The sequence below is a fragment of the Necator americanus genome, chromosome I (genome assembly GCF_031761385.1).
Source record: "Necator americanus strain Aroian chromosome I, whole genome shotgun sequence".
Classification (NCBI taxonomy): Eukaryota; Metazoa; Nematoda; class Chromadorea; order Rhabditida; family Ancylostomatidae; genus Necator; species Necator americanus.
The window spans coordinates 27,749,985-27,969,833 of NC_087371.1; the positions used below are offsets into that span (position 1 = coordinate 27,749,985).

The following is a 219,849-nucleotide window of genomic DNA, read 5'->3' on the forward strand; positions in this document are numbered from 1 at the left end:
CGAGGTTTCCTCCGCTGCTAGATATCAGTGTAGGGATGACTAGCACAATCAAATAGCAGCCCTAAATAAGGGCGAGTTCTCAGATGGCACAAATGCGTTCCTCTTTGCGATTCACCCTTTGGCTACCCCAAGATGTCTTAAGAAGTTTCAGCAGGAGTTGTATGCGGGATGGCTGTGCCCAATGACATCATAATGATATGAGCACAACAGTAAAGACATACTCATCCTGTTCATTTGACAAAAAACGAACCTTTTTCAAAATGCCACACCATTTAATCACCGTCTTAACCCGTTTTGTTTCCTTGAAATAACGCATTTTAATTCTAATCCTTTAGCCATGCAGTTTCGAAGAAGGGAGTCGAGCCTACGAGTGAGAACTATGATATTTCTTCCTTTGTTGCCTCAAAGGAGTAGTGGAAGAAAGTGATTCAAACGCAGGTGTCTCTAGGAAATTGAAGAAAGAAACTAGCCTCCTCAAATTCATGACAATTCGAACCCTGCGGTCGCGAGCAACATCAGGTAAGTAAACCGAAGATTGTCCTGTAAGTTTCAGTGTACTTGTACCACGTAACAACACAGGATGGGAACCTAAAAAAGTATTCGAAACATGTTTGTCATTCTATACGTTCAGTCTGGATCCCTTCACCCCTACATTGACAACTGCATGGAGAATGTATAACTGTCCCTTATTCATTCTGTTGGAATATTAATGGGAATACGTTTTTGAACCCCCTCTCGAACCAAAGCACACAGCCCATTCTCGCATGTCATTTGGAGGAATAGCAATCTAGCTACTTCCCATCGGATAGTAGTAGCACTAAGACACTGCTGTCAATTCGTCTGAATAGAATCTATGCACATCTTTGGCTTGCAATCCAAGGGAACTCTCTCCACTCGAAAGTCGTGTTAGATCGTAGGATACGTCATCTGCTTCAATTCTCCGCCTCTGTGTGTGATGGAGCTCTATAGAAAGTAAAGGCATTCAGGTTACCAGCAGATGTGAGCCTCCTGCAGTCTTTCACATGTAAAACACCAGTCTTCCTTCGTTGTAGCCTTCACTGGTGAATTTTCCTAGTGCTCGCTTTCTTTTTTTTTGGTGGCCACAACTCATTTCCATAATACAAAATCACCAGATATCTGCCTTGTGAACACGAATTGCCAGCAGTGGAGAAGCGCGTGTAGCTCGTTGTCTCGTGAGCCATCTTGTCTTCTTTACACGACGACCACAATTGTCTTATTTGAAGGGTGCCCATCTGCTTATGTCGTAGGTCCTTGAAAACCTCAATGTTTTTGTATGTATATTTTTGAATAGACTACATCATGATGCACGGAAGTTTTATTAGTAAGATAAACACGTACAAACAATTTGTAAGCAATCTGTTTTCTGTTACATCTGTAGACAATGATGAGCTACACAACTACGGATGTTCGTGTACAACACCACTCCCCTTTGCGAACATTGGGTTTAATGATAGGAAAATTTTCGAAGTTCTGTGCCGATTCAGTGGCTCACTCTGAAGGATACAAATCAAATTTTCGCAACCGAGCGAGCAGTTTGGAAGGAGAGAAAAGAAGCAAGACGAGTTACAACTGAACAAAGAGAAGGCAGTAATCAATTAATGCTACGTTAAACCAACAAACTTGGTTTGTTTCGTGTGAACACATGAACTAATTCTAATCTCAATACTCCTGTAGACAAAATAGAACATAAAACCAAAATAAACACATTCACAAACTGAGTTTAGGCAATGCTGATTGTCCGCAGAGCAGAGAACTAACAAAAATCACCACGACAAACAAACAATAATATATCACGAAATCATCAAACTGTTCTTCCTCCATTCACAATAGAAGTATGTGATGCCACACATATGGTTGTCGTGCGAAAGGATTATCAGTCAATAGAAACAGAAAATAAAAGGACGAATTACATGTTGCTGTGTTTGGGTGAGATGACCCTACGAGTTTTCTTGGATATGTTCTACGCCATGTCGAATGTGTCGCTAACTAATCACCTTCCATACTATTTTTTTTGCTTTTGTTGTCTGCGTCTCTCTTCTTTGGAACTGGGATCTCAGTAGCTACGTTGCGCGCAAGGAGACCACTAACGGCTGAAGGGATCAACACCCCGTAGAAAGTTTGAAGTTTCTAAGAACATTTCGTTTACACTTATGTGTAAATGATGTCGCACCAAAGTGGGACCTTCGAGTTGACAACTTGTCTGGTGCGGACTAGTTTCCCCATATGGCAAGAGGGCTTAACGAGGTGTACTCGGGTAGCATAATCCATCATGTAGTTTATTTCGATCCTAGTATTCGGTGACATCCACCAAACTTGTGGCGAGTGTAACATGGTGTAGGTGCATCCCCATGAGGATTGATCATCATCACTTTATCTTCTATGCTTTAATTCGATAAAAATGCATATCTTCGAGGTGGGCGGGTGTACACAGTGTAGCGGCTAGAGGTTCCGCTTCCTGCACGATTGGAGGTTCGAATCCGCCCTAGTGCTCACCAAGCCCCTCTTCTCCTCGGGATCGATAAATTGGTACCAGACTTGTCCGGGAGGATAAAAACACTGACTTGACACATCGGCTAGCCCCCGCAAGTCATTCATATTCCAGTTACACCCAAGTGATTGTATATGCCACTTGCACATTCGTGAACCTCGAACGATTTTGAATTGGAATGAACGCGGGGTGCATCTCAAGCGGATTGATTAACACCAAAAACTTTATCAACTTCTATCTTCGAGGTGTACTCGGGTGGACAAAGTATAAAGCGCATGGCGTTTATCAATTCGTTTGGGATGCGCTACCGCGTTCTCTTCAATTCAGGATCGTTTGGGGTTTAAGAACGCGTGTCTAGACAGTGAATTTCGGGGACTAGCCAATGCATTAAGTCAGTTTGTCGAAGGATGAAAAGTTTACTTGGCCCTTGGTACTTCGAATCGATCGATTGTAAGGTCACAGCGGGAAATCTTAACGACTGCGCTACACCCAACTTTTGCTTAAAGGCATCAACCCACGAATCTGAGGTGGTACGGAGTTCAGGTGGACCATTATATACGGAATAGTAGATTATGGAGAGGAGTGCGATTCCGTCCATTTCTTCCTAATTGCCGTAAAAAACGGCCCGGAAGATGAGGTGCGCGCACAAGGCTGGCACGCTCCAGTTGAACTCATTGTGGAAAATAGTGCACCGGAACGCTCGAAGCCGTATCTTCCGGGCCGTTTTCTACGGCAATTAGGCAGAAATGACCGGAATCACCCTTTTACCCAATAATCTACGGTCCCGTATACGAATACTCCACCGGAAATCCGTACCATTCCCTATTCGTGGGGTGATGCCATTAAATGATGTAGCTTATCAACAGTGAACACTATTAAAGAGAAATTAGTTCGGAAGGAGTCGAGTTTTTTTTCCCAGCGTAAGGCTTTTTTGCATAGGTGTTGAAACTACGTTAGGACTTTCATAGGCGGAGGATAGATCACTAACGATATCTGCTACCGTGACTTCCTTCGATCAACTATTTATAGTTCATTCATCTCTTTAAACATAAGTCGAACAAGTAGTCCATGCCAAGAACTATGTTGCGTTTGTGCTCTCTTCCAGTGTCTAATACAATGTTGCAGTGATAACACCAAGAAATAATGTTATAAGAGAGGAGAATTGTGCTTAAATTAGTGTATTAACTTTAAATTCACTATAAATAGGTACGAGATTGAGGACTTTTACCTGACAACTACGCCAGTTCGCTGCATTCTCAAAAGATAAACACAACACTTATTTCTTTTGTTCATGCAGTAAGCTGCTGTATGTTTTAAATTTTCGTTTTAATTCCTAATTATATAAATGAACAGACCATACACCTGGATGCAGAGGTCAACCATAGCAGACAGAATGAGTTTGAAATAGATGGTCATTGATGAGAACAGTAAAAAAAAGAGATAAATGGTTATCAAGATAATAACTTTGATATTTAATATTCTATATTATTCATCCAAGTTTTCGTCGTATCCAGTTTTCTATTTTGTATCAGTCACTCTAGTATGTGCAGTGTCTCAAGATATATTTTTTCTGGATATTTTAGCGATGTGGGGATTTCTTGCGGTTTCTGATGATGTTCTGATGATGACGTGTTCATGATAGGGAATCCTTATTAGTGATTCGTTCCTACGAAATCGGAGAGAATGAAACATTGTAGAAATGGAAGATTATCAGCCTCCAAGGTAACATCTTACCACTTGGTTATCACTGAAGGATAAGGTATCTGGCGTTAATCAATCCAAACGGATTGATGATGCGACGCGCCACCAAGTTCAACTGAGTATCATTTGAGATTTATGAACTCGCGCGCAGCCTTACGATGACTTGCGGGGGCTAGCCAATGTATCAAGTCAGTGTTTCATCCTCCTTGACAGATCTGGTGCCAATCTATCGATCTAAGAGGGTTGAAGGCCCTGGATGGCAGTTGGCGGTTTCGAACCATTGAACGATCTTGCGATTACAGTGCGAATCTCTTACGGACTGCGCTACGTCCTTGTCTTTGTAAATAAGTTCAAAAGACCCCTGATTTATCTCGGCGGCTGCTATGCGTGCGTCAATTGCGTGTAAAAAATGTATCAAGAACGCGGGGCGTTTGTAGCAATTAGTGCTACGTCGAGTAAGAATATGGACGGATTACTTAATTTCAGGGTTACGCTCTTGTGTAAATACTCTCGTAAAATCAGTCTCACAGGATTTACGAATTGATCAGTAGTAGTAAAGACTGTCGAACATGAGCAATACTAATAAAGAGCGATCGCTATGATCTCTTCAGCATTCACACCCAGAGATAATAAATTTCCTAAAGGAAAGGTCTAAATTTCACAGAATTTCTGTTGGTAGCGTCTTCTTTTCTTCCAAACCAAAGAGGAACCGAAAGGAGAGAGGTGATATTAAGAGGATGCTGTTTTCATGTGTGGAACATAATTAACGGAGAAAATTAGACTCTAACATCCATGATATAATAACAGAAATTTCCTGCTATTTCTTTCCATGCTAGATTTAGTCAAAACTCAATTAGAATTTCCATAAAGTGTCCATCAATTCAATATAATTTTGTTTCTCCACTACCCCACCATATCTATCTACGATTTTAGCCAGAATGAACTTCTCCGGATCGATATCCTTGTAAACAATGAGCGTTGCTTTGTCTCCCAGTAGCTCACTCCTTCGCTTGAAAATGTTTAAAAATGTCGCCGAACTACGTCAATCGTTTTTGAACCAACGAAATTGGAAACATCCTGCTGGTGCCCTCGGTACTTACAGTACATATCTCCATATCTGGATGCGAAATCACCGCTCACAGCAATTTTTGTTCACCTACAGAGCTGTTCAACAATTAGTTAACCTACCCGAAGTAGATGGGCGTGTGTGGGGATAAGAGGCTTCGCTGTAACTCTATGGTCGATGATTAGACACTGCCCTAATGCCAACCAAACCTGCTATTCCTCCGGAGTCGATAAATTGTCAGCAGACTTGTCTGGAAGGATAAAAAGACAGACTTGGTACATGCGCTGGTCCCCCCAAGTCATTGTATAGGCCAGTTACGCGTTCGTAAACCTCAAGCGATTCTGAATTGAAGTGAACGTGGTGGCACATCCTAAGCAGATTGATTATCGCCAGACATTTTATCTTTTATTCTCCACCCAAAATAGCAAAACATTAACTCGTTAATGAAATAGTGAATTTAATATTTAATTTAAGACAATTTAGAGACTTGGTTCCTTTTGATTTATCCAGCCCTTCCCATCTCCTTCCGATGTCAATAAATGTCATCTTTAGACCAGAGGAAGAGCATCACACTTGATTTTTTTTCTAGAATACTTAATTTCTCTGAAACTTCGTGCATTTTATGTTGTTCTGCAGGTTTCAGATTTTCAGCGTAAGGTCTAGGTACTATCAAAAGTTAACCATATCAATCGAAGGCATAGCAGGCAGCTGTGATCTCTATCACCTACAACTTATCGATCAGTCAGCGCCAAATGATCTATATAATACGAAGTGATCTCCGCTTCGTTAACTGTTCAACATTTCTAAAGAGTTGAATATTTATTCGAACATATTTTGAAACTTGACCTAAAATCAACAGAATCCAAGAAATCCTCGTTATACCAATCAGTAAATCAATAAATAAATAAGTAAACAAATAGACAAACACTAGATAACTTTTACAAAAGCATTGACATCGTTATGTCACACTAGGCGTATATGACACATATATCATGCATATGTATACATACATTATAAGCCAATAGACAGTAGAAGGGTTCAAACGGAGTTCTAGGATCATATCTGGATTTTGATCCCAACTGGAATTCAATAAGGAGCAACGGAGCAGATGCATTCAATCATTCTGAAATGTCCACATACAACACCAAATAAAACTAAGAGTATTTTTGGCATGGAAACGAAAATAGACATTTACAGGAACATATTACTGCCATACTCCACATCTTATCGGGAACGATAACGGACCTTAAAAAGGAGATGACGTGATGACGATAATGTGAGAGCGTTCGGAGCACATACATTCTGGGATGGGTAGAAAAGCGATGCGACTATGAATCTTAACTTTGTAAACTTTTAACACTATTTTATGACTTATTTTATTTTTTATTTCTATTTTATTTGAATATCTGATTATCATGTTTAGAATATAATAGGTTACTTTGTGAATATATGCACATTATTACTCTTTTAAGCAAAGCGATAGTTATAGCACAATAAAAAATTTCAGTTTTTCCAGTTTCATTCCATTTTTTTTCATTGGTGAATTTAGACATTTAAGCATTGATGAAATAATATAGAAATGAAAAGTTGACTTTGTAGTTTTTATCCTAAATCCGTCAATGCTACAAATCTAATTAGCTTAATTTACTCTAATTTTATTTCAATTTATTTTCGATAGTGCCACAATTTGGAAACTCGGAAAGAACGGAGTATAACTCCGCTTGCTATTGAGTGATTGGTTCACGAATGTTTTCAAATTGTGTTGATGAGAAGCTGAACGGATGGTTGATACACTATTTCTGGATTGAGGGACCAGTAACTACTTCAGATGAGATCAGTAAAGTTCAAACAAACACATTCCAAATGGGCCAATCCAATCCCCCAAAAATAGCTTCCATTGGAAAAGAAGAATTTCGTTTCGGCTCATTTCCATTCTGTCTTCGCATCTCTTTCCTCGTTAAGCCTTCCCCATAAAACGATAGGGCGATGTTCGTCATTAATATTTAACGCGGTTCGGGATCGATCTAGAAGTTACAGTCAGCTGTCCGCCGGCCGCGCCCCTCGGCTCCTATTGGTTGCGCCGGGTTGCGCCGCCCACAATATCCTTTCACATCATGTTCGCAATCAATGTCTCAGCCAATGAAATCTTACTTTTTCACGTTATATCCACATTCGTTCGAAGGCCCCACTGAGCACCAGAATATTCCGTCCATGTACTGCTCGCGCTTTCCTAACTGTTCTTGAGCTCATCAGAGCTCCGTCGTGCTCGGCCTTGCCCTCATCGAGGAATTCGGTTTTTGGATCAGCTCATCCTAAGAGTTCTCCCGTTGCGTGTCATTTCGTATTGTAGCGCACTCGCGTGCGTGGATAATGAAAAGAGAAAAGCACAAATTTCGTATAGGACGAGAATGTCGATCCCGTCAGTTACCGTTGAGTATTTGAGAATTTATGCGGAATTCTAGGATTAGACGGTTGTTTTCCACATTTAGTAGAACCGCTGGATGTAATTCATTTGATCTTTAGAAACTTCATTATTACTGGACACTGCAGAAATCTTGGCGATTGCCATGTTTCTAATACGTTTGAAATTAGTTGAAATTATAAGAATCCTTAGTGCTTTGTGGATGAATAAAAAAATACCTTATGATCATTCTTACCTTCTATTTCATATATTACACTGATTAATAAGAAACATCAGATGTTCTTCACTAAACATCCATAATTTCAGATGTACGCAAGTAAACGACGGCAACGGAATTTCAAGAGGTGAGCAGAGTCTACATACCATCTTTCTCGTTTGCACAGAAAAGTCACGGAGGAGAAGAAGCTTTGTACCAAATTATAAATTATAAATATTATACCTAATATATCGTTATAAAAATTCTACTGACTTTTAAAAAGGAGAAACAATCACAAAATCCATTTTGAGAATAGCTAATTATGAAGTTTTCTTCGATGGAATTTCCCTAATAATTTTTCTGCGCATCTTCTAGATTCTCTACGTTAAAAATTGTTTTGTGTTAAGAAAAAATACAATCCAAAAGTATTGATAGCATTGCAAATGCAATTTTTTCCTCAAATTCCCAATGGAAATGGCTGAAAATGGCAAGGAATCTTCTACGAAATAAATTTGACGATAAGAACGGTTTCAACATTTAGCTGATCATTCTATCTATGCGACTCGCGATGTTTCTGTTTTCAAGTTGTCACTAAGGCAGCTGGGCACTAGAAATGAGAAATTACCCCTTGAGACCCTCAATTCTTTAATAGCTGCTAGTCCTCAAAGTAGTCCTACTAGTGAGGCTGGTTATTCCATGGCTAATTACTGGCATACGGTAGGATGTGCGCAATCGAAGCGCTTCTTGAGTGGTGCCATTGTCCGTCTGGAAATCCCCCTTAGAAATAACACAACACGGCTTGTCATCAACACATTGCCAGTTGCTCGGAGAAATCACGTTGGAGTACTGTAGGTATTCATGTGGTGCTGGAATATTGTGAAGGGATTAAGTGTTGGGTGGTCAGCAAAATGAACTGCAAGGTTTTCCATAGAAAATAAGGTGACATATGGTCAAACGGTGACGAGAATAAATTCCGAAAAGAAACCAAAACGTTTTGTAGGAAAGGACAGTGCATGAGCCGAACATGAAATGAGTGAGGTTGAAGAGTGGTGCTGCTGTATGTGAGGATGGTTGGCGTGCCGAGGGTCAGCGTCACGGCACATCTCGTGTCCAGCCAACAATGCACGCGACTCGGCCACCTAGCCACATCTCTTCCATACATCCATACATCCCTCATCATCCTCTCCTATATGGAGCCCTCCGTCCAACCGGTCTTCTTTTCGAATCGCAAAAATCAACTTTTGCTTCTAGCGGAAATTCTCTCGAGCCTAGATCTCCGCTTCAGAAACTTCATTGTCATTGGATGCTGAGAAAATCCTGGCGATTTATGCGCTTACTCTGTCATTGCTAGAAATTTATTTCTTATAATTAATGACAGGTGCTCTTGTAGAAGTCGTCCGAGGAAGTCTCCATTAGAAACACGGCCATCTGAGTTATTTCTCCTCCTCTGGTGCGGGATTTTACTAGGAAACATAAAAGAAACATATTTTAGCCAGATTTACTCCACTTCTAGCGTCTAAAATATAGAGATCGCGTAGTGGTCATAAAATTTACACTCTGGCAGCTAATTGTGGGAGTTGTAGGCCTGTATTCAACCATTTTCACAATTCTTTACTATATTCTCAACTTCATGTGACTGTCCTCTGTTTCCACTCCACACCAATCAATATACTGATAACATTACTTGCGTCTCTTATTTGATCTATTCAAAATATTAAGACACACGCTCTGCTAACGGGGAGAGTGAAAGTAGGAGGGGGTTTGGGGCAAATTTTATGAGTTGTATCATTCTGATAATTTCCAAATCTCCCTCTAAGGCCATCCACCTTGACTGATCGTTATGAGAAAATGCTTTAATAAAAATAAGTCAGTAAATTGCAATAAAAATTCAATCCAGAAAATACTTGTCATCAAGAAAATATGTGCTTGATTTTTCCGATGAGTTCCAGGTTACTGTATCCTACGGTAATCCCGCTATCACTTAACTTCTATCCTTCTTAGCCATCCTTACATACACATCCAAATCCATCCATCCATCCATTCTGGTTTTCTCAGTACCATATTTTGCAGCAGGGTAGGAGGAAGGGTGGGAGGGAGAAAAACTCATGGATTCATCATGATCCTTACCCACTGCATAAAATCCCTAATAAATCGTAGCCAATGAAATGAAGAATAGAACGCGTTTTTAGTGTCACTTAGGCATTTTTAAATTGTTTCCTCCCGCCGACACAAAGAAAATAACGCTAATTGATAGCAGGCGCTTACTAACAGATATATTACTGTACGCGGATTCCTCAGATGCACAACAATTATCATGCACCACCTTTACAGCTCATTGCGTCAGCGGGTGCGATTCGCACATGCTCGCTCACCTGTTGACACCAGTCTGGCAGGCATCCATAATTTATTCGCTCATGAGCAACATTTTCTCGGGAAATAAGGCTTAGTTCGGATCGTTTAGCGGATAGCAATGAGGCAGGGCAGCATGTTTAGCTGACAGAACACTTCCCGTAAGAATTGTGAGAAGCTGATTTCATGGGTGGGTGTTAAAAGTACACGAACCACAGGAGACTGATTTAAAGAAGACGTAACTTCTCTGAAGACCTCATTTGACGGAAGAAAAGAACGGTTTTCGTGCTGGAGGAACCTTTTTCTTTCTCGCTTCAAAGTACAGTTCAATCAGAACGGTGTTAGTGCTCTCCCCAAATTGTATTTTATCCAGATATGTATACCAGATCTCTAATGAAAATCCCTAATTGAGTTTGACCTTTTTTTCGCAGTTTTATGGACGGTTTTTGTTCATATAAAACCTTATAACATCAAACTCACCCCATCCAAAAAATTATTCAATGTGTTGATAGCTGATTTCATTGATAGATTGATTCTATGTGCTTTTGGAAGGATGAGGGATACTGTGGGCGTACGCACGGAATATGCTAAATACACCTGAAAAAGCTGTAACAGTACAAATATACATGAATCTATCTGTTGTAAAAATGTCATGTTTTCTTTTCTACGAAAAGATATGTATTTGTATTTATTGATGTGCATATGTATTTATTTGTTACAGATATTTGAGATTATCGATATAGGTACAGCATATTCCATGCTTTCTCATCCTACAGTATCCCACACTGCTCTAAGAAAAGCATATAATATCTATCTCCAGGGAATTAGCTATTAACACATTAAACTGTAATAGCTGTTGACTACTATCAAATCAACTATGACTGCAGATGCTACAACGCTTTCCATTGCTCTTGAAATATTCACTACGCATCGTCGTCATAGATACCACCGTACCAGTGTGGTTTTGGGGTGGAGCTCGTGTTCGTGTACTCGGATCTGGTTGCATTCCTACCATCCTAAAAAGATTTTACTCCAGCATTTCTTTTCGAATAGAAGAGGAAACAGGATGTCAAGAGGAGATGATCCAAAAGCCTCGAAAATCAATACAATATTATAGCGGAATAAAATGTTTTTGTACCTAGGCCTTACACGAAGTTTGTTTTTCCTCAAAATAAAATTTTCCCTTCTTTTTTCTCCGTTTTGTAGAGAAAGATTTGCGCTCTAAAACAGTTAAATTTCTTTTTAAAGGATAAAATCTTCTTTTTCCTACTATTTCCCAATCTTTCTCGAAACTAATTAAAGGAATGTTCTTGAACTGTCGAAAAAATTGCAGAGAAACGTATGTATGAGGCGTTTTTTGTTGGTTGCCTATGCTCTTGTCCTACCAACATCATAATCATATAGACTACCACATTCGATTCAAGGATTCACCTGCGTCTTGGTTCCAAAAAAGCTATTCATTGCCGCCTGTATCCATCAAATTCAACGGGACAAAGGTCACGTTGCGAGAAGAAAAAACTATTGAATACATATGGTTCCCTTTAGAAATTTCACAAACATTTCAACAATCTCCAAGAGCTCTCTTCCTGAAACTCTCGGCATTGCAAACTAAACTTAAGTTTTTTTTTGTTATAAGCGTGAATTCTTCTGCTAAATTTCCCCAATAAATTTTCATCAAAACCTCGTTGGTGCAACAGGAAAAAATGGCTCCAAACACTTGTCTTTGATATCTCATCTGTTTCAAAATAGGATAGACATCATCTAAAAGTATTTGCGTTTTGATAGTCTTCCGCTAAATGTGAACCTTTCACCTCTGTCCAGTATGTATAAAATCGAAAGAGGCAGGAAGAACCGCTTAATAAGGCGATAAGATTAGCACAAATGTGTTGTACAATGATGGTAACGCTTCAAATGTAGTTACTTTCATTTATGAGCTACTAGTGTTGGGTACGAGGAGAATAACGTTACAGAAATGTAGGAAATCCACAAGAAAGAGAAGGGATCTATTGTTCAATGTTGTGCAATATTCCTTCAATATGTCCCTGCCGTTCCAGAAAAGCCTTGCACCCATTTAGTGGGTCTGGAAATATGAAAAGTCCTGCTTTTTATGAGTATTGAACTAACGTCGAACCCAAGCAGCCCATACGCAGCGGAATCGTTTAACACCGCGTTTCTCCACAAATATATATATATATATATGCACGATGAATAAATACAAATAAAAACAACACAAATGAGTATATATACGTCGTTATGTTTATTCTGGCAATTTGATGCTCTAATTGATAAGTGCACTATGATCTTGAGTTAATAATCAAATTTGATCTCATCATCTTCTTGCGGAGGTGAGGATCATTGACTTTCTGTCAGAAGTTGGAATGGCTTCATGTAAACGGGTTAAACTACGAAATTTTGTAAAGCAACTATTTTATATAAGTATATATAAAGATATAGAAAGCAAATAGTTACGAATATGTAGTATATTGGTATAAAATAATTGATTTGAATAGCACCGTGAAAATCAACGCCTTCTCGTGCTGAAAATGTGTATTTGTTTATTTGAAAACACCCACAGGTGTGCCACGAAGTAGAACTAGGAAGGAACAAGGACCACCACATAGAATTTCGCCTAAGTTTTATACAGCAAGGTTCGCCTTTCGTAGTACATTTTATTGTGAAGTCTCTTTTAGTTTATGATTATTGATGATATTATTTTTACTATTACTATCATTATTATTATTTATTATTTTTATTATTCGATATTTATTCCATCCTTTTTCTCCGATGAAATTTCCAAATCACTTCCGATTTGCTTTTAATCTTTTCAGTTCTTCGTTAACATGATACTTCAGTAGATTCGATTCCATTTGTATCACTTTTAATTCAGAGTTCGAGAACCACCGAAACCGTCGACGTCAACAAATCCGTCGAAACGTCATCGAGAACGGTTAAATGGTGAATTGGAGACGGTTGCCGCTTTGTTACCGTACGATGCGGCCACAATCAGCCGTTTGGATAAGCTGAGCGTGTTGCGGTTGGCCGTCAGTTTTCTACAAGTGAAGGCGCATTTCCATGGTACGAGTTCCTCAGGATCATTTAGTTAAATTTTTTACATACGCATAATATACATACACACATACGTCTATACATACTTCTTGAACTTCTTCTTCTGGAGAGTGAAAGAAATTCGTAGATCACAGCAGATTCATACGTGAATATCATGTAAAATTCTTTGTGATCCCATATTTAACTTCTTTCCTCTAGTCCACGTAATATCATATAAATTCAAAGTTTGCACTTTTCTAGAAGTTTCTGTTTAGAGATAGCAGAGTTTTACTGTAGTTTTACAGCAAAAAGCCAGGTATTTGAAGCATTTTATTTTAATTTAATTTTACAGCAATCAGTGTTGATTGACTATAACTATACAATAATATAATATATTAATTGAAATATAAAAAATTTAAATGCTATGAAAACATATGTAATGTTTTTTTAGTGATAATTTCAATCATTTAATAATATTTTCAACCTTAATAAATCTTACCTTCATTTTACTGGTATAATTATCGTTTATTCTTATTCTTATTATTTATTATTTTCTTTATTATTAATTATTTACATGTTTTTCTTATTATTATTTTATTTTAGTAGTTTTTATTGCTAATTTACTGTTTATTATCTTCGATCGAAATAGATCTTAATTTTAGTTATTGCTTCGGATTTCTCGTAGCCACGATAAGGAAATCCATTAAGAAAACAAAGAAAGTGGTGTGGAGTGAAGAGATCATTTCGAATCAAAAATCACGATCAACTGTTTACCATCTCTAAACGACACCTGTATTCAAGATACGAGAAAAAAGTTTACTCAGTAACACAACGCTACCGTAACCGATCGTTTGTGTGTGTATGTATGTGCGCGCATTTGTTTAGCGGTATCTTTGCGCATTGTGTTGCTCGACTCTATTGTGACATAATCTCATTGACTCACACCTTTATCTGGCAACAGATACACGTACGTTCGTCGATCCACGCAACTAACGTGGTCCTGATTATGCACCGCTTCGAGAGTCGGGGCCAACAATCGAGTAGGGACTTTGGGTCAGCTTTGGATTGTGGGCTTTAGAAAATCCCAATTGGAGCATGGGACTTCTACTTGTGGTTTCCAAGCGCACCTTCAAGAAGGATAAAGGATAAAGTTTCTGGCGTTAATCAATCCGCTTGGGATGCGTTCACTTCAAGGAATCCCCCAAGAATCCTACTACCGTGCCGTTCCAACCGTTCAAGGACACCTCAAATTTCATTGATTTCCGTGTTTCGGGGGCTTATTTTGAAATAATCTCTTAAACACTAGTAGAACAACCACAGCACCTAAGGTCACTCAGACTAAAATTACTTAAAAGTACTTAGAACCAAAATTCCTTCTTAAAACTACATTTACTACTTAGGGGAGATCTTTAGAATAATGTAGCTGAGTAAACCATTTATAGGACAGGGTCATAAGATTCCTGAAAAATATGTTTCCGTGTAGAAAAATGATTGCTAATTTTCAACTGCGAAATGGAGTTGAATGCTGCTGTTATGAACGTCGATGAGCCATTCGAGTGGAAATTTTCTAGTTTTTTCATATTTTCATAGTGAAAGTCAACATTAGACAAGAAAGAACCATGTATTATTCAACATAGAAGCTTATTTAATCTCTCTCTCTCTATAGTAATATTTCATTTATTTTTGAGCCGTTTATTTAATTATATGGAGCGATATCTTGAGTTGAAATTTTAACCTCAGTAGTCTAAACTGATTTTAAAACACATTTTAGAAGAAAAAAAAGCACAGAATTATGCACTTGTTTTAAGATTATCCATTGTTTTGCACTCCTGAATCTTATCACGCTCTTTGAAACCATTCCTTGACGTTTCTACATATTTCTGTGTTTCTTTTCAGTGTTCAAATATTTCAGGAAAGATCAAAAACACCAAACTACGAAGTTTTCATTGTTCGAATAATACCTACTCCATTAGCATTTTCGCCTAACAGCCTGTTCCTTCATTCTCCGTCACCACATTTGATACAAGGATTCAATGACGCCTCTAAGAGCCAATATTCTTGTTTTGTCTCTTTTTCGCTGCTGTAAAGTTCTGCTTACCTGGTTTAGAGTCCCAGAACCATTTAATTAGATCTCATGAAGTGTTCCTTATCGTGCGTGAACGAGCGACTCGCTCTTCTTATTTCTGAAGGAGGCTGCGACGTCAATCACACACAGCCACACGTTGGATACGGTAATGGTGGCTGATGGTTGTCATCGATATGCGGACATGGATCGACTTAATGGCTGCCCTCAACACCGCCACTTAACCGCTCGCAAGACAAACACTGCTCCTGTCACACCTTCTGACGTTCCATGGAATACTATGGAATAATGCTCATGGCCATATCAGAAAATAAGATATAAGGGGCCAAAAAAGTTGATGGTTGATTTAACCCAATGACGACAGCGTGCTTTTTTGCATATCTGGGGCCTAGGACAAACCAATCGACTTTTACGAGTTATATTTGTATTTTATTCCAAGTTAATAAACTCATTAAATACAAAAAAACTTCTACAAAGATCAAGAAATCATGAAAAATAACCGTTGAGAAGCGCGGCTCATACGTGAGCTGCATCTTCCCGTCTATAATGCTGATGTAAACTGAGAAACGTTGAAGTGAGGCCTTGGTCGAGTCGAATGTTTTTATAGACCATCAAATACGCGGCGCGAATAAAATATGTCGCGACAGCTCACTCAATATGGGTGAATCTTCGGAGGTCGCATGAGTTAATAATTAATTGGACAAGATGTTCTGGCAACAGATGGGTCGAAAGAGACTGGCCATGTAGGAGCGCAGTGAACGATGGAATTGAAGAGCGGACAGGCTACGAACCACTCAAAATGACTAATTATTCGGGAATTATGTCCAGGAGAAATTTATTACGTGAAATCCATAACCCATAGTGGAACGCTGTCGAAATTCTGGATATTAGGGAGCGCAGGAAGAGAGAAAATATCCGAGGTTCTATCCAGGGAAGCTAATCATTATTCGATTACAGCTTGCCTAAACTCTTCACCATTCATCTGTCAATTTCCTTTGGCCACACATACGTATCCGTACTGTCCGCAGCCGTCGCAGTATTTCGCAGTACCTACCGTATACCATACTCGGGCCTCTCAGGCACTTATCGATCCGAATGAAGCGGATTTTGAGACGATCGCCTTGAAGGTGATTACAGGATGTCCGTAGTTCTTGTAAGGCATTCGCGTATGTAGTAAATCTCTATTTCTAGTCTCTGGGTGGGTTCCTGTTGATAATCAACGACAATGGAGAGATCTACTACGCATCGGAGAACATAGAGCAATTCCTAGGATTTCATCAGGTAACCCATAACTCTGCCAATGTTTCTGCCTTTATCTTGTCTTGTTTCTTCACTACTTCATTTTTGGTAAAAAAAATCCTACCTAATCTACCAAGCTGAAGAACACATCTATTCCCAGTATCATCTAAAACATGCCCAATTCCAGTCGGATGTCCTTCATCAACCGCTTTACGATCTCATTCATTCGGAAGATCGTGATGACATCAGACAACAGCTGAATCTTTCCTACTCGCTACCTCCTGGAAGCACGAATCCACAAGATCTTTACGATCAAGGTGAGACATCCTGGAGCGATCCGTCTGATTCAGTGCGATAATAAAATTTATTACATATAATTAACTTTATTTTCTCACTAGTATTTTCTGAAACTTTTCCTTCAAACAAACCGAACTACTCTGACATATTTTTCCAACAATGTTGATCATTTATTTACTTGCAGATAATGCCCAGCACCTTGAGCGGAATGTGAACGCAAGATTTCGCTGTTTGCTCGACAACACCTGTGGATTTCTGGTAAGGGAGAATCACGTTTATTTCATGTAGTAGCTCTCATCTTTGCTTAGAATCCCTCACAAAACTCGACCTCAACGTTTTTTGAATCATATTTTGCACAATAAGAGCAGACGTATCGCAATCGGTGAAAAGCTGCCTGCACGATCGATCGTAGGCTAGAATCCGTCCAAGTGCTCAGCAAGTCATTTCTTCCCTCCGGTGTCGATGAATTGGTACAAGACTTGTCCGGGAGGATAAAAACACCAACTTGACACATCGCCACCGCAAGTCATTGTGTAGGGCAGTTACAAGTTCGTAACCTCAAACGATTCTGAATTGAAGTGAACGTGGGGGCGGATCTCAAACGTATTGATTAACACCAGAAACTTTATCCTTTATCCTTATATTGCACAATATGTCCTCTCACTCCAAAACTGCATGAATTGACCCTCTATACGATTTGATGAAGAATGTGTCTAAACAAGGAGATCACTGTTGAGTTGATGTCCCCTCTATCACCAGTCCCCATCATTTGTCTTCCCATTGATCTTTGATCTACCTGAACAGACGTCAATAACGCTCCCACATGTCTGTGCTGTGTGTGAGCTTATGTGGTTCAATGGATCCCACTCGCTTAGTTGACACGGAGAGCACCATATGTTTTTTCTTTGAAAGAACGGCCTGGTGCCCTCGTCTAGCGGTTGTCATCACGAGTCGCCAGTTCATTACGAGCGCAGCCTTGTAGCAAAAAGTGGTTGGTTCCCAGCTTCCAGGAAGGATCCGATTGTGCGACTAAGACGTTTATTGTATATCTGTCGAAAACACAGTGAAACGTTGGATGGAAATCAGTTTTTGACCGGATTGTTTCCATGTCGTGTTATCCATGACTGCTTTGCCATGAGTTGACTAACAGAATGGAACAGTCCCACTCTATGCTCGCTTTGGAATTTGCTGCGTAGACCACATTACTTTTTAAGGAAGAATCTTAAGTGAAACAGGTGATGATCCGTCTCCCTTCTAGGTTATACGTATAAGAACTATATACAATCCTGAAAATAACAAATCTTCATGAGATTTGGGTTTTTTGATTGAAGTGGTGATGATGATGTAGTGTCGTTCATTCTGTACTCTCTATCCTCGTGACTCCAAAGAGAGGAGAAATGGAGGTTTAGAAATGTTGTTTGATAGCCCGTAGTTTGTTTCTCCATGTCAGTAGCCTCGAACTACGTTCGAGTATTTGAAAATATGGCACAAAAATTTCCTCAGTTGCAAACTTACTTTATTTCTAATATTAAACACTTTGAGAAGAAATAGTTGAGAATTCGTGTTCTTCAAATCTCTTGAAGTCTTCTTTTCCGTATTAGACCACTATGGAAGTGCATATTCGAACACTAATCGTAAAAACGCTTTTTAATAGCCTTTTATAGCATCACTACGTTTGAACTTAATTAGTTAAAGGCAACGTATCATGAAATAGTTGTAGTGCGAAAACCCGTAAAGAAACGTAGAGGCCATGTTGTAGATCACGGAAAAGAGCGTGGTTCTGCTCATCAACTCCTAATTGCCGTAAAAAATGGCTGGCGTGGAAGAAGGCGTTCTTGCTGAGTGAACTGGAGCGAGTACAAGAATAGTGTGTTCTATGTACCTCGTAGGAACTAAGGCAGTTCCCAAGCCGTTTTCCGCGACGATTAAGTGAAATTTGAGCGGAACCACGCTCGCTTCCGTGATCTGCGATCCGTGACGATCCGAACTCTACGTCTTCAGTGAGGTTTCAATGGTGGGCGTCAAATTTGTGATTCACTGCCTTTAAATGTGACAAAATGTAAGTTTCAGAAGCCACTTGTTGCTTAGTTGATTTTCTTTTCAATTTTGATGTACTGGCTGATCACTTTCATTTTGAAGAAATTTGTACTCTTCCCCTAACATTTTAAATAAAACTTGCTTCGCTGTGCAAATGTATAATTCAACGAAATCCTAACTCTTTTTAGGTTTGATTAAACCTGGATTTTCGAAATTCCAATGATAAATTTTTTAGAAAATCAAATGATTTCTCTCCTCAAATTTTGCCACTTACCACTTGGTTTTCTAGAATTTTCCTTCCTTATCTCTAATTCACCTCTTCTGCTGTCGTATCCTTGACTGATCTCTAATGAAATCTTTTGTCTTCAGCGGATAGACATGCGTGGGAAACTCCTATCGCTGCACGGCCTCCCTTCCTCGTACGTCCTTGGAAGAAGTAATCCGGGTCCAGTTTTGGGGCTTATCACTGTGTGCACGTGAGCGTATTTCGAAAAAAAAATTACGTGACTAGAAATGATTTATTCTTTACAGACCTTTTGTACCTCCTTCCACTACGGACGTCCTAGCTGAGGATCAAATTCTAAAGACTAAACATCAACTGGACGGGACGTTGGTTTCCATGGATGACAAGTGAGCGCTGCAGTGTTGACAGACATACGCGTTTCATAACATTTGAGATTACGGTGATCTTCTAGAGTTCACGCCATGCTGGAATTGAGCGAAAACGAGTTGCCGATATCTTTTTACAGTTTGGTGAATGTTGAAGATGCAGTATGTTTAGCTGAGGCTCACAAAGAAGGTTAGCGTAAATTCTTAATTCTCATACTCCACATTCTATATCCACCGAACTAACCTTATTTTGCCTTAACCTCATAACCATAGGAAAACATTCCTTATCACCATCTGTAAAGTAAATAAATGAAATGGAATGAGAATAACTTATGAAAAAATAACTAAGAGAGTAATTCGACAACACCCAAGTAGGAGTATTAAAGTATCTTTAAAAATAGCATCGCAACGGCATCTCTTCCTACGACATACATTAGAACCTGTCCCATTGTAGATGTTCCACTTCCCTCAGCAGCTGATTCATTGCTTTTACGTGAATAGTCTGCCGAGGAAACCCCATTGATTTTTGATCGCTCGCTCGTGGATGCGGCGCGTGTGCAAGTGTGGCGTGTTTTGACGTCTGTCGTAGGAACAATCTCCGTTTCCCACGCTGTCTTTCAGAGAGGTTGGAGGGAATCGGGCGAAACCATGCTCATACTCAACATCTACACACTAAACTCCATATTTTTTCCCATTTTCTACTGAGTTTTCCCGCAGTTCCGCAACGGATGCATCTGGTTAGCGTCTTGATCCTTCCTGACAAGACAGGTACGAAATTATCAACTCCAGAATCCTGCGCTACACCCACTCTTAGAATAAAAACACTCGCTTGATACAGCGTCTGGTTCCTACAAGTCACTCTACGTGCCCATAAGCCTCAAACTATTCTAATTAAAGCAGAGCACGGTAGCACATCCCAAAATGGTTGAGTGACATTGACACTTTGTCTTTTATCCGTTATTGCATGATGTTTGTTGAGCAGTATCAATAATAGTGATGTTCTAAACATCAGTGTTAGAACATGATTCTGAATTCCCTCCCCGCATTCTCGTAATCCACCGATTGGTTGCTCTAAAAGGGAAAATCTTTTGTTTCCTGACTCTCACTCGCAAGATTGATTTAGTTATCAAGAACGGCTCTTCTGGATTGTTGATCTACCGCTTGGTTAGCACAAAAACCAATCGAACCTATTTTGTGCAAAGCAGTTGTCGGATGTTCTACAAAAATGGGAAACCGGAATCGATCGGGCTAACACATCGACTCCTTAAGTGAGTTTATATTGAACGATGTTGTGATATAATCCTGTTTTTTTCTTTCTTCTCGTGTTTTTTTTATTTCAAAGCACTTTAGACGAAGTTCAGCCTCCCAAATATCTAAACAATCAGGTCTTGCTAATGCTAGTGCTAATACCTCTAAATATATCTTAGAGATATCTCTATCTTATCTCTATCTATACATTATTAAATTTACATAGTTATTAATATTGCAGCGAAGTCGAAGGCACAATGTTGTTAGAGAAGAGATCATCGCTAAAAGCTAAATTGCTATCCTTCGACGACTCCTTTTTGCAATCTCCTCGAAATCTTCAATCAACGGCAGCACTTCCCCTTCCAAGCGCCAGAGACGATACAGATGGAGAGAGGTAGGACTCAGTTCAGACGGACGACTGTCTAATGTATAACCCGCAAAAAAAATACTTTCTAGTCCTTTCGCCACTCCTTTACCTGTTGGCGCTGGAAGATGTGGTAAAAAGAACGATTTTCCATTGTTTCCTCCCACTTTCGTCTCGAAAATGGACAATTGGCCACTTTTACAACCGGTTTGTTCCACGTATTTCTCGAAAATTCTGTCTTGGATTTCCGTTAATTACTTGGCGAATGGATCTGTCTAGTTTCCGTGCCGTAACACATAGGTTTTCTCTTAGCCATTGCAAGAATTTGGTCTGCCACTACCGCCTCCAATTCCTGGTGATTTACCTCATTGGGCACCCGATCCTTGGACCGGAGAACTTTATCCGCATTATCAAGCTCCACGTGAATACTACACTTTATTCTTTTATTTTAAAACTCAATTTCTCTCGGTTTTACAGCAGACAGTTTCTACATATCTAAAGATGATATTTCAGTCAGTTATCCACCATCTATTCAACCGATCCCTCGCCAATCCTACCACGACCTGGCTGCCACCGATTGTCAACATTGGAATCCAACTAGTGAGGCTCCCACTAGCTTACTAATCTTCTATTTGCCGTTCTTATGATTAACTGCACACGGAAGGAGGAAAATGAAATTCTACCGTTATAGTAGTAACATCTAAACTGATATTGAAATTGTGGAATAAGGGGAATTAAATAATTGGGATTTGGTCAACCCATTGCTGCTGACCTTCTCTCCCCAAGGTTCAACTCTACCCATGAAATATATTTCTTCTATAACGCTTCAATCTTTACGTGAGGCAATAATTCAATTTAAAAATGCTCAATTGCTTTAAATTTTGGCTTGCAGCCGATCACATTCTGACTACTAAAACTATGAGACCCAACAGGATAGCTAAGATTTTCTTTATCGGCGGATGGGGCGTTTGATCAGTTATGTTCGATTTCACCCTCTCAGGCGTTGAAAAAGGCGAACATACCGAAACTTTTAAAGGAATGAAATATTGTTGTAATCTCGCATCGCCCTTGAAATTATGAACAAAAACACTAAATTACATTCATTTCAAATAGTACCGTCAGCGGATTTTTGAGTTCTTGGTTTGCATGTACCACGAAAAAAATGCCGACTATTCTTGTAAATCCAGAAATCCTGGGCTAGGTGCATTAGGCTAGTCTGTTCACCCTCTTTGCACTTGCGCGTCTGAAAAGTGGAGACATGTAAGGTGATGGTGGGTGGAATTAGTCGATGACGGAACTCTAAACACCCGTTCGAGTGATGAGATTCACTGTAAGCGCTTTCATTTCACCACACACTCAGGTGTAAAGTGTTGCGTCGCCGGACAAACTGACCACTCTGATGCTCGCTGGCTTGATTTCTGAATTTCTATAGAGTGTTTTAATTTTCAGAAGCGTTAAAGTACGACCTTCCTTGAATTTTAGCACAATGACTGCAAGTATTTGATTGACAATGTCAAGTCATAGCCAAGATTGTTAACAGCTTCTATTACGGCCTACGGATTCATACGTTCCTGTATTAGATGTAACCCTTAGGGCTGTCCTAGGCATGCTTTCAACGATAGATTTCTTACTTTCTCATAGGTGAACGAAAAGACAATGAACTAAAATGTTTTTATGGGTAGGTTTTCGGAGAGTTTTATTTTTTCCAAGTCTGAGATGGTGAGGAAATCCGCGGAAAAGGCTACAGAGGGGGTTGCTGCGGCCAGCCCAGCATACTTCCGCTCACATCTTCCTATTCATAGTAGAAAACAGCGTTTTCCATGTCGCTTCTTACAACTATTAGGGAAAGATGAATGAAATCATACTGGGTACTGAAAACTACAATCCCATCTCAAAGCTTCCCTTTGTCACTCCAGATTCCCCGTATGCTACCTTTAAATTGGCGTGTTATCAATGTTTTCAATTTATAGACCACTCTGCCGTTGGTCACAACGTTCACTTGACGACAATGGAGGATACCACACAGTTGCTTGTTAAAGATCTTGCACATGGTTATCCTTTGGCTGTTGACTACAACAAGGTAGATTCTTGCTAGTTGGAAATCTGTTCAAACTAAAAAAAAACTCACCTATTTCAGATTCCAATAGACTATCCAATCCCTCCTCCATTACCTCCACAAGCCAACGGTTTCCATCTGATCTCGGAAGTCACCAACACTTTGTTAGGCCAATAATTCACGTAATGCTGGTCACACACACCTTACTTGTAACTTGAGAATTCATGATCACTTTTATGATTAGCTGCAAACATATCGAATTAGAGTGAATTGGGGTCAGCACCCAGCTCAGAAATATCAATATGCCGTGTGATATTTCGTTTGATTGTGATACTAGTTATTTGACTATTTATTTACTTCGCTACTTTGCTCGCTAACGTTGGTGATGACGATCAACATTGCCGAAACTTTATTTCCGATGAATGTTGGTGGTGAGCGAAAGAGAGGAAATAATCACTGAATCAGCACACCTACAATAAGTACCCAACAAAATTGAAATCAGCACCTTTACTGTTAGTCGTCGTCGACAACGTTCAGTTTTGGGCGGCAACTTACCAGTACTACCAAAACAGTGCACAAGAATATGGTCCAACTAAAGCGACCAGATCTATGGTGCAATGTGGCGCAAGCATCGCGTTCAAACTGGCGTTGTTTTCAACCGCTCGCATATGATGTGAGGAAGCGTCTCATTGCAGGACAGCCAGTGACTAATTTCCAAATAGCAAGCGAGTTGGTCCCGCCACGCTATTCGAACGCAGTCGCTCATGCCCCATTGCACAGAGATCGAATTCATCGATTTCGTGTTTCCGTATTAGGCGTTCAAAACCTGTTGTCTCTCTTTAATAAGAAAGTGTAAATGTGTATTTGGTGAACTCCGTGACAATTGTTTTTTGAAATCATTGTTTTATATATTGGAACAAGTGAAGAACACAGTGGTGTTTCGTGTGAATGCATCACTTATAACAATTTTTCCAACAGAGTTGTCCATCTGTATTAAATGAACCTTGGAGCGGTTCAAACTAAACAAGGAAAGAAACATCGCTCCTTGAAAATGCTCATTCGAAATATAAAAAAAAAACTAAAATAAAAGGCGAAGCAATAGAATAAGTTGCACCAGTTTTTAAAAAAAAAAAGATTCAGGGTATTTTACAGGTCTGCAAAGTTGTTAACTAAAGCGATGATGTTCGGTTCTGTCGCAGGATAGGATTTTCACCGTGTTATTCGTGTTGTTTTTGTGTTCATATTTTCTCTCCTCATTTACCTTCAATAATCTCTGCATACCATTTTGCAAGCCCAAACCAAGACACAGCAGCAAATTTTCCCTGAGCTGGTGAAGCGTATGGAAAGGATGGTCTCCGCTTTAAGCCCAGCCGTTCCAACAACACCCGTTGCCACGGCCGAATTCGTCACGAATTCTCTATCCACACGCTTACCTGAGTTCATGTACGATCCGGACAATGGTTGCGCATTCGAGGTCTGGTACATCCGCTACAAGGACGGTCTAAAAGGACGGTGTAACCTTGGACGATGCAGCGAAAGCTCGACTAATCATATCAAAACTTGACGCCGTCACACACGCCCGTTTCACGAACCACATTTTTCTCGAAAAAAGTATGCAATGTTCCCTTAACGGGCACCGTAGCTGCTCTGAAGGAATTGTTCGGGCATAATACGTCAGTGTTCGCAAGACGCTACGCTTTCCTCAAGACACAGTGAAATGAGGAAAGCCTCCGCTACTACACCGGATTGGTCAGTCAGCGTCATACTATGGCTGAGTTCAACGACGTCACATTTAAGCAGATGAAATGCCTCGTGTGGATATGTGGACATGTCGCCCCGCTGGATGCCGATGTTTCGGCTCGTGCCCTTCGCAAGATGGAGGACAAACATGAAACCGCACTAAGGAAGCTTGCCATTGAAGTTCAGCACTGTCCAGACATTCGTCAGAATGCCGCACTCCTCGAATGATCAAATCTACCGCACGTCAACGTCGTGGATTTGCAAAAGAGTCGAAATCGTGACCCGCCGTCACATTGCTTTTTATGCGGAGCCAATCATTGGTCTAAAGACTGCACATTCATGAACAAGAGATGCCGCGACTGTAGACGCTCTGCAAGGGTTCCCCAGAGAAAATTTTCTCCCCAGAGAAAAGGAAGCGGAATCCGAAGCACAAGGAGACATCTGCCAACAGTGTTACCATTGCTTCGACTCATGCTGACGTCGTCACCTCAGATCCACTATGAATCGGAGCCTGAATCTCCTACAGGTTCGGTCGTGTAAAGTAACGCTAATTCGCGCTTCGAGCCGAGCCAGCGTTAATTACTAGGGCCATACATTTTGCTCTCCAATGGATTGTGTATTAGTATCATCCTGCAGTAGATATGATATGATAAGACTCTTCCTAACTTGTTTGATTAGTTTGTTGACCCGAATTGTATAGTTGGAAGTGTCTGAACAAGTAGAAACATATGCAGTACCTAAGGCTAAAAAAGAAACTTAAATCTAAAAACAAGCTTAGTAAGTAGCCTCTGCTCACTCCAGTGTAACTTTTGCCCACATGTTGCGGATCTTCTAAGACCAATTCTTAGGTTTTAGAGCAAAGACCTTCATAGTTTTACTCCAAATCTTAGTAGTTTCACCATATCTTATTAACTTTTATCTGCATGTCACCGATCATATCAGCCTCAATTCTTGAGTGTTGAGCTCCCGATCTCAGTATTGTCCCAGCACACTGCTGGGACAATACTGAGATCGGGAGCTCTATTGAAATAGGTCTATTGAAATTACTTATATTCTCGCTGTTTTTGCATATTCTACAAACCTTCGGCTCTATACACACTGTTGGCTACTCAACCTTGTACGCTCCTCCTACCCACGACGCATTGTATGGTCTTGGTGCGACACAACAAAGCTCAATTCGTTCTCATTATTTATGTGATGGGGTAACAATTGTCAACGAGTAGCAAAAAGTTCAGGATTTCCGCCTCAAACGACAAATGCTTGCGGTGTTGTCGCCACGCGTTCTCCTCTTCGGAGAAGTTTGGAGATAGCGGTTTGTAACTGTTTTCGCGCAGCAAAAGAGACTCGTTAAATTGGCGCTCTAACTCTTTTGAAAGAAGTACGGCTTTGGAGTGTGAATTGTCGTTCCTTTCCTCTGCATCTCCAGAGGCTCTATTGGAATACTGGCCTTCTTTTTACGCCTCCATGAAAGAGGATTTTCTTACGATTACGACAATGAAACAGCAGTAATCATGTACAAATTCAAAAAGAAGGAAAACTGTTCTAAGAAACAAGAAGAGAAAACAACGAGGAGAAATGTGTGAAAAACGGATATTGAAGTCAAATGTTTCTGCCTCGGTTACTTTGTACAAATAATATCAGCAGGAGACATCCCAAAAATTTCTTGACAAGAATCCGATACTCTCTGAAACTGGTGAATATTTGTGTAGGGAATAGAAAGCATTACTTCTGACTAAATTCTAGTGAATCCTGAGAACATTATGAATCATTTATCTAACGTCAATTAACAGCAAAAATTCCAGTTATTGACAACTACGATATATCTTCGTACTTTGAAGGTCTTCGTGCGATGAGTGTTCAACAAGTGCAGCTTCGAACTTCACGAACGACCGGCTGTACTTTATATTCGTTCTCATTCCTTCGATTAGTAAGCCTTTGTCATCCTCAGAATGTCAAGACTTCTTTTTCATAGCTTTATTAAATTGATATATTCTTCTATTGAAGTTTTATTTTGCTTTTGTTTTGTTTCTGGGAATTTTATTGAAAAAATCCATATAAAAGGCTAGAGTCTGATGGTGTTCGATGTTAAGGACAACACCGACGTTCCTTTTTTTCTTCCAAACTCCTCCATTAGCTTCTTTCTAAATCTTTCTAAACGAAACCAATAGAGTAAAAAATGTGTAGTTTCGAATAGTGACGTACCGCCCTCTTTGGGTGTAAATGTCTGTAGAGATGAAAGCCACTAACCTTCCAAACTGCTCCTTAACTCAGGAACTTTTACACGGGTCATGTGCATTTGTGCGATCACTTAGATACTTGGACACAACAATCACATGTGTATTTCACGGGAGAGTAGCTCCTCAGCGCTCACTTCCTTATTAGCATCTGTAGTGACTTGCGAGACAGCTAGAATATGCGCGGATAAAAACGTACAGGCTTATCTGTCGATATCGTACGAACACGAGAACAGAGCAACCACCTTATCGCCGATGATGCCTAGTCACTCAGGCTCACTATTTGTCAGACAAACCCTTCGGATGAATGCAAGCGCTTATCACAAGGTATGTATCCATTCCGCAGACAAACAGACACTGGGCTATCTTTCTTACAAGAGTTTCTTCTCTTTGGAAATTGTGCTCGATAGAATTCAGCATTTGTGCACAAACCGCATGCGTTCTTCGTTAACCAAACCGCATTAGCTACCTGCACCAACTCATTGTGGTGACAAAATCGACAAATAAGATCTAGAGAAGGTAAAACAAAGGGAGGATAAAAGTGATTAGGGACTTAGGTACGAAAAAGCTTCGAAGTATGATACCACGAAAGCGAATGGCGACCTTTAGGAAACAGCGGTGATACTTGGATGAGGTCGTTATCAATTTCACCGGTGCAGGTCTACCTAACACTACATGTTTAGTTCCGTGTTCGACACATTTTTTCCTCTAAACATGAAAGTTCCCATCAAATAATAGCATAAAGGCTTTCAACCTTTTTGTCTGGTTACCATGCCTTACCACTCACGCTGCGCGCATATACGAGCTGATTTGGATAGCTTCGGGCGACTTTTTCCGTGACGAGTCGCATGAATTCCTGTCCCTCAGAAAGATTTCAGGAGTTTGAAAAACCTGAAAGGCGAAACATTCCAAAGCAATAGGAATTTCTTCTCGCGGGAAAAAAGCAATCGTAATCATCTCACTTCTCTGTTAAATGCCAGCTGCAAGATCAGGTAAAGCAGCAGAATGTTGTACCTAAAATTCTTTAAGATGACATCATGCGACCGGAGGGATTGAAACGACAGTCAAGTTAATTTTTGTTATTTCTTGTTTTGCTGCAAAGTGAAAAAGAAACCCCGTTTTCGCCAGATGAACACTGTTCTTAATTGATTAAACAAAAGTAACAACTCATATTGAATATGATGAGGTAGATTTCGTGGAAAGGCCTTGCATATGTTTTGGAAATGGGTAACACCTTTCTGGGTCAACCAGTATCTTGTTTACTTTTATAGCAATATCTTCATGATAAGTATTCTCACCTATGAGTCCAGCATCCTTCAGTTGGCCATGATTATTCATCGCAAACAATAGCGGGACCATTTATATTTTCAGGAAATGAACATCGTTTTGCTGTTATTGTTCACCAGTTGTACGTTCCTTACAACTGTTAGAGCTGAATTACCGGTAAGGATATACCATTACGGGCAAGTATATAGCTAATTAGAAATGCAAAAAGTTTGAGTTTTCCTGCTCTTCAAATCGTAATAGGTACGATGTAGGTTACATACAGTAAGATCGATAATGCTTCAACAGGAGGCATAAAAGACACGGATACGACTTCTTCTGGTGTGTTTTTTGAATAAGTTGGATCACCTGGCCATGAATGGATTAATGAAAACAAGACATATCGACTGAGATTGATGCTCCGATATATAGAATTTCTGAAACCTGCTGATAGAATAGAATGGAATAGAATTACAGATGAGAACGTTATGCTTGCAGAGCAGTATTCTTCACTTGTTTTCCTCTGTTTTTTCTTTTCCGTTAATAAGAATTATTTTTGAAAGATTTGTTTCATCACAAATTGGCGATTTGGGCTCTTTTGGTTTCGATTTTGGATGATATAGCATCTCAGGGAATGATGACTTGTGGTGGATGGGGCATTTGAGATTATATGTTATACATGATCTGACTTTCCGGGGTCTGACGAAGGCGACGACGCCGAAACTTTAGTGGTAGTAAGGTTTGTTAACAATCTTGGCTCTTGCTTCAATTGAACAAAAAAAAAGATGAAAAAATGACAATATATTCTCTAGTCCTCAACACTCCTATTAGAGTCGCTGAGAAAACCATATCAATTGAAGGGGATCACTGCAACACTTTCCCTAAACTGCATGCGCCATCAGGTCTTGACCACGAGGGCGTCTAACGACATATATTCGCGGTCAGCGAGGAACCACTGACAGGTTCCGGTTTGTATCCAAACGTCGAAGAAAGGATACCTCAGTAGAGACGAATAAATTAGCGCAAAAAAGCTGAAATCTATTCGTCCGTCTGCGATTCGTCAAATGGCGAGGATCATCCAGCCATTATGGATCGACGAAAAGACAGCTGATTTGTGGAGACACCATCATAGTTTCCCTCCACAAGAAATTACTCATCACGGATCCACTAAATTATCTAGAAATAGAAAAGAAATCTCATTGCTGCGTGTTATGTACAAAGTCATCCAGCGGATAATCTTGACAAATATCGCGAAGAAACAATGCGCAACGAATAGGCTGACTTTTGCCCTTACCTATCTACAGCTGAACAGAAGTTCATAATCAAGACAGTGATTGAAACGTGGCTGCGGTATTTGAAGCCAATGCAATAAGCCTTTTCAGAATTCGAAACCGCTTTCAATTTTTCTCATTGTGAGCAGTCTTGTCAGCGCACCACACCAATTGAGTACAGGAAAGTTTGTTCGCTTAGTTGATAAGATGAATCAAAAAACAGTTGCTGTAATTCGAACACCACTCAAATGTACAACATCTTTTGAAGTGGCTACTGGAGTAAGGCAAGGGGCAGTACCAGGACCTTTTGCGTACAATTTCGCCATCTACGACATTATGCAGGAACCCTGGATCAATCTCTTGCCGATGTCATCCTAGCACCATAAGGACGCGCACTGACCGAAACTCAAGTACACCGACGATATTGTGGTATTCTTGACAAGCAATGCGAGAAGACTTCAATATCTTGTCTATCTTGTATCGAAGCTAGCCTCATGGATTACGGGGCCGGGGCCTTGTACATGATGTAAACAGATGTGGGTATCATCGAGATCTTCAACAGCCATCAGGATAGGATAGATAGCATCCGATTGCACTCGTACAGGAGTTCTGCTGCCTGGACTGTGTGCTGAAGAACAATGGTAACTCTGAGAGTGATGTACAGCACAAATGCGCTAGGGTCTGTTCAACCAGTCAACCCCTGACGAAGTGTTTGTAGTCGACTCCTATCGAAGACAAGCTCGCGAAGACAAGTTGCGACTCTACCTTCTCACTGTTCGCCCTATCATGTTGTACGTATCGGCATATCGGAGACGTGGACACTACTGCCCATAGTGATGGAAGAGCTTGACATGCAGGAAAAGCTGTTTAGACGACTGTTAGGCTAATTTTCGCGGTGGTGTGCCATAACGAACGACTTTTTTCTTCTTCGATTTTTTCGGCCACGACTCCAGCTTGTTTCGTACGTGTCTTAGGGCATGAGCAGGAATCAACGTTTGTGCAAACACAATATACCAGAAGTCCAATTTAGTGGGGTTGAAAAGTGGCCGAACTGGCACCGCTAAGCAACTAACTTGAACCTCGCGACAACTGCTGTTTTGTATAGCCGCTACATACACACATAAGATTTGTCAACCCAGCATTTCTATCTTTGACCCCAAAGCATCTGGATATTCGCACTGGAGATTATAAAAACAATTAAATTTCTTGTACTTGTTGTTGCAAAGTGATGAAGTTGTCATCAAGGTGATGCTTTAAAGTAAGGGAGAACATTTTGTAGGGAATATTAATTGTAGTACACTTTCTGGCACTCAGTGTTCCTCTGTGTACTGGTAGGTTAATGTGCTATTTTCGTAATTATCTGATCATTTGTTTGAAGGTACTCGTAAGCGTCGCCGGTGCTGCTGTAAAGGATAGACAAGCAGGTTCGTTTTTCGTACTGAATCATCAATAAACACTTGAAAAAAAACCACATTCAAATCATAGCTTCATAAAAAGAAGAAAAGTCTTGGAAACTCTAGAAATGACTTTCTATATCTAATACTGTTGCCAGGCATATCGAAAATGACAAATGCTGTATATTGTGCATTTTACAACTGTTTCAAACTTAAAAACTAGTATTGCAAAAAATCTTTGGAGAGTACATTAAATACTTGGGAAGACCCTTAGAAAGCCCGGTGAATTCGATATTTTTGAACACTCTGGACGTAGTCGATGCACTGGAAGCATTGGCGCCAAGAGCAGAGATAGTACAGCTCTCCTTTGTTACGCTCACGATCCTGTTCTTCCAGATATCTTCAGGTTTTTATGCATCGTTCCTTTTTCCTAAACTATTTCGCTATAATAAATACACAGCAATGTAAGAATAAAAATGCACGAATTAAAGAAGAAGTAAAATATACACATACACTGACCGCACGAGGATTCCGTGTACTTACATATCTTATCTAACAAAAATAGATTAGGTTTAACTTAAAGTTGAACTTAATTAGAATTAATTTTGACCTATGTGGATCAATGACTAAGAGATAAGACCTGTGGTCCTATGACGTTGTTCTTAACAAGTTTTGCTAGACTCTTCATAGAATTATTCGCTACGACAACGAAAAAGAATGACGATTTGAAAAATGGCAGCGTAAGATTGAGCGAAAGCGAATATCTAATCTAAAGCGCCTTCAAGACACGAAGAATAGATACTACTAATCTTTTCATCTCACAGTGTAATTTGTAATCTCCATAATTTAGTCCGGACTGTGTGTTCAAATCCACCGAGAGAGGAAGACAAAGTACGTTTGGCGTTCCAAAGTGAACATAACAACTACAGGAGGAGTCTTGCGACTGGAACCGTAGACGATGATGGGGGCACTCTACCCGGATCCAGAAGCTTGTTTATGATGGTATGTTTAGAGTATATAGAACCGTTGCCCTCGTATAGTCGATACGTCTTTTTAAATACTAATTAAAGAAGCTGTATAAGGACGTACCAATGTGTCATATTTTGTGAAGTATCCTAAAATTTGACCACATTTCCAAACATCAAAGTAGGACGAATGTATAATGAATGAATGCTGGTAAGAGGTTACAGCTACGCCTTTGCATCCAGCAGTTCGACACCGTTTAACTAAACACTTCATATTCACGATGTTGATAAATCCTACCATCCTTCTCTGGAACGGTGAAAACAATCACTTGATACATTGATAGCATCCAGCAAAGTACTATATAAGCCACATACGTGCTCATAAACCTCTACTGCACTCAATTTGAAATTGTATGAGTGGCATCTTTAAAGGGATAAATAAGCGCCAAGTTCTCTAGAACTCGGAAGATCCCGGCGTGTGCACACAGCTGGCGCGCTCCAATCGAACTCGTTGTAGAAAATAGCGCGCCGGAACGCTCGAAGCCATATCTTCCTAACCATTTTTTACCGCAATTAGGAACAAATGGACTTAATCACCGCCCTCTTCTGAATCTACGATCCCGTATAGGAATACTCCACCTGCAATCCGTACCACCTCAGATTCGTAGGGTGATGCCTTTAATGCTGCTTGATATTCTAGTCATACAACTGCGAATTGGAACTACAGGCTTTTACGGTTACCAGCGCATGTAAATCTCAGAGCAACACACCAGGTGCCATACAGGGAATATCTATAAACTACGGGATGTGAGCTGTTTAATGTTTCTCCAATGTTAACTAAATCAAATAACATATTATATTGATATTTATATTTAGAATACGTGATAACATTGCTGCTCCCTCCGATGACAAAGCTGTACAAGACATACATACATTGATGACTAAGTGGACGGAAACAAGATATGAATATAATTTCAACAAAACCACAGTTATCTACGGAAACAAAGATACTGCGCCGTTTGCAAGAGTAGGTTTTATTCAATGTTGAAGAATTTATTATTATTTGGACAAAAGAATTCATTATTGGATTCATTGGATTCTACAACGGTATCTTAGATAGAACATCATCTCCTTCTTTCAAATTGTTTTTTCTCGGTGTAGGTGTTTTCTTCAGTAAAAATGCTAGTTGCGATTTTTTGACCACCATCTAATGTGACGCACTAAAATTGGTGCAAGTTCTGTGAATTATTTAAAATTTCTTGAGGATGTAAGGGAAATTATAAAGAAATGTCAAGAACACAAGCACCAACCATTCTCTTGCCTTTGATATTACTGCACTTTGTGTACCTTATAAGAGTTGTTGGATATTACATGATATCTATAAAAATCATCAAATCTCGTTACCTTATATAAAGGTTTAATTTTTCTCTTCTCAATGTTGCAAATTTGTTCTTTTGCAAAAATTGAGAATTTTTAATATGTTAAGTGGAGGGTTCGAATCCGCCCTAGTGCTCAGCAAGCCTTTCATCTCTCCGGGGTCGATAAATTGGTACCAGACTTGTCTGGGAGGATAAAAACACTGACTAAATCATCGGCTGGCCCCCGCAAGTCATTGTATAGGCCAGTTACACGTTCGTAAACCTCAAAAGATTCTGAATTGAAGTGAACGTGGTGGCCCAAGTGGATTGATACGCTAGTGACTTCATCCTTTGACTTTTATTTTAACACTATTTAGATTGTTTACAACAAATCGATTTCGCTGGGATGTACAATAACTCAATGTGCACCGAGAAAAACAGCATATGCTTGCGCATACAGTGACAGGTAAAAAAATAAAAATAATAACAATAAATAGTAATGAATAAAACGAGTGATAAACAATAGATAATAAATATTATTATTGCAATAAATAATAAATGATAAAATAAATAATAATAAATAACAATAAATGACAAAAAATCGAAAAAACAATTGGATAAATAAGAGACTGCAGTTCACCTAAAAATAATCGATTTTGAAACTTCTATTCTTTCCGTTCTTTGTTTCCTCTTGATTTTCGTCAGAAATAAAATTTTTGTTCTTATCCTGAAAATGATGAAAAACTTTGCATAAACATGTAAGTTCTGAATGTAATTTTATAACAATAAGTATTGTTCTTTTTTTATATTTTCTACTATTCAGTCCAGTCATTGGAGAGCCACTCTACTGGCCGTCAAAAAAACCTATGGGCTGCACGAGTAACTCTCAGTGTAGAAAGGCCATACCTGGTTCAACCACCACGTGCGGAACTAGTCTAAACCTCTGCTCTACGAATTTGTTGGCATTAAGTGGTGAGTTCATCAATGTCTTATTCATTATGGTTCTTTTTTCGGTCCAGATGAACGAATAACTTCTTCGTCGCTCAAATAAAACCCTACATATTAGGTTGGAAATAAGTTCTTATTTCCCAGCCTAATATTTCAAAATGTTGCTCAAATGAATGAGCTTTATATTATATTTTGTTTTATAGTGATTTCTTGCTCTTTAGCTAAGTGTTTATACTATTTCAAAAAAGCCCTCTTTGCTCTAGAAAATTGTGGGTTTTTTTGAATAGTTTAATTTCTTGTTACTATTGTTAACCTTATGGATAAAAAAATAGAAATTGAATAAAAAATCTACACTTTCAACACTGACTTTTCCTTGTGATTTCTAGCGAAGTCAGAAATCTGCTGCAGCCTCTCGGAACATTTGCGGGATACGGAGAAGGTGCCATAGGCGTGTCTAGTGCACAGAAATGGTTTGCGAAATTGAAAACTGGCGACTTTGACCACAACGACACGCCTCGCACCGGAAGCTTTGTAGAACAAGCAGAGCTCTTTCAAGTAATATAAACGCATTACCGAGAAGAAAGCGAATCATTCTACTATAGAATTTTATATAAAACTCTACGAACTTATTCTCCAACCTTGCACAATAATAACAAGATGGTCGATTACACCAGGTTGGATAGAAAAATTTGGATAGGTTTGCAGCTGGATCAACCACTGCTGGTAGCAGCAATGCCACCAGAACCAGCACAACCACCTCAACCACAACTGGGACCTCTACGACCACTGCGGTTGCTCCAGGTGAGTACGAAGTTTTTGGCGATTCGCTAAAATTGATGAAAGCATTGTTGGTAAACTGACGAGAGAAAAGAGAAAAATGGGGTAAATCGTAACCTCGTCGTTGACTATGAGTTGTTTTTTTTGGATAATCAAGTCAGAGACTCACCTAGAGTCAATAGTCTGGCGATAGGACACGACCCTCTCGAATACGACCCCCTTTAAGTAGTAGATGAAACAAAATTTGCTGAAATGTTGTTGAAATATTGGTATTGAAAATTCTTCATTTTTATTCCATTCTATTTCTTGTTCTAAAATCTATGGAACGTCTTTAAATCTTACCTAAGGAAATAATGGGGCAAAAAATAGAAGAGTTAGGTGCATAGATCGAGTTACAGAGGAACGAAGAAAAAATACGTAGTTTTTAGCTGCTTGATGGATTTAACAGAATTTAATGACCGAAAGAGCTCAGATTCTCGGCACGGCATTGTTAGGTCTGGAAGGTCGCGTGTCGCGTTCGTGGATGCTAGTCAGCCGTGCCCAGTTCCGACTCACTCATTGATAGAGTGCATCCGCACATGGTATGGTAGCCACTAGGCTTGCGTCTGGGCATCGATGGTTCACTCTCTGCCGCGCGGGTCACTACCTTGGGAAGCCCTAAGGCTACCGCCGTGCTTCTCTGTACTTCTGGCCCCATGCCGGCCTTACACTACGCTCTGGCACTAATGAGACGTCGCTGGCCGCCGACCTGCGGGCACTGCGGCTTGGGCTCCTTGAGCCCTTGGCAATACACGTACGTACACTTACTGTGCACGTACGGTTTGCCTACCCACTCCCTCGTGGCTCCTGTGTAGTCACTGCACTTCAGCACACTGAGTATTTACTCAGTCTTCATCCCACTTTACACATATATACACAACTACGATACTAAAGGGGGGCCTAACTAGCCACTCACTATGGGCCCGGCAAGTGCAAATCCCCGGACGTATGAACGAAGTTCTGGTCATGTGCTTCACTCCGCCGGACAACCTCAGGGACGCCGGTTACCTCTTCTTCGTGCCAGGTCCACCTCCTCCCTTTTGGCTGATGTTGTTGCTCGAAAGTGGCGCTGATGTTCGATATCGATGGCATCAGCTCCTCGAGTCCGTTCCGGTCGCAGCTTACCAGATGACATGTTGATGGAATGAATTTCAAAACACGGAACGGCTCCTTTTATAGCAGCGAAAGTGGGCGGGGCGAAAAGCGCGCGAAACAGAGGAGAGCTTTGTCGCGGCACGCCCCCTTTAGATATTTCCGATCTCGCAGAACTAACAATGTTCACATAATCTAAGCATCTTGGGCTTTTTTTACTTCTTCTTGATCCACGTTTAAACTGCTGAAAAACACTTATAATTGAATTCTTCATCTTTTAGTAGTAGTTCCAAGTTCCTAACTCCTTTGCAAAAATTTGGCTTAGCGGAATTTTGAACCTGCATAGTCCCATTGCCACGTTGTCAGCACTTGTACTTCTTCAAAACAAAATGTTAGCGCTTCCATGTTGCTGCGCAACGCTTGGAACTTAATCTAATATTTTGTGATGTATGTAATTATTTAATATAATTTGATGTAATATCTGGTAATGCATGTACATATTTGATACTACGTAATACAATAGTAAAGGGCGGCTGTGGTGTAGCGGTTAGAGGTTCCGCTTCCTGCACGATCGATCGGAGGTTTGAATCCGCCATAGTGCTCACCAAGCCTTTCATCCCTCCGGGGTCGATAAATTGGTACCAGAGTTATCTGGGAGGATAAAAACATCGACTAGACACATCTGTTAGTCACCGTAAGTCAGCGTTTAGGCCAGTTACACGTTCGTAAACCTCAAACGATTCTGAATTGAAGTGAACGTGGGAGTGCATTCTAAGCGGATTGATTAACATCAGACACTTTATCCTTAACGTAATTAATATTTTGCATTGGCTATCATGCTATTCTTAATTCATCCACCGCACCCGCCCGACACCCTTCTCTTGGGCTCCCCCATCCTCTTTACGACCCCCGATGGGGAAGTCCCATCACATGCTTGACCCATCGTGAACTCAAATCAAATCAAGTTTGATATGACATTTCAAAAAGAACATCATCAAGAAAAGTTCTGGAATCCTGTGCGAATCCCCGTTCTTTCCTCATTCAGCTACTATTTTGTGGATTTTGGCTACTGAATCTGGACCGTGAATATTGCTCAAAATCTTATTCCAGTCATATTTTCAAGGTGAGAACATGATGTGCCCAGGGAATAACGTGATAACCGACTCTATAAGGAATATATTCCTAGGACAATTCAATCAGATAAGGCATGTTTGATTGTTGCAGTTTTACCTTAGTAGATGTAAATTAACGATAAATCCAATAGATCACAAGTTGCTCGAGGCGTTTTCTTTACGACTTCAAGCGGATATGCTCGGCAGGCATCAAAAATGATAAAACTTGTGAGTATAAGAATGAGATTTCTGTGCATAGTGTTGAGCAGACATCACTCCTCATATTTTAGACATATAACTGCGCAGCAGAAACCAGTGCCAACAACTGGGCTGTACAGTGCCAGAACAGGGACTCGGGGACAACTATTTATGCTGAAACCAGATACATCTTTCAGGGCACTACTGCTGCAAAAGACACTATCGCAAGAACGGTAGACAACATTAGTCACAAAGACAGACGCTACCTCTCTTTTACATACTTGTTCAGGCTATTAACTCCTGGAGGGATGAAGTAAATACTGGCAGTCTGCCTCCGGCCGGCACGAAACCGCAGAATATTTACCAAACAAATCTTGGAATAAAAAACTTTGCGAAGGTAAATCAGCAGCATTTTCACACTGAACAAAAAGAAGTAGGATATCTGAAAACTGAGAGAGTTTATGCTGTAAATTGAGATGGTTTGGGACACTGAGACTGGAGTTGGCTGCTCGATAAATAGATGTTCCTCATTTACGAACGTGGTTTGCCACTTTACTCCAAGGTTCGTTAAATATCAGAAAAAGATTACATTTGACACAGGAAGAGTTTATCTTTCAGAGGAGATGTTGCTGGTACTCCAATCTACAAGGTAGGACCTTACTGCAACCGGTGCGCAAGAATCGGATTGCCGAACTGTTCTGAAGGACTCTGTAGCTCATGAGCGGACTAGAAGAAAAGATGCTCATCTACAATATAATTAACTGTTTGGAACTAGAAACTACTGTATTATGGTATTAGGGCATTGCAGAAGTCATCTAAAAATAAACTGCGTTTCTGAGAAGAGAAGCAAACATTGTATTGCAATGTGCACAGGATTTCAATTAAAGGTAAACTTTTTTAACGCAAGCCAGCTTTCCTTGCACACCGCTCATTCTTCTTCCTTCGTAAGAAATGTGAAACGGCTCACTTTAGAGTCTTCACTGCGGGCATTTACTCGTATTCCCATAACGGAACAGTAAGGCGGTCTAGTGCATTGCACCACTAGCTAATATATTACTAAAATGTTGACGTTGTACCACGACAGAGAACACCCCCACAAAAAATACACGACACAAAAATATGTTATATCAAAGTTGTTAGTGCTATTCTTATTTATTTTGAGTGACTGAAATTAAGGGGCGGGTGTAGTGTAGCGGTTAGAGGTTCCGCTTTCTGCATGATCTATCGGAGGTTCGAATGCGCCCCACTGCTCACCAAGTCTTTCATCCCTCCGGGGGTATAAATTGGTACCAGAGTTGTCCGGAAGAGAAAAAAAAACTCTGACTTGACAGCCCTTGCAAGTGATTGTGTAGGGCAGTTACACGTTCGTGAACCTCAAACGATTTTGAATTGAAGTGAACGTGGGGGCGCATCCCAAGCGGATTGATTAATGCCAGAAACTTTATCCTTTATCCTTTTTTGGTGTAGTGCGGGTGCAGCGCAGTCGGTGAGAGGTTCTGCCGTCCACATGATCGATCGGTGGCTCCAATCCGCCCCACTACCAACTAGGCCCTCCACCTCTTCGGGATCGATGGATTGATACCAGATCTGTCTGGGGGATAAAACACTGACTTGATAGCTCCGTAGCACTTTAACAACTTCGATTATATTATATTATGTATAGTTATATTTTAGTTTATGTAGTATAGACTTAACGTGCGTTCGAAAACCTCAAACAATTCTGAGTTGAAGTAAACGCGATGGCGTTTGCTGTAAGTTCGCTCTTTCACTAAGTATCGTTATGCTAGAAACGGGAGTAATCAACTGAACTAGCTGAGCGTGCGCTCCTTCTATCAGGAAACAGATTTAGATTTATTCAAATTTAAACTCAAACTGTAACTTGTAACTCAAACTTTAAACAGGAAGCATTGTTAGCAGTGATTCCCACGAAAAGCATGGAGAAATTCTCTGCGTTGAGATTTAAGTAAAATGAAAAAAATGAAGGAACGATTCATAATCAGTATTTCTGAAATGTCCATGAGATCACAGAAAAAAAGCAGAAGTAATCTTTTAGTTCTAGACGACACAAAAATATGTTATATCAAAGTTGTTAGTGCTAGGCTTACTTATTTTGAGTAACTGAAATTAAGGGGTAGGTGTAGTGTAGCAGCTAGAGGTTCCGCTTCCTGCGCGATCGGTCGGAGGTTCGAATCCGCCCTAGTTCTCACCAAGCCTTTCATGATATTGTCGCGGGAGGAAATGCATGTGGCCATTGTTGCGGCTCCCTTCGCGCAGACATAGCAACCTACTAGATCGGTGACCGAGAGCTGACAGATTGTTTCATTTACCAAGATGACGGGATCGATATTGTCTTGAAGGCTCATTATTATTTCTGAAGTCACCATGTGGAGCACGCGTGCCTGTACCTTTGAGGTAGGGTGCTGTCGGAGCGATAGTGAAGGAAATATTGCTAGCAATTGGTTTTTAACGTTATTGAACCATTGACCATTAGGGAAATCCTTATATTTACAATTAGCTTTAGTCTCGGCTGGCATGCATACACAGTCTTCTAAGACTTCGCAGCTCAATGTTTGCGTATTGTCACAATTAAAACATCTGAGCGCAGGTATTGTATTGGTTTTCCAGACAGCAGTGTGTTTGCCGTCTGATATGAATCTGGTATTGAGTAGTGGAATTGGTGGAACCGAAACTGAGCTGAGAGTGAAGGTGAAAGACTTCCACCTAACAGGTACATTCGGCATCAGTTCTGTTGTGAGAGACTTAGCTTTTCGCTGAATCCCGTCAATGTGGGTGATTTCGACTTTAGCAGCTTCGGCCCATCTACAGCAGTGAAAGATCTCAAAAGTTTTGTTATTGATGGGTTGAAGGTAGATTCTATAAAACAAACATCCAGAACTTGGAAAAAAGCAATCGCATCCTGGTCCTCCGCAGGATTCTACACAAGCTGTATTGCCTGGATATTGGTTTCTTTCTGCAAGTTCGGGTATGATGCTTGATGAGTTTATTGACGCGCATTTGTCACCTGTACATGAGCCACTATGGGGACAGCGCTTGCTATCCGCTACTTTGTGGACAGTGTCTCTAGCGAACATGTCTGTCTCTGGTTCGCAATTGAGGAGAAGCGATTTCCATTGAAGACCTCATGTATGGATATGTCATTCCGAGTAATTTTGAGGCAGGCTTCACCCTTGAAGGGGTTTTATTTAAACACCTCTGAGAGCTCAATCTGGCACGGTCCGAACCCATTATTTGTGCAGATGCCGGACCGATGCGTGAAGATGTGCTGGCACTGCTTTGCTGCCGGTATGATCGCTATCAAGGATATTGCTATGATTTCTGCTAGGAGTCTCTGTCGAATTCTGTCGGGAGCTTGACGTCGTCTGATCCTTCTGCAGTGGTCAAGAACCTGACTGTGGCATACAAAATTTGGGCGGCTATTCTAATCGGTTTACCGACCACTAGTGGAACGTATAGCAGTATGTAGCAGCCTGTGATTAGGAGATACAACAGGGTTGCTGTCTCTAGTATTACTTATCGGCACTTATCGGCCAACATTCCGGGTTGAAGATATTGGTTGAACAAAAGGTGCAGGTTATTGCTAGACAGAATGAAGATGGGGGACACAGAGTTTCGATAGTGTTCAGTTTTTCACCAAACTCCCACTGAACCAAGTGTTCATGGAGAATAATATCCGATATTCTCATCGACGCGAGGATTATCGAACTGAACACAGTAATTCTCCGCACAGACTTCATACGGGATTCTATCGGAGGAAATAAGATGGACACCTTCTGGGACGCACTGTATTGAATGTATCGTTCCTTTGGTTATTTTGCTTTTACTAGCAAGTATTATAACACTCAGTGATAGCATCAGAGAGACTTGAAGTAATGTGGAAGCTTTCATTATCTTATTGAGGTGGTGCGTGCGATGGGTTCTGTGCCCTCGTTTTCTTCGATCTTCCGTCGTGGACGAGGATCGTAGCGGCGGCTTGGGCTCTTGAGCTGTTCTTAATACTGACGTGTCACGGTCTGATTGGTCTCTTCGTTGAGACGGTTCTGTTGATGCCTGTTCTTCTGATTTGGGCTTCTCCAAAATTGTTTTCGTGCTACTGCCGTTATCATCAACTTCCAAAGGGACGAGTAGATTTACCGGACGCTTTATGAGGCGCTGCCATGGTAACCGTACTACTACCTCTCGAATTTTCCCTTCATTATTGGCTATTACTTGGTGTATCACTCCATGTTTCCATGAGTGACGTGGTTGTAGAGAATCACATATAAGTACCAGAGTTCCCACCTCGGGTGTCCGTGAACAACCCTTTTTGTGACTCACTTCGCGAGTATGCTTTCACGAAGAGCCGTTAGGTATTGTGTCTGCCAAGTATTCCAGAACTTGTCCGTAAGTTTGTACGAGGCTTCTAAAGCTACAATTGCTTGTCGTTTGGTGTTAATAACACCAAACGACAAGCAATTGTAGCTTTAGAATCCCCCTTATCTTCACCCTTTAGAATCCCCCTTATCTTTCACCAATAGATGCAGCATCGTTTGGTGTTATTAACACCAAACGATGCTGCATCTATTGGTGAAAGATAAGGGGGATCTTCTGATTCAGAGGTGAACCCCAACGGATACGATAACTGGATATCTCTTTGCTGAAAATCAGGATTCGATCGTTATTAAAATCGTTCGCGATGAAGGTAAGTGGGCGTGTATTGAGAAGTGCTTCAAATTCGAACACAATTGTGGAAAGTTCTTCCAGTGACACTATTGAGCTACCGAGAATTTTGTGGAGCGAGTGCTTGGCTGTCTTGATAAGCCTTCCGTAGAAACCTCCTTGCCAGGGAGCATACGGCGTTATGTGCCTCCAGTCAATTTCCCTACTTCCTACTTCTTTCATAATAGCGGAGTCATTTCGTGCCGTTTGAATATCCTCTTGTAAAATAGTATTGCCTAAATCGAATGTAGGAGCGTTGTCGCTTGTGATGGATCGAAGTACTCCTCCTCTAGCGAAAAATCGGCGCAGCATATTGAGAAAGGCGGTCGTGGTGAGATCCGATACCACGTCCAAATGTATCATTCGTGTTACCATGCAACTAAGAATTGCTCCATAACATTTCGCTTGGCTGTTTGAGGTTGTTCTTATTGTGAAGGGTCCAAAATAATCACGTTCCACATGTTGGAAAGGAGCAGACCTGATGACTCTTTCCTTAGGTAAATCTCCTCGAGTGGGATAGCCATATGGAAGGTTATTGAATCGTTGACATTGTATGCACTTCTGAATTATCCCTGTCACCTGAGAATGTATCTTTGGGATCCAAAAGTGTTGCCGAATGAGTGCGACAGTGTGATTCATACCCAGATGCCCTCTTTGGTGATAGTCCCGAATTATAATCTCCGCCAGAAAGGAATTCTGAAGAATGAAGACAGGATATTTGGCAATATCTTCTAGTTGTGCTTTACCCAGATGTCCATGTCAGCGTAAGACGCCTTCATAATCTGGTTGTGTATTGAGATGGTGGAGAGAACGCACTATTTGCTCCGTGACGTGGATATTTTGATGGTTCTTTACGAGAAGTTTTCCCGATAATTGAACCTCCGGTCCAGTCAAAGGTATTGAATCCAGTGGATACCACTACTGGAGGAGCATGATCTTATTGATTCGCGTGATATTGAGTTTCGCTGCAGCTACTAGGGGGAAGCGTAACGCGTATGCAAGCACACGTTTCGTCTTAGTCCAACTCCGTACTTGGTCATATTTGATCAAGTCCAGATCGTCTTCTGAAGAAGACTTCTTACTAACCGTCAATATCTCATTGGATTGCTCGTAAGCGAAACTGAGGAGTTCATCACCTATGTCCTCTGTCGTCATGATGAAGGATTTATTGCATGTCAGTCTGAGGGTGGTAATTATAAGAATTGAGGGCCTGTCCACCAAAAATGCGTGGTGAACTCATCTTTGGATAGGCCTCTTGTCCCACAATCGGCGGGATTAGCATGAGAGGTCACATAACCGAATCGGACCAAAAGGTGCTGTTCTGTTATGTGCTTGTATATTTTCCGTATCCCGGTTAGGCGGTTATGGATGAATTAACTGACCTCTTTTTCTGGTTTGAGTTGAAGCCAGTTCAAAACGATCTCGGAATCAGAGAACACGTGAATTCCATGAATATTGACAACTGATTGAAGTTGAGAAAGTACGGAATTGCGAGGCGCATTGCTAATGTCATTGCATTAGGCTCCAATTTGAGTATTGTATATTGTGCCTAAACCGATGGAAGTTTCGATTTGGCCATAATGAGATTTGCGCGATTACCTTGGTATAGGTATACGCAAGCGGCTATTGAGTTGGAACTGGCATCGGAAAATGTCACCAAGAGGTTTGTACTTCCTTTTTTTTTGCTAAAAACCGAGGTAAGTTTTACTCGAACCCGGAAATAAAGTTAGTAAATTGATGCCACTCCGGTTGTTTATCAGTGGGGTATTACCTCCATTAGACGGGTATTGTTCGAAGTGAATTCCCGTAGGTTCATGTGAATCTCTTGAAACAGTTGTTTTTGTCGATGTATAAGTTCTCCTTTATTTCTTGGCCCAAAGGTGCTTCTTTGGTATGGTTGTCGAGATGATAGTACGTTGTCCCTGCTAGCAGGAATGGAGACGACTTGATTCCGAATGTGACCCTGTTGAATCTGAACGTTTAGATATTGTCCAGTGTATGGTCCAGAGACGAGTTATGGTCTCTAAGCCAGAGACATCGAGTTACATCACGATCTACTTCTCGTAATCGTACTTGCAGAAAAGCCTTCTCTACATGCGATATTATTGCGATTTGTCCGATTCTGAAACGAAGAAGTACACCGTACAGAGACGGAAGTATTACCGGTCATCTATAGAGTACGTCGTTCAATGAGGGGCACCCTTTATAGTGTGCCGACGCATCGAAAACTACCCGTAGCTTGGTTGCCGCTTTGTTCGGAGTAAAGACGGGCTGATGAGGGATGTAGTGGACTTGATTTCCTTGAGTTGGTGCTGTTTCGTCCACTATTTCGATTATATTGTTAACCAGTTGTTCTTGGAACACGTTATTGTATTGATTCAGAATGTTCACATCCTTTCGTAATAAAGCCCATACGTTGACTAGACGTTTCTGGGCGAGTGCTTCATTGTCCGAAAGGTATTGATATCGCTCTTTCCAAGGAAGGGGGACGTAGTATCCGTCTTCTTTCTGTTGGATTGTGTGGTTGAAGAATTTCCAAACTTTTTCGTCTAGTGCAGCACGAACCTCTTTCTCGGTATTGCCGAGTCCTTCAGTCCCAGCTTTATCCATTGTCCAATATTGATCCCATTTCTCCCTTTCTTCCTCGGTTATGTCTGACACTGTAGCTCTTATCGTAGTGGCTTGAGTTTCACCAGCATCATCCATGGACCGGGTACTATCCCAGTGACTGATGTCATTTACATAAGGAGAAACTTGAATCAGTTGGCATGTCATTGACTGAGCCGTTTTGGATGTTATTGACTTCGCTTTTCCTGATATTATGGGTCCTAGCTTGGTTGGCAAAAGATAAAATCCTGATGGCAAAGGTATTGCTGATTTGTCGCACCTCATGAATGACCACAACTGATCACATTGTAGGAGTATGAGAGGTTTGACAATTTTTTTATCTTTTCGTATAGGTAGCGAAATGTCGAGGGAGTTCAGGAAACTCTGATCCTCTACCGACAGTTGCAGTGATGAAAAAGACCTAGTCAAAACCTCATAAGTCAACAGATCTAATGAATGCAAAGTTTCTTCGTCATCCCATCCTTCCAATCTGACTAGCGCATACTTTTCTTGCTTCGTTTCTTTCGATCCAAACGTGTGCAGTCTAATTGTCTTATGTTCGAGTACAGGAAGGTGTAACTTTGCTGCAAGTGAACTCTCGATAAATGATGTTTCCGCTCCGGTATCGAGGAGAACATCTACCTTGGATATGGCTTTTGTCTCATTGTCCATCACAGTGATCTCTCCTGTGAGTAAGTATGGACGGTCGGAGAGTTGGGTGTTGAACACTGTTTGTGGTTCACCCTTACCCCTTCACCCGTACTGTCTTGGCCCATATTACTGGGTTTGAGCATTGAATCGGATTAAATTGTAGCCACAACAGCTTTGCTTGGCTTTGCAGATCCCTTTGTTATTGGTTTGCACATTCCCTTGGTCTCAGACCTCTGTTGAGAAGGTCTTGGCTTCGGAGTGGGCTTAGCTTTAAAGCAACAGGATGTATGATGTGCTCCGTTGCAGTTGAAACACGGACGACTTCTACATTCAGTCGTGCTATGTTTCGGAGATGCACATATCAGACATAAGTGGTTTTGTCTCAAGTACAACGAACGTTCTTGAGGAGTTGCGAGCTTCGTACATGAGAAGGATGTATGGCTCCCTTTGCAGTACATACATACTGCAGTTATTGATTGATTATCCCGAGGCTTTCTGGGGATATTATTCGCTTTTTGCTGGGGATTTGGATGCTTACTGGGGAAAATTAGAAACATCTCTTCTGTCGCTAAAATTTCGTCCACGTATTTAAAGAGAGTTTCTATTGTGAATGGGACGCTCGGATTATGTCCGCGCCTTTTGGAAATTACTTTCCGTTTAACAGAGTCCGGAAATTTGGCTAACACCTTTTTGATGAGCCAGTGGCTATTGACTTGTTCCCCTTTTTCGGCCAGTTGGGCGATAATAAATTGATAATGTTCAAGGAGAGAACGCTGGTCCCTCACTGAAGGGTTGCGCAGTGTACACGCATCCAGTTGTTCGATCAAGTTATTGATTAGAATTTCTTTGTCATTGTATTTCGAAACAAGAAATTCTATTGCTTTCGCGTAATTGTCTTTCGTGACTTGAAATTTTTTAATGCTAATTCGCGAGCTTCGCCCTTTAGTGCATTGAGTAAGCAATTGTATTTCACCATCTCGGGTATATCTTGAGAATGAGTATTGTTGCTAAAAATCTTCCAAAAATTCTCCCACTCCCATATGTTCCCCCCAAATGTTGGAATGGGTAGTGGTGGTAGCTCTATCTTTTTTGTTTGGAGCTGAGGCGTCCGCGCGTGGTTATCAGCTGTGTCATCAATTGCACTTAGACGACGTGAAGAATTCACAGCTTGAAGGCGCGCTTGTAGTAATATGATGAGGTCGAACGCATATGAAAGTGCTGACTTAAACTTGCCTGAGCCATCGTAATCATGTTGCCCGGACCTTGATGACTCTTCGAGCCGATCGACCAATAAAGTGAAATCATTGAGTGATTTTTCAACGTTCAGAATGGGAGAATTGACTGCGCTAATGGCTTCTTCTAGCCTACTCACATATTGATGAGTCAATGTGCGAGGCGCATTAGGATCCAATGGAAGTTCTTCAAGCTTTTCATCTTTTATTTTAGAGACGATATGCTCTAATTTATTAGTGAAAGTCGTTAAGAGACGCTTCTGAGTTCTTAGTTGCGCAGACATATTGACTGTTGACCAAAATCTCAATGATAGTGGCTATTGAAGGAGATATTGGAAAGGAATTCGCTGAGGGTAAGATATTGTGAGCGAATTTGCACAGAAGATTCAAAATTCTTTAAGAAGTACAAGTGAGAGTCACGAAGACAAAATTGTTGTACTGAAATGTATTGCAAAGGCAACTTCTTCGAGAAGTGAGACTGCTAGCCACGAAGACAATGGTACTGTATTGAAAGATATTGCAAACCAAATTCGATTCGATTTTCTTCTGATGCACCAGAATGTGGTTAGCTGCAGAATTTGTTTGAGTAACGCTCGCCTTGAAATTCCCTTAGGAATCGCCACGCGGTACAGTTACAGAGAATTTGGTGCTGAAGCAGCTCTTCTTGACTGGCAAGTTTGTAGTATTGCAGGTACTGAACCGTTCCTTGACTCGGTTATTGTTTCCTGACGACCAGATGCCGAGTGTCCTGCGAATATTTGTTCGAAGATCAGCGAATAGAGTGGTACCGACGGGTATTGACGGTATCGACCGAAGGGAAATGGCGGTCGGTGGGAGCCAGCGGTAGAGGGCAGAAGAAGAAGCCGCGAGAGGCCGCCAGAGGAAAGGAGAGAGAGCGAGCCGAAAAGGCCTCGAGCTTTGTCGCTGCTGTATTATATATATATTACTGTCGAAGCCATATGATGTAAGCATTTTGAAATCTGAGAAGATACGCTGAAGATAATTGAAATGATGGGAAAGAAAACCTCCATGGCCATATGATATTTAGTAGCGCAGCTACAAAAGGCAACTTATTGTGGATGACAGAACGCGTGCAATTCGCAACGCGTCAGCGATTCCGCGAATGGTATGATTTCCAGCAGTTATTTGAGTTATCTGTCTGAACTTCCGGCTTTCAGAATTCTTGTGGTGCTCGCTTCCTTCGCCTTGAGTAGTCAATAAAAATCCAAAGTGGGGTTATTTTTATCAGAACAGAACTTGCTTCTGTTCCTAACAGCGGTTCTCCTCGCTATTTTTGAAGCGGAAACATTGTTGAACAAAACAACAACAACATAAGCATCCTTCATTATGTGATTACATTAGGTTTAGAGTTCGTAGAGTTCTATATAAACCAGCTGATTCGAGTTATGTGATGACCGTTACAGTAGGACAGATTGTAGTCATTACGCATGATACTTACTTAGGTGCTTAGATGGCCCGTCTTCAGTGGACGTGCGGGCCCCAGAATCTCTTCCACTCGTTTCTTTCCCTAACCATTGTCATTCAAGATGTTCTCAAGTTTTGTGAATGACGATGACGAGGTCCTTAAGCCGTATCCAGCTGAGCTCTCAGCTAGTCCATCCGTGTAGCGGACACGTCACCCCATCTCGTTGGCGGTCTTCCTCGAGGGCGCTTAGCATCTCTTGGGATCCACTCTAGCGTTCTTTTAGTCCATCTATCGTCGATTATTCTCATGATGTGATCGGCCCATCTATGTTTTGCTTTCGATACATATTCCGCTAGATAGCGAAGACGGGACATTCCTCTTAAGTCGGAGCTGCGAAAACCGGCTAGGTGTTGTGTGCGCCGGCTAAACTTCAGAAGGCATCTCTCAAGGGCTCTGTGGGTAGTAAGTAGCTTCCTAGACAGTGGTGTTTAAATCGTCTTCGCTGCGTAAGAGAGTGCTGGAAGAACTGTCGAGTCGAACAGATGGGCACGAAGATCTTGGGCCGTCAGTTTGTCCGTAGCTTCCTTGACGGCTGCGAATGCTGCCCATGCTGCTCTCATTCTTCTATTCAGTTCTTCCTTCTTCTTTCAAGTCGTTTTCCATGTTCATAGGTATACGTATGACGAAGTCATACGTATTGGGAGCCTTCAAGTTGTACTTCTCCGTCCTCGCAGTAAGCGTTCTTCATGAACTGTGTCTTTTTTCTGTTTACTCGCAGTCTTATTCTCTTCCCTGCTTCGTTCAATTCGTTGAGCATCGTTTCTGCTTCATTGGTACTGCTCGAAAAGAGAACGATGTCATCCGCGAAACGAAGGAGAAAAATCTTCCATCAACACGTATGACCCTTTCTTCCCAGGAAAGCGATTTCATTATCCTGTGCAATGCAGCCGTGAATAGCTTCGGCTTATAGCTTATAGTATCGCCTTGTGGTACCCCTCTTTCCAGTGGGTATTGTGAGAGGGCGGTGGAAAAGCTGTATCCTAGTCGTGCATCGATCGAGTTCGAGTAGAACCTCTCTGTAATGATTTCCACTGCGAGTCCCGTCTTCGCTCAACAAGGCTACTAGCGAAATATTATATTCGATGAGATCCCTGTGGCATTTATTTAGGCTCGCTCTTCTTTGTGCTGCTTCCAGAATCTTCTTCTGCCTGTGTTTCAAAAGATCCTCCTGCAACGCTTTTCTGCAGCTAGTGTTTGCTACTAACCACTCAATGTGCGATGTGATCGGATCAAGCCTCAAAGCCCTTCTTCTTTCCAACGATTCCTTGGTGGTCTTCGAAATTCGATCCAAGTTTGTCGTGCGCGGCTTCGAGGCACATTTAGCACAGGCTCGTAACCCTTTGAGCAGCATCTCGTAGTCCACGTTTGGATCCTCTTCGATGTGCCAGCCATCTTGGGACAAGGAGTCCTAGAGTACGAAATCGTCGTAGACGACTTCTTTTCTCCTTCGTTGCCAATGGCAGATGTTCTTTTAAATCGTGTGGCTAAATCGTATTTTCGCACGAAGGAGACGGTGATCAGAACCAGTGTAAAAAGATGGTACTACTGAGACGTCAAGTAGACACAACTCCGGTTGGTATGTAGTCGATCTCAGCACTAGTCGCACCGTTGGGCGATTCCCATATCCACCGACGATGATCTTTTTTCATGAAAAGAGAGTTCCCATGAAAGAGGCGAACGGCGGACAGCAGCCCGGCGAGACGATTGCCATTTTCATTCCGGTCCCCTAGTGTAAATCTTCCAATCCTGTATTCCTCTTCTGTGGCCTTTTCTAGTTTTGCGTTGAAGTCTCCGACAACGAATTTGTAGAAGGACTCCTCGTTGCGGACTACTTCCTCCAGCTCCTCGTAAAACGCGTCCAATTCGGATTCACCAGCTGCAAATGTTGGTGAGTAGCAGTTGATGATACTGATGGATTTTCGGCGCAGAGGGCGGAGGCGGAGAATGGCCAGACGAGGTGACAGGATCTAATGAGAATCGACAACAGGGACGACAGATGGGTGCACAACAAAACCAAAACCGCCTACATTTCGCGACTGAACCTGCTCTCCACGAATGACGAGTGTAGCGTCATTCATCTGTCGTACGTCGCTTCTTCTGCACTTTGCCTCCTGCAGAGCTTAAGCTTTTGCGATAAGGTGAAGGAGACCCAAGCACAGTAACATGCTAACACTCGTACCCTCACCAAATCTGCTTTTGGTACTCGTCAAATTTTAGGTGGAAACACTTACCATCACGGATCACCCCACGAATCTGAGGTGGTGCGGATTTCAGTAAAGAACTGTCCGGAAGATGCGGCGCGCGCACAAGGCTGGCACGCCCCCATCGAATTCGTTATAGAAAATAGTGCCCTGGATCGTTCGAAGCGTATCTTGCTGCCCGTTTTTTTTACGGCAATCAGGAAGGAATGGACGGAATCACTTCTCTCAATAATCTAGGATCCCATATACGAACACTCCACCTGAAACCCGTATCATCTCAGATTCGTGTGGTGATGCCTTTATGTTATTCAATCATTAACAACTCCAAACAACAATTCCTTCACATTAACACAAGTGGGTTGGAGTGGTTTTTTTTGCCGTCGTTTCTAGGAAGAAAGTAATTTACTCTTTTAGAAGAAATGCAGTACATAAGAACATGGTGGAAACGTATTTCCACCAACGGATTGAACGCCAGAATGCTGTACACTTTGCCTCTAAATACAAAGCCCAGCCGTTGTTCCGAATTCACACTGTTTGTTTCGTGGAGAGTTATTCTAGTTCAGTCTATTTTATCGCGCTGTAGAACTTATAATCTGAACTTGCAATGTTTCGGTAAAAAGAGTAAAAAAAGAAGAACAATCACCCAAATAAGAAGCTAGTGAATGACTTGACTGTTTGGTGAATAACACAAAATTCTTCGAAACGATAGATAAAAAAAAAACGTCCTGTCACAACAGTTCTCGATTTTGATTAAGCTATCTGAAACTTTTAAATATGCGCAGAAAAATCGAATGAATGGGATTACTATGCGCACCGTATCACAATTATAGCGTCAGTGGTTACCTGTGTACTTAACGAGCTCTTAACCTAGTTATCATGACAGCTGTCCCCTGTATTTGCAGAAATGGTAATGCCGTAGCAGAATTCCGGGAAGAAGATTGGCAGAATATTTTGTTGATATCGAAAGAAAAAAGGAAATAAAGAACGGAAAAAAGGATAAGAAGGTGACAGTCAAGAGATATCCTGGAAACACTGGAATCTGCAGTTTATAATCCTTGAACCAGCGAGCTTACAAGGATTTTTCCTTTCATCGAAAGGAGAACTCATTTCAAAAACAGTGTAAAAAAGGTGAATTGGTTGTGCAGTCACAGTGAAGCTCTTACCGACTGCGTTACACCCGCACCACACCAAAAACAAATCGAAAATTAGGTAAAGTGGCACAGGTGTTCCTTGTTGTGGTACAACAGAGAACATTTTAGCAATATATTAGCTAGTAGTGCTATGCACTAGATCACCTTACTGTTCCGTTGTGGGAATACGAGTAAATCCCCGCAGTGAAAACTTTAAAATGAGCGACTTCACATTTCTTATGAGGGAAGAAGAATGAGCGATGTGCAATGAAAGTTGGATTGCCTTGGAAAAGTTCACATTCAGCTGAAATCCTGTGCACATTGCACTTCACTGTTTGCTTTTCTTCTCAGAAACGTGGTTATTTATGTAGATGAGTTGTGGAACATCCTAATACTGCTATATACTAGTCTGATTGCAAATAGTTCATTTATACTGTGCACTGTAGACCAGTGAGAGGAATCTCAACACCGTTTCTTCTAGTCCGCTCACGCGGTGCAGAGTCCTTCAGAACAGATCGGCAATCCTATTCTTGCGCAACGGTTGCAGGTAGGCCCTACCTTGTAGACTGGGTAACAAATAACACCTCCTCTGAAAGGTATCTTCTAATTATATTAGTTAATTAAATAAATAAATCTAATCTTTGTCAGAAGTTTAACGAACCTTGGATTAAAGTGGCAAACCACGTTCATGAATGAATAGCAATTTGCTATCGAGCAGCCAACTTCCCTCTCAATATCTCAAACCATTTTAATTTACAGCATGAAGTTCTTCATTTTGAAGTTTCCAATTTCATTCTGTTCTGTATAAAACGCATACGCAAAAGTAATTCCCCTATAGATGTATCTGGTTTCAGCATAATCAGGTGTCCCCGACTCCCTGTTTTCGCACTCTTCAGCCCAGCTTATAGCACTGGTTTCTGCCTCACAATTATATGTCTAAAATATGAGGAAACGAGGAATGATGTCTGCTCAACACAATGCTCAGAAATCTCATTCTTATACTCACAAGTTTTATCATTTTCGATGCCTTTCGAGCTTTTATGTTTGAAGTTGTAACAAAACGGCCTTGGGCAACTTGTGATCTATTGGATTCATTGCTCAATTATAGCTAGCAAGATAAGAACGACAGCGACGAAACGTACCTTATCTGGTTGATTTCTTCTAGGAATAGCTTCCTTACAGAATCGGTCAATACCTGATTCTCCGGGCACATCGTGTTCTGATCTTGAAAATAAGATTGGAATAAGCAATATTCACGTCCAAGATTCAGTTGTTGAAATCCACAAAATGGTAGTTATGGAAACAACTGATATTGGCAGAGTCCTCGCCGATTTTCCCAGTTAAGGTTGTTTTTGAAATGTCGTATTCAACAATTTGACTTGAATTTACGATGGACAGTGGACTTGGTTACATTATGCATCAGGCTAGTCTGTTCACCCTCCTTGCACTTGTGCGTATAAAAACTTGGCGACATGTAAGCCGTAAGTAAGTGTGGCCGAACTTAGTCAATGACGGACTTCTGAACACCTGTTCGAGTGACGAGATCCACTGTATGCGCTTTCATTTCATCACACACTCGGGTGTAAAGGAATGCGTCGTCGGGCAAGGTGACCACTATGATGCTCGCTGGCATTCTGATTTCTGCATTTCTATGGGGTGTTTTACTTCTCAGAAGCATTTCTTCTCGACTTTCTCTGAATCTTGGCACACTGACGACAAGTATTCGATTGATAATGTCAAGCAATAGCCAATATTGTTAACAGCTTTTATTATGTCTACGTTTCGGCGTTGTAGCCTTCGTTAGAGCCTAAAAAGTAAGAGCGTTTGCAACATATTCTTTCAAATACCTCATCTAGAGCAAGTCATCATCTTCTAAGATATTACACCCGAGAACAGGAGCCGAAAGAACCCAAAACGTTGAGCCTGCCTCAGTAGTCGCGTTTCCTTCGCATGATGAAAACGCTCCTCTAATACCAACTGGGTTGCGACCCGCATATGATCCCGTAGATCAAAAACCGCAAACGTCTTGGTAAAGGACCAGCGCATTGGTCACGGCTATGCACTCTTCCTTTCTATTCATTTTTGGAAATTTTGTACTTATCCAAAATGCCCCTGAAGATCTGCGAGCCACAATTTTGGGTTCCTACGGTAGGATCGTGGCGGCATTGCAGAAAGGAACATTTTTATGTCATTGCCTACGCTAAGCTCTGAGAGAGGCTGGTGTTTTCGGCTGTTTTAACCCATTTAGATATTATTCGATGCGAACACAAAGTAGTCGTTCCGTTTCGCCAATTTATTGGTCCCCAAATGTTTTGCACGAAATTAGATAGACTACATCAGAGACTATGCAGTCGCCTTCCTTGCCGAATGGGCATATTACACAGTCTGGAGTAAAACAGAGGCGTTCGTACATTCAATTTCGAATTAATTGCTTCTTGAGATTCCTTGGAGGCATTTCCACAATTTTCACTCGGTTCTCGAGACCGCACTTTCTAGATTAGTCCGTATCGCTTCACTGAAGTCGTCGATTATGAAAAACAGATAAAAATTAGTCTTATTCGAGTCATGACCACTGACGCTGACCACAATGATTCTCTTCTGGATATTAGATGTAACCCTTATGGCTGTCCTAAGCATGCTTTCAACGATAGATTTCTTACTTTTTCAGAGGTGAGCGGAAAGACAATGAACAAAAATCTTTTTATGGCTAGATTTTTGGAGAGTTTTATTTTTTCCAAATCTGAGATGGTGAGGGAATCCGCGGAAAAGGCTACAGAGGGGGTTGTAGATTGCGGCCGGTCCAACATACATCCGCTCATATCTTCCTATTCATTGTAGGAAACGGCGTTTTCAATGTCGCTTCTTACGACTATTAGGGAAAGATGAATGAAATCATACTGGGTACTGAAATCTACAATTCCATCTCTAGCTTTTTTCGCAGATTCCCTTTGTCACTCCAGATTCCCAGTATGCTACCTTTAAATTGCCGTGCTATCAATGCTTTCAATTTATAGACCACACTGCTGTTGGTCACAACGTTCACTTGACGAGAATGGAGGATACCACACAGTTGCTGGTTAAAGATCTTGCACATGGTTATCCTTTGGCTGTTGACTACAACAAGGTAGATTCTTGCTAGTCAAGTTGATTGGAAATCTGTTCAAACTAAAAAAAAAACTCACCTATTTCAGATTCCAATAGACTATCCAATCCCTCCTCCATCACCTCCACAAACCAACGGTTTCCATCTGATCTCGGAAGTCACCAACACTTTGTTAGGCCAATAGTTCACGTAATGCTGGTCACACACACCTCGGTCACTCTAGAAGAACAGTAGAGTTCTACTACGTGTCCTTGTGTATTAAACGAACCTTGGTACGGTTCAAACTAAATCTTGAACGGAACATCCCATTCTGAAGATTCTCGTTCGAGACGTAAAAAAGGGAAAAGAAGAATTAAAATAAAATAAAATGCGAAGAAATAGCATAAGTTCTGCCACTCCTTTTCTTTCAAAGAGATTTTAGGGTATCTCTAGTGCAACGCAGCTGAAGCAGCGCCAAAAGACAGGTTTCACAAAATTGACAATGTTTTGGTCTGTGCGGGCAAGTATAGAGATCGGGGTGTAGATTACGAGTAGAAACGTGGCCCAGCTCAGTTCCTCCTAGCAGTTCTAGAATAGGGCGTTGGTAACGGCTTTTTCCCTTCGACCTACGTAAAACCAAATAACACTTGTGCACGCGTTGCATCGAGCGGTCGAAAATCGGTAGTTTTCTAGGCAGGCTATTCACATAAAACCAATGAATGAGCTGAAGAGGGAACCAGAGAATGTACAAGGATAGCGCATCTGCATGTACATGAATAATTAATGAAGAAAGGAGTTGGAAAAAAAATGTTGAGAGTAACGTACGAGAGAGCAGGTGCATGAAGGCCTACATAAAGTGATTCAACGCACATAATTGTTACGGACATGAAACAGTACACCACTAACGCACCGCGATATCCCCCTCAGTGCTTTCTTGGGCAGTAATTTGACGCGCTGGAACCCATCTCTTCCTATTTTGTCTCCTTCTGATACTAGTACACCTATCCGACGCCGTCTGACCCGTCCCACTGCTTTCCGTTGCAAAATACAATACAAAATCCGTTGCACACAAACACAATTGGTGTGCCGGAGCCGGCAAGGGATGAAATGGGTTTAGATCGGTCCCATTCCATCGAGTTGCTGCCCTTCTTCAAAAGGCGCTGAAGTTGACTCCTCGGTGCAGCATTGGTGCAACTGCGCAAGAAACTGGAATCAGCGACGTTATCACCGCAGCGTCAGTAATTCCATGCGAATTTGTCAACAAGTAAATGCAACGTTGTAAACCGTTTCATGCCCGCGAAAACTGCATGGTTAGCGCTTCCCAATGAACATTTTTGCGTGTATATCCCTTGTACGCTAATCTTATCATGTTTGCCAGATTCTATCTTCAGAAATAGGATGACCATATGCAAGCAGCTGCTCCAGTAGCAGAAAGTAGTTCATGTGATTTGATTAGTGTGAAGGTGATGGTCAGTGGTTGTCATTTAATAATAGCACATCACTTTATATTGACTGCTGATAAAAAATGAGAAAAACGAGTGTTTTGCTTAATATTGTGCCGTTGAGAGAATATATGTGCAAAAACAAGTGCGAATGTACTAAATATGCTGACATTTTTACCGAATTCTATCATTGATGTTTTTATTTTGAAAAAGGGAAAAAACGCAATTGACCTAATACCATATGTACGCATAATTTCTTTGCGTGTGTATCCAAGTGTACGCTGATGATATTGAGATTTACGGCAGCTGTAGTGATGAGAATTACAACGAGATACGTTCTGTAATCCAGAACTCACCAGCTAAAGTGTTTGACTTGGCTTTCAGATGGGACCTGCCCATAATTACGACATGACTCTGAGTATGCACGTAAGTAAAGGGGATGTGGCTAAGTATGTATAAGATATTTAGGAATTTTTGTCGATGATAATCTCAATTTCTCATAACATATTAGTCATATTGAACAAAAAGCATACTCTTCACTTTTTCAGCCATTCCGGCTTGCCCACACCACTAACCCCACTATTCTCACTCATTTATACAAATCGTTCCTGCTACTTCATCTTGAATATGGTTCCCATTTTTGGACCCCTTCAAAGAAGAGGCACATAAGGATGGTGCAGGACACTATTACCCGTTTATTGTTCAAAGGAATGTCAGCAAAAAATAGTAGTCATTAACTACAATGATCGTGTCAAAAATTAGGCATCAGTAACTTGAGGAAGAGACGTATACACGCCGGCTTGGTTTTGTGTTTTCGAGTCCTCAGAAACGGAACCAAGTTAATGCCCAGCAATTTTTGGACCCTCAGAACCATTAGTGGAACAACGGGTGGTCTCAACTTACATTATGCAAAAAATTGACGTAGAAACTTTGCCCTAATGTTTAATGACTTCTTCTATAAAGTTGCAAGACGGTTAAAGCTCTTGTCTCATGATGTTTTTGGAGCCGGAGAGAGTGAAAAATTCAAGAGGATTTTGAGGAAAATTTACTTAAGTGGGTGTTTGAATATTGAGGTCTAACCGCGTTCTCTGATTCTATTGCGCATCAGATGATTCCTTACTTTCTGGAGTAGGAGGACGACATGATTGGCGTGTTTTTTGTTACGAAAGTGACCGCGCCAGCCCCCACTAACAATAAGTTTGCCGATTTTTCATACGTGTTCTGACTCAGATATGTTGTGGTGTTCGTTTTTCTTTTGGTGTACCATTCATGCATGTGAATAAACAAACAAATGAATAAATAAAGAGTGTTTGAGCAGCATTAGAGAAAACGACTTTGATTCGGTGACAGAACTTTATAGAAAGTTCTTCGGCTTTGATTTTTTATTCATCACTAAGGCTAGCGAAGCGGGGAAAACAGGGTATCCGAAGTCCGAGATTAGACGGACGCTAAGAAGGATGCAATATAATATTATGGTGTCCCTACAGAAATTGCAGTCAGCGAGATTATTTGTGCACCAAGAGTTTGCAACAGTTCCGAGCAGTTTTGACAAAAGTAAAAGACGTTGAAAACCGTCTTATGGCTGTGACTATTACTAACATAGGGTTCTACGTTAATCTACGCCTCCTTATGACTACTACTCTGTTTCTTACCTTTATGTTTGTCAGACCTTTTCCTCAAAAATTGGATATAAGCACGCAGACAGCTGCATAAATAATAACTAACGGTTTACGTAACGTGGCGTAAGACTTTTACCTTTATCAGCATGATAATAATGCTCATGCCATTTGACGTTAGCACATCATTGTATTTATATTGTCTGTGAGGGAAAAAGAGGAGAAATAGCTTTCTCTAAAACTTTGAATGTCTTTAATTTGCAGCGATGTCGTAGGAATATGGATTTGAAATCAAATTTGAATATTCTCTGAACGTAGTACTGATACTTCCACCAAGAATACTGCGAAATCATTTAACAATATCTACATTTCAAAAAAGGTAGAAAACGAACCGTTGTTGGCAACAAAAACGGATTTATTTCCGTAGCAAAAATTTGAGAGTGCTACTACTTTTAAACGCATCACCCCGCGAATCTGAGGTGGTGCAGATTTCAGGTGGAGTATTCTTATAAGGGATAGTAGATTATGAAGAGGAGGGTGATTCCGTCCATTTCTTTCTAATTCCCATAAAAACGGCCCAGAAGATTCGGCGCCGCACAAGGCTGGCGCACTTCAGTCGAACTCCCTGTAGAAAATAGTGCGCCAGAACGCCTGAAGCCGTATCTTCCGGGCCGTTTTTTGCGGCAATTAGGAAGAAATGGACAGAATCACCCTCCTCTTTATACTATCCTTTATAAGAATACTCCACCTGAAATCCGTACCACCTCAGTTTCGTGGAGTGATGCCTTTAACTTTCATTAATGGACGAAGCGGACACTAAACGAAACCTCAAAGTCGGGCATCAGAAGGACTCTCACAGTAATGGTGTGATAAGAATTCATATTTTGTATATCTCATCTCATCTTTCAAATAAAATCGTGTAATTCTTGAATTTAACGATGTAGGGAGACAAGGAACTTGTATAGCAAGTATGGTTAAGTTAGCATGAGGGTAGACAAGTTACAAAATGACGAAAAGTTCTAATTTCTCGCACTTTGGCATGCTTTGCCGCAATAAAACTTGACCACAAGTCATGGTTAGTGGTTGAGTGTTGAAAGTTGTCTCCGATGGTCTGAGAACTGCATCTGCGCCGCATAACAGTATAAAAGTGGAGCCAGCTGCATGCCAAAATTCGGTTTGAAGTTTTCATCACGATGCTGCTGAATGGGCACAGTGTACGTAATATCGCACCAGCAATAAAGTTCTCCTAAATCTCACATCTTTCGAGTTCCTCGAGCAGGCGTCCTTCGTCTCAATCACGAGCAGGAGTTGCCCAGATTCTTCTTTTTTGCAAGGAAAGTTTCTTGCCTAACAGGCACCTTCGCCACTGGTTTAGCGGTGTTCTCTCAATGACACCGCGTGGAAACCAGTAGCGCTCTGCTACTCTGCTATAATGGTTATCACTAAAGAACGTGACGTGTCCGCCCTTCTAAATTTTACTTTCCTTAGCAAATATGACACTGTCTCCATCTTCGAGCGTTTTCGTAAGGTAGAACTTTAGATGTCTTTTTTCCAGCTTTCTGAAGCGGAATACCACACGCAGCATTATCCTTCTGACATATTGTTCAGCAACACTGACCGTATTTTCTCTTGTTTGCAAAAGGATCGAAAAGGTAGAGATAGATAGAATTGTAGTGTTAAAGAGGTGGGTGTTTTTGGCTCCTTTACTACATCTTAGAAGCTTCTATGCTGGCCTATAAGTAGGGCGTAATATAGATAAAAAGGAATTACAAAAAGGAATGGCATAATAATAGTGCACTAGAAAAATTAGACAATAGTATGTTGACCAAAGGTATGCGGAGCCTCCAACACTTCCATAATACTATGTTAAAAGTTTGCTTCTAAACTATGTCACGTTTAAAATCGAGGAATTTCCATCAAGACTGTTCATACCTATGTCGTATAGAAGTGGAAAGAAGATGTCTAAATTGAAGTGACCAGCGCGCACCTCAACAACGTCGCCGTCTTGTAGTGGAGTGCAGGTGATTCTGGGTCGGACTGCGATGCACAGTGGAGGTACGACCTCTGGTAGGGTATCCTAAGCTAAGAAAAAGTTCGACACTTTCGACATTTCGAGTTCACGGAATCGAAACCCTAGCAAAGAGAAAACCACTGTCATCGTCTTTGCAAAATGTGGCAAAGTGGCTCTCTGATCAGATCCGATAGGTTGCGTGACGACCTGTGGTGAAAGCTAAGCTCGTCATGGCAGGGCCGCTTAGTATGAGGAAAAGTCTGTCTGCCACTGCAGCATACTAACTGCCTGAGTACCCTGTACAGCCCTGCCGTCTCAGACGGTATGTGATCGGTGAGGGGGATCAAATCTCAGGTTGCTCAGCACGTCTTCGACTCTGGATCAAGGCGAAACGTGCATGGAGCGCTAAGGGTTCGCGCCTACAACGTTGGAACAGTGTCCACAGACCTGCATGGTCTTCTAGAAGCTGCAGAGCGCATCGAATTTCAAGTGATTGCTCTGCAACTCTCTGAGAGCAATAGCAGAAGGAGCGAGGTTCGACAGATGAATGATGGCACGCTCGTCATTCACGGAGAGGAAACGACGCAAAGTGTAGGCAGTGTTGGTGTTGTTGTGCACCCATCTGTCGCCCATCTTGTCGATTTCCACAAGATCCTGTCATCTCGTCTGGCCATTCGTCACCTCTTCCATATACGCCAAAAACTCAGCAGCATCATCAACTGCTACTCACTAACATTAGCAACTGATGAATCCGAATTGGACGCACCTAAGAGGAATACAGGATTGGAAAATTTGGACTAGAGGACCGAAATGAAAATGGCAATCGTATCGCTGGCTTGTAGTTAGCCGTTTCTCTCTGAAAATCCTCTCTTTTCGAAAAAAAAAGATCATCCGCCGATGAACCGCCCAATGGTACGACTCTGACCACCGTCTTCTTCTTGCGAAAATACGACTTAGCCACACCATGGAAGAGAACATCTGCTATCGACAACGAAGGAGGAAAGAAATCATCTATGAGGTAGGCATACTCGAGGATTCCTTGTGCCAAGGTGACGGGTAGGTGAGGACGTGGATTACGAGCTGCTGCTCAGAGAAGTGCAAGCCTGTGCTGAACGGGCGTCGAAACCGCGCACTACAAATCGTGATTGAATTTTGAAGACCACCAAGGAAATGTTTGAAGGAAAAAGGACTTTGAGGATTCATCAGAATGAGCGTATTCGCGTTATCCCCTGGGCTCAGTTCTTGTGTTTTCCTCCTCAATCAATAGCTTCCCGCTAAACATTAGTCACTTTATGAATTGCTTGGTTCTGCTTAAGAAGTAGTGCAGAATCAAACTTTATAAATTACCTAACTAACTTTCGCCTAAGGATCACCTACATATAGCCCAATGCTTATGCTATTGTAGCGTTTATGTATGTCATGGCAAAATATTGTTAGGTTCGTAGCGCAGGTCCGTTGAAGTTGTATTTTCGGTGTTGTTGCATCTCCTGCAAATAATCACCTCTAGATACAATGTTGGCTATTTCAACCTTTTACGCTCCCCGTCCACACACACATTGTATGGGATTAGTGCGACACAACAAAGCGTCAATCCGTTTTCATTATTCATGTGATGGGGCTAGCAGACGCCAACGAGTAGGAAAAAGTGCAGGATTTTCGCCTCAGACCACGCGAGAGTTGATTTCACTACATGTTCTTCCCTTCGTTTTTTGGTAATACCGGTTTTTGGTAATTTTTATTTGTTGTCGAGCAACAAAAGAAGTGCTTTAAGTTGGTTCTCTAACTCCTTCGAAAAAACTACGGCTTTGGAATGTAGTCACGTTTCTGTCACAGCCGCTGCTACAAATGATATCATTAGGAGACATCCCAATAATTTTCTAGCAGAAATCGGATACTTTCAAGAACTGGTAAATTTATGAAGAACAGAACTTTTGACTTAATTCAAGCAAATCTTTAGACCATGTTGATGTGCAGTTTTTATCTAGCGTCAGTTTACAGCAATAATTTCAGTTCTTGACAAGTACGGTATATCACCTTACTGTAAAGGTCTGCTTATGATGAGTGTTCAACAGCTGCTGCCTCGAGCATCATGAAGGACGGGCTGTACGTAATATTCCCTTTCATTAAATGATGAGTAATCCTTTGTCATTGTCAAGACATCTATTTTATATCTTTATTACACTGAAGTTTTCTTTCTATGAGTAATTCTCGTCATTCCTAAAATGTCAAGACTCCTATTTCATAGCTTTATTGCACTGATATTTTCTTCTATGCAAGTTTCATTTGACTTTTGTTTTGTTCCTGAGAATTTTAATGAAAGAAAATCCGAATAAAAGGCTGTCGATTTTCGAGACAAATCAGACCTTCCTTTTTTCTCTAGATTCCTCCTTCACCTCCTCTCTAAGTGAAACCACTAGAGTAAAAAATCTATAATCTGAAACAGTGAGATTTTTTCCTCTGAACTTTTGCGCAGATGTGATGTAGTGGTCCAAGCTATAGACCTTTCAATCCGTTCCCTAACTCAGCCTTGTGGCTGTCTCATGTGCATAATCTTGATACTTGCGCGATGACTTAGATATCTGAACGCAACATCAAATGTGAATTTTGTGGGAGATTAGCTTCACACCGCTTACTTCCTGCCTAGCATCTGTGGTGACTTGTGAGACAGCTAACATACGTGCGGATAAAAATGTGCACGCCACTAATTCGTCACTACCGTATGCACATGAGTGCAGAGCACTCATTTTATCGTCCAGGTAAGCACATTGTGTGTCTTCATTTCGCAAACAAATAGGATCCGAAGTAAGAAGAACAGAGGGAGGAAAAAAGTAACTAGGGACTTAGACACGATGCCACGAAAGCGACTGGGGACCCTTTGGATACATGGGTGAGAGTTGGGTGAAGTCGCTACCAACTCTGTCTGTACGGATCTGCTTAATCACATCGTTTTGTTTCGTGTTCGACACCTTTTTTTCCTCTGAACTCTAAGGAACAAATCATAGAATAGAGACTTTTAGTCTTATTTCTATCGTATCACGCTACGCGCGGATACGAGCTTCGACTTTTTCCGTACCGAGTCGCATTGCTGTCTGTCCCTCAGAAGGATTTGAGGAGTTTGGAGAGCCTGAAATGCTGAGTATTCGAAGGCCATACGAATTTCTTCTTGCTGCAAACAACCGATTGTTATAGTCTCACATTTTTGGCAGATGGCAGCTGGACCATTGAGTAGAGCAAAAGAAAGTTGTAGCTGAAACTCTTTTAGATGGAAATGCATCCATCCAACCGGAAGCATCAAAATGAGAATGAAATTCTATTTTTGTTGTTTCTCTGTTTTGCTGCTGGGTGCAAAAAGACTTCTGTTTATGGCCAAATGGAGCAAAAGTTAAGCAAAAGTCGCAACTGGTGCTGAATGTGAAGGGGTAGACTTTGTGCAAGGATCTTGCATACGTTTTGGAAGTGGATAGCATCTTTCTAAGCCAATCAATATTCTTTTTACTTTTATAACAATGTCTTCATGATTAGTATTCACGCGTATGGGTACAACATCATTAGTTGCCCATGGTTATCCATAGCAAACAATAGCAGGACTAGTTATATTTTCAGGAGATGAATATCGCCTTGCTGTTGTTTGTCTACAGCTGTACGCCGCTTGCAGCAGTAAGAGCTGCATCACCGGTAAGGATGCACCATTACAACAAGGTAGATCGCTAATTGATGAGATGAAAAGTCGCTTCTGGAGTTTGAATTTTTCCTGCTCTCCTAATTGCAATTGGTAAGAAGTAGGTGATCTAGAGTAAGATCGAAACGCGGATGGGCCTCCTTTCGTTCTTTTTTCATATGTTTGCTCAATTTTATCCTAATTGTAATATCTGGCTTTGAATAGATGTGTGAACACAAAATCTACCGACTGAGATTGATACGCAATCGAGACATGGAACTCACAAAAGACAGAAAAGATTACCTGCAAATAAGACAGAATAGAATTACAGATGAGAACGCTATGCTTGCAGCGCACGATTCTTCACTTACCTTCATCTGTTTTCCTTTTGCATTGATAAGAGGTGTTTTTGAAAGATTTTTTTCCAAAACTTCCTTTGTACTACCGCTAAATTTCTTCGGTAATCCATACACCTTTAATGGTCTTGGTTTCATTTCATCCTTTAATATAGCAGACAGCGGATTGTGATGATAGCAAACAAAATTAATGAAGCCGATAGTGTATCACATATCTTAAACTAGCTTCACAACATGCTGTACCGACGTCCATACTCAGTAAATGTCCCATCAAATACCAAAGGTCTCTTATTAATCACATGGTTTCATTGCTTCCCTTCGCCGAGCTACTCGCTCTTCGCCCTTCTCACCGTGCATGTTATCAACGGTACAGCGATGTAGCGAGTAACTGCGAGCCATCACTTCAAGCGGTAGAGACGCCAAAATATTCAACAGCACCGTCTCGATGCAGGGCAGTGAAGACGGGTTAGGTTGAAAAATAGTCGAACTGCCAGTCTTAAGCAATTAATTTCGAACAGCTCACGACAACCGTTGTTTCTACACCTACCTACCTATCGCATAGCCACGATAATCCCCACAAGATATGCCAGCGCAGCATTTCTATCTTTTCTTCTTTTATCTTTTATCATTTCTATCCGAAGCATCTGAATGTTCACATCAGACATCAGATCAGGGACGATAAACTAAGACAATTAAATTTCTTGCAGTTTTTACTGCAAAGAGGTGAAGTGGTTATCAAAGTGTTGCTTTGAGTTAAAGGAGCAGATTTTGTAGAGAATAATAATTGAAGTACACCTTCTGACACTCAATGTTCATCTTTTTGCTGGTAAGTTAACGTGCACCTTTGTAATATCTGATAAGTTCATTTGTTTGAAGGTACTCGTAAGCGTCACCGGTGGTGCTCCACAGGATAAACAAGTAGGTTCGTCTTTCACACTCAACCATCAATAAACACTTGAAAAAAAAACCAAATTCAAAACATAGCTTTATGAAAGGATAAAGATTATCACAACCAATGTTGGAAGGAGTTGTCAAAAAGGACAAACATTTCTGCATTTTACAACTATCCTAGGCTTAAAACGAATAGTACAAACAAATGTATGAGAGTACATTAAAACACTTAGAGAGACACTTAGAAAGTCCAACAAATCCATCCGATACTTTTGGACACCTCGGATGCACGAGAGGCATGAGAATCAACTGCGGTAGTTCTGAAGGGCAGTAAACCAAGAGCAGAGCTAGTATGACCCTGCTCTCCTTTGCGTTCATGCATTGTTCCATATATGCGTGGATGCTAGCTTCATTGGAAGGCTTCAGACGCTTTTCCTAAGCCGTTTTCCTGTGAAAGATGGTAACATTACGTGCGCATAAGGAAATAGGAAATATTTAAATACACGGCAATGTAGGAACAAGTGTAGAAGCACTCGAATTAAAGAAGTAAAATATGCACACTACACTGACACTCGCGGTTTCCGTGCACAAACATATCTCTTCTAACAAAAATGGGTTACGTTTAACCTAGGACTTTACTTAATTAGATTTACTTTTGACCTGTGTGTAAGTGCTAAGAGGTGAGCCCTTTGGCTCTACGACATCTCTCTTAAGAAGCTTCTCTTGGGCCCCTCATGGAGTTTTTGGCTGCTACGAAAGAGAATGATCTAAAAAATGGCTGCGTGAGATGAAGCGAGAGCGAGAATCCGAACTACAGTCGCCTTCAAGAGACGAAGAATAGATATTAGTGAAGATTTCTCGTTCCACTGTTTAGTTTGTTATCTCTGTAATTTAGTCCGGCAAGTTTGCGCAAATCCACCGCTCCCCGATGACAAAATACGTTCGGCGTTCCTGACTGAACATAACAACTACAGGAGTAGTCTTGCGACTGGAAATGTATATGATGAACAGGGCACTCTACCGGGATCGACAAGCTTGTTCATGATGGTATGTTTATAGTTTAGAGTTTATGTTTATGATGTTTAGGGTTCCCTCATATAGTAAATATATTTTTAAATAGGCTCTGAGGAAGCTGTACAAAGGCGTAGGAGATGTGCCACGGTTTGTCAAATATCCCAAAATTTGCTCTGAATTCCAAATTATCAGAAAGGACGAATGTAGGCGCAATGGTACGAGATCAGCGCTACGCCTGCGTGTTCAATAGTTCGGCACCGTTTGACTAAATTCTTGATATTCACGATGTTGATAAATTCCACCATCCTTCTCTGGAATAGTGAAAACAATCACTTGATACATTGATAGCATCCAGCAAAGCACTATATAGGCCGCATATGTGCTCATCAACCTCTACTACTCTCAATTTGAAATTGTATGAGTAGCGTCTCTAAGGGGATAAATAAGCGCCAAGTTCTCTAAAACTGCTAGAGTTAGTGATGCTTGATATTCTAGTCATACAACTGCGGATTGGAACAACAGGTTTTATCGGTTACCACCGCTTGCAATTCTCAGAGCACCACGCCAGGTGTCTTACAGGGCAAATCTATAAACTATGGGATGTGAGCTGTTTGATGTTTCTTCAATGTTAACTACAAGAAATAACTTATTATACTCATATTTATATTTAGAATACGTGATAATGTTGCCGCTCCCTCTGATAAGAAAGTTGTACAAGACATTCAAAAATTGATGACTCAGTGGACAGAAACCAGCTTCGAATATAATTTCAACAAAACCACGGTTGTCTACGGGAACGAACTTGCTGCACCGTTTGCAAGAGTAGGTTTTATTCTATACTTGGAAAGAATTTATAATTGGAGTTTAATTTAATATTGGATTCTAGAACGGTATCATAGATAGAACATAAGTATCTCTTTTTATTTTTTTTTTTCTCAGGAGGTCTTTTCTTAAGTAAAAATACAAAAAGCAGTTTTTAAGCTACTATCCACTCCAAGGTAATGTAAACTCCGTGAATTGTTTCAAAGTTCTTCAGCATGTACAGGATATTATGAAGCAAGATCAAAAATACAAACACAGACCAATTTCTTGTCTATATAGTACTGTACTTTGTGTACCTTATAGAAGTGTTGAATATTACAAAAAATCTTCAAAGGTGATTTTCCTACACATAAGTTTGATTTGCATGTCGTTGCATTGTCGTTGTTGCTGGTTTTTTTCTTACCAAAATCTACATTTGTTGGTATGAAGCCGTCATTTTAGATTGTTTACCACAAATCGATCTCGCTAGGATGTACAATAACTCAATGTGCACCGAGAAAAACTGCATATGCTTGCGCATACAGTGACAGGTAAAAAATGAATGGAAAATACGAGTGGATAAATAAAAAATATTAGTTTACGTGAAAATAATCGTTTTTAAAGCTTTTATTCTACCCGTTCCTTGTTTCCTCTTGATTTTCGTCAAAAATAAAATTTTTGTCTCGATACTCAAAATGATGGAAAGTTTTGTGCGAACACATGAATTTTGAATATAATTAATTTTAAAGAAATAGATATTGTTATTTCTCTTGTTATTTTCCACTATTCAGTCCAGTTATTGGAGAACCACTCTATTCGCCTTCGAAAAAATCAACCGGTTGCACGAGTAACTCTCAGTGTAGAAAGGCCATACCTGGTTCAAATACAACGTGCGATACTAGTCTAAACCTATGCTCTACGCCCTTGTTGACATTAAATGGTGAGTTAGTTAAAACCCTATATTTCTTCTATCAGCGCTTGAGCAACACATTAAATATGGCATCTTAAAGTATTAATTGAGAATAAGCACTTACTTCTTAACCCTATATTTTAAAATGTTGCTCAAATGAATGAGTTTTACATGAAATTTTAATTTATACTAATTTACTCTTTCTTTGGTAAAACGTCTGGATTATATGATTACATCTCTACTCTGAAGAACTGATATAATTTCTATGAATAGGGACTCTCGGGGCTTTTGCGACGTGTACCAGAGAGGTGTCTTAGGCGTCCCTAGTGCACAGAAATGGTTTGCGAAATTGAAAAATGGCGATTTTAACCTCGCCGACACGCCTCACACCGGAATACCTTCTGAATTCAACGAGAGTTTTTTCACTCCATAGAGTACTTCAGTAGACCTCTCCAATCCACCAAACTCGAATCAAAGTTTCCTTTGGGTAGAGAACCTGCTTGACTCACGGCTTCGTTGTTTCTTCAATCCTTTATAAGATATCGACGTATAGACCCTACTACTCATCTCTAGTGAAAATACTGTTGAAGAATCGTTGCTTCTTCCCATGCATTCATTGCTCGATGTCCGGCGCCATTGAACCAGAAGGCAATTTTCTTTGTTTCTTTCGGTAAGCTCGTGAGGTACCCAACTGCCCAATTTTTGGGTACCTCACGAGCTCCCATAGTCCAGGTCTAGCCCGATCCCAGAGAAAACGGTGGAGAAAAGTTAGGTGATCGCGGTTCATTTTTTTGCCACTACGTGTTTGGTAACTGTCCTTCTTCGAAGTGCTTGAGGCTCTCCTCGTCGAACTTAGAAGGTCTTTCGATGCAATGCGTGTGACAAACTCTTAATCGCCGATTTTCAATTTCGCAGACCATTTCTGTGCACTAGACACACTATGACACTTCTGTACGCGTCGCTGATGTCCCAAGCGGCTGCAGCAGCTTTCCGACTTGGCTAGAAATCGCGTGAAAATGTAGTTGTCGAAAGTGCTGATCTTTGCATCTGGATATTCCATATCTAAGGCTGAAAAATAAGTAGAAAATAAATCATTCAAATTTTTTTTCAGTTTTGTAGAGCAAACGGAGCTCTTTCAAGTAATATAAACGCTTTACCTAGAAGCAAGCAAATAAGATGACCGATAACACTTAGCTGGATAGATAAGTTTGCATAGGTTTGCAGGGGGATCAACCACTGTTGTGAGCACCACAACCACGACAGCTGCGACCGCTACGACCACTACCGCTGCTCCGAGTAGCGTTGCCACCACAACCACGACAGCTGCGACTTCTACGACCACTATGGTTGCTCCGAGTGAGTACGAATTTTTTGGCCCTTCGCTGAGATCAATGAAGACATAGTTGGTAAACTGAGGAAAGAAAAGGAAAAATGTAGTCAGTCGTAACCGCATTGACTATAAGTCGTTCTTTGGGAATTTTCTGTAGTTGCACAGTTACAGTGCCAGTTGTTCGAGGCATCTGTCCTTCCTCTCCCGAAATAAATTCGTCTACGGAAGAAAACCAAAAACACGGATAAATATAATGAACGGGGTTATTTAGGAGCTCTGTTTTAGAAGAAGTACTAAACATAATAGAGAAATGAATGATACTGCATTTTATTCCAACACTCGAGACTGCACAAGTAGTCTTTCTCCGCCATATGCGAAGCATCTACACAGACATTGTAACGCGTCTTCTTTGCCCCTCTTGTTATACTCTCTCATGATACAGTGGGATATATTAGGGTGTTCCGAAAGTATCTGCCGAAAATTTCGCAGTAGCGCAGATTTTTTTTGAGATGTTCTGGAAGTTCCCGTTTTAAATATATTACATAAGGACACTACCGCCTGTATACAAATAACATATCTGGCTAACTCTTGCCTATTTCATCCTATAACGGCCGAACATTCCACCCATATTCGATACGTACTCCTTTACGAGTTCGAATCTGCTCCCTCGCTGCCGAAGCCCATCAAAACTTAAAGGCATCACCCCACGAATCTGGAGTGGTAGAGATATGGGATGTAGTATAGGTAATCGAGGTGGGAGACCCCGAAAAAGTGGGTGGCTCCGCTCATCTCGCGCTAAATCACCCCAAAAACCGGCCTCCAAAATGCCTATTCGAACGACGCGAACAAGCAACGCGCCACTGTTGCGCTCCGCCCATCTGCCTGTGACTCATCGTGGCTCTTTATGACGCCCCCATGGACAATTTGCTTTCTCTTCTCGGTTTTTTCTTATCTCTTTTGTTATTTTTGTGTTTGTATTTGCCTTTTTTTGTATTTCTTTTCTTCCTGCGTCATCGTGCATATGTTTGTGGCTGTCCTTTTTCGTTTTTTCTCACTATTTCGCTTTCTTTCTTCCTTTACCTTATGTATTATTGTCTGTCGGTTCTTATACTTACTTTTTGCCTCTTTTTTCGTCCTTGCACTTCTGTTTTTCATTGTTTCTGCCTTTCCTCCATATGTTTCTTTCCAGATATTTATGTTATTTATGTGGACTGAAAACTGTATGTGTTCATATATGTATGAATGGGAGTATGCGGATCTTGTATTCGGCAAATGCATATAACTGTCTACATGTCAGGTGTTTGATTTCATGAACGTAGGCACATTTATTTGAGAAGCAACGTCATTACAATTCTGTAACAACATCACAAATAGGAAAGAAAGATGAAGAAGATGAGCGGGATCCAAAGGAGCGAAAGGCGTTTCCACACCGAGGACATAAGGAGTGGAAGACTGAAAAAATGATACTCACTTGTCATGAAAGATAACTCTGTACGAAAACCATGATATCACAAAGGAGAAGAGATAATCATAGAGTACTTACCCTCGAAGTAGAAGAGGTGCGCGTAGTAATAAGAAAGAGAGTAGCAAATAACAGTGGGCAGAGGCGGGAGGCGAAGTGCGACTGAAAAGTAACAGGTAAAAGAAAGCAGAAAGACGAAAAAAAGGAGAAAAGAGGCAAGAGGAAGGCATAAGAACAGACAGAGAACAATAAACACAGTGAAAATACTAGAAACAATCATAAAGTGGCACTACTTACCTTCAAAACAGAATCAATCAGAAAGAATAATTGGCAGAGAGAGAGCGGCGAGAGTATCTGGAAAGAAACATATGGAGGAAAGGCAGAAACAATGAAAAACAGAAGTGCAAGGACGAAAAAAGAGGCAAAAAGTAAGTATAAGAACCGACAGACAATAATACATAAGGTAAAGGAAGAAAGAAAGCGAAATAGTGAGAAAAAACGAAAAAGGACAGCCACAAACATATGCACGATGACGCAGGAAGAAAAGAAATACAAAAAAAGGCAAATACAAACACAAAAATAACAAAAGAGATAAGAAAAAACCGAGAAGAGAAAGCAAATTGTCCATGGGGGCGTCATAAAGAGCCACGATGAGTCACAGGCAGATGGGCGGAGCGCAACAGTGGCGCGTTGCTTGTTCGCGTCGTTCGAATAGGCATTTTGGAGGCCGGTTTTTGGGGTGATTTAGCGCGAGATGAGCGGAGCCACCCACTTTTTCGGGGTCTCCCACCTCGATTACCTATACTACATCCCATATCTCTACCACTCCAGATTCGTGGGGTGATGCCTTTAAGTCAAGTATTTAGCATTGAAGCCCTTTCTGAGCGGTCTGTGCGCGCCTGGTTGCAGCGCTTAAAAGCCGGAAACAGGAAACTCGAAGATCAGCCTCGCTCTGGTTGACCGACTGCAATATCGTTCGACGAACTGAAGAATCTGGTGGAGCAACATCCATATGAAGGTGTGCGGTATTTTGCTGCCAGTCTTGGCTGTTCGCTGTCTACCGCGAGCAATGGACTGCAATTTCTCCGAATGGTGAAAAAGCTCGGTCAGTGCTCCCTCATGCATTGAGCAACGGCAAGCGCCACAGACGCCTAGACGTCTGCACTCAGCTGCTCTCCAGAAGCTGCAGATTCGACTGGCTGGACACCATTGTCACTGGAGATGAAAAATGGGTCATCTACGTCAACCACACTCACAAACGTGCGTGGTGCGCTGGCGATGAAATGCCGGATCCTTTCGTGAAAGATGAAATCCATGAGAAGAAGGTCGTGCCGAGCGTGTGGTGGGGAGTTCATGGAATCTACCGTTTCGAACTGCTGCCGGACAACACGACAGTTACTGCCGAGGTCTACTGCGCTCAACTGCAAAGACTGGCCGACAAGATCCGCAGGGAGCACACGAAGCTCGAGAACGTTCGCCTGCTGCAGGATAACGCGTGCCCTCACATCGCGAAGAAGACCTCCTAGAAATTCCTGAGATGGGAAGCTCAGCTGCACCCATCGTACAGCCCAGATAGATATGTTCTGCGTATGGCACTGAAGACAGGACAGGATCATATGTTCTCGTTCCTAAAAAAAAGCGTGTATAAAAAACAACGTTGTGAACGCTTTGTGCCGAAAGCATTTGGAGGAGAACAGTGGGTGAGTCAAAGTCCATTTGTGATTGTATCCGCTCTAGTGCTAAATCTAGACTGCAGGAGAAGTTCAGGTGATTGCTGAACCATCGGCAACAGTAGAAGGTTAGCGATCCTCTTAGCACTACCACTGCGCGTTAAGATCACAGCGGCACCAATGCTATCAACAGAAGCGTACAAGATTCGTGTACCCCTGATTGGAGATGCACTCACCTCAGCTGATTCGCCTTCCGTTTTGCACCTCGGTCCCAATTTCGCGCCTATTCTAGCAATAAGTCCAGAGTTATCACGAAAGTTTGTAGGCAGCCTCCAGCTGGTTTATGACAGTTAGCGACTGAGAGCAAAAGAAGAAGAGGGAAGGCAGGAAAACGGAATCGTTGACCATGGATAATTACCCTCCACACCTTTTTTTACGCACAACGTATAAACTACTAGACTCTGACCACACTGTAGAAAACAGAGTCAGAGTTGTCACAACATTAGTACACTCCGTTTTGGCGCGGTTTTCGAAAAAAAAAACATGTTGATTTCGACCTCTCTGTTCCATAACGCCGAGACCTATGTGAGATCTGAGATCTCCGCAATCTTTGTACAGCCGGATTGATCAACGTCATCGTTGGTTGTTTTTCTAGTCGTTTCTCCGTGATTCGACCTATGCAACTGACTCTTCTCTTTTTTGTCGCATTAGGTGATTAGCCAGTATTTGAAGTTATTTCGTAGGTTTAAGAATAAAAATAGAGTAGAATAAAAACGGAAATATTTCAATACCAATATCTCAACAACAATAAGCAAATTTGGTTCTTCTTGTACTACTTGGTGTTTCTTCGCTTCTGTCAGCACCGAATCCTGGGGGTCGCGCCCCACACCATGCTTGCTCCGACTGTGGAGGCTAATGTTATATTTATTAGAATCGAAATGCCAGTAGCTATTACTTCCCTCTCTCTTAAAGGCATCACTCCACGAATCTGAGGTGGTACGGATTTTAGGTGGAGTATTCGTATACGGGATCGTAGATTAAGGAGATAGGGGTGATTTCGTCCATTTCTTCCTAATTGCGGTAAAAAAACGGCCCGGAAGATACGGCTTCAGTGGTTCTGGCGCACTATTTTCTACAAGGAGTTCGACTGGAGCGCGCCAGCCTTGTGCACGCGCCGCATCTTCCGGACCGTTTTTTTTACCGCAATTAATGTGAAATGCTTTTGTTAGCGCTGTTCCGAAAATTTCCAACTATGCATTGAAAAGCGCCATGTTATTTTCAAAAACTGTGGTCAAAAACGGATCTAATGAGAGCCGTCGATTTAGTCCTGTTCCGCCGAATTTTTGGACTCTTTTCTCGTACTAAAATTTTAAGCAGTAGTCCAGGGCTTCCTCCATAAAAACTCATTAAAGCATTTCTCTGAGTCCTGTTATCACGAAATCATTTGCGATCTCCCAAAACTAACAATGTGCACTGAATCTGTGCTTCTTTGGCCAACCTTCTTGTAGGGCGAACCTTCCCCTCTTAAAAACTACTTGAAACATTTCTCTTGATCCTCCTATCGCAGAGCTATTCACCATCTTCCAGATCTAAAAATGTGCACAGAATCTAATGCTTTTTGGTTATTAAATTCACTTTCAAACTGCTTAGAACTACTTACAATTGGATTCTTCATTCTTTAGGGTCGGTTTCACGTTCCTATCTCTTTCGCAAAAGGTTGGGTCAACGAAGTGTTGAACCTGCGGTCCCATTGTCACAATGTCAACACATTGTACATCTTCAAAACAAAATGCTGATGCTTCCATGTTACTGTCCTACGCCTAGAACGTAATATAATATTCTGTAATGCATGTAATTACTTATTATTATTTGATGCCACATTTTGTAGTGTATGTTATGTTATATAATGTTTGTAATGCACCATGGGATATCATACAATATTTTGTCCCGGTTATCACGCTTGTCTTCGATCATCCCTTCCCACGCGCACACGCCCCTTCCCTTGCTACCTCCCTTTTTACGACCCCGAGATCAAGTGAGAACGTCACTCAGTCATTAGACCTACCGTTAACTGAAATCAAATTGTTTGATTCGCCGAGATCCTTAACTGGGGACATTTTGTAATCCTCTACAAATCTCCGCTCTTTCTTCGCATAACTATAATTTCGTAGACTTTGACAGCTGACTCTGGACCGTGAATATTGCTCAAAATCTTATTCCAATCATATTTTCAAGGTGAGAACACGGTGTGCTCAGGAAATCAAGTGATAACCGATTCTGTAAGAAATACATTCCTAACACAATTCAATCAGATAAGGTATTTCTGGTTGTTGAAGTTTTTGCCTTAGTAGCTGTGCATTAACGATAAATCCAATAGATCACAAGTCGCTCGAGGTCTTTTCGTCACTAGTTCAGGAGTGTATGCTCGTCAGGCATCGAAAATGATAAGGCTTGTGAGTAAAACAGTGAGATTTCTAAACGCTTTGTAGAACAAACATTATTTCCCATATTCTAGACATATAGTTGTGAAGCAGAAACCAGTGCGAACAACTGGGCTATACAGTGCCAAGACAGGGACTCGGGGACAGCTACTTATGCTGAAACCAGATATATCTTTCAGGACACTACTGCTGCATATGACCCTGTCGCAAGAACGGTAGACAACATTAGTCACATAGACAAACGCTGCCTCTTTTTTATGTCCTGTTTTTTCAGGCTGTTAACAATTGGACGAATGAAGCAAATACTGGAAGGCTGCCTCCACAGGGCACGAACCCACAGTATATTTACCAGACTAGTCTTGGAATACCAAACTTTGCAAAAGTAAATTTGGAGCTCTCCTTTTTACTCAGAATAGAAGAAAAAATAATTTGGAACGAAGAAAGTCAATGCTGTGAATTAAGATGGTTTGGGACTCTGAGAGACAAGTTGGCTGCTCGATAGCAAGATGTCCTCCATTTGTGAACGTAGTTTGCCACTTTACTCCAAGGTGCGTTAAACTCTAGGCGGAAATTAAATTTGACACGTGAAGAGTATGTTTCAGAGGAGGTATTGCTGGCTCTCAAATGTACAAGCCAGGGCCTTCCTGCAACCGCTGCGTCAATATCAGATTGCCGACCTGTATGGAAGGACTTTGCAGCCCATGAGCGCGCTGAAAGAAACACTGTTGACATTCCTCTTACTCGTCTACAGTATAAATGAACTATTTGCAGTAAGGCTAGTGTATCACAGTATTAAGGCGTGGGCGGTTTCACAAATCATCTAAATAATAGCTAAGACTGAGAAGAATTCCATACAGCGGACCGCAATGTACACAATATTATAAATTACAATTGAAGCAAACTTTTTGCTTATAATCCCAATTTCTTTACACATTCTGCCCATTCTTCTTGCTTCTCAAGAAGTGTGAAAATCATGCGTTTTGTTTACTGCACGGTATTCTTTTATGTTCTCACAGGTGAGAAGCATTCTGATATAGCACATAGCACTACCAGCTAATATATTTGTAGAAATATTGGTATTGGTAGAAAATCAAAGAATGTTCTACAATAGGTAGTATACTATGCCGGTCTAACTGATTTCATACTGATTTTCGGAACAGGATCGGATCTAACGAAGTCCAAGGCCAAGATGTTCCGTTGTGTCTGCACGATAGTTTCAACGGTTTGTAATCCTCTTAGAGCCAATCAAGCTTTTCATTAATCTGGAATCGGCAAATTGGTCCGAAACATATCTCGAAGGGTGGAAACTTTAGGTTGATACATCGACTCGCCCCTGCAAGTCATTATCTAATATAGACATAATAATATAGACGTTTAAAAACCGCAAACGGTTCTGAATTGAAGTAAACCCAAGTGGATTGCTTAACGCCAGACACGTTGGCACGAGGGCGGTCTCATGTTAGTTCACTTCATGTTAGTTAATTGCTAAGGAAAGTCATGATTGGAAACAGGAATATTTGTTTATTTATTTATTCGTTCACATACACGAACGGTGCACCAAAAAGAGAAAAAAACGAAAACACATTTGCCTAAGTCAGAACATCTATGAAGAAATCGGCAAGCATATTGTCAGTGGCGCCTGGCGCAGTAAATTTCGTGGCGGATAATACGTTAAGCATGTCGCTCTCCTACTTCAAAAAGTAAATGATCCTCTCATGACATCTACTAATCCAGTCCACGACGCTCAGCATCGGTTTATTCATCTACATATCAGGATTTGACCATCAACTTCCCCCAATGGGGTAGGAGCTGATTTGACGATGAAAATTGAACAATAGAGATCACCAACTTTCGGGATTCTCAAACGAGTAACCACACCAATCAAGACAAGACCAAACCAGGTAGAAAATGCAGAAGTCAAAAAAGAGGTTGTTCAGAGATAGAGGAGTTTGAGAGAGGAGGTAACATGACGGAACAAATTTAAAAAAGTTTAATTGCAGGATATAAGTATCTTTATTAGTGAATGAGCTTCAGTGAGCGAGACAGGCTTCATGAGTCAGAAGGAGAGGAAGTGTGCCCACGTAGTTAGCCGAAAAAAAGAAAAAGTGGAATCTAGAGAGAGTTTTCACCTCCTGCCACTTACCCGATCAAGACACCATGTAGTCAGTGTCTTGATTCTCTCAAACAACTCCGTAAGTTTGGAAGATGGCAGACATAAAAAAGAGTGTTAACGCCTGCGCTACGCTTGCTCTAATGAAGCAATAGAATCCATAATTCATGACAATTTCGTTGTACGGTAAGGCAGGTGTAACGCAGTGGCAAGAGGTTTACTCGTGTCTGCATGTTTTGAAATTCCTTAGATCAGCCAAGATTTTTCCCTAAAGTGGCGAAAAATTGCTACTAGACTTGCCTAAGAAGATAAAGACGTTTATTAGATGCAGCGGTTGGTCCCTGCAATTCATTCTACGGCCCCATAAGCCCATAAGCCTCAAACGATTCTGATTGAAGAAGAACGGCGGTGAAACATCCCAAGATTGTTGTTTGATGCCGGTACTTCATTTTAATGTACGGTGTTCATTGAACAATATCAATAATAACTTCGTTCTAAACATCAGTGGTATGAGGTAATTCTGAATTTCCTTTGCATGTTCTCGTAACTCTTTCTTCCTTCTTGCTGTTCGGTGACAACTCTTCCACTAATTTAGGAGATCCTTCAGTATCTTTCGAAATTTCCATCAGCTTCGTTAAGGTCTGCTTTTAATCACTTCTTTTTTCTAAATCTCCAGCAGACTTCAGAAAAAAAAACCTCCTTCTTTTGCAGAGTATCTTTTTTCTTATTTGGCTGCTTCAAAAAACGAATTGCAAGTCTCTTTCCTGTTGTTTTTAGAAACGAAAGTGACTAAGCAATCCAAAATCTTTATCTTTAGATTGCTACCATATATATATATATATATATATATATATATATATATATATATCACCTTGACTTGATCACCTTGACTCCCGTTGATCTTCGAACTGGTCGAGCGGGCGCCAGTAATTCTTCCATTTGTCCCGATCGCGTGCCAGAGTAGCCCAGTGGTTCCTCCTTTCGCGTGGGACACGAAGAGCATCATATTTTTCTTTGAAGGACTTCGTGAAGAAATCTGACAATCGGGTCGGCGGTCTTCCTGTAGTGTGCTTAATATCGCGGGGAACGCGGCGACATTTGCCAAGGAAAGTAATATATATATATATATATATATATATATATATATATATTACTTTCCTTGGCAAATGAGATTGAGGTCTCGTTCACAAGTCTGATTGCTACCTGCTCATGGTGGCCCTGCTGTAACTAAATGTTATCAGGCGTTCGAGTCTACGCATTGGGAACGCACGAACTATATAAGCCACACTGTTATAAAAAGATCAAAAGGTCAAAAGATTTCCAACCATTGCATTAAAGGGTGCTGTCGCACAGCACATCGTCGAAGCCCACAACCTGAAAGGTCAACTGCCCGAAGGGAGCATGGAATTTTTGGGAGAAAGCATTCCTTTGGTCACGCTAAATTGCTTGTCGAGGGAGACACTGTCGAGTGTCTCCAACAAACCACCTTGTCTAGGCTTCTGCGATATCTCTGTGTGCTGTTTGCTGCACTGCAGGGAACAGGCATGAGAGATCAGCCTGTCATCAACACTGGAAATTGTAACATACACTGCGGCGATGCCGATGAGAAGAAAGTAGGTGGGTACGCGAGAGGAACCATCACAACAAGCTGGTAAAAGAATTTAACGTCGTCTAGATGTGCCTTTGTATGACTGTAGGATCGCAGAGTACAGAATCTGTGGATCGTAAGTGCTCGCGCACTTACAGAAACCGTTGAAGGCAGCAGGAAGAGCGTCTTCTACAATGAACTCAGTGCGTTGCTGTTTATAATGGCCAGTCACCAGGTGGTCATTGTCGGAATCAACACAAATGCGAAGATGGGACTCGAACAACAATTCGATTTGCTAGGAAAATGGTATTATTCACCAAGCGCATAACGACCCTCTGGCTGACTTATGTGTATATGTGCTCCATCATCGACGCCATCGGTTCACGTGGCAAGGGTCAACGCTTTCAACGCCTGAAGAGCAGCGCAAGCGGAAGATGAGGCTCTTAAACTTAAGCTTAACTGCGTTCTGAACAGGAATATTCCTCGTTTGAATATCCGGAAAACCATACCTGTTTGGGACGTTGCATTTGACTCTTCCACCAGCCAGTTCTTCTCAGCCTTAAGATTCACAAGACGAGACGGTTCCACAAGAGGAAGGGAGGAGTTCTTTCTCAAGTGAAAATCGAAATGAGAGGTCTGAAAGACGATGAATGCAGAACAAAATTTCCGCCAACGTGAGACTATTCATGTTGGAGTACGGACCAGGAAAAAACTTTGCGATGCGAATTCCTTCACAAAGTGGATCCAGGATGCTGCAAGGGAAACGCTCCCGGTTCTATTGTCGCGGAAGAAGTTTGCCTTTGCATCTGCGGAAACAAAATCTACATACAATTCTGTATGTGTCGCGCGCAGCGCTGGTGACTTCAACTAGGAAAAGCGTCTTAGAAGGAAACTGCGTCGTCAACTGCAACAAGACCGCGATAACGAGTGGAGGTCTAGAGCAATGGAGTTTGAGAAGGCGTGGGAGGACAGGAACCCGCGGAAAGCCTATGCTCTACTGAAGTATAGCAGCAAAATGAAGAGATGTTCCCCTGTCCTCAACACTGCCAATGGGGTAACTGTCAGTGAAGCAACCCTTCCAATTTGGAAGGAACACTTCAAGACCTTACTGAACCGGCTAGCACAGTCAGCTCCTGAACTCGAACACGTTCATAGATCGACATATGCGGTTAACGAGGAGCCACCGACCGAGTCGGAGGTCCTGGTCTGTATTCAAAAAATGAAGAATGGAAAATCTGGTGGAGACGGCGGGATTAGCGCAGAAATGCTAAAATATCTTCCTCCGTCTGGGATTCGTGAGATGACAAAGATCATCCGTTCAATATGAATAGACGAAAGGATACCTGATTCGTGGAGACACGCTATCATAATTCCCCTCCACAAGAAGTTTCACCGTCACGGACCCAAGGAATTATCGAGGAATCTCTTTGCTGCGTGTTATGTACAAGGTAGTGGAGCGCATTATCCTGGATCGACTTATCAAACATCGCGAAGAAAGAACGCGCGACGAGCAAGCTGGCTTTCGTCCTGACCGATTTACGATTGACCAGGTGTTCATCGTCAGGAGAGTGATCGAAATCTGGCAGCGGTATTCGAAGCCATTGCAACTAGCGTTTCTGGACTTTGAAGCCGCGTTCGACTCTCCTCGCCGAGACCGTCTTTTCAACGCGCTCCGCGCCGATGGAGTACCAGGAAAGTTCGTTCGCTTGCTTGATGATATGAATCAACGAACAACTGCTGCAGTTCGAACACCAGCCGGATGTACAACACCGTTTGAAGTGATAACTGGAGTAAGACAAGGGGCAGTGGCAGGACCTCTCCTGTTCAATTTCGCAATTGACGACATTATGCGAAGAACAGTCGACCAGTGTCCTGCCGACATTGTCTTAGCACCATCAGGGTGCCCCTTGACTGACCTCGAGTACGCCGACGATGTTGTTATATTCGCGGAAAGCAGTAGGAAACTTCAACATGTTGCCAACCTTGTATCGAAGCTGGCTGCAGCCTATGGACAACGCCTACGCGCTGAAAAATGCAAGCAGATGTGGATCTCTTCGAGACCGCGAACGGGAATCAGGGTGGACGGACAACCGATAGAACTCGTCGATGAGTTCTGTTACCTAGACTGCATGCTGAAGAACAATGGCAGCTACGAGAGAGATGTTCAGCAAAAATGCGCTAAGGCCACATCTGCATTTAACTCCTTAACGAAATGCCTGTGGTCGACCTCCATCACCAACGAAGTCAAGCTGCGAGTTTACCTATCCGCAATTCGCCCCATCATGATGTACGGATAGGAGAGTTGGACAGCACCGTCAACAGTTATGGAGAGGCTTGACTGCACGGAACGAAAGCTGCTTAGACGGCTACTTGGCTACTTTTGGCCTAGGGTATGTCACCATGAAGATTTTTACGCAAAAATTGATGTGGTATACTGGCGGATGACACGTGGAAGACATCAACATCTTGCACCGCCATCGAAAGTGGTTAAAGTAAATCGTCTTCGCTTCTTTGGTCATATATTAAAGGAGACCGGCAGATCGCCTTGTTCAACGAGTTCTGAGGAGTTCGTCGGGTTCGAGCTGGAAGAAGCCACCTGGCCGAAAATGGAAGTTCTGGACTGAGGTGGTGAAAGAGTACCTGAGGACACTCGGCGTGGATAGGCAGTTCAGGGGAGACGTAAGGATATGAATATGAAATAACGACGAATGGATTGATTCTGTGCGCAGAAGATCGAGAAGATTGGGCAGAGCTGTTTTCAAGGACGGCACACTTCGGCAAAGATGCGGGTAATCGCGTCAGGCGATGACATCAGCCCGCCGATTAAGTCAAGTAAGTCACAGCAAGTGAATCACCTTGATCACATTGACTCCCGTTGATCTTCGAACTGGTCCAGCGGACGCCAGTAATTCTTCCATTTGTCCCGATCGCGTGCCAGAGTAGCCCAGTGGTTCCTCCTTTCGCGTGGGACACGAGGAGCATCATATTTTTCTTTGAAGGACTTCGTGAAGAAATCTGACCATCGGGTCGGCGGTCTTCCTGTAGTGCGCTTAATATCGCGGGGAACCCAGTCGCTCACGGCTCCGGTCCAACGGTTGTCATCAAAGCGCATCACCTGTCCGGCCCACCTTATTTTACTTTCCTTGGCAAACGCGGCGGCGTCTCTAATCTTCGATCGCTGACGTAGGAGAGAGCTTCGAATCCCGTCCCTCACTTGCGTGAAACGAGGTCTCCTAGCATCACTCTCTCAGTTGCGCGTTCAATGACGCTCACCGAGTTTTCTTCCTGCTTGTGAAATGCCCAGGTTTCCGAAGCATATGTCAAAGCAGGAAGTACGGTGGTGTTGAAGAGGTGAGCACGGAGCCGGGTGTTCCTGGTCTTCTTCACTACATCCTCGATGCTTTTGTACGCTCCCCAAGCCGCTCGTCTCCTTCTGCCCAGCTCGGGGGTCAGGTCGTTCATCATGTTCAGTTCCCGACCCAGATAAACGTAGCTGGTGCATTCGGATATGTTCGTTCCGTTGAGCAGTGAATGGGGCATCCGAGACCCATCCGTTCCGCATGAACATCGTCTTTTGTAGATTCAGCTGAAGACCGATGCATCCACATGTTTCGTCGAATTCGGTCAGCATTCGTTCCGCGTGGCTGATGCTAGGTGTTACCAGTAAGATGTCATCAGCAAAGCGCAAATGGTGTAGCTGCCGACCATCAACCTTCACTCCCATGTCGTTCCATTCCAACTTTCGCATTGCGTTCTCGAGGGTGGCTTTGAGTATTTTGGGTGGAATTGTATCACCCTGTCGGACCCTCTTCTTCATTTTAATGATGATGTTCTTGTAGAATGGCGAAATTCCGGTCGTGAAGTTACTGTACAACTCTCCTTTATGAAGTACCTTTATGTACTGAGTAGGGACGCCTTGGTTGTCCAAGGCTTCCACGACCGCTTCCGTCTCAACTGAGTCGAAGGCCTTCTTTAAGTCGATGAAGGTGAGACAGAGCGGCATCTTGTACTCTCGTGATACCTCGATGAGTTTCGAAACAGTGTGAATGTGGTCAATCGTGCTGAATCCTTTTCGAAACCCTGCTTGCTCGCATGGCTGTCCTTCATCCAAGACTTTTTCAATCCTATTAAGGATTACTCTTGTTAAGAGCTTGTAGATGACGGACAGTAGGCAGATTGGGCGATAGTTGCCGATGTCATGTGGATCTCCCTTTTTATACAACAACACGGTCTTGCTGGTCTTCCACCGTTTAGGAACCTTGCATTCCGACAGATAACGTGTAAAGAGCCTCGTCAGGGTGTTGATGAGTACTGGCGGAAGGCTCTTCAGGTGTTCTGGTCTTATTCTGTCGGGACCGGGTGCCGTACGATTTCTTACCGACATGATAGCATGTCGTATTTTGGACGGGAGAACCTCTGGAATGACTTGTCCATCTTCCCTCAGATGGTGAGGAGGCAAGTGGACATGGCTGTCGAAGAGATCAGAGTAGGAGTCGTAGATGATTTTCTCCATCCCCCTTCTCGATGCAATGGTTGTTCCCTTTGGGTTCCGGAGAGCAGTCATCCTCGTCTTGCGACTGGCGAATTCTCGACGGGCATAGCGGATACTTCTCCCCGCCTCTGCAGCTTCAGCCAGCACTTCTGCTCTTCTCTCTTTAAGGTCTTCCCTTATCGCCTCTCGGCAAAGCCTTGCGAACTCGGACGTGAGTTCTTGGTTCCCTGCGGCTCGTGCTGCTCCACGCTGGCGTATCAGCTCAAGAGTTTGAAGAGACAGGCGCCTCTTGGTGGTTTTAAAACTCTCAGCCTTCTTCGCGCAGTCGTGAAGGTGTTCGACAAGCCGGTCATATTCCTCGTCGATGTTGTCCATTGCGGAATCTTCCAAAAGCCGGCTAGCGTAGCGAAGAGATCCCAGTTGATGGTAGTCCTGGGATTTCTCTCTCTGAACCTGGCGGCTTTCTCTGCTCCCCTTGTGAAGGAAAATCTTCCTCGGAGGAGGCGATGGTCCGATCCCGTATAGAACTTTGGTACAACACTGACGTCCGTCAGGCAGAACCTTTTATTGACGATGATGTGGTCTATTTCATTACGGTACCCTCCACCTGGTGACTCCCACGTCCAGCGTAGAGAGAAGGGCTTCTGGAATTGCGAGTTCCCATGGATGGTCTTAGTCGTCATGATGAACTCTGAGAGCCTCTCTCCCTGGTCATTCCATTGTAGGCCGTGGGTCCCGATGTGAAGTTCCTCCGGCGTTCTTCTTGGGCCAACCTTAGCGTTGAAATCGCCAATTATGACCTTGTAGAAGGCATGATCTTCTTGGTAGAACTTCTCCAGGTCCATATAGAAAACTTCGACTTCTTTTTCTTCGTAGCTTGATGTTGGAGCGTAAGCGACGAAGATAGCTGGTATTGGGCCACATCTTCTCATCCGCAGACATCCGATTCGGGTCGTAAGTTGTTCAAAAGAGTCGATGTTCTTTGCCATACTCGTGTTGACGAGGACGCCAACTCCACCAACACCTCTACTGTCGCATGTTCCTAAGAACAGTTCTTCTCCAGTTTCATATACGGCGTTGAGAGGGTGACGTCGTCTCGTCTCGGTCAGATCGCGATCCTAGTCCTTTTCCGTTTTGGTAGTCTACATGACTCCTGCAACCCCGTCCTACCTGGCGCTACCGTACCAGGCTTTCCTCCGGAATTAGGAGACTCTTTACTATTATTGTGTTTTGCTTAAAAATTTCAAAACCCATGGGCAGGTTGCAAGCCTCTAGTCCCTTGAGTTCCTGGGAGAACTTTCGTTCTCCCGGTGTGGACATGTGGAGCTTATTTGTTGGATTCGACTCCAAACCGCCTCCCTTGCACCTCCCAGTCACTTGATTGCAGGCTTTTGGCCGGACCGACGTGCGGGATACAAGGATGTCATGAGTCAGTCCTGGCTCAGCAGAAACAGGGAGTCCATCCCCTGAATCCACCTGCGTCTCTGGGCAAGCGCAAGGTCGCTTTTGGTCCGCGATTAGCCCGCTATCCGCCACCCGGGGACGCGCCACGTAGCCTCGCGACTAACCTTCTGTGATCCCTCTAGTGAGGGAGATCCGTGGGTGTTGTGGGTAATTTACCTATTTGAGGTGGAACAAGCAAAAGTTGATAGTCTTCGTCCAACGAAGTAGTATAACGGTGCTGGTGGTAGAGCACGTGCATCAACTGGAACGCTTCCAGAGTGAGTATTAATCGAGTAGTGTGTGCCGAAATCGCTGCTGAACTCATCAGCGCTTCTCGAAGACGTCCTCTGTAACGTGGAAGACTTCTTACGTGGCGCGCGTATAATCTTGATTGCCTACAGGACTTGAAAAACGAGGCAGCAGTAGTTCTTGAAGCAAATCGCACTAACTGTAATTGCAGTGATAAAGAGTTGCAATTCATGGATATAAGCCATGAGAAGATTTGATGTGCGGGCTTGCAGACGATTAAGGTACCTACTTTTTGAAACGCTAGAATGGCGGCATCGCAAATGGTTTTCAGCTGGTGATGGGTGGTGGGCTATTCGTCCAACCTGTTTTCGTTCCACTTCCGGAGTCGTTTCGACCTCCGAAGGGCTCTCTACCAAGGATGGAATCTGTGACCTGATGGAGTTGGTTCGCGCTATATACTCATACACTACACGTAATTGAGCATGCACATAAGGATTCGCCTTTAAGGGTGTATCTTTCCTGTGACGTTTGACATTTCGTGTGCTTGTTTCCGCTGTCGCTCTATTGTCGCGATAATCTCTCTCAATTCCAGTTCGTTAGAAGTTGGAATGAGGTTGCGACGTGCTTCTTCTTGCGCGAGCGACGTTATCCTCCGCTTGACATCTGACGTCATAGATGTTAACACGGTGGACTTTATACCTGATGGAGGACTCGCCGGTATTTGTATGGCCGCTTGCTTATGCGTAAATTTTACGGGTGACTTACATGCTGCTTGGGCCACGCACTACGCGCTGTCTAAAGCGATAGAGGTGGTAAATTGCGCTAAAGACGATGATGTAATGTTGAGTGTGTGCGAGAGAGGAAAATGAGTATAGGTAGAAGAGACAAGAACAGATGGAACAGATTGCGATGTGACGACGACGATAAGCTCTTCATGACGTTCACAACTCGAACGTCAGGATCATTCACTTGATCATGCATTTCTACTGTCTCCAAAATCTCTTTAATCTTCCGTGGGCTATTTTACTACCAAATAAGATAGCAGTGTCGCGAAATAATGTTATAATAATGCCTGAGATTTTGTATGCGGTAGAAATGGATAAGAAGCTTTGGATAAAGCTCAACATTACGTCTTACATTTTAGACTGCGAATCGCAGAATATGCAAAACAAAAGTCAAAAGGAATAAACTAGAGCTTCATGCATAGCTTCCTAGCAAGAACGGACAACGAAGTGGTCGAACAGTAAGACATATGACGGCCAAAGAAGATGTGCTCTTATAGCATACGGCGGAGTATCTTCATGATCACCCTTGGTAATATAGCTCAGTGGGTTATCGCCAAATACGAATGGATATTGAATAGGTAATATTACTGTAAGTGTATGATTAACTACTACTACGATTGTAAACTACGCTTAACTACAATAAACTACCGTGAACTACTATAACTAAGCGATAAAGAAGTTAGACGGTAAGCAAAGCAAAGCAAGAAGGAAAGAAAGAGAGAAAAAAGGAAAGCAAAAAGCAAAAGCAAAGCAGGGAAAAATAAAGGGAAACAAAGTAAGAAAACGCAATAAAGTATAAAACTAATGCAAAAACTTACAAATAAGCGAAATACAGCGGCGCAAATGACGCCCTACCTTTAGAAAGAAAGGATCCCACACCAGTGGAAGACTTCGCGAACAGTTCTCATAAGAAAGCTGACCCAGAGCGCCTTCAGAACTACCCCTGATATGCTTGCTGACCGTTTTATACAAAGTATTTACTAAGATCATCCTCATGCGCATATCTAGGACACTGGATGAACCCTAGTCTCAAGAACAAGCTGGATTCCTGCAGGGATTCAGCTACTTGGACCACATCAAGACCAAGTCAAGAGTCATAGGGGCTTGCCATTAATACCGCCTGCTCCTTGCTCTAAATTTCGTCGACTATGAGAAACCCTTCGACAGCGTAGAAACGAATGCAATACTGTCAGCGCTGGTTGATCAAGGTGTGGAAGCGTCGTATTTGAGGAGATCAACTAACTGTTACGATCGATACATCACTAATACATACAGCTTTTCTACCGCCCCCTCACCATACCCGCTGAAATGGGGTACGACAAAACGATACTGTGTCTCTGTGTGCATTGCAATGAATAATGAAATCTGTTTCTTGGCGAGAAAGGGGAATACGTGTTGAAAAAATAAAGTGATAAAGTGAAAATAAGCAGAAAGAAGACACAGCTCACGAAAAAGGCCTACTGCGAGGACGAAGGAGTGCAACTTGAAGGCTTCCAAATCGTGGAAACTTCCTCATACGTATACCTCAAACGTTCTATGAACATGGAGAACGACTTGAAGGAAGAACTGAATAGGAGGATGAGAACAGCATGGACAAACTGACGGACCAATATCTCCGTGCTCGTTTGTTGGACTCAACAAGTCTTCTAGCGCTCTGTTACACAGCGGAGACGTGGGGCAGACACCGCTGCCACGTCTACGAAGCGACTTACTACCCAGAGAGCCCTTGAGAGATGTTTTCTGAAGTTCAACCGGCGCATACAACACCTGGCCGGTATTCGCACCAGGTCTTCCGACTTAAGAGGAATGTCCCGTCTTTGCGACCCAGCGGAATATATCATGACATATAATAACGGGCTTATTCTGTCACGTGTGCGTGTGTGTGTCAGTCGCGAAATTCGAAAAGGGGGGTGCGACGGGTCCACCAGCGTCGGATAGGTGCGCCGCCGCCAGTTATCAACAGGAGGGGGTGCGACTGGTCCACCGGCGTCGGATAGGTGTGCCGGCGCCAGGTAGCTATGATATGGGGTGCGACGGGTCCACCGGCGTATATGAGTTTTCCTCCTGTTTCCTTCCAAGTTATCAAGTTGTCGATGAATGATGTTTAAGCACAAAATGACGTGAAAGACTTTAACCAACTGATAAAGATGACGTTCTACGTCAGATCATGTAAACTGTTCGCTAGTATTTAAGCAGACGTTTGCATGCATGTTTCCAATTTCTGAGCAAAGCCACGGCTATGGAACGGCTGCAACCATCTATCTTTTCGCCATGCACACGATGTTATTGCGCACCATTTCGATGTCGCGAGACCCGTCGCACCCCCTCTATAGGTATCTGGCGCCGGCGCACCAATCCGACGCCGGTGGACCCTTCGCAGGGCATATAATAGCTGTCTGGCGCCGGCGCACCAATGCAACGCCGGTGGATACGTCGCACCCTATTTTAGTGATATCTGACGCCGGCGTACCAATCGGACCTCGGTGGACCCGTCGCACCCCTTTTTCGAATTTCGTCACACACATACACACGTACACACACACGGACTAAGCTCGTTATTGTATATGTATATGTATACCACTTTAATCATGATCATGATCATGATTAAAGTAGAAAGCTATATCCTGGAAGGATATTGTGTTCTTTATTTTCCTCACAACTTCATGTATTCTTTTTCTTATACTGTTTGTGTTTTCGTCTCACCATTAAAAGAGACTTATTATGAATGACAGTATGCGTGCAATTCGCAACGCGTCAGCGATTTTGCGAGGGGAACGGTTTCCAGCACTTATTTGATTTATCTGTCTGAACTTCCGGCTAATGCTGGACTTTCAGAAGTCTTGTAGTGGTCGCTTCCCTCGCCTTGAGTGGTCAATAAAAATCCAAAGCGGGGTCACTTTTCGCAAAATTTTTGTCAGAGAACAGAACCTGCTTCTGATGCTAACATCGGTTCTCCTCGCTATTTTTGAAACGAAAACATTTTTGAACAAAACAACAACAACATAAACATCTTTCATATTGTGATTATATTAGGCTTAGAAATAAGCTCGTAAAGTTCTATATTATAATTTATTTTATGATGACTCTTTCGTAAAGTGTTTGGATGTTTTGAAAGTCTTCCCGTTACTCTACAAAAAAGTTACACCTGTATTAAATATTTAAATTTCTGATTATTTTATAGCCTTAGAGATGAATACCCATTAAAATATTCTTCGTTATTATTTACGACCCGTTTCCACTTATCAACCTATTAGTTGATGCCGTTTCGCCAGAAAGTGCGAAAAAAGTAGATGTCGGAAGTGCTGATTTTTTACTTCTGGATATTCTTTTTCTAAAGTAAAAAGTAATAAAAAAAAGTAAATAAATTATTCGAAAATGATTACACCAGTTTTGTAGAGCAAAGATAACTTTACCAAACACCAAGCAAATCATTATAAAATAAAATTTAATACAAAACTCTGGGAAGTTATCCTAATACCTAATACAACAATGCCTAGGAGTAGATCTATACCTGATTTCTCTGGATATTTAACCACTTTTAGATAGTGCTTCAACAGCACTGACTTCCTCTAATACTATTGCAACGAAACCAACTGATTCGAGTGATATGATGACCGATACAGTGCGATAGTGTCATTACGAATAATTCTTTAATAAATCTTCAATCAAATCTTTAATTCTCCCCAGTTGTACAAAAATCAAAAAAAAAAAAACGGCACTACAAAAGTGAAGCACAATTAAGTTAAATCGGGAATGCAATTGATTTCTGCGATTGGCGGATCTCAGTTGTCTGTCATGCAATATCGACCGGAAATACGGCATCCTGCTCACATAGTATGCATAAAGACCGTAAACAAAGAACAACGTTTAACGCAATTTTCAGAACGACTTCACTTTTTGAAATGATGTTAAGTAGTATTTCTATTTTAGGGAAACAAAAAAAAAGTTCTTAAAATTTAAACTCTAAACGTACGTGAATTTGATGTTTATAGAACGCCTACTCAAGGAAAATTCAAGAATGGAAAACGAAAAAAGCCGAATTGTGAGGCAGCCAAAAAAAATTTACCGACGGTGAGCGTTGACTGCTACCGTCACACAGAGGAATTAGAGCAGATAGCGGTGAATCAGTGATCAGAGAGGAAAGTTTGAACATCAGCAAACCATCTTACCCTCTCAAAAGCCTCTTAAAATAATTTGCTTGTTTCCGAGCATATTGTGTGCATGTCAGGAACGTCCATAGCACACAGAAATTTGTTTTCGCAGGCAAGAGGTGATTTTGTAAACCTCGAAGTAAGAATGGACGTTGAGAATGAAATATGTGGAAGAAATCTGGGCATAGAAAGTGTTGCTGTGCCTGTTCCAAGGCTATGCGTGCGTTTACATGTCTCCATATGTATGCCCATGGTGCCTCAGAGATATGTATGTGATGTCGACGCTCATGTGCACAACCGGTGAACAACCGAGTTTTCTCCTCGCGAGTACCGCAACCTCACATAGGGCAAAAATTATGAAAGAGAGAGCTGACTCGAGAGGTACAAGCCTTTCACATATGAGAAAATGAGTTTTGTCCTATGTGAAACGTTTAGCAACTGAACGTTAACTCTTGCGGTGGGATATTCTAATATTCTCAAATCGAAGTTAGAAAGGTACGATAAGATGAAGGAGACATAAGCACACTAAGACACTAACACTTGTACTCTCACAAAATCTGCTTTCGCAACACCCCAAATTTTAGGTGAAAACACATATTTTATTCAATCATCAACAATTCCAAACAACAATTCCTTCATATTGACACAAGTGGGTTGGAGTCGTTTTTTTTTGTGCTGTCATCCGTCGTAAGGAAGAAATTTACTCTTTTTGAAGAAATGCAGTGCATGCGAACATGGTGCAAACATATTTCCTCCAATTGATTGAACACCAAAATGCTGTACACTTTGCTTGTTTGTTTCGTGAAGAATTATTCTAGTTCAGTCTATTTTATCATGCTGTAGAATTTATAATTTGAGCTTGAAATAAAGAACGGAAAAAAGGATGAGAAGGTGACAGCTAAGAGATATCCTGGAAACATTGGAATCTGCAGTTTATAATCCTTGAACCAGCGAGCCTACAAAGGATTTTTCCTTTCATCGAAAGGCGAACTCATTTCAAAAACAGTGTAAAAGAGGCACAGGTACAAAGAGGTAAATTGGTTGTGCAGTCTCAGTGAACCTCTTACCGACTGCGTCACACCCGCACCACACCAAAAACAAATCGAAAATTAGGTAAAGTTGCACAGGGTGTTCTCTGTTGTGGTACAACAGAGAACATTTTAGCAATATATTAGCTAGTAGTGCTATGCACTAGATCACCTTACTGTTCCGTTGTGGGAATACGAGTAAATGCCCGCAGTGAAAACTTCAAAACGAGCGACTTCACATTTCTTATAAGGGAAGAAAAATGAGCGATGTGCAATGAAAGTTGGATTGTTGAAGTTGAAAGATTGGAAAAGTTCACATTCAGCTGAAATCTGTGTTCTCTGTTTGCTTTTCTTCTCAGGAACGTGGTTATTTATTTAGATGAGTTGTGGAACATCTTAATACTGCTATATACTAGTCTGATTGCAAATAGTTCATTTATACTGTGTACTGTAGATGAGTGAGAGGAATCTCAACACCGTTTCTTCTAGTCCGCTCACGCGCTGCAGAGTCCATCAGAACAGAACGGCAATCCGATATCAACGCAGCGGTTGCAGGTAGGCCCTACCTTGTACATTGGAGAACCAACAACACCTCCTCTGGAAGATACTCTTTTAATTATATCAATTAATTAAATAAATAAATCTAATCTTTGTCTGAAGTTTAACGAACCTTGGAGTAAAATGGCAAACCACGTTCATAAACGAATAGCAATTTGCTATCGAGCAACCAACTTCCCTCTCAGTATCCCAAACCATCTTAATTTACAGCATGAAGTTTTCATTTTTGAAGTATCCTATTTCATTCTGTTCTGTATAAAAATGCTGCTGATTCACCTTCGCAAAATTTGGTATTCCAAGAGTTGTTCGGTAAATATACTGTGGCTTCGTGCCCTCCGGAGGCAGTCTTCCAATGTTTGGTTCATTCTTCCAACCGTTAATAGCCTTAACAAGAATATGAAAGAAATCTGGAGTTTTCCTACGTGACTCAAGTTGTCCACCATTTTTGCGACATTGTCATACGCAGTATTAGTTCCCCTATAGATGTACCTGGTTTCAGCATAATCAGGTGTCCCCGAGTCCCTGTCTTCGCACTCTTCAGCCCAGTTGATAGCACTGGTTTCTGCCTCACAATTATATGTCTAAAATATGAGGAAACGAGGAATGATGTCTGCTTAACACAATGTTCAGAAATCTCATTCTTATACTCACAAGTTTTATCATTTTCGATGCCTTTCGAGCTTTTCTGTTTGAAGTTGTAAAAAAACGGCCTTGGGCAACTTGTGATCTATTGGATTCATTGCTCAATTATAGCTAGCAAGATAAGAACGACAGCGACGGAACGTACCTGATCTGGTTGATTTCTTCTAGGAATAGCTTCCTTACAGAATCGGTCAATACCTGATTCTCCGGGCACATCGTGTTCTGATCTTGAAAATAAGATTGGAATAAGCAATATTCACGGCCCAGATTCAGTTGTTGAAATCCACAAAATGGTAGTTATGGAAACAACTGATATTGGCAGAGTCTTCCTCGATTTTCCCAGTTAAGGTTGTTTTTGAATTGTCGTATTGAACAATTTGACTTGAATTTACGATGGGCAGTGGACTTGATTATACCATGAAATCTCGAGAAGATCTCATGAGTTCATTTAAGCGAAGGAGGAACATCGAAACAGCATGCACGCACGACTTCAGTCTTATGAAAGCGAATATAAAACCAAGACGACTGCGTCTTTTTTCATTTTCTAACTGTACCATATATACTTATATACTGTAACATCGGAGAGTTCAAAAGGAGAGGCAAAGAAGATGTGTAACAATGTCTGTAAACACATAGAACACGAAAACACGACGGAGCCGATTTTGAAATTAGGGTCCAAATATTAGCGCACGAATCTAAAACGTTGGCTCGAAAATCGCTGGAGGCATTTTGGATCCAAGCTAAAAATCCTAAAATGAACCGCAAGGGTGAATGTCTGTCGATAACGAGGGAACTAGCGCCATATCTCGAATGGTTCGCCCGATCCGAATGTGACATTCGAACCATTCGCCCTCGTGATCGATCAGTCACCGGTCCATGCTGAGCGTTTCCGATCTAAGGTGAGCATTCAGTGTAGTCGCTAAATTTATGATTGAATGTAGGCATGGAGTTTATCAGTTTAGTGGTGGAGAGGTTGGTCGCTTGAATTGTAGATTGAATATCGCCCTTTTCAGGCTCTGAAGAAGGCGATATAGCCGAAACGTTAGCCAATTAATTTATTTAACAATCTCGTGTACAGTTTATCAAACCCGATAATATAAATATCTGTAAATTAGTTGTATACATTCGAGTGTTAAAACAACGGGTGCAGTAACATCCACTTCCCTAATATGCTTTCCCCTACTTCTAAAAGAGAGCCCACATAGAAAATTGAGCACGTTCATTATATTTATCTGTATTTTTGGTGTTCTTCCGTGCAAAACATGTCTCCTACCGGAAGTGAGAGCACATCTCACGCTCAAAGACTGGCACTATACCAGAAGAAGTGTATCAAGAATGTCGAAAAATGACTTATAGTCAACGGACTACAACTGACCACATTTTTTCTCTTTTCTCTTCTCAATTTGCCTATCCAATGTATCCAACTTTGTGTTATCACCCATCTTGTGATTGCATTAGGTTTGGAAATAAGTTCGTAGAGTTCTGTGTTGTATTCTCTTCATAATGATTTGCTTGCTCTTTGGTAAAGTGTTAGTATTGTACTATTTGAAAAAGCTCACTCTGCTTCACCAACTGTAATAATTGTTCTTTTGAATAGTCTAATTTTTCTTATTTTTCAACCTTGGAGAAGGGATCCAACAGCAAAAATAAACACCTTCGACACCTACTTTTCTCTTCGATTTCTTACGAAACGGCATCGACGAAAATTACCGTTTTCATTCCATGGAATACAAAAAAGCTCTCGTCGAATTCAGGTTTTCCAGTGCGAGGCGCATCGTTGAGGTCAAAATCGCCTTTTTTTGAATTTCGCAAACTATTGCTGTGCTTCATACCGTACATCTCCGTACACGCCGCAAATATCTTGAGCGGCTGTGGCAACTTGTCGCCAGAAATCCCAAAGAAAAGTAGATGTCGAAAATGCTACTTTTTTTCGTGAAGTGCAGAGTAAACTCTTTCGAATAATATGAACGTTTTACTACAGAGCAAGCAAACCATTACAAAATCATCCTATATAAATAAATACGAGATTGCTCTGTCTTGTGTGTCACGTAATATTATGAATATATTATGAATGAATAGACACACGTTGGCGTAATTTCGTTCTACATTCTTTGTCTTTCAGACCGGCCATGTCAATTTTCGGTTGAAGAAGAACTCCTCGGTTTCTCTTATGGAGCCGTATCTTGAAGCTGAGAAGTACTCGACGGTGGTCATACTCGAAAGCGACGTCCCAACCGTTCTAGATTTTCAGATCTCTGATTAAGGAATGTTCCTCGTCAGAACGTAGTCGAAGTAAAGTTTGAGAGTTCTTATCTTCCGCTTACGCTGCTCTTGAGGCGTTAAAAGGGTTGCCACATTAGCTGATGGCGTCGATGATTCTTCTTAAACGTGGAAGCGATAATGAGGCCCGTCTGTTCGCACAATTCGACCAGACGGTCACCGTTGTTCGACGTGCGCTCCGCTGCATAACACAATTTTCTTAGCACCTCGGATTGCTGTTCGAGTCTCATCTTTGCATTTGCGTAGACTCCGACAATGACCACCTGCTGGCATGGTATTTTAGACATAAACGCATTGAGTTTATCATAAAAAGCGTCGTTACTGTTGTCCTCAGGTGCATGGGCACTTACGATCCAGAGCTTACCTCCTCTGCGATCCCGCAATCGTAGAAAGATACACCTTGACGACGTTGAGCCAAATTCCTGCACCAGGATGTTATAGTCGTTCATCAGAGCTATCGCGCACCCACATATTTTCGTTTCATCAGCATCACCGCAGTAGATAGTGTAATTTTCGATGCTGGTGACGGGCCGATCTCTCGTGTGTGTTTCCTGCAGTGTATCAACAACACACAGAGATATCGTAAACCCCTTGACAGGGCAGTTTGTTGGAGTTCGCTCGACATTGTCTGGCAGTTCAGACGAAACGAATGGTTTTTGGCGGAGATTTCGTGCTCCCTTCAGGCAACTGACCTTTCAGGTTGTGGGCTTTGGCGATGTGCTGGACGACAACACCTCCTTGCAAAGAATGGTAATCTTTCGCCATATAACAGTGCGTCTCATATAGCTCGTATGTTCCCAATGCGTATACTCGAACGACTGATTGTGTTTCGTTAAAGCGAGGCCACCACTTGCAGGTAGCAAACAGACTCGCATACGCGGCCCCAAGGCTGAAGATATCTAGGAGGACAACGTATTGGGTGTAACAGAGCAAAACGGAGCCGTACTGTCTCTGCTCTTGGCTTTCTCTCATCTGCAACTACGGAACCGTTTGATTTTGCAAAAACCAATTTAGGAAAGATCTTGGTGATTATCTTCATTGTATTTTAATGAGCTTTTCATATATTTCTTTGCACTATTCGTTTGGAAACATAACATAGTTGTAAGTTACAGAACGTACCGCGTTGTATAGAATACAGGAAGTATTTTAAACTTTTTCATAATAATCTTCTCCCTTGTGTGATACTTTTTAATGAGGTTCTTCTTAAGGTGTTTATTGAGGAATGAGTACGAAAAACGAACCTTGTCGTTTATCTCGTCGAGCAGCATCGCCGACGCTTTCGAGTACCTTCAACAAAAGACCTGAGAGAGTGTTATAATGGGGACGTTAACATAGCAGCACAAAGATGAACATAATGTTCAAAAGGCGCACTACGATGAATATTCTATGCGAAAGTTTCTCTTTCATTTGAAACATTTCACTTTGTTAATCACTTCACCACTTTCCAATAAAAAAAAGTAAAAGAAATTTAGTTGTCTTTGCCTATCGCGCATGATAATGAGAACAATGTTCCGAGGTCAAAGATAGAAATACTGTGCTAACAAGTCTTCAGTAGATCATTATGGCTCCGCAAAAACAGCGAGCTGTTGGAAGCTGCTTGCTACCAGCACCAGTTTGGTATGTTTCAACCAAACTAAAATGGAGAATGAACTTCTAAGATAATGTGTTTCTGTATTCTTTTATTCCTCCTCATGCTTTAAGATACATACGATATAAATTAGAAATAAGATAATGCGCAATTTTTCAAAACTACTTTGTTCTAAATCCTTTCGAATTTTCTTGATGAAACTAGCAACCGACTTCGAAAGATTCTTAAGCTGATGACACTACTTTTCTACCACATACAGAAATGCATTGATGAATGCACGTTCGCAAAATATTTATTTAAAATATTTAGATAAATGATGCTCATAAATTATCTTAGAAAGTCCGAAAAGTTTGTAAATTTCTTGCATATGTAGAAATTGTGATTAGCTTGTGTAAAACCCTCAGCTGCAATGTTTTCACTGTCTCTATAGAGAAAGAAAGTCGAATTCAATAGTATCGGCAATTGCTTGAGGGTTTTGTCTACAATGTGTTCATATCTGCAGTAAGAACTGCCAAATAACCCCACAGTCAAGAGTTTGTGCATTTCGAATGCCCTAATTGGTAAATTGGTAGCGAGCATGAAAGAAAAAGCTGACGAAGTTGTTGGTTGTCGTCTATGGATTCATGATCAACGTTGTCAACTATCCTAAGAACCAAATTTTAAGGCAGCATACCCGGAATCTGAGCTGGTGCGGATTGGAGTATCCGTGTACGGGGTCGTGGATTATGGAGACGGGGGTAGTTCCGCTCATCTCTCCCTGCATCACTGCAAACAGCCGCCTCCAGAATGCTGTTTTGTACGACGCCATCTGTTGCAACGCTCCACCCCTTGCACCGCCCTCGCCCTGCAATTCTTCGGAAATTAATTCGGACTGCCCCGATAGGCAGTAAGGGACGCTACGCGTGCAAGGGTGGAGCGCTGCAATTGAAGGCATTGTACAAAACAGCATTCAGAGGCCGGCTGCTTGCAGTGATTGAAGGAGAGATGAGCGGAACCACCCCAGTCTCCATAATCTACGACCCCGTATACGGATACTCCACTTGAAATCCGTACCACCCAAGATTCGTGGTATGCTGCCTTTAAGCCACCTTATAAAAAAAGACCGAAAGGAGGCGCACCCGCGTCTTTTCCCAAGGATTATCTATCTTACTGTATGTCACCTACTTGTTAACAATTGCGATGTGAAGAGGAGGTGAAACTCAAACTTCTGAAGTAACTGTTTATCTCCTTAATAACCGATCTACTTGGTAGTAATGGTATATCCTCGCCGGTAATGCAGCTCTTACTGCTGCAAGGAACGTACAACTGCAGAAGAATAACAGCGAAGCGATGTTCATTCCCTGAAAATATAAATATTCCTTTTATTATTCACTATCTATAACCAAGGCCAAGCAAGGGATGTCGTGCCCCAAGGCGAGAATACTGATCTTGAAGGTTAACTATAAAAGTATGCCGATTGGCCCAGGAAGATGTCATCCACTGCCAAGACATATGCAAGGTCTTCGGAAGAGATCTACTCCATTATCATCAACATTAATTGTGACTTCTGCTTAAGCAAATAATAGCACTGGCCATAAACGGATTTCCTTCTCAACCCAGCAGCAGCTAGGTAAATAACAAAAATTAACTTGATTCTCATTTTAATCCTTCCGGTCACAAAGTGCCATCTTAAACAGTTCCAGCTACAACATTCTGCTCCTCTACCTAATGTTACAGCTGTCATTTAACACAGAAGTGAGATGATTACGATCGCCTGTTTGCCACGAGAAGAAATTCGTATCGCCTCGGAATGTTCCGCATTTTAGGCCGTCCAAACTCCTGAAATCCTTCTAAGGAGGCTGGGATTAACGCGATTCGTCACGGAAGAAGTCTGCAGAGACTATCCAAATCAACTTGTATCTGCGCGCAGCGTGATAATATACGATAGCCAGAAAAATGCTAATAACCCTTCATCCTATGGTTTCACCGAAACTTTTAGGTTAAGAGGAAAGAAATGTGTCGAACACGGAATTAAACTAATGTAGTGTTAGGTAGATCTGCACCGGCAAAAATTGTTAGCAACTTCATCCACAAGATCCTTCATCACAAGTCACTACAGATACTGGACATGAGCTGAATGGACATGTACGCCAAGATTAAGAGGATGGGATGTTACTGTTCCAGACTACATATTTTTACTTTAGTGGTTTCATTTAGAAAGGAGCTTAAGGAACAATTTAGAAGAAAAAAGGAACACCGCTGTTGTATCGAACATCTGTAACCTTTTATATGGATATTTTTTCAATAAAATTCTCAGGAATAAGACAAAAGTCAAATAAAACTTCAATAGAAGAAAATATCAGAAAATATCAGAATTCAATAGAAGAAAATAAACGCTATAAAGTTGAAGTCTTGACATTTTGAGAATGACAAACGATTATTCATCGATGGAATAAGAACGGATATTACATACCGCCAATCTTTCAATCTTTCAATAATCTTTCAATTCAAACTGTTCGAAACAACATTTGTAGAACATTCACTGCAAGCAGATTTACTAGTTTAGTCAAGAGAAATATCTTCTGTTTTTCCACGTATTCATTCCCCGGTTTCTGAAGGTATCTGATTCTTGCTAAAAAAATTTTGGGATGTCTCCTAACGATAGTATTTGTAACATAAAATGCGGCAGAAACATGTGACCTTAGAATGCGTTTTTCATTTTCATTTATATTTTTCCATTCATTTCTCCTCCGTGTTTTCTCTTTTCATTTCTTAAAGCAGTTTTCCGTCCTTCTTCTTGCATTTGATTACAGCAGCTTCAAAGTTTTAATCGTAGGAAAATCCTTTTTCATGGAGACGTCAAAGGAAGGTAAGGATTCCAATAGAGCCGCTGGAGATGCAGTGGAAAGTGAACGACAGTTCACTTTCCACTGCATCTCCAAAGCCGTACTTCTTTCGAAAAAGTTAGAGAGCCAATTTAACGAGTGTCTTCTCCTGCACGATCATAATTACAAACCGCCATCACCAAACAAAGAGGAGAACGCTTGGCGACAACTCTGTAAGGATCTATCGCGTCTTTTGAGGCGGAAATCCTGCAGTTGTTGCTATTCGTTGGCGCTTGTTTGCTCCACCACGTAAATAATGGGAACAAATTGAGCTTTGTTGAGTCGCACCAAATCCATACCAACCGTTGTGGGTAGGAAGAGCGTACAAGTAGCCAACAATGTGTCTAGACGCGACTGTTTGCAGAAGATGCAAGAACAGCTAGAATACTCAGCAACTTCGATGGATCTGTGTAATCTGTGCATCTTAAAAAGCAGTTGTCAAAGCGCGTCAGATCATTGTAGAAGTTCCCAAAAGGCGTGGATTTGGAGGTCTTCGAAGAACAGGGACAGCTGGAGATTAACGGAAAATGCTAGCTGTAACAGCCGCAGACCTAGCGATACCACGTCATTACATACATACATGCTACAATAGTATAAGCATTGGGCTTAGATGATCCTTAGTTACTTTTAAGGCCAGGTTGTAATCGCTAAAATAACCTCTAAATAACACTCGTATGTAGCAAACTGTGCTCTAAACACGATCTCAAAAAACTGCCGGTGAAATGTTCTTCTCAGTGATTTTGCAAAAATCTAGATTCCGGCGGGGATCGAACTATTCATCGTCTGTAACTACTGTCAATGAGTGGAATTGTGTGTAGAATGTAGAAAATAATGAGAAAATGCTTTTAGAATATGATCTGCGTTGGTATCAGTTGTTTTTCCATTTTGCAAAAATGGAGAAGTTCCGGCATGGATCGAACTCTCATCTGTTCATTTCCACTGCCGATGAGTAAAATTGTTTGTAAATAATAGGAAATAGTGTGAAAATTGTTTTAAAATGTGCTCTCCTTCATTTCCAGCTGTATATTTTTGTTTTTGCAAAAGTAAAAGTAATGGGACCCGCGGGGATCGAACTTCTGATCATCTCTTTATCAACGTCAAACAGTACAATTGTGTTGCCGAATACACATTGAGAGCTCACTCATATTTTCAAATTATATGTCTACATATGTACTGACTCACTTCTAATTCTTGCAGTAGCATCTACCTCGTACTAATCCGAGCAAATATACCTGGAGAATATTTTTGGTGAGTAGCCAATGTGGTATGGGTCACGGCCTACCGGTAGCACCTTCGACAATCAAACTGCCTTGTAGTTAGTCTTTCTTTATTATCTTGACAAGTCTTTTAATCTTCTCGCCTAATGATAATCATTTATTGGATCTATTTATACACTAATTGCAGTATTTACAGATGTATCACGATATTTCCGCCCTTTCTCCTGAGGAGAGCGTTATACGTTTTAATGAGATACGTGTTATACGTTTTAATGAGATTAACTCCGAACCAAGGCCTTCAGCCGAGTGGCTGGCAAAGAAGAAAAAGTTGAGAGATGCATGGATCACTTCTTCACCTACGACGACAACGACGGAAGATGCACTCTCATTCTCGGATCAATCCTATACACTGCTTATCGCAGTACTCGGATCGTTATGATTTGTTTTGATTATGCTCCTCGCGCTACTGGTAAGGGTTTTTTCATTGCGAACACTTTTTCCAGTCTATTTATAAGCTTTTTGAAATTCAATGTTTTTTGCTATTAACATTATTTCTGTTCAGACTTGTGCTGTGAGACGAAGAGGGCAAAGAAATCGTGACCGTGAACTTCAGAACTTCAGCAACATGTGGAGCTAATCGAGCAGTCTCTCCGTTCGATGTCCTTACTGCTCAAAATCGAAGATTAGAAGCATTTGTTAGATTTATTAGATACGTTAAATCCAATAAACATCTTCCTCTTCTTCTCACTGCACTGTTCCACATCTCCATTCAAACTACCCCGAACACACATTATTACAGAAATTCTACATAAAATCAAACACAATATTCTAAAAGTGTCTAGATCAGTGCATCGGGAGGATGAATGTTCTTCTACCTCGATTATTATTCTTGATCTTCTTCCACTTAGCACACGTTACGCGGCATCTTGAACATATAATTAACATGACCATATCATTTTTAGTTATTACTTATTCTATTAATATCGCTGTATTACAATATATATTTTATTTTACTTGTAGCATTACTCTTTTAGAAAACATTTTATTATTTATTTATTACATCGTATTATTTTAATTCATCTATTAGGCGTTTTTTTTTTCAAACTCTTTTTATTATATCCAATTTTTGATTGCTATGGAGGCAGCTATACTAGTAGGAACGAGATGAGGGGGTCGGTTTTGGGAGGGTCTGTGAGGGGGTGGGGGGGTTCGTTTTTAGGAGGTATTTTCTCCAACTACACGCTTGACCCTGGTTCCAACTGCTGCCTCTACCGCGCTGTTTCGAGCGCGTACGCAAATGCACCGCAATTACACTCGTGATTCATGTCGTTTTGATTCGACTATATCGACTCTTCAAGTCTGCTCATGAAGCAGGCTCGTAGACACATTATTAGAGAACATAGACGGAAGTATGCCGAGGCTTCCAAACACGAGAACGTTTGAACTACTACGTGAAGTACCGCCGAACACATCCTCTCTCGTAAGCGTTATTGCTACGTCCAAAAGTGGTAGCCACTCGTTAATCTGTGATTTTCTCCAGTGATGCAAGACGAATGGATTGACACCTAAGCTCATTTCGAATAAGAAAAATTGGTACTATTTGCGATCTTCCTGAGAATTCACTAGACAAAACTTCTTCCAGACTTCCAGAAATCCCCTTTTTTCTAGGTGCCCTGTGTATCCCGAATAATGGTTCTCGTTCAGCAGCATTACACACTGTTACGTATACAGCTTTACTACCACTTTAACACTTTACGTTTGCTGCAGATGTTGTTGCGTTATGGGAACTAAAAAGTTGGAGAAACGGACTCTTAAGTTGGTTCATTATCATATACCCGACCCCAAATTCGTTCAACCAGTTGGGTACAACACGCCCTTGACTGGAAAAGTGCAAATAGAAAAGGGGATTCCTTCTAGACAGATGATAAGCGCACGTTGTATCTGCTGCTCGTTGTGATCGTTGTGGAAATAAACTAACACCGTTACTTTTATACCTCGACCTTGAATCAATTATACTGCCTGGCCTCCGTAGCCCACAGGAATTACGTGAGCGGATGCGCTCGTGGTGGGACCCTCGCTAACTCTAATCGGACTGCAGAGATGGGTGACACTTCTAGCGCAACTACTTACGCAATTGCACCAGGCTTCAGGTGGTTTTGCTGGCTACGATTTCCTGACTACCAATAGTTTACCGTCGATTAGTTCTAACAATTGACTTTTCTTTGTTAAACTGATGTGTGTAGCTCTTGCATGTCAGACCATTCCACGTGGTTCATATCATTGCTGTGCAACTTATTGTTTTGCGTATTGATCCAGTTTTCGTAGTCGTTCCGCTTGTTTGTAGATGGATCCTCTCGACATCGCTGCTGCAGAAAAGTCATCTGCTCGGAGAAATGATGCTGAGAAATCAGTTCCTGAGAAGATTTACAAAGTGGTGACGAAAGATATGGAAGTGTGCGAGGTTTCCGCTTCGGTGATCAGCATGTCCAAGCTAATCACTACGATGCTCGAGGTAAGCAGAAGAGCATCCTACCACGTGTTCTTAACAGAGGCGCGACCTAAGAAGTTTCTAAGAAGTTCATTAGGATTGGTTGGAATTCCTATCGTCTTCACTAAAAAAGCAGAATAAGTTTGAAATTCTCTGGAATTTGTAGGAAGGTGGAGTGAAAAGTGATAACAACAGCAGAATTCTAGGAACTGTGCTACTCAGAAGTGAGCGAACTTCTTTCCGTGTTTCTCAAAACACGACTCTTTTGCGAAATTTATAGTCCAAAATATCCATATGTGACAGATCTGCTCGAAAATTAGATTAAGAATACAAAAAGATTACCAACATTTCACGAATACGTATTGACCAAAAATTATAGTAGACTTTGAGACCTCTGTGTTTTATTTACTTTTGCTGCGCTTTTCTTTTCCGAATAATATTTCTTTAAGGATTTGAATCTTCAAGATGATGACGCTCCGATTCCTGTTCCGAACGTAACATCTGCAATTTTAAAGAAGGTTTGTGCAACAGTGTATTTTAATGAGTTGGTTCGAGTTCGAGATTCTTTGAATTAATAGTCACACAACGCTGCGAGCTGCCTGTCGGTGTGTCTGCCAAGAACTGTTATGCTCGAAATCATCTTAGGAATCAGTTACCTTTCAAAACTAATGGTTATGTCCACTTCTATCGCCTCAGTACAACATCGGTTTAGTGAGTTCATGCAAGCACAGTATAGAAGGCTGGTAAAGGGTTAACTAGGATAAATGCTGCCTGCTAACTGCGCAAGAGGGCAATGGATTATTGGGATCTAAACACTGCACGCAACAACTGTCTATGGAAGAAGTGGAGAGTGAATGATTGCTGGATACGCACTTTAGTCCATTTTACATTGACATTTGATTCATCACAAGTCCCTTACTATGAACTCAGACAAGGGCTGCAACGCGCACCAGTATCCAAACAGTATATACAGGATTAAGTGTGCGGCTTTGATGAATACCTATGGGAATGCACCTACGCGTTCGACAAGAACTCAGACGTTGTATGAGGTTTATGAATGCGCATGCAACCTCAAGATGACTTATGGGAGCTTACCGATGTGTCAAGGTTTTTATCCTCCCAGACGATGAATGAATGATGATGAAGAAAGTGATGAAGGGCTTGGTTGAGACTGTGGGCGTGGGTGGGTTATGCAGCCACAGCGGAACTCCTTACTGACTCCGCTACACCGGCACACACAGTATATATTACATTTGTATTACTACTACAAGCATATATTGCCTCAGTCAGTAGAATACTTCAAACTGAATTTCTTTTTCTACAGGTGGTGTATTGGTGTGAAAAACATAAGCCTGTTTCTGAGAAGACCGCATCAATGAAGAAGAACGACGAAGAACTGCAAGACCCCTCAGAGATCAAAAAGTGGCGTAGCGAATACTTCAAAGTAGATCATGCAGTGTTGTTCGAAATAATTATGGTGAGTGGGGAGGATTTAGTGCTGATAATTACAATCATTTATTTTGTTTCCTAGGCTGCCAACTACCTGGACATCCCTGGATTGCTCGAAGACAGTTGCGAAGTGGTCGCTAGCATGATGAGGGTAACAAAGTTGTTATCTCCAGTTAAGTAATCGTGAACGTTACAGTACTACTATAGGGCAAGACTGCAGAAGAGATCCGGCTGATTTTCAACATCGCTAATGACTTAACACCTGAGGAAGAGGAAAAAATCAGAAAGGAGGGCAATTTGCCTGAAGAGTAGACTCTTGCCTTACTCTGTGCGATTCCATGCATTTATTTCTTGTACGATTATATCTGTAAGTAGCAATGTTGTTAAGGTGTGGTAGAGTCAAAACGACATGAAGTACGATGCAGTTGCGTAAGCGGCTGCGCTCGAAGTGGTGGAGCGTAGCGATGAGGATCGAGGGAGGACCTTACCAGCACCATTATTCATTGCAGTTCGCAGTTCGTAATGGTCCCACCTCGATTCCAACCGCTTTCCCCACCGCGCCGCTTCGAGCGCAGCCGCTAACGCAACTGCACCGTGCTTCACGTCGTTTTGACCTTACTACTGTTGAAAAGAGCATCAACGTCATTGGAATGTAGTGAGCCGTTAGAAATGAACCATATTAGCGTCTCCGTTGGATTGTTTTGGAGTATTTTAGATTTGCACCTGAGGCACAACAGTAGTGTGTAGAAGAAAAGGTTAGTAACGAGAGATATATGTATGTTTGTTCGTCTGTTAGTGTTGAAAGGAAAGCACTGTAAATTTACATGTCGTGAAGCAAAATAGACCGAGTTTTGCTGATTATACAGCTTGGGGTGTGCTTAGGGGATTGATTTGATTCTACTGCCAAGTGTATTAATTTTAATGGTTGTAAAGTCTGTTTTTATCTGAGCGAGGTGAAACTTTAGCGTATCGAGCCTATTGAGATGTTCACATATCATTGAAAGTATGTTTTACATTAAAAACTTAGTTGTTTTGTAGGTTCTTCTCTAGAGTTGTCCAGTTTTTATAAAGTCCACTAGAACCCTGGTTATAGGGATTCTCCTTCATTACGAAAACGGTAACAACTCTAGAATATAGTGACACTTCTGAGCAGTGCTATAGTAAATAAGATGTTCATCAGAACGTGCTCTATCCAGTGAGATAGGTCCAATCGTTTTAGGAACAGCAATGAGTGGTGAATTGAAACGTAGCCAATAAAAAGAGTTCAGAACAAGGGAAAGATATTTACTGCTATTCACTTCTTTACAATCATGTCGAATAAATTACAATGAATTGCTGGCATGAAGTCGCGTGAGAATCATATGAGAATACTTCTCCAACACTTAATACATAGAGCAGATGAACTTGGAAATAGCCACGATGTTAAGGTCAAAGCAGTGACGGTTCCTGGAAACTGTTGGTACTGATACTGGAAAACAGTGATGATGGTCAAGGATTTCTTAAGATTTCGAGTAAAAATCCAAGCGAAAAAAGATGCTGATACGAAAGCCCACTAAAATTATGATGGGACGGGTGAGCATCAAATCTATAAGAGCAACTTACTCGACCCCTTTTACGCCAGTCGGAAAACTCGTTCTAGAACATGCATTACAAATACTGGTTGTATTTTACTTACCAGTTAAGGCAAAAAGGTGAAGTAGAGCCTTTCCGCCTTAACTGGTAAGTAAAATCCTTCGGTCCTTTCTGCTTTTTTGTAAATACGCTATTGTTGATCAACGCTGGTGTAACTTTACGTCTAGTATCGACTTAAAGATCATGTGTATAGACAGCGAGTTTGAGGTAGGTGATCTCACGTAGGTGCTCGTTGATCACTATTCAAGCTTAAATATGACCTTAAAGAGTGCGATCCAACTCGACTAACGTTAAGAAAACGAAGGAAATGCTGTGGTGCTTGAAAAATTAGACAAGTGCTAGAACGATTTAAAGAGACAAAGGTAGATCACAGTAATCATTCCCGTCGGATCTTCCGATCACCTCTACTTGAATCATAGTTAGAGCGGTCGTCCCATGACCTTCGCTGCCCACGTCGATCGTTGTTGCGCCAGTGATCCCCTCCGCGACCTCTTCCACCTCTCCAGCCTCCCCTTCCATGGTTTGAACCTCCGCGATACTGGTAACCTCTGGGAAGGTTAACATTTGTATCCGAAGAAAATAACCAAGTTAGGAATCAAAAAGACACTTCTGCTTAGTTATATATAACTTACCTCTCGTAGTTTCTTTTTTGTCGCGAATGGAAAGGATACATACAAATCACCGGGTCAAATCCTTCACAAATCCTAGCAAATGACTCATTGGCCTGAAATACAGCACTACGCTATGGTTCAGCAATCTCCTACATACAGAACTCGTTCGGGAACCCATCCTCACCATAGAATAACGATCAGAAAACATATCCTCCAAAGTTAATCCAGACGCTGCAGTAGTGCAATGGCTGTTAGAGGCATTGCCCTCAAGATCGCATTCTTCCTTATTCAATGGTTTGGTCACTTCGTCCTTGTTCATCATCAACGCCTAAAAACTTACTTACTCAAATTAAACTGTTAATGAATCACAGCAAGACGCAAAAGTGAGGACCATACGGAGAACAGAACAGAAGAAATATTTTAGGGAAAAGTACCGGTAAAATAACCACCTCAACTACTGCTAATGAACATAACTTCTAAATGTAATGATAACTCCTATAAAAGCCCTCAGAATGCAAAAACTATGGAATATGCTACACAGACGAATCTTTAGAAGTAGCATACGCAGTGCACACCCAGCACAATTTCGCTATACAGTAAACCTATCGACGTTTGCTCAAAAAAAATCATCGCTTTCTAGTGCAGTTCTTTTCTCTTACTGGAGTTATCCTTCTACTGATAAAGAGCTTCCTCGTTTCGCTAGGTGATCAACAGGGTTTCTTGGTCTATGTGGATTTTTCTCTCTTTCAAGCATTCTCTGGCTCTTAAACGCGTAGAAACTCGAGACAAATATTTAAGATTTTTTTGTGCCGTTTCACAGTCAGACTGGAGCACTGTAGTGGTTGCCAACACTACAGTGATTTGATGTCGACTTGGAACGATCGCAACTCAGATAGCACATGGTTTCACATTATTATGGCACCGGTGTGTGTTGCCGAAGGGACGCCGTTCTCTGGCGTTTCTAGGGAATTTAATGGTGACCGGCTTGATGATAAACTTGATGGTTATTCCCAGGATCCGCCAGAAACATCAGAGAGCCTTGTCGATCGCCACCGAATTCCTCGGAATGTCGGGAAATCCACATAGCTATTCACATAGCCGCACACTACTGCTAGCCTTGTCAGCTGATTCTACTATAGTTGCTTTTGCGCACCTTCGGTGGAAGGAGCGGGAGTGGAAAAGCCTAACGGTAGAACAGTGCAACTGGATCAGCGTAGAGGCGATCGCTGCTGCATGCGCACACATGGATACACCTACTAACTTCGTTTCCTCCTCAGCGTTCGTTCCTCCTTATTCCCTTCTGATTTCTCTGTCAAACATCAAAGTTTTTGATCGACTACATGTGTTTGCCGTAATAAATCACTGACGTATAATTCGCTGTAGTTCAATGGTATAGTTGCTCGAAATGACATGAAGTTCGTTGCAGTTACGGGTGCGCTCGAAGCAGTGCGGTGGACCGTAGCGATTAAGATCGAGGCGGGTGGAGGACCCTTGGTAGCACTAGCACCACTCATCGCTGCAGTTCACTATGGACTCACCTCGATCTCAATCGGTAGCCTCTCGGCGATGCTTCGAGCGCAGCCGCCTACGCAGCTGCATCCAGCTTCATGTCGTTTTGTGGTTGGACTGTATTAGTAAGACATAGCTTGCAATCTGTTCTTTCCGTGATTTCCCGAATAGCTTCTCAAAGCCGCATGGTCGATACCTACTAGTTCAACCGGGTGGGCGCAACGCAACTGATGCAACGCACTACTTTATGGTCTATAGAATCTCTCCTTTATTTTGCTTCACCCAGGGCTGCACCGCGCTTATCATGTTGATCGCATGCGTCACCGACTATACATTTGTTCGTCTGTAAACATCTCTGTATATGTTTGCGGTTATGTCCTTCTTATAGCTCTTTTCATCCCTCATGCAGATAGATTCATTTGGGGAAAGTGTCGTTGGGAGGGGGGAGGGGGGCATGTAAACTTAAGTTACTAGGAGAAAAAAGTAAGCTAGAGCTTCGGGAAGTAAGGGCGCCGCTGAGTGGCCCCCACAGCGACATTTCCCCCATACATTTTGGTGTTTACTAGTATTTATCATCGTAGGTCATAAATTGTCCTAGTTGAATGAAAACAAGGTCCATTAGAGGTTGAATAATGAAAAATATGGGAAAGTTTCGCACGGATTTGTTTGTGTGGGGAGGCAGTTAACAATATACTGGCTGATAATGTCATCGAACCACTATTTTGTCTAGAATATTTCGATCAAACTCTGATTCCAAGGTCACTTGAAATGTTGTTCACGCTTATGTTCTTTTTGTATCGTAGAACATTTGGCTGCCCTTATTTAGTGTACGTATCTTCCAACAGTTTTTCTAAGAATCTTTTCAGGATTTTGCCCAGTGAGGTTCATATTTTGAACACGAAACTCGTAAGGTTTCCCGCTGTCGCTTCACCCAGTTGCAAAAAAGAGGGGTATGTATTTACCGTCTGTTTATCTGTTTAGATTTAATATGTACTTAAATCAAACTTAAGCATACGCGCAGAAAGCTTGCGCTTGTTTTAGTATTAATTCTACAGTATATAATACTGTCTCAGGTCGCACGTTCGTTAGGAAAAGTATCTTTCCTTTAGTTACGCTTTTTGCTAGAGGTTTACAAGACTCAGACGTTAGTTTTCTTTAAACTTCTCTGGTTTTGGTGCAGAAAATTATGCTGTTAAAATTGTCATAGGAATGTGGGATAAATTCAAAATGAAAAGTTTCAGTAATGTTCTCCGTACTGTTTCAAAATATTTTTTCACAAGTGTGCAACAAATGGACTACGATACAAAAATGATAAAAAAAAATGCCCTTGCAGTTTTCACTCCTATGAAGCTTAGAGGCGGACTCGAGAGAGGGTCCCATCGTGCCGAGCTCATGCGCTTCCTCAGGTCGCCGTTTGGTAGTTCAAAAAACGAATCAGGTAATTCAAACCCCGACGGCGACCTATGGAAATAGAGTTTGAAGGATTTTCTTAGAAAGTTTAGGGTTTTGTTGGTGAAACGGCTTAGTTTTTTTTTGTTCGTGTTCGTGTCGTGTTAGTTCTATTGCAAGAAGTCATTTCATTTTCAGTCAAAACTTTCAATTATTCAATTTTCAATTGTTTTTATCCGTATGAAACTCAGGCTCGTGGTTTTATTGTGGATTTTACACAATGTTTTATTGGCAACCTTGTTATTGCAACGCGATAAACAGATGTATTTATAACATAGTCTTTCTATATTTTTGTACATAGAAAGTTAATTATTTGTAAAGTTCCTTTACTTTTCTATTCGTAGTCTTCGTTTTCAGAAATTCCTGACGATGGGACTTTTCTCGCACCTGGTGACCATGTGCGTTGGTGTGTACGGCGGTGCATTTCTTGCACAAAACTATGAAGTGAGCTAACATCGAATCTGACTCCAGTTTTTCATCTACTCTGGAGTCTTTGCAGATAGGAAAGGTCCCATCGTTATCAGAGTTGGCGAAACAATTTGAAGGATATCTTCAAAACTACGCAAAGGATTTAAAAAAGGACAAATAACACCTGCTTTAATCACATGTGAGAAGCGAGTATTGTGTAGATATATTCGGTTAGATATTTCTTTAATGAATGTTAGAGTGTTTAGAATAGAGGTGCATCAAATTATATTTGCTTCTTTCACTACTGTTCCATGTTTTTATTTTGAGTGAGCCTCTATTAACAAAGTAACTTTCCGAAGTTGGTATCTTGTTTTCTTCGTAAATAAAAAGGTTCTTTTTTAAATTATGCCCAATGTTCTTGAAAATCTGAGATGGAATGAATTGACTCCGTCTTTTCTGAGACCGTGGCAACTTAGGACTCAATGGGAAAATGTAATGTTGTCAGATCAAAACGGCCTGAAGCTCGGTGTAGTTGCTACATGCTCGGTGCGGAAGCGGCGCGATTGAGTTGGTGGTTACGAGCGACTTATACTGCTGAGATGAGTGAAGCTAACGACAGTCCTTTTTCGATCACCGGTAGCTTCATGGGGCCTCTTGGAGGCCGGCCACTTATGCAATTGTTGTGAGCTTCAGGTCGTTTTGACTCAACTATGTTGAAAAGTAGTACCAAGTTGAGGCTTTTGAAGTACTGTGTCCAGAGACCCTAATTCCTTAAAGGTTAATAGGAATAGCCAGGGGAAAAGCACCATGATCTGAAGGATTTCTACCAAACTAAGAGCAAATCCAGATGGGACTGGCGCGAATTCTTAGGTCTACTAAGGGGGTTCTAAACGACATCGTTATGATAATTAGCAGCATCACTACAGAGTGAGCATAATTCAAAAATTTATCATCATGTCATCATATTTGCATAGGTGGCCTAACTGTGTTCACAGGAATAGAAAAAAGATCATTCACATTTTACACATAATACCCATACTTAGTGCAGTCCAATCAGGTCGTCATCATAAAGCAAAACATTCACTCGGACTGCGGCAATGAGGTTCATACGAGGGTCCCCTCTCGATCCCAACCACTACGATCCATCGCGGCGGTACGAGCACAACGGCTCACGCAGCTGCACCGAGCTTTAAAGGCAGCATACAACGAATCTGAGGTGGTGCGGATTTCAGTTGGAGTATTCGTATATGGGATCGTAGATTATGGAGAGAGAGGGTGATTCCGTGCATTTCTTCCTAATAAAAAACGGCACCGAAGATGCGGCACGTGCACATGGCTGGCGCGCTCCAGCCGAACTCCTTGGAGAAAATAGCGCGCCGGAACGTCCGAAGCCATATATTCTGGGTAGTTTTTTTTTTACGGCAATTAGAAAGAAATGGACGGGATCACTCCTTCCTTCATAATCTACGACCCCGTATACAAATACTCCATCTGAAATCCGTACCACCCCAGATTCGTGGTATGCTGCCTTTAAAAGGATCACCCCACGAATCTGGAGTGGTGCGAGTTTCAGGTTAGTTATGCCTGTACGTGATCGTAGATTATGGGGAGGAGGGTGAGTGTGTAACTAACTCTTGAAAAATAGAAGTTCGGAGCCGTTTCCTTGGGTCATGCTCGTTGGCAGCTTTTTGACCTGATTATTACATCTAAGACGGTAAGCATATAGAGTTATTCCGTACATTTTCAATAAAATCTGCTTCTAAAGGACGTATGCTAAAATTTCATGTGTCTTATCAAACCACTCCAATACGCGAGACACGTTTATATCGAGTACAGACATAAATTAATACAACGTTTTCACATCACTTATTTCCCTCATCCCTCGGCTTCTCATCGTCCTTCTGAAACAGTCACTTTTTTAAGCGCAGTATACATAGGCAGGAGAAATTATTCGAAATTATACCTTTTCACCACCTGGTAAATCGTCTATGATTTGCTGCAGGAGTTCTGGATTATTGATCAACTCATCAAGGTTATCCTAAAAAAAGTACAATTCAGTCATTTTTGTGAAGAAAGACTACAAACACCTACCACTTGCGCTGTACTGACGTCCATTGTTTCTTCAGTCGGTTGTGGTTGAGCAGGCTGAGCAGCAGGAGCTTAAATATGACAGTTCTCGGTAAACTCTGAGGTGATTACTACAGCAGAATAGGTTTGATCTATTTTCGGAACTATGGACTTCTTCTCTATTCTACAAAGAAGGTATACAGTTATGAAAGAAAACTGTGATATAGGATTCTACGATAAAAACAAATTTGAAGTACTTTCTAAACAGGCTGGAGTTGATCATATAGTTTTGATATGTTCCTAAGCGTAATACAGAGAAAAGAACAAGAGAGCGCAAGTCTCGAAATGATAGATCTTTTTCTGGAATATATATATATATATATATATATATATATATATATATATATATAAGTTGAGCATGAGAAAAATGAAAGCGCGTAAAACTAGAGACAGCCTTTCACACTTGTAGCAATAGTTGGACATTGGTTAGGATATTTTATTAGTTAGGAATATTTTATTATTTTATCTTATTAGTTAAGGATATTTCATTCTTTGAAGATGCAATATTTCAGTAGTAGATAACTTTGGGATTTTCTTCGAATTGATCATGATGGTATGCAAACTGAATAAGTTAACCCAACTATCACCAGAACGAACGAGTTACCTCTTTCAACTCATTGAGCTAAACACTACAGTATGTGCCAATAATTGGTGCGCAAGTACTGCAACTTAATATCAGTAAGATAGTAGTAAACATAATACTGAAGCCAGGCACTTTCAGAGGGAACACAATAGTCAAGTAACTTCATGAATGTATGGTTATCGATGCTCATTTCCTCCATTTTTTCTCAAGCATAACTTTCTAGGAATCCGAATAGAGGTGACTAAATTAGCAGATTTTGGCAGCAGTTGCTAATTCAATGAAGAGGCCCAGTGGATTTAGGTGGGTGAAATTCACGAACTGACCGAGTGAATTCGTGTTCCGCGCAGTGCACATGAACAAAATAAGCATTGTTCAGTGCATGACTAATTTCCTTTGACGTGCCAACGTGAAAACTTAACACGGGCACCATCTGCATTTGAGAAATTATGGAAGTCGCCTCATGATGTAACTATTAGTTATTATAAAACACTGATAAGATAGAGGAGCAAGCGACAATCTGACAAACACTATACAAAAATACCAGGGACAGAATCCTGCATCGACATTCTAAGAGCCCATTCAAGCTGTTGTTCCTCAGTCATTTCGCCCATCTCCATGTCCATTACATCGACATTCTAAGACTGTACGGATTCGAAAAAATGAAATGGGTATCAACTTCCAATGTACCTGTGCCGTATCGGAGCCTCCAGATACCTCAGCTTGCCCGCCATTTGCGGCAGCGGCTGCAGCCGCTTCAGCTGCTTGCCGCGCACGCTCTTCCTCCATAGAAACGCGTAAAGCCTAAGTAATTAGTCATGTATTCAGCTGAACAACCAAAACTAATTTAGCGTTACAGGAAATGCAGAAAACAGGCACCAACAAGAGCAAGATCAGGATCATCTTCCGGATCAACTCCAAACTCGAAACCACCACCAGCTCCAACAACAGGAGCGTTGCCACCATCCTCTCCGCGACAAACTGCTGATGAGATTAAAGCTTCGGTTAAGATCGATCCTGCTGGCACCACAAGAAGATTTGAACCACTGCCTTCTCTTAAAAACTTCAGAATTCATGCGGTCACAGCACGCTATGCAACAAACATTTCGAAATTGCTGACAAATATATGCTTCAAGAAGGAACACAAATCCTAATTCATCCGTTGTACTTACTTGCCATTCAGAGTATCAACAAACTGTCCCATGATCTGGCTGTTTTCCGAATCAGCTTCTCCAAAGCAAATGACATCGCACTGCACCTTTTCCTTCTTAAGCTTCTTTGCGATCTTCGTCAGCTAAGGTAAAACAAAACAATACTAAGAATTCTAATCTTTCCATTTGAATCAACGAAAAAAGTTCTGACAGGCACCTCAGCGGAGTCAAGGTTGTCGATGGGGCTACCGATGAACATCACAATCCGCATTTTATGGTTCCTATTCTGGCGATGTTTTAGAGCCAGATGTGCGATCTTGATAGCAGACATGAAGTTGCATTGACCCTAAAATGGATAGCAAGCGTCTCCAGGACAAATTACCCGCATTACAAAAAGATAATACTTTCGCGGGGCATTTTTACAAATTAATAAGAAGATGTGGCACATCTTTGAAAAAAAACGACAAGAAATGTTACTGAAAATGTTGGTCCTCCTTGAGCTATTTCGAGTAGATACTCTTTAGAAAATTTGTTCCGTAATTTTCTAAAGAGTATCAGAGGCCGGAAATTGAGAAACTTAAAGGAATACCTGAGGCTCCAGTTGATGCAATTTCATGAATAAGCGACCACTTTCTTGCGTCATGGTTGACAGCACTTGCACTTGGCTAGAATGTAAAAATAAACTGAGTAGCAAGGAAATTCGGGCGGAGTTTTGAGAGACCCACTTTGCCATAGAAAGAAGTCCAACTGCATTTTCTGGATTTGCTCGTAATTTGCACTGCAAAATGAGATTGGCAGCATCTTGCTGACACTGAAGTCGAGTCGGCACAAAGTCACCATTGCGCATCCATTCAGAATTGTCCACACTGATAATTATATCGCTAAGTCTTATATTCAATTTCTTAAAATCCAATTGTTATTTAGTTTCTCTCTTAAAATAACTTACCAAATCATAGTACTTTCTTGCACCATATTTACAAGATTAAGCACCAGAAGGGTTAAAGAAAAACTCTACCAGTGGAGCTGAAACAGACATTAACTCCCAGCGAGCATTCTCTATCTTAATGAAGTAACAGAAATGATGAAACAATATCACGCATCAATCAGACAAGAAGCTAGTTTTTTTTTTCAAACAATCAACAACAATATATAGGGACAATATGTACAAGAGAAAAAATCTCAGAACTATCTAAAAAATTTACTAGCTCCTAAGTCAATAATATGATGCGGCTTTCATAACTACCGCAATTTTCGCCTCATAAAATCAACTACTGGGAAATGTTCGTCTATTTCAGGTGTGGTACTGTAATGAGGTTGTTCTTCCTTAATACCAAATCGGGCTAGTTGTGCTGCCGTTGGAGTGCGATTGCTCTCTGGGACCAGTATCTAAAATTGGCGAAATGCTAAGATATGCAATGGAAAGGCGATATGATTGCAATAATTACATTAACATTCTTTCTACTCCATTACCAAATACCAAAACAGCATGAACTGAAACGAAATCGAGTGGACAAACAAAAATTGCACACCTGTTTTGACTCGTCTGCTGAAATGTGTGTAATCCTCCCTAGCATTGGAACGATGTACTGTTTCGAGACCTGAAACAAGCATGAATGTCACTTACTCTTAAAAAAGAAAAAGTCGGCTGAAAAGGTGGGCGCTCTGAGGAACTTCTTCAGGAGAAAGTACTTCTAAAAGCACTACTCACGCAAAATTTTCCAACTTCCGCATCTTTTGTAATGATATCATCTAACAGAAGAGAGAAAACCGGAAAGAGAACAGAGTCAAAAGGCACCATATATCAAGTAATGCGCCTTCCACAATTGTACATTCACAATCATTGGCTGGACTTTCCATGGAAGTTATATGAGGTCACAAACATCGCGTAGAGCCAGTAATTTGCTAGAATCCAAATAACGGAGCGAATGTTTCCCTAACGATACTATTGCAAAGTATATATAATAGGGTCAAAATGACTTGAAGTACGGTGCAGCAACGCAAGCGGCTGCGCTCGAAGCGGTGCGGTGGAGCGCAACGGTTAGGATCGCAAAAGGACCAATGTTAGCATTATTCATCGCAGCATTTCGTGATGGTCCTACGTCGATTCCAACCACCATTTGTGCGCTCGAATCGGCGCAGTGTCCGCTAAAAACTGGCGCTGGAAAATGCAACAGGAAAAGGACGAAGAAAAATCAACAGATTTTCTTTCAAAGCAAAGATGACGTTTTCTAAATGAACTGCTTTCTATATCAACTAATGAATCCACCGCACCGTTTCCAGCGCGTACTCAAATGCTCTGCAACTATACTCGTGATTCATGTCGTTTTGACCCTACTATATCTTAGCAATGAAGCAACGTAAACCATGACACATCTTTCTTAGAAGTTATCTTCATTTTTTTCCATTGTCATGGAATTTGAATGCAGCCCAAAATTGATCTTTTGTATTTCTTTTCAGCATGCAAATCTCAACAATCGAGCAACACCACAACAGTAGAAGAAAGATAACAACCCTTGTAATAGCAATTTGAACCGCGTTACACTCAAATATTAGTTTGTGATAACTAATGAGTATTAAAGAGGGAAAAGGAAATAGAAACTTCAAAAAACACACCACTACGTAGAATCGAATCAACCGAGCTTCAATTTCGAAGTTGGGGCCGCTGATAGGTTCATCTCCAAGAAATATTGCATCATCCAGCATACCTACGCCCTAAAAAATGGTTTACCATTCAAAATATCAGTTTTACCTTTAGTTGTCAAATGAAACCTACCGTTTGCCTTAGTGAAGTTTTTATGATGTTTTTATCTATAGTCCATTTGTTTTCCATGCTAACCTTAATTGGGACTACCAATGCCTGTAGATCTCGACCGATACAAATATATTCATAAGGAATTCGCACTCGCTTTGATAGTTCATCTGCCATCTTCTGCAAATTCAGATACTGCTATTTCTACCAACCATTAGTATCAGAATAAAGAAATCGAAGAAACAGTGATGTTACCTCCTTGACTTTTGCATAGTACTCCAGATCGAAGGGAGATGCATACACTGCTTTTCTTGTGAGAAGTAGATCAGATCGGGCTAGCCTTCTATCCACATTAACTACATCGAATTGGTGCCCCACTCCTTTAAAAGTACCATTACTTCGTACGCTTATTATACTCTTTCTACTTTTACTTCTGCGGGTAACAACTGAAAAATCCACTTTGTTTTCAGAACTTCATTATTTGCTTAACTCATTCAGTGGATGAAAAAGAACGACAAACTTGTTTGCAAAGCAGGCGGGACAATACTCACAACCGGGGGTATAACGTGTTAAAAAGGCAGCAAACTCTACACTAATTGTTTTACATAAATGAAAGGAAAGATTGTTTGTAAAGCAGAAGTAGACGGTGAAAGATTGTTATGGTGAAAGAATATCTCAATCTCCGGCAGTATCGCACATGTCTGCGTCTTGGTAAGGGAAGGATATCACACGACAACACTTCCACTTAGCCATATACTTGGTGAAATTTGTCCGCCTCTACAATTACTTAAAAGCATCACCCTACGAATCTGAGGTGGTGCAGATTTCAGGTGGAGTATTCGTATACGGGATGGGAGACTATGGAGAGGGGGGTGATTCTGTTCATTACTTCCTGATTGCCTTAAAAAACGGCCCGGAAAGTGCGGCGCCGCACAAGACTGGCGCGCTCCAGTCTAACTCCCTGTAGAAAATAGTGCGCGAGAACGCCTGAAGCCGTATCTTCCGGGCCGTTTTTTTACGGCAATTAGGAAGAAATGGACGGAATCACCCCCCTCTCCATAGTCTCCCATCCCTTATACGAATACCCCACCTGAAATCCGTACCACTTCAGATTCGTGGAGTGATGCCTTTAATGGAGCGTGTTACACAGGCAACAGTCACTCGTTTTCTGTATTGCTCCCAAACATTAAAGTAGAAAAAGTTCGAATATAAAGGATAAAATGCAAAAAGTTTGCCGTTACTCAATCTGCTTGCGATGCGCCACAAAGTTCACTTGAATTCAGAATAGTTTGAAGTGTAACGTGTAAATGGCCTATACAATGAATCGCGAGGGCTAGCCGATGTGTCAAGTCAGTGTTTTTTTTTCTCGCAGACAACTCTGGCACCAATTTATCGACCCCGGAGGGATAAAAGGCTTCGTTGGTTCTACAGCGGACTAGAAGCTCCGATAGATGTGGACGGAGCGGAACCTTTTACTGCGCTACACCCGTCAAGTTCAGTTCATATTCGAACTTAGCCCTGTTTTTCAAGTTCGAATAAGAACTGAATGGTTGTGCAAAAAATTGCGATGCGATTGGTTACCAACCATGAAAACGCAAATATGCAACATAGTTTCTTTCGTTCAGCTTCTTTCCAATAGGAGGGTACAAGAACACAAGTCTATGACCACAAACCTTCTATATCTTGCAGTAAAATGACCTTCAGTGGTCCAGCGGGCTTCAGTGTTTCGTAGTCTACCGTCTCAAGTTTCATAAGGTTAGGTAACTCCTCCGGATTGCGTTGCACCTTCCCAGGAGGTGTAGGCTCCGGCGCGAACACCCTTCTCAGGATCCATGTGTTCTGAAAAAATAATAAAATCACAAACTCAAGAACATACATGGAGATTCTTCTTTTAGAATAATTTACTGGATCTCTACCCTGACTGCTTGAAGAGGTTTTGTGGCTGCAGATCCTATCCGTAGCGTCAGGACAGTTTGTCCCAACATGGGACCTGAATATGGATAATTTATCGAGCCATACTAGAAAACTATCGAACTAGACTTAAAGACAAAATACAACACCTAAAAATTTGAGAGAAATTGAAATGAAAGCGATTGAAGCAATAGGATGACAATTTCTAAAGGACTCTATGCAGCTTAGCGCTCGGATTCCCACTGGAAGTACCGTAACGCCGGCTCTCCCGCCCCGTTCTCGGGAGTGCTCGACCTTTTGACGGCAGTTTCTTTCCTTTGGAGGTAGAAGTCTATGATTTTGGAGATTTGCTTGTTGTTTACGGGAGTGAAGGCGGTGAAATGGAATGTCTGATTTAAGGAAGTCATTTCCTTAGCTCTGTCTCCTTTTTACAAAGGATTCTTAGTTTCTAAGGACTTTCGTCTTGCCGTTGTTCCTTATCGTTGGTTTCTGTCCCCAACAGATTTATCGCCGCCCGAATAGTAGCATATTTTTTTTATATTCCGAGCTTCGCGGTGACTATACCACCATGGCTCCAATACCCAGCAAAGCTAGGGTGTACGCGGATGTGAGTTTCACTTCATTTATCATATCTTCATCTTGTTGAGTCTCTTTTTTTAGGTCAATCCCTCGAAGCCACGTGAATACTGGGACTACGAATCACATGTCATCGAATGGGGTAACATAGACGATTATCAGTTAGTTCGAAAATTGGGTCGCGGGAAATATTCTGAGGTGTTTTTGCTCACTTCCTATGCTTTTCTACGTTGACCAAATTCTGTACTATAGGTGTTCGAAGGAGTGAAGATAACTACTGAAGAGAAAGTTGTTGTTAAAATACTGAAGGTAAGCACTTCAGTGGTGGACATCGCCCGGTAACAAGCGGCGACTCTTTAACTAGTTATTTCGTGGATATTGGACATGGATATGGATTGCATTGTTTTCGTATGTTTAGCCTGTTAAAAAGAAGAAAATCAAAAGAGAAATCAAGATATTGGAAAATCTTCGGGGTGGAACAAATGTCATCACCTTGCTTGATGTCGTCAAGGACCCGATTTCTCGCACTCCAGCGTTAATTTTTGAGTAAGTGGAAGCGTTCCTTAGCAACCTGGCAATTTTTTTTGAAAGAAACTCTGCCGAATAGTTTGATGTGTAATACTTAAGATATGTGAACAATTCGGATTTCAAACAGCTATACGGAACTCTTAGCGATTTCGACATTCGATTCTACTTGTATGAACTTCTAAAGGTTTGCGTCTCTTTTTATTTTACGGAATGTTTCTCCCTATCCTAATCATACGGGTTGTATTACATTCGTAAACAAAGAATTTCCAGTTGCACCGAAGTGCTAAATATGCAGTTTTCTTTCAGGCACTGGACTATTGTCACTCACAAGGAATCATGCATAGAGACGTGAAGCCCCACAATGTTATGATCGACCATGAAAAGAAACAGGTTGATTGTTTTTTTTTATGAATAGGAAAAAGGTTCGAAATGTCAGAGTTATAGCTGCGTTTGATTGACTGGGGTTTGGCCGAGTTCTACCATCCAAAACAAGACTACAATGTACGAGTCGCCTCACGGTATTTCAAGGTATGATGCAGTGCTTCTTGTTTTCCTCAAGATTTTATTGTGGAAGTAGAGATTGCTTTTTCAATGTGTTCGCTTCCACAAGAGCAAGCTCAAGTTGGCCTTTTTCATCTCTTGTTGGTAAGATACTACCAACATAATAAGCAAATCTTTGCGAATGTTTCAGTTCAGTTCTCTGCTACTCACTGTAACATCAAAAATGGAGCTAATGTTTATCATAGGAACAATTTCATGATTTTCTGTAACCATGCTTTCTCATTACTTCCATCCAAGTCTCCTGCTCGCACTGCCTACCGTTCAATTGGATCTTTGCAGATATAGAATAATTGGGAACAGGTTTCTGACGAAGTTAAATGCTGATACTTCGTTAATCATGACTGTTTATTGCGTTCGTGTGTTTCTTTAGAAAAATCATATCATCAAAAAGCTCAAACGCTTCAGTGTTCAAAGATCCGGTTCATCACAGGTGTTCATTGTGAAAGGGATTGCTTTTCTGCTTTTGTGAAAATTGGTCCTAGGTTACCAATCCACTTAGTACGTGAGATGTAATTTCATTTAAAACTCATCAGGGGCATCCTATATTTCTGTATCTTTTCTTGATGCGACTATTCAAACTCGAAATGCAGTGTCACATTGTCTACAGCTACGAGCAGAAAACGCAATACACATACGTTCTTGCTTTTGTTCGGATGCTATATTACGTATTAACTTATATTTTTATATGATGTTGTATTGTAATTAGGCTGTTGCGATATCGGCTTTGGATCATAACCCTTGTACGTCGATATTAGAGGGTCTTTTTCAATCTTTTCTGTAATATTTTGTAATATTTTTTAAAGTCACTTTGTTTCCCTCCCTTACGGCTATAATGAATTTATGTTATGTTCCTAACGACCGCGTTCGACTGCATAAACAGAGATGTGGGAGCGTGTGTTTACGCACATGAGTCCTGTTTGCGTACAAATATGAGTCCAGATCCCTAAATATACTCCATGATCTACTAGTGTTTGATTTTAGGGTCCGGAACTTTTGGTCGATTATCAGTGTTATGATTACTCGCTAGATATGTGGAGTCTCGGTTGCATGCTCGCCAGTATGATCTTTCGTAAGGAACCCTTCTTCCATGGACATGATAATTATGATCAGGTACGTAAAGATATGTTACAGTGAGCTGCTTTGATTAGATTGTTCCCTTTTATTACACTCGAAAATAAATCGAAACAAATCCAAATTTTTCAGCTTGTCCGCATTGCAAAAGTATTGGGAACTGAAGAGCTACACGAATATATTGACAAGTATCACATAGAACTGGATCCGAGATTCAACGATATTCTTGGTCGGCATTCACGGAAACGTTGGGAAAGGTCTGTTAAAGTTATATTTCTTCTATTTACTCCCACATTTCTTTATATATGATATGTCCTCAATCTTAAAACCTTGCAAACAAGACAAACAAGTGGAGGCTGTGGTAATACCACATTTGTTTTCGACAGTATTGGAGTTAAAGGCAGCGTATCAGGAAGTTGACAATGTTGGGTTCTGTTCAGGGGAATACAGAGTTCGGTGTAGATAGTGAGTGTGAGCTTAGCCACGCTTGACTCCCAATAATCATAATGAAAATAGCGGTGGACACGGGCATGTACGAGAGTGACGCGTTATAGGATGCAAGTTCTTCAGGACGGTTAGAGGGGAATTTTGACATGGCCACGATCAAACTCGTGAACTACAACTCGAACTCTATATTGTACCATAGAGGATCCAACATAGTCAATTTTGTGGTATGCTGCCTTTAATTGTCTATAATCCGCATTTCGGAATTCAGCACAATCCATCTATTTCTAATGCATGAAGTATTAACTCGACAGAAATAACATTTATTCCTACATCTTCAAGTCTTGTGTAGTCACTGTGAGTAAGAGTTTGCTTACAACAGAATTTATTTTAGCCCTGTGAGAAATAGTTATTTTGCATTTGCTACCTTTGCAATTGTTTATAAAGTTTAACATGCCATTGTTTTTTTTTTTGCTAAAGGAAAGATGTATAAAAAACTGTTTGTAGGAGTTTCTATTTACAACTTGAGGAACTGATGGTGGTAATACAGACCTCTCAAGGTGTTTGGCTACAGGGGCTTGTGTACTGCATCACCTCGGTCTAATGAAATAATGAAAATGAAGATGAAAGTGGAATTGCGGATAGAAAGCATAAATTTTAGCAGATATTTCGTACCAGTGAAAGTTTGGAGTACCTATAATTGAGTCAAAAGATCTTACTGTTCATTGCAAGGATTTTGGGCTGAGAATGGTTGAATTGCTGTCGCTTTCAATTCAAGACATTCAAAAACTACTAACTAGATGACAATGGGAACGTACTTTACAATCATAAAATTGTGGAAATTGAATTGAGATGTGCCGTCATCCGTATAGCAATATTCGGGGGTGATGTGGATCTAACATGGAACTAAGGTACAGTTGAGACTGTGGCTGGAACTGGGAAATCCGCCAAATGTATGGGCAAGGACACCCCCTCAGAAGGTTATGGTTGCTCTGCTTGGGCTAGCTAAAAAGTCGTTCCTGTTGCATTCTGAAGCTACAATGCTTTGTTTCCGGAAATGGTTTCCTCATTCAGTCTAGGAAATTCCCATTAATATCCACAGTTGAAAGAATGCAAATGTTCGAACTCTCATCAGTTTCTGCGGAAAATGCGTGCGTGGTGGCTATGTGATTTGTTTGCAATATTTTCTGCAAAAGTTCTTGTTGCCCTTTTAAATGTTTTTTTTCTTTCCTTGCTCGAGAACTGTCATTCCCTAATTGGAATATGATAAAAAGCCTCTTATACCGAAAATGAGTCATTTAAGTGTTTGAAAAGTTCTTTGGCGACAGTTCTCTTCTTCATACTTAAAAACGCGCGGAATGGGACTGCTTTTGATAGTGTTTTTTTTTTGTTGTTAATGTAGCTGATATGGTAAATGTATCTTTTGCTTGCGTAAGTTACCGTGTCGTCACGAAGTATTTTAAGGAATTGATGAGAGAAAGTACGGATATTCTAGAAATTTCAGTGTTTCATATTTCAGTGTTTACTTCAAGTGTCCTCCTAAGGCACTTTAGTGAAAATATCTTTTTTGTGCATTTCACTGTTTCGAATGTAAAGGTTCGCTGCTTTATGTAATTGCGGAGATCGCTATCAAAACAATATAGATGCTTCAATAAAAAATATGCGTCGTTTTTTTAAGTCGGGTCTCCTCCTCTTTTCGAAATCGTAAGTCTCTGCGAAGGCTTCGCTTTCTCATTGAAAATTATAATCTGGATTCTTACATTGTGCGCTCAAAGGCAGCGTTCCTGGAGATTTTCCTGTTCGAGGGATGACATTCAGAGCTCTAATTTTTTCAAGTTGAATTTCCATCCTCAGAGCTGATAATTCATCAGTAGCGACCCGTCAAGTTTTGCTTCTTTTTAAATTTCGCTTTATAGTTGTGGCTTTTGCACAGCAGAACACTTTTAAGGGCAAATTAATGTTTGTATGGTGGAAGAAATTTTTCATTTTCATTCTTCCTAGTTAACCTGTTGATCCATGCAAAGATTTGGAGCTTGATTTAGATTCATTCATGCTGAGAATCAACATCTCGTCACACCAGAAGCTATCGATTTCCTCGACAAGCTGCTCCGTTACGACCATCAGGTGGTGTATTTTTCTTCTGTTCTGAAGACGTTTTTAATGGCTTGGATATTTTCCTGTTTAGGAGCGCTTAACTGCTCGTGAAGCTATGGCTCATCCTTATTTCTACCCCGTTGTTGAGGCCGCTCGTCAGGGCGGTGACACGATTTCCGTGAAGAGTGAACACTCTGAAATCCTTCCACAAATCGCTGCTACATCCTAAATAGGTAGTTCTCATCGCTGGCTTAAGCGGTTCGCTCAACTGTTTATACTCTGGTTTAGGTTCAGACTGGTTCTCCTGCGGCGTAGTCTGTGTTACGCTAACGTTCCGATGTGCCTGCTGCCTGCTTCCGGTGGCGACTCTTACTCCAGTCTGTTTGTTGTTCTGCACTATTTCTCTCTTCTGCGGTATCCTTTTCGCAGTATTTCCTGCTCACTTGATCCATTAACAGTCGATAACAGTGGCTGAAAAACGCTACTGATTTCTTTTGTCTCTTCTTAAATTTTTATGTACAATCTATAGACAAATCGTGTGTATTTCCTACTCAAGCTCTCCTCCCGTTTCTGATCTTTATTTTTTTTTTTGCTTTGTGATGACGAGCTGATTGGACTGTACTAAGTATGGATGGTAGACATAAAATGTGCATAGTCTGTTTTCTATTCTTGTGCCCACGGTTGGCCACCTATTCATATATGATAATGACGGGATGATAAATTTTTGAATCATGCAAACTTTGGTGTTGTTAGTTATCATAACACCGCCATTCAAAGACATCTAAGTATGTAACTCACTTCAATTTCATGTGGATTTGCTTGTAGGGTGCTAAAAATTCTAGAGGGCATGGCGCCGTTTTCTTTCTAACTATCACCCATAAGTGAAAGAGTTGTAGACTTTTAGGCAGTGCTTTAACTGTCTTAGATGGCTCTACTTTTTAATGTTAGATACTCATGTAATATTATATTGTTTTGATGTTGTTTCGCCGGCTAACGTTAAAATTATTAACGCTAAAGTTAAATTATGATGGTTAATAACTTTAGCGTCAGCACTCCAGCAAAGCAAAACAAGAAGAAGAAAAATGCAAGTTCAACATAGAAATTGTACACTAGTAGTTTCAGTAGTGGGCTAAGTTTGTTGTAGGGCTTTAATACGTTGATTTTCCTCTTAAGCATTCCTTTCAACTACCTATTCAGTTTCCATTCTAAAGGATGGCACGGGCTTGCTGTCTTCTACACTCCTTAAGCGTCACTGTTTTAAGATGCTTTGCTTGATTCACTGATTTCATTGATTCCGTGTAATGTCAGGTTCTGTATTTCGGTGGAATGTAGACTAGAGCGCTTCACAGAGATGTGGTAGCACGGCTACTGATTTCTTGCGGCTTTTCACACCAAATTTTCGGGAGCATACGAGTGCAAATGGAGAGAATCGAAGATTAGGATCATTCCAACTTTCAAGCAGATGGGGGGGGGGGGGGGGGAGGGAACAGTACGGAAGAGTATAGCGGGTGATGGTGAAGAGGTCGTCAGGTCACGTTACCTACCTTTTACCTCTCGCATTTCAATATGTTGTACCCCATGCATGCATAATGAAGCTTTAGCATCAAATTTATCACGTTGGATGCTCTCCATCAATGTTAGATCAATCCGTCTAACTTCTTCTGTTGCTTGTTGGCTGCTTTGTTGCCCGCTGCATTCAGTGGAAGGCACAATTAGAGACATTTTCAAAAGTTATCGAGGAAAGTTCTAGTGATTTTGGTTTACTGTGATACAACACAAAGTACATTTAGCAGTAGTAAAGAAATATTAGATAATCGCATATTCTTTGTACGAAGTCTCGTTATCAGGCGAGTTCCCTAGGCGGGCGATTGTTATCTTAGAAAGAAGTGTTTGAGAAAGGAAATCTCTGTTTTTAATATTTGACGCATCTATGATGAATTTGAGATACTGTGGAATGGATCAGTTTGTAAGAGGTTCTGCTGCGACCGCATGGTCGTCGGTTCGGAACTTCCATGAACAACGACGAAAACACACGGCGAAAACACTGACTTGATATATCGATTAGTATTGGTTGGACAAACATAATTGTGTTGATAAACCTCGAACAATTTCGACTAAAGTCGAAGGCGTTACTGCGTCTCTACCGGATTGATTAACACCAGTCATTTTGTCCTTTTATCATTTACATATCTTTATATTTCCTTGAATTGCTTTTTCGCTTGTATGGTGTAGGTCACAGAAACATATGCTGATTTGGTTTCTCTTATCTACACCATCCAGTTCAGAATGTTAGCGGGACGGTGCGTAAGCTCATTGACACGCATGTGCGCTCGCCCACTTGCAACTCAAGCTGTTGATCCCGTCGCACCCTCTCCCATTTATCTTGATGTACAAGCAACTTCACCGATGGTTAGTTACTACATCTTGATATAGATGTAGATTCAACTGTAAATTCTAATTTTAACATCCTTATAAGTGAAATAATAAGGATCTTCGTGTGGTCGATGCCATGCTGCCATATATGGTGAACGACTACGGAAATCCGCATTCACGAACTCACGCATATGGTTGGAAAGCAGAAGAGGCAGTAGAGAAGGCGCGGACTCAAGTCGCAGCAATCATAAAGGTTACGTTTGCACCGCTTTAGTATTCTTTATTTTTTTCTTTCGCCCAATTTTCTAAAATTCAATGTTTCCAGGCAGATCCCAGAGAAGTCGTATTCACATCTGGTGCTACAGAGTCAAACAATATTGCCATCAAAGGAGTAGCGAAGTTTCAACGCCATACTGGGAAGAATCACGTTGTCACTTTGCAAACGGTAGTAATTTACGAATAACAATACGTCTGAAATCGTTATCATATCTTGTGTTTACAGGAGCATAAATGTGTGCTGGATTCGTGCCGTTCATTGGAGACTGAAGGTTTCAAGGTCACATATCTTCCTGTAGATCATGGCGGAAGAGTTGACTTGAAGGTAATCGATAAGTTTGTGTGGTTGAATGAACGCATACCAAAAATTTCTTTTTAGGCACTTGAGAAAGCAATAACCCCAGAAACTTGTTTGGTGTCGATTATGTCAGTGAACAATGAAATTGGAGTGATCCAACCTATAAAGGAAATTGGTACTTGCATTTCTTTTAAAGTCTCGACGATATTTGCTCTGGAGATCTTCTTGAACTTTGATTTTTTAGATCACTGTTTTAATCTTTGATCGTTTGAAGTTTCTGCATCCGAAAATCTAGTATTTCAGGGGAAATTTGCCGTGCTAGAAAGGTGACTTTTCATACTGACGCTGCTCAGGCTGTTGGGAAAATTCCACTCGATGTAAATGATCTGAAAGTCGATGTGATGTCTATTTCAGGCCATAAAATTTATGGTCCAAAAGGTAATGTCTTTATTACGTGTACTTTTGCGCTATGTACCTATAATTGAAGTTGATTGCGTTGGATCCCAGGTGTTGGGGCAATCTATGTTCGTCGCCGACCTCGTGTTCGGCTTGAGGCTCAGATGAGTGGAGGAGGACAAGAGCGTGGTATTCGATCTGGCACGTTGCCAACCCCGCTTTGCGTTGGTTTGGGAGAAGCATGCCGAATCGCAAACGAAGAAATGGGTGGGATTATGCGACGTTCTCTGGATTTTTTCTTCCAAATATACTATTACAGCACTACTCAATAGTTTTATCTCATTTTTATGTTGTTGATTTTAGAAATGGATGCAGCCCATGTGCAACGCCTTTCGGAGATGCTGATAAATGGCATACAGTCAAAATGCAGCGACATAATTCGAAATGGAGACCCTGCACATGCTTATCCAGGATGTGTAAATCTTTCCTTCGCTTATGTTGAGGGTAAATCTTCTCCACCAGTCTTTAGCTCTGTTTGAATTCGAAACTATTTCCAATTTTATACATGTGCATCTTTGTTTTTCTTCAGTGCAGAGAGCTTTTTTTTTGTTCTTCTCTGTCCGTTCTTCTCGAGTTTTGTATTCTAGGAGAATCTCTGCTAATGGCTCTAAAAAGTGTTGCCCTGTCTTCCGGAAGTGCATGCACTTCTGCATCCTTGGAACCTTCATATGTTTTGCGCGCAATCGGTACTGGGGAGGACTTGGCGCACTCATCTATCCGATTTGGCATTGGTCGGTTCACTACAGAAGAGGAGGTGAGGAAAAACCCAGCTAATGTCTGGTAGAATTTTTCAGAAGGTTGTTTGTGTTGCTGTTCTTGTACGCTCAAACTGATGGGCAAAAAGTGAGGGAATTCAGATTTCTTTTGAAGTTTGGTTGAGCGAAATAGAGTTCTGATTACTGGTGGAGTGAAATCAAACTGTTCGGAAATGTTTCTATTTCCCTTCGTATAAAATTACTCGGAACTAGATTACAACGCCTCAGTTCGTCTGCATTTTTCTTTTGCAGGAAGAGTTTTTTTTTTTGGAAATTTCCGGTCACTCTTTTTGTTATCATCTTGTTTTTATGCTGCGTGTAAAACATCCATAATAACAAAGTACAGTCGGGTCAAAACGACATGAAACACGAGTGTAGTTGCGGTGCATTTGCGTACACGCTCGAAACGACGCGCGGAGGCAGCAGTTGGGACCGAGTTGGAACCGTCGCGAACTGCAGCGATGAATGGTGCCAGCAAGGGTTTCACTGCGAACCTATTTGCTACGCTCCACCGCACCACCTCGAACGAAGCCGTATACGCAGTTGCGCACGTGCTTCATGTCGTTTTGACTCTATTATATGTGTTGTTACAATACAACACCAAAGATTCGTAGATTCCATGCAAAAAGAGAACACCAGATTAGTTTCTGAGAAATTGACTAGCCTATGTGGAAACAGTGAGATCTGCACTTAATGTGTCATAATTGATGCTACATTGATCATCTGTCGTTTACACCTAATTGAACAGCAATAAACACTAAGTTGACAATAAGATTTGATGTGGAACATCATTTCCTCTTCTATACTGGAAAATGCTTCTCGTTTATCTGTGGGTACGTTTTATTTCTTCGATACTAACGGGCTCAACTCCTTTCAGGGTGTGGTCGGAATTGCAGGTTTTTTTTTTCCTGAATACAAAAAGATGTTAGCCATGTCCTTTACAAATATTAATTTACATTTTTGAAGGTACAACATACGATCGATCTATGTGTGAAAGAGGTTAAACGATTACGCGATTTAAGCCCGTTATGGGAAATGGTACAGGAGGGTATTGATCTGAAAAGTATTCAATGGACTCAGCATTAAATTAAGAGTGCAATTCATTCTAAGATCGTGAATTCTATTCAACTCTTTAGAATCTATCAATACTGTTGAGTTCACTTTTTGTTAGTCGCACGCTGTTAGCGTTCTTTTATTCACGGTTACCAGGACACGGTCTTAAACTCTTCTAAACGGATGCGTAAAAGCGTTTTCATAGCTTTGCCAAGCCGTCTCCGATGATGAAGGATACGAATTCAGTTAAGCGAAACGAAATGGGCGAGTTATCACAACAAGGGACGCAAGCGGAGCCCCCTTACATTTTTTATTGCGCGATATATCGAATGTGTGACATTGGCTCGTTGCGTATCGCTTTTCGCGGTGGTCCGCATTTGAAGAACCTCAATCTGCGGTGCAGAATCTCTATCTTTTATCAAACGTAGCGCGGAGGCAAAACTATGAAAACGGGTCAACTCCGGTTATTGGTTAGTCACCTTTTCTTCTTAAAGAATGAAGTCATAGAGTTCTTCATGTATATTTGATGTTTGATACGATGCAAATTTTTTTGTATATACGAGATAATAAATTGCATTGTTCTGTGCTTGTGTGGATAGAATAATAAAGTGTGTAAAAGTGTCTGGCGTCAATCAATTCGCTTGGATGCGACACGGCATTCACTTCAATTCAGAATCGTTTGAGGCTTTCGAACGCATGTCTAGCTCGTACAATGTCTTGCGAGTGCGACTCGATCTATAAAGCCAGTGTTTTTATCATCCCCGACCAATTTGTCGGCACCGAAGAGATGAAAGACCGGGGCGTTTTCGAACTCTTGACCGTACTGTCACAGTAGAACTTCTTACCAATTGCGCCACATTCGCTAACGATAGAATAAATAGTGTAATGATAGAATGTTACGTGCTGTAAATGCGCAGTAAAGGGGTTGAATTTCCTAAATTTAAGTGGAGAATAATGCTACTAGAAGGGAAGGGATTAATCTGAATAGATGAGCTCAACCAGGAAAGGCAGTTTATTAGAAACAGGTCGTGATTGCACGAACTACATATATTCGACAGAAAATAACCGAATAGTGCCCAGATTTGTCAAAAATTCAGTTTTTCGAAGAATGGGGTTCTAGCCGATCGACAAATGGTAGGAGACTGCTATGCACATAAATTGCCACAGCATGTTCTATGGAAGTCTTTGCGAGGATCCTGGCTGCCATGCCTAGCACTCAGCACGATGATTGCTTCTAATTAGGCCATTAGACGAGATGAAGGTTGGATTTGGAGTCGTCAGTAATTCAGATGAAATATTGGCCATTGGGCATGTTCTTCTTCTTCCCTAATATCATTCATTGTTCGAGGAATACTCACATAGGTATGTAGAATCATTTGCATTCGTAAGAATAACCTTTTCGTACATTTCAAGAAAATCATGTTCCTTAGTGTCATACTTCAGGTATTCTTCTGGAAGAACATATCCACGATTATATTCGTGAAGCTATTAATTTCATTGAAAGTGCATTTAACGATCGTATTCTAACAGCATACCCGGATTGCGGATTCCATTCAATTTTTCGTTACGTTAACTACTCGGACCACGAACAAATAAGAGGAAAAGGTTTGCTTAAAGGCGGTGTTTGGGAAAACATCAAATATTAGGATTTTTCCGCCAGCAGATAGGGTTTGGAACGTAGTTCACGAGAATGGCACCACTATAGAAAACTACGAAAGAACACCCAAACACCCAAAGTTCAGGGATCAAGTGATTCAGAAGTGGCAGAGGCCTCAGTTTATGCAACGAGGCAGCTCTTTACACCCTTAGTATTGAAGAGATGTCTGAAGTGATTTTCGTTACTCGTGCGGATGTAAAAAAGTGTCTAATTGTTTGATTCCATCGCTAATCCGTTTTGAAGAGTTTCATATAATAATAATAATAATATATAATCAGTCCCATGGACGTAAAGAGTTGCTTCGTTGAGTAAACTGATGCCTCGAGTGTCTCTGCTTCCTGAGCTTGCTGGCGATGTTTTGTGTCTTTGTTGTAATACTTGTAAACTGAACTTTGTAAAAATGTCATGTCCTCAGATAGCATATTCAGTTTTTTTTTGTCTTTTTTGAATCCTTTAAATGGTGAGTGTTTGAAAAATAAAAGATACTAGCACATAGTTCTCATCTAATTGCTTTTAGAAATATGCTTCACATTGAAATCCCTTCTAAAAAGGGGTCGACATCGAAAAGAACTTGAAAATTATATTCTTCCAATAGAGGATTCCGGAACAAATCTATTTGAATAGCGTATATAAAATTACAGCAGATTAAGTCTCGTGGATGTCGCAAAAATTTTGTGCCCAAAAAGAGACTTAATTCTGAGTATCTATTATCATCCACGGATGCTCTGTGAATCAGTGAACTCAAAAACACCGTAGATCACAAGGTGTTTCTTTTGAACTTTTAGGTTGTTTGCGAATTTCCTGTCGATCATGTGTTACCTCAAAGATTCGCTTGATTTTTCTACATGTGGTGGATTGGTGTGGATCCTGGTCAGAGCTCAAACTCCGAAAACATCAACAAAAGAAAACATAAACAAAATAAGAGCAGAAAATGGAAAAGTACTTGGCGCTGTTGAGAATTAACAGTAAGAGAATGTGAATTTTAATATAATAGCATTTATTAAGTGACCTTTTATGTTATATAAATCCTCAGTTTTGTAGGTATTTATGACAAACGTAATAACTATGAAGTTCTACAAAACTTGTGTTTTGTATGACTCTTTTCACTCAAAATCCTCCCCAAAATAGTAAAATAAGGTTACGTTAAGTTATTTCACAAGAAATAATCTTTTCTTTACTATTTTGTAATTATCCATCGAAAAAATGTTGAACTACCACCCATTTCTTATTTTCCGCTTTGCCTTTGCTGTAGAGAAGTATAATAAAAATATAAATAGGGGTGATAAAAAAAAACCAGAAAATAAAAACCGTCATCTGGGTGACATTCATCTTTTGAAAAGAATTTTCTACATATTTTTTGAGAAAAGCTGTGAAAGAGATACCTGGTAATATTTTCCTGTTTTCAAATATTCATCGTTTGAGAAGTTAAAAACTGGCGACGGTGAACGACGAAGACATCTACGAAGACACCGCTGTTCTTAGAGAATTCTTGCGCATTATTGTACGTTCTGAACCTATATATTAATTCAAGGAACAATAATTCAATACAATTGTACATGGGAAAAGCAATATAAATTTTTTGTTGCATGAACTGCCAGTGTTGTCAGTGTAATCTCGTTCACTGGGTAATCCGACTAGTGTTTTTCTAGAAAATTCCACAACATTGGAAAATTTCATGGTCGCTGCCTTTGATGCGTGCTTTATTTTTGAAGTGTGAAAATTTTACTGCCGCCTATCTTGTCGTTCAGTGTGTGAACTTATCGAAGCTGGTGCAGTAATAATTCTCGGACCTCCAAGAAGAGAATTTGCTCAGTTCATCGAACCGATTTGTCGAGAGCTGGACGTAGTTTTCATCAAGTATCATTGGGATCCTTTCAAAGATTTCACTGCAGATGAGACGTGGGTGGCTGGATATTTTATTGATGTCATTTAAATTACGAAGTTAAATCCGATTCCAGATATGGATCCGCAACAATTAATCTTTTTCCCACATCACATTTTACTACGCTTCTGGATAAGCTGCTTCTACATTGGAAATGGGATTACTTCACTTTTGTATACACAAACAAAGATGGTACTGTTTTCCTTGATCTGATTTAACAAACACAGGTGATCCGTAGCTGTTGGATCACCTAAGAGGTTGATGGTTCTTATTTTTCCAATTTTCTAATTCCAGAAAAAAAAACAGCATTACATCACTAGGTGGATGCATAAGTAATAGAGTTTTTTTTGGAATTTAAACTTGTGCACAGAAAAAAAGAGTTTAGCGCTATGTAACATTTTATTTGAAAGAGTATTTCTTCCTCATCAAGGTAATGTTTTTGGTTGTTTACGCTGACTTGAATTTTTGCTAATTTTAGATCAAAATAGTATGCATCTTTGATTTAACGTAAGTCTATGAATTTATGATCCGGAGGAAACGTTCGAAGCTCTTTTGTTTCTAGTGGTGTTTCATTCAAGATGATTTGAAGACAGACAATGAACAGATGCAGCAAGAGCAGAAAAATGCACATTTTCTTGAAAGCAACTTTAAGCAAAGCTAGAAAAATGGGAACAAAACTGTTTGAGTCCGACTAGACTTGAATCAGTTTTGAATAGAAAATAATTATCAATTTATATGGTTTCTCAAAGAAATACCTATGGAGATTTTTTTTAAAATTTCAAGGACTCCGTAAAGAGCCAGCGCTGGTTTATGCTAACTCCGCGATGACATACGTTTCGCAATGAAAAAAAAATTGGAGAAAACTACTACAGTACAGAAATAAATCTCCTGGAATTCTTTCGCCACCACGTAGATCACGTTTGATATGCTTAGGCTTGAACTCATACTTCAGTACATACTTTCCTGAAACTTAATTAGTCTTCTTTCTTATTGTATTATATGTATATGTCTTCAAATCCTTCACTCATCATCTTCAATACCGTAATTAGAAGGTAATAAGCTGATAGACTTAGCGTTAATTCGCGTTCATTGTTTTAATGTCAAACATTTCAAATTTCGTTCATTCGCCCTATTATCCTTGAAAGCAATTAATCAGATAGTCCGCACCAGTGAACTCTTTTGTTATGCTCACAAGAAAGATCCATGTGCCTAGCGTATTTAGTCATAGTAGTCAACGATGTGTTTCTATTAGTGTGTCCAGGAGGTTTTTAGATGGGACCTTTATTTGCTGAGGTTTCGCTCTTTTAGCCGTCTTCTGATAGCTAAATGGATGTCGATTAGAAGAGGCTCACGTTTATTCCGTCAAGTTCCGCACTATCCTATGTAGGTTTCGACAATCGTTCAAGGAAAGTTCAGTGAAAACGGGACCCATATGCATTGAAATTAATCTTACAGTATTACGTAGTGTGCCACCGGATGTAGGGCGGCTAGTAGCACGCACTCGTCACTGGCTAAGTGTACCAGCGAGTGAGTATGTATTGCTGTATGTGGATCACCAACGACGATATAGATTATTTGATCTACACACACACAATATCAGGCAGTTATAGCTCACAGAGCGGTACAAATGGCAAGAACTCATTCGTTATCGACAGGCATTCATTCCTATTATTCATTGAAGGGTTTCTTTTAAGAATCCAAAACGCCTCCAACATCTTCGTTGCGGATGTTTCTGTTTCGTAAGCAGGTACAGCGCATTTCACATCGTGGTCGTTTCCGTTGTGGGCCTCATGTCTATGTCTCCGAATTGGTTTTATCAGTTATTCGACGGGAATAAGCGTGAGGCCGTTCCAATCAACCTCTATTTGGGCCTTCGAACGCGGCAAAAAGGCCAAAACGTCAGGCTAATGAAGGTTCCTTCCTGAAAACTTCGTAGTCGTTCTGGTAGAAAAACATAGATTTATGCCGAGATTCCAAGACGTGAGAACGTTTCAAGTACTACGCCAACGATAATACTTGTTTCAGTATAATTTTCTTGTCGGTAAGAGTATTTATCCAACTTAACGCTAACGATCATATTGCTATTATATATGACAAAATTTAATAAATGTGATTGGTATTGACAGTAAAAACAGTCTTATTATCAGCTCCAAGACAATTAACCCCGATTCTGTCGCGTATCTTCGTAACCCCTTCATTACTGATGGTTGATGATTCCACCGAACACGGATTGATGAAAGCTGCGCTGGCCCTAAGAGGGATTTGTGATTGGTCAGTTTGATATTTAGTAAAGAAAAATTCTAGGAATTTCTTGCTGTAACTGAAATTTTTAGGAGTTTCTGTTGGGTGAATAGAAATAAGGTGGTTATTGACATGAATCCCAACAGTACGCTACGATTTCTTGATGCTGCTCTCAAGCTAGGAATGATAAGTATCCATAATTGGTTCGTGGTCACCAGTCTGGTAAGTTCGATTAATTTCGATAGAGACTTTTATCATCGAATGGTACTCGGATAAAATGTAGGAAGAGGGGGAGTGGTGGGACACCCAACACTGCTCTAGTTGAACTGTGCCCGACCTTGGAGCTTGGAGCGCAAAAAATCGCCCCTGGGGCCCAGAAGTCATTCTCAGCTGTCAAACGCGAATTGCGGAGAAGCCAACTCTTAGACCGTTTTCGGTTTTGTTGGAAGTAATTCATAATATAACTCAGCAATCCACTCCCAGTGAGCGTGTGTGGACAGTTTGCTAAAGTTAAAACATAGGTAGTTTCAGCTATACCTTCCTTTCTTCTTTTAGTAGATTTGGCTTACATATTATGTATCCTCTAGGACTAATGCTTAGGTTTCATGGATCTGACTGACTCAGCCATTCACCTCTAGTGATCTGAAACTGTTGCCTTTTCAAGTTGATTTCAAAAGGGAAAACGATTTATCTTCTAAAGGCAGCACACCATGAAAAAACCGGATGGTTCCGTTCGACTCGCTGTAGTCGCTGTAAAAAACGACCAGGAAGCCGGCGTTTTTTTCACGATGGTTTGCATTGCAACGCGTCGTGAAAAAAACACAACACGCTTGCGCACGCGCCACATCAATGAGCGAACCTTCGAGGATCAATGACTTCTCCTCACCACCCTATCCAAGTTGAACTAATGAAAGGATTGCTGAGAGAGACGGAACGTGTACATAACGGCGCGCTCTAAACCAGTTCCCATGCTGTTTCTTACGACGATCATCGGGAGATGGGACCACGTGGTTTTCCATGATCTAGGACCCCGTATGGAAGCTTTCTTTGAGAATTCCATAACACGCCAGATCAGGGTCAAGCGTATAGTTGGGAAAAATCCCTCCTAAAAAAGACCCCCCCCCCCCCCCCTTCGCAGACCCTCCCAAAAACGACCCCCTCATCTCGTTCCTACCAGCATACAAGTATAGCTGCCCACACAGCAATCAAAATTTGGGTATAACAAAAAAATTTGAAAAACAAATAAACACCTAATAAATAAACTAAAATAATACGATGTAATAAACAAATAATAAATTATTTTAAAAAATAGTAATGCTACAAGTAAAACAAAATACATATTGTAATGGAGCGATGTTAATGGAATAAATGATAACTAGAAATTATACGTTCATGTTAATTATATGTTCAAGATGCCGCATGACGTGTGCCAGATGGAAGAAGATCAAGAAAAATAAAAGTTTTAAACAATAAACAAAAGTTCGATCCCCGCCGGAACCATTATTTTTGCAAAGCGAAAAAACAGCTGGAAAAGAAGGGGAACACCTTTTAGAACAATTTTCGCACTATTTCCAACTATTAGCAAACAATTTTACTCATCGACAATGGAAATGAAGGCATAAGAGTTCGATCCCCGCCGGAATCTAGATTTTTGCAAAACCGAAAAAAAATCACTAAGGAGAGCATTTCATAGGCAATTTTTTGAAATTGTATTTAAAGCACTGTTTGCCACATACAAGTGTTATGTAGAGGTTATTTTAACGATTAAAACCAGGTCTTAATTGGAAGTTACTGCTGGACAGATCGGATTTTGTTACTTTGAAATAAACATGAATAACTCACTAACGAAGAGAAGTGAGAAGATAAAGCTGGCTGCATTGTGCAGACAAAGTATTGCGCTACAAAATGGTTAAAAATTCTTTTGCAGGGACCCTCTGGTTTTTTTGAAACCTAGTTGAGAAAAAATTTGAAATTTGGCATTTTTCTCAACTTTTTCTCAACTAGCTTTTTTAGAGACGAAAACTACCTGTGAAAAAGTAAAAAGAAATTGTGATAGAAAAAATCTTCCTCTACAATATAATTCAAACCGAATTCGTTTTTATAAACTATGAGCAGAGTTATCGAAATTTTTTTGAAGTCACACAGATTTTGACGCGTTGCCGAAAATCTGAGATTTCGCTCTTTTTCCCGTTGGATACGGTAGCTTCGTTGAAACATTCGACTCCATATTTGGATAGAGCACCAAGGAAAACCCTTGACTGCAAATTTTGGCCTCTGTAGGTGTTCTGGTTCTCTCAAGAGCTAGTTGAGAAAAACTCGAAAATTTGAGGCAAAATTGGGAAAATTGGGATTTTTCTCAACTAGGTTTCAAAAAGACTAGGAAAGCTAGAGGCACCAAACTTTGTAGAAATATAAAAGAAATCTCTCTCTACAGATCGCAGCCAGCTTTATTGCATAAAATTCACTTTGAGCGTAGATATTCAGAAACACGTGGAGCCTACTTTGTACTAATGTTAACCCTAATTGCGCCTGTAGATATCTTTTTTTCGCTCAGTAGCAGCATCAGAATTGCTTTACTGAAAGTAAGATCCCTGACCATCACAATAAAAAGAGCGCGGCATCTCTTTAGCTATCCAATGTTGTTGGATCACCAGCATCAGCCCTATTTCAACAGAGCGTGTAATGGCCAATTAACAGATGTCCTTATCGAAGTCTTTGTAATCGCGCATAAATTAGTCTGCACTATACTTACCAACTTGAGCCAGCGTACTTGCTTTTCATTGCAGCTATGCTTCTACTTTTACTTAAACTTTACTCTTACACTTCTGTTAGCTTCTGAAGATCTCGTTTGTCATCCGTTCCTAAGCGAATTTTCGACGCTGCGTTCCCGTACAACTGCGGATCTTCAATATATTGAATTGGCTGTGACGGAAGAGTGCCGAAATAATGTGCAAGCTATGAAGGAAATGAAGATTGCTTCTTATTGTCTCTTAGTACTCAATACGAAGTCACCTCTGGTTAGTTTCATTTCTCTCATATAAAGTAGTAACACACAATTTTGAAGTAAACTATAATTTTGTAATTTTGTTTTGTAGAACTGTAATTTTGTAGTGCTTAGACTTGATGGGTTTGACAACAAGTCGATTTTTTGAAAGAACAAAAACCTTCAGGTAGTTAATTGCATTTAAAATAATTGGTTTCCTATTTTATCACATCACAACATTGTCACTTTATTTATTATGCATCACATTTATTCAAGATTTCAATTGTTTTGGTTTGTGCCACCGAAGCGACTCCGACGTCATCAAGCATCAGTTAGAGCAGCAAAAAATGCTAAGTCGTCCATCTTCAAGATTGACTCAAAAAGGGCAGTAGTTTCATTACCAGAACTATGAAGAATAAATTTTTTAAAAATCATTTTTTGGTTTGTGTACCCTCTTTTTATCCTAACTTTTTATGCTACAATAGTCTTCCTAAACTGCAACCGCGAGTCTTCTTCAATTGTTTATTCGAATACTAGAAAAAATTACTTATTCTATATCATTTATTTTTATATTAAACAATTTTTATATTAAAACACAAGTACTGAATATGCATCATTGACGTTTTTTCTTCTTTGAGACAACTCTTCTATTTTTTAGTCGCAGATATCGGGACCTGAAAAAAAGCGTTAGAATACGTTTCAGTTTTGAATATCTTCTGATGTGCGATAAAAACATGCTATTTACTGCTGATCATCCTTCAAGTTTCAGCACTACGTCTGAAAAGAAACAGTTTTCACTCCTGCTTTTCTGCTGAATGTCGCATACCTAAATTACACTTCATTTTGTACACCTTAATATGTGTTTGTTTGAAAACGCCAACCCCGTCTTCCTTTTCTCTTTGCTCCTTTGATTTTTTTCTGATTTTCCGACCCCTACTTAAATTTTTTCCTAGTTTTCCGACCCCCTCTTACGATCCCCCCCCCCTCCTGATCCGACACCCCTCTTACGACCCCCTGTTGAGAAATCCTCAACACACGCTTGACCCTGCGCCAGGTTCATGGTATACTGCCCTTAAAGGCATCACTCCACGAATCTGAGGTGGTACGGATTTCAGGTGGAGTATTCGCATACGGAATGGGAGACTATGGAGAGGGGGGTGATTCCATCCATTTCTTCCTAATTGCCGCAAAAAACCGGAAAAAGGCCCAGAAGATACGGCTTCAGGCGTTCTGGCGCACTATTTTCTATAGGGAGTTCGACTGGAACGCGTCAGCCGTGTGCGGCGCCGCATCTTCCGGGCCGTTTTTTACGGCAATTAGGAAGAAATGGACAGAATCACCCTCCTCTCCATAGTCTCCCATCCCGTTTACGAATATTCCACCTGAAATCTACACCACCTCAGACTCGTGGTGTGATGCCTTTAAGCACAGTTTTTGTGCTCTACGGATGTTTTTGCGCTCAAAAGTACACTTCAATTAGAGCAGTGTTGAGCAGTGCCACAACTACACTTTACCCTAGTTCTCTTATAGACTAGTGTTTATAGAAAGGATTTAGGATAACTTGGATACTTATCTTGAACAATACGTACATAATACTATGCGACTGTCGCTTATATCCATATGGAAGGGGGATATCGATCCGTTTCTTCACAATCGCGCAGAGATCAAAGAGCTCTATCAACGTTGGCTACGCAATCTACGGGAACCAAAGATAACGCCTTTTGTAGGCAGTTAACCGTAATCCCTGCTGGTTGTGCTTGTGATTGTTGATAAGGAATTGTTCCAGAAAGATTTCGCCTACATTTTTGATGCATTGCTTACTTCTTGCCATATTAGCCAACCTCAACGGAGGAAGCGTTCATGCAAGACAACTTTTATGATTAACAGTGACGAAATTATACGTGTACAGGTACTTGAAGCTTGAGAAAAAGTTCTGGAATATTGTATATTCGCTTATTTAAGCCCGTCCGTGGATTGACTGGTCTTCTATCGTTTGATCCCAAAGGAGAACGACAAGAAAATGAGCTTCAGATATGGGAACTGGGAATGAATGGAACTCCGTTAAATGTGGGTGTCCTATCCAATGAATAATTACATGCAACATATAGAAAAATTTCCCAGGTTTGGCTACTTGCACTCATACGAGGATTCCAGGCATAGTTTTCAAATGTCCCAGCTTGTCTTGTCTTGCAGGGCCCTTTTTCTGAAAAAAAAGAACTTTCGGTTCTTAATCGATACCCATATCTATTATATATCATTATGACCTGTGGTCTACCTCCGTATTAATTGTAGAACAGTTTATTTAGAGTTTCTCAGCAAAATGTGTACACAGTCGGGTACCCTTCCTTAAAGGCATCACCCCAATCTGAGGTGGTACGGATTTCAGGTGGACTATTCGTGCACGGGATAGTAGATTATGGAGAGGGGAGTGATCCCGTCCATTTCTTCCTAATTGCCGTAAAAAACGGTCCGGAAGATCCGGCGCGTGCACCAGGCTGGCGCGCTCCAATCGAACTCGTTGTAGAAAGTAGCGCAAACCCGTATCATCCGGGCCGTTTTTTACGGCAGTTAGGATGAAATGGACGGAATCACCCCTTCTCCATAGTTTACTATCCCGTAGACGAATACCACCTCACATTCGTGGAGTGATGCCTTTAAGGCTTCCGTGGCTAAGAAAACTTTCAACAAGTTCGGTGACATTAGTCGAGCGGTCGCCGACTTTTTCGACTCCAGCTCCTCCAATTCTGGGGAATGAGGATCGCCTACCCTACATGGAGCACTGTAGTGACTAACAATGGCGATTATATTTATTGTTGATTGATTTCCATTGTAAGTTTGATTAAAAAAGATATGAAGAAATAGATTACAATGCTATCGCGGCTTTCTTATCAATCTAGTAGATTAGCTGTGAAATTACTGTACAATTCTGTGGGCTCAGGGCGTAAGGAGCGGCGGAGTTGATAAATAAATTGATTTACACTTTACGCTCCCCATTCCTGATTTGTAGAGATTGATTTGAGTTCTCGCTGTGACACTTGCAAACTGAAATCTACCTCATGGTAGAGAGGATCCCACATCGAAAATTTCCCTGGTTTTGAAGAAATAGACGCTAATTTAGCACTTTAAGACCGGATCGTGGTCATCGGACAGCAGCGGCACGAAACAACTCTCAATGAGAGCGGCGACTATACCTGGAACACAAGAGTATGATGCCAATAGAAGGCATCAGGTTCGTTCATGGATTCAGAATGGAATAAGTGTCGATAGAGTAGAAAGGGCGTAGGATCGAAGGAGATTATTCTCTCTCCACCCATGTGATCTAGATGTTTGGGAGCGTAGAAAGAGGCTCCCGAAGAACTTCGTCACAGGACCTGAACGTGGGGTCTACGAGAGGTTCTTGAGTACAACGCGATCATGTTCGCCAAAAATGTTTTGTGCCCTCGGTCCTGGGAAGAACAGTTGTGGGTCCTGGATAGAGGGAGCCTCTTTCGTCGTCCCCTCAGAACTTCAGTCGTAGAAATTGGACCATTCTTTTAGGCTCGCGTCCTTCGAGTTTCTACTATTGCAGAACGACCATACGTGATGTTAAAGATCCTACCAAGCGGAAAAGTAAGCAGGCATGAATTATCAAATAAATAAATTATGACAAAAACTTTTTCGAAAATACTTATCTCCCAAATGACTACCGTCACCTACTTTCAAAACAGGTTTCTTGCAGGTCACTTATGAGGGCTTCTGCGTGGACCTACTGGACCGACTTGCTTCTTCGTTACATATATCCTATGAAATTTCGATAGTAAAAGATGGGAAATATGGTGAACCAACATCCAGCAATGGAAGCGAATGGGATGGAATGATTGGGGAAATTTTGAGAGGGGTGAATTTTGCGTTGCGGCCTGGTTTTATCTATGTATCGTGATATCATAACCAAGGAAGTGATTGAGGAGGCGGATATGGCTGTTGGACCGATAACCGTGACGGCAAGACGTCTGGAAGTGGTGGATTTCACTGATCCATTCCTTCAGATAGGAATTTCCATGTTGATGCGGCAGCCTAGCCAGAAACCATCTTCTGCTTTGACAAGCTTTCTTTGGCCATTGTCAGCAAGTTGAGTTTTATTTAAGTTGAAGCAGAAATGCAAATATCTTACTGTAGTCTTTAAAAGGAACATACTACGGTGATGGTGTCAGGATCTCTCCAGGAATGGATAAGTTTGGTTTGCGAATAAGAATGCAATCGTGTCCAACTGCCCCGAAATTCCCATGGAAAACGGTGTGAGAAAAGGCGTGTCGTAACGAATCCTCCAACGGTGCAGCTAACAACGTGGTGCATGGTCTGGCACCGCCTACGCCAACGAGAGCGAAAGGCAACGTCAGAATCCCGTTGGTTGTCCGCTCAGTCGCAGACGCGGCGCGTATCTCTGCTCTTGCATGCGTGACGCGTTAAATGCCTCGTAAGGAGGAATTTCCCCAAATTACCCAGGAAAACGACATGGTCATTTTCCACGGTAATTTGGGGAAATTTTTCGTGATCGCGACCATACTCATGACTTAGACCCCTAACCCTATTTATTCGCGAAATGATTCCAACAATAAATTTAGTGGAAATATCTTCAAATGTCACGCAGTTGCCAAATTTACTGTTTCGTTTCGACGCGCAGCACCAACAGACTTGTGGAACTCTTTTTTGCTTTGTTTTTTTAGAAATAAATCTTGCGCTTTTGCTATGAGTCTGCACGGTAATTAGAATTACCTCATGGCCATATTCGAAGAAAATTGCTTCTGATACCATAAGCACCATCGTCCTATCGATTGTGAGTCATGTCTCATTGACTGGCAGGTACACAGAAATACAGTCGGGTCAGAATGAAGCATGAAGCTCATTTCGTAAGCGCTTGCGTTCGAAACTGTTCGGCGAAGCTAATGGCTGGTATCGATGTGGGACCCTTACTATCACCAATGATCGCTGCAATTCGCGATGGTCCCGCCTCAGCCACAACCGCCAGCTCCATCGCGCCTCTTCGAGCGCATCTGCTTACGGTACTGCACCGAGCTTCACGTCGTTTTGGCTCGACTATGGCTTAGGATTTCAGGACCCAATTATGCCGAGAACTTGAAGTGTCATGAAAACACAATATATTCATTGAGGACCGAATATTTTCAATTTCAGCGTCTGGACATTTTCCGCGACGGCAACACTTGCGACAGCATTGCTCCTAACTTTGATCGCTGTCTCATCACCCAGTGAATATCCAGATGAATTCAATGTCATTAATTCGGTATGGTATCTCGTTTGTATTCTTCTAAGGGCTGGGTCCGGTTACAATTGTCAATCTGCTGCAGCGAGGTACGCGTATCTATTTACTTTTTTTTTTATCATGAACATTCTTTTTACCGATGCTCCTCGTCAGGTTTCTTTCCGCTGTTTGGTGGATGTTCACATTTGTTTTGTTCGCCCAATATACTGCAAATTTTGCCGCAGTGTTAACGGTGGATCGAAGGAATATGCCTTTCAACGTAATGTTTTTTTCCTATAGTTCGGGAATTTTTTCATGTTTACAATGTACAAAGGGGTATAAAACGAGAATGAAGTCTGCGTATAAGAAACACTTCAATATCGATGAAAAGCAAAAATTAATCAGTTTCCAGCGGTTTCGAACGGAAAAAAATAAAACAAATAAAAATAAATGAAAAATAAATGATAAATAGCTGCATTTTGTCGCGATTCTATTTATTCTACTATTGCAGTTGTTTGCATCAGATAAGAATAAACTGAAGTCCACTTTAATGAATTGAAACAGGCAGGACAGAATGTGGGATGAACTCCGCCCACCTTTTGACGGTATATCACCGGGGAGACAGACGTCAATCTAATGTCAATCGTCAATCAATTTGCAGAATCAAAAATTTGCAAACTGAGCAGAATTTTTAGACATATCGTCACTAATTCCGGAAAAACTACGGTTTTCTATATTTTAGTGAATAATAGTCAATCATATGCATAAATTCTTTGAACAAATCATTCCGAAATAAATGAATATAAATAAAACTAAAGAAATAAAGCCGACAAATCATCACACAAATTCACCCTTTAAAATCAGCCGAAATAAATGAATATAAATAAAACTAAGGAAATGAAGGCAAAATACGAAGCAAATATTGACCAGATGTAGATATGCATAGAAATAACACCACTTTTCAGCGCTTTTAATGTCAACATAATCACAAACACACTTTTTGTGATTCTTTCCATTTTTACAATCCTCATCTTCCAAATTCGCTCTTTTCGAACAAGTGTTTGCCTAACTTAATGTTACCAAAGATTAAATCTAAAAAACCCAAGAACATATACGTAGTTTAAAATCATATCTTCCTTCCGTCCTTCCAAATTTCATAGATTCTACGAAACACGAAAAGTAACTAAACTTCCAAGCCAATCAGAGGAGAATGGCTTGATTTTGTATGCTTTGATTTATGTGGACTGTGCTGTAGGTCAAGATCTTCGTCTGAGAAACTGAAGTCGTAGATTTAAATGTTTTCTGAAGATGATAAGACGTTTGAGAAAGTGTGATTCATCTCCACAAACACCTCACTACGTCAAGAAAGCGCTCAAATGACAGGTGTACTCAAAAAATAACAAGTACTTCAGTATGATCTGGAAAAATTTTGATTTGATAAAATTCAAAAAGGAAACTGAAAAAAGTTATGGACTAAAATTAGTAATAAATTTCACGTCCGAACATAACTATGAATAACAGAATTTCTTTGATAAGGAATCATAGCGATCCTCCTCAATCATGGCTCACCCCAACTGCAGCTATGAAATTCAAAGTCAACATTGTGACAGTATTCAAAGACACATACGAACACAACTGGATGTGTGTGTTTTTTTTTTCTTTAAATTTCCTGTCTAAGGAACTAATTATAGAGTTTCGAAGAACTTGGAAATCAATCCGAATACAAATTTGGTGCAGTTTTTGGCGGATCCACTATGCACTTCTTTAAGTACTCTCGAATAGAGACGTTTCGAAAATTATGGGAGACAATGCAAAATCAGACTCCAACTGCATTTGTTGCGGAAAACGACAGTGGAGTTCGTCGAGCGCTCCAGGAAAAGTAAGTCCTGTTTTTACTGCTTCTAAATATTCTTTAGGGTTTATTTTTACATTTTTTGTGTTCTCCATTGCGATAGGTAAAGCGATAAGCGATAACGGCTGGGAATTGCTTCATTACTAGTGTTTGTCGATATGCAGTAGTGATGGCTGTACTCAAGAGAGGAGAAAACCCCGTACCGAAGCGTGCAGGGTTCCGTTTTTTATTCCGCGCGGTGTCTCGGTTTTGCAACGTGTTAATATCGTAGGAGGTTAACAGTCGCTGAGCGCTGGTTTAATTACAGAAGTTCGGTGTTCCCGCTAGGTAGAGGTAGAGCTACTGCTTCATACCGTAAAATCAAACGACAAAAAGACAAAATCTCTGACTTTAGTCAATCCACTTGGGATGCGGCCACACGTTCAATTCAGAATCGTTTGGGGTATATAGTAGGGTCAAAACGACATGAAGCACGTACGCAATTGCGTACTTCTCTCGAGGGTTTTCAGTGCGGCGTTGCGGCTGGGAGCGTGGTGAAACGCCTGCTGGCACCACCCATCGCTGCAGTTTGCGATCGAGCAGTCGCAACTCGGTTCCAACTGCTGCCTCCACCGCGCCGTTTCAAGCGCGTATGCAAATGCACCGCAACTACACTCGTGATTCGTACCGTTTTGACCCGACTATACGAACGCTCACCTAGCACCTATAATGATTTACAGGTCCCGATACCGATGTATCAAGTCAGTGTTTTTATCCTCCCAAACAAATCTGGTACCAATTTATTGATGCCGGAGGAATGAAAGGCTTGGTTGGGACTAAAGCGGTATCGAACCATCGACCGATTGTACAAGCACGATCGTGTCGGACTTCTTAACGACCTGAGTGTGACTGTTAAAATCAGAGGAGAAAAGTACACAAGAATCTCGCACGCTTTTTTTTTCAAAAAAATTGTAAGTGGTCGTCTTTCTGTAACTTTGTATGCGGTTCCTCTCACAATTTGATTGGTCCTCGTGAACTGGGTTTTTGATTAATTCGAATAATTACGATAACAGCGCACTATTCTCAACTCGCACCAGCAAAACCCGCCTTAACGATACCGTATCGGTGTGGCTGTTAAATTTAAAATTCGTCCAAAGTTTCAAGTTTCAACTGTTGAAGTTGGTAATTAGCAGAGAACGATGCAAATGGATCCGAGTCATCAAAGATGAAGGTGAAGAAAGACCAAATAACGTAATGGGATTTTGTGAGGATCAATCTTTACCCAACCGTCGAAAAGTGAGGCCGGTCCTTTTGCTAAAAGTCCCAAAGGGAAGAGGGTCCCTTCGCCAACAGTTCAAAGCCAAAAGGGTCCCTTTGCCAACAGTCTCAAAGTGAAAGGAGTCCCTTCGCCAACAGTATGAAAGCGAAAGGGATCCCTTCGGCAACAGTATGAAAGCGAAAGGGATCCCTTCGGCAACAGTTCAAAAGTCGGCAAAAGGCAACAACGATCTTTTTCTTAGAGGGTGGCGAAAATAGTGAAGCCAAACAACGTGAAAATCGGTACGCGTTGTTACGCAAATTACGACTGCGGTCGAAACGGCGCGGTGAAGTAAGCGATTGGGTTCGAGGAGGGATCATCGACAACTGATGAGCAGTGCAGGCAAATGTCCTCCCTCGATCCTAACCGCTACGCTCCACAGCTTCGAGCGCAACCGTGTACACAACTGCGTCGAGCTTCCAGTTCAACTTTTAACCCGACTATACCATCGGTGGACATGAATTCTTGATTCTACCGCATGAGAATGTGTGTTTTATTAGAACTATGTCATTGAATTATTGCAGAATTCTTGTAGATATGTCTTTCTAATGGAATCAGCAACACTCGACTATCAAGTCACGCAAAATTGTAATCTCACACGTGTGGGGAACGTCGTTCTCGGCTCAAATGGTTACAGCATCGCTTTACCAAAAGGTAAAAAGACTATGCTATCAGATTTTTTTTCGTAGTTTTGTTTGTATTGGGGAAAGAGAATGTGTGGTTCCGAGAAAAGGATCCGACTCAGCTATAGCTTATTATCTGTTCCACACAGGTTCCAAATAATTTCAAGGTTCCTCATCCGATAATTTTCATTATTTTTCATATTTGTAACCTCACACTCTGCATAACAGGATCTAAATGGAGGGAGAAATTGACACGACAAATACTGGACCTTAACGAAAAAGGAGTGATAATGATGTTGAAGGACACGTGGTGGAAGAAACGACAGCAGTAAGTCATCTTTATTATCGTGTACTGCTACAATCACCGATGCTTTTGCTAAAATTTTCCTAGCTTCTTTAAAAGTCCCTTCCCTCAAAGCTTTTCTTTCTAAAGTTCAAATGGAAAATTGCTACATTGGAATTATTTCTCTTTGTTGAGAAATTTCGTTTCGAACGTTCCACTGGGACTCTGCGGGATCCGAATTCTATTTAATTTGTTGCCTCAAAGTCTTTAGGAATTTCCTGTGCGTTGGCACGTGAAGGACCTTTGCATTCGTTAAGAAGAGGATGTTGAGAAGTGAAACTGCCAGCATGAAGTCCAAAAGTCTCAAAGATACTACCTTAACCTTCCAGGCTGTTGATCACCACTGGAGTTCTTGAGCTCCGAAATAACCCTATGCACGAAGGGGGACATTTATCTCATGCCGTAAGACTGAGGAGATTGATTAAGGGTAAGGGGACGCTGAAGATTTTGAAGATGTACCACATCGAAGTGTTGTAGCTTGATGAGATAATTTTGTGATAAAACTGCAATCGCCAAAAAGTTCGAGAATCCAAATACCTTATACTGAACGATTCCTGGGGCGAGAAGTCAACGTTTAGACGAGAGTGACGACGGAAACGTCTCGGATATTGTTCAGAAGGACATCTCTCCAGCCACTTGACCTATTCTCAATAGTTTTCAAGCAGTTCAGATGTGAAACCGCTTAAAAATGCAGCATTTTCGATGCATTCAGTTTTTTTCCGCATTTAATCAAGGTGATAAGGTGCCACTGAAGCCAGTGCTTGCAGGATTTCGCCGTGTATGAAATCGAATGAGTCAAGAAAAATTTAGAAAGAACGAAAAAGATCTGGAGAAACATGAGAAAAATAAGTTAAAAAAACCTTGAAAACCCCAGCAATAATCATCAAAAAAGTATTGGGCGATGAGAGAAAGTTGTTGGAAACGTGGATAGGAACAATAATGGAGAGTATACCGTTGATTAATTTGAGGTAGTCTCAAAAAACCGCTCATGACTTCTTTTTCAACCCAACATATCCATAATCTAGTACAACCATGTAATTTCTATTCTCAATCAAGTACGAAGTAATGCTTGTCTAATTATTTTTAATTGGTTAATTAAGAAAATTCTTGGATCCACTTTCTACTCAGCTAATAGTCTAGCAAATATGACGAATAACGCTACATTGAGGATGTATCCATTCAGATTCAGAAATACGTACAAACAATACTTATTCTACTCACAAATTTAGTTTCTCTTTTTCTGTTGTTTCTGTTGACACTAGCTAGCTGGAATTCTGCCTTGATATGCTCCTTTTCAAATTCGTCCCTACAGTTGGCCCTTATTCTCTCCTGGTGGTGGGAATCCATTCAAGGATAGCAAAGCTGGTGGGCCCTTGCGCTTGAGGTCTCCCCAGCCGTTCGCCCAGGGTCTCTGACGGACTCCTCCGTTCAAGGTTAAGTTCGTCACCCAAACCCTGGTATCTGTTTATCTGCCGTAGCGTTCTGGGTCTCGGAAAAGGATCTCGCGTGAGGATTTCTCATCTTCTGTAGCAGGAGAATGACCTCCCAACCCACCACCCCTCACGCTTTGAAAGGCCAGTCTTGTTGTGTAAAATTCAGGGGGAATTCTGGTGAGCTCTGTTCCATCTTGTTTTTTGTTTTATGGCACACCTGCAGGTGTTTTCAATAAACAAATAAATAAATATTTTTCAGAGACTGTGATGCAGAATCCGTAGAAGATAGAAGAGCACTTGGAGTCGATCATGTCAAAGGTTTATTCGTTCTTCTCGCTTTTGGACTTGGAATCTCGCTAATCATTTCTTTATCTGAGAAGTTTATATTTGCTATGGTTATAAAAACCAATGCCTTCAAACGTGGATCATTTGTTTGTCCTGTTGTCATGCGTCATAAATAAACAATGAATAACTTCAAACAGTGGATTGCGAATAGTTTGTATGTATAATGAATTAGCTTCATAAAAATCTCAATGATTTCATAGGGTTGTCATCAATTGTTGGAAAAACAATAATGAAATCTGGTATAATAAGAGCGAGTAGCATTAGAAGTCATACAACGTCAAAAATGTTTTCACATAGGAATTTTTTTGAATTATATCCAAACCTGGTATGTGAAATGTGACTGGTGTTAACGTAGTTGGTAAGAAGTTCCGCTGTAACTGCACGATAGGTCGATGGTTGGAAAACGCTTTGGAGCCAACCAAGCTCTCCATCCCTCTGGGGTGCATAAACTGGTACCAAACTTGTCTCAGAGGGTAAAAACACTGACTCGATGCATCGGCTAGCCTTCGCAAGTCATTGTATAGGCCAGTTACTGGTTCGCAATCCTCAGACGATTCTGGACTGAAGTGAACGCGGTGAAACGTAAAATATGAGCGCTAATTTGGAGCGCTCAGCATACATTCTTCGGATGTAATGGGAAAAGTTGAGCACTGCACTGCAAGGCTGCCTTGAAGGACGAAAAAACTGTTTGTTCATTTAGCACGAATTCCACCTCAGAATCTCGCAAAGTTTAGATTTTGGAATTTGCTGCTTTAGATGATTTCAGTTTTACGGCTTGATCGCTGTGGAAGGTAAGCAAATATCGAATTGTGCAGGACGTCCCTGGCATTTACGAATTCCAGTAAAACGCGTTGGCGCATTCCAAGTGGATTGATACGCCAGTGACTTTATCCTTTTTTATGTCTTCAATGTTTTCTTTTTAAGTTGACAACACGACCACTCATGGAAATAGTATCAGTTTTTGGATTTACAACGCAAAAACAGTATTATTACGACCTTCTTTTCTTCGTAGCTCAAGCCATGTAAAGCTCCACGCTATTTATCATTTATTTACTTTGATTATATTTATTTATTCCTATGTTTATATTATATACTTATATCCACTTCCATATTTATATTTATTTATTTACTTATTTATTCATTCAATTATTTATTACAAGGTTATCGACGTGTGTATGAGCGGAGTACATAAGAGACAAATAACATAGATTATACGCCGTAAAAAATGAGAAGAACATACATACGTTACTGAATACAAACGAAGAATTGATATTTAAGTTTTATTTTATTGTTAGTGCGCTGCAAGAGTTCGAGGGGAAAATGAACAACGTGCCGTAGCTGAGTGAACTCCTCCTCTCGGAGAAAAGATTCTGTCACTTATTATTCTATATGTTGAAGACATTAGTGTTCTTGTATTGCAACACTCTATTGCCCATTTCTTCGAGTCTCCTCTATGAATGTAGATGTAAATTACTCCTTCCACAACTTCGTAAAATTCTTTCAATTGAGATTTATCAAGTGATGAAGTTGATGGGTAGGTGAATGATGAAGTTAGTGATTTTTTGGAGTAAACGGCTAATTCAGGGGAAAAGCGGAGGACAGGATTTCGTGGGATGGGCAACGGAATGGTGAAGAAGACAATTCTTTTAGTATTATTTTCCATCATAGAAAAATTTAGTTGTAAACGGTAACCGGAGAAGTTGCTCGTTTGCAATCATCTCTCCATTTTTTAAAAGCTTCTCTTCACTCCCAATTAAAGACAGCATATCACGAACTTGACGAAGTTGAGAAACCTTTGGAGAAGCATAGAGTTCAGGATGCAGATTACGACTATTAGCTCAATTCCTCCTAATCGTCATGAAAACAGCGTGGGGACGGCATGTGTTCCTACGAGGTACCTGAAAACACCCCAACGTTGTGCACACCCTGGTTTCCTTAGCAGCTCATTTAATGGTTTTAGTTGAACAGGCTGCTAAGGAGACCTCATTGATCTTCAACCGCACGCCTTTGAATGCGGCACGTAGGCAAAGGTGGGCGTTCTCAGCTAGCTCGTAGGAAAAAAACGTCGTTTCCCACGCCGTTTTTCAGTGCGATTAGTGGGAATTGAATGAAGCTACGATCGTAGTCGTAATGTACACCCTGAACACTATACTTCTTCACAGTTCTCTCAATTACGTTAGTTTCGTGACACGCTGACTTTAACGAGAGACGTCAAAATAGCACATATTATGAGATTTTTCGTGTCTTCGAGAATCGTCAACTCACATCTTTGTACAATTAAATGTTCCTCTTGCTTGAACCTAATAAAAAGAAAACGATTTCCGTTCATTGTTGCTTCCGGCTCATTGTTGTATCCAATTTTCCGAACCTACGGTAGAGACGTTGTTTGCTCTGTTTTTATCAAACAACCGGTTTCCTTGGTGATAATCAGTTAACAATTCGTATTCAGTGAATATCATTAGGCATTAGTGCCAAACAGACACACCTTCTAAGAATCAGAGTAGTTTTCTCATCGTTTGCATCCGTTTTTTTTTCTTTGTAGCCCTAGTTTCGTCTCAAAAAGAATTCTATTTTGTTTCTTGTGTAAATATCTGCATTTTGCAGACGCAAATATAAGGTATAACAATTTTTTGTAGTTGGAGGCTACCACCAATTGAAATGAGTAGAAATTACAATAATTATAGCAATAAATAACATTTCAATAATATCTAATAATATGTAAGTCAAGATAAAGGCAATGAGGAAAAAAATAACCTGATATTACCGGCTAAAAAAGTTTATGTTCCCGAAAAAATGCACGCTGTCTGCTTATTTTGAACGTTTTCACACATTCCCTGGATTGTAGGATAGAAATTCGGGAACAGCCCTCCCATGCGAAAATAAAATGAATTAAACCCTATGAACGGAAACCATACACACGTGTTGAGTTTTCTCGTTTTTGTGTCGGGTATCCATGGCGACCGCGAAGTGTCTGTCTAACAGCATTGATCCACCAAGCAAGAAACCTATGTGACGCTTAATGAACAACTTTGAAACATTTTTTTCTCATCTTTTGTGTTTCGTTAAAATTTCGCGCTCGCTTCAGTATTCCAGCCTGGTGCCTAGTTTTGAAAGTTACACTAAATTTCCTTATTGGGAGAAGGAACTTCTTCCAAGACCTCTCTTCTTGAAATCCCGCCATTCTGAAATGGATTTGTGTTTTCTTGTTATGCCAACGAGGTTTTTGGTGGGACTTTATTTATGACTCTGACTTTTCGAGAACCTCGTCTTTATCAAAGGCCTAAAAATGCCTCGAGGTTCTTGATGCTCTGGATTTCCCTAGCTAACTCCTCCTCTCTCCTTGCCAAGCCTCGATATCGTTTTAAGTGCACCACGCAACAACTGCAGACGGCAAAACAAACTGATCCCTTCTCACCAACCAAAAAAGTAACGTTTCCTTGAATTATCGATCCCATCGGAACTATGATCTATGATCTACACGTAATCATCCAGGTTCATCCATTATATGTTCACACGTTAAAGGAAGAAAGTACATACAGACTATACTACACTTTTCGAAAACTATTTAGGAATTCGAAAAATTGAAATAATGTCCATTGATAAGTGTCCAATTACGCCACAGTTATAAGGGACACAATTGGGATCAAAACCGCAGGTCAAACAGTTCCCTCATTATTCACTCCGCGGGTAAAAAGAGGAAATAAAATACTTTTAATGTAACTCCCAATTTCGACGTGCTTTTAATCTTTCCAAGGTAGAGTTGAATTCTGAACTATAGTCGGTTAAAACAACATGAAGCGCGGTGCAGTTGCGCTGGAAGCGGTGCGATAGAGCGCAGCGTTAAGGATCGAGTGGTCCCTGCTACCACTGCTCATTGCTGCAGATCGCGATGGTCCCACCTCGATTCCAACCGCTTTCTGCACCGCGCCGCTTCGACCGCAACCGCTTACGCAACTGCGCCGTCCTTCATTCAGTCATTTTGATTCTACTTTACTTTTTTTTGAGCGGAACTTTTATCAATCTAGCTGACGTTTCGGCTTCATCATCTTTTTCAGAGCCTGAAAAATCAAAGACATTTGTGATCTTCCACCTCAAACGCCTTGTCAGCCCACAAGATGTGTTCTAGCGAACAGATTACTCAAAGAAAACGTCAGAGAAGCCGACCAAAATAATTCTCACCTTGATAGCCCTGAAACCGCGATATTAGCGGACCACTGGTGGTTTGAGTTGCACCGCTAGCAGTAAGTGGTAACGATGCTCTCCGTATCTCACCCTGTAGGTCAAAATCTGCGGAGGTCTTTATACGGCGCACGCTCGTTAGTCACAGCGATGCATTCTTCTTTACGATTCATGATTCGACTTCTAATAGTGAATGTAGTTGGTCATTGTTTCTAGTAAAACGTCTTGTACCACAGAAAAAAGACCTATAACCTTTTTTTTAAGCGATTTTCTATTACTTTAGTATTAATTACTTACTATTTACTAATTTACTACTAATGGTAGTTATTATAACTATTATTTCGTATTATTAATAATCTGCAACTTTCACAATGCATTATGGCAAATCGTGTTTTAAGATCTCATATATGTAAGGCAGTGTAGGATTTGATCTTTGTACGGGATCTGAGGAGAAAAGCCATATTTCTTTCTGACAAAACGATGAACGGATTCAATGAAGAAAATGAAGATCAGGAATTGTGAGTTCGGTTTTCCTTTAATTTGCTAATATTTACTGTTAAGCAATAGATACAATAGATAAGTAGTTTTTTTTTTGCGATTTTCTCGAACAGTCCAATTTTTATTTTAGCGTGATGCATCTTTCAAATTATGAAATTTGCCTCATTCGCTAGAAAATACAAGAGAGTAGTGCTGATGTGCTATCTCTTGCAGGTTAACACTCTGGTTTCTTTCCAATTGTTGTTCAGTTGAGACATGACGGGAAAATTGACTCAACTCAGGGTTTTATGTCAAGTTTGAATTAAATTACGAGACAAGCAGATTGCAAATTCTCTGTCTTTGTAGTGAATTTCGTTTCTTTCAAAGAACTACTTTGAAAATACAAATACAACGGTAAATACTTACGATCAACGAAAGAAGACGAAAAGACGCGATACCGCGTCTTTTTCGTCTTCTGTCGAAGAATTAGCGATCCTACTGTAATCTACCTACAATAAATCCTTATCAAATGAAAAAAAGATGCTGGGAAAGACCGAATCCTTTATATCGATTGCAGCTTTACTGCTACAATTATTCAGGTCTACTTGAGATTCGTAATCGATATCCTAGATTTTTCATGTGGAACGAAAAACTGCGTTTAATTCAGCTCATCTCATTCATGTCTATTTGATATTTTTTCTTCATACCATATATATCCTAACCTGTATTTTTCCTTTTTTGTCTCTTATATTACACTTTTTTCTTAACAAGTACTTCCTAAGGCCTTTTCTACGATTGACCGAACTTCATTGGATACACGATGTTATCGTATTTAATAGAGTCTTCAACGAAGAAACTGCTGCTTCTGGAGGCGTAGTTATTAATTTTGCACTGGTGTCAATTTGTTATATTTATTGTAGAATATTATATATTATATTATGTATGTCATATTTTTATATGTTATATTTTTTACTATTTATTTGTTTATTACATTCTCATTACAACTAACTGCTTACGGTAACGCCCAAAACAGTCTTACAACTTTGAAAAAAACAACTTCTTTCAGTACAGGTATTGAATAGAATATTGAATATTTTCTAGTGGGACAAAAGGTCACGCAGTTTTTGAAAAGTAAAAAATAAGCATAAATAAATAAGTAAATAGTAGAAAATAATGAAAATCTTGACTATGGCTTAAATTTTACTATCGACAAATTGCAATCTCTATGCCAAGATTCAAGGAAGGTCGAACGTTCGCACTTCTAAAAAAACAAGCAGATGTGCATCTGGTTCACAGCTATAGTATCCAGGTATTACCTGCAAGAGTCGAGCTTGAACTGTCCCACCAGATACTGTCTACCACAGAATGATAACCCAAAGAGGATACAGTTCTGACTAGTTGGTTCTATAGCAGATTGTCAGAATTTCCACGATTTCTATATTTTTTTCCAAAGTACGGATCAAGTAGGGTAGTTTGAGCACTCTTTTTGTGTACTGCGGATCCAGCAGCTGTCACAGGTGCTCGCTGCTGTAGACAATTAGGAATAAGGTGGGCGGAAACGCGTAGGAGAGACAGAAGATGGTCAAAGCATTAAGCACAGCTGAAAAGCCGCCATCGGACACATTTGGACTAAAAGTGGGACGAAAATATCAATTTTTTTTTGGAAAAAAACCCAACATAGGAATATACTGGAATTGACTTAAGCATCAATAAAGTACATCTTCATAGCATCATAGATATCAAGATTAATAGTACAACTTCAAAAATATTGAAAGCGCAGCCTTTGAGGGTAATACAAATGAATCATAGAATATATTTTTATAATATATAAATAAGAAGCAGAAAACAAAATAAAAAGGATAGGTCAAATAAAAAATGAAGATAGACAAGTAAAAAACAATATAAAAAGAATAAATAAAAATAAGTAGAGATAAATGGAACGAATGTTATCACATAAGATATTAGTAGAGTTTTCTTTACTAATACCTCGAAATGTTCCTTACTTTTTCTTGTGAACGATCAATAAAAATACGAAAACTGCAATGTTCTTAAGTGCTTATAAGGTTATTAGGAATAAGATTCGAAATTTGAAAAGGTTTAACCTTTCTACATCGGAATCAATTTCACCAATCAATCCTGCAATTCTGGAAGTTCTTAGTTACTATGAATATTTTAGTGAAATCCCTGAGCTGCCTAGTGGAAAATTGCTTCGACTCGTTCTGCTTTCAAACTGGGGTGATGACACTTATGTTGGCCTAAACGCTGTTGAAATATTCAAAGATGATGGAAAACGTCCCGATGTGGCAAAGGTATTTTCCACTTACAGGTTCTTTCTATACGTAGTAGACTTGAAATGAATTATAAACTTTAGAAAGTGTTGTAGATCTCGTCAAATGCCACTCATAGCATCGGTGACGTTGAATCCATCTTTGTGGAGTCGTTCACGTGTACTGATCAGGGGAAGATGTGGAGAGCAGAATTGCAAACGGATCGACCACTTATTGTTGAGATCACATTCACCGACACCATACGAATAGCAATGTTACGATTTTGGGTAAGAGGACATAAACAATGGAAGAGAATGAAAGAGAAACTGCATAGATTAGAAAAGAATTGAATTTTTAGATGGACTTTTTTTGAAATTTTTAAAAATAATTTCTAATTTTTTCTTCTTCACAGAACTACAGCGAATCACGGGTTCATGCTCAAATGGGTGTGAGAAATCTGCGCGCCGAACTCGACGATGTCATTATATTCGAAGGGGAAGTTGACTGCGCCTTTGCTGATCATGAGTCGGAACCCATGGGAGAGGTAAGTGAGCAGACGCAACCGCCGCTCTTAAGCTGTTGATGGTGTGCATGAACTTTCCAAAAATGTGGAGGTTGTTAAGAAAAAGAGCAAAAAAAAATCAACAAAAAATCTTTGCAAAAAAATCTAAAAAGAAAACCAAATCTAAAAAAAAACCACAAATCGCATCCTCATTGACAAAAAGTGCTCATAATTCTTAACAACATCCTTCTTCTAAACAGGCGATTCACTGGCCATTTTCTAGGAACCGAAATGATTTCTTGAGCAGCCCTGGACGCTCAAAGGCACGCTACTTTCTACAACAAGTTCGATTGGAGCGCGCCAGTCTTGTGTACGCGCAGCATCTTCCGGGCTGTTTTTACGCTAAGTAGGAAGAAATGGACCTAATCACTCCTTTCTCCATAATCTTCTATCCCGTATACGAATACTCCACCTGAAATCCGTACCACTTCAGATTCGTGGGATGATGCCTTCAACGAGGCTCAGTTCTGACCACTTTTTTGAGGTGGAACATTGATTGCCTACCGTCTCTTCCCTTTCCTTTAACATGTGCTAAATCCGACCATACTAAACACCTTTTCAATAGTAATCTTAGGTATAATTTCTATTAAAAGGTAGGTGTAGCGCAATCGGCAAGAGGTTCCGCTGTGACTGCCTGATCGATTGATGGTTCGAGGCCGCCCTAGTGCCACCCAAGCCTAATTTGGTGCGAGACTTGTCTGGGAGGATAAAAACACCGATCTTCACAGATCCCCCCCCCTCTCCCCTCCCCACAAGTCATTGTATAGGCCAATTACGCGTTCGTAAACCTCAAAAGATTCTATATTGGCGCATCCCAAAGGGATTGATTAACGCAAGAGACTTTGTCATTTATTCTTTATTTTGTAGTGAAACTGTTGTTTTAGAGATAGAACCTCTCTAATATCTAACTATTTGTTCTACGACCAATATCTCTTTTGAATATGTTTCATACTAATTCACTAACAACGTTTTCCGCAATTACCGACTTGTGTGTGACTATTTTCTCTAGATCCTAACCGCATTGTTTCAGGAACACACCACAATTTTTCCAATTCATAAATACCTGCAGCAATTTTCAGACAGTTCTGTTCACCGTAGATGAGAGTATTCTTGAAGCAATCGCTGAGAACGATGTCTGCTTGATTCCTGACTTTGTCCAGAGTCCTGCACTCGATGCAACAGGTAATCTAATTGCCTTAATTTGTTGAGTCTTCATTATCTCCTAATTCAATGACGTCTCTACAGCAAAATAAATTGTGTACCCTCCAGGTACATACTTTTCTGAAACTTTAGCATGCATTTCAGGGAGTAACACTACTCCATTTAACAAGTTCCAAAAGTGTCCGAAAAACACTCAAAAATGTTTTAATATGGAAGAAAAGTAGAGTCCTCTGAGAAGTTGTCCAGCACAGAATTCCGTTTCAAGGAGACGCTGTTTCTTCGGTCACCATCGTAAATAATCTTACACGATAACATAGAGTAGGGTTATTTTTGTTTATACGCCACAGGTACTATAATTCGAGAAAATTGTGGTGGAAAACAAAGCAAATGTTACAAACCTGATGAGTACTCTAATCTTTCGATTTTAACAAAGGATTATGTCCGGGAAAATGGCAAATAGCGTTACAATTCCCCAAAAATTTGCAGAGGAAGAAAATGTTAACATTAAATTGAAAAAAAAACTTTCAAAAAAGTCAAAAATAAATCAACAATCACATACATATGAGATATGATAGGGTTATCACAAAGAAATTAAAATATCCCAGATGAGAACCATGCAGAGAAGGTGAATGCAGTAAGTTTCTTGAGAGTCTAGAGTGCTAAAAGTGATTTCGTAAATGCAGCAAGTAGTAGTAAGTGCTCTCAGTGTTGGTTCACTTGACAGATCTAATAAGTCGGCAAAAATCACCGCGCAATAGGGCAGTGTCACATAGGATCCAGAAAACCCACTTCAGTCCTTTTGCGGAAATCTGCATCAATGAGAATTTCAACAGAATCAAGTTTACTACTTGACTGAGTCAATAATCTCTCGAAACGATATTAAATGTTCGACTTCCTTTTTTTCTTTGGTCGCAACAGCGCAGTCTCACAAAAGTGCACGGAAAACAATTTCCGTTCTTTGGTGGAAGTAATCTGCGGAAACGTGGAGAAGAGGCTCTCAGTGATTCTCGAACTTCGTCATGGGTCCTGAGTCTGCGAGAAGTTCTCGAGCATCATGTTTCGCGAAGACGATACGTGCCGTAGGTGCTCGTACATAGTCTTATCAAGAATTCGCTATCGCCCTGTCACATTCATTTATGATTCCATGATTTACAACCCTCTTGGTTGACCTACAGCTTAACTGTTCTGGATTGAAAGTCAGTTACTAACTACTCTATTGTAATATTTACTTATTTATTTATTTATAACGCTCAATACAATGCCAAAAAGGATGGGGCAAGAACAAAATGCAAAACAAATGCCGTGAATACATAGCGAAAAGGCGGAAAAAGAATACAGCGAGCAGGGATCTTTCCCGTGCAGGATTCTAACTAAGTGTTCACACTCAGCTTTAAGCGGTTGCGTGCTGCCTGATGTCGCAGTGTTACATTATGAATTAGAACATCTGATCAGTCTGTATGTGTTGTATGCGCAAAGTGAACTTGTTCACTCTATGCAATGAAATGCAATGAAACTCTCACCCTTTCGGGACTTTTTAAAGTAAATAATTTGCATGCTTGAATAGTTTTCATGGTAACACTATTGCAGAGTTCGCGTTAGGTTTAACTCCTCAGCGACCGGTAACTAGAGAGACATCGACCTCCACACATGTGAATGAAAGGCCGATAAGCGCAACTCTTCCCGATATGGAAGATGACGACACCTCTGGAAAAGTTAAAAGTATGATCCAATGTTTGCTCTCGAACTCATTCGCAATTTCTTAGCATAACTTTGATTTATCTTTTCAGTACTGCACCTAGAATTGTGCGAGAATTGGGGTGCTCCTGGCTCGATTGGATTGTGCGGATTGGAGTTACTCGGGCAGAAACAAAATGTGATCGATTCTACGACGTTAATTATTACTACCAGTACTCAAAGCGATGCTCAAAGGTAAGAGTTCAAAAGTTAACCAGTAAGCGTCGCGCAGTTGAAGCAGCTCTCGACCCGCATAGAGCAAACCTTATTTCTAGTGTGTGTCGCTCTCATCGGAAGTACCCCCCTAGGTTCGGGCTGGCGTCGCGGTCCTTGGTATCGACGACGTCATTCCATGTATCCTTGCTCGAACGGTGTTCCGTGACAAGGGTCCTCTTCGTGTGCTCTAGGCGTGGGCTCTCATGAGGCCAACCGCGAAGAAGCTCCGTCTCCGGTATTTGAGAATTCCGCCCCTACACGGAATAATGCGGCATCAATTAACTTGCACGCAGAACATATCAATTACATCACTTACACCTCTCTCTATTACTTTAATTCTACGCCTGACTTCTATGTATTTACAGATGATACGCTCCCCAAAACGATAATATTTCCCTATTACATATTTACGCATTTACATAACTACAAATAACTCTGCTCCTAATACAATATCTACTCATTCTCAAAAACGATGATATGATGCAGGTCCGATGGAATAGAGGGAACTGGCCCAACTAATCACAAAACCCCAAAATGGAACGCAGCGGAGCTCAAATGTTCGAGAATGAGTTTATCCTGGCGGCATCGGGATATGGTTACTCCTTTTCCTCTTTTCTTTATCCTTTCACGGAGTGGACCGTGGATAGCTCCTCACCAAGCTAGTCGGCCCCTGCTTTAACCGGCGGTACTTCTCGCGGTAAAATGTGGTAACTATAAATTGATTTTTAAAAAATGTGATAAATTGACCGATCTCTCCGATTAACCCTCGACGCTGATGAACATTAAAAGCACGGAAGGGGGGTCGGAATCGTGAGAGTATCAAGAAGGAGCGGTCTGTTTTCCGGCTTTATGTCGCTAATAAGTGCGCCCGCATAAGCTACCCTATTAGAAAGCTGGTTAAGGACGGGGTGGGCCCTACACGTACAAACCAAAGGTGCTACTGGGACTGCGCAGGCTGGCCACATTTCCGACGTGATGCTCGGAGCCCCGTAAATAGGCGGGCTTGATTCACGGTGACGTTCCGCGTGCGGATCGAGCTGACGAATGTCGCCGATGTAGACCCGTTATACCTTAGATAGAAGGCTCGCAAACGCTGCTAGCACCGGCTCTGAAATCTGAGATGCTTCATCCTCTAAGAGGACCTTAAATCGTCTACTGCACCCGGCAAAGGCACCATGTTTCGTGCCCATGATGTTGAGGAGAAACACGGTTGTGACACATAATACATGTGCGGGCGAAACTTAAAGATGAGCAGGATCATCTGCCCCATTGTCCTAAAAGCGTGCAGCTCAAACACGGCATACTCTTCTTTGTCTTCCTCCGTCATATGGGGGCAAGCTTAGGGTCGTTAATATATTCATCCAGGACCCTACGCCCAACTCGATCGCAAACATTCCTCTCCGCTCGACCTGCGTCGATGTACTCTTCGAAGCGGAGAGGAATGTTTGCAATGCATTGTCTGGGCAAACTGGACCAGACGCGTGAGTGCTCGCTGTCGCCAATACGGGCATTTCCCCGTCTTCCTCGTGCCAAAAGCCATCTGAATAGCAGCAAAGAGGATGCTACCGACCCCCGCTGCTATGGGTTCGCCGAATGGGTAATGTGACGATAGTGTATCGTTACTACGGTGTTCTGTGCCATCGGCTGTATTTCTAACTGATTAGGGCAGCCAAGAGTGGCCGCTCCATAGACTCGATCCGTGATAGCGAAGGCTGCCGATCCTCGCGCGAAATTATCGATCAGACGCATTTTCAAAATATGTGCGTCGAACGGATTGGCTGCAGCTAGCGCTTTTGTCAAACGGACTGCGATGTCGACGAGGACGATGGGACGACTGTGTTCGCAAGACATTCTACCCATCGACTATGCAAACCGCTAATACCGACGACTACCCTCGGATTTTCCGCCTGAGACTCTAAATCCGCTCGTCGAACTGTAACTTAACGTTGAACCGTCGAACGACTCGCATGCGTGGGAGAGTTAGCACAAACTATCCGCATCACCATTTGCTCACAGCCCCTTCCGCTTCAGTGACCGTGTCCGAGAGAACGAAGTGAACGCGTAACGGGAATATCTGAAAACTGGGTATCGTCGCGATCACCCGTGCGCCTGTCGATCCTCATGCTTGGTGCGTATCGCTGACAAGGCCGGAGAAGCTACATCAAAAATCCGGGATCATTTTGCAAGATTATTTGCCACTTGGCTAGCTACGAGTAACGGCGATAGTTCTCGAAGGACACTCCCCTGTGCGCGAGCCATTAGTCTTCCTGGTTTGGACGTGACACTCGTAGAGGCATGATGGCTATCTAGTTCCATATTTGTCAGGTTCACCAGAATTTATCTGAAAAGCGTAACGCGAGCGATGTCCCGCATGCCAAAGGAACCATAAAGACGAACAAAACGCGAATCAAAAGGCAAAATGAACTGTTGCGTGGGAAGTGCGACATCATCGACAAGGAGTAAGAAGAACTACAACCAAAAAGAGAGAGAAGCAAAAGTATAGAAAAAAGAAAAATGCAACGAACACTAAGAATATCAGGACAATAGTGAGAAAAAAGTTGTAGCCAGCAAATGATAGCAGAGTGTTAACATAGAATACCAAGGCGACGAATCCTTAACCGTAATGAATCCTGCGGACTCCTTGTGTGGAATGATGAGGCGGTGGCGGGACCGCAGAGCTTGCCATGGGTTTCGCAACGTCCAGCTGCCAAGACACGCAGAAGTGTTTCGAAACCTCACATTCCAATTTAAACCGTAAAGGTTTCGCGACACCTTGGCCCACATCCAAGTCGATCCAGGCGAGACCTCGCGAGCGTTTCGAAATCCAGGAAAGCGCCCAAAACCTCAAAGAAAAGTGAGAACAAGGGAATCCAATATGAAACAAACGCCATAAGAGGCACAGCAGAAGAGAGGAAAGACCTGGTAAGTGGAAAACGGCACCACGCAGAGCGGAAAACCCGAACATAATTACCGTCCAACCTACTAGTTTACACTTCTCTCACGGCATGAGCACGCCTTTGCCCTTCGCGGTCATGACCTCGCCCCCAGCTGAAAAATCCCAGCTAAGACATTGGGCCATAGCCTTTACGGGCGCTTCACAACTGCTATCTTCATCTTCGTTTTTGCACAATCGTCAACTCTTGCACCACTTACCTAGTTGCTTCTCAACTCTTCTCTACAACAACCCATCAACGACTCCCTAAAACGCGCTAAACAGCTTAGCTGCTCTACCGCAACTATTGGGCCTCCTTAAACGCACAACGTCGGTACCGGACGCAACTCAATGCTTCGACGTCATCAGCTTCGACGTCATCACTAATTGCACCGGAACGCATCTGAATTCTACATCCCAATTCCACTTAACCAACCAAAAAAGCGAAGCTACACGAGTCAAGAGAAGGTATTGCGGGGAGTTCGCACTAGCCACCGCCCGACACCCGCGCCTACTTAGCAGCGATAGGTGAACCGCTCGCACAGAGCATATCACTTACATCACTTAAAATCCATAACGACACGAAGGTGATAAATAAGTAATAATAAGAGGAGAAAAACTTAAGAATTCGAAGAAATACGACAGATTTTTTCGTCATTCAGGCTTCTTAACGGTAAGAATTTAACACGATCACCCGATGATATGTGGTTGATTCCCTTCGATCCCAAGCAACATCCAACAATCACCATCAACTTTCAGAAGCCTACAACATTAAGTGGTAGGTGTTCTCATAATCAACATGTAAAGATGTTCTACTGGCAGTATGCCACTACAGGCATTTCATTCTGGAATTATAACGCTTCACCGGAGATGTCGTACGCTGGTGTTCGTTTGTTACATATTTTTATCAATGGACGATTGGCAACAAGCAACGTACTACTAAGGAAAGCACCAGGTACCAAATGTATTCACTGAGTTCAATTATGGGAATTAAACCAGAAATACTAAAATTCTAACCAGTCCTAATTGAAGGCAGCGTATCACGAAACTGACGGTGGGGTCTCTGTGGGAAAATAGGTATAGAAATCGGGAGTATGACTATAAGCATTGACCCGCTCAATTCCCCTTAATCGTTCTGGGAACGGCATTTGTTCCTACGAGAGAACGTCTAATCCTTGTTCACGCGCCTCGGAAACGAGCGAGCGGTCGAAATTTAATAAAGTCTCCTCACCAGCCTATCCAAGTAAGACCAGTGAATACGCTGGTGAGGAGACTGGAAGGTGTACGGTAAGTGTGCGTATTTCAACGTACCTCGTAGTGACCAGCTCTGCACGTCATTTTTCAGGACGATTAAGGAGAATTGGGCGTGGCCATGATCGTTTCCATAGTCTACATCCTGAGCTCTACGTTTTTCCTTGCGTTTCAGTACCACGTCAATTTTGTACGCTACTTTCAAGGAAGGTCCTGGAAGCTACACAAGCTTCAGGAAAAGAGGATGTAACGAATGAGAAAAGCAAATGAATAAAGGTGATTCTCTCAGATGAGCTGAATGTGTTCAGCCGGGTGGGAGCGACGTGTCCGCCGCAACGCTCACTCTTTCTCTTCTTGACACGCATATCTAACTTCCTCTGCCTCAGTCGAAGTCGCCACACTCTCACTCGATTGAACACATTCGATAACTAGCTGCACTTGACTCGGCTTCCAGAAAGTGCCAGTGCTTTGTCAGAGAGGAATCAATTTTTTTCAGAAGGAAGATGAAAGGATAAGATGAAAAAAATCGATGATTACAGTAATACTGATGCGCACTTAAATTCAAAAAAAAAACACGTACCTAAAGAATACAATGAAGAAGAAATAAAGACTACAAAATCAAATAGTAAAATGAAGAACAAATGAAGAAAGAATGATAGCTTATTGGAATATGAAAATGAGAAATCACCTACTGTCTTGTGCTCAGCAGGAGAAGTGGATCAAATACTAATGATAAATGATCACTAACGGTTTTTAACTATCTATGTTATGAACGAAGTAACGTAACTGAAACTTAGCTTTTTTGAAAACTGTCGATGAGTTGCAAAACTACAAGAAATAATTCAAGTTTTATTTAGACCAAATTAGTTCTTAGACCCAGTTCTTGTGGCTGTAAGTTCTTCCCGAATTCATCAGAAGTTCGTCCGACAGTTCGATACTGCTTTTATTTTTCACGTGTTTGAGGTTTTGTCTTTTTCGACTTCGTTCAAGATATCAGCATAGAGCGCCCTCCTAATATTCGTCCACTCATGCGGCCGAACACACGTTCAATTTACGGATGTGAGTTTCCTTCCGATGTCGTTTTTCTGTAAAAATTTATTCGGGATGATTTCAGTTATTTTTCAACTCCAACTGCTCAGTTCTTGGGGAGATGAATTCTATATTGGGTTGAATGGTGTCGAACTCTACGATACCCGTGGCGAAAAAATAAATGTTGGGCCTCAGAGTAAGGCAGCACGGTATAACCTCATTCATAGATGAAATTCCAAAATTTAAGATACATTGTTCAGATTTGGCTGCTTTTCCTGAGAGTGTCAACATCCTTCCATCGGTGGAAAACGATCCACGAACGAGTATGAATCTTATAAATGGCTGTAATGATACAGAAAAGTGGTTTTTTTTCTCTATTCGATTTGACTTCAAAACCACAACGAAACCTAGTTTCAGAGCGGAACTGATGTGGCTCACTCCTATGCTACCAAATCGCTGTGCTCGGGTATTCTTCGTATTTGATGTGCCAATCGCTGTATCTGCTGTCGTCATTTACAATTACCGTAAAACACCTGCACGAGGAGTGCGCCATATTTCTGTGAGTACAAACGGATCCAAACGACATGGAGTTCAATGCAGTCACGTAAGCGGCTGCGCTCGAAGCGGCGCCGTAAAGCCAGCGGTTGGCATCGAGCTGGGACCGAAATCGCGAGTTGCAACGACGTGTGGTTTCAGCAAGAGTCCCATCTCGACCCTAACCATTGCGCTCCTCTACGTAACTGCACCGAGCTTCACGTCGTTGTGACCCGACTATAATTATGTGTGTGTGGCGTTTGGTGCTAAGTTTAAACCAAGTTCAATTTTTTCCCAAAAGTTACTTCTGCCGTAAACCACATGTTAAAGGATGATTTGTTGACATGGATAACCACACACGACGGTGTTTAAACGTGAGGAGAAGGTGTACTCGTAATGAATATTTTGCAAAAAAAAATACAGTTACATTAAAGAATTATCATTGTAGCAAACATAGCTGGAATTCTAAGAACGAGTTTTACGTTTGGATCAGGCCATTGGTCATTCTTACTCCACACTTCATGTCCGTGGTACTCATCGTTACATATCTGAGACTACACATTTGTGACCTGCTTTTTGGTCTTCAAACCGGGTGTAGCGCAGTCGGTTAGAGGTCTGCTGTGGCCGCACGGTCGATCGTTCGAAAACGCTCTAATGCCAGCCAACCCTTTCACCCCTCCGAGGTGGATAAATTGGTACTAGGCTTGTCTGGGAGGGTAAAAACATTGATTCGATCATGGGTCCGCAAACACATGGATTCCAAAACCCCAACAATCACGAGTTACAGTGAAATGCGTTGGTGCATCCCAACTGGACTGATACGCCCGAGACTTTATCCTTTATCTATTTATTCTTCTGTTCGATTGAAAGTTATACGAATTCCCCTTTACATGTGTTGTATTGATTGAATTTCTTTTTGTGTTTTCACTTTCAGTTTTTTAGGTCTCTGCTGATGATCTGATCGTGTACTCTGGTGATGTTCCGGCGAGCAGTGCGGAGAAGACAGGAATCCTTGAAATCGATTTCAGAGAAATGTAAATTTAAAAGAAAGGGTAGTTAATTACAATTGTCTGATATAACAGTGCAGGGTAGTGTAAAGCCAACATGTTAAACAACTAACAACTAATAATTTACTAGATTCTATGAGAGTATAGCTTGCTCTAAGCAAATCACTGGTTTTTGCACTCGAATAAATTAAAGTTGCTGACTCCGCATACGCTTTGCAAGAGAACGTGAACAAAGTATTTGCACAAACAGGTCAAAAGAAAATCTGGATGTCTGGCAGGCAAAATTGATTAATTCCTCAGATTTTCGTTTTCAATCCATATCAGGTTATTTCACAGCAGACAACAGCAAAAAGCGAGTCCGATTATGCAAAGACACAATACAAATTAAACTACTATATAAATACAAAATACTAGAATACTAATACCAAACACTAATGGAATACCCGAGTGTAGCTTTGAATCACTTTTTCTCCTAATTCTTAGTATTTGTGTGATCTATTACTGCAACATACATCTTTTTTTTGCACTACTGACTGTTTGTCCCACATATGGTATGCATATCATATAGTCGGGTCAAAAAGACATGAAGTGTGGTGCATTTACGTATGCGCTCGAAACGGCGCGGTGGAGGCACTTGGAACCGAGGGGGGACCATCGCAATCTGCGGCGATGGGTTGTGTCAGTAAGGGTTCCAGTACGTTCCTAGCCGCTACGCTCCACCGCACCGCTTCAAGAGAAGCCGAGTTGCACCGTGCCTCATGTCGTCTTGATCCTACTATCTGTAATACGTATGTGAGGTAGTTGGTTTAGCTTCAGGATAAATAACTCCGTGTAGAGGTTATTTATTTCTCATTCGTCCAGGGTGACATCCTGTAAGAACTTAGTGAACACCAAACCCGCCAGTCGGCGAAGCTGATCAGTTTGTTTTCCTTTTGGAATTCTTCCGCGCTGTAATTGGAACGATGTGGAGGCTTGGGAAGGAGAGAGGAGGAGCTTGATGATATATGTATAGCATCAGAGACCTCGAACTATTTTCAGGCCTTTGATAATGAAGAAGTTGTCCAAATGTCAGGCCAGTAATAAAGTTTCACGAAAACCTCGCTAACACAACAAGAAAACATAAATCTACTTATTTAACTCACTTATTTATATTTGAAGAAGGATACACATGACATCGGGAACTATCGCCTTGTCTGCTTACTGTCCGTCATCTTTACAAGAGTGATCATTAACAATATTGAAAATGTCTAAGATGAACACTAGTTACGCGTGCATGGATGGCCACAAGAAGAGTTCAGCACGATTAAGCATACACAAAGTTCAGAACTTATTGAGTAAAAAAGAGAGTGAAAATACCGCTGCTCCCAATTTTAAGGGCGTAGGGAAGGCGTTAAACTCGGTTTGGACGGAAGAAGACAAGGAAGCCTTGGACAACCTACTATAAGGTTTGCCTACTCGATACACAAAGGTATTCTGGGATTTATGCAGCAGCATTATATATGAATGCACCCATTATGTATGTGTAGATCAGAAAATGAACTTAAAGCTGGGCAGGAGGAAGCGAACGACTTGGACGCATGTAAAGTGGATAAGAAGTAGAGTGCAGTAAAGACGTGCTGTAAAGAGTAAAGTAAAGACTAGACTAGTAAAGAGTAAAGACTACTAAAGACAGTAAAGACTCAGCTCCGTGCTCAACTATTTAACAGCACCGTACGTTTCGCGTACAACCATTAACTGGAATCGTTCTTCGAAACATTGGACAAAGTTCTCACCATCTTTCTTCCCCGCAATTAACATAGAATGATGCGCTAACCTGGAATAAAATGAACGTCAATATCATTGTGATAAAGATAAGGGTTCGGCGTCAGATCAAGTAAACTGGTAACTACTATTTAAGCGGGTGTCTGCATGCATGTATTCAATTTCGGAAAAAAAGGTTAACATTATGAGAGTAACGAACATGGGGCTACATACATAATAGGGCCAAGACGACATGAAGCACGGTGCAGTTGCGCAAGCAGCTACGCTCAAAGCGGTAAGGTTGAGTGTACCAGTTAGGATTAAATCATGCGCAAGTATAAATGGCTGGATGGAACGCACGATTTTGCCATTTATACTTGAAGTCTGTTTGTTAATTTGTAGCTCGGGAGAAAACACGCGTAAGTTCCATTCAAATCCATCCCGGTTAGAACTCAACCATATCACGAGCTAGGGATCGATCTCCTGATTCTTTTCGTTACAGTAATCGCGTGTTTAAGTTATGTACAGCGCTTTCAGTTAGTAGGGAACCCATAAAAATTGGATGCAACCGAATCTGCCACACTGTAGCGGTTTTCTGGAACCCAAGAGAAGAACCAGCAGACTGTAGACGGGCATGTTCCTTGGGTCCCACCCACCGTAGTGAGGTACTGAATTTTTACCATGTTGCTCTGTTGTAGTAAGTTGATGAAACTTACATATTTCTAGGAAAGTAAAGAAAGAACACAAGCTTCATAACATACCCAGTGTTTAGAAGTAAAGTGAAGGAAAATGAAAAAAAGGATAGATATTAAGATATTAAAAAGCAGGATATTGCTGTTACCAGTTAGTGCCAACAAAGATGTATATAAGCTGTAAATGAATTGTAGGGTTCAAACAATATGTCCTATTCCAAATATATGTTTTCTTCATAACAACCACACTTCGCTGGTACAATTTTCCTCCATGAAGTGTGGAAAAACACGGTACTTGTTTATATTTTTGTTAGCATTTCATGTTTGTGCACTATTCCCGACCAGTAAGAAAGACAGAATAGGTTTCATTTTCTAATAATCAACTTTTATGGCTACCTCACAACCATCTTCGGTCTCGACTTCTACAGAGCAATTACTTCCAGGGTCAGTATTGCACTACAATACATGGAATGTATTATTTTAGCTTTTCTTCATTTAAAAGAGCAACAGTGGCAGCCCTACTCGATTTCATTTTCGTTCCAATTTTTTCAAAGGTTTCAAGATAAAGCGGAAGCACCAGCACATAATAAAAACGAAAAAACACGAAAAAAACTTTGATGGTATGGGAGTTGGGGGTGAATACAATCGGGTCAAGAAGACCTGAAACTCGAGACAATTGCATCAAGCGGTTGCGGTCGAACCGGCGCGGTGAAGCTGGCAGTTGTCAGCGATCTATCTACATCAGATCAAAATTAGTACTAATCTACCCATCTTGATCTGATACAAGTAATCAGGTGTTCGAGTTGAAGCAACCTATGTTAGCGACCTAGCGAGGAGCTCAAACACAACCGCACACATTGATATAGTTGGGTCAAATCGACATGAAGCTCGGTGAAGTTATGTAAGCGGCTGCATTTGAAGCGGTGCGTTAGAGGTTAGGATCGTGAGGGGAGTTTTGTTAATGTCACTTATGCAACTCATGCTCATGCAACTATAGTTGGGTCAAAATGACATGAAGTATGGACATTTGCGCAAGCAGCTGCGCTCGAAGCGGAGTGGGACCGTGTAGAGATCCTCGCTACCGCCACCCACCTCAGCAGCTCGCCATGGTCTCACCTCGATTCCAACCGCTGCCTCCACCGCACCGCTTCCGAGCTCGGCCGCTTCCGCACCGGTCCGTGCTTCATGTCGTTTTGACCCAACTATACACCGTGCTCAATATTGATTTGACCCAACTGTAAACTAAACAAATAGGTAAGATCTATGATGGTTTAAAGGCAGTATACAAAATTGATTATGTTTGGAGCTCTCCAGGAAAAGATAGGGTTAAAGGTATAAATAACAAGTTTGGGTGCGACTACTCTCAATTCCCCTAAAAATCATAGGCATAGGAAGCCCTCTATTCTATCGATTTTTTACGAGACATCTGACGACTTGTCGCGTGCAGGTATACGCCGCGTCTTCGAATGAGGAGACAATAGATGGGCCGTTGACGCTGTTTTTCCCGTTCGTTGACAGACGCGTGTATCTACACTAGCATGAGTGTCGTGTCACGTTACCAGATGCCTCGTAGGAGAATTTGATGAACAAGGCCTTTTCCCACGGTGTTTTTCAAGACAGTTAGGGAGAATTGAGTGCGATCATGGATCATAATGTACAACCCTAACACCCGGTATTTTCGTAGAGATACGAACACTGCAGTCAGTTTCATGGTATGTTAACTTAAAGTAAAAAGTAGAACAGCAATTTGATAGGGAGGAACGGCAGAATTGAAAGAATGGCTTCTACTGTAACAGCCTGTAAGGTAGAATATTCTTATTCTACCTTACAGGCTGTTACAGTAGAAGCCAGTATTTCAGTAGAATACAGTACATGTCTGTGCTATCTGTTACAGTAGAATATTCTTATTCTTGACATAGAGTCTAGTCAAAAAGAGCTGATTTCTGTTGCGAATACGCGTAAGCGGTCAGTCCCAAAGTGAAAAGTGGCAAGTTCGCTCAGTTTTGTGATAGGAAATAGCGAATGTGCCACGTTGAGTGCAACCACATGCGAAATTCCACCAGAAGTCAGTTGGTTTGGATCCGAAAGTTACACTAAATACGAACTTTTAGCCTACGTGAAACTCTGTGTGCTCCATTCAATGAACCTCCGATCGCTGTCACAAGCCATTCCGTTGTCTATCGGACTTTTTCCCAGCTGTACGGCATGTGTTTTACGTCAACAAAATTCCTATTTAAAATTATTGCTTCCAGCTATCGAGGTATGGTTGCTGTAAAAATTATCAATAAGAGAGCATTGCCACCGGCGATTGCAGAGAAATTCCTACCAAGGGAACTAGACATCACCATCAAAGTGCAGTGTTTTGGATTTATTTCACAGCTTCTTGATGTTTACTGGATTACTGCTAGGTCAGACATCCGCATCTGTCAAGATGTCTCGCCGTTCTGATGCCGTCTACGACGAAAATAGTTCTCATTTCGGAATTTTATCATAGGGGAACCTTATTGGAGCTGATTCTCAAAGAACAGCGGATCAAAGGTTTGCTAAATTTACGTGGAAAAAGGCGATCGATAAAGTTGGAGCCATTTCCACATTTTTAGAGGCTCCACAAGGCGTGCGCATGTTTCGGCAACTTATAGAGGCCGTCCACTATCTTCATGAAAGAAACATTGTACATCGGTAACAATTTAATGTATGCAGACCTCCTTTTGGGTAAAAGGTATAATAGTTCCCTTTTCAGCGATATAAAACTGGAAAATATCTTGATTGACGGGAACGGAGACGCTAAGCTAGCTGACTTTGGTTTTGCACGATTCATTGCTCGCCGAGAGAGGTGGGACCCAAACTCATTCAATTAATTCATGAACAGCTTTTGTTTTGTTTTGTCCTGAAATACTCGGATATTTTTTTCAACAGTCATACATCCACTGCTTTCAGCTTCGCGAGTACTATCTGATTTTCTCATCTAAACAATTTGACTTATATTCAAATACATCACCTTGATCACCTTGACTCCCGTTGATCTTCGAGCTGGTCGAGCGGGCGCCAGTAATTCTTCCATTTGTCCCGATCGCGTGCCAGAGTAGCTCGGTGGTTCCTCCTTTCGCGTGGGACACGAAGAGCATCATACCTTTCTTTGAGGGACTTCGTGAAGAAATCTGATAGGGTCGGCGGTCTTCCTGTAGTGCGCTTAATATCGCGGGGAACCCAGTCGCTCACGGCTCTGGTCCAACGGTTGTCATTAAAGCGCATCACGTGTCCGGCCCACCTTATTTTGCTTTCCTTGGCAAACGCGGCGGCGTCTCTAATCTTCGATCGCTGACGTAGGAGAGAACTTTATTTATTCAAATACATAGCATAAAAAAGGAGTACAGTTGCGACGATGATATCCTGTAGGAGCAAATCTTTTAGAACTATGATGAGGTTTGCTTGAGTTCACCTTTGCAGCTGATTTTATGAAATATAACGAAACACTGCGAACAGCAACAAAAACCTTCAACTTTAGAATTCCAAAATTATTCATGGACCTACAGCATTCCTTTATGGCACTAGTGTTCCTTCATGATCCTGGATACTGAAATGGTTGCTCTCAACGCGTCCACCTGAACACGTCCCGGTGTCCTCACCACCCTATTCATTGGTTTTACTTGAACAGATCAGTAAGGAGATCTCATTGATTTTCGACCGCTCGCACGTGGATGTGGAGCATTTATGGGAGACGCCTTCTAACACACTTCATAGGAACAAACGCCGTTCCCACCCCGTTTTTTAGGACGATCAGGGAAAATTGAGTGGAAACCCGGACATAATCGTGATATACTCCTCGAACCCTAAATTTTCCGTGGTATTTCCACAAATGTCGATTTCGTGATGTGCTCCCTTTACAGTTTGCTCTTTATATGCGTAACATGAGGGATGAACTCGTTCCGGGAGTAGTACGTCTCATTCTCAGCATACTAGGAAGGAAGTATTTCAGTAGATTATACTATTCCAATCGGTTATGATAAAGATCAATTTCGCATGCATTCAAATGGTTAAATAAAATAAGTTTCTTTTTATTAGAACAAAAAAAACTATAGGAACATACGACTTCAAGCATAGAAATAAAGATAAAAGCATAAGAAGCATAAAATTTTGATAACAAAATCCATTGACATGTGAAGTCTATAAGCATGAAGTAGAATTTCATATATAGTAGGGTCAAAATAAGTAAAATAAAAATTAAATAGTAAATTAAATGCATTAAGCACGGCGCAATTGCGGACGCGGCTTTTCTCGAGGCGGCGCGGTAAAGCGTAGCGGTTAGGAGCGTACCGGAACCCCTGCTGACACCACCCATCGCTGCAGTTCGCGATGGTCCCTCCTCAGTGTCAACTACTGCCTCCACCGCGCCGTTTCGAGCGCGTACGCAGATGTACTGTGCTTCATGCCGTGTTGACCCGACTATAGATTATATGGTCGGGTCAAAACGGCTTGAAGCACGATGCAGTTGCGTAAGCTGAGCTCAAAGCGGTGCGATGGAGCGGCTACGATGGGGAGAGGATCCTTGCTAGGACCACTCATCGCTGCAGTTCGCGATCACCACCTCGATCGCGGTGGCTTGCTCTACCGCGCCGCTTCGCAGCCGCTTACGCAACTGCACCAAGCTTCAAGTCGTTTTGAGTCGACTATACCGCAATAGACTAGATTCATTTATAGGTCACGGTCGTTTTGTGGCACTAGGCCTTATTCGGCCCCACAAATAACTCTTTACAAGCCTTATGATTCGTACGCAGCTGACTGGTACGCGCTAGGAGTTGTCTTGTATACTATGCTGGTCGGGAAATGGCCAAAGGTAAGAGTTTTTGGAATTTGTAGTAGCTCTACATTTCTCTGTTGCAAGGGCTGTGAAACTATTAGTACACTTTACTTACGGTAGTACGGTACACTTGAACAAAATGGTTATGGTTAGCAATTTCGGTTTAGGACAATCCTCGAACAACAATCTCCTTTCCGGATTCCACTCCTTCGCCAGCCTGTCGACGACTTATCGCCTCTCTTTTAGAACCGGTACATTTTAAAATTTGTCAAGTATTCTAGTGTGCTCATCCATTATCTATTCATATCACATGTTATCACATATTATCTTCACACAATGTTTGTTGGTCGTAATTCGTACGCTGGTGCATACAGGATGAAGAAATCCGAGCAGGATATCATGACTGCGTTCATTCTGAGTGGATGGCACTACAACCTGACTGGATTTTCGCAGACCAACATTTCGTCTATCAACGTATTCATTCTCTTTAAATTATTCAAAATTTGTTCATGGCTTTAATGAATAATTTTTATTTTAATGCTTTTTTAATTGCAGTCCTGATTCACAAACAACTAGAATACCATTCAATGAATTCCCTTTAAAATACAATAAACGAATTCTTAAGTTGATTTTTGCAAGAAAAAGAATTTTGAACTTGCACTGAAAAGATGAATATTTCAGTACTATATAGTTTTCAGCAATTTAAGCATGAATTTGGTGAAATCTAATGACCAAAAAAGCTCAAATTCTGTGAACATAGCTACGTTTGGAGGATAGTTAATGACTTCGTGACTAGGGCAGTTTGTAAGAGGTTCCGCCGGTAGTGCACTATCGATTTACGGTTCGAAACCACCCTAGTGCCAACCAAACCTTTCATCCTTCCAAGATTAATAGATTTGTACCGGATTTGTCTGTGTCTGTTTGTGTGAGAATAAAAAACTGACTTAATACAACGGCGCCCTTCCCCCTAGTTATATGGCAGGATATAGTTATAGCTCTTCCCCATAGTTACAGGCAGGACATGCGATTCTAAATCTGAAGCGATTCTGAATTGAAGTGAGTTCTTTGGAGCATACTAAGAGGATTGACTGACTAACGCATAACACTTTATCCATCCCACAGTTTTCTGGGATCACATAGTTTTTTTTCCGGAATTTAGATGGGACATGGAAGAGGGTAAACTACCATCTTTCACCAACTATGCACTGGAAAAAGGAATGAGGGCAGTAAGGTATGGCTTCTGTTAGAGAAAGTTCTGCAATATACTGGAAAGCGACGCGGTTAGCATCAACCTTGGCTCGAGTTACTGAACTTCATTCAAAACCAAACACTCTAATGCTCATGCAAAAATCAGAATCCTAGCAAGTGTTCCCATTTCAGGAAAACCAAACAGCATTTTAAAACATCATTCAAATGCCTGAATAGATTGAGAAACACAACCATGTTTCCGAAATCACAAATTCTTTTCCTTCCATGGTTCGCTGTAAAATGAAGGTGTTTCACGTGACGTGCACATGGCACAGCATACTTAACGTCTAGGGATGGGATAGAATTCTTCTTTTGTGTACGGATTTGTTGCTTCACTTCGATATGTTTGTTTCGACGTCAGCAAATGCGGTGAGTTGAGTTATTTATTGTATCCTGAAGTTCCCTCCTTTTTCGTTTCACGTGTGACATCGTAGTTTTCCTGAAGGGAACTCTACCATACATTTGTACTTCGATCTTTTTTGGCTTGTTTGTTTGTTTACTAACTAAATTATGAGGGCGTGAATTTGTTCATCTCAACTTTATCCATTAACAGGACTTTGGAGTTTTATTTATTTAAAACATCATTCAAATGCCTGAATAGATTGAGAAACACAAGAAATTTAGCCAGAATAACTGATCCTTGTCCATGTATTCTTAACACCACCACAAACCCTTTTAGCCAAGTATTTGTGCGATTGTAAGACGGTACTTTTGGTTACTAACTGAATTATTAGGGCATTAGCTTTTGTGGTGTTCTTTTTTTTTTGATATGGAGAATCTGTTTCTGCACAAAATGTCCTGCATATGTTTAGGCTGCTGCTCGCATTCCAATGATTAAATTCGTTGGCGCACGGCTACCGAGGCCAAATTTCTCCCGGTACGTTTCTTAGCTTTTCCTGAGCGAAGAGATTTCACGAAACAAAAAAGAAAGAAGAAAACAATTTGTAGGGTAACTTCCGCTTCGGTCTCTGCGACATCCGGCTCTCCAGGTATCAGTTTTTTTTTAAGTCTGATTGTCGTCATTTTTGAATTTTCTTCTAACGATCTTATTTTTTGTGTTCATTCAGCTTTCCGTGTATTTTATATGGACCTTTTCACATAGGGGAGGGGAAGGTTGAGGGCACTCAGTCGCGCTCTTATTTCGGGAAGTAAATAACTAAATCAATCGGGACCCTATGACGTAAGCATTAGTCTTAGTTGACCTATGGCATGTAAGCTAATGTTACTGAGAAAAAAAGTAAGATAGAGCTTCAGAAATAAATGCGCCACTGAGTGCCCCTTCTCCCTCTCTCCCCCCAACTACAGCTTTCCTGAAAGGGGTTTTTTAAATGGGTGGACCGCTTCACTCGAGATGGGTCCGGCTTCTCCCCGTCGCACCTATGTTTTTCGGTTTTTTCCACGATAGTGACCCTGTATCCTTGCTTCTTCTTCTTACTTCTTCCTTCTCTTCTCTGTTTCTTTCGTCTTTTTTCTTTCCTTTTTTATTCTTACTCACATTATTACGAAGGTATTCAACGATATCCTATGCTTATTTCTTCTCCACGTTGTCTATGATATGAGCCCTTAACAACAAAAAGGTAGTAATCCAACCCAACACCGATCCTCGAAGAAATTAGGAATCAACGATCTTAGTTCTTTCAAGGTTCTTTCATTTTACGAGGGTCATTATTCCAATCTAAACCAGATAGGTCCCATTCGTAGTGTCGAGAGAGAGAGAGATTTTTTGAATTACATGTTACAACTTACTGTCATTCTAACTCGGCTTCAAATGACAGGTTCTGTACTCTGCAATTTAATGCAAGTTAGAGATTTCTTCAGGGCCAGTTTTGACGCTGAAAATCTAATCGAAGGAAACGGGGAATAATATACATTTCATATATTTCAATTGTTCAATTCAATAATTCAACATTGTGTTACTATATTTTCGGGTCCTCAATTTGCGCAACCTCTGAGATGAAAGTAAGAGAATACATATCCAAAACTTGTAAATCCTTCGGTACTAGTTCTTACTAATTCAACTTCTTTACTTCGACTTGCTATTTAGTCTTTGTTTCTTCACTATAAAACAGTTTTTGAGTTACCTCCTCAACTAAACCATCATCTGGATCGCTTGCACATACTAGTCATGGATCAGTTATCTCCGAAGAGAATCTTCCACACCGTTTCCGTAGGGCTCCAATCAGCCAAGAAGAATGCGACGCCATCAACGTTTGTTTTCGTTCCGTTATTTTTGGCCCACATTTCTTTTGCCATCTGCTCGGCTGTTGTCCTGGTAACGACGCGGGCAATTGTCGTTCTTGGATTTTAACGCTTACTCGAATAAGACTTCTAGGCTGGTGGAGCGTATGGACTGTAATCCAAAAACAGAAATCCTGCTGATTGCATCCGATGCTTTATCCGGTTAATGAAAGATAGATTCTATAGGTATTGTATTTGAGGCCTCAGTGTACACGTAAAAATGCTTTGAATAAATGCTCATGAACTTGAGTTTTGTTGTCATGTCAAAGGCCAATTTCCCGAACACATACTTTTGAGTTATACTATTCTTCATTTGCGTGTGATCATAGAAGATAATATGCTTAAGCAGAATGGAGTTGTTTTCGTCCTTTGGTTGAGTTCAGTATTCGATGTCTAATCGAGGCTTTGGCCATGGATCTACTCCGAAGGATAGGTAAATTGGTTAGGTTTATATACACGTAGACAGTCCAGAATTCTTTCTTTGTTTTCGATTAAATCAAAGATTTGCTGGGAGTACACGTGAAGTGGATTGAGGGCTGAGCATAGGACCACCTGACCATAATCTCACACTTAAACAAAAAGTGGCTTAGTCACTCGGCAATTCTGAACACTTAGAAGATTCTACACTTTTCAGAGATTTGTTGCCCTTGGTGAAATCCGTTGTTGATGCTTGTATCTCCAGAAGCACTGAAGATCAGAGAAAGCTAGCTGAATGGTGATTGCAAACTTTCTTATGTTTGATCTGAATTCTAAATTTTCAAGTAAGATGAGTTGTTGCTACCCAAAATGCTATATGAACGATTTACAGTCTCAATCGAGTATGGAGTGGAACCGCTGACACTTCGACAGCAGTCGAATATTACATTCCAAAGAAACGCTCTTCGGACGGAGATCCGCTCAGGAATTTGCTTGGAGCTCTCGAAGTAGTTCAACTTCCATTAATGAGTTTATTATTGTTTTGTAAGTGTTATCTTAGGCATGCACAGATGACTTATGCCTTGCGGTGATATGCAAACTTATTCATGATTCAATCAGTGTTGGTTCTATCAAATGTAAGTTCAACAAGCACAAATTTCTTTTGGATCTTTCTATTTGTAGTAGTTTTATGTACTAGTAAAAGGCTGTTTAGGTCGACAGAAGAGACATCGGAAACTAATAAAAGCAGATGCAACGTCTGTTCTCTTGCGTACCTTACGTTTTCGTCTAAAAGACGTTATTTCTCAAAAAGACTGCGCAAGAACAGACGGTAGTTCTGCGACTCAAAATTCTGATGACACTGTTGCTGCGCTTGTACTTGCAGTTGGAGCTAAAGGCAAGTCTTTCTCTTTCTTTACTGGCACCACTAGGGAAGGATGGGTGGCCCCGTTGTTTCTTATAACAAACTCCTATATGTTATTAGAAACAAAAAAATGTAATTCCAATCCCCGATATTTGTTCCTGGGCTTTCAGATCATTGAGAATAACAGTGTGAACTTCTGTTACGTGCGCACTTGTTACTTCTAATGATCTAAAAGTGGTATCTTAGTTCATTCCAGTGATCTTGTCTGAGACACCGATTCCGCTTGCAGCGTGTACTGCCTTCGTTACTGATAGATATTTTGTTCTGGACTATCATTTCCACTTTTTCACTCAATATTTCATATGATTGTAAACTTTGTATAATTGAGAAAAGAAACCTTTGGTCATTACTACAATTCGTTTGTTTACAATAGAAGCGGACGATATTTGTAAATTATGTTGGCGATGATAAACAGCTTTCTCTACTTTGGTCAGCAGCTTACATCAAATGTATTATTAGCAGCACAAATGAATGCGAGGTCCAGTCGCCAGGTTTTCGCATTGATAGCATTTTTAACGTATAAACAGTGGGTAAGCAGTGCGAGCTACAAAACATAAACACTCAGACCGCGAAAGAAGGCCATAAATTATGAAGAAAAATGGGAACGTTTGAAAGCTTTTTAATATTCTAACGCAGAACTTTATCGAATGATATGTGCCTATTTTGAGCATCCCGAATAAAGGTCATAACTTTTTTACGACTTCATGCGTACGACATGAGATTTTAAGGTTGTTTTTAACTAATAGAATGTTGAAGTTATTGACGATTTAATAAGTATGTGCACTTGAGACTTGTCTTGTCATTCGAATTTTCGATCCACTATATGTTTTTCCATGTTAAACAATAATCGCAAGAAGGGCAGTAATAAGATTTTTATTGTTTGTTTATTACTGAAAACTTTTTACGATCTCCTCAATTCCCAATTTTAATATTTGATAAAGTTTTACTTGGGAAGTTTGCGATCGGCGATAGCATTAAGTCCAACTTTCACTCTGGAATAACCTGGCGTTGGAATTGGAAGTGGATGTCATATTCTGACTAGCGCGTTGAGTAGCGCAACTGAACAAAAGTTAGGCAAAAACAAATTTTGGGATTTCGTGGAGTGAAAAATAAGACGACGATGAATTCCCTCTTGGTTTTTTTTTTTCTCAGGATATATCACCACTCTCATAATTCTCGGATCCCTGTTCCATGTGCGCAGCATTTGTTACACATTTCCCCATTGCTGTGATTCGTGACAGCCAGCACATGAAAGTTTTTGTGTTCCACAATGTTCTTGCGGCTAACGAAAAGTAAAATAAATTAGAGTACGTAGAGTACCAGTATGTGGTATTGTATTGGCTGCTATCGATCTTCCGTTGATTCGAAGCTTCTGTTGAAGCTACAAAGATGGGATTTTAATTTTTTCGGATTCAAATTTTATTGTCTGCAAATCCGTAACCACATTGCATTCTTTTCACTTCGTGTATAAACAATCTCTCACAGCCATGCCTACAGAGTGCGCTCTCCCAGGATAATATCTTACGAATTTTACTACAATGCCAGTAAATATTTGCTTTTTCATTCAGACTGCCGACTATCTCTAAAAATTCGCGTTGGTGGAGTGCTACAGATGCTTTGTTCATTGATGGTTAGCGAATGTGAAGATCCTCTTAGTTTAACTATGGCCAGGCTTTTATGTCGGTCGCTGCGATCACGTGAGTTACTTTAACAAAAAATGTGCAGTGATACTTCGTCAGACAAAACACATCCATTGATTTTTAGGGAGATATGAGCAGATTGTGAAGTCCACTAGTTTTTGTGCATTATAATGTATTACAATGAAAAGTAGACAGATCACTAGAATTTTTAGAACGCATTTTAATGATAGGTAATCCAGCTTTAAGAGAGGAATTCCGAATTCAGTTAAAGTTCTTGTAGAACTAGATCTGCTGATATTTCGATGTTTCAGCAAGAAATGCACAATTGGCTGGACGTCACCGCGGATTTACTGCAAGTCTTCTAGTTCGAATCTCGTCGTTAAAAGCGAAGGACAGTGCGCAATGTTTACTCCTTGCGCGCTATCTTGAAGTTCTCTTCTCCATCACGAAAAATCGTGAGTTTTGAGAGTTCACTTCGAGAGTTCTGGTAATTGTGTGCACATCAGTTTGTCCAGCACTGTAATGGCTGTGCGTTTGGTTTCTACTTATCACAGATGTGCCACCTCGTGAGTAAACAGCTTTTGTTGGGGGAAGCAGGCCGTTCTTTGAGACAGCTGACAACATCAAAGAACGTTTTCGATGATCACAAATTTGTTCCTTGCTGAGAAAATTTGCTGCAGTCTTATTTTCGGCTTTCTTGTTTCAGTCGGTAGAAACATTTAATTAAGTTTTGTCTTTTTTATTTGGTAGGGATTTTTTTCGCAAAGAAACAATTTCTTGAAGGTCCAGGTAAAAGATCCAAATTTGTTTTTTAGTCATGTTCTAACATTAGTGTAAAGGATTGTATTTGAATGAGATCCGGGAAGTTTGCTTGATGAATAACTCCTTCAAAGAAATTCTATTTAAACATACATTACAACGTTACAAAATAAAAATATTAATGAATTCAATAGAAATCCGATACACCTAAGATCGTATTTTGCTTCACGGTATGTGAAAAATATCAATCATCCTATTAACATCAAGTGTCAACTTTTTGTTATTGAACCTTAAACTAGTCGATTTCTGCTACGATTTCTCTCCTACTTAGCTCGCAGATCTAGGTATGTATCCTTTACTAATCGGTAGAACTGAGTAGATAGTTTTTTTTTTCAAATGTACAAGTTTAAAGATCTACAGAGGTAAGCAGACCAGTCACTCAGACAGAAAAAAAGGGAAAACTTTGCAAGTGGAATTTTGGAGCTTTTTTTTTGTTATCCTTCATTTGCTAGTACTAATGTTATTGAATTGGGAAGGGATCTTAAAAAAAAAACGATCTTAACTATAATTTGACTGTTCCATCACTAATCCAATGGATATATTCTTGCTTTTTGTTCAAACTGAGGGATTCTACTTTGATTATCAATGAGAGGACAGAATTACTCTTAAGATGATTCGGTCTAAAATGTACAGCGTTTAAAGAAAGCCTATGATGTGATTTTGCTTTTGTGGTAACGGTTCATGAGCATTTCGAGGACAATCCATAGTTTGGCGCATGTTTGTTGTAACTTTATACACTGCAACGATCTTATTCAAGGAAAAACTCGAGTTCATCTTGTCGGAGAGAGCGTCATCGGCTATATCGTCCCTCTTATTGAACGACATTTCTGGAGGAGAAAAGTGAACAATCGTGATCACGACTGTTCCATGGCCGAGATCCATTCCGAGATCTGCCTCATTTCTGTTGCTTTGCTCAGGCTACTCTCTAATAACAGTAAGTCGGTAGGCTTTATTCCATATATACTGCTCCGAAATGCTAGGTTTTTTTTGTCTCTGAAGTTTCACTATGTGAAGTTATTTGTGGTGCTGACAACAGTTTTACCATTATTTCTATTTGGAACGCAATTTCACGAGAAAAAAAAAAGTTATTCGACATTCTCCGAACCGTATCTCTTGAAATCTCATCAGCCTTTGTTTGCAAGGAGGAGGATATTATTTGCGATCCTGACAACCAATGTAACATGCATCTTGCACCGAGAAGCTATTTTTTGTTGAACGCATCACGATTCTAAAGACCTTTCCGCCTAATTTTTCATTCTGAGCTTTCCTAGGCCTTTCTGCGTACACCTTTTCTTACAATAACAAAATTAAGGTCATGCTTGAAAGTTTTCTTGTGAAAACTTCAACCTTCCGGATGTAAGGTAGTCCAGAGGGTGCCTTTTTCCTCAAAATGTTGTTACCCGGCGACATTAATAGAATACATCTGTCATTAATATCCTAAATGAACCCCAATGCAAAGTTCATTGAGACTGATAAATGTATTTTTTGTGCTTGTTATCTATGCTGCATGAAATTTCCATTGGTATTCGAAAGGAAAATTCCAATTTATGCAGTCCAAGATAGTTCATTGGGATTCTTGTTGATGAAAGAGGATATCAATAAGGTTATATGTGTCTATTTCTAATTTGCGAGAAAATCAAGTGCAAATGATCGCAATCCTAAGACACTCTTGAATATTAAAGCGTCTTTGATAGTCAAGGATATGATTAGGAAGATGACAGTCATTCCGTTGAATTTCCAATTGAATCAGCATTCCAAATAATTTCTTTGGTGGAAATTTTTGACGAAACAACTATTTAAAGTTTTTGGACAGTGAATGTTGGATAATGCCAGCCGTTATCCTTTGCTTTCGTATGTGCTCAGCTGATCTAAGCTCATTCCTCCATCGTAGAGCGGGCCAAGGCACAACTAATATCTTGTGAGGTGTTGGCGTTGAGCGAAAAAATCATGAACGAGCTCGAGAACGAAGATCTCATATTGTCATCAACTGCCTCTCATCTGCAGGTATTTTACTTTGTCTATAGTGTAAATATTAACATATTTATTCTTTGTTTAGAGTAGTTTCTTAGAGTGTAGGAGTTAATTTCATATGCTTTTTTAAGTGTAGAAAAATTGCTATTTATCCTACCTTGTTTTTTTTTTCTCAGCGTAGAGAATTTGCTTGTTGTTCAACCTTGTTTAGAATGCAGATAGAATACCCGCCGATCTTCTAACACTTCTTTTATTCGCTCGTTTTCTTTCATGTGCGAAAGCTGTGCTTATGTGTGTGTGAATTGCCACAAAATAAGAACACGAATATCGTCGTTCAGAATTCACTCTGTGCGCTCTGCCTTCGCTGTCTTCCTCCAGTCTGTTTTCCTATTGCTGGTAGATGTTTTCCTTTCAAATGCACTCTACCAAATCTGGCTAGCCCCACGAGAAAAAGGTTGGTTTTTTTAAGTTGACAATTCTTTTTGATCTTCCATCACGCCTTTGTTACTAGTTTACATCTTATGATCATTTTAATGGGATGTTGACTCTTGGATCCTTTCTGGGAACATGCTGTAACTTGCATAATGGAGTTCCGGGTTGTTACCAAAGTAGGAATGCGGCGGGTGTAGTGTAGCGGTTAGAGGTTCCGCTGATTGCACGATCTATCTAGGTTCCAATCCGCCGTAGTGCTCATCAAAATCACCTTTCATCCCTCCGGCGTCGATAACTTTGTACCAGACTTGGAGGACAAAAACACTGACCTGACACATCGGCTAACCACCGCAAGCCACTATATAGGCCAGTTACGCGTTCGTAAACCTCAAACTATTCTGAATTGAAGCTAACGTGGTGGCGCATCCCAAGATTGATCAACGCCAGACACTTCATCCTTTAAAATAAGAATGGGACTAACACCTACACTACCAAACTTATAGCACATTGGGGCAGTTATCGGTAGCTGAGATTGGAACTCTTATTTGGTAATTACAACATCGATTATGCCTGAATAGATGCCTTCTGGTAAATTTGAAGAGTCAATTTTGTACTTTTTAACGTTATTTTCTATTATAGTGGACTCAGATTTTACAATGTAATTTAAACCTCAACACTAAGAGGACCTATTTAGATTTTTGAGGAGAAAATTTTACAATAATCTTGTTGGCCACTTTGTAAAAATTAACGTAGATCATCCGACAGTCAGTTATTATTGATCCAAAGTATGTTGAAAAACCACGGAGCTTGGATCTAATGGCCACTATCCGTTGAAAAATCGGAAAATAGCATCCAAACACACCACGTGTGAAGCTAATTGATATTTAGAATTCTCAAAAATGAAAATGCAAAACCTTTGATGCTAACATGGAGGCATAATCGATTTGAAGTGATGACTACGTTATAATGATTCTGAAAGTGAAAACCTGGATATTTGAGAGGGAAATTAGAATAAGGAGAATAAAAAAACTAAAACACCTGGAAAAGAAAAAAGGCAACGATTGTAGTAAAGATTACTAAAGACTAATCCGAACCATTGAAGTTGTTATGTGGTGACTTTATCACAATTGACCGCATAATTAATGTGAGTGTTGGCAAGAGTATAGGCAACGTGTCACGAAATTGGCGTTGTTGGTATTCCTACGCGAATAGATAGGGATAGGGATGATGTAGTTCACGAGTATACACATGAGCAAGCTCAATGAGTCCTTGTAATTGAAATAAAGGTGCGTGGAGTGAATCCTTGTGTGATCCCAACGATGCAAATAATAACGGGGAATAAAATGAAGGACATCGAGGCGACAGGCGAGACAGCCTCTACTACTTATTTGAGTTATATGAGTTGGATTGCGGACTGTGGACGAAGACGGGGTTGTTCGTGTTTTATTGGGTTGTGAGTTGCATCGCTAGGGAGATTATAGATATGCTTCCCTTAAAACATTGCATTGGAACTAAAGTGGATATTATAAGTCCAAATATGTGCTAAATTTATAAACTTTGGCATTGTTGATCAAGATATTATGCACTTCGATTGCATTCACATCCAAAGTGTATCTGCAGTCCAGAGTAAGCGTGAATGTAGGTGAACACCGCCGTTTTGTGCTTGCCGCTGCTAGAACCAATATGCTTGCAGACAATATCGTAGTTGACCACTTCGCACCACAACTAGCAGTCACAGTGTCTTTTGCAAAGATGGTAGCAGCCCGCTCCGTGAATCAAAACCCGCAGGAGTCTTGAAATGGGGCTTGCTCGTTTGTGATCGCTAAGCGCTCACCCTTTCCGTTCATTTTTTGGACTTTGGGTATTTATCTAAAACAATTCTGGTGTTCTGCATGCTATACTCTCGGATTAGTATTGTGTGACAATAGTTTAAAGCCTTTCCTATACGCCTCGACCTTTCCTCTCTATACGCCTCGATCTTAGTTGTTAATAATGACCAATATCAATCTTGGCTACAGCTCAAGGAAATCAATTAAAACTCTCTACTGTTTCTTCTGTCTCATTTTGACAACAAATTAAGAATATTACTTCTTCAGTGGAAGTTCATTACATTTATTAAGAAGTCCCATTCATTCAATCCATTAACTTGCTTCATCCCCTGCTTATATGTATAGATCAGATATCTATTAGATATCTATTGGTATTAACCATAAAATACATGAAGGAGCATCGAAAAAGCTCACGCAAGCATAAACAGAGAGAAGATGAGAGTTTACTCTTTTTCATCAGGTTAAACTGACGTTAACTAAAAATGGAGAAGTAGTAACTACCTGTTCCTTGATGAGATTCATATAATTTTTGTTGTGCTGTGTGGTCGTGCAACGATTCCGGTTATATTTAATTCTGATTCCAGACGTTCTTCAAAATCACCTCAAAAACACCGAACAGATGTTTCCTGTGGTCGAACTGCAGGTCAATCTGTCGAGATGTATGAAGCGGAAAGCAGTGGTATGTATTTGAATACAATCATTTATTTCTCCGCGTTTTTGATCCTATGTGGAATGTTTCCTTGAGCTCATTATTTGAGGCCGATTGTAAATAACATGAACAACATTTTTCAGATGAAGATGGAGATTTCGAAGAGGACGAAGTGTTTTCGGAATTTCGCAGAGACGATGAAGAATTTATTTGCGACGTGGACTACGAAAGTGATGGTTTGAAAGAGGTCTGTACCAGCTGTAAAAATCGTTTGCTACAAACCCGCATTGTTTGACGTTTAAAGGCAGCACACTACAAAATTGGCGTTATCGTTGCTACCTCTCCCAAAGTAAGGGTGTAGTTTACGAGCATGATCACCCTCAATTCCTCTCACTAATCCACTGTGAAACGGCCTTAATTGCACCGCAATCCCTAACGATACAACATATTGCGGGAAGAGGCGACGGTACAACCGAAACTGTTTCTCGTGCCTTTTTTCTTGATTTCTAGACGTTGTAGAAATTGAAATTTCCACAAATTTATTCTATTTCTACAGTTGTATGTAAATGACTGGGGATATGATGCTTCATCAAGTGCATTGTTTTCTGCCGTTTTGAAACAATTCTGATAAGATTCAAGATCGCCAAGCAGTGACAGTCTGGGAGATATTTCATTACAAGCGATTAATCACTTTACAGATCGTCGTGTCGCTGAGTCTGGATAAAACCTAGTGATAGGAATTTAAAACTGATTAAATCTTTAAATGAAAAATTGCTGCTGCTACCGTAATCGTAACCTGTTAACGAGGGTTTATTTGAAGTGAGGTCTGATTTTGTGAAGCCTGATTAGATGCACCCCATAACAAGTGCTTTTCATGCGCTTTTTTTTGCCAAAAATACGCCGATCAACGAAGCAATTAGTGATAGTTTCGTATTCTCCATAGCCACCCAGTTTCACTCAGTTTCACGTGAAAATGAGAAACACATCTGAAGTGAAATTGAAAACAAGCATTTGGAACGACACTGATTCATATCAGAATCATTCTATCATAGTGGATGTTGTTCATTTTTTACTTGCTCAAGTTCGTAGCAGCTATAAGAAAATGTCAGATGAGATGGCGTCGCTTGCTTCAAAGAGAAGAAAGATGGTTGTATTCTTGATAGGCATCTACTAGGCTTGTTACATTTCCTTGTACTTTCAGGATATCCCTCGTACTCAGCTTAAAATCTCTGAACTCGACCCATACAAATGTTGTTTTGTTGAGTATCAGCATGGTGCTGTAGCGAAACGTCGTACTGCGTTCGTTTCTCATCAAACAGTTTTTCAACAGAATGCGCAGGTATACTTATTATGGTAGCGCTTTTCGTTTGCGTTCCATCTCTTTCTTTTATTCCAGACTACTCGATCCGTCATCCCGTTCGTAAAAATTGCTTTCCCGGAAATGCAGAACCCTGACGTCGACATGCCACGGCAATCGTTGTGTGACAGTAGGACCAGTTTGAGGTATAGTCCATTGTGAATATATATAAAGTAGTAAAGTAAAGTAAAGTAGATCTTGTTTGTATACAGTTTTGGTTTTTTTTTTTTTGTTTTTCACAGTGTTTGCTATATACAGTCGAGACAAAACCATGAAACTCGGTGCATTTGTGTAAGCAGCTGCCACCGAAGCAGCGCGGTGGAACTAGGATCGGTTGGGATCGGGTAGGAACCACCGCGAACTGCACCGATGGGTGGTGTTAGCGAGGGTCTTCTTGGTCCTAACCTACGCTCCTTCTATCTTATTCATGCTCAGTCGCTTACGCAACTGCACCAATATTCGTTTTCTTTTTGCTATGTGATAGCAGTAAGAACTACTACGTCAGTGGTTTTGTAGTGGTATGTTGATAATTAGTCAAAGTAAATTTTGTGATAGTTGGACGATAATTTTTACGTCCCTCAGACAACTAGCGCAACGGAGGAGCAATCACTAAGTTTGGAAGGCGACAATCTCTGACAGCTAAATGTGTGCGATGGTTCTCTTACGGTGATGTACAGACGTTTTCATTGTATAAGTTGATGAAGAGACCATTTATCTGCTTATTAGTGATTCTGCTGCAGCCCACTGCTTTTCATAAATTAATTGGTCAAACCTAGACAGTTCATGAAACTATGATGAATGCATCTGCCATGTTTCAACACCTACCAACCAATCTATAATAATCTGGACTAACTGCTGCACGATTTCACGTAGAAATAGAAGATGACATATTTATTTTAGAGAGTTGGTTGTTCACGAAATAGCTCGTGCTCGAACAAGCAACGATTTCCGATATCGTGTTGTTTTTGATTTGGATCGGTTTGCAACTGAGGAAGAAACAAGTCGAACACCTTCAGTCGTTCTCTCCAACGACGACTCTGCTAGGTAAGAAACTAGTCTTGCTTTTTGTTCTTACTTCATCTAGCCGCTATTTCTGTAATAAGCAATGACTCATGAAATAACTATTAGAAGGTAATTGTGCATCCTTTTGTATGTCTAATTCAAGCAGGTCCTGATCGAAAAGTTTATTCACTATTTTTTTTAAGAACTCTTTATCTTAGACAGCGATTTTTTTCGTGTATGATCTTCCTGATCCAGATGGAATGTTAGTCACCAACGGGTTGTGTCTCTTCTCGTGGCTGATAATTATTCCCGATCTTTTATTCTGACTTCTTTCTCGTTCCAGAGTTGGCCGTGTTGATCCGAATGTTGATCATCTTCTTTTTGAGAGTCGTTTCGAATGTGGAAATCTGCGTAGAGTCACTCAGGTATTCATTCGACATCTTCCTGTTCCTAGGATCATGCTTCGCATGGGAATTTTTATCCGTATTTGGGAATTCATTTCATTCATTTGGGAATTGGGAATAATGGGAATTCATCGTAAATCCTCAACAGTTGTCAATTTAAGGTTGGCCCTACTCATTACGAGCTAATTTTATCTCCTGATATCAACCAGAAAAAGGAGCATTTTCAGTGGTTTTATTTTGAAGTTAGTTGTTGCATTTTAATTGTTCGAATCGTTTTTATTTTCTTGTACCCATGTTGTTTCCATCAATTTTAGGTGTCAAATATTGTAAATAACATTAATTACACATTTGAAATAATCAACTGCTTGAAGAGTACTTCTATGTACAGTAAAGGTACTGCTGGCGGTTTTTGTTGGTGCAGATGTCCACCGGTTGCTAGGTTCTTTGGTTCAGGTATGCAGCCGGTTATGTATTCCGTTCGTGATGCTCTCGCTGGTCGAGGCGGATGGGTGCGTGCAGGGGATTCCATCTGTTACTATCGTAACTTATATACTCCTAATGAGAAAGAAGAAGAAGAAAGCAAATCTAGAAAACGGTGCGTTCTTACTGTAATGGATATTTTGTAGAGCCACAAAAGGAATTTTTTAGTGGATTTTACTCGATTCGGTTCAACATAACGTTTCATAACAACGGTGATATATGCTACTTCGCTTATCATTTCCCTTACACCTTTTCTTATTTAAAGGTCAGCGTCTTCTTCTCTTTTTAGTCGTATTTCTGCCACAATTTTTGATAGACGAATTCTCAAAACTGGGATTCTTCTTAGGGAGCAAGACTTATTCTGCTGCTTTCAGACAACCATATCGAGATGTCTGTCATTAATACCGTCGAATTTGTACTACTCATATGATGCCCTAGGGGAATCCCTCGGAGGAAATCCTTTGCATTTACTCACTGTCACCTCACAAGGATCTTTAGAACAAATCACTAAGAAGAATATAGTGTTTTTGAGTTCACGAGTGCATCCAGGAGAAAGCAATTCTAGCTGGATGATGCATGGTAAGTGCGTTCTGCACTTAAGTGTCTTTTTTGTTTCCGGTTTTTTCCCGCGTCACAGCTTTCTTCAGGTATTCTTGAATCACTATTAACGTCAGTCGATCCTCGAATTGAAGAACTGCGATCTAGATTTGTTCTGAAGATCGTTCCCATTTTGAATCCAGACGGAGTAATTAATGGCAGCCATAGATGTTCTCTTTCTGGAGTCGATTTGAATAGGTGCTTTCTTTTGAATTTTACCTGCGGTATCGTTTTTGTGAGTTAAGAGATTGCTGTTAGTTTTTTTTTTCTTGCTAGCATTTCACTGATAGGCTTCTTTCTTCTGTTCATTCTTCCCCTACCACATTTTTGGCCAAATTAATGATGACCCTCAATGGAGTGAAGTGAGCCTCCCGTTTTAAGTACAGAAAAAACGACGAGTCTAAAGTTGAAATGGAATTTTTGTTAGAATGTTCATTGCTTGCGAGTGATCTCTGTAAGCTCCACGTTCAATTTCTTCTTTCTAATTCCTCAACTCCTCCTCCTGAATAAGCTGGGATTTACCTTACAAATTTTTGAAACAAAACTTGCACTGCTTAATTTGTTTCATTTCTTAAGTTTCTATCAGATACTCAAGTAGTAGATTTTCTGTTTCACACTCGCATTCCCTCTACCATCAGTGGAACAATTTCAATCCATTTCTTCAAAAGAAAATGATCGGAAACGGATCCTTAATGTACTGTTATAGTCTACTTATTCTTGGCCGTTTGAACTCCTATTGAACGACGAACTTTGAAGGGCGCATTGGAAGATAGATTGTAGAGTGTAGATTCCACTTGTTTTTCTTGGCAGTTATAAGGTTTGTTCTCAGCTGATGTCACACTAAAGGTGCAGGCCAAAAACCTGCATTTATCTCCTTACAACCAAATATTTCACTTCTTGATCTGCACAATCGAATCCTGAGTGATCTTTTTTGATGCAAACTTATACTATGTGTGCACTGTAGTACCGTTTTGTTCCTGTAACCTATGTAACTCCTTTAATGTGTATTAATAAGTATATTCGTGGTTCTTGTGAAAAAAAAAACAAAGATGAATACAACAATTTTTCGTTCATATCATATTATTTTCGACAGCGTACAGTAGAAATTTATGTTTTTCAGAGTTTGGGACAAACCTAGCCGGATGTTGCATCCAGAAATATATCATTCAAAGGCGATAATTCAGTACATGGTGAGCAGAAAGAATGCGAAGACACTGATTCATGCCTAAAATGGTCATTTTTTTCCAGTGCGATATTCTAAAGCGTCCACCATTCGTCTTTGTTGATTTGCATGGTCATTCTCGCAAGGCCAACGTTTTCATGTTCGGCAATAACCCCGAAGAATCATGGCGTGACGAAGACAAGACCATGCATCATGACTACGAGTTTATGACATTGCCAGAGGTTATGGAGCAGGTACGCTGATGGATCTAATTTCCGCTTAAAATGTCCTGGGATTTGCGTGGAGTCGAATGAAAAGGTTTTTGAGCTTTTTGACCTTTTTTTTTAAAGAAAGTAATCGACAGTTTTAATGCCGTAATGCAAAACTAAGGTACTACTGGAACATTTTGTGTTGCGGAGAAGTTGGGAAGGAAAAATGTAGAAGTCATCAGTCAATTTTTTAAGCTTTTTTTAAAATACTTTTTCTTTTTTCTTTTTGTTGCACCGCTTGGTGAAACTATGAAAGTAAATGTCTTCGTGAAGTTCAGGATATACTTTTTCTTGATTTGGTGATTGAAGCTGGTTTCAATCTACATCTTAAAGGCAGCATACCACGAATCTGAGGTGGTGCGGATTTCACTGTAGGACGTCATGTATTGCAACATTCCACCCCTTGCGCCGCCTCCGTCCTGCGATTCGTCGAAAATCAATTCGGACTGCCCCGATAGGAAGAAAGGGACGCTACACGTGCAAGTGTGGCACGCTGCAACAGAAGGCATCGTACAAAACAGCGTTCAGGGGCCGGCTGCTTGCAATGATTCAGGGAGAGATGAGCAGAACCACTCCGGTCTCCATAATACACGACTCCGTGTACGGATACTCCACCTGAAATCCGTACAATCCCAGATTCGTGGTAAACGGTCTTGCGTTTACCACGAATCACCAACCTTGATGTCATCAAATCATAAACTTCAGAGATCACCCGCATTCTCGTTCAACCTTTGTCAGTTCGGAATTACAAAAGGAAAAGAATCCTCAGCCAGAGTAACCGTATGGAGACAGTTTGGAGTAAACAAAGCTTACACAATGGAATCAACATATTCAGGGTTCGAAACTGGTGCATACAAAGGATTTCAGGTAAGCATAGGTGAGCAGTTGAAAGTTCTTCCTTCCTCAAGCATGATTATTTCAGATCGGTACAAAGGATCTTAAAGAGATAGGGCGTGAACTGTTGTTCGGGATTCTCGATTTATGGAAATTATCTCATCAGTCTCGGAAACAAATCAAGGTTGCAACAAGAAGGAAGGCAAGCAAAGAAGCAACAAATTGCAAAAATTAGTGGTGCTGAGTGAGCACTGTTTCCGTACTCTTTCGAATACCCTTTTTTTTCAAGAGAACATCCTAGTTGGTTCCTTTTTGTTCTCGCATTTTTTGTTATTTTTCTTTGAAATTCATTGCATGTATCAGTCTTTCACTCCCATAAAATCATCAAGTACACTTAATATAAATTTGCGCATTTCTCCGTACCTTGTAATCTCTGTACATTCATTTGCATTTAATCACTGAGTATTTCTTCAAAAATTCATACTCTAAAGCACTTTTCTTGCATTTCTGAAGTTTTCAGCCGAAAAAGATGCTGGTCATAATTGATAGTCTAGATCTCTAGAATTACTTTGATACTACCTTAATAATAAATAAATATGTCCTGAATGCGTTCTCTTCTAACTTATAAGTTTTCCTTGGCATGAGCAGAGCCTTTTCGATTTTAAAGGATGCTCACTTTTCAATCCTCAAGCTTCTTTACACACATTTTCACCAATTTTCTAAAGATCCTGTAAACACGAGAAGAATGGCTACTATATGTGAGGTTTATATTTTCTCTTCCCACTTACGGGTCTCGTTTCAGTCTCTTGAGGACCTTTTGGAACTTTTGCGAGGAGATTTTTACGTCGTAGGAAACATACTTTTTACTTTGCACGAGCTGGAGAAAAGAGAAAAGAATAGAAATTTAGGTTTCTCTAGTGATAAACTTGGAAGTAGAAGGGGTTAATTCAGTGCTCTCAAAGGATGAAGGCGAAGGATCCGTTGCTTATTGACTTTGGCGAAGATTGAAACTAAAGAAATATGCGGAAAACGTTTCGATTTATCGATTGTTATGAAGTGAAAATAGGAAATAAGTGAAGCTTTACCTGAACGCTACATTTGGGGTTCACATCTCTTCATTTCGAGGAGTTTTTACAGTTCTCCCTCTCTTCAATCTCTTAAGACCCTTTTGGGTGCCTTAAGAGCCTTAGAGCAATTTTTCAAAATGTTGCACTCCAAAATATATGCGAATTTGTGTTAAGTTCTGTTCTTATTGGCTGAATACATTTCCTCTTTTAGATGGAGGACGCCTGAAAGTGTCACCATCACTTTGATGACATATTGATTTTATTTAAAAACATCCCAACAATTCGGTTCTATGTTCTTCTACTTTAAACAGTTCTTCTATGAGGAATCTAGCAATTTTACCATGACTCCGACAGTGCCATTCATGCAGAATTATACAGGAAATGTACGTATAAAATATACGTATATATAAAAATGATATGTGCATATTCATTTGGTTCTTCATGACGTGTGTAGCGCCATCGGTAAGAGGTCCGCTGTAGCCAATGCCGATGGTTCGAAACCTCTCTTGTGCCAACCAAGCCTTTCATCCATCAGGGGTCGATAAATTGGTACCAGACTTGCTTGGGTGAATAAAACCACTGACTTCATCATCCGCTGGCCCCCGCAAGTCCCTGTATAGACCAACACGTATTCCAAAAACTTCAACTTCGGTTACGAGTTACAGTAAGACGCATTGGCGCATCCCAAGTGGATTGATACGCTAGAGACTTTACAGTTTATCCTTTTTTATTTTGTTGTTCCGCAAAATCTTATGTCTAATTTGGCAGATATCCAGTAAATTTGTGGTCCTCTATTATCACTATTTTATTTACTAATCACTTATTTAAAGTTATTACTATTCATATTACTGCTCATCATCGTTCTTTTATTTATTACCTTACTCATTTATCATTGTCATCTATTAGTTATTTGAGTGAGAGGTGAAAATTCAAGTCACCTATAGCAGTGGAATATTTTTTGAACACTAGAAGAACAGAAGCCCATCAAAGTTTATCATCGTCTTTGCATGCGAATTCACAGAATCACAGGAAGACCCGTATGAAAGATAAGGCAAGGGCAGTCTAGCGTATCCTATAATTTCTCTATATACAAGTAATTTGTGGATAGGTCATGGTACAACGTAGACAACGATAACCCGCTATGAGCGAAACTTTTCCTGCATAGGGAATGATCTTGACGCCTCCTTATCGCATTCCACACATTCTTTACTGGACGGTAGTGTAAGCGAGAGTATCGGTAAGAAGAAAAATGTAGCGTAGATCCAACTGGACAGCGTGATCACGATTAGGAATACTCCTACCTAAAAGAATTGTGAACAAGTTGAGTGGAAGAAAAGAAGCACCGGAAGTCCCGGCACGAAAACGCTCATGTGAGTTTCTGGAGATTCGCTACCGTACTCCTGAATTTAAAAAAAATCCAAGCGTTTTGAAGGTTATGAGCCCGCAGTGATTTCCCGTATCCGCTTGTTGGGTGCATAGCGGCGCTTATTAACTTAGAAATACTTTCTTTCCCAACTCTTCTGAACGTTTCATTTTGTTGTATGTTTTTGTTAAATTGGATTTCCCTGACGAGAAATAAAAACATCGAAGATTTTGTAAGACCGCAGTTGCGTAAGCGGATGTAGTTGAAGCGCAGCGTGGCGGATTGCAACGATGGACGGTGCTAACAAGGCTACCCGTTCGATCCTAAGCGCTACGTCCACCGCGCCGCTTCGAACGCAGCTACTTACGCAACTGCACCAAGCTTCAGCTTCTGTCGCTTTGGGCCGACTATATCATTGCCGTTTTCCCGTTCCTACACAAAAACCTTTAATAGGGAAGTTACGAACTATCCTTCAATCCTTCGAACATAGTAAACTATCATTATCAAAAATTATCATAAGTAAGAGTAATATTTCAGGAGAAATGTAGTTGGGGGGGGGAGGGGGGCTAAGTGGCGCCCTTATTTCTTGACACTCTAACTTACTTTTTTTTCTTACTATATAACTTTAGCTTACATGTCATAGATCCTCTAAGGGTAATGCTTAGGTCTTAGGGCCCCGAAAGACTCAATTATTTACTTCGAGAAATAAGGGCGCCACTCAGTGCCTCCCTCCCTCCCCTCCCAACTATATTCCACCCAAGATTTCTATAAGTTCACTCATGACTTGACTATACCTGAGAAAAAGCGTGCGTTTGTGAGAATAGCATCGAAGCTCCGGCAAGAAATGAGGTAAAACCGGAAAGTGAGACGGGCACCGAAGCAAGATTCGCTGCTCGTTGAATCCGATGCGATTTGCATCCGGTCTTCGGCAAAGCGGCGCCGAAATGTAGCGTATAGTCGAACGAGAGTCCCACGACCAACACAAGGATAACAGCCTCCAGCACACCGATTTCCCATCCAAGAAGCGTAACGCTGCCGACCGAACAGGCAATGATGCATACACATGTGATTACAGCGGCTATTGCCTGGAAACAGTGTGGACAATAAGGTAATTATTGATTGAAAAAACTACTCGGTTGAACGCTAGCACTTACTTGCATTTTCAACTGAAGTACAGCGAATAGAGCCACTACAGAAACGGAAACAATCACCGATGAACGTACATCGGAGACTATTGATCGTTGTAGATCGTACCTAAAACGATAAATTAGCTACCGTACACATACAGCAGATAAAATACAATACCAACAATGGTTGGAATCCTCTAATAATAACAAACTTTATTGAAAATCATTAAATCTTTAAATTGAACTGTTAATTCTACAATGAAAATAAATATTGCGAAAAATCAATAAAATAAATACAAACTAATCCAGTCCCCGTCTTGAATCATAAAATAGTATGTAATTTTTTTTTTCGAATTCCGCTTTTCCATGTTTTAAGACATCCGGAACTTTTTATTACGTGTTGGTAACTGATAACCTAAAGGTCTTTACGTTCTACTACAATTTAGGTTTATGTGAGATTCCAAGAAACTCTCATAAACCAAGATTGCTTCGGACAAAGGTTATAATTGGATTTCTTTTTTTCCTGATCCTGAGCAAGTTCACACAAAAAGGCTGGGGCTGCTCAAAAAACGCTTGGAAACTGTTAGCTTTCTTTTTTTAGCTCTAATTTTTTTGAAATCTGGAAAATTGTGATTGTTGTTTTTTTTACATCGTCGTGGTGCATGAAGTTTCAATTTTCAAAAATTCACGGATTTTTTCAATGTTTATTATAAGTCAAAAACTACTAAGTTCAAGCGGCGACAGTTGCAAGATGCGGAGAATAAGTAGAGCTATGGATCTACAAAGAACGCTAAGAATTCATGACAATCCAAGAATCCTGTTTTTAAAAACTCTTTTCTAAAAACTTTTTTTTTAAATAGGATATTGAGAGTGATTTTCTTCTACAATATTAACGCTTTTCACCCGATTTTATCTTATCTCTGTTTGAATCCGTGCGCCATCTGTCAATGCAAGGCATGGAGACTGAAGAGCCTCGGGAGTGAATAGCACTTGTTATTCCTACTTATTCTCTACTTCCTATTTTGTATTCTACTCCTTCCGTCTAAGGGTAGAGGCGAAACGGAAGTAATTACTATATTCTAAGCTACATCCCTAATATTCAGCTATATACTAGTCTATTTTCTATTATTCTACTGTTTTAGACTACTACTATTATATGAGGAACGAAACAAATAGAAAGGAAAATCACCAAGAAATAATAAACAAATATTACGGATAAATGATATTTACCATGTGGACATCAGCGCCCATTCAGGAGCCCACCAACCATTTGGAGGCGTAAGCGTGGCGAGCAAATCGAATGCATGAGCCAGACGATGGAAACGATGAGAATACGATAGATGCGTGGGCAAAAGTGCTGTATACCTGAATGGAGGGAAAATTGAAAAAAAAACTACTAGAAGATTCCTAGTAGTCCTTATAGTCCTTATCCACTATATATACTATATATATCCACTTATCCTTACAGTCTACTATAATATTCGTCCGATTTTTTTTTTTACAAAAAGTAAATCAGTGTGAAAATACCAAAAAACACTTTGTATCGTGGAGAAAGAAATGTTCTTTCACATGACGCGTTACATAACGTCAAACTCTTTTTTTTTTTGCTGAGCGTGAGTCTAAATTTAAAAGAAAAAAGGCGTAATTACTTATGCATCAATCTGATAAATCGCCTGGTGTTCGTGATGGTGTTTAGTAGTGGAGAAGGTTAAATCCTCCCAGATGTCTCAGCTCGCTTTTCAGTTAACTTTTTTTTTGGGGAAAATCATCAGGCCAAGATCAATAGCGAAACGAAACCTTCGCTTATAGGTCCCAAAAAGAAGTTTCAGGAAACTTAACAAGATAACAAAAAAAATCAGGATTGTTGCACTTGAGAAGATGCAATTTCCCCACTTTAATTAGGACCAAAAGCGAGTTTGTACCGATGTCGATGTCGATTCTGCAGATTCGGAGAGTTTCTATAGCTTCTCAGTTGTGAGATGAAGAAATTTGGTGGAACTTTACCTAGGGTAGGTTAACCGAGGTCTGTGATCACGAGTACAATGCCCTCGGGCGAGCATGTATTTTTTTGCCTTTTCGCCCTTTTTGTCTGATATTTGCTTTATGAAGTGTAGGGATAACTTTTGCGATGCGTACGTTAACTGAATGTTGTTACGGGCAGACAAAAACAGTGCAAACCCCCTCCGTATGCATAATCCCAGAGAAGTTCCATTACAATACAATGCATTTTATCTTAATCGCACTCCTATTTCTAAAGTACTGGTGAAGAGCCAGTTTCTTATTCATCAGAGTCTAATCATAGGAATAAAAAAAAACCTTGCTGGTTTTAAATAGTAGGCCGAATCCAAATGGATACTTCCACGTTTTAAAGGCATCACCCCACGAATCTGAGGTGGTACAGATTTCAGGTGGTGTATTCGTATACGGGATCGTAGACCAAGGAGAGGGGATGATTCCGTCCATTTCTTCCTAATTGTCGTAAGAAACGGCCCGGAAGATACGGCTTCGAGCGTTCCAGCGCGCTGTTTTCTACGAGTTTGATTGGAGCGCGCCAGCTTTGTACACGCGCAGCATCTTCCGAGCCGTTTTTTTACGCCATTTAGCAAGAAATGGACGGAATCACACCCCTCTCCATAATCTACGATCCCGTATACGGATATTCCACCTGAAATCCGTACCACCCCAGATTCGTGGTATGCTGCCTTTAATCAAGTGACAAACTAAAAAATGGACTACAGAAAATCCGTGTAGAAAAAGATTTTGTTCAATTCTTCTTCTAAAACCAAAACTTTCGTTTTGCAGTGTTTTTTTGATCAGTGCTATGAAGTTTAAATGCCCACAAGTACATTCAGTTATGAATTAATTTTTCTAGAGCTCCAGAAAATTAATAGAAAATAGACAGATAAAAATAGTGAAGTTAATAAAATATTGGCAGTAGTCCAACAACAAGAACTAGAACAAGAACAACGAAATCAAGAACAACAACAGTAACAACAAAAACAAAAACGAAACAACAAGAATCTAGGGTTAATTGACTAATGGCAAGTAAGTCAATAATATAAACTAGTAATACATTTGTAAATTAAGAATAATAGCTAACTGGTCCGTCTGGAGACTAGCTACTAAATGACATTGATTACCCTGAAGAAGGCTTTAAGATTTGATTCAATTTCCTCTTTTCTTTTTTTTAACATTCATGGCTCGCGAATATCTATCAATAGAAAAATGGGAACTTTTCCTTTTTCCGGCTTTTCCTCAGAAACGTCCGCAGTCACATGCGCGCGGTTTAAAAGCGCGCCGCCCCGAACACACAGCCGTTCGCCCCAACGTGCACCATATGTCAGCTCATTCTGTACGTAGACTGTATTTTTTCGTTGTAATCCATGAACTATTTCTTCGTGAGAAGCGGGTCAGCTCAAAAATAAGGAGGGGACGTGACTATGAAGGAATTCACCTATTTTTAAATTTTTATTCTACTTTATTTGCTTCTTTTAAATCAACTCTTACCCGCATAATGCAAAAGAGTTGTTGTCGAAGATTGGAGTGTCGTTGTAGGAGGTGAAGATAGCAGAAGTAGAGTTTCGCAGGCAATAATCCAAGTACACGTTATTGAACAACGAATGAGACATGTTACAGCAAATGTACCTAAAAAAATGTAATCTAGAATGAGAACCTGGAAAGAAACCAGAGATACGGTAGCCTACCCCGTTTGGCAGCGATATGCCGCGCTCCAATTGAGGAATTTTTCCGGCCAAAACGGTTCCGAATGATTAATGAACGGTAAAGCTCTGTAGTTTGACAAATTAGCAGCCAATTCTCGTATATCCGTAGGAGTCGACAGAGTGAATGAGGGATCAGACCTAGAACAAATTCAAATTTGAATGAGGTTTTTGAGGGAAAAACCCGAAGAGAGAAGGAGTACTCTTACTCTAAAGGAGTGACCGCATGTGGTCTGAACATAGCCGTCGAATTCACCGTCTTCACTCCCCAAACAAGACGCGCGTACAATGGGATTGCGATCTTTTCCTCCACGAATTCGAACGTTTTCTCAGCGTTGTTGTCATACCTGAAGGTTTGGAATGGGAAAAGAATAAAAGGAAAAGGTGTCTGGCGTTAAAGGCATCATCCCATGAATCTGGAGTGGTACGGATTTCCGGAGGAGTATTCGTATACAGGGTCGTAGAATATAGAGTAGATCCCTTACAGAAACAAAGAAGGGTGATTCCGTTCATTTCTTCCTAATTGCCGTAAAAAACGGCCCGGACGATAGAGCTTTGTGCGATCCGACGCGCTATCTTCTACAACGAGTTCGATTGGAGCGCGCCAGCCTTGTGCACGCGCCGTATCTTCTGGACCGTTTTTTGCGGCAATTAGAAAGAAATGGACGGAATCACCCGCCTCTCCATAATCTACTATCTCGTATAAGAATACTCCACCTGAAATCCTTACCATCTCAGATTCGTGAGGTGATGCCTTTAATCAATGCGCTTGAGATGCGCCGTTCAGTTCAATTCAGGACCACTTAAGTTTTACGAACTTGTATTTACATTTACATGAGTTTTTCTTGTTTTATTATAGCTAAAGCAATAATTTGTTCACGAAAAAAAATGCTGCCAACTACCAAATGAATGCTAGTCCCAATCATCCCTATTGTCGTTTATCGCAGAACGAGTTCCCGTAGTGAAAGTGACGTTGATTTGATGTTCACGCGACTATTTTCACTAGCTGGTTACGGTAATCCCAGCTGTCTTCAATGTGAATTTAGCTTGGGGAACGAATGAGTATGGAGTGTTACTTTGCTTGAAAATACACCACTTTTGCATGTCTTGCATCTAATAAGTAGAAAAATAATAAATAAATAGTAAACTAATAAGCAATAAATAGATAAATGAATAAATTTCGAACAAATCAATAAATATGATAGATAATTATATAATTATGATAAATACACATAGTAAATAATTTCGGACTAATTTTTAAAAATAATTTTGCCTGAACTATATTCCTTTTTAGAATGAAATTATGTTTCAGTTTTTTGCGCGTAAATGAGGGTTTTCTCTGTCATTCTCTGCTGCTTTCTGTCATTCACTTTTTTTTGTGAATTTGAATAATTGAGGATAATGAGAGGAACCAACCATTCGTGAGGATTTGATGCAATAAAAAGTTGGAGTGGATTGTATTCGGGTAGATGTAAATCCCTTACAGAAACAACAGTTGCAACCGCTACAACAATTGATAGCGCTGTCATCCATACAAATCGTCCCTGCAACGAAAATCCATACATGAAGTTCATAAATTTAAGAACAATACCATAAACAGGAACTGCAAACCTGTACAATTACCCATGGAAGAACCTCTTTGAACGATTTTGACAGAAAAACTCCGATATCGGGCAATAAAGGGATACAAGAACACCACCTGGAAAATGAAACGAAATAAGACGAAAAAATATCGAAATTGAAAATTTTGGACTAATTTTCAGAAATAAATTCGCCCGAACAAATTATAATAAATAATAAGTAATAAAATAGTTCGCCTGAAATAAAAAATACATCCGCCATGACCAGGTTTTTGAAAATTTCAAGAGTGGTGTCTCAATGAGAGGGAGAGTGTTGAGCAAATTACTCCTCGCAATTTCTTGTTAAAATTTTGAAGCAAAGCAAAGAAACAAATAAGGGAAATATTCAAAATTCAAAAAAATTTCTACTGCTTAGTAGAAATGACATCTGTTCCTTCCCTGTATTCATAGCCCCTTTCACATGAATATAAAATATAATAAAGTTAAATATAATGATATAATAGATAAATATAAAGTTTAGTTAATTTTATTCAGAGGTGTGGATGGCGACGCTGAGACCATTAAAAATGTTGGTGTTGGCTTTTTTGCATTACTTATATTATTTGCTTCACTTCACACCTGCTCAATTTTGTTATTCCTATTTAACTTATTTATTTATTAATTACTTCCTAAATTTTGCCGATTTCCAACGATTTTGACAGTTTGGGACGGATCAATCCATCAGAAAGCAATTTTGGGAGATTAGTAGGGGTATTGAGAAATTTCTTTGCTGAAAATGTGGAATGTTTTTTTTCGAGTGTGAAGAACAATTATGTGGTCACTATGGTCGAGGTACCTATGAAACAAGCGAACGTTTGTAGTATATGGCGCTGTATGCGAGAAAATAGCGGAATCCTGGAGTGAGGGTCTGTGGAATGGTGGGAAAATTCCAGGAGTTGTTGAGAGAATGAGAACCACAGGTGGGACCGAATATAGAGCCGAACCATTGTCACACTTTTCTAACTGAAATCCATTAAAGGCATCACCCCACGAATCTGAGGTGGTGCAGATTTCAGGTGGAATATTCCTATAAGAGATAGTAGATTATGGATAGGAGGGTGATTCCGTCCATTTCTTCCTAATTGCCGTAAAAAACGGCCCGGAAGATGAGGCGCCGCACAAGGCTGGCGCGCTTCAGTCGAACTTCTTGTAGAAAATAGTGCGCCAGAACGCCCGAAGCCGTATCTTCCGGGCCGTTTTTCACGGCAATTAGGAAGAAATGGACGGAATCACCCCCCTCTCTGTAGTCTCCCATCCCGTATACGAATACTCCACCTGAAATCCGTACCACCTCAGATTCGTTGGGTGATGCCTTTAATCATCGTTGCAGGAAATACAGTGTAATTCATTTTTTTTGTCTGCACCAACCTCAGTTCGTAAAGTAACACTAAATTACTATGCTGTTTGTAGCCAGAAGGTGGCAACAACAACAAAAAAAAACGTGTTGACCTCATTCCTCCATTGGGGTCCCCCCGCTTAGCTAATCGTTATCCACTTCAACTGAAAACATTAAACTGTTCTATGAACAGCACTGCTGGAGACCACGGATCTTCAACCTTCCGTCTCCATCTTTCGTGTTGGATGCGATCTTCTCTGGATTTTTGCAATTTTTCGCTTGTATTTGCATTTTTTTTTTCGCATTTTTTTTCTGGATTCATTTGCGTTTTGCAATACACCTGCACTTTTTCTGGCGGGGACTACCAGTGTTGTGGGGTCCGGTTCTCTACGTAACACTCGTTTATTGCACGATTCTGCGGACGGTAGTGTTGTAGATACCAGTTTTCTATGTAATCTGCTTTTTGTTGCAGGATTTTACGAACATATAGTAGTAGTAGTAGATAAAAGTGCTACTTGGATACTGTACAACCGGGAACAGAATCCATCGCTACAACTTTTTATCATCACTTCATGTCTGTGAGTACATAGTGTACTAAAGGATGATTACTGTCCATCTATTAGTGATCTATGAATAATATGAATAAATATAAATATAAATATATAATAATATCTTTGAATAATAATAATTATGAAGAATTTGAATATTCTCATGGAAAAGTGGTTAAATACGTTAAGGCCTTAGTTTGAAAAGATCCGTTACCTTCGTTGCAAAATGAGAAATGCTGGAAGAAATGAAACGACGAGTAGATAGTTGATCAGAATGGTAACACCAGCGAATAGGCCGAAACACCTAGAATTTGAGGTTAACGCAAAGTATAGACATAGCATAAACGTCTAACTACAATTATATTACTTAGACACACTGGAGTAAGTTGAAAAAAGTGACTATAGGTGTGAATTAGGACTAAAAATTGAGTTGTTATTTCAAATTGAACTCCTCTTACCGAAAAACGATCACATTTGAGGCGATGTTTACGAAAAATGGAACAGCTGTGGAGAAGGATGTGAGAAACATGGTTGAACTGGTGTGATGAAGACACTAAATGTAAGGAAAAAAGTTGCGTGGCAGATATAAGACCGAAGGTTTCACCTTAAAGGAAGCATATCACGAATCTGACGTAGGGAGGGAATCCGAGGGAAAAGCTAGAGATGAGGCTGTAGATTGCGGAATCCGGGGGTGGTTCTGCTCATCTCCACCTAATAGTCGTAAAAAAGGTGTGGAAAAACAACGTGCAACCCTTGTGCACGCGCCGCGTCGTCGAGCGGACGGTCGAAAATCAATAATGTCTTCTCACCAGCTTATTCATGTAAAACTAAACAACAGGTTGCTGAGGAGACTAAAACGAGGAGCACATAGAGGAGCGCTCTAACTTATATCGTAGGAGCTAGAGCGGTTCCCATGCGTTTTTTTTAGGACGATAAGGGAAATGTGACCGGCAACCCCATCTCGAAGTTTTCTCGCGGATTCTCTCACCATGCCAGAATTGCCGGCTTTTAAAAAGAGTGAAAGTAAAAAAAGGCGAAAAAAAACCAAACCTCATAAAAGGAGTCCTCATCGAGTGTGTGTGGAAAATGACTGAAGAGTAAAAACGCGTCATCGGTGCCTACAGCTATGAGAAGTACGAAGATTACGAGGTTTAAGAGAGGGAAGTCTGAGGTGAAGAACGAGTAGATCGCGAGGGAACCTGTAATAAACAATTTCTGACCAAGGTTCTCCTCTCCTCGTCTTCCGAAAAACACTATTCCCTCACTCTACTCATGCATCAAACGTTGTTCATCAGGATCATTCAAAACAAACCTAATACACTTAACGCCAACACCAGGAATACGGCGATAGCGTAGGTGAGCGATCGTGAATGCAGTGCGACGATGAGTGCAACAACACCGGCAGCAAGTAGGGCGAGCAGGGAATCGGACATCGCAGCTGGCAGCAAACGATCTCTTTTCACCTCCATCAAAATCCCTGAAATGAAAATCTCAGTTCTTTCGTTGTTCATCCGGAATTAAACAAGCAGACAACTGCAGTTCTACACAAATGTCAATCGCTGCCATTCGAAAGCTTTCGGAATCTGCTGAGAGTGTCACAATGCTAACCAGAGTGAGGAGGCAGCACATTAGGTGTTCGTCAAATTAATTATTTAGCGTTTTTGCATGAGCAGAAGGAAAATTTAGAAAACGAATTGCTCGGCTGCAATCAGTAAAATCTATTTTCTAGAGTTATTTTAGGGTGTTGTGATTACTCCGTTAGTAATATTTTCCTAGGTTTAGTATGAAATTAGTGGCTAATTGTCAATAAAGGCGGAATGTAAAGTTCTTTTAGGAAGTGGCAAGCTACGTATCAAGTCACCTTGCAGAGCTAAAGTTTTGCTACTTGCCCGTAGGTTGAAAGCTTACGGAATTTACGATTTTGGATCCGTATGGGACAACAAAGAGTTCCAGCTGTAGATTACGATCACGCCTAATTCTCCCTAATCGTCTTGAAAAATGGAGTGAAGACGTTCCTAGTTCCTACGATGCAAGTTAGAACGCGCCACACCTGCACATGCGCCGCGACCGTGTCGCGGTCAAAAATCAATGGGATTTCCTCAGCAGCCAACTCAAGTGAAACCAATAAGTAGGCGGCAGAACTAACTAACGGTCTCCATGTCGTTTTTCAGGGCAATTAACGAGAGGTGAGGGTGGACACGCTCATACTTTTCATCTACAAAGTCTCCGAACTTCATTTTTTACAATTTATTCTTTACAATTTCATCCTTGCAGTTTCAACAAAATTTCGAGTCACTCGTTGAACAGTTGGTGCCTTGTATGACTTCTCCTCTGGCTCCGCCACATTTCCGATTAGCAATTTTTCATTCAAGCTGCTCGAGCTTTCACGTCATCTGTATTCTCACATTTCCAATTTTTTTTTCTAACAATCGTACCAGTATTTCTGCCAATTCTCTACCGTTTCATTCGATCTCGCCGGAAATGTCGAATCTTTTGGTTAGCGTTGGATTGTTTCCCTAATTCATTGCAACGTTTTCCTTGTTACAGCCGGTATTCTTTGCCACTTCGCCATAAGAAGAGGCATGAGACAGAGACAAAACATAAGATGAGACTTTTTTTTTCTATCAGTTTGCTCTGACGTTCTTACTCGGTTCATTTGTTGTTTTTTTCATTGATCTTTTTCGCAAATGGATGCTGTTTTATCTGCTTCTAGTTTTAGCTTTTCCAAACTTGGTTTCTTCACAACTTTTCTTCTTCTTGTGCTTCTTTACAAATGTTCAATTTTTACGCAATAAAAGTTCTCGTTCATACGCCTAAGGAAGTCGTTGGTAGCAGCGCTTATTTCTCACTGGAACTGAGTTTGGCCTTTCCAGTCCTGATATTCCGTTATTGTTATTCCGATATTCCGTTTTTAGGCCTCCGAAGTCCCAATTTCGAAGCGAAATCCTCCCAAAGTCCCGATTTCCAGGCCACAATTCACAAGGGATCCTTGCATACAGACTGGATCCAGGCAAAAGCCTGGATCCAGTCTGTATGCAAGGATCCCTTGTGAATTATATGGGAACTTCACGATCAAAATTTTCTATGGAAAATTCGTGCTGCAAAAACACCATTGAGTTAAGGCGAGAAGTCGAACAGCATCTATGCTATCATCTATACAATCTACGCTGGGTTTTTAGTGTGTTTTTCGAGAATCCAGCCTGAAAACTGATATGGGACAATATCTCCCCCACTGTTCGATAGTGAACAGTTACCCCGTCTCCGTTTCGCTGATGACATAGTTTTTATAAGGCAAAGTATCAGCAAAGCGTAACGAATGCTAGTCGACAACGGCGATATGTGTGGAATTATCATTAAAACACGCTAGCAACCAAAAAATGACACTTTTCGTGGATGCTTTGCTGATGTTTCATTCCTGCGTGACAAATCAAATATATATCTGTACGTATCTGGAGTTAAGTAAGGGAATGAGCGTGAGAGGCGGCTCAACTCCTGGACTAAGCAGGAGGGCCAAACGCCCCAAGTTCCAAACGTTCAGCACGATCGAGGACTGCCCAAGATCAGGAAGACTCTCGCTGTGATGAAGCAGGAAGAAGCGAAAGGGTAGGTGAGCATCCAACAGCGCCAAGTGATCAGTGAATAAATCCGAGAACACATGGCCATTTTTCAACATCTTCCTTCCATCGACGCCTCAGAATCCTGGACTCTTACAGGCAGAAGGAAGGTGTGGTCTGCATCCACATAGAAAAGATCATCCCCATAGAAGTACTCTGCCTGTTTCAGCGCAATAGAAGGAGAGCTTCCGGGGTGCTACCTTCTCATTTTCGGATATCAGAGACACTGAAACATTCGTCAAAACGAAAGTATCTATGCACTATATACTAGATGAGCCAGACATATGATATGTTTCACGGACAACTGTAGGACAACTGTATCATTGGTGACAGGATTTTACTATATAAGAAATGTACTGTAATTTACGCTTGGAATCATTAAATTCCAGAAAGTGCAGAGATACAAACTACAATTGTCTGTGAATGAATTGATTTGATGAATTACTTATTTTTCTGTGGCGCAAAATTCTTTCTCGACTTAAATCGTGTAACAAAAGAGTGACGTAACAGCATACCAAGAGGAATTTACCATTGAGTGAAATCTGGGAGCTGCTTTCAAAGGTTCTTAGAGAGAAGAAAGAAGAAAAAAGTGCTACAAAAGTGCGTTTATACAGAAGTAAAAACTTTTACTTGTGTAAAAACGCACTTTTGTAGCAGAAAATAATACGTTCACGATATATGACATTTCCACGGTTTCAAAAAAGTATTGGATTGTGTTTTGATCTGTTGCGCCAGAGCAGATCGAAGGAGACCAAGCTAATGCTAGCTATGGATGGGACCAATATTGATTAGGAAGTAAGTCTCAACACCTCATATGTATATTCTGGTATATTTAGGTAGACGAGTTTTTAAGTGGATCCCGGAAGATTCGTTGAAGATTCAGGACGAAATTTCCCATTTTCAAGAAGCATTTATTAAATTTCCTTAAAATGACAATCAGCTTCATGTTTGTCACGTCTTATCTTATACAAAATTAATAAATTTATATAGATGCCTAAAAATTACATTTAAGCGCACAAGGACCTGAAATTATTATTTCTCATCGCCTCTCCCAAACCATTCCAGCACACTTCGAATCTAAGCAGGTTAGTTTTTTTCACAAAACAAAAAAAAAACTCAGATATTGGAGTAGTCGACAATAGCTAGGTCTGTGCAGACTTAATTTGCAAGCTCGATCATCTTGGACTGGATTTTCGTTCATTTTGGACTCTTTTTCTGCTTATGCATTGATACTCCTTTTTTTCTTTTCTTTTCTTTTTCTATTGAATCACAAAGATGTTTGTTTACTTTGCGAAGAACTACACGGTTATAACAAAAATCAATATCCGTTACTCTTTCACTTCTACTTGCAGAAAATAGATTGCTTTAAAGAAATTTCTCGGTTCCTTATTTTTTCTATGCACCCAAAACATTGACCGTATGAATGAATATATGAATGAAGATGAATATATCGTTGAAGTAACTTTTTCGGATGAAATCATCTGCTGTGAATGTACAGCTCGTTGAAAATGAATGGAGAAAAATCTTTCACGGCTACTGAGGCTCTGACGAAGGCGACAATGCCGAAACGTTAGCCGTAATGAAGTTTGTTAACAATCTTGGCTGTTGCTTTAATTTCACTATCGAAAAGTTGCAATCTCTTTATGCCAAGATTCAAGGAAAGTCGAATTTTCGCACTTCTGGAAAAATCTCTCCATTCTTTTTCAACGGGCCACGGCGACCATCTTTCTCGGGATCATCTATTCTCAAGGATTTTCGTTTTGTTCTCAAGATTCCACTTTTTCGGCGTTAAATCCCAAATAACCGGTCGCCTATTCCCGTCCTAAACTAGGTGATTTCACGAGCCTATGACCCCCCCGACGGTGTCAGTGACGACTGTGCGCTTATTCAGCGAAAGTCGTTGTTGGTGGCTGTAAAAGGCTCGGCGAAACTGGACCATGCGTACGTATAAACGACCGGTGAAAGTCAGGTGGTTGATCGTAGCAATTTTGCTGCGCACGAAATTCTCCTACACGAATTTCGAGGGAATTTTTTTCATTTCTGTCGCACCTACCGCTCCTAGATCATCCATCCTTTTTCTTAGAACTCTTTCCATGCTTAAGACGCTCATAGAAAAAGTCAAGCGTCAATCCAGTTTGAACACAGACACATCCCATGTGTTTCGAATGAACTACTGAACTATTCGAGGAAGGAACGTACCTTTAATGGCAAGATTTTCTTTCTTCATAAAATTCACGATAGCCACCTCGAGTTTGTTGTAGAGATCCAATGGGACGAAGATATTCTGCGTTAAGTAACCAGTAAGCGTAAATACCGGGAGGAAAGTGTTCAAATGCATTGGTTCGGCACTCAAATCACGAGGTAAAAGCCTGTAGAACAAGTCGAACATCATCGTCGATGAACAGTTCAACGGTACACCTACAAAATTTCAACTTTAAGCCTATAAATATTAAATTTTGTGGATCTCTGTATAGTTCCACTTAACAATTTAACTCATAACAACTACAAAAAGACAGAAACTTCCGATAGAAACACATTTTCCAAGAAACAGCAATCGGAATTACCTGGACAAGAAGAGCAATCCTCTTTGCAAGCGACTTTACATGCTATTAGCTTGTCCCGGTACAGTGTACAGTAAGTGACAAGCCGATGCACACTATCCACATGGTTCACGGTGAGTTCGGAGCAATTGTACAGAAATTCAGGCGATAAACATGCAAAGAAGTTCGCCACACTCCAAATATTCCGGTAAGGTGTGTAGTCATCGAAAGCGTCGAGTTCTTCCGCGATGTAGTCTTGCATGGAACAAATCTTCCGTAAGAAGTCAAACTGGAATATTGTGGAAAGACGAGGCACTTCGATGACGATCTGGCTAAGGTGGCTCACTGAAATCATCGAAGGAATATAGAAGGAAACTAGGGAAAATTCTAAGCACAGGACCTTGTCCGGTCAGTAGTTAATTCACGAATAATAATAAAAAATAGAAAATAATAAAGAATAATAATAGATGATAGAAAAATAAAGATATTAATCCTATATTCAAGGCATATATAGAATAAACGAGCCACCTGCGCAAATCAAATTTGAATCGGAAAAGGAAAAAGTGATCATAATTTAGTTGATAATATGACAACATAATTTAGTTGATGAAGCTTGCAAACCAAAAAAAAAGAAAAAAAAGTAAAAACCTAGCTAAGCAGTAGTAGTATCTAGGTAATAGCTTGTTTTTTCGTTCGACTCCTCTACTTTATTGCATTTTTTCTTTTTTCAACGTCCTTCTGTTCAATTTCAATTTTTTTCATCTTCTTTTTCTTCTTTCAATCTTATGACCTATCGCTGGGACCCTTACGCCATATAACGCATCGTATATGTATATAACCTGGTAAAGATGTGGTTCACAGGATGGTAAGGTGATCCTTCCCACCTTTGCATTTTTAAACTCTTTTGCTAGAGCGGTTACTGTAGTACCATTAGTAGCACAGATGTTTGAAGTTTATAAATGTTTTACTATAAATTAGTTCTACTATAAAGCTAAAGAAGTCTGTTTTTCTCCTTCAGTATTTTCTGAACTGTAGAGAATAAGACAATTTTTTAAAAGCTGACTTTCAACGAACCTCTGCATAGTAAAATGTTGTATTGATTTTTGATGATCTGTACATGTTTTAATGATGATGTTTTTGACAGATTTTATTGGCTGAATTTTCGGTAAATCACCTCCTTTGATGTCTGAAATTGGCGATTCAATGCACACTTTAAGCGATCAAATCTCTCCACAAAGAAAATCCACGTAAATTTGGAGTTTGCCTGAATAGTTTTGGAGAGATCTGATAGCCCAGATTGTGAATTGAATCATGCAATTTCAGGTCCGAGAGAATTCTCTTTTTCCACCTGCTTCTTCACATCATTCTCCTCTAAGTTTTGTTCTCTATTCGATCTCGTTTTTATCTCTAATTTCATCCATTAGATCCAAATCCACTACTTTTTCTCTTCTTCGCTTCTGAAAATCCAAAAGCATATGTATAATAATGCCTATTGTTCCTACTAGTGTTATTACTGCCTATTATTTAGTCTATTTTTCTATTTTATCTGAAGGAGGAAAGGATCATTTCTTGTGGTATCACAGAGTGCTTCACATCTATTTGGGGACGTTATCTATTCAACGATATCTTTACGGATTCGTGCTGGTCCCTGTCGTAAAACCCCAATATAACAATGAAAGAAGAACAGCAAGAAACCGTCGTTACAGATGGAACGAAACAGAAAGTGCTGGAACACGGCTGGCGGCTAACACAATATCCACTACACCTATCTCCTCTAGCACTTACACAGTACATTTTTTGGTACTTTTTAACTGCTTGACTTGCTCACTCCCAACCCCGTTTTTCTCTAGTGAAAACTCATTTGGAAAACTAACTCCAAATTACCGTAATTCTTTGACATTGTTATGGTCTCATTCCTGGATCAACAGATACATACTGACCGGACATGATCCTCTAAGAAACAGTTCGACTGATCGATTCATCGTGCAATTTTTTTTTCGATATTTTTTCATGAGCCGACTCTCAAATGGATATAGAGAGCCATCAGGAAGGAGGACCCTTCAGGAAGGAAAAATATAAAATATATGTAATTACATACACAAAAATTTAGAAATGAATACGGAAGGTGTCAAGGGGTTTTGTACGAAAAAAAAATAAATATATACGAAAAAAAATGAAAATAAATATGAAGAGTGTTCAAGAAGATTACGAAAATGTTATAAAATGCATTTATTCTTCTGACCGAGCGGTCTGTTAAATTCTGCGTTGTGATCCCATTTGATTTCTTTTTGTGCGGAATCAAAATCCAAGACGTTATGAGGAAAAATCACAAAATTGCCTGTAACTAAGGTAAGAAATCGTTAAAGGTATTAAGAGAGATCGAGCCAGATGCCTGAGAGCACGTCACATCGAACATCAATGAGCGTAAAACTCAATGTCTTGCCTCGTTAGGTGATCATATGCCCGGTATCACATTTTATGTTTAAATGGCACATATTTATTGAACAATTTGCATTTTATGACATTTTTAATATGCTACTTACTTCCTGTACCTCCTTTACAGTAGTTTTTGTCCTCTGAAACCATCCATTAGTATTTGCTACGAGATTTTTCTGAAGAAAAACATATTACATCTCCTCGGAGAGAGTAAAGCGCTCTTCCGGGTGCTCTCTCTTTTATTACGAGGCGTCTCCTTGGAATCTGAGTTTCTAAAGCAGCTGAGGCAGCACTCACAAAAGAACCGCGCGTTGAAAAAAAAAAGACTGACGAATAAAGAGAAATTCGAGAGGAAGGAGGTGTACTAGAAAAAGGTTTATAGTGTGTGAAATTTTTCGGAACATCTTGAGAATTGTTTCTGTTCCGACTCATCCAAGATTTTTTCCTTTTTCCTTTCCTTTTTTTCTTCACCGTCGGTCTATGTAAAGTGTTTGAAAAAAAAGATATGGCGTGGTTGTAAAAAGTTTCAAATTATCTTGAGAATTTTTCTTGTTCCGACTTGGAAAAAATATGCTTTCCTCTTTTCTCTTTATTTTTTTTTGTGGTGCACCATTGATCTATGTGAATAAATAAAAAGTGGGCAGGGGGGGGGGCAGTCCTAAACTGCTCTGATTGCTAAATACTGCTCTGATCGCGGATTAGGACATTAGGAAAATGGTCCCCTCAACTCTCTGAGGTGGAACGCAGAGAACTCTTCTTTTGGGCCATTTTTAGTCGTTGAAAGTATTAAATGGTACGAGTTAGCTATTCATTTCCAGTAAGCTTATTTAAAGAGCTTGGTGTAGGTTAAGCTTTAGTAATTCCAGCTCTATCTTAACTTTTTCCTCCTTTAGTAGCTATAGCCTACACATCATGGATGCTCGAAGAGTAACGCCTAGTAGGTTTTAGCTCCGAGAACGTGCTTGACATCTTTAGTGGGGTGAGAGGGAATCTGTCTTCGCATCTCTTCGTTCATTGCTCAAGGACAGCACTACAGACGACATTGACTGTACGCACTTAGAATCGACTTCGAACACTTTAGGGGCCCGACTGATCCAATTATTCACTTCCAGTAAGCCTGTTTCGAGAGGTCAGTAACGTTCAAGCATTAGTGATTCCAGCTGTGTCTTCCTTTTTCTCAGCAATGCAAAAAGAAAAGTAAAAGATAAGGTCATTGGCATCTCAATCCACTTGGGATGCGCTAACGCGTTTTACTGGAATTCATAATCGTTGGGGTTTGGTTAAGCGTGTTGGCCTATAGAATGACTTCCGAAGGGCAGCCGACGGGTCAAGTCAGTGTTTTTATCCTCCCAGACACGCCTAGAACCAATTCATCGACCCTGGAGAGATGAAGAGCTTGGTTTGCACTAGGGCGGACTCGAACCATCGACTAAGTGGCTACAACGGACCTCTAACCGACTGCCCCACATCCGCCCCAATGAAAAAAATCCAAACCTTAAAGTATGAGCGAAAAGAACGTTTCGAGTATAACTTTGGGGTGGAAACTCATTAACTCAGTATTTTATAACTGATTTCAGAGAACTGTTGTGTTGCGCGGGGGAGAACGATATAATTTTCAGTAATCTGAGCAGAAAAAAGGAGTTTATGGATGATATTGATTCCAGCCATCCGAAAAGACGCTATTCATTGATTCTGTAACATTGGACAGTATGATGACGTTATTTTTTGCCAATGTTCATTAATATGAAAACAACAACATTCCAGGAGGGAACAGGAAGGAAGAGGACATCAAAAGCAGCAATGATGTTTTTAAAAATAATTTTTAATATTTGTTTTAGAAGCGAGATTCGTGAAAGAGCATTGGAGTGTTTAATATTTTGATTCAGTAAATGATACAGTATCGATTCATGAACTATCACGTTCTCAGATTGAACTTGACGCTTAAGAACTGTTTTTGCGCTCTAAGAATGATTTTTGTGCTCCAATCGCTATCTCCTTAGGTAGCGATCGGGGCAGTTTTAGAGTGCCGCTCCCTTCACCTCTCCACTTCCTTTTCATCTTCAAAGGTCAAACAGTAGGCTAAGACATTTCTTCAAAGACATTTTCTTTTCATAATTCATTTCCATTCAATCCCCCGATTTTTTAGATGTTGTTTTGAAAACGAGCTTAACAACTTTAGTAGGACGGAAGGGGAATCTACCTTCGCATCACTTCATTCATTGCTCAAGGACGGCACCATAAACGACAGGGACTGTCGATGCACTTGGGATCGGCTTCGAATACTTTCGGAAATGCCAGTTATTTTGCCAATTTTTTTACCGTAGTGCTTTTTAATAAGCCTTGATCCGACAAAAAAACAAGTGTTGTCATCGTTTCTGTTCGGTACTCATAAGCGTATTAATTTAGTATTATTATTATATTACTACACTATGAAATATTTGAATTACTATCATACTTTCCATCGCTGGTACCAAAGTAAAACCATCTTCTGTTTATTTATTTTATTTTTATTTATTTATTTATTTTTTGTTTTATTCTTTTTACTTTTTTATTTTCTTTAATTTTATTCCTAGTTAGGAAATTTACTACCAATTACTTATGTACATATACTTCACAGATATGCGTGATTATTAGATCGATGCATAAGTAATGGCGCTTTTTTTTGTTTGAATTAAAACCCTAGGCCAGAAAAAAAGAGTTTAGCATTTTTTAACATATTATTTTAAAGAGTATTCTTTCTCTACAAGAATGATTGTAGTTTTTTAAATGTTGATTTAATTTTTAAGCCAATATAACAACATAACAACAAATAACATGCACCGATCCTTAGGTTTTAGATAGCAACAGCGGACAAACTGCTCCTATGTTCTCCTTTCATGCGAAACGCGAACTCGAATTGTCATTCTCTCATCACATTTTTATTATTTATTCGGTTTATTACCGTTCTCATCACAATACAATGACATTTGCGTCGTCGATCATTACGACTCATCTACCAGTAAACTGGATCCACTCGATCGAGAAACGGTGACTGCTCAAAAAAAGATATCAATGTCTTTTTTTTTCCTCTTTCTCTCTCCCTCTTTTTACACTTCCAGCCTCTGACGAAGGCGATGACCGGGAAAAGTTAATCGTTAAAGTAGTCCGTTGGAATTTCCATAGCTGAAACAAACGTACTCAGGAATGGGAAAAAAACTAGTCAGGAAGTCATTCGAAATTTCTTTTTCAAAAAAAAAAATGGACGAGTATTCGGAGAAAATCCAATCGATACACGCGTTTTCGCTACGAACAATGGAGCGGACGGAGTAGTACATCACGCCATTTCTTCCGCTGAGGTAATGGAATTACAAGAGCTTGCACTTCATGTGTAGTATTCTTGCAAAACAGGTTCGAAATAGACAGAAAAATGTGGCTGAGCTGATCGTCGAACAATAACAAAAGGTCATTTTTAGATTCGAGACGAATAATTCACAGTAAAAAGGTGTCTTGGATGGTTTTGCATTGCTCCGAAATGATCAAATATTGCAAATTTGTCAAAATCTTGTCAGAAATAAAGTAGCATCAGTGTGTCCGAGGGAAAATGCCAGTTCTTATAGCGAGACAAGTTAGCGAACTCGTACTCTACTCTACCTCAGTCGCTCAACAGAAATGTATCTGAGAATTCCAGAAGTTCTGAAACAGCTCGTATTTTCACCTCTGTTGTGAAAAGGAATTTTCGATGGCGTTATGAAAGATTCATCAGTGTTCACATTCCGTTACTGTAACAACAGAATTCAACGCTATTGGAAAAGTGTAACGGAAAGGAATTAGAATTGAAAAAGAAGGAAATTTTGGAATGAATCATACTTCAGATGTTCCCTATCGTCTCTGACCGGGAACTCTATCCTAAGAAACCTAACTCTAAGAAAATCCCAATATTTTTTTTAGAGAAAGTTGTGGCACTACGTTCATATGTATACATAACTACATAGTGAGTGAGGCAGTCTACTCCTTAAGCACTGATGATAAAAATCATTTATATTAAGCATTATATATTATGTATTTACTATATTTTTTACTGTATTATATACTTATGCACTTCTTAATATTATACTGTATTATATATTATATACTCACTTATAATATTAAAAATTCTGAGACGATAAAAATTATGTATATTTGACACTTACATTATGTATTAACTACTATATTATATACTTGCTTCTTATTATACTATATTATATATTATATACCGACTGATAACATTAAAAATTCTGATGCATTCCCAAAAAAACAGTGGATTTCAAAATGGTATTCGTTCGTGTGAACGGTCACCAAAGTTTTTAATTGATTTCCTTGAGCTGTAGCCAAGCTTGGTATTGATCGCCTTTATTAAACAACAGCTAACGTTTCGGCGTTTTCGCCTTCGTCAGAGCCTGGAAAGTTCAAAGCCATTGGTGATTTATCCCTCAAGCGCCTCATCACCCTACCGAAAGCATCCAAATGGTAGGCAAACTCAAACAGCAACACACTGGCTAGTACTTACCTCATTAGCTAGACTTGTGAACGCAGCAGACCACCACGTACCACAACTACGAGGCACAAGGGTTTTTATATAGGGACTTCACGGCCCGCCCCGTAGATCAAAACCCGCATAGGTCTTGATATGGGGATAACTCGTTTGTGATCGCAATGCACTCATCCTTCTTGTTCATTTTCGGACTTTTGGCGGTTATCCAAAAGACCTCTAGTGTTCTGCGTGCTGTGATCTCGGACTCGTAGAATAATATACGAACTTCTACCTCCACTTCGGAGTTTGGATGACAGACCTCAGTAAAGAAGAGTGAATGAGTAATGAAGAGATAGATACGAAAACATCAAGAGATAGAGTAATAAAGAGAAAATAAGTGTGTTAAAGGAAGGAAGAGGTCTTTCCAAGAATTTTTTTCAACATGCCGAGTTTCAAAGACAGTCGAACATAGGCAATACTCAGAGAGGTCACCAAAGTTTCAGATAATAGGCTATACAGCTTTCGTTGCGGTACTGGACTTCATTGAAAATAATAAAGAATTACACAAAAAAATAAAATTGAGGAGGATGAAGTTCTCAGAAGAAGTAACAGTAATCCGAGACCTCAGTAAGGAAGAGCGCATGAGTAATAAAGAGATAGATACGAAAACATCAAGAGATAGCGTAATAAAGAAAAAATAAGTGTGCTAAAGGAAGGAAGAGGTCCTTCCAAGAAATTTTTTTCCTCTTCCAAGAATAAAAGAGGAGAAGAGAAGGAGAGAAGACGGAAAAAAAATGAAAGAAAAACTGGAGCAAAGGTAGATTTAGGTAAGTTTGAATTAATCCAACCTATACAATACGTGCTCGAAGATTTAATCGACCAGGAAGAACAATGAATTTTGTGGGAATCATCCAAAATAATTGGAGCTAGAAAAATCGCAATATTCTACGCAAGATGAGAAGGTCCCTTTCATTATTTTGATAGAAGGAAATGAACAGTTTCAAGCTCTGGATAACTCAAAAACATCCACAATCTTTTCCTTATTGAAACAACGAGTCATTTCGATTTTATTGATCCAGTCCGCTCGAACAGATCATCAAGGAACCACGTTATTATTTAAAAAGTTAAAAAGTAATTAAAAATTGAGTAGATGTAAGATTAGTTAAGTAGTACTTAATTGGTTTAGTTAAGTAATTAAAACAAACGTCTAGGTTGCAGAAATTTCACGAAAAAAAAGATCAACTCTAAAGAAAACGACCTACTCAGAGGTATGGGAGCATCATAGCATGCGATGGTGCTGAACGTGGTGAACAGCTGATCAGCCCATGATCGCCGATTCCGGCGGGATCCCACCGCGGTGACGTTTTGTGTTCGTGCTAATCCGGTCACATTCAGCTGCGGATGATTGGCGAAGTTGATCCGGTTCGATGTGGTTAACGTTTGTTGAAGTTTCTGCCATGCTAGTCGAGGTCCGGACAATTCAGTGTCCTTCGTGTCGAAACCCTGAACGAACGGGAAATTCATACCTGGTCATCGTCCCTGTCTTTTATCTATTTTACTTATTTTATTTGCTTTATTTTTTATTTATTTCTTTTTTTATGTTTTTTTTTAATTTTTTGTAGATTCAGTACGCAGATTATTTAATAATATAATCAATCGCAATATAATATAATCAAAAAAAAAACTTCTGAATAACGAAGCAGAAGAGAAGTTCAAAAATCCCCAAAACTAGGTCGGATTTCATCGTTCTCTTTAAAAAAAAATTCCATAAAAAATCGGAATGGAAAACGTTAATGTGGATCAAATAAGGACCATCAGTGAGAATCAAAATGACCGCTAGGCGTAAAATGAGCAGGATGCATGGAAATGAACAACACACTCTGAAAGAAAACCACTTTAACGTCCGCTAATTTAACTTATTTTCTTTTTTCGATTTTATTTCGTCTATTTTTCAGAATAAAACAAACTACTTTTCTATAATCTTACAAAAGCGCTTGGATTTTTTGCAAAAGGACCTCCTTTCAGAGCTCATTCTGAGCAAAGTAAGGTCCAATATGCCTAACTACCCTAGTAACCGCTGTTCCACTGTAGCGTTCTGGACTTGGCAAAACGATCTCACATGAGGATTTCCCACCTTCTGTAACAGGAAGATAACAATGTCAATTCACCACACAAGGTACTAAAAAGCGCGAAATTCGTTGTATGAAACTTACGCGAAATTCTAATGAGATTCTGTTCTTTCGTGTTTTTATTCTTGAAAAAAAAGGATAAAGTCACTCTGGCGTATCAATCAACTTGGGCTGCGCCAATCCGTTTTACTGTAGTTTATAATCGTTGGGGTTTTGGAACGCATGTTGGCCTATACAATGACCCACGGGGGGCAGTCGATGTGTCAAATCAGTGATTTTATCCTCACAGATAGTTCTGGCACCAATTTATCGACCTTGTAGGAATGAAGGGCTTGGTTGGCACTAGAGAGGTTTCGAACTATCGACCGTGAGGCTACAGTGCTGTGTTATGGCACGCATATGGATGTTTACAAATACGCATACAGTAAGCGGCTTGTTAATTTAACTAATATGCTTGCTTGAGAATAGTAATGAATTAATTTCTTGATGGTTAATGGTCGAACGAAGATTTCACTAACAAATAACGTCGGGGAGACGCGACCTTTCGGATAGCGTGTGGATCAATATGCAGATGAGATTTCACTGTGTGAGAGCGTTGAAAATTCGCGTTGATCCGCAATGACCTAAATGTTCGTTGCTGGCATGGTGTGGGATTGTTTTCGCTGCAACCGGGCGCGTACCCAATCGGAACTCGTTCGGTAGCCACGTCAGGCTACAGATGGCTAAGCTCTAGATCCCAGATTTGGAATTTTTTTCTCTTTTCCAACAAAGACGAATACACTCAAAAACAACAAGAACTTACAATTTCAGCGTTCTGACTAAGTTTAATAGGTAGAAAATAGAGAATAACAAGCGGTAATATGCCGGTAAGCAGCACTGCCGTGATGGCGACTGTTAACGGTCGACGATAGATCAGTCGCGAGTATTCGCGCAGCGACAACATCGCTGGTCGCGGCGAATGGCGAGCACGAGGCGGTGCTGCTGCTGCAGCTGCACGCGATGATGGGCGGCGACAGAAAATCGGCTCGTTTCTTGCGAAAATAATGGCCATACGACGAGCTGGTTTCACACCGGCCGCCACCACCGCCGACGCACCGCCGCTGGAGGGACGACAACCGCCAAAACGGCCAACCCTCTCCGTAATGTGTAACTCACGTACCAGTCGTCCTTGAGCGACGAGGATACGCTGGCTAGTAAAGTACATCTCGTCGGCATCGAATCACGTAAATACTTTATGACTAACTCTGCAAAACTTCAACGGAGCAAACAGAGTTGTCATTCTCAAGGACAACCTCAAGGCCAATTATGGTGTTTTTGTTCATTTATTTGTTTATTCACATCTGTAAATGGTACATTGGGAAAAAAGAAACACACTTTATCGAGGACAGAACATTTTTTCGGGAAAAAAGCGGAACCCAATTCATTATCAGTGGAACCTGGTGCAGATCTTTTCGTCGCGGATAACACGTCTTACTTTGTTTTCTCAATAAACAAAAAAAAACCGAAAACTATTTGGAAAATTAGTGAATTCCTGTTATTTTTCTTCAGTGTGGAATCAGATGAATGTAGTCGCACCAATTCGAAGCCATTATGAACCACTTACTGCTATAACGACATCGATAGAGGACGTGTAAGAGGGAAAGCAGCATTTGAATCGTATCTGACTTTTTCTACCGTCTTAAGAGGATCGGGGAATGAGTGCGAATTCTCTTGCACGAAATAATTTTACTTTCAATTGCTGCTATCCTCGAATACGGTGGATCGTCATTATTTTCTTTTCATTTTTATTTCTTTGGATTTATTTCACTTTTTATTTCATTTATATTTCACTTTTATTTTTTACTTTTTTACTTTATCATTATATTCTCAATCTTTCGATTTCTTTTTTTTTTCACTTTCGTGATCCTTTAGTAAGAGAATAACTAGAGGATTTCATACAAACATGTTCTAAGTAGAAAAATGAAGATGATGTTATTAATCATCTACCACGAATTTTTTGAAATATTTCTCGACATTTTCCTGTTCAAATGCGACCACATCGATCGACACATCATCTCGGAATACTTCCGGTCGATTCTCGGCACATAATATGTGATGGGACCGCGTTTATCACTTCATCGCATGAAAAAAATGATATTTTCAGGAAAAAAAGACCGATGTCCGCACGAATGGAACATTCACCTTAAAAATATCCAAACATGTTCCTAAAATTGTGCGTGACTACATGTTTCGTGGGTTTTCACACACCAAGAAGAACAACATTCGGACGGAAAACTTTCGCTTTCGTGGATGGAGTGCCTATGGTTTATTATTAGCAAAATCTGTATGAGGTCTACTATTGTCGAAGCATGTAGAGCTTTTGTTTCTTTTTCTTACTGTACCAACTCTGTGGTACGTACTTGGTACGTGATATGCACGTGATACATGGTCATATGTAGCATCTAAAAAGTAAAAGCTTAGTTATTTATGGTACTTCTGTTGCGTTTATTTACGTTTATTCTATGATTTACCTATTATTTATTCTATTTTTTTATCACTAGTCAAGTTATTGTTTATTTAAGAAAATTTAAAAACTGAAAAGAAGTAAAAAATTGAATTTAACAATTTTAATAATCATCTATTTATTGTTTACTTTTTGATTCACAGGATGTCATGCACTTTAGTCTAAAAAAGAACTATTCACTATACAATTGTAAGTGATAAAGTGAGGAAATGAAATCAATGAACTACCCTTTGCCTCTGTTTCCATGGAGGAAAATTGGAAAAGAAAAAAAAAACTCAGTAACAGGAAAGGCAGGGATTTTAGATATTGAAAAAACAGCAGATGACTAGAACGAACCAGCACAAGATACGTTAAAATTCCGATTTAGAGCACGCGGAGCAAAATCAAAGAAGACTGGGAGCTTATGGCTTTATGTCTCATATTTCCTGCGGTTTTTCCATGTTATTTGTCATGGATAAAGTCTAGTCTAACAAGTTCTTGTTGTTTTCATCTGATTTTTACTTGTCTCTACTTTTTTTTACTCTATTTTTAGCATGACTAATCCGTCTACTCATCGTTGTTCCATCATTGAACTTCATATGGAAGGGATTCTGCCACGTAGGATTTAGGAATGTCCTGGGGTGGGAGGGGAAGCGAGTGGCTTTAGATCGAAATCTTTGCGTTCTGAACAATAATTTGCTTCCTCTATAACCAATTAACTTTGTTTTACATTAGTTTTTTCTGTCATTTTCCCTTTTCCGTCTGATACGGCTATT

At 40.6% G+C, this 219,849-nt stretch overlaps 35 protein-coding genes across 49 annotated transcripts; 23 read left to right on the plus strand and 12 right to left on the minus strand.

The window, feature by feature from the left end:
* Positions 1-8,004: 8,004 nt before the first annotated feature.
* Positions 8,005-23,398, plus strand: RB195_007051 (uncharacterized protein; the record flags this gene model as incomplete). 2 transcript variants are annotated; one of them, XM_064180472.1, is made up of 17 exons in its annotated part: positions 8,005-8,042; positions 13,131-13,318; positions 16,329-16,498; positions 16,563-16,652; positions 16,798-16,927; positions 17,092-17,165; positions 19,314-19,420; positions 19,476-19,574; positions 19,640-19,743; positions 20,175-20,321; positions 20,677-20,821; positions 21,043-21,195; positions 21,258-21,372; positions 21,478-21,586; positions 21,679-21,765; positions 23,136-23,245; positions 23,303-23,398. In XM_064180472.1, 17 exons carry the CDS (start codon positions 8,005-8,007, stop codon positions 23,396-23,398), a joined length of 1,962 nt encoding a protein of 653 aa, XP_064037338.1. The 2 variants fall into 2 exon arrangements, with proteins under 2 accessions (XP_064037338.1, XP_064037339.1); XM_064180471.1 differs by lacking the exon at positions 20,175-20,321.
* A 1,162-nt stretch (positions 23,399-24,560) lies between these two features.
* RB195_007052 (uncharacterized protein) lies at positions 24,561-24,785 on the plus strand (the record flags this gene model as incomplete). The annotated part of the gene is made up of 1 exon (XM_064180473.1): positions 24,561-24,785. One exon carries the CDS (start codon positions 24,561-24,563, stop codon positions 24,783-24,785), a length of 225 nt encoding a protein of 74 aa, XP_064037340.1.
* Positions 24,786-24,988: 203 nt separating this feature from the next.
* Positions 24,989-25,189, plus strand: RB195_007053 (uncharacterized protein; the record flags this gene model as incomplete). The annotated part of the gene is made up of 1 exon (XM_064180474.1): positions 24,989-25,189. The coding sequence occupies one exon, from the start codon at positions 24,989-24,991 to the stop codon at positions 25,187-25,189; it is 201 nt and encodes a 66-aa protein (XP_064037341.1).
* Positions 25,190-27,978: 2,789 nt separating this feature from the next.
* RB195_007054 (uncharacterized protein) lies at positions 27,979-28,554 on the minus strand (the record flags this gene model as incomplete). The annotated part of the gene is made up of 3 exons (XM_064180475.1): positions 27,979-28,086; positions 28,158-28,209; positions 28,430-28,554. 3 exons carry the CDS (start codon positions 28,552-28,554, stop codon positions 27,979-27,981), a joined length of 285 nt encoding a protein of 94 aa, XP_064037342.1.
* A 15-nt stretch (positions 28,555-28,569) lies between these two features.
* Positions 28,570-40,747, plus strand: RB195_007055 (uncharacterized protein; the record flags this gene model as incomplete). The annotated part of the gene is made up of 16 exons (XM_064180476.1): positions 28,570-28,638; positions 31,108-31,153; positions 31,974-32,125; positions 32,789-32,895; positions 32,965-33,115; positions 33,824-33,912; positions 34,270-34,418; positions 35,100-35,195; positions 37,426-37,507; positions 37,567-37,642; positions 37,705-37,845; positions 37,902-38,009; positions 38,089-38,174; positions 38,231-38,261; positions 40,238-40,340; positions 40,506-40,747. 16 exons carry the CDS (start codon positions 28,570-28,572, stop codon positions 40,745-40,747), a joined length of 1,728 nt encoding a protein of 575 aa, XP_064037343.1.
* A 1,443-nt stretch (positions 40,748-42,190) lies between these two features.
* RB195_007056 (uncharacterized protein) lies at positions 42,191-42,703 on the minus strand (the record flags this gene model as incomplete). The annotated part of the gene is made up of 1 exon (XM_064180477.1): positions 42,191-42,703. One exon carries the CDS (start codon positions 42,701-42,703, stop codon positions 42,191-42,193), a length of 513 nt encoding a protein of 170 aa, XP_064037344.1.
* Positions 42,704-44,308: 1,605 nt separating this feature from the next.
* Positions 44,309-53,268, minus strand: RB195_007057 (uncharacterized protein; the record flags this gene model as incomplete). 3 transcript variants are annotated; one of them, XM_064180479.1, is made up of 7 exons in its annotated part: positions 44,309-44,450; positions 44,529-45,686; positions 49,510-49,712; positions 49,873-50,271; positions 50,332-50,415; positions 52,778-52,859; positions 53,153-53,268. In XM_064180479.1, 7 exons carry the CDS (start codon positions 53,266-53,268, stop codon positions 44,309-44,311), a joined length of 2,184 nt encoding a protein of 727 aa, XP_064037345.1. The 3 variants fall into 3 exon arrangements, with proteins under 3 accessions (XP_064037345.1, XP_064037346.1, XP_064037348.1); XM_064180480.1 differs by lacking the exons at positions 52,778-52,859; positions 53,153-53,268 and having other exon boundaries at positions 50,332-50,382; XM_064180478.1 differs by lacking the exons at positions 44,309-44,450; positions 44,529-45,686; positions 49,510-49,712; positions 50,332-50,415 and adding an exon at positions 52,642-52,717 and having other exon boundaries at positions 49,858-50,180.
* On the minus strand, positions 44,495-45,607 carry RB195_007058 (uncharacterized protein; the record flags this gene model as incomplete). Its single annotated transcript, XM_064180481.1, has 1 exon — positions 44,495-45,607. One exon carries the CDS (start codon positions 45,605-45,607, stop codon positions 44,495-44,497), a length of 1,113 nt encoding a protein of 370 aa, XP_064037347.1.
* A 1,249-nt stretch (positions 53,269-54,517) lies between the features above and the next one.
* Positions 54,518-54,922, plus strand: RB195_007059 (uncharacterized protein; the record flags this gene model as incomplete). The annotated part of the gene is made up of 3 exons (XM_064180482.1): positions 54,518-54,536; positions 54,650-54,759; positions 54,827-54,922. 3 exons carry the CDS (start codon positions 54,518-54,520, stop codon positions 54,920-54,922), a joined length of 225 nt encoding a protein of 74 aa, XP_064037349.1.
* A 1,621-nt stretch (positions 54,923-56,543) lies between these two features.
* On the plus strand, positions 56,544-60,587 carry RB195_007060 (uncharacterized protein; the record flags this gene model as incomplete). Of its 2 annotated transcripts, XM_064180484.1 has the most annotated exons (2): positions 56,544-56,585; positions 60,141-60,587. In XM_064180484.1, 2 exons carry the CDS (start codon positions 56,544-56,546, stop codon positions 60,585-60,587), a joined length of 489 nt encoding a protein of 162 aa, XP_064037350.1. The 2 variants fall into 2 exon arrangements, with proteins under 2 accessions (XP_064037350.1, XP_064037351.1); XM_064180483.1 differs by lacking the exon at positions 56,544-56,585 and having other exon boundaries at positions 60,330-60,587.
* Positions 60,588-63,392: 2,805 nt separating this feature from the next.
* RB195_007061 (uncharacterized protein) lies at positions 63,393-75,024 on the plus strand (the record flags this gene model as incomplete). 3 transcript variants are annotated; one of them, XM_064180488.1, is made up of 14 exons in its annotated part: positions 63,393-63,461; positions 64,677-64,722; positions 65,587-65,738; positions 66,201-66,307; positions 66,377-66,527; positions 66,969-67,057; positions 67,298-67,446; positions 68,641-68,772; positions 74,114-74,195; positions 74,256-74,331; positions 74,394-74,534; positions 74,594-74,701; positions 74,782-74,867; positions 74,922-75,024. In XM_064180488.1, 14 exons carry the CDS (start codon positions 63,393-63,395, stop codon positions 75,022-75,024), a joined length of 1,491 nt encoding a protein of 496 aa, XP_064037352.1. The 3 variants fall into 3 exon arrangements, with proteins under 3 accessions (XP_064037352.1, XP_064037353.1, XP_064037355.1); XM_064180486.1 differs by lacking the exons at positions 74,114-74,195; positions 74,256-74,331; positions 74,394-74,534; ... (1 more) ...; positions 74,782-74,867; positions 74,922-75,024 and adding an exon at positions 68,918-68,994; XM_064180487.1 differs by lacking the exons at positions 63,393-63,461; positions 64,677-64,722; positions 65,587-65,738; ... (3 more) ...; positions 67,298-67,446; positions 68,641-68,772 and adding an exon at positions 72,556-72,589.
* On the minus strand, positions 71,360-71,824 carry RB195_007062 (uncharacterized protein; the record flags this gene model as incomplete). Its single annotated transcript, XM_064180489.1, has 1 exon — positions 71,360-71,824. The coding sequence occupies one exon, from the start codon at positions 71,822-71,824 to the stop codon at positions 71,360-71,362; it is 465 nt and encodes a 154-aa protein (XP_064037354.1).
* A 2,949-nt stretch (positions 75,025-77,973) lies between the features above and the next one.
* RB195_007063 (uncharacterized protein) lies at positions 77,974-78,345 on the plus strand (the record flags this gene model as incomplete). 2 transcript variants are annotated; one of them, XM_064180490.1, is made up of 2 exons in its annotated part: positions 77,974-78,046; positions 78,176-78,345. In XM_064180490.1, 2 exons carry the CDS (start codon positions 77,974-77,976, stop codon positions 78,343-78,345), a joined length of 243 nt encoding a protein of 80 aa, XP_064037356.1. The 2 variants fall into 2 exon arrangements, with proteins under 2 accessions (XP_064037356.1, XP_064037357.1); XM_064180491.1 differs by having other exon boundaries at positions 77,974-78,042; positions 78,127-78,345.
* Positions 78,346-78,960: 615 nt separating this feature from the next.
* RB195_007064 (uncharacterized protein) lies at positions 78,961-79,344 on the plus strand (the record flags this gene model as incomplete). Its single annotated transcript, XM_064180492.1, has 1 exon — positions 78,961-79,344. The coding sequence occupies one exon, from the start codon at positions 78,961-78,963 to the stop codon at positions 79,342-79,344; it is 384 nt and encodes a 127-aa protein (XP_064037358.1).
* Positions 79,345-79,456: 112 nt separating this feature from the next.
* Positions 79,457-80,314, plus strand: RB195_007065 (uncharacterized protein; the record flags this gene model as incomplete). Its single annotated transcript, XM_064180493.1, has 1 exon — positions 79,457-80,314. One exon carries the CDS (start codon positions 79,457-79,459, stop codon positions 80,312-80,314), a length of 858 nt encoding a protein of 285 aa, XP_064037359.1.
* A 27-nt stretch (positions 80,315-80,341) lies between these two features.
* RB195_007066 (uncharacterized protein) lies at positions 80,342-80,641 on the plus strand (the record flags this gene model as incomplete). The annotated part of the gene is made up of 1 exon (XM_064180494.1): positions 80,342-80,641. One exon carries the CDS (start codon positions 80,342-80,344, stop codon positions 80,639-80,641), a length of 300 nt encoding a protein of 99 aa, XP_064037360.1.
* A 236-nt stretch (positions 80,642-80,877) lies between these two features.
* On the minus strand, positions 80,878-81,129 carry RB195_007067 (uncharacterized protein; the record flags this gene model as incomplete). Its single annotated transcript, XM_064180495.1, has 1 exon — positions 80,878-81,129. One exon carries the CDS (start codon positions 81,127-81,129, stop codon positions 80,878-80,880), a length of 252 nt encoding a protein of 83 aa, XP_064037361.1.
* A 147-nt stretch (positions 81,130-81,276) lies between these two features.
* On the minus strand, positions 81,277-91,581 carry RB195_007068 (uncharacterized protein; the record flags this gene model as incomplete). Of its 2 annotated transcripts, XM_064180496.1 has the most annotated exons (9): positions 81,277-82,941; positions 83,283-83,551; positions 84,130-84,299; positions 90,664-90,762; positions 90,836-90,921; positions 91,000-91,141; positions 91,213-91,304; positions 91,375-91,450; positions 91,511-91,581. In XM_064180496.1, 9 exons carry the CDS (start codon positions 91,579-91,581, stop codon positions 81,277-81,279), a joined length of 2,670 nt encoding a protein of 889 aa, XP_064037363.1. The 2 variants fall into 2 exon arrangements, with proteins under 2 accessions (XP_064037363.1, XP_064037362.1); XM_064180497.1 differs by lacking the exons at positions 90,836-90,921; positions 91,000-91,141; positions 91,213-91,304; positions 91,375-91,450 and adding an exon at positions 83,695-83,975 and having other exon boundaries at positions 81,277-82,956; positions 83,055-83,627.
* A 2,123-nt stretch (positions 91,582-93,704) lies between these two features.
* RB195_007069 (uncharacterized protein) lies at positions 93,705-94,094 on the minus strand (the record flags this gene model as incomplete). The annotated part of the gene is made up of 1 exon (XM_064180498.1): positions 93,705-94,094. The coding sequence occupies one exon, from the start codon at positions 94,092-94,094 to the stop codon at positions 93,705-93,707; it is 390 nt and encodes a 129-aa protein (XP_064037364.1).
* Positions 93,729-94,548, plus strand: RB195_007070 (uncharacterized protein; the record flags this gene model as incomplete). Its single annotated transcript, XM_064180499.1, has 3 exons — positions 93,729-93,800; positions 94,329-94,434; positions 94,502-94,548. 3 exons carry the CDS (start codon positions 93,729-93,731, stop codon positions 94,546-94,548), a joined length of 225 nt encoding a protein of 74 aa, XP_064037365.1.
* Positions 94,549-99,510: 4,962 nt separating this feature from the next.
* On the plus strand, positions 99,511-99,753 carry RB195_007071 (uncharacterized protein; the record flags this gene model as incomplete). The annotated part of the gene is made up of 1 exon (XM_064180501.1): positions 99,511-99,753. One exon carries the CDS (start codon positions 99,511-99,513, stop codon positions 99,751-99,753), a length of 243 nt encoding a protein of 80 aa, XP_064037366.1.
* A 1,905-nt stretch (positions 99,754-101,658) lies between these two features.
* RB195_007072 (uncharacterized protein) lies at positions 101,659-103,563 on the plus strand (the record flags this gene model as incomplete). The annotated part of the gene is made up of 5 exons (XM_064180502.1): positions 101,659-101,826; positions 102,252-102,320; positions 103,127-103,279; positions 103,334-103,402; positions 103,459-103,563. The coding sequence occupies 5 exons, from the start codon at positions 101,659-101,661 to the stop codon at positions 103,561-103,563; spliced, it is 564 nt and encodes a 187-aa protein (XP_064037367.1).
* Positions 103,564-105,259: 1,696 nt separating this feature from the next.
* Positions 105,260-105,816, minus strand: RB195_007073 (uncharacterized protein; the record flags this gene model as incomplete). Its single annotated transcript, XM_013437201.2, has 3 exons — positions 105,260-105,431; positions 105,516-105,607; positions 105,679-105,816. 3 exons carry the CDS (start codon positions 105,814-105,816, stop codon positions 105,260-105,262), a joined length of 402 nt encoding a protein of 133 aa, XP_013292655.2.
* A 1,088-nt stretch (positions 105,817-106,904) lies between these two features.
* Positions 106,905-109,041, plus strand: RB195_007074 (uncharacterized protein; the record flags this gene model as incomplete). Its single annotated transcript, XM_013437202.2, has 4 exons — positions 106,905-107,114; positions 107,915-107,953; positions 108,810-108,896; positions 108,952-109,041. The coding sequence occupies 4 exons, from the start codon at positions 106,905-106,907 to the stop codon at positions 109,039-109,041; spliced, it is 426 nt and encodes a 141-aa protein (XP_013292656.2).
* Positions 109,042-110,722: 1,681 nt separating this feature from the next.
* On the minus strand, positions 110,723-113,690 carry RB195_007075 (uncharacterized protein; the record flags this gene model as incomplete). Of its 2 annotated transcripts, none has more annotated exons than XM_064180503.1 (11): positions 110,723-110,761; positions 110,824-110,898; positions 110,952-111,019; positions 112,112-112,205; positions 112,258-112,371; positions 112,451-112,622; positions 112,740-112,861; positions 112,936-113,064; positions 113,308-113,383; positions 113,444-113,584; positions 113,665-113,690. In XM_064180503.1, 11 exons carry the CDS (start codon positions 113,688-113,690, stop codon positions 110,723-110,725), a joined length of 1,056 nt encoding a protein of 351 aa, XP_064037368.1. The 2 variants fall into 2 exon arrangements, with proteins under 2 accessions (XP_064037368.1, XP_064037369.1); XM_064180504.1 differs by having other exon boundaries at positions 113,665-113,672.
* Positions 113,691-113,957: 267 nt separating this feature from the next.
* Positions 113,958-117,452, minus strand: RB195_007076 (uncharacterized protein; the record flags this gene model as incomplete). Of its 2 annotated transcripts, none has more annotated exons than XM_064180505.1 (7): positions 113,958-114,104; positions 114,248-114,316; positions 115,332-115,430; positions 115,555-115,647; positions 115,723-115,847; positions 117,141-117,306; positions 117,384-117,452. In XM_064180505.1, 7 exons carry the CDS (start codon positions 117,450-117,452, stop codon positions 113,958-113,960), a joined length of 768 nt encoding a protein of 255 aa, XP_064037370.1. The 2 variants fall into 2 exon arrangements, with proteins under 2 accessions (XP_064037370.1, XP_064037371.1); XM_064180506.1 differs by having other exon boundaries at positions 115,492-115,647.
* Positions 117,453-117,946: 494 nt separating this feature from the next.
* On the plus strand, positions 117,947-122,881 carry RB195_007077 (uncharacterized protein; the record flags this gene model as incomplete). The annotated part of the gene is made up of 11 exons (XM_064180507.1): positions 117,947-117,985; positions 118,039-118,152; positions 118,207-118,263; positions 118,373-118,500; positions 118,582-118,666; positions 118,789-118,872; positions 118,927-119,010; positions 120,025-120,153; positions 120,247-120,371; positions 122,601-122,682; positions 122,744-122,881. 11 exons carry the CDS (start codon positions 117,947-117,949, stop codon positions 122,879-122,881), a joined length of 1,065 nt encoding a protein of 354 aa, XP_064037372.1.
* A 2,057-nt stretch (positions 122,882-124,938) lies between these two features.
* Positions 124,939-127,896, plus strand: RB195_007078 (uncharacterized protein; the record flags this gene model as incomplete). The annotated part of the gene is made up of 10 exons (XM_064180508.1): positions 124,939-125,061; positions 125,141-125,278; positions 125,351-125,470; positions 125,528-125,626; positions 125,681-125,774; positions 125,903-126,037; positions 126,107-126,262; positions 126,359-126,499; positions 126,643-126,809; positions 127,777-127,896. 10 exons carry the CDS (start codon positions 124,939-124,941, stop codon positions 127,894-127,896), a joined length of 1,293 nt encoding a protein of 430 aa, XP_064037373.1.
* Positions 127,897-129,152: 1,256 nt separating this feature from the next.
* RB195_007079 (uncharacterized protein) lies at positions 129,153-140,738 on the plus strand (the record flags this gene model as incomplete). 3 transcript variants are annotated; one of them, XM_064180509.1, is made up of 13 exons in its annotated part: positions 129,153-129,225; positions 129,307-129,468; positions 131,269-131,419; positions 132,790-132,929; positions 133,550-133,673; positions 133,736-133,865; positions 138,182-138,349; positions 138,413-138,535; positions 138,589-138,693; positions 139,754-139,855; positions 140,164-140,235; positions 140,345-140,503; positions 140,559-140,738. In XM_064180509.1, 13 exons carry the CDS (start codon positions 129,153-129,155, stop codon positions 140,736-140,738), a joined length of 1,689 nt encoding a protein of 562 aa, XP_064037374.1. The 3 variants fall into 3 exon arrangements, with proteins under 3 accessions (XP_064037374.1, XP_064037375.1, XP_064037376.1); XM_064180511.1 differs by lacking the exons at positions 129,153-129,225; positions 129,307-129,468; positions 131,269-131,419; positions 132,790-132,929 and having other exon boundaries at positions 133,606-133,673; XM_064180510.1 differs by lacking the exons at positions 132,790-132,929; positions 133,550-133,673; positions 133,736-133,865; ... (5 more) ...; positions 140,345-140,503; positions 140,559-140,738 and having other exon boundaries at positions 131,269-131,453.
* Positions 140,739-141,491: 753 nt separating this feature from the next.
* On the plus strand, positions 141,492-147,871 carry RB195_007080 (uncharacterized protein; the record flags this gene model as incomplete). Of its 2 annotated transcripts, XM_064180512.1 has the most annotated exons (5): positions 141,492-141,665; positions 143,554-143,741; positions 145,547-145,665; positions 145,863-145,962; positions 147,670-147,871. In XM_064180512.1, the coding sequence occupies 5 exons, from the start codon at positions 141,492-141,494 to the stop codon at positions 147,869-147,871; spliced, it is 783 nt and encodes a 260-aa protein (XP_064037377.1). The 2 variants fall into 2 exon arrangements, with proteins under 2 accessions (XP_064037377.1, XP_064037378.1); XM_064180513.1 differs by lacking the exons at positions 143,554-143,741; positions 145,547-145,665; positions 145,863-145,962; positions 147,670-147,871 and having other exon boundaries at positions 141,492-141,710.
* A 4,543-nt stretch (positions 147,872-152,414) lies between these two features.
* Positions 152,415-165,135, plus strand: RB195_007081 (uncharacterized protein; the record flags this gene model as incomplete). The annotated part of the gene is made up of 14 exons (XM_064180514.1): positions 152,415-152,452; positions 154,588-154,720; positions 154,795-154,965; positions 155,091-155,222; positions 156,320-156,422; positions 157,989-158,120; positions 158,189-158,330; positions 161,946-162,061; positions 162,119-162,238; positions 163,498-163,593; positions 163,649-163,759; positions 163,824-163,923; positions 163,981-164,122; positions 165,040-165,135. The coding sequence occupies 14 exons, from the start codon at positions 152,415-152,417 to the stop codon at positions 165,133-165,135; spliced, it is 1,632 nt and encodes a 543-aa protein (XP_064037379.1).
* Positions 165,136-167,924: 2,789 nt separating this feature from the next.
* Positions 167,925-172,825, plus strand: RB195_007082 (uncharacterized protein; the record flags this gene model as incomplete). The annotated part of the gene is made up of 9 exons (XM_064180515.1): positions 167,925-167,980; positions 169,648-169,734; positions 169,789-169,888; positions 169,945-170,074; positions 170,137-170,215; positions 170,277-170,369; positions 172,235-172,370; positions 172,502-172,585; positions 172,709-172,825. The coding sequence occupies 9 exons, from the start codon at positions 167,925-167,927 to the stop codon at positions 172,823-172,825; spliced, it is 882 nt and encodes a 293-aa protein (XP_064037380.1).
* Positions 172,826-173,924: 1,099 nt separating this feature from the next.
* Positions 173,925-175,938, plus strand: RB195_007083 (uncharacterized protein; the record flags this gene model as incomplete). The annotated part of the gene is made up of 5 exons (XM_064180516.1): positions 173,925-173,951; positions 174,395-174,459; positions 174,531-174,571; positions 175,660-175,790; positions 175,915-175,938. 5 exons carry the CDS (start codon positions 173,925-173,927, stop codon positions 175,936-175,938), a joined length of 288 nt encoding a protein of 95 aa, XP_064037381.1.
* A 271-nt stretch (positions 175,939-176,209) lies between these two features.
* RB195_007084 (uncharacterized protein) lies at positions 176,210-190,839 on the plus strand (the record flags this gene model as incomplete). 2 transcript variants are annotated; one of them, XM_064180517.1, is made up of 27 exons in its annotated part: positions 176,210-176,253; positions 176,455-176,535; positions 176,629-176,743; positions 176,797-176,872; positions 176,950-177,132; positions 178,728-178,856; positions 179,111-179,254; positions 180,376-180,552; positions 181,510-181,622; positions 181,928-182,043; positions 184,435-184,529; positions 184,643-184,746; positions 185,536-185,646; positions 185,701-185,838; positions 185,896-186,002; positions 186,757-186,900; positions 187,202-187,283; positions 187,424-187,504; positions 187,577-187,655; positions 187,716-187,857; positions 187,911-188,007; positions 188,117-188,321; positions 188,390-188,537; positions 189,460-189,529; positions 189,588-189,755; positions 190,476-190,637; positions 190,693-190,839. In XM_064180517.1, the coding sequence occupies 27 exons, from the start codon at positions 176,210-176,212 to the stop codon at positions 190,837-190,839; spliced, it is 3,258 nt and encodes a 1,085-aa protein (XP_064037382.1). The 2 variants fall into 2 exon arrangements, with proteins under 2 accessions (XP_064037382.1, XP_064037383.1); XM_064180518.1 differs by lacking the exon at positions 185,536-185,646.
* A 1,971-nt stretch (positions 190,840-192,810) lies between these two features.
* On the minus strand, positions 192,811-217,795 carry RB195_007085 (uncharacterized protein; the record flags this gene model as incomplete). Its single annotated transcript, XM_064180519.1, has 17 exons — positions 192,811-192,972; positions 193,829-194,119; positions 194,189-194,288; positions 195,392-195,526; positions 197,669-197,806; positions 197,866-198,021; positions 198,090-198,227; positions 199,297-199,424; positions 199,492-199,579; positions 201,598-201,687; positions 201,842-201,936; positions 202,434-202,582; positions 202,696-202,860; positions 207,197-207,415; positions 207,562-207,882; positions 215,725-215,965; positions 217,394-217,795. 17 exons carry the CDS (start codon positions 217,793-217,795, stop codon positions 192,811-192,813), a joined length of 3,018 nt encoding a protein of 1,005 aa, XP_064037384.1.
* Positions 217,796-219,849: the final 2,054 nt, after the last annotated feature.